The 288,358-nt window shown below is 42.2% G+C and overlaps 9 protein-coding genes and 5 long non-coding RNA genes across 51 annotated transcripts; 6 read left to right on the top strand and 8 right to left on the bottom strand.

Moving 5' to 3' along the window:
* The first annotated feature begins 46,765 nt into the window (after positions 1-46,765).
* On the top strand, positions 46,766-51,131 carry LOC118366701 (SLIT and NTRK-like protein 5). 2 transcript variants are annotated; one of them, XM_035749295.2, is made up of 2 exons: positions 46,766-46,930; positions 48,495-51,131. In XM_035749295.2, exon 2 carries the CDS (start codon positions 48,544-48,546, stop codon positions 51,118-51,120), a length of 2,577 nt encoding a protein of 858 aa, XP_035605188.1. In that variant the 5' UTR covers positions 46,766-46,930; positions 48,495-48,543; the 3' UTR covers positions 51,121-51,131. The 2 variants fall into 2 exon arrangements, with proteins under 2 accessions (XP_035605188.1, XP_035605186.1); XM_035749293.2 differs by lacking the exon at positions 46,766-46,930 and adding an exon at positions 47,757-48,009.
* Positions 51,132-106,685: 55,554 nt separating this feature from the next.
* On the top strand, positions 106,686-109,712 carry LOC118366453 (uncharacterized). The gene is made up of 2 exons (XR_004821954.2): positions 106,686-106,819; positions 108,423-109,712. It is a non-coding gene; the product is annotated as an uncharacterized LOC118366453 (long non-coding RNA).
* Positions 109,713-114,489: 4,777 nt separating this feature from the next.
* pknox1.1 (pbx/knotted 1 homeobox 1.1) lies at positions 114,490-129,725 on the bottom strand. Of its 9 annotated transcripts, none has more exons than XM_052492863.1 (12): positions 129,643-129,725; positions 127,874-127,937; positions 124,825-124,934; positions 124,433-124,604; positions 123,945-124,133; positions 123,388-123,526; positions 123,046-123,143; positions 122,777-122,905; positions 121,502-121,578; positions 121,164-121,327; positions 118,247-118,424; positions 114,490-116,798 (listed from the first exon to the last, which is right to left on the bottom strand). In XM_052492863.1, the coding sequence occupies exons 2-12, from the start codon at positions 127,925-127,927 to the stop codon at positions 116,690-116,692; spliced, it is 1,419 nt and encodes a 472-aa protein (XP_052348823.1). In that variant the 5' UTR covers positions 127,928-127,937; positions 129,643-129,725; the 3' UTR covers positions 114,490-116,689. The 9 variants fall into 9 exon arrangements, with proteins under 9 accessions (XP_052348823.1, XP_052348826.1, XP_052348827.1 ...); XM_052492866.1 differs by lacking the exon at positions 129,643-129,725 and adding an exon at positions 128,543-129,601 and having other exon boundaries at positions 114,490-116,877; positions 118,234-118,424; XM_052492867.1 differs by lacking the exon at positions 129,643-129,725 and adding an exon at positions 128,543-129,601 and having other exon boundaries at positions 118,234-118,424.
* On the top strand, positions 124,941-127,453 carry LOC127914969 (uncharacterized). 4 transcript variants are annotated; one of them, XR_008089624.1, is made up of 6 exons: positions 124,941-125,158; positions 125,243-125,298; positions 125,355-125,578; positions 125,691-125,970; positions 126,027-126,502; positions 126,559-127,453. It is a non-coding gene; the product is annotated as an uncharacterized LOC127914969 (long non-coding RNA). The 4 variants fall into 4 exon arrangements; XR_008089626.1 differs by having other exon boundaries at positions 125,243-125,354; positions 125,411-125,578; positions 126,027-127,453; XR_008089627.1 differs by lacking the exon at positions 125,243-125,298 and having other exon boundaries at positions 124,941-125,102; positions 125,411-125,578; positions 126,027-127,453.
* Positions 129,726-130,396: 671 nt separating the features above from the next.
* Positions 130,397-136,528, bottom strand: LOC118366699 (calphotin-like). Of its 6 annotated transcripts, none has more exons than XM_052492857.1 (6): positions 136,388-136,447; positions 135,762-135,870; positions 132,742-134,159; positions 132,600-132,696; positions 131,127-131,190; positions 130,524-130,746 (listed from the first exon to the last, which is right to left on the bottom strand). In XM_052492857.1, the coding sequence occupies exons 1-5, from the start codon at positions 136,430-136,432 to the stop codon at positions 131,162-131,164; spliced, it is 1,698 nt and encodes a 565-aa protein (XP_052348817.1). In that variant the 5' UTR covers positions 136,433-136,447; the 3' UTR covers positions 130,524-130,746; positions 131,127-131,161. The 6 variants fall into 6 exon arrangements, with proteins under 6 accessions (XP_052348816.1, XP_035605183.1, XP_052348817.1 ...); XM_052492858.1 differs by having other exon boundaries at positions 131,127-131,187; XM_052492856.1 differs by lacking the exon at positions 131,127-131,190 and having other exon boundaries at positions 130,397-130,746.
* Positions 136,529-139,233: 2,705 nt separating this feature from the next.
* Positions 139,234-147,005, bottom strand: si:ch211-140m22.7 (uncharacterized protein LOC570370 homolog). 6 transcript variants are annotated; one of them, XM_052492851.1, is made up of 7 exons: positions 146,763-147,005; positions 146,390-146,467; positions 144,287-144,380; positions 142,154-142,918; positions 140,006-140,069; positions 139,780-139,904; positions 139,234-139,657 (listed from the first exon to the last, which is right to left on the bottom strand). In XM_052492851.1, exons 2-7 carry the CDS (start codon positions 146,444-146,446, stop codon positions 139,626-139,628), a joined length of 1,137 nt encoding a protein of 378 aa, XP_052348811.1. In that variant the 5' UTR covers positions 146,447-146,467; positions 146,763-147,005; the 3' UTR covers positions 139,234-139,625. The 6 variants fall into 6 exon arrangements, with proteins under 6 accessions (XP_052348811.1, XP_052348810.1, XP_052348809.1 ...); XM_052492850.1 differs by having other exon boundaries at positions 146,390-146,456; XM_052492849.1 differs by having other exon boundaries at positions 146,390-146,509; positions 146,763-147,004.
* Positions 147,006-149,673: 2,668 nt separating this feature from the next.
* wdr4 (WD repeat domain 4) lies at positions 149,674-156,880 on the top strand. Its single transcript, XM_035749289.2, has 11 exons — positions 149,674-149,833; positions 150,381-150,449; positions 150,702-150,842; positions 150,967-151,123; positions 151,432-151,544; positions 151,664-151,724; positions 152,003-152,107; positions 155,524-155,588; positions 155,711-155,897; positions 156,048-156,117; positions 156,484-156,880. The coding sequence occupies exons 1-11, from the start codon at positions 149,751-149,753 to the stop codon at positions 156,696-156,698; spliced, it is 1,266 nt and encodes a 421-aa protein (XP_035605182.1). The 5' UTR covers positions 149,674-149,750; the 3' UTR covers positions 156,699-156,880.
* On the bottom strand, positions 153,579-155,079 carry LOC127914968 (uncharacterized). Of its 3 annotated transcripts, none has more exons than XR_008089621.1 (3): positions 154,008-155,079; positions 153,876-153,971; positions 153,579-153,839 (listed from the first exon to the last, which is right to left on the bottom strand). It is a non-coding gene; the product is annotated as an uncharacterized LOC127914968 (long non-coding RNA). The 3 variants fall into 3 exon arrangements; XR_008089623.1 differs by having other exon boundaries at positions 153,579-153,863; positions 153,936-153,971; XR_008089622.1 differs by having other exon boundaries at positions 153,579-153,815; positions 153,936-153,971.
* A 648-nt stretch (positions 156,881-157,528) lies between the features above and the next one.
* Positions 157,529-224,230, bottom strand: LOC118366572 (high affinity cGMP-specific 3',5'-cyclic phosphodiesterase 9A-like). 10 transcript variants are annotated; one of them, XM_052492844.1, is made up of 18 exons: positions 223,476-223,498; positions 207,158-207,271; positions 204,060-204,130; positions 196,271-196,412; positions 195,285-195,580; positions 169,802-169,880; positions 169,172-169,235; positions 167,752-167,826; positions 167,215-167,301; positions 166,975-167,091; positions 161,934-162,016; positions 160,905-161,061; positions 160,341-160,454; positions 160,014-160,118; positions 158,982-159,110; positions 158,800-158,895; positions 158,633-158,691; positions 158,273-158,542 (listed from the first exon to the last, which is right to left on the bottom strand). In XM_052492844.1, exons 6-17 carry the CDS (start codon positions 169,870-169,872, stop codon positions 158,671-158,673), a joined length of 1,119 nt encoding a protein of 372 aa, XP_052348804.1. In that variant the 5' UTR covers positions 169,873-169,880; positions 195,285-195,580; positions 196,271-196,412; positions 204,060-204,130; positions 207,158-207,271; positions 223,476-223,498; the 3' UTR covers positions 158,273-158,542; positions 158,633-158,670. The 10 variants fall into 10 exon arrangements, 9 of the variants coding, with proteins under 9 accessions (XP_052348804.1, XP_052348803.1, XP_052348796.1 ...); XM_052492843.1 differs by having other exon boundaries at positions 195,285-195,577; XR_008089617.1 differs by lacking the exons at positions 195,285-195,580; positions 204,060-204,130 and adding an exon at positions 157,529-158,079 and having other exon boundaries at positions 158,403-158,542; positions 196,265-196,335; positions 223,476-223,786.
* On the bottom strand, positions 184,945-188,198 carry LOC127914967 (uncharacterized). Its single transcript, XR_008089620.1, has 3 exons — positions 187,667-188,198; positions 186,106-186,306; positions 184,945-185,523 (listed from the first exon to the last, which is right to left on the bottom strand). It is a non-coding gene; the product is annotated as an uncharacterized LOC127914967 (long non-coding RNA).
* Positions 224,231-224,897: 667 nt separating the features above from the next.
* On the bottom strand, positions 224,898-263,510 carry LOC118366571 (glucose-6-phosphate exchanger SLC37A1-like). Its single transcript, XM_052492835.1, has 20 exons — positions 263,346-263,510; positions 261,377-261,598; positions 251,126-251,207; positions 247,101-247,206; positions 246,383-246,461; positions 245,960-246,095; positions 245,719-245,795; positions 244,265-244,431; positions 244,066-244,121; positions 239,087-239,164; positions 238,892-238,993; positions 237,675-237,765; positions 236,209-236,271; positions 235,848-235,933; positions 233,327-233,375; positions 233,058-233,131; positions 232,596-232,674; positions 232,334-232,431; positions 232,055-232,131; positions 224,898-226,132 (listed from the first exon to the last, which is right to left on the bottom strand). Exons 2-20 carry the CDS (start codon positions 261,430-261,432, stop codon positions 226,117-226,119), a joined length of 1,572 nt encoding a protein of 523 aa, XP_052348795.1. The 5' UTR covers positions 261,433-261,598; positions 263,346-263,510; the 3' UTR covers positions 224,898-226,116.
* A 1,377-nt stretch (positions 263,511-264,887) lies between these two features.
* rsph1 (radial spoke head component 1) lies at positions 264,888-279,943 on the top strand. 4 transcript variants are annotated; one of them, XM_052492853.1, is made up of 9 exons: positions 264,888-265,054; positions 265,210-265,323; positions 265,414-265,519; positions 265,720-265,810; positions 278,360-278,495; positions 278,683-278,754; positions 278,933-279,040; positions 279,578-279,689; positions 279,819-279,943. In XM_052492853.1, the coding sequence occupies exons 1-9, from the start codon at positions 265,004-265,006 to the stop codon at positions 279,881-279,883; spliced, it is 855 nt and encodes a 284-aa protein (XP_052348813.1). In that variant the 5' UTR covers positions 264,888-265,003; the 3' UTR covers positions 279,884-279,943. The 4 variants fall into 4 exon arrangements, with proteins under 4 accessions (XP_052348813.1, XP_052348814.1, XP_035605178.1 ...); XM_052492854.1 differs by lacking the exon at positions 278,933-279,040 and having other exon boundaries at positions 264,889-265,054; XM_035749285.2 differs by lacking the exons at positions 264,888-265,054; positions 265,210-265,323; positions 265,414-265,519; positions 265,720-265,810 and adding an exon at positions 266,509-267,701.
* Positions 265,817-266,495, bottom strand: LOC127914966 (uncharacterized). The gene is made up of 3 exons (XR_008089619.1): positions 266,391-266,495; positions 266,188-266,303; positions 265,817-266,129 (listed from the first exon to the last, which is right to left on the bottom strand). It is a non-coding gene; the product is annotated as an uncharacterized LOC127914966 (long non-coding RNA).
* Positions 279,944-280,119: 176 nt separating the features above from the next.
* On the top strand, positions 280,120-285,825 carry LOC118366694 (ribosomal RNA processing protein 1 homolog B-like). 2 transcript variants are annotated; one of them, XM_052492834.1, is made up of 15 exons: positions 280,120-280,360; positions 280,710-280,792; positions 280,949-281,006; positions 281,201-281,286; positions 281,432-281,493; positions 281,634-281,763; positions 282,037-282,101; positions 282,201-282,427; positions 282,595-282,826; positions 282,951-282,970; positions 283,082-283,225; positions 283,332-284,650; positions 284,878-285,051; positions 285,171-285,241; positions 285,402-285,825. In XM_052492834.1, the coding sequence occupies exons 1-15, from the start codon at positions 280,231-280,233 to the stop codon at positions 285,598-285,600; spliced, it is 3,000 nt and encodes a 999-aa protein (XP_052348794.1). In that variant the 5' UTR covers positions 280,120-280,230; the 3' UTR covers positions 285,601-285,825. The 2 variants fall into 2 exon arrangements, with proteins under 2 accessions (XP_052348794.1, XP_035605176.1); XM_035749283.2 differs by having other exon boundaries at positions 280,121-280,360; positions 285,171-285,240; positions 285,410-285,825.
* Positions 285,826-288,358: the final 2,533 nt, after the last annotated feature.

Raw genomic sequence — 288,358 nt, 5'->3', positions numbered from 1 at the left:
GGTTAACAGGATCCTGTCATGTTACCTCCTCCGGGGGAAAACATATTCATTTTGATTTCTATTGGTATTTGTTTCCGTTGCTAGTATTGACACAATTCCAGACCGAGATGTTGAGCTCATCTGCATAAATTGAAATATTCTTTGAGGGGGAAATTGCGTGGGTCACCGCAACAAATTCCCATTGAAATGCCAGGAACTAACATCACATCTCTCACCCTCTACTTTATTCCCCAGAATTTTAAACCACTTGAAAGCAAAAACAGGGGACAACAGAATGTCAATCTGAAAGTACTCAGGCAATTTCATCACATTTACCCCTGAGATCCTTTAAGATATCCCTTACACTCAACAAATGGCTACAGGTTAAACTCCCAAGTCAGCGGCAAATTATGCAAAATATGTTCTTTGAAGAAAACTCGCCTGAAATTAACACGGTGTGACAATGACTTGACATTAAAAAAAATAAGTGGTGCTGAGGACAGCTGAATGCAGATTATGGACAGGCATAGCACACACTGTGGGACGGATGAACATGACTTGCCTCTCACAATGATACATGTCAGAATTAATAGGAATTACAGACAATGACATCGATCAATGTACTACCCCCCCCCCCACACCCCATTCTTCACCATTTTACACCAATTATTTATTCCAATGAAATAGGACCATTCAGTTGACATGCCCACCCTGAGCACATACGCTTTATATTCAATAACACATAGGCAATAAGAGTTTGTCTTTACCTCCGCCAAATACTGTGGGAAATGCTTCCACTTGGTTGAAAGCTGTTGGTGGGGATAAACCCTGAGAGCATGTCATAAACAATATTGAGAGAGTACCTTCCCTTCAAGTTAAAAACACCAGTCAACATCAGTCACCCCAAAGAGCCTTTCTTTTTCAAGTTAAAAACACCAGTCAACATCAGTCACCCCAAAGAGCCTTTCTTTTTCAAGTTAAAAACACCAGTCAACATTAGTCAGCCCCAAGAGGATTTATGTTTCTCGTTAAAAACACCAGTCAACATTAGTCAGCCCAAAGGGCTTTTTATTTCTACTTCTTTTGCTGACGAAGATATGGAAATGAGGTGTGTAAATGGGCGAATTTTGTAATAAGAATGATCAAAGTGTTGAAGTAAGAACACTTTTAGCTGATTTGACAGGACAAGAGCAACTACAGTATTGTAAAGACTTAGTGTCTTTTTTTAAACTTTTTTTTTTTTACAGTGTTTCCAAGACTTTTTGCAAACCTTCAGAATTTCACTGGTATTTATTTACGCTGTGTTTAATGCACTGAAAGTCAAGAGAAAAAGACCTAGCAGTGGAGCAGTCTTTTTTTTCTTAGAAGATCATGACACTGTTGACTGCATGTCGTTTTCAGCCTCACCCCTGGGAATTCACACCCGTTTTATAGACCTTGTCGAACGCAAGAGAGAGATGGAGAGAAAAAAAAACACTGGAGTCCACAGTCATCCTTTCTTAAGCGCTCGTTAGAATTGTGTTACTGATGGCTTTTCTCTCTGGGAAGAGTTGTCATAGAGCTCCAGACTGTCAATCAACAGTGAAGCTCTGTAATGCAGCTCCAGACTGTCAATCAACAGTGAAGAGTTTTAATGCAGCTCCAACCTGTCAATCAACAGTGAAGAGTTTCAATGCAGCTCCAACCTGTCAATCAACAGTGAAGAGTTTTAATGCAGCTCCAACCTGTCAATCAACAGTGAAGAGTTTTAATGCAGCTACAACCTGTCAATCAACAGTGAAGAGTTTTAATGCAGCTCCAACCTGTCAATCAACAGTGAAGAGTTTTAATGCAGCTCCAACCTGTCAATCAACAGTGAAGAGTTTTAATGCAGCTCCAACCTGTCAATCAACAGTGAAGAGTTTTAATGCAGCTCCAACCTGTCAATCAACAGTGAAGAGTTTTAATGCAGCTCCAACCTGTCAATCAACAGTGAAGAGTTTTAATGCAGCTCCAACCTGTCAATCAACAGTGAAGAGTTTCAATGCAGCTCCAACCTGTCAATCAACAGTGAAGAGTTTTAATGCAGCTACAACCTGTCAATCAACAGTGAAGCTCTGTAATGCAGCTCCAGACTGTCAATCAACAGTGAAGAGTTTTAATGCAGCTCCAACCTGTCAATCAACAGTGAAGAGTTTCAATGCAGCTCCAACCTGTCAATCAACAGTGAAGAGTTTTAATGCAGCTCCAACCTGTCAATCAACAGTGAAGAGTTTTAATGCAGCTCCAACCTGTCAATCAACAGTGAGTGTTACAGATCAAGACAGGAAAGAGAATAAGAAGGAAGTTTCAGCGGAACTTCTGACGGGCTCCTTTATTGGTCAAAACATCAATGTCTCTCTTACTACTGTCCTCTGTAGAGAATAGTAGTGTAGAGTAGTAGGGACACTCAAAGTCAATATTAAATGAATCATTGTTTATTGTCAGCAAGCTGGAGAGGTCACAGTCAAACTTAGATGTATAAAGTACCGGTCTGAAGTGAGCTCTAACGGGGCAGTCCCGTTAGTACCCTTATATACTGGTTACAGAGACGTCAGATGGGTATAGATGGGTATAGATGGGTATAGATGGGTATAGATGGGTATAGATGGGTATAGATGGGTATAGATGGGTATAGATGGGTATAGTTCATAGGGTTGGTTCCGGCATGCATCTGGCAACGTCTCCTCTGCCAAACAGCCTAAGGAGGTCATGACCCCTCATATCTTCACCAGGCACAGGCATGAACCAAGGATTGTTTATGACACCAAAGTCAAGTAACTACAATGAAGTAAAAAATGTCCTTCCCATTCCATCCTTTTATAATAATAATTACATTTTAAGGTAAGCATTGTTTAACTTCTATAGCTGTCTATTGAAGTAAGGGAAACCAACACAAACCAGACACTTCATCATTTCAAGCCCTTCATTTTGAGTTGTACAATCCAATTGGTATGGTGTGCTATCATCTTAATTAAGGTTGTACTTCTATTAATGAGTGCGTATTTATCAAAAATACACACACACACAGCATATTAAATAACACACGCTGCAGCCCATTTGGCAACTTGGGATCTTCCAAACAGGGATTCCAACCAAGTTGCAGGCGTCCACTCTGATTGTGGGGAATTATTCTTAGCAACGGTGCTAATGTATTCGGCGAGATCAGTCATATTAGAAGAGTGATCTGGGACAAAAGTACAACAGTCATTGCCAATGATCACACCCTTGACCTGCCAAAAGATAGTCAAGAGCCTCTCTGTTTTGCAGAGCCAATTTACACAATAATTTTAGCATTGCCAATTTTCTCCACATCTCTAGAGATCTCCCGAATTTGATCTAGGGCACATGCATATTGACTTTCACATTGAAGAGCGAGAACACATGATATAAAAGTTTCACACCAACCTTGATAAGAGTGAGATTGGGGAAAATAAAATAAAAAGACCCCACACAATAAAACAGAGGATTAACCGCTAACAACAATTCATTAAAAGGTGGGTTGTGTGTGGGTGCTGGCATGTATATAGTAAAATCGTAGGGTAAAAACAAACTAAATGGCCAGGTCTTACTAAATTTGGGAGTTCCCTTAACAGCTGGATCCGGGTACCTTTAACATGATACAGTGTCCCGTAAAGCTGAATTTAGGCTCTTTCTAAAGTAAACAATCTCAGAGCCCCTCTCTTGTAATCAATGTCATTTTGGCCTGTTGTATTGACATACAGTTCTGTGCAACCTGTCCCTGGGACATGAACTTAGTTGAAATATAAAACCTGTTATTTAACAACTTTGCTAGGACCTTCAAAATGTTGGTGATGTGTTATCAGCTCAATATTCTGTACTAAAAACATTTACCTGTGATCTACTTCAATTCTGGACACAGTTCCACATCATGGAAACAGATGATTGTTTTAGATGACATTTACCTTCTTATTTAAATCTCTGGTGTTACCCAAACTATAGAATTTTGTTATAAATTGTCAAAAACATGTCTTACTCAATTATTCATACCTCTATCACAAATTTCCACACTGTGTCACTTGCAGCCTTTTTGAGCTCAGTGTGTACTGAAGGCTATCTATTGTTCCACAGGAAGCTTATCTATCACAAACAACAGATGACTTAAACACAAGAGTAGTGGACCAGGCCTTGAAGGGTGAGCGGCCTCTAATTTAATATCAGTCCCAATGCTCAATCTTCAAACTACTAAAATATTGCATTATGAGCATCACTCTCAAACAACATTTTACTCCCCCTATTGCAAGGTTAAAAAAACATTTTTTAAACATGATACATTTCTCCATATTGGAATGCATTGTTTTCATTTTAGTATACCTTCAAAAATGTACTCTATATTTTTTATTACCAATCTCTGTTGGATATTTACTTTCTGCTTCAATATTTATTAAATGTCTGTATATTAAGATTCATGTGTAATGCTTTGTAGGGATTATGTATTCACTGTGATGGCACTGTCTATCAGTCCCCTGTAGGTGGTATGCTCTGTCCATGAAAAGTCTCTACCTAGCAAGTTAAACGGTTGAGTAGGTGACTACAGAACACCATTGGTTCTATTTAGCACGGTATGGGGTTTATTTCAAAATCTATTACCAGGGTGGAAGACGTCTCATAAGTGTTTACCGTTTTATTGGTTAGGGGTAAGTCAAGTCCCGTACAATGCCTTAACCTTGTCTTTCTCAAATGATCCATAAAAGAACCACTCTGAACATTCCTCGGAATAGTTTTTACACATCTTTCGTACGTCTACGTGTGGGTGTGCAAGTTTGATATTATTATAGTTTTCTATTGTTACCTTATCAGATCATCATAAGAACCCATTATACTCAATATTATGTAGTAAACTATGATACAAAATTCCTCCTTTAGACAAGTGTTCCATTCGTACAAGGATTTACACTACTTCTATTTAACAGCATATTTGGGAATAATACTCTGTTCTTTCATATCTCCATACAGGATCCCTATATAATGTTATAAATAGTTATTCATGTCCACATGGCAGCAACGACCACTGCACAGCAGCCCGAGAGGTACACATATTGGGTTCTCAAGGAAATCTCAGTGTCCGGGGGCATCGATAAACTATTGGTACATTGTTACAGCCGTTACCCATATCGACTGTTACCCTCTCAAACTTTTCAATGGCTTCTTCTGTCCGTGGGGTGGCAGGGTAGCCGAGTGGTTAGAGCGTTGGACTAGTAACCGAAAGACCACCCATACGTAGAATGTATGCACACATGACTGTAAGTCGCTTTGGATAAAAGCGTCTGCTAAATGGCATATTTTTTTTTTTTTTTTTTTTTTTCAAATCCCTGAGCTGACAAGGTAAAAAAGTTAACCCACTGTTCCTAGGCCGTCATTGAAAATAAGAATTTGTTCGTAGCTGACTTGCCTCATAAAATAGAAAGTACTCACTAACTGTAGATCAATGGACGGTGGTGGACAGAACCTCCTACATAATGTTAAAGATCTGAAAACTCAGCTCACAGAACTGGTTGTGGTATTTGACTCAGTAATCCTCTTATACACCTGGAGCTAGTCCCCTGGCATCTCTCATTCACTCAGTAATTCAGCTACAGTTGAAGTCAGAAGTTGACATACACTTAGGTTGGAGTCATTAAAACTTGTTTTTAAAACACTCCACAAATTTCTTGTTAAGATTGAAATGTGTTTTTTAAATTGAAATTTACAGTTGAAGTCGGAAGTTAACATACACCTTAGCCAAACACATTTAAATGAAGTTTTTCACAATTCCTGATATTTAATCCAAGTAAAAAGTCATTGTCCAAGGTCAGTTAGGATCCCCACTTTATTTTATGAAGGTTAAATGTCAGAATAATAGTAGAGAGAATTAGTTATTTCCGCTTTCATTACTTTCATCATATTCCCAGTGGGTCAGAGGTTTACATACACTCAATTAGTATTTGGTAGCATTGTCTTTAAATTGTTTTACTTGGGTCAAACGTTTGGGTAGCCTTCCACAAGTTTCCCACAATAAGATGGGTGAATTTTGGCACATTCCCCCTGACAGAGCTGGTGTAAATTAGTCAGGTTTGTAGGCCTCCTTGCTCTCACATGCTTTTTCAGTTCTGCCCACATATTTTCTATATGATTGAGGTCAGGGCTTGTGATGGCCACTCCAATATCTTGACTTTGTTGTCCTTAAGTTTGCTTGGGGTCATTGTCCATTTGGAAGACCCATTTGCAACCAAGCTTTAACTTCATGACTCATGTCTTGAGATGTTGCTTCGATATATCCACAGTCCCTCCTGTAGCAAAGCACCCCCACAACATGATGCTGCCACCTCCGTGCTTCACGGTTGGGATGGTGCTCTTCGGCTTGCAAGCCCTCCCCCTTTTTCCTCCAAACATAACGATGGTCATTATGGCCAAACAGTTCTATTTTTGTTTCATCAAACCAGAGGACATTTCTCCAAACAGTACGATCTTTGTCCCCATGTGCAGTTGCAAACTGTAGTCTGGCTTTTTTATGTTGGTTTTGGAGCAGTGGCTTCTCCTTGCTGAGCGGCCTTTCAGGTTATGTCGATATAGGACTTGTTTTACTGTGGATATAGCTACTTTTGTACCTGTTTCCTCCGGCATCTTCACAAGGTCCTTTGCTGTTGTTCTGGGATTGATTTGCACTTTTCGCACCAACGTACGTTCATCTCTAGGTGACAGAACGCATCTCCTTCCTGAGCAGTATGATGGCTGCGTGGTCCCATGGTGTTTATACTTGCATACTATTGTTTGTACAGATGAACATGGTACCTTCAGGCATTTGGAAATTGCTCCCAAGTTAGGCCTTGAAATACATTCACAGGTACATCTCCAATTGACTCAAATGATGTCAATTAGCCTATCAGAAGCTTCTAAAGCCATGACATAATTTTCTGGAATTTTCCAAACTGTTTAAAGGCACGTTCAACTTAGTGAATGTAAACTTCTGACCCACTGGAATTGTTATACAGTGAATAATTATAAGTTAAATAATCTGTCTGTAAACAATTATTGGTAAAATGACTTGTGTCATGCACAAAGTAGATGTTCTAACCAACTTGCCAAAATTATAGTTTGTTAATAGTACTATTTTCAATCCATTTATTATCAAAATTCCTATAATTTGTGTTACAATATGTCATATCTTAAAATCACACAACTTTCACATCCTCATTCACTTAGTACTATTCCCAAACACACTCAGTAATCTCCCACATTACGCCATGTGCATCTTCAATGATTGTTGTCATTACTTGGTATGCACCATGTGTATACTGCTATACATATAAATAACACCCTGTTTTTAAAAACACCTTGTGTTATTTGCAGTGGCTGCAGACCACGTACACAGTTTTTCTAAATGCCTACAGACAGCTGTCAGTCAGGCTTTCCATGGTACCAGTACACCCTCGCTCTAGTCTTATCATAAAACTACTGTCACGAGAATTTTCAATCCCATTGATGATAGCAATCACTATAGCTTTGACCAATTCCCCCTAGGTTGTAAAGCTAGGGTTAATAAGAATTTGGCAAAGTCCCAGATTCCTGCAAAAGGTTGGTTCTTTATCCACAAGCACGTTCTAAAGTCAACCAACATTTGAACAGTCTTCATAACCCCCTCTACGCACGCACGCACGCACGCACACACACACACACACACACACACACACACACACACACACACACACACACACACACACACACACACACACACACACACACACACACACACACACACACACACACACAGTTTTATCACTTTTCTACCAGCAGTAGAAAAAGTTTCAGTTTCTTGCCGTTCTCTCCTCTCCTCCCTAGGTTAGAGAGGCCTTGGAAGGGCCCTCCTGTTGTCAGCTTTTTCAGAGTTATCATGTGTAATCTACCAGCCTATGTTTTTTCGAACAAACATTTCTCCCTCTTAACTTGTCCCACACATGTATTCTTGGAATATAGTCTCATAATTCGAATACATTTCATATAGTCTTATATGTTTCAGGGTGGAATTCTTTAGTCATTACTTTAAACATATAAATTCCCTTATCAATCCACCCTTTGACTAAATATTACACACTGATACGTCAACCTTTATTTGGAATTATAAATGTCACACAATACATGTATTTACGTCATATACTCATCAACGACTGTTCTAGGCCTATATCCAATTATAACTCTTCTTTTTAGGATTTTCATTATGAACTTATGAACGGAATTATAAACAGTCTGTCTAAACATTGAAGATAGTCTCATCCAACATGGGCTCTTCGTGATTGAAGTGATCAGAGCCATCTACTAGGTTTGGAGGCCTGTATTTGTCATCCCACTGGTAGGAGCTCGGAATCGGTCTGTTCCTCATAATTTGTTGCGTCATCGATCTCTCTTCTTGACGCTACCCATCGCTTAAGCAGGATAATTGTCATCAGCAACCGCTGAATAGCATAGCGCCTCAGTCAAATAATATTACTAAAAATATTCATATTCATGAAATCACAAGTGCAATATTGCAAAACACAGCTTAGCCTTTTGTTAACCTCTCTAGGGTAGGGGGCAGCATTCAGAATTTTGGATGAAAAGCATGCCCAAATTAAAGGGCCTGCTACTCGGGCCCAGAAGATATGATATGCATAGAACTAGATGTGGATAGAAAACACTCAAAAGTTTCCAAAACTGTTCAAATAGTGTCTGTGAGTATAACAGAACTGATTTAGCAGGCGAAAACCTGAGAAAAATCCATTCAGGAAGTAGTTTTTGTTTTTGTTTTGTAGTTCTATTCAATGCCATTACAGTATCCATTGACTTAGGACTCCATTTGCAGTTCCAATGCCTTCCACTAGAAGTCAACAGTCTTTAGAAATCGTTTCAGGCTTGTATTCTTATAAATGAGGGAGTAAGACCAGTCTGAACGAGTGGACCCTAACGTTTTTTTCAGGCGCATGTGCATTTCTTGTTTACCTTTTATATTGACGACGTTATTGTCCGGTTGAAATATTAGAGATCATTTAGGCTAAAAAACAACCTGAGGATTGAATATAAACATCGTTTGACATGTTTCTATGAATTTTACAGATACAATTTAGATTTTTTTGTCTGATTGTTTTGACTGAGTTTGAGCCTGTGGATTACTGAAGAAAACACCCTAACAAAACGGATGATTTTGGATATAAAGAGACTTCCTCGAACAAAAGGAACATGTCTTCTGATTGCCACCATATGAAGATCATCAAAGGTAAGAGATTCATTTTATCACTATTTCTGAGTTTTGTAATGCTTCTGCTTGGCTGGTTACTGTTTGTAATAATTTGTCAACTGGGCTATGTTCTGGGCTAGGTATGTTCTGGGCTAGGTATGTTCTGGGCTAGGTATGTTCTGGGCTAGGTATGCTTTCGCCAAAAGCATTTTATGTATCTGACACTGTGGTTGTTTAACAAGAAGTTAATCTTCAAACCTATGTAAAATATTTTTTGTCTTCTGAATTTTTATAATGAGCATTTCTGTAATTGAATTTGGCGCTCTGCAACCTCACTGGATGTTGGCCAGATGGTACGCTAGTGTCCCACATACCCTAGAGAGGTTAATCCACCTGTCGTCTCAGATTTTGAAATTATGCTTACAGCGAAAGCAATCCAAGCGTTTGTGTAAATTTATCGATCGCATGACAAAACATTAAGTACACTTAGCATCAGGTAGCTTGGTCACGAAAATCAGAAAAGCAATCAAATTAATTGTTTACCTTTGATGATCTTTGGATGTTTATGCACACATGACTGTAAGTCGCTTTGGATAAAAGCGTCTGCTAAATGGCATATATTATTATTATTTATTATTATTTTCACTCACGAGACTCCCAGTTACACAACAAATGTTCCCTTTGTTCCAAAAAGATTATTTTTATATCCAAAATATCTCTGTTTGTTTGGCGAACATTATGTTCAGAAATCCACAGGAAAGAGCGGTCATGACAACGCAGACAAATTCCAAATAATATCCGTAATGTCCACAGAAACATGTCAAACGTTTTTTTATAATCAATCCTCAGGTTGTTTTTAAAATACATAATCGATAATATATCAACCGCAAATGTCTTTCACAGAAGGAGAGGGGAAAGCGATACCTATCCACTTGACGCGATGTTATCGTTCTGGCTCATTTTTCAAAATAAAAGCCCGAAACTATGTCTGAAGACTATTGACACCTTGAGGAAGCGATAGGAAAAGGAATCTGGTTGATATCCCTTTAAATGGAGCAATTGGAGGCTATGGAACATGGAGTTTTGAAAATAGTAGCCACTTCCTGGTTTGATTTTTCTCAGTGTTTTGCCTGCAATATCCGTTCTGTTATACTCACAGACAATATTCTGACAGTTTTGGAAACTTTAGAGTGTTTGCTATTCTAATCTGTGAATTATATGCATATTCTAGCATCTGGTTCTGAGAAATAGGCTGTTTACTTTGGGAACGTTATTTTTCCAAACATGAAAATAGTGCCCCCTAGCTTCAAGAGGTTAAACCTTTCACACACGGGATCAAACAGCAACCACACAACATCAACACACTCAAACAGTTGAAAGCAGCCCACAACACAGTGATTATAACATTTTTCAATTTCCCGAACATATTATCGAACCACCCAGTCAGTGAGGTTTCCACACCAGAGTTCTCCGCTAACTCGCTAGCCAATGTGGTTAAACCGGCCAGGGCCTTGGTCACTGATCCATCTGGAGCTGTGTTATTTGGGATGTAAGTACAGCACTCTGATCCAAATATCACACACACACCACCCTTTCTCGGCCAGTAACATATCCAATGCTATTCTATTCTGCCATACCATCAAACTAGTTGCCTCTGTCTGTTCTGTTAACCCTTTTATCGCATCTCTAGTATAGTTGATGAAACGCTGTTGATTATAATAGATATAATTTATCCAATCTACATTCTCACTGAGAGTTGACCACCAGAAAATGCTTGACTCAAACCTTGCTAATATCTGGTTTCTTGCTTTAAATTCATCTGGCACCCCCGTAACCCAATATTATCAATATATACTCTGACGTCAAAAAACCCAGACGGAGAGCTTCTTCTTGCCCGCTTTACTGGCATTAGGTCATGATGTTGGATGAGGGTGAAAGGCATTCCTAACTGTTCAAGAGCACATCTGCCAGTCCAATTCGTAGGTAGAGTTGGCCATAATTCCACTCCCCCACACAACCACCAGACATCAGCTCTCTTGATCTTACTGGTCTTCTTAGCTCAACCACCCTGTCAGATTCCTCATAGTCTCATCAGTTGTGACATTTTCAGTCCTGTTACATTTTGCCACCTCTCCTACGTCTCTCCCATGAGTATTGTACTGGGCCAAACAGTAATAGTCTCCTCCTGCCACTATGAAAGGGGCACAAATAATGTAGATCAGTATAGCTATCATTGTCAGGCTTTCCTGTTTTCATGAAAAGCTTAACCATACACGCTACTCCTCCATGTGCATTGGTTCCATCAAGTGGGAACAGGGTAGTCATTAATCAGGGTTTAGCTGTTGCACAGGCATAGTACTCTTCCTTAGATATAGACCTTGCTGTATATTGGATCCACTCCATCCACAAATTGGTATCCATAAACCCTGTTTCTACCTCTATAACTTCTTTGAGGTCTTTAGTTTGAATTATCCACACCCGTCCCTGACTCTGGAAGACTCCACGGGTGACGTTTGTTTTATCAGAGGTATTGCTTGTATTCTGGCTGGCTGTAGAACTATCACCAGCCCTAACCTCTACTACCTGGAATGGTACCTTAGTGTCGACAATGTTCTGGTCAAAGCCAACATACCATAGCCCGAGATCCTCTTTCTTCACGCTTTTAATGGTAATTCGTACCTTTATGCAATACTTCCCTCGCTCCGGATTGCAGTCAAAAACCCTGACCTTTACTATAATCCATCTGTTTTTATGTTGGGAGTGTGGATTTACATAGCCTTCTCTCTATGTGTGAGCTATGACCTGATTCCATGAGTTACACGGGGGATCTACACAGATATCTTCCCCATGAAGTCAGAGTCCTAGAATGCCAGGAGGTTAGGGACCCTATTTGGTCTGCATAGAATTCAATTGAGACATCCTTCCCCAAATCTACTCTCACTTCCTTTTTATCCAGATTAAGTGACCTCTGGTATCTTGGTAATGCTAAATCCTCTTCTTTCACATTATGGGTCAAGTTACTACCTTCTGCATTTGCGAGTGGTTCATGATGTATTAGGAATATGGCTGCCACAATTAGACAGCTCAGACCGATCAGTACTCCTGTAAAGACCCACCCCTTCCCGGAGAACATATCACTGGCTAGAGGCCAACCCATACTTTCACTTCTATGAACGCACACAGTGAGGATAGGTCGGGTTAGGGAATCTTCGTTCGATTGGTGACCCTCGAACCTTATTGGTATTCGGTACTTCTCCTAACTCTGTGATTGTTCCACAGTGGCAGTGTGTCTCACCCTCTTGCAGTGTGTAATATGGACCCAGGTGGCTCTTTCCGCTATTCTTACTGCAAAGTCTGTCACCAGTAGCACCTGGTATAGTCCTTCCCACCGTGGCTGTTTCCAGTCTTTTTTCTTCAGGGATCGGACCCAGACCCAATCTCCTGGTCGGATCTTGTGTGTCACCTTACTCTGCAACTCTCCTGTTGGCCATAGAATCTTTGCCATATGGGTGTGGTTACTAACAGTCTTCTCATGTGTTAATATAATATAATAATATATGCCATTTAGCAGACGCTTTTATCCAAAGCGACTTACAGTCATGTGTGCATAAATTCTACGTATGGGTGGTCCCGGGAATCGAACCCACTACCCTGGCGTTACAAGCGCCATGCTCTACCAACTGAGCTACAGAAGTGTTCTGCTAGTATATCTTCAACTTCTATGTCTGTCCGTTTTGGTCTCCCTAACTCTGGCATCCTATATAAGGTCTACCTGATTAGCTAAAAATGTACTCCATTATTTAAAGAAATAGATCCTAGTAAACCAACTCTAGGGATAATATCTTGACCTAATATTTTCCCTCACTTTGGGATAGTTCAATGTGCTCTTACTCTACCCTGATGCTTATTCTGTGCACAGATAAAAAAAAAACATCTGGAACAACATTTATTTTATTTTATTTGTAATCCTGTGTGCTACGAAGTGCTTTCCTAACCTGCTCTACCACCTGCTCTACCATCCCCCCTATTGACACATGGCTCTGCTCTAAATATTACCCTCTGATTCCCTCTTTGTAAGTCTAATCTCCAATCATTACTGGGGGCTGCTTTCTTTACGGGAGAAGTGCACTGTGCATCTCCTTCTCTAATTACACCCCCCTCTACCAATTCCTCAAAGGTGGGAATAATCTCTTTTATGGCCTCTGGCTTTCTGTGGGGGTGACGGCCACATTCAACAGAGTCATTGTATCTCTTCCCAACAGATTAACTAGACATAACCTGGAGATAAGGACTGGAATACATGCCTGCCCCGCCCTGCCGACTTCTTCTGTTTTTAGAACCTATGGAGCAGACAGTCTTTCCACTACCTGATGTCCAGAAGCTGAACGGACCAAAATCTTTTCCCCATTTATTCTTACTCCTTCGAGCTTAAAATATGTCTTAAATATACTTAACCTAATTCTATCATAATTAAAACTAATTCTTGCTAACTTTATAACCTTATTCAACAACAAAATATAATAATACTATTATATCAATTTCACAGCCTTGTTGTGTTACTCTTCTCACGAAAATATAATCTGCATACAACAACAGCTAACGACCTAAGGGAAAATAAAACTTAACCAGGTTACTAAAGATTACTTAAGCCAAAATAGTTGGAGTTTCAAAATAACCTTATGACAATTTTTTATAAACCCACCTTTGACCCATTTTGTACATATAATTCTCCACGAGAGTAATGTATAAAAAAAACTACTACTGGTCAAAAGATAAGACAAAATGTAAAATACCATAATCAAATTAAAATCACTACTACACTAATCACTAAAAAACTCCAACCAAGAAAAATGATTGTGCCCTTACGGTCATAGGAAAATAGACTTAAGGAAGCCTACCCTTAGTCAAAGGCTATGCCCTTTCTTTCTTCTCATTGGTTCAAATTACAAATATGTCTAATAACTTTAAACTCCATCATAATTATCAATTACACAAATTACCTTAAAATCAGTATTACAAATTACCTTAAATTCATTATCCCAATGGCTTTCCAATGATGCTGATCAAACCACAATGGAAAGTCATGATAGAGGTCATAGGTCATACAAACCCTTCAAATAAGTATTTCTTACTATATTAGACAAATTAAAGAAAAACAGTCAAACATTTTCTACATGCTACATCCCAGGTTCCCAGAACATTCCTTTATCAAAAGAATTCACGTGTTTAATAAAATAAATGTTTTTGAAAAAATGTCAAATCCATGTGTGTGCGTGCCCCTTTAAGATACCTTGGCACTAAGACAAATTGAAATCTCACCAAACCCAAAGGAAATAGTAAACACGAATCAAACAGTATTCTTTTTTTTATTTTTTAGAAATACCAACAAATACACTATGTATTGTGTGTGGGTATTTATAAACCCTAAGGTAAAAACAAACAAAAACAGTAGTCGTAGATAGTTTACGGCCTCTATCTCACTCACTCTCCCCAAGATTATAGTCCCAGGAAACATTCCAAAGAGAGACAATGAAACACTCATTTTCCCAGAAAAAAAAAACACAAACACTTGGTCAGCATTCATTATACTACACCAATACAGAAACCCAAAAGTTAACTACAAACAAAAACTGATAATAATGATAATTCCACTGTACTCCCTCAAATCATTAGTTTTAATCTACATCAATGTATATGTATGCTTAATTGAACATGCACTACCCTTAGATACTATTATCCTTCTATTAGATCAATGTCCAACAAATATGTGATAGCTTTTTCTCCTTAGATTGTTCCTGTTACCCCACTAAATGTAACCTTTTCTCTTTCTGTCGCAAATGTAGTACATTTCTCAGCGTAAGGAATCAATGATATTTAATCAAACGTTGGTGCTGTCTCATAGCCATATCTCTCTGCTCTCACTCTCGTTGTCTCTGTCTCTGTCTCTCTTTCTCTCTCTATTGTTGCGCCTGTCCTTTCCCTTATGTTTGCAGTTTCGGTGGTTGTGTCCCACTCAGTCACAGTGTTTACAGGGAGCCTAACACTACCCGGGCGAAATGTCCTGTCTTATCTCAATTGAAACACTTTCTATCATCTGATCCTGTATATTTTTTCCCTTCTCTCTTAGGTCTCTTCCCCTTAAAGCCTCCTTTATGCTTATCTACAATTACCCCGATAGTTACTGTTAGATACTCTGCTCCATTCTGTTCTTTGTTTCCTTTTCCTCCTCTGATTCTGGTTATGGGCGCCTGACGTTTTTCATCTCCGTTCTTGCCTTTGACCCTCTCTCCTGTCTTTCCTGTCCTTGTTCTTTCTACAGTCTCTGTGATTATGGCCTACTTTATTGCAGTGTTTACAAGGCGCCTCACAATCTCTAGCAAAATGACCTGGTTTGTTACAGTTGAAGCATCTATCACCCCCTTTCTCTTGACTGTCTCTCTCCGGACTCTGGTTATGGGAGTCGAGTCTACTGAGGGCTCTAGGTGGTGCAGCCCCTACTGAGGCCTCTAGGTGGTGCAGCCCCTACTGAGGGCTCTAGGTGGTCCAGCCCCTACTGAGGGCTCTAGGTGGTGCAGGCCCTACTGAGGGCTCTAGGTGGTGCAGCCCCTACTGAGGGCTCTAGGTGGTGCAGCCCCTACTGAGGGCTCTAAGCGGTGCAGCCCCTACTGAGTGCTCTAGGTGGTGCAGGCCCTACTGAGGGCTCTAGGTCGTGCAGCCCCTACTGAGGGCTCTAGGTGGTGCAGCCCCTACTGAGGGCTCTAGGTGGTGCAGCCCCTACTGAGGGCTCTAGGTGGTGCAGCCCCTACTGAGAGCTCTAGGTGGTGCAGCCCCTACTGAGGGCTCTAGGTCGTGCAGCCCCTACTGAGGCCTCTAGGTGGTGCAGCCCCTACTGAGGGATCTAGGTGGTGCAGCCCCATAAACACACTCTCTTCTCTTTTTTCCTCCTCTCCCTTTTCTCGACTTTCTCCCTTTCTCTACCTCTATCCACTTTCTCAATAAGGTTGTGAAATCCTGTCCTCTGTGTCTCTTCCTCCCTTCCTTCCTCCCTCCCTCTTCTCCCTGAGGACCAGCATATTGGGGAGGTGGTAGAGGGACGGGCGGCACCTAGGTCTGGCTGCCTCAGTCTCACCACCACCTCGTCGTCTGGATTTTCCCTCCACGCCTGGTCTACCAGGGAGAGGTGTAATTTGGGTTTAGGTGATGTGTCTGTGGGAGCCGTGGGAGTCCTCTCTGTCTGCTCCTGGCTACCTACTTCTTCCTACTTAGTAGCTTCCTTTTTCTTTGCCCCTTCGGCTCTCTTTCTAGCTTCAGCCAGCCACACCCTAGCAGTATCAAGCCCTTCTGCCTGTTGCTTCTCTGTACTGTCCCCACATTCCTTATGTATCTGTTTGATCATTAATTCTAGTTTTTCTATATTTAAATGTCCATCAAATTCATACTTTTTTCTTAATTTGGGGCCGAAATAAATGTTCCTTTTATCTTTAGATTCCATATATCTCTCGTCCCCAGTGAATCTGCCACCCATGGTATCCTCTATTGGTTTTTAGAAAATTATCCTATACGGTATAGGGTTATATGGTTGTTATTTACCTACGCGTGTTCTTAGAATGATCCTAAACCCTTTTTAATTGGATTTATATCTGTTAACTATTTTAATGTATCTCTACACCAATACTCAACCAGTTCACCCTAGCGGGATTTCTATCTGTTAATTATTTTAATGTATCTCTACACCAATACTCAACAAGTTCAACCCTAGCGGGATTTCTATCTGTTAATTATTTTAATGTATCTCTACACCAATACTCAACAAGTTCAACCCTAGCAGGATTTCTATCTGTTAATTATTTTAATGTATCTCTACACCAATACTCAACAAGTTCAACCCTAGTGGGATTTCTATCTGTTAATTATTTGAATGTATCTCTACACCAATACTCAACAAGTTCAACCCTAGCGGGATTTCTATCTGTTAATTATTTTAATGTATCTCTACACCAATACTCAACAAGTTCAACCCTAGCGGGATTTCTATCTGTTAATTATTTTAATGTATCTCTACACCAATACTCAACAAGTTCAACCCTAGCGGGATTTCTATCTGTTAATTATTTTAATGTATCTCTACACCAATACTCAAGAAGTTCAGTCCTAGCGGGATTCCTCTCTGGGATCGTTTGGGACGCTAGCGTCCCACCTCGCCAACAGCCAGTGAAATTGCAGGGCACCAAATTCAAAACAACAGAAATCTCATAATTAAAATTCCTCAGCCATACAAGTATTTTACACAATTTTAAAGATACACTTCTCGTTAATCCAACCACAGTGTCTGATTTCAAAAAGGCTTTTCGGCGAAAGCAGAACACATCATTATGTTAGGTCAGCAACTAGTCACAGAAAGCATTCAGCCATTTTCCAACCAAAGAAAGGTGTCACAAAAAGCAGAAATATAGATACAATTAATCACTAACCTTTGACAATCTTCATCAGATGACACTCCCAGGACTAAATGTTACACAATACATGTATGTTTTGATGATAACAATCACTATAGCTTTGACAAATCCCCCCTAGGTTGTAAACCTAGGGTAATAGAGTAGTAGAAAATTAGGCAAAGTCACAGATTTCTGCAAAAGGTTGGTTCTTTATTCACGAGAACGTTCGAAAGTCAACCAAAATCTGAACCGTCTTTATAACCCCCTCTACACACACACGCACACACACAAACACACACACACACACACACACACACACACACACACACACACACACACACACACACACACACACACACACACACACACACACACACACACACACACACACAGTTTTATCACTTTTCTACCAGCCTTGGTAGTTTCTCGCCCTTCTCTCCTCTCCTCCCTAGGTTAGAGAGGCCTTGGAAGGGCCCTCCTGTTGTCAGTTTTTTCAGAGTTATCATGTGTAATCTACCAGCCTCTGTTTTCTCAACCACCACCACTCAACTACTTTTCTCCCTCTTAACATGCATTATTGGAATATAATTATAATTATAATACATTTCATATAGTCTTTTATGTTTCAGGGTGGAATTCTTTAGTCATTACTTTAAACATATAAATTCCCTTATCAACTACTGAATAGCCTTCTCTCTATAAGACTATGGGTACCATTTTATGTTGCTCACCTTGATTACATTTTTTTAATCATTTATTTTACATTTTTACACAGATTCATTTAAATTGACTTACTGAAATCAGTTACCGTCCCTCAATTGTTCGCGGATGTCATGTGGAGTAATAGAGTAGAAGAGTAATAGAGTCATAAAGTAATAGAGTAGTAGAGTAATATAGTAGTAGAGTAGTAGAGTAGTAGAGTAATAGAGTAGTAGAGTAGTAGAGTAGTAGAGTAATATAGTAGTATAGTAGAGTAGTAGATTAATAGAGTAGTAGAGTAGTAGAGTAGTAGAGTAATAGAGTAGTAGAGTAGTATAGTAGTAGAGTAGTATAGTAGTAGGGTAATAGAGTACTTGAGTGGTAGAGTAGTAGAGTTATAGAGCAGTAGGGTAATAGAGTAGTAGAGTAGAGTACAGTAGCAGGGGAGTAGAGTAGAATAGTAGAGGAGAGGAGTAGAATAGAGTAGAGTAGTAGAGTAGAGTAGAGGAGTTGAATATAGTAGAGTAGAGTAGATGAGTTTAGAATGAGTACAGTAGTAGAGTAGTAGAGTAATAGAGTAGTATATTGGTAGAACAGAGTGGAGTAGTAGTAGTAGTAGAGCAGTAGTAATAGAGTCATAGATTAGTAGAGTACAGTACAATACTACAGTAGTAGAATAGAGTAGTAGAGTTGTATAGTAGTAGAGTAGAGTACAGTAGTACAGTAGTAGAATAGAGTAGTAGAGTTGTAGAGTATATTAGTAGAGCAGAGTAGTATAGTAGTAGAGACATAGAGTAGTAGAGTTGAGCACAGTAGTAGAGTAGTAAAGTAATATAGTAGAGCAGAAGAATAGAATAGAGTAAGGTACTAGAGTAGTAGAGTAGTGTGGAGTAGAGTAGTAGAGTAGCAGGGTATAGTTGTAGAGTGGAGTAGAATTGTATAGTAGACTAAAGTAATGTTGTATAGTAATAGAATATTAAAGTTGAGTAATATTGAATGGTAGTTTAGTAAAGTAGAGTAGCAGAGTAGAGTAAAGTAGTGGAGTAGAGTAGGGTAGTAGACTAGAGTAGTAGAATAGTGGAGTAGAGTAGAGTAGAGTAGTAGTAGAATAGAGTAGTGGAGTAGAGTAGATTAATAGAATAGATTAGTAGAGTAGAGTAGAGTAGAGTAGAGTAGAGTAGTAGAACAGAGCAGTACAGTAGAGTCGAGTAGAGTAGTATAATAGAGTTGAGTAGTAGAATAGAGTAGAGTAGTAGAGTAGAGTAGATTAGTAGAGTAGAATAGAGTAGTAGAATAGAGAACTGAATCGGGGTCTTTACTTACTGTTGTGAGTTAGAATAGCAGAATACAGAAGGTGCGATTTAGACATTTGGTTGTGCATCAGCAGTTTTCCTCTTGGTATGTCAATCACTGACAGACAGTCATTTAGGTAGGTATGTGGGAACACAGACCAGCAAGCAAATGCAGCCCCTCATGATGAGTTCAGATATTTTTGTGGGCCACACCCCCATCTATGTACAGTACCAGTGAAAAATGTGGACACACCTACTAATTTTTCCTTATTTTTTTTCTACATTGTAGAATAATAGTGAAGACATCAAAACTATGAAATAACACATAGAATCATGTAGTAACTCCCAGAAAAATTAAATGTATTTTATATTTGAGATTCTTCAAATAGCCACCCTTTGCCTTGATGACAGCTTTATACACTCTTGGCATTCTCTCAACCAGCTTCATGAGGTAGTCACCTGGAATGCATTTAAATTAACTTCTTAACAGGTGTGCCTTCTTAAAGGTTAATTTGTGGAATTTCTTTCCTTTTTCATGCGTTTGAGCCTATCGTTGTTTTCATGCGTTTGAGCCTGTTGTGTTGTGGCAAGGTAGGGGTGTCATACAGAAGATAGTCCTATTTGGTTAAAGACCAAGTCCATATTTTGCCAAGCACAGCTCAAATAAGCAAAGAGAAACGACAATCCATCATTACTTTAAGACATTGTCAGTCAATGTGGAAAATTTCAAGAACTTTTAAAGTTTCTTCAAGTGCTGTCGCAAAAACCATCAAGCACTATGATGAAACTGGCTCCCATGAGGACTGCCACAGGAACAGAAGACCCAGAGTTACCTCTGCTGCAGAGAATAAATTCATTGGAGTTACCAGCCTCAGAAATTGCAGCCCAAATAAATGCTTCACAGAGTTCAAGTAACAGACACATCTCAACATCAACTGTTCAGAGGACACTGTGTGAATCAGGCCTTCATGGTCGAATTGCTGCAAAGAAACCATTACTAAAGGACACCAATAAGAAGAGACTTGCCTGGGCCAAGAAACATGAGCAATGGACATTAGACTGGTGGAAACTTGAGATTTTTGGTTCCAACCGCTGTGTCTTTGTGAGACTCAGAGTAGGTGAATAGATTATCTCCGTATGTGAGATTCCTACCATGAAGCATGGAGAAGGAGGTGTGATGCTGTTGGGGTGCTTTTCTGGTGACACTGTCTGTGATTTATTTAGAATTCAAGGCACACTTGACCAGCATGGCTACCACAGCATTCTGCAACAATATGCCATCCCATCTGGTTTGCGCTTATTGAGACAATCATTTGTTTTTCAACAGGACAATGACCCAACACACCTCCAGGCTGTCTAAGGACTATTTGACCAAGAAGGAGAGTTATGGAGTGCTGAATCAGATGACCTGGCTTCCACAATCACCAGACCTCAACCCAATTGAGATGGTTTGGGATGAGTTGGACCGCAGAGTGAAGGAAAAGCAGCCAACAAGTGCTCAGTATATGTGGGAACTCATTCAAGACCGTAGGAAAAGCCTTCCAGATGAAGCTGGTTGAGAGAATGCCAAGAGTGTGCAAAGCTGTCATCAAGGCAAAGGCTGGCTATTTGAACAATCTCAAATATAAAATATATGTTGATTTGTTTGACATTTTTTGGGTTACTACATGATTCCATGTGTTATTTAATCGTTTTGATGTCTTCACTATTATTATACAATGTAGAAAATAGTAAAAAATAATAAAGACGAACCCTTGAATGAGTAGATGTGTCCAGACTTTTGACTGGTACTGTAGTCCAACAGACTCTGTCCAAGGTGCCCTCACACCTCTGGTGCACATGTCTGCTTTGACTATGACAGATACATTGGAGTATTTTAGAAGAATAAGACTGGAGCCTTGAATCAATACGCAGTTTAGTGAATCAATACACTATTTAGTGAAACACAAAGCTTGGCCGCCCGACTAGAATGACACAGGTTAAATAGAAGGACCTTGTGATGTGCTGCTTCGTGGGCTAGGATTGTTCTATATCCTGGTAAGATAAAAGGTGCTTTTCTCACAGGATACAAAATAAGAGGCGTATTATGAAGACAGACAGTACGCCTTTTGTATTGTTCTAACGTTCACGGAAGGTTCATGCTATAATGGAAACGTCAATGATGTGTTCCATCGAACTGTTTCTATTTAAAGTCTAAACTTGTCTCCTCTCCCATTTTGACAAAAAGGGGATACGCATAACAACCCTTTAACTTTAATGTTGGGGCGAGAAGACATGTCCGTATTCATGTGACCTTGAAATGTCAGAACAAACTTCTCTGAAAAAAACCTGATACGACATTATGTCCCATGTTGTTCTGTGACTGTATTTCAATCAACACATCATTAAAGACTTTGGGGTGGAGACAGTCAGTCATGACATCATTGCCGTAAATCTCCAGCTCGGAAATGAAAGGGTCTTAAGTAGATACTTACCGTGAAGCCATTTTCTGACTAGAGGGTAAAAGGCCTTTTCTCAATTGGATTTGCTCAACTCCTGCGTCCTCTCTCCTCTATCGTCTCTCGCCTCCTCTTGAAAAGGTCAAAGGTAATCGAGGAGAAGCGGCGAGGAGTGTGAACTCGGACGAAAATGCGCTTGTATGAAATGAGGCTTTCCTCCACTCGCGTCATCAGGTAAATTACGTTTACAGGGTGGATCACAAAATAAACACGTAAAGTGACCAAAACAAATCAAATTAGTTTAGCATTTATATAGATGAAATGGTACGTAGCATATTATTTTTAAATGTCTCCATGGTTTTCTCCTCCCTCAAAACAATAGCTGATTCCAAGGAGGTGTGGCAGATAGGGGAGGACACTCTTCCAGCTTCGCCCCACTAAGGAATTTACATCTCATCAGTGACTTATCGGTTTCTGGGTCACGGAAGAGAGAGGGCGGAGGGGAGAGGGCGAAGGAGAGAGGGAGACAGACTTTTGCCTAAATTAGAAAAGGCCTATGTTTGATTTAATGACTGTCTTTCACTGAAAAGTAATCTGGGTAATCGTGAAGAAAACATCATCTAATTCATGTGAAACCAGACAGTGGCAACATAGAGGGAAATTAGTAGATGCAGTGTGTTGACAGATGGCAAGTGAATCACACATCTCTATGACTGATCTAAATACTAAGACCTTCTGAATGTTCATCACTCTAATGGAGTGGTACTCGTCCCCATACAACCTGGTGGTGTGACTCATTCACCTAGAGAAGTACTTCATATTACTGCTACTTTTAAGTGCTTTTAAAAAGCTTTTACCCTTTTACAGATGAAGTTTTAGTTTTACTCCTACACACTAATATCTGTAGGAAGGCGAGTCTCTCGCAAACGTTTACATGTCGGTTGTTTTGTTGTAGGACGCCCACAAGCCTCACAACACTCGTCTGAATATCCCCAGTACCAGTTTAAAACATTTTATGGAAGTACAATATATATGGAGATTGTTTAGTGCCAAAAATAATGGGGTCAAATAAATGTGAGAAAAAACAACAAAAAAAAACATCCGGAGCTTTCTTTTTTCTCTCAGATATAGGACAGACACATAATATAATATAATATATGCCATTTAGCAGACGCTTTTATCCAAAGCGACTTACAGTCATGTGTGCATACATTCTACGTATGGGTGATCCCGGGAATCAAACCCACTACTCTGGCGTTACAAGCGCCATGCTCTACCAACTGAGCTACAGAAGGACCATCAAAACAAACTTCCTTTAGATTTTTTTTTTTGGGGGGGGGGACTATCTGTTGTTCCATGTGTTTGTATGGGCTAATAGTAGTAAGGCCAAATTTTATTTTTTTAATAAAATTTAAAAATATATATATTTTAATACTTCAAAATTCAAAATCAAAAAGCTAAATGATCCTTGGTATGTGTAAAACAATTCAAACTTATTTAAACCTTTTCATTTCCTTGAATCCAGCAAATAAACATGGCTGCTTTCCCTCAAACCCAATTAAACGCTGCTCTCCCTCAACCCCAATCATACGCTGCTCTCTCTCCTGTCTCACTCCCATTGAACACAGTTCTCCCTCCCTCCACGCTCCCATTTAATGCTGCCCTCCCTCCCTCTTCACTCCCATTGAACGCCACCCTCCCTCCTGCCTCCCTCCCATTGGACGTCACCCTCCCTCCTGCCTCCCTCCCATTGACTGGCCAGTGACTTTGAGAATCTGGCAGTAGCTCCCCACTAGAAGTGTTAACGGCAATTAAACACATGGCGCCACTTTGTCAGTCTGCAGCTGAGGTGACACATGAAGGATAACAGACTCCCGTTACCTTCAGCTTTCATCTGACATGGATTAAATGGCACTAGACTCTTGGTTTTCCTGACATTTGTCAGAAATCGATTGCAATTGAATCACTCAGAGAGGCGCTATCAGCCATGCGTACCCTAGCTGTTTCCATGTTAACTGGACAAAGAATTGAGCACTTTTGTAAAAATCTGTCGCCTGATACTGGGCTATAAGTAACTACACAGGCTAATCATCATTAAGCCGGACAGAGAGACTAGCACTGACAGTAGAAGGCAGGAGAGACTAGCACTGACAGTAGAAGGCAGGAGAGACTAGCACTGACAGTAGAAGGCAGGAGAGACTAGCACTGACAGTAGAAGGCAGGAGAGACTAGCACTGACAGTAGAAGGCAGGAGAGACTAGCACTGACAGTAGAAGGCAGGAGAGACTAGCACTTACAGTAGAAGGCAGGAGAGACTAGCACTGACAGTAGAAGGCAGGAGAGACTAGCACTGACAGTAGAAAGCAGGAGAGACTAGCACTGACAGTAGAAGGCAGGAGAGACTAGCACTGACAGTTGAAGGCAGGAGAGACTAACACTGACAGTAGAAGGCAGGAGAGACTAGCACTGACAGTAGAAAGCAGGAGAGACTAGCACTGACAGTAGAAGGCAGGAGAGACTAGCACTGACAATAGAAGGTAGGAGAGACTAGCACTGACAGTAGAAGGCAGGAGAGACTAGCACTTACAGTAGAAAGCAGGAGAGACTAGCACTGACAGTAGAAGGCAGGAGAGACTAGCACTGACAGTAGAAGGTAGGAGAGACTAGCACTGCCAGTAGAAGGCAGGAGAGACTAGCACTTACAGTAGAAAGCAGGAGAGACTAGCACTGACAGTTGAAGGCAGGAGAGACTAGCACTGACAGTAGAAAGCAGGAGAGACTAGCACTGACAGTAGAAGGCAGGAGAGACTAGCACTGACAGTAGAAGGCAGGAGAGACTAGCACTTACAGTAGAAAGCAGGAGAGACTAGCACTGACAGTAGAAGGCAGGAGAGACTAGCACTGACAATAGAAGGTAGGAGAGACTAGCACTGACAGTAGAAGGCAGGAGAGACTAGCACTTACAGTAGAAAGCAGGAGAGACTAGCACTGACAGTAGAAGGCAGGAGAGACTAGCACTGACAGTAGAAGGTAGGAGAGACTAGCACTGACAGTAGAAGGCAGGAGAGACTAGCACTGACAGTAGAAGGCCGGAGAGGCTAGCACTGACAGTAGAAGGCAGGAGAGACTAGCGCTGACAGTAGAAGGCAGGAGAGACTAGCACTGACAGTAGAAAGCAGGAGAGACTAGCACTGACAGTAGAAGGCAGGAGAGACTAGCACTGACAGTAGAAGGCAGGAGAGACTAGCACTGACAGTAGAAGGCAGGAGAGACTAGCACTGACAGTAGAAGGCAGGAGAGACTAGCACTTACAGTAGAAGGCAGGAGAGACTAGCACTGACAGTAGAAGGCAGGAGAGACTAGCACTGACAGTAGAAGGCAGGAGAGACTAGCACTTACAGTAGAAGGCAGGAGAGACTAGCACTGACAGTAGAAGGCAGGAGAGACTAGCACTGACAGTAGAAGGCAGGAGAGACTAGCACTGACAGTAGAAGGCAGGAGAGACTAGCACTGACAGTAGAAGGCAGGAGAGACTAGCACTGACAGTAGAAGGCAGGAGAGACTAGCACTGACAGTAGAAGGCAGGAGAGACTAGCACTGACAGTAGAAGGCAGGAGAGACTAGCACTGACAGTAGAAGGCAGGAGAGACTAGCACTGACAGTAGAAGGCAGGAGAGACTAGCACTTACAGTAGAAGGCAGGAGAGACTAGCACTGACAGTAGAAGGCAGGAGAGACTAGCACTGACAGTAGAAGGCAGGAGAGACTAGCACTGACAGTAGAAGGCAGGAGAGACTAGCACTGACAGTAGAAGGCAGGAGAGACTAGCACTGACAGTAGAAGGCAGGAGAGACTAGCACTGACAGTAGAAGCCAGGAGAGACTAGCACTGACAGTAGAAGGCAGGAGAGACTAGCACTGACAGTAGAAGGCAGGAGAGACTAGCACTGACAGTAGAAGGCAGGAGAGGTATATTATACCTATTATCCTATTTAAATGGTAGATTATCAGACACGCAACAATAAGGTCTGATTTGTATTATTACTGAAACAGGACCCATGTGGTCAATATAAATATCCAGTCCATTTAAACAAAACTGGAGGCGCCTTGAACTACTTCAGTGTTGTGATGCAAAAATTATTGCAAAATGTATGGCACATAGAATTCAAATGCTATTGTTGGATACTATTCATCTTAATCAGACAGGTTTTTTACATGGACGATACATTGGAGATAATATAAGACAAGTATTGGAAACAATAGATCATTATGAAAAACCTGGGAATCCAGGCCTGGTATTCATAGCTGACTTTGATAAGGACTTTGATAAAGTACGACTGGAATTTATATATAAATGCCTGGAATATATTTGGAGAATCTCTTATAAAATTGGTTAAAGTTATGTATAATAACCCTATGTGTAAAGGAGTTTGTCATGGTTACTTCTCAGACATTATTAAACTGTCGAGAGGAGTAAAAACAAAGGTGTAATTTTACCCTGATGGTTCATGTTTTCTTTTAAATCCACAATTGAAATCCCTCCACAGCCTCATCGAGGATCTAGAAGCATGTTCTGACCTCGCTGGATTACAACCAAATGATGATCAGTGTACTACATTACGTATTGGATCACTAAAAAAATACAACTTTAACAGTTTACCAATAAAATGATCTGACGGGTGAAGTGGACATACTCGCTTTTCATATCCCCAAATAAACAAATCATCTCACTACAATAGATTTTAATAGAAAGTTAGCAAAAACAGATGAGATCATGCTACCATGGAAAGGGAAATAACTATCTATTTGTGGATAAAAATCCCCCTAATGAATTTATGAGTCATATCCCAGTTTACCTACAGTATTTACTTATGACCCTGCCTAGAGCTAACGACTTGTTTTTTAAAATTACGTGAAAAAAAAAAGATTACATTTCATTTGGAACGGTAAACCAGGCAAAATTAAATGGTCCTATTTATATAGTGAACATGAATTCAGAGGGAAGAAATTGTGAAATATTAAAGCATTAGACCTCTCACTAAAGGCTTCAGTCATACAAAAGCTATACTTTAATCTGAACTGGTTCGCTAACAGATTAGTAAGAATGGCTCACCCCATGTTCAAGAATGATAGTTTTCCTATTATTCAGATTACAACCTCTCACTTTCGGTTATTTGAAAATGAAAAATATATTCATTTTATTATTCATTTATTATTATTATATTTTTAAAAGAAGTCATAGAAGGTTGGTTGCAATTTCAGTTTAATCCACCAGAAATGTTTTTTTAACAAATATTGTTGTTAAAGTCAAATATACTAATTCATTCAAAAAATGTTATTTTAGGGAGAAAAAAACAAAACGGTATAACCCATGTAAATGATATCATAAAGAGGACTAGTGGAGTTATGTCACACATGCAGATAACAAAAAAATATATGGAAATGTGTACTCTATCCAAAATTACAAGCAACTAATTGCAGCATTTCTGCAAAAATGGAAGAGGGAGAAGGAAAGGAACGTGTCTGTCGGCACTGCATTAAAGACCAAAACTGGTTAAGGAAAATGATGATGTATAAAAAAAAGTATACCTGTTTCATTTAAGGACCATCCAATTGACAGCTGTGCCATACAGATTGCGAAATAGTTGGGAAGAGATTTTGAATGTACCGATTCCACGGCACATGGTCTATGAACTGATACACAAAGCACCGCTGGATTCAAAACTTAGAGTTTTTCCATTTAAATTATTATACAAAATTCTTGCAACCAATAGAATGTTATATTCTGTATATGGGGGATACAACCTTCCCAGCTCTGCAGATTTTGCTGCGAAGAGACAGAATCATTACTGCCCATGTTTTTGATCGCAAGGTCAGGAATGGTTGAAGAATTGTAACATTTACCTGGATCTAACTCTGCAAATAGCACTGCTGGGTGATCTGAAAAGTCATAGTCAATAGATTAATAATATAATCATACTCTTAGCAAAAAATGGTATCTTTAATTTACAATCTGTAGAAACTATGAGAATAGAAAGGTTCAGAACTTCTGTGAAACATCACAGCAGAGTTGAAAAAATATATGGCAAATAGAAAACAAAACTGGACGGTGTTCAGAGATAGACGGGAGGGGATGAGTGGAGCTGAAGGGTAGGACTGGACGGTGTTCAGAGATAGATGGGAGGGGATGAGTGGAGCTGAAGGGTAGGACTGGACGGTGTTCAGAGATAGATGGGAGGGGATGAGTGGAGCTGAAGGGTAGGACTGGACGGTGTTCAGAGATAGATGGGAGGGGATGAGTGGAGCTGAAGGGTGGGACTGGACGGTGTTCAGAGATAGATGGGAGGGGATGAGTGGAGCTGAAGGGTAGGACTGGACGGTGTTCAGAGATAGATGGGAGGGGATGAGTGGAGCTGAAGGGATGGACTGGACGGTGTTCAGAGATAGATGGGAAGGGATGAGTGGAGCTGAAGGGTAGGACTGGACGGTGTTCAGAGATAGATGGGAGGGGATGAGTGGAGCTGAAGGGTAGGACTGGACGGTGTTCAGAGATAGATGGGAGGGGATGAGTGGAGCTGAAGGGTAGGACTGGACGGTGTTCAGAGATAGATGGGAAGGGATGAGTGGAGCTGAAGGGTAGGACTGGACGGTGTTCAGAGATAGATGGGAGCGGATGAGTGGAGCTGAAGGGTGGGACTAAAATGTGTCTGTAAAATATATATAGTATGCATAAACTGGAAGTAGAAGACTAAGTGTTGTTGTCTATTAGTTTACTCCAATTAGGGGAGGGGTTAGGGGAAAATAAATATATACACTACCGGTCAAAATTTGTAGGACACCTACTCATTCAAGGGTTTTTCTTTATTTTTACAATTTTCTACATTGTAGAATAATAGTGAAGCCATAAAAAATATGAAATAACACGTTGAAAAAAAAAATATATATATATATACATATATATATATACAGTTAAGAACAAATTCTTATTTTCAATGACTGCCTAGGAACAGTGGGTTAACTGCCTGTTCAGGGGCAGAACGACAGATTCTGTATTAACCAAAAAAGTGTAAAAGAAATCTAAATATATTTTATATTTGAGATTATTCAAATAGCCACCCTTTGCCTTGTTGACAGCTTTGCACACTCTTGGCATTCTCTCAATCAGCTTCACCTGGAATGCTTTTACAACAGTCTTGAAAGAGTTCCCACATATGCTGAGGACTTGTTGGCTGCTTTTCCCTAACTCTGCAGTCAGACTCATCCCAAACCATCTAAATGTGGTTGAGTTTGTGGGATTGTGGAGTCCAGGTCATCTGATGCAGCACACCATCACTCTCCTTCTTGGTAAAATAGCCCTTACACAGCCTGGAGGTGTGTTGGATCATTGTCCTGTTGAAAAACAAATGATAGTCCCACTAAGCCCAAACCAGATAGGATGGCGTATTGTTGCAGAATTCTGTGGTAGCCATGCTGGTGAAATGTGCCTTGAATTCTAAATAAATCACAAACAGTGTCAACAGCAAAGCAACCCCACACCATAACACCTCCTCCTCCATGCTTTATGGTGGGAAATATCCATCTGAGACCATCCGTTCACCCCCACCGTGTCTCACAAAGACACAGCGGTTGGAACCAAAGATCTCCAATTTGGACTCCAGACCAAAGGACACATTTCCATTGGTCTAATGTCTATTACTCATGTTTTAAGGCCCAAGCAAGTCTCTTCTTATTATTAGTTTCCTTTAGTAGTGGTTTCTTTGCAGCAATTAGACCATGAAGGCCTGATTCACGCAGTCTCCTCTGAACAGTTGATGTTGAGATGTGTCTGTTACTTGAACCCTGTGAAGCATTTATTTGGGCTGCGATTTCTGAGGCTGGTAAATCTAATGAACTTATCCTCTGCAGTAGAGGTAACTCTGGGTCTTCCTTTCCTGTGGCGGTCCTCATGAGAGCCAGTTTCATCATAGGGCTTGATGGTTTATAGCGACAGCAATTTTCCACATTGACTGACCTTTATGTCTTAAAGTAATAATGGACTGTCATTTCTCTTTGCTTATTTGAGCTGTTCTTGCCATAATATGGACTTTGTCTTTTACCAAATAGGGCTATCTTCTGTATACCACCCTACCTTACCACAACACCACTGATTGGCTCAAATGCATTAAGAAGGAAAGACATTCCACAAATTCACTTTTAACAAGGCACTCCTGTTAATTTAAATGCATTCCAGGTGACTACCTCATGAAGCTGGTTGAGAGAACGCCAAGCGTGTATAAAGCTGCCATCAAGGCAAAGGGTGGCTATTTGAAGAATCTCAAATATAAAATATACTTCATTTTCTTTTGGTTACACCATGATTCCAGGTGTGTTATTCCACAGTGTTGATGTCTTCACTACTATTCTACAATGTAGAACATTTAAAAAATAAACAAAACCCAAGAATGAGTAGGTGCTCTAAAACTTCTGACCAGTCGTGTATATTTACCAACAAATAAATGGGGGACTGGAAATTATGCAGATAATTACATTGATAGAAGCCACAATCTATCTGCACTGTTAAAGCTGATCTACCCCAGGCTGTATCACAACCAGCCGTGATTGGGAGTCCCGTAGGGCGCCGCACAATTTTGCCCAGCGTGTTCCGGGTTTGGCCGTCATTGTAAATAAGAATTTGTTCTTAGCTGACTTGCCTGGTTAAATAAAGTTTTAACAAAAATGTAGTTAAAATATATACCCCCCCCAAAAAAAATAACAAAAAAACAACATCTAAATCAAAACCTTACAAGGCAGTACCAGAGAGTTGATTATACATTAGACCGAGTTCATTTGCCAGTGAATAATGTCCTGTTCAACTGTTTTCATTCCCATTCTCTCCCCACTAGAACGTAACGCATCATCTATTTTTGGCAAAACCTTTGTCTCCTCTTTCACACACTCTCTGATGTAATTATCCCCTTATCGTTTCAATGTACAATTAAACATGCGATACTATACAGACTCACCTTTTCTTTTTCATCCTGGCTGTTACATACTAGTGACTGTAGGTACACATGAATATAACGTTCATGCATAAATACATATTTCATTGAAATATTGAATGTGCCATGGCAGCCAGAACTCATGTTAATGAGGTGAGTGAAAATTACCCACCAAAAGAAAGAGCCTTGTTCCTAGGTTTTTATGTAGAGAGCATAACCAGTACTGCTGCTGTACAGCTGTCTGAGAGTTCTCTTGCCATAAAATATTACTCTGCGTAATCTGCCATAAAATGTTACTCTGCATAAATGCCTAACGCTGTACAACAACAAAAAGCGCGATGTGAATATTAAAGTAGTTCCCTAACATCTTGGATTGTGCATGGTCTGATAAACATGAAATAAATATCTATGCTGTTTACGTGGGCTCAGCCTGTTTTCCTGTTTTATAACAACATCCACGTGGGAGTAGTCAAGGGGAGGTGAAGGAGACGGTCAGTTGACTGAGTATCACCAGAGCGTGACTGAGTATCACCGGAGCGTGACTGAGTATCACCGGAGAGAGATGACAACATAACACCATGCTGCACCAAATACACACACACACACACACACACACACACACACACACACACACACACACACACACACACACACACACACACACACACCACACACACACACACACACACACACACACACACACACTGGATAAACTTTTCTGTCTAAGCCAGGAAAACAACCAAAATCAACAAGATAAATTGTTATATGTCTAAGATTTAAGGAAATAAGATTTAACCCGAAAACAGGCAAAGAAACAGACACCTTTTTAACACAATCAATTCATTCTTAATGTAACCCATTGGTGTCGTCTGAACTTCCCTGAGAGCTTCCTATTAGTGCTGGTGTTAAATGGTGGTATTGTGGAGTCCACAGGTTCAGATGGAGAGCAAATGCTGTCGAAAAAGACATGGTGTTTGTTACCGTGGCAACGTCATAAAGACCTGCGTTTGAATGCTGGGAGCTGTAATCACAGGCCTGTTGTGTGCTGTCCCTAATGCTTCCATCCAGAGCTCTTCTGGAAATTAAAGGGCCACTGCCAACTAAAACTAGTCTCACAGCGCACTGTGGTCACGTCCGTTTTTCCATCGTCTAGCCAACTCACTCCTCTTTCAGGAGTCACATATCAACAGTTGTCATTTATATCACTGTAGTACATAGTGCCACCACAGTGAATGGTGCTGATTTTCTACAGGAGCAACAGATTGTTATAGTTTCTATGCCAATTAAGTGTATTTCTCTGCTCTGAGAAACAGCTAGACAGATTATTGTAGTATAGCTACTGAATCTGCTTCCAAAACGTTCTCTGACCAGACATGTTTAGCCTTCGTTGAAATCCCATTCAGGGGTAATATTTTACTAACCACAATGTCACTGCTTCTTTAAATGTACCACAGTGTTCCAATTGTGTTTTGTAAATCATTGTGTGTCAGGCTACACTCAAATTCAAACCATAAAGATGAATATCACTTCATCTGTCTCAAAGTTTTGGGGATCTTTTAAACTGTTTCCTACTAAATTATGTATGAAAGTAGGTATTTATTATTTATTTATTTATTGTCGTTTTTTGATCTCTCTACCGGAGACAAAACGTCTTAATTGGGCATTAGAGTCATGTCAGCGTGAACAGCGATAATGTGACTGTAATACTAAATTAAGGTAAAGGGAATGTCTACTGCTATCTCTGCACATGCAGACGCTACACAGCAAATTACTTCAGCAAACATCGTGACTGTATCTCTCTCACACATCACTAACAAGCCCGGAGTAAGAAGGGAACAGAACAGAAATTCAAGACAAAATGTTTTTTTTTATGGTTTTACCTTTATTTAACCAGGTAAGTCAGTTAAGATGAAATTCTTACTTTCAATGAAAACCTAGGAACAGTGGGTTAACTGCCTGTTCAGGGGCAGAATGAGAGATTTGTACCTTGCCAGCTCGGGGATTTGAACTTGTAACCTTTCGGTTACTAGTCCAACACTCTAACCACTAGACTACCCTGCTGCATGTGTCTATATGTAGAATTTTATGAGAGAAAAAAAGAGAGAGAAAAAAGAACAGGGGTTTTGTATCATGATTTTGTCAACAAATATCAAATAAGTAATCCTCAGACTTCTCAAGACACAAATGATGATTTTTTTTTCTTCTGTGAAGTGCCAAACAGTAAGAACCGACATGAGAAGACAAGTGTTTTCTAGATTAACACTGCCACCATGAGGTTAGACAAGCAACCACGGGTAATCGGGACTGTCCTTGTCCAATCACATCACATTTTATTGGTCACATACACGTGTTTAGCAGATGTTATTACAGAGTGTAGCGAAATGCTTGTAGTTTCTAGCTCCGACAGTGCAGTAATATCTAGCAAGTAATATCTAAAAATGTCACAACAAATCTAAAGTAAAATAATGGAATCTAGAATATATACATATTTGGATGAGCAATGTCAGAGCGGCATAGACTAAAATACAGTAGAACATAATAGAATACAGTCTATACATATGAGATGAGTAATCCAAGATATGTAAACATTATTAAAGTGACTAGTGTTCCATTATTAAAGTGGCCAGTGATTTAATGTCTGTATATATAGGGCAGCAGCCTCTCTGTGCTAGTGGTGGCTGTTAAACAGTCTGATGGCCTTGAGATAGAAGCTGTTTTTCAGTCTCCTGGTCCCAGCTATGAGGCATCTCGCCTTCTGAATGATAGAGGGGTGAACAGGCAGTGGCTCGGGTGGTTGTTGTCCTTAATGATCTTCAACATTGAAATCTGTTTGTATGCAGCTTCAACAGCAATGAAATCTGCCTCTTGTACACAAATCTTACGTGTACTGACTATGATATTGTCTCCATTTATGTTAAATCCTGTCCCCTTTAACAATTTGTCACAAATATCTTCAAGCTTTTGGCGAAATAATGTAGAATGATTTATCTGGTTCTGTCATTGGGAGGATTTTCAAAAAGATGGAGGAGGGGGAGTGGTTTGATGTGGTATAGACAGGTTGGTTGTATAGCAACAAACAGATTTTTTCGCAACTATAGAGCTAAACAGACGGGTTCCGTTAGGTAGTTGACAACATGTAAACTATTTTGTCTCCAATGTTATTGAAAACAGATATATCATTTTGAACAATGAGCACTTGTTGTCAGTCAAATACATTGTTACAGTTGTTGGTTAGTTACAGGCAGACAGACAGGCAGACAGGCAGGTAGGCAGATGGATAAACAAACATACAGACAGACAGCCATGTCTGTCTGTCTGCCTGTCTGTTTATCCGTCTGTCTGTCTGTCTGTCTGCCCGCCTGTCTATCTGTCTGTCTGTCTGTCTGTCTGTCTGTCTGTCTGTCTGTCTGTCTGTCTGTCTGTCTGTCTGTCTGTCTGTCTGTCTGTCTGTCTGTCTGTCTGTCTGTCTGTCTGTCTGTCTGTCTGTCTGCTCTGTCTGTCTGTCTGTCTGTCTGTCTGTCTGTCTGTCTGTCTGTCTGTCTGTCTGTCTGTCTGTCTGCCCGCCTGTCCGTTTGTTTATCCATCTGTCAGTCTGTCTGTCTGTCTGTCTGTCTGTCTGTCTGTCTGTCTGTCTGTCTGTCTGTCTGTCTGTCTGTCTGTCCGTCTGTATTTGTATATCAATAAATAACACATCAGCAGAGGGCACTGTTGTATATCATAACTAGTTCTACCACAGCTGATGTAACCCTAACCAGTGTTTAACATGCTCTCTCCATCCTCAGGTTAACTTGGCAGTGTTTAACATGCTCTCTCCATCCTCAGGTTAACCTGGCAGTATTTAACATGCTCTCTCCATCCTTGGCAGTGTTTAGGCTCTCTCCATCCTCAGGTTGCCAGTGTTTAACAGGCTCTCTCCATCCTCAGGTTAACCTGCCAGTGTTTAACATATTTAACAGTGTTTAACATGCTCTCTCCATCCTCAGGTTAACCTGCCAGTGTTTAACAGGCTCTCTCCATCCTCAGGTTCAGGTTAAGGCTCTCTCCATCCTGTTAACCTGCAGTGTTTAACAGGCTCTCTCCATCCTCAGGTTAACCTGGCAGTGTTTAACATGCTCTCTCCATCCTCAGGTTAACCTGGCAGTTAACCTGTTTAACATGCTCTCTCCATCCTCAGGTTAACCTGGCAGTGTTTAACATGCTCTCTCCATCCTCAGGTTAACCTGGCAGTGTTTAACAGGCTCTCTCCATCCTCAGGTTAACTTGGCTGGTCTCCATCCTCAGGTTAACCTGGCAGTGTTTAACATGCTCTCTCCATCCTCAGGTTAACCTGGCAGTGTTTAACATGCTCTCTCCATCCTCAGGTTAACCTGGCAGTGTTTAACATGCTCTCTCCATCCTCAGGTTAACCTGGCAGTGTTTAACATGCTCTCTCCATCCTCAGGTTAACCTGGCAGTGTTTAACAGGCTCTCTCCATCCTCAGGTTAACCTGGCAGTGTTTAACATGCTCTCTCCATCCTCAGGCTGGCAGTGTTTTCCATCCTCAGGTTAACCTGGCAGTGTTTAACAGGCTCTCTCCATCCTCAGGTTAACCTGGCAGTGTTTAACATGCTCTCTCCATCCTCAGGTTAACCTGGCAGTGTTTAACATGCTCTCTCCATCCTCAGGTTAACCTGGCACATGTCTCCATCCTCAGGTTAACCTGGCAGTGCTCTCTCCATCCTCAGGTTAACCTGGCAGTGTTTAACAGGCTCTCTCCATCCTCAGGTTAACCTGGCAGTGTTTAACATGCTCTCTCCATCCTCAGGTTAACCTGGCAGTGTTTAACATGCTCTCTCCATCCTCAGGTTAACCTGGCAGTGTTTAACATGCTCTCTCCATCCTCAGGTTAACCTGGCAGTGTTTAACATGCTCTCTCCATCCTCAGGTTAACCTGGCAGTGTTTAACATGCTCTCTCCATCCTCAGGTTAACCTGGCAGGTTAACCTGGCAGTGTTTAACAGGCTCTCTCCATCCTCAGGTTAACCTGGCAATATTTATTAACAGGCTCTCTCCATCCTCAGGTTTGGCAGTGTTTAACATGCTCTCTCCATCCTCAGGTTAACCTGGCAGTGTTTAACATGCTCTCTCCATCCTCAGGTTAACCTGGCAGTGTTTAACAGGCTCTCTCCATCCTCAGGTTAACCTGGCAGTGTTTAACATGCTCTCTCCATCCTCCTGGCAGGTTTAGGCTCTCTCCACCTGGCAGTGTTTAACATGCTCTCTCCATCCTCAGGTTAACCTGGCAGTGCTCTCTCCATCCTCAGGTTAACATGCTCTCTCCATCCTCAGGTTAACCTGGCAGTGTTTAACATGCTCTCTCCATCCTCAGGTTAACCTGGCAGTGTTTAACATGCTCTCTCCATCCTCAGGTTAACCTGGCAGTGTTTAACATGCTCTCTCCATCCTCAGGTTAACCTGGCAGTGTTTAACATGCTCTCTCCATCCTCAGGTTAACCTGGCAGTGTTAATTTATTTAACAGACTAAAATAGTCCTTGTACATAGTCCTCATAGTTACCTGCGTGTAGAGAGCTGCAGTCCTGCCATCCAGTAGGTCCCCTAAGGGATGGTTGATGGTTACATGAGTGCATTGTGCTGTTTTGTTCCATGGGGCTAGACACTAGGAGATAGGCCTATATGTCTCATTTGTCACATTACACCAGCATAATTCATACCCCCCCCCCCCTCTGGCAGCTCTTCCTGTTCCACAGTGAGATATGAAACCTTGGAGTTGAGATTTACAAAGTTACTGTGGGGGAACCAGTGCCCAAAAACCTTTGGAGTTCCTTAATGTGGGCTGAGTCATCTTTTCTGACTTTGTTGGGAAACAAACTGCACACAACTTACAGTCTTCAATCAAATAAACCTCTTATGTATGCCCTCTGAGATGTCAATAATCAGCTTACACTGCCAATTGTATTTTTATTTAACTAGGCAAGTCAGTTAAGAACAAATTCTTATTTCCAATGACAGTCTAGGAATAGTGGGTTAACTGCCTTGATCAGAGGCAGAACAACAGATGTTTACCTTGTCAGCTCAGGGATTTGATCTAACAACCTTTCAATTACAGGCCCAACGCTGTAACCACTAGGCTACCTGTACGTATTCAACAGACCATGAGGTAGCCAAAGACTCCAAAAAAAAAAGACTAAATATTGCCTTTGGTATTCATATCAGAGCTTTGCTCTGAACTACATATTATTTTAGTTGATATGTTATTGTTATAAAAAGCAAACACCAGGCATCTGTTTGGAACAAATTCATAATTACTGCAAGCTCTCTATGTGGTCTCTGTTTGGTTATGTTTCTCATAGGAACCCCACTAGGAGAATAGTCTATGGCAGATGAGCCTTCATCACTGACGCACAGCGCTCACTATCACACAGTGCTGGCCACTTTCTTGCGGCACTACATGATTCTCGGCTATATGTAACAGTACATAACATTTGTTTAACAGAATAGCCCTCAGCGACAGAGACACACGGAAGCTCGGGGTTCTCAGACCACGTGAGCCCTCATTGGTATTTGCTATTTTATCAGGATCCCCATTAGCTGTTGCAAAAGCCGCAGCTACTCTTCCTGATTGTGAGTCATCAGTCACTTTCCAAGTAATTTATTTGTGACTGCTTTATTGTGGACAGCGCTGTGTTCCCAGGCGGAGGTACAGAGTGCGCTCAGGGTCATGGAAGACTTGATAATATATTAAATCTGTCTCAAGTCATGCCTCATGGTGCCTCATGTAGTGTAGTGCACCGTCTTCCCTTCCCCATCGGATGTACATGATTTATCTGTGTAGTATCTGCCTCAAAGGAAAAACAAACAACACACACACACACACACAGGTGTGCGTGCACAAGGACACGGACACACACACACACACACACGTGTAATAATGAATATTCAATCAAATCATAAAAAATGGTGTGTAAACACTACATTAACGCATGCTATAGTTTGCTTATGATGTTGCAACAAAAACCAATAGTAATGTATTCACAGATTGTAGAGGGATGACAGGGTTCTGTTCATGCTAAGGGCCCTCAATATGCACTGAGTACAAATCCCTGAAGCCCACAGAAACACAAATGTTATTACACATCAACCAGACCCAAATTATGATGTGCCACAATACATGTTTTTTTATTTTATTTATGGTTTTAAAATGCAGCATGAAATCTGGGTTTCGTTGCATTGGCTGCTTTCATCTCATGTGAATAACGATGGATAGCCACCAAAACCTATATTTTTTTCACTTTATAAATTAATTTTAACAATTTGGCACTACTTTAATTTAAATGAAGAAAAAAAAGGCAATCAAAACTTGTATTATTAATTAATTTTTTTTAGGTTTCCTGACAATGCAAAAGGTTTCACCTTTTTGTTTGTCGATATTCATTTGTTAATAAAAAAACATACACATGGTAGTTATAAAACGATAGTTATAAAATGTTAGATACTTGAATAACAAGGAAGGAATAGAGTAACACATGGTATAACACATGGTTATTCTAGCTGCCCGGAATTCATAAACACAAAAGGTTTTAGGGTGAAATGAAGATAATGAGGCAGGTGCACCTCACCAGTAGTAACTACCAATTATGAATAATCCAGCCCCCTAAATAATCGAATCACATGCAAATAATCATATTTGTCACACGCGCCGATTACAACAAGTGTAAACATTACCGTGAAATGCTTACTTAGAAGCCCTTAACCAACAGTGCAGTTCAAGAAGAGTTAAGAAAATATTTACCAAATAAACAACATTTTAAAGATAATAGAATGTAACCCAATAAAATAACAATAACCAAGCTTCCTGGATGGCAGCAAGCTTGGCCCCAGTGATGTACTGGGCTGTACGCACTACCCTCTGTAGCGCCTTATGATCAGATGCCGAGCAGTTGCCATACCAGGCGGTGATGCAATCGGTCTGGATGCTCTCGATGGTGTAGCTGTATAACTTTTTGAGGATCTGGGGACCCATGACAAATCTTTTCAGTGTCCTGAGGGGGAAAAGGTGTTGTCGTGCCCTCTTCACAAATCAAATCAAATCAAATTGTATTGGTCACAAACACATGGTTAGCAGATGTTATTGCGAGTGTAGTGAAATGCTTATGCTACTAGATCCGACAGTGCAGCAGTATCTAACAGGTCATCTCTAACAATTCCACAACCAAACCTAATATCTAACAAATTCCACAACAAAACCTAATATCTAATAATTCCGCAAACAAAACCTAGTACACTCAATCTAGTAAAGGAATGGGATGAGAATATATAAGTATAAAATATATGGTTGAGCAGTGACAGAGTGACTAAGATGCAATAGATTGTAAAGAATAGATAGTGAAGGATACAGTATCCATTATATACACATGAGATGAGTAATGCGAGGTTTGTAAACATTCTTAAAGTGGCATTATTAAAGTGACTAGTGTTCCATTTATTAAAGTAACCAATGATATCAAGTCTGTGTATATAAGGCAGCCGCCTCTCTGTGCTAGTGGTGGCTGTTTAACAATCTGATGGCCTTGAGATAGAAGCTGTTTTTCAATATCTCTGTCCCAGCTTTGATGCACCTGTGCTGACCTCGCCTTCTGGATGGTAGCGCGGTGAACAGGCAGTGGCTCAGGTGGTTATTATCCTTGATGATCTTTTTGCCTTCCTGTGACATCGGGTGTTGTAGGTATCCTGGAGGGCAGGTAGTTCGCTCCCGGTAATGATTTGTGCAGACCACATCACCCTCTGGAGAGCCATGCGGTTTTGGGGGCGGTGCAGTTGCCGTACCAGGCGGTGAAAAAGCCCGACAGCATGTTCTCAATTGTGCACCTGTAAAAGATAGTGAGGGTTTTCGGTGACAAGCCCAATTTTTACAGCCTTCTGATATTGAGGAGGCGCTGTTGCGCCTTCTTCACCACACTGTCTGTGTAGTGTGGTCTGAAAACTTGATGATTGAGTTGGAAGCATGTATGGCCAAACAGCCATGGGTGAACAGGGAGTACAGGAGAGGGCTGAGAACGCACCCTTGTGGGGCCCCAGTGTTGAGGTTCAGCGGAGTGGAGATGTTGTTTCCAACTTCACCACCTGGGGGCGGCCCGTCAGGAAGTCCAGGATCCAGTTGCACAGGGCGGGGTCGAGACCCAGGGTCTCAAGCTTAATGATGAGTTTGGAGGGTACTATTGTGTTGAATTTTTATTTTAAAAATATGTGTTTCACCTTTATTTAACCAAGTAGGCCAGTTGAGAACAAGTTTTCATTTACAACTGCGACCTGGCCAAGATAAAGCAAAGTAGTGTGACAAAAAACAACAACACAGAGGTGCACATGGGATAAACAAAAGTACAGTTAATAACACAATAGGAAAATCTATATACAGTGTGTGCAAATGGAGTAAGGACGTAAGGCAATTAATAGGCCATAGTAGCAAACTAGCGAAGTAATTACAATTTAGCAAATTAACATTGGAATGATAGAAGTGCACGTAGAAATACTGGTGTGCAAAAGAGGGGAAAAGTTAATAAAAACAGTATGGGGATGAAGTAGTTGGATTGGCTATGTACAGATGGGCTGTGTACAGCTGCAGCGATCGGTAAGCTGCTCAGATAGCTGGTGTTCAGATAGTTAGTGAGGGAAATATAAGTCTCCAACTTCAGCAATTGTTGCAATTCGTTCCAGTCATTGGCAGAAGAGAACTGGAAGGAAAGGCTGTCAAAGGTGGTGTTGGCATTGGGGATGACCAGTGAGATATACCTGCTGGATTGCGTGCTACGGATGGGTGTTGTTATGGTGACCAGTGAGCTGAGATAAGGCGGAGCTTTACCTAACAAAGACTTATAGATGACCTGGAGCCTGTGGGTCTGGCAACGAATATATAGCGAGGGCCAGCCGACAAGAGCATACAGGTCGCAGTGGTGGGTGTTATATGGGGCTTTGGTGACAAAACGGATGGCAGTTTGCTGAGTAGAGTGTTGAAGGCTATTTTGTAGATGACATCGCCGAAGTCGGGGATCGGTAGGATAGTCAGTTTTACAAGGGCATGTTTGGCGGCGTGAGTGAAGGAGGCCGATTCTAGATTTAATTTTGGATTGGAGATGCTTAATGTGAGTCTGGAAGGAGAGTTTACAGTCTAGCCAGACACCTAGGTATTTGTAGTTTTCCACATATTCTAAGTCAGATCCGTCCAGAGTGGTATTGCTAGTTGGGCGGGTGGGTGGGGGCAGCGATCGATTGAAGAGCATGCATTTGGTTTTACTAGCATCTAAGAGCAGTTGGAGGTCATGGAGGGAGTGTTGTATGGCATTGAAGCTTGTTTGGAGGTTTGTTAACACAGTGTCCAAAGAAGGGCCAGATGTATACAGGATGGTGTCATCTGCATAGAGGTGGATCAAGGAATCACCCGCAGCAAGAGTCGGCCCGAGAATTGAACCCTGTGGTGTCCCCATAGAGACTGCCAGAGGTCCGGACAACAGGCCCTCCGATTTGACACATGGAACTCTGTCTGAGAAGTAGTTTGTGAACCAGGAAAGACAGTAATTTGAGAAACAAAGACTGTTGAATCTGCCGATAAGAATACTGTGATTGACAGAGTCGAAAGCCTTGGCCAAGTCAATGAAGACGGCTGCACAGTACTGTCTTTTATCGATGGCGGTTATGATATCATTTAGTACCTTGAGTGTGGCTGAGGTGTACCTGTGACCAGCTCAGAAACCGGACTGCACAGCGGAGAAGGTACGGTTGGATTGGAAATGGTCAGAAACTGTTTGTTAACTTGGCTTTTGAAAACTTTAGAAAGGCAGGGCAGGATGGATATAGGTCTGTAACAGTTTGGGTCTAGTTTCACCCCCTTTGAAGAGGGGTATGACGCCAGCAGCATTCCAATCTTTAGGAAGACAGACGATACGAAAGAGAGGTTGAACAGACTAGTAATAAGGGTTGCAACAATGGAGGCAGATAATTTTAGAAAGGGTCCAGATTTTCTAGCCCAGCTGATTTGTACGGGTCCAGGTTTTGCAGCTCTTTCAGAACATCTGCTATCTGGATTTGGGTGAAGGAGAAGGAGAAGGGAAGGCAAGTCACTGCGGGGGTTGCGGAGCTGTTGGCTGGGGTTGGGGTAGCCAGTTGGAAAGCATGGCCAGCCGTAGAGAAATGCTAATTGAAATTCTCGATTATCGTGAATTTATCGGTGGTGACAGTGTTTCCTAGTCTCAGTGCATTGGGCAACTATTCTCCATACGATTGTACAGTGTCCCAGAACCGTTTGGAGTTAGAGCTACAGGATGCAAATTTCTGTTTGAAAAAGCTAAGCTTTGCTTTCCTAACTGACTGTATGTATTGGTTCCTGACTTCCCTGAAAAGTTGTATATCGCAGGGACAATTCGATGCTAGTGCAGTATGCCACATGATGTTTTTGTGCTGGTCAAGGGCAGTCAGGTCTGAAGTGAACCAAGGCTATATCTGTTCTTAGTTCCATTTTTTTTTTAAATGGGAATGCTTATTTAAGATGGTGAGGAAATAACTTTTTTATTTTATTTAATTTAACCCCGTTTTCTTCCCAATTTCGTGGTATCCAATTGTTTTAGTAGCTACTATCTTGTCCCATACGGGCTCGGGAGAGACAAAGGTAGAAAGTCATGCGTCCTCCGATACACAACCCAACCAAGCCGCACTGCTTCTTAACACAGCGCACATCCAACCCGGAAGCCAGCCGCACCAACATGTCGTGCACCTGGCAACAATGGTTAGCGCGCACTGCACCCTGGCCCACCACAGGAATCGCTGGTGCGCAATGAGACAACCTGGACAACGCTATGGCCAATTGTGCATCGCCCCACAGACCATGGCCGGTTCCGGCAGAGCCTGGGCGCGAACCCAGAGTCTCTGGTGGCGCAACTGCCGCTGCAGTAAAGCACCCTTAACCACTGCACCACATGGGAGGCCCGAGGAAATTACTTTTAAAGAACAACCAGGCATCCTCTACTGACGGGATGAGGTCAATATCCTTCCAGGATATCTGGTTCAGGTTGATAAGAAAGGCCTGCTCGCGGAAGTGTTTTAGGGAGCGTTTGACAGTGATGAGGGGTGGTCGTTTGACCACAGACCCATAACGGTTGCAGGCAATGAGATAGTGATCGCTGAGATCCTGATTGAAAATAGCTGAGGTGTATTTGGCGGGCAAGTTGGTCAGGATAATATCTATGAGGGTGCCTATGTTTACAGATTTAGGGTTGTACCTGGGGGGTTCCTTGATAATTTGTGTGAGATTGATGGCATCTATTTTAGATTGTAGGACGGCCGGGGTGTTAAGCATATCCCAGCAAATTAACATTGGAGTGATAGAAGTGCAATGAACAAAACGAACTCTGAAGATCGATGGAGGCAATCAATTCACATATGGTGTCCAGGGCACAGCTGGGAGCTGAAGTGTAGTCAATGAACAGCATTCTTACATAGGTATCCTCTTGTCCAGATGGGATCTGGCAGTGTGCAGTGTGATGGCGATTGCATCGTCTGTGGACCTATTGGGGCGGTATGCAAATTGGGTGGGTCTAGGGTAACAGGTAGGGTGGAGGTGATATGAACTTTGACTAGTCTCTCAAAGCACTTCATAATGAGTGCTGTGGGGCGATAGTCATTTAGTTCAGTTACCTTAGCTTTCTTCGGAACAGGAATAATGGTGGCCCTCTTGAAGCATGTTGGGACAGCAGACTGGGATAGGGATTGATTGAATATGTCCGTAAACACACAAGCCAGCTGGTCTGCGCATGCTCTGAGGATGCGGCTAGGGATGGCGTCTGGGCCGGCAGCCTTGCGAGGGTTAAAACATTTAAATGTTTTACTCACGACAGCCACAGAAAAGAATTGCAACTCCACTTTGTCTCTATACTGAAGCTTAGCTTGTTTGATTGCCTTACGGAGGGAATAACTACACTGTTTGTATTTGGTCATGTTTCCAGTCACCTTGCCATGATTAAATGCGATGGTACGTGCTTTCAGTTTTGCGCGAATACTGCCATTAATCCACGGTTTCTGGTTAGGGAAGGTTTTAATAGTCACAGTGGGTACAACATCTCCTATGCACTTCCATATAAACACAGAGTCAGCGTATACGTCAATGTTATTGTCTGAGGCTACCCGGAACATATCCCAGTCCACGTGATCGAAGCAATTTTGAAGAGTGGAATCCGATTGATCAGACCAGCATTGCACGGGCGCTTCCTGTTTTAGTTTCTGCCTGTAGGCGGGGAGAAAAAAAGATGGAGTCATGGTCAGATTTGCCAAAAGGAGGGTGGGGAGGGCCTCGTATGCGTCGCGGAAGTTATAGTAGCCGAGGTCGAGTGTGTTACTCGCTCGTGTTCTGCAATCAATATGCTGATAGAATTTAGGTAGCCTTTTTCTCAGATTAGCTTTGTTAAAATCCCCAGCTACAATAAATGCAGGCTCAGGATATATGGTTTCCAGTTTGCTTAACGTCCAGTGAAGTTCCTTGACAGGCCTCTTGGTATCCGCTTTACCTTTATTTAACCAGGCAAGTCAGTTAAGAACAAATTCTTATTTTCAATGACAGCCTAGGAACAGTGGGTTAACTGCCTGTTCAGGGAGGATCCACTTTTGGAAAGCCGTAGTGCTGGTAAGTTGACATCTCTCTGATATCCAATAGTTCTTCCAGGCTGTACACTACCATTCAAAGGTTTGGGGTCACTTAGTAATGTCCTTGTTTTTGAAAGAAAATCACATTTTTCGTCCATTTAAAAAACATCAAATTGATCAGAAATACAGTGTAGACACTGTTAATGTTGTAACTGACTATTGTAGCTGGAAATGGCAGATTTTTTATGGGTAATTATTTTCCAATGATTGCATGTTGGCCAATAGAACGGATGGCAGTGGGAGTACTCGCTCGCCTACAAAATCTCAGAAGGAAGCCCGACCTCCACCTCCTTTTTCTCCATCTTTTCTTCACGCAAATGACGGGGATTTGGGCCTGTTCCCGGCAAAGCAGTATATCCTTTGCGTCGGACTCGTCGGACTTGTTAAAGGAAAAAGCTTCTTCCAGTTCGAGGTGAGTAATCCCTGTTCTGATGTCCAGAAGTAATTTTCGGTCATGAGAGATAGTAGCAGCAACATTATGTACAAAATACGTTTTTTAAAAATAAGTTACAAACAAAATAACACAGTTGGTTAAGGATCATGTAACACGTCATCCTCTCAGGCGCCATTTTTGTTCAAAAATAGTTGTTGGCTTTGATATCTCGATCAAAAATGTTTCATGTGTAAACAGTATGCTGCCTCAGGGAAGATGACTAGGCACATGTAATGTGTGGGGGTACAAATGGATAAACAGACAAAGCTGTAAAGGCAGACTTTTCTGGTCCTTCTGTAGCTCAGTTAGTAGAGCATGGCGCTTGTAATGCCAGGGTGGTGGGTTCGATTCCCGGGACCACCCATATGTAGAATGTATGCACACATGACTGTAAGTTGCTTTGGATAAAAGCGTCTGCTAAATGGCATATATTATTATTATTATACTATCAAAACATCCCCCCCATTTCATTCTGAGCCATTTCTATCAGTTATTTGGCTGGATGCTACAACAGTTGAGTTTGTAGACCTCAATTCTCATCTCTCGGTATATATCCCATGCATGACATGGGTGACATTGTATATTTCATGCACCGGATGGTAATATGAACGTGAAGGAAAGACTGCATAATCTAGTTCACGGCTCAAACTGGATGAATATGGTGAGGAAGGGAAATTGTGACCCTTCATATAAGGGCAGGTTGTCAACAGCAGGGAGTGACACAGTTGGATGCTTTGGACTGTATTAACTCATCTAATCAAATCAAATCAAATTGTATTTGTCACATACACATGGTTAGCAGATAAGTTAATGCGAGTGTAGCGAAATGCTTGTGCTTCTAGTTCCGACAATGCAGTAATAACCAACAAGTAATCTAACTAACAATTCCAAAACTACTGTCTTATACACACAAGTGTAAGGGGATAAAGAATATGTACATAAGGATATATGAATGAGTGATGGTACAGAGCGGCATAGGCAAGATACAGTAGATGGTATCGAGTACAGTATATACATATGAGATGAGTATGTAAACAAAGTGGCATAGTTAAAGTGGCTAGTGATACATGTATTACATAAAGATGCAGTAGATGATATAGAGTGATGATATAGAGTACAGTACAGAGTACAGTATATACATATACATATGAGATGAATAATGTAGGGTATGTAAACATTATATTAAGCTATTTAAACACTGTCCTTGTAATAATAGGCTACATTAACACAAAGCAAAGGACCTAATAATGCTGAGTTGTGAATCACTATATCACATGGTCAACACTTGTTCAAGGTGAGATGCCCAAAATAGCATATGTGAATACATTGCAGTGCCAGTCATACCATTTTTATAGTAGCGGTGCCTGAGGGGGTTATTCTTTCTCACGTTTTGGCATTTGGGTGTGGAGAAGAGGGGTAGGTACCTCAGAGGAATGTACACTATGTGATTATTTTCATGTGAAAAGTTTAATGTAGCCTCTTTTTTTCAGTGTGCTGATGACATATCGTTACAGCTGCTTCTCCAACAAAGCATGGGCACCGTAAATCGCGGTCTCCCTTGCTAGTCTCATTATTTTGTGAATAAACTAATTGACGGTCCTCAGTTTTAACCGCTCAGGGTGTGAAACATGGTAACGCGTTCACGTGGTAATACGTTCACTCTTTATCACTCGAGGACACGAAACACTTGCAAGCCAATGAATCACTGATCACGTTTGAACGGTATCCGTATCCATGCAGTGTAACGCCGTTTGGAGGTGTAACTGGGTAAGACGTCCATTTAATTGTATATCTTTGCGTCTGTATTGCATTACGTAAATTACGTGACATTTCACAGACTTTGGTGGGTGAATGGAGGACACTTACAAAACGTTACAATTCGATGTGCTTATTATCTTTAGGTTTATCGTCATATGGTCGTATCCTATGCCCCTTGATAGTAGCTCATTGAAGGCAGAAAATCGCAGGCTATTTGATAAGAAATGCCAGGGAGGTGTATCTGTGTGCAGTATAAAAGTTGAGCGTAGTGACAGGTCGACCGATATGTGGTAGTCAGGGTAACACCCTACAAACGGCAGTTATTGCAGGTGCGATCAATGATTTTTACAGGATTCGTGTTTGTATGTGAGAGAGAGAGAGAGAGAGAGAGAGAGAGAGAGAGATGGGGGAGGGAGAGAGAGAGAGAGGGAGAGAGAGAGAGCGAGAGAGAGAGAGAGAGAGAGAGGGGGAGGAGAGATGGGGGAGGGAGAGAGAGAGAGAGAGAGAGAGAGAGTGAGAGAGAGTGAGAGAGGGGGGGAGGAGAGAGAGAGAGAGAGAGAGAGAGAGAGATGGGGGAGGAGAGAGAGAGAGAGAGAGAGAGAGAGAGAGAGAGAGAGAGAGAGAGAGAGAGAGAGGAGGAGAGAGAGAGAGAGAGAGGGGGAGAGAGAGATGGGGGAGAGAGAGAGAGAGAGAGATGGGGGAGGGGAGAGAGAGAGAGAGAGAGAGAGATGGGGGAGGGAGAGAGAGAGAGGGAGAGAGAGAGAGAGAGAGAGAGAGAGAGAGAGAGAGAGAGAGAGAGAGAGAGAGAGAGAGGGGGGAGGGAGAGAGAGTGCAATTCATACAGGGAGACCGATTAAGCAACTTTGTTACCAGGCATAGCTTTGTCCACCCCGGCACAACGCGCAATGAAAAGAGAAAGGCATTTGGCAGTTATGGTTGATCAGCATTTCTTCTTTTTATCCTCTTTGGTGCATTAGTGAGGCAAATGTGTTCATAATAAACAGGCGTCGTAGAACATTAGTAAGTCGTACAATGGAGCATACGTTGTCATACCTAACAAGGAACGTTCATATTTACCCGTGAGTGAGGTAAGAATTTGTAAATATGATTGTAGATGTAACATCTATGTAGATGTTTGCATTGCATGCTGATGCTACGTTTATGTGGCAATAGCATCATCTTTTTTCAAACAAGTGTATACATTGTTTTTATTATCAAGGCTATTTGGTTGCATATGACATGTTTTCCTTATTTTCATAATAATAATAATAATATGATAATTTAATAGTTAATGTTTTCACACTGGGCTGGAGTATGGACTATTGGTGTGCCCTTGTTCACTATTCATTTACATGATATGGTACTGACTGGTGTTAAATGGAGTTTAATTCATGTCAAGGTTTTTCATTAAGAATCCTGTTATTTTTCTCCTTCAGTTAGTTTTGGGTCATTCTGTGGCAACCAGAAGTTACCTTTGGGCAGGTGCATTTCCTAATTACAGTCTGTTTGAGGACTCGTGAGTATGACGTTAAAGCATGTTCAGTCAGCTGACCTGTTTGTCTTCTTCTTCTAGATTACTTCGGCAGCACAACAGTGTGAGTTTAGCCGTCAACACGGGTATAATGCACCACTGGACTGTATTCCTGTTGTTGGCGACTGCATCAGTGGGCATCGTTGAGATGTTTGACAATTATGGAGAGATATGTCGAAGATTGTGTGCCTGTGAGGAGAAAGAGGGGATACTGACTGTGGGCTGTGAAAGTAGAGGAATAGTCGATCTCTCTGAAGTTAGCCCTGTGTACTTCACAACCTATAATTTACTGCTCACGGGGAACCTTTTGAAGAGGCTCTCCACCAATGACTTTGTTGAATACAATGGGCTTACAATATTGCATCTGGGCAACAATGACATATCCACAGTTGAACCAGGAGCTTTTAATGGACTTCGAGGATTAAAAAGATTACATCTCAACAATAACCAAATGGATGCCTTGACGGAAGATCTTTTCATCGGCCTTGAAAGTCTGGAATATCTTCAGCTAGACTACAATTCCATCGCCCATGTCGAGCCAAAAGCCTTCAGCAAACTGCATCGTCTGGAGGTCCTAATTTTAAATGACAACATCATTTCTACTCTTCCCACTGACATTTTCCAACATGTCCCTTTGACTCACCTTGACCTGAGGGGGAATCAACTGAAACTATTCCCTTATTTGGGTCTTTTGGAACACATGGACAGCATTATAGAATTACAACTAGAGGAGAACCCATGGAACTGCTCTTGTGAGCTGATTGCACTGAAGGCCTGGCTCGAGAGCATATCTTACACCGCTTTAGTGGGTGATGTGGTCTGTGAGTTTCCATTCCGGCTTCATGGGAGAGATCTTGATGAAGTCTCTAAACAGGAACTGTGCCCCAGGAGAGCTATTGCAGAGTATGAGATGCGTCCCCGTGCACATCAGACCACTGATGCATACTTTAGGACCACACGAGCCTCAGTCACAGCCTCATTCACATCCCGGTCAAGGCCCACCAAGGGACCTCGCCAGTCAGGCAAGTTAAAGTCAAAACCCACATCTCGCATCCCCTTTAATAAACCGCAAAACTATGGTCAAATAGTTTCACATCAAACCAAATCCCCAATGCCTTTGGACTGTCCTACTGCCTGTACTTGCAATCTCCAAATTTCAGACCTTGGTCTGAATGTTAACTGCCAAGAGAGAAAGATTGAGCGAATCTCTGACTTAAATCCCAAACCCTACAATCCCAAAAAGATGTATCTCACAGGGAATTTTATCCCTGTGGTGCGGAGATCAGATTTCGTTGAATTGATTGGATTAGATTTGCTTCACCTTGGCAACAATCGGATCGCTCACATCCATGACCGAGCCTTTGGGGATTTAACACACTTACGCAGGCTGTACTTGAATGGGAATTTGATAGATCGTCTCACAGTCGATATGTTCTTTGGATTAGAGAGTCTGCAGTTCCTATATTTAGAATACAATGTCATTAGAGAAATTGTTTCAGACACCTTTCAGCATGTCTCCAACCTTCAGCTGCTCTTCCTAAATAATAACCTCCTGAAGACCTTACCCCGGGGAATCTTTAATGGGTTGACATTGGCCAGACTAAATCTTCGTAATAATCACCTCCGCAGCCTGCCTGTCAGTGGCGTGTTGGGTCAACTGACATCACTGGTGCAGGTAGACTTGTTCGAGAACCCCTGGGATTGCGGTTGCTCTGTCATGAAGATGAAGATGTGGCTGGAACAGCTCAGCAGCGGCACGGTTGTGGACAATGTCATCTGTGGCTCCCCTAAGAAGCTGTTCGGGGAGGATATGCGATACATTAAGACAATTCATTTCTGCCTAAATGACTCTGATATCCTTGCGTCCATGATCCCACCTTCGGAAGAATCTGTTCCCGGGAGCACCATCACCATAGAAACATCATTAGATTACGACACGCAGATCAACGGTGTTCCCCTGTCTGTTACGATCCTTGCCCTGCTCCTGATGTTCATCGTTTCGGTGTTTGTCGCCGCGGGACTGTTTGCAGCTGTGAAGAAGAGACGTCAAAAGACACTAAATGAGCAGAATAACTCCATGAACACGTGCATTAGTTCGCTGAACATGGAGTACGGTCTTTACAAAAAGGGATCCATTCCAAAAGTCAGAACGTCTGCAGGGCATGTGTACGAGTACATCCCCTCTCCCACTGAACAAACGTGCAAAAACACCGTCTGTAGCCCCACAGTGTATCGGCCAATGGAGAACAAATCAGTAGATGGGTACAGAGACTTTGATCAGTTGAATGTGACGTTTCTGAATAATCACTCGGAAGAAGAGGCGGGTAGTAACGCAATAAGCGCTGAATACGGTGTTAGTACTCCACTCAACAAACACTCCCCTTTACAAGACGATGTCCTAGACCCAGACGAGCCGTCACCCTACAGCAGTACTTTACCATGCAGGCGTACTGCCCATTCATCAAATCAGTATAACTCAGACTTTAATGTCAGACATCAATACATGCACCCGGAAAGAATACAGCAGACAATCTTGTATTGCACAGCACCGAGTGCTGTTTATGTTGAACCTAACATAAGTGAGTACTGGGAACTGAAAGCCAAACTTCATAGTGATCCCGACTACCTTGAAGTTCTTGAGAAACGTACCACGTTCACCCAGTTTTGAATGACTTGATTTTCTTCCTTGACTGGTTGAGTAGTTGCATTGGGGTAAGCTGTGCTCATGTTGGGAAAATGTGTGGATCTATCTTTTGAAACTATACAGACATGCAGAGGCTTCCCTTAACAACGTAAAGCAATGGGTATTCCGTTAGCTTTGTTTATTCTTGATCAATTTACAGTCTCGCTTTGAGAAACTTTGATTTTAAAGTTGTCCAATCTCTGTGCCAACAACTATGTAAATATGCAGTTTTACGTATGCTTGTTGCAATTTAAAAAAACGAGAGGCTCAACTGGCTTCTGTATGCATCATCATCATCATCAGCTATATGGCTAAACAATGTTTTTAAAAGATAAATGCATAATCTATACTTCATAAGAGATATTTGGGGTGGTACAGTTTATCATTTTCAATAATTGTCTATTTTTATACAAGTATTTGAGGATGTAATTCTTCTGTTTTTGTTTTTATGACTTTGCACTGATTGACAGGAACAGGTCAACAACGAATATGATGTCACTTTCTGATATATATATATATATATATTGCATAGACTATGTAAATAACCATGGCCGTATAGCTATATGTAAACATTTTGCAGGTATGTAACTACTGCATTGTGAAAAATGTATAAGACATTTACCATTATACCTGCATATAGCCACTTCTTTTTCCAGTTTGGAGACAATCCTCAATTTCCCTATTTAGTTTTTTCTCTTTAGAGATATGAAATAAGTATTCACAATAGGGGAGAGTGGGGTAAGTTAAGCCATTTTTTTACATTCAGCATCACTCTAACAAAGATATCTATATATATTCAGGATGTTTTGTATCCCTGGAAATAATAGAAATTCATGTAAACATTACAGTTTTGAAAGCATAGCTTGTACAAAAAAAGGGTTCTCTTTTAGCAAAACTTACCCCAAGTATGGGGAAAGTTCAGCCACGGGACAGGATAAATTAAGACGCCTACTGAATTAAATATTGCCACCACCTTTTTAAAGCCATGTCTGTCTTCATTTCCCAAACACAATTCAACACAATCCCAATCGCTTTTTGTCTTTTAATTATTTTAAGCTTCTTTTAACACCTAAAAAACGCTTTGTACTTGTTAAAACACTTTTAACATCGGGCAGCCCCTGCTGTTACTTCATGTCCCAGCAATAATGTCTTGCATTATGCCTAGGAAGAAAACACTTGAATTTGCTCAACTTACCATTGGCTCAACTTACCCCATGGCCATTGGCTCAACTTACCCCATGGCCATTGGCTCAACTTACCCCATGGCCATTGGCTCAACTTACCCCATGGCCATTGGCTCAACTTACCCCATGGCCATTGGCTCAACTTACCCCATGGCCATTGGCTCAACTTACCCCATGGCCATTGGCTCAACTTACCCCATGGCCATTGGCTCAACTTACCCCATGGCCATTGGCTCAACTTACCCCATGGCCATTGGCTCAACTTACCCCATGGCCATTGGCTCAACTTACCCCATGGCCATTGGCTCAACTTACCCCATGGCCATTGGCTCAACTTACCCCATGGCCATTGGCTCAACTTACCCCATGGCCATTGGCTCAGCTTACCCCATGGCCATTGGCTCAACTTACCCCATGGCCATTGGCTCAGCTTACCCCATGGCCATTGGCTCAACTTACCCCATGGCCATTGGCTCAACTTACACCAAGGCAAACATTTTGACTATATTAGCCCACACAGCTACAAGGATGCATTTTCATGCTAGGTTTATTGTTGTTCACCACTTTTTCCAATGTGGTTTCTTCAGAGACTCCATGAAATGATGACCTCTTCCTAAATAGTTGGTCAAATGATTCACTTTGTGTATTGTTTCCTACAAACAAGGGTGGCTCAACTTACCCATTTGGCTCAATTTACCCCACTCTCCCCTATCATTGTCAACAAATAAACTGAAATACATGTATCCCTCATATCGCTAGACATCGCTCTATATAAAATGCATTCGGATGCAAAATAACTTTTGGTGAATGTCAAACATCTAAATTTGAATTCATTGTTAGACATTTTTTTAGTTATGGTCCAAGCTAGGGTTGCAAAATTCCAGTAACTTTCCCAAACATCCTGGTTGGAGTCCTGCGTCTTCCTGGAACATTTTAGCCAGGATTTCTGGAAAACCTGTGAATTTATGGGAAAGTAACACAATTTTGCAACCCTAGAACTCTCATTTGACATTTTAGTAATTTAACAGACACTCTTATCCACAGAAACTAGGGTTAACTGCCTTGCTCAGTGGCACATTGGCAGATTTTTTCAGCTAGTCGACAAGGGGATTCAAACCAGCAACCTTTTTGGTTACTAGTCCAATGCTCTTAACCGCTAGGCTACCTGACTGTGGTCTATTACGTTATGATGTCTATTCAAAGTGTTGAAAAATAATTGTGGAAAGATTAGTAAATGTAATGAAATTGACCATTCTCAAATCAAATCGTCTAACATGCTTTGTAAAACAGCAGCAGTCATAGACTAACAGTGAAATGCTTACCTACCTTTCCTTACTCAACAATGCAGAGAGAAAAATAATAGAAACATAATAGCACAAGGAATAAATACAGTTTGAGTAATGCTACCTTGTACACTAAGTGTACAAAACATTTAGAAACACCTTCTCTTTCCATGACATAGACTGACCAGGTGAAAGCTATTCATGTCCACTTGTTAAATCCACTTCAATCATTGTAGATGAAGGGGAGGAGACAGGTTAAAGATGGATTTTTAAGTCTTGAGAAAATTGAGACATGGATTGTTTATGTGTGCCATTCGGAGGGTGAATGGACAAGACAAAATATATAAGTGCCTTTGAATGGTGTATGGTAGTAGGTGTCAGGTGCACGGGTTTGAGCATGACAATAACGCAAACCTGATGGATTTTTCACGCTCAACCATTTCCCGTTTGTATAAGGAATGGTCCACATAACTTTTTTTTAAACTAGGCAAGTCAGTTAAGAACAAATTATCATTTACGATGACAGCCTACCCCAGAAATCGCTGGGCCAATTGTGCACCACCCTATGGGACTCCCAATCATGGCCAGATGTGATTCAGCCTGGATTTGAACCTGGGCCTGTAGTGTTGCCGCTTGCAGGGCCTTAGACCACTGCGCCACTCGGGAACCCCAACTTCACACAACTGTGGGAAGCATTGGAGTCAACATGGGCCAGCATCCCTGTGGAACGCTTTCTACACCTTGTAGAGTTCATGCCTCGATGAATTAAGGCTGTTCTGAGGGCAAAAGGGAGGGGTGCAACTCAATATTAGGAAGGTGTTCCTAATGTTTTCTATACTCCGTGTATACACAGGGTATCAGTACCGAATCGGTGTGCAGGGGGTACGGCAAGTGCCTCTGCACATCTAACAAGTAATATCCAACAGTTTCACAACATATACACTTAAATCGAAGTAAGGACTGGATTAATAACATATATATATAATCAGAGCAGTATTGGACTAAGATACAGTGGCGTAGTATAGACTACATACAGCTGAAGTCGGAAGTTTACATATACCTTAGCCAATTACATTTAAACTCCGTTTTTCACAATTCCTGACATTTAATCTGAGTAAAAATTCCCTGTTTTAGTTAGGATCACCACTTTATTTTAAGAATGTGAAATGTAAGAATAATAGTAGAGAAAATTATTTATTTCAGCTTTTATTTATTTCATCACATTCCCAGTGGGTCAGAAGTTTACATACACTCAATTAGTATTTGAATTTGTATTTAGTATTGTCCATTTGAAAGACCCATTTGCGACCAAGCTTTAACTTACTGACTGATGTCTTGAGATGTTGCTTCAATATAGGCACATCATTTTCCTCCCTCATGATTCTATCGATTTTGTGAAGTGCACCAGTCCCTCCTGCAGCAAAGTACGATGCTGCCATCCCAGTCTGGCTTTTTTTATGTCAGTTTTTGGAGCAGTGACTTCTTCCATGCTGAGCACCCTTTCAGGTTATGCCAATATAGAACTCGTTTTACTGTGGATATAGATACTTTTGTACCTGTTTCCTCCTTCATCTTCACAAGGTCCTTTGCTGTTGTTCTGGGATTGATTTGCACTTTTCGCACCAAAGTACGTTCATCTCTAGGAGACAGAACGCGTCTCCTTCCTGAGTGGTATGATGGCTACGTGGTCCCATGGTGTTTATACTTGCGTACTATTCTTTGTACAGATGAGCGTGGTACCTTCCCACATTTGGAAATTGTTCCCAAGGATGAACCAGACTTGTGGAGATCTGTACCTGTGGAGGTCTTGGCAGATTTATTTTTATTTTCCCATGATGTCAAGCAAAGAGGCACTGAGTTTGAAGGTAGGCCTTGAAATACATCCACAGGTACACCTCCAATTGACTCGGAATCTTCTAAAGCCATGACATAATTTTCTGGAATTTTCCAAGCTGTTTAAAGACACAGTCAACTTAGTGTATGTAAACTTCTGACACACTGGAATTGTGATACAGTGAATTATAAGTGAGATAATCAGTCAGTAAACAATTGTTGGAAAAATGACTTGAGTCATGCACAAAGTAGATGTCCTAACCGACTTGCCAAAACTATAGTTTGTTAACAAGAAATTTGTGGAATGGTTGAAAATGGTTGAGTTTTATTGACTCCAACCTAAGTGTATGTTAACTTTCGACTTCAACTGTAGATATGAGATGGGTGATGCAATGTTTACATTAAGATACCGTAGAATAGTATAGAGTACAGTTTAAACATGTGAGATGAGTAATGCAAGATATGGAGACATTATTAAAGTGGCTAGTGATTCCTAATCTATGTCTATAGGCAGCAGCCTCTGGTGTGCTTTAGATGGCTGTTTAACATTCAGTGTCGTAGTATAGAATACAATACAGTATATACAGATATGTACATATGGGTAGGGGTAAAGTGACTAGGTAACAGGGTAAATAATCAGCAGTAGCAGCAGCGTATGAGTCAAGAGTGAAAGGGGGTTCAATGCAGATTAGTCCCGGGTAACCTGTTGAGTCCCGCTGTCGCGCCGGTGTGATTTAGGACTTCTAACCACCTTTTGAACATTTTTTTTTCCTCTTCATGTTTCTGCATCCGTTCGGGGCTAAGCTAGAGCGGCGTTGGTGAGACAAGGGCGATTCCCAAAAGATGTGTCCTTACCACATGCACACACGTAACATGTTTTGCTCTATGATGCTCACAAGCTACACAAGGTGTTAGACGGTCAGGGGTTTCTTCTACATAGAAGACCATAGGAAATACCAGGACATAGTGTCTATTATACTGTAAGGGGTTTCTTCTACATAGACCATAGGAAATACCAGGACATAGTGTCTATTATACTGTAAGGGGTTTCTTCTACATAGAAGACCATAGGAAATACCAGGACATAGTGTCTATTATACTGTAAGGGGTTTCTTCTACATAGAAGACCATAGGAAATACCAGGACATCGTGTCTATGATACTGTAAGGGGTTCTTCTACATAGAAGACCATAGGAAATACCAGGACATAGTGTCTATTATACTGTAAGGGGTTTCTTCTACATAGAAGACCATTGGAAATACCAGGACATAGTGTCTATTATACTGTAAGGGGTTTCTTCTACATAGACCATAGGAAATACCAGGACATAGTGTCTATGATACTGTAAGGGGTTTCTTCTACATAGAAGAACATAGGAAATACCAGGACATAGTGTCTATTATACTGTAAGGGGTTTCTTCTACATAGACCATAGGAAATACCAGGACATAGTGTCTATGATACTGTAAGGGGTTTCTTCTACATAGACCATAGGAAATACCAGGACATAGTGTCTATTATACTGTAAGGGGTTTCTTCTACATAGAAGACCATAGGAAATACCAGGACATAGTGTCTATTATACTGTAAGGGGTTTCTTCTACATAGAAGATCATAGGAAATACCAGGACATAGTGTCTATTATACTGTAAGGGGTTCTTCTACATAGACCATAGGAAATACCAGGACATAGTGTCTATTATACTGTAAGGGGTTCTTCTACATAGACCATAGGAAATACCAGGACATAGTGTCTATTATACTGTAAGGGGTTTCTTCTACATAGACCATAGGAAATACCAGGACATAGTGTCTATTATACTGTAAGGGGTTTCTTCTACATAGAAGACCATAGGAAATACCAGGACATCGTGTCTATGATACTGTAAGGGGTTTCTTCTACATAGAAGACCATAGGAAATACCAGGACATAGTGTCTATTATACTGTAAGGGGTTCTTCTACATAGAAGACCATAGGAAATACCAGGACATAGTGTCTATTATACTGTAAGGGGTTTCTTCTACATAGAAGAACATAGGAAATACCAGGACATAGTGTCTATGATACTGTAAGGGGTTTCTTCTACATAGAAGAACATAGGAAATACCAGGACATAGTGTCTATGATACTGTAAGGGGGTTCTTCTACATAGAAGACCATAGGAAATACCAGGACATCGTGTCTATGATACTGCAATACAATACAATAAAACTCACGAATGCAGCTGTTTGTCAAATTGTTTTGTGTTCTGCTTGTAGCCCTGGTTGTCCTGAAAAGAAAACGGTAAACCACTTCATTGTGAGACTAAATACTGTGCAAGGGCTGGACATGCAGATAAATGAAAGTCAGATAAATGGAAAAACTGATTTTGTCTGGGGTCTCAGGATTGATTGGGTTAACTATTTAGCAATATTATGGCTAAGGGGGTAGAAGCTGTTCAGAGTCCTGTTGGTTCCAGACTTGGTGCATCGGTACCGCTTGCCATGTGGTAGCAGAGAGAACAGTCTATGACTTGGGTGGCAATTTTTAGGGCCTTCCTCTGACACCGCCTGGTATTCGAGGACCCTGATGGCAGAGAGCTCAGCCGTACGCACTACCCTCTGTAGTGCCTTGCCATTGGATGTCAAGCAGTTGCTACACCAAGCAGTAATGCAGCCAGTCAAGATTGCTCTCGATGGTGCAGCTGTAGAACTTTTTGGGGATCTGGGAAACCATGCCAAATATTTTCAGCCTCCTGGGGGGGAAGAGGTGTTGCCGTGCCAACTGTGTTGGTGTGCGTGGATAATTTTAAGTCCTTAGTGATTTGGACACCGAGGACCTTGAAGCTCTCGACCTGCTCCACTTACCGCCCCATTGATGTGGATGGGGGCGTGTGTTCGCCTCTCCGTTTCCTCTAGTCCACGATCAGCTCCTGTGTCTTGCTGACGTTGAGGGAGAGGTTGTTGTCCTGGCACCGCATTGCCAGGTCTCTCACTTCCTCTCTATAGGCTGTCTCATTGTCATCAGTGATCAGGCTGTCAAGTCGACAGTAAACTTAATGAAGGAGTCGTGGGTGAACAGAGATTACAGGAGGGGACTAGGCACGCACCTCTGAGGAGCACCCGTGTTGAGTGTCAGCGTGACAGATGGGTTGTTACCTACCCTCACCACCTGGGGACGGCCTGTCACGATGTCTAGAATCCAGTTGCAGAGGGAGGTGTTCAGCCCCAGGGCCCTGAGCTTAGTGATGAGCTTGGAGGGTACTATAGTGTTGAACACTATTGTCTGGGTAGTTAGTTATGTTCTGTCAACACTGAACTGTAGTCAATGAACAGCATTCTTACTTTTATTTTAAAATGTAACCTTCATTTAACTAGGCAAGTCAGTTAAGAACAAAATCTTATTTACAATGACGGCCTCTACCGGCATAAACCCAGGTCTGTTGTGCGCCACCCTATGGGACTCCCAATCACAGCCGGTTGTGAAACAGCCTGGATTCAAACCAGGGTGTCTGTAGTGATGCCTCTTGCACTGAGATGCAGTGCCTTATACTGCTGCTTCACTCAGGAGCCCAAAGTGTTATTTTTATCCAGGTGGGAGAGGGCAGTGTGGAGTGCAATAGAGATTGCCTCATCTGTGATTCTGCTGTGGCGGTATGTGGATTGGAGTGGGTCCAGGGTGTCTGGAATGATGGTGTTGATGTGAGCCATGATCAGCCTTTCAAAGCATTTCATGGCTGCCGATGTGAGTGCTACGGGGCGATAGTCATTTAGACAGGTTACCTTATTGGGCAGAGGGACTATGGTTGTCTGTTTGAAACGTTGGTATTACAGACAGGGTCAGGAAGAGGTTGAAAATGTCAGTGAAAACACTTGCCAGCTGATCAGCGCATGGACTGAGTACACCACCTGGTAATCCATCTGGACCCGTTTTCCATGTGTTGGTCATAATGGAGAAGAACAGAGAATCTGAAATTCTAGTTCCAGAATGCTATGTTGTGTTGCTGGCCTTGCATAAAGCGTGTGATGGGATAACGTCAGATAATGCTCAGTCTGTGCTGAAAAGCAGTCTGGACTTCAGAAATAATGCATACTAATCCATTTCTGGGCCAATTGGGTTAGTTGAAAAAGCTGCCTTTTCAGCAGATTTATTGGGGGGAGATAACAAAACCAAAACATTTAAAAAGCACAAAGAAGAAACTCTATAATGCATTTGCACGGTATTAACATGTTCATGTGTGTCCCGTCCATCTTACTTTTCCGCATTGACATATGAGGTTGAAGTTAGACATGATGTGTTTTGATTCCTGTATGCATGTTGCTGTATCTGTTATCGCACCGTGGCATTTTTCTTGTTTTTGTTTGAAATCATATGCCAAGAGTTCAATTAATAAGTCACATGATTTACTGTCATTCCTGTCCCACTTGCTCCTTGACTTGACTTGATTTAACATGTCCATATAGAGTGAGCCTATACATTGTATGTATCAAAAGCAAATAGCCAATAAATGCCACACACAATGTTTTTGTGTCACATTCAAGTATATCAAAGAAGTTGTACAAATTCAATGTGACTCATGCAACCAGTTTGTACACATCATTGATGTTTTTTTCTGAGAGTTTTCTTAATTTTTCTTAAATCTTAAGTGTTTGTAAATTAGGTCCAGCGAGTGTTCTACTTAAGTACATTTCTTTTAATGACTAGTCCCTTTTTAGTTTTCATATTGTGAGTGATTTGATGAATTATACATTACTGCTTCAACTTTGTAAATAGAATGTGCTAGTTGCATCTCCTGCTTCAGTGAGAGCCGGGCTTTTATTGTGGAAACACACTGGATGAGAGGAAATGCAACTTGGAAATAAGATTTGAGCTCAGAGATAAATGTATCTTAAATAGTGCTGTTTCTCCTATTGTTAGCCAATGAATAAAATATGTGCATTAATTCTGTATCTTTCTCTGTTTTGCCTTCACCCCTCAAACTGTGGTAACAGTATGTTGGAAGTAGTACATATGCCATAGCTCACCGGGAGGTTTGGTTATGAAATACTGACGCAAAAGACCACTGGCATGTTTCATAGCATTACTAAGATTACTTCAAATAAACCGTTTTACTTCGCTCTCAGGATTTCATCCAAGTCCAAGTGTACAAACAATGAATTATGTTGCATAATCTGAAATACCCTTAACATGATCATTGTTGGTTTATCATGCACTCTTAGGGGGGGTTCTTCGTCTGTTCCCATAGGAGAACCTATTTTGGTTCCAGATAGAACCCATTTGGTTTCCAAGCAGAACCCTCTCTGGAAAGGGTTCAACATGAAACCCAAAAGGATTCTACCTGCATCTAGACAGGGTTCTACCCGCATCTAGACAGGGTTCTACCTGCATCTAGACAGGGTTCTAACTGCATCTAGACAGGGTTCTACCCGCATCTAGACAGGGTTCTACCTGCATCTAGACAGGGTTCTAACTGCATCTAGACAGGGTTCTACCTGCATCTAGACAGGGTTCTAACTGCATCTAGAAAGGATTCTACCTGCATCTAGACAGGGTTCTAACTGCATCTAGAAAGGATTCTACCTGCATCTAGACAGGGTTCTAACTGCATCTAGAAAGGATTCTACCTGCATCTAGAAAGGGTTCTTCAAAGGGTTCTTCAAAGGGTTCTCCTATGGGAACAGCCGAACAACCCTTTAAGGTTCTAGATAGCACTTTTTTTTCTTCTAAAAGTGTACTGTTTATTTTTGTTTAAAGTGATCCGTTTTTGCCTCCTATTGTCTGGGTAGTTTGACAAAATGGCTTCCACTCAGGCCTCACCTGACATTTTGGCAGGGTCAAGATGAAATACAGGATGTCCAAAGTCATTGTGGTAGTGAAATACTTGACTTAGGACGAGGCACCACACACACTAATAGGGATTTTTGTCTTTCTCTTAATCAATCATATTGCAATCAACTTTTACCAACTGAATGTAGACACAAATATAATCGTATTTTTTTTATATTACAATTGTTCTGTAATATGTTATTGCAATATGAGAATTAGCCAATATCTTCATAGATATGTGCATATTTGCATACCACGAACATTCATTTTTTCTGGACTCTGGACGAAGTCAGCCTAAATATTCAGTCTATTATCTATTTATCTATTTATATAAGTCATTGTGGTGATGAATGTGTAGTGTAGCATCAGAATTAATATATTGTCAACTGAAACTGCTTTCGACATTCAAATTGTGGATTTTCTATTCAAAGCTTCATTTTTTTGTGTGTGAAGACAGATAACTGATGTTAGTCTGTTCTGTCAACAACTGTACACTTTGTACAGCGGCCACTGTTTACATCCGTGGACGGAGAAAGACACAAATAATACACTCTCTATTCTTAGAAGAGTTGGGTTTCCTCAGGCGTAGTATCCATGGAAACGTCCAATTAGACCTGACGGACAGAGTAATACTTCTTATCTGTTCTAGTAGGACTTTATCAATAACTATTCTTATGTGTGCTAATTTGCAATTAACTCCAATTGAAAAGTGATAGAATTGATCATTTCTACATCTGAAATATTTTCGGTCTATTATAAAGAGTCTTGATTAAAATGTATTTGATTTGTTTTTTGAAGTTTATAAAATCCTGTTGATTTAAGGATGCAGGACTATACATTTAAATATATATATATATATATTTCAAGAATCAGAAACAAAGTGTACATTTTAATGTCCCCCTTATCCAGTATGAAATAGTCTTGACTCTGTTTGGAAGATTGCTGCTGTTATGTTGCTTAGTCCTTGAAGATCACAGTACTGCTCTGGAGAGAGGAATTAGGACAGATCTACATTATGTAAGCATGAGGAGATGTGTCATGCACTGAGAAGACAGCATATGACTGCAAGTGTTCACCCAAGGAGAAATATCTCACATGTGCTTATTTTTTTTAATATTTTTTTTTACAAGGACATTGTGCTAAGTACAACAGGAGTTTTATGACTGAGATCACTCTGTGTTTAGGGATAGAAAGTCAAGTCTCACTGGTAAAAACAGAATATTATCTCTGGTTGCTTGTATGTTGTTCCCCTTTATCTGTCCCCGAATATCTTCATTTCCCTAAAGCTCTTTTTCTGTTCCTGTGTGTGTGTGTGTGTGTGTGTGTGTGTGTGTGTGTGTGTGTGTGTGTGTGTGTGTGTGTGTGTGTGTGTGTGTGTGTGTGTGTGTGTGTGTGTGTGTGTGTGCGTGCGTGCGTGCGTGCGTGCGTGCGTGCGTGCGTGCGTGCGTGCGTGCGTGCGTGCGTGTGTGCGTGCGTGCGCGTGTGGGCGCGTGCATGCACTTCTAAGTTTCATCATTTTGTGATTTTAAGTTGTTGGAGAGGAATGTTAATTACCGGCTTAGCAAGTCTGGTAGGGATTCAGGATTTTAGCGTACACCTTGCCAGCACATTTGCCACAGCAGGTGTGAGGCATGGTGATATTTATAGGGGCTCGTCCTGGCTTAGGACTTCCAGCATGAGGGGAGAGACACAATCCCCCCTCATCCTCTGCCATTTATACTTCTCAAACTTAACATATTAACCATATTTAATGTCAAGAATCAAAACAGGACTTTGTTGAAAGACAAAATACTAGGCTGTGTAAAAAGTTTGTTAGAAGTATTTTAGGGATTTGATTTGCAGGCTTAGAGACTGTGATGTGTTCTGTGTTGTCTTGTCTATTTCACTGTGACTACCGCTGGTTTCAAGTCAGAATTTAACACTTTCTCCGCCTCATACTTATGCCATTGAAATGGTTCTCAAAGGCCATGCTATTCTACACTGTGGTTTGAAATAATATTCCACTTCTTATTTTATTTTCCTGGCTGGCAGACTGTGTTGCTCATGATGCCCTACAGATTCATGCATTTCTCATGAACCTCTGCTCTTCCCATGCCCTAGGCTCATCCTCTGTTTATCAGTCCCTTCCATGGCCAGTTGTCTGCCATGTCATTTCCATATTTTGCCTTGGCCCGCTGTACAATCACCTCCTATCACAGCCTGGCACGCTAGTTGTCCTGTAATCACGGGGGACAATTAACAGGGACAGTGATTTAGAAGTTCACGATCAAAGACTATTGTCAATACATGAATGGGAAAACGTGATAGGATGAGCAGATGGGAAATGCTGGTGCTTTATTGAAGACCAAGAACAGAAAGCAGTTTGCATCTTAGAGGATTCCAGCTCAGGGAACGTTTCAGCTAGTCTCGCGGTGGAGAACAAAGCCTCGCTCATCAACGTAGGCTGGTGCCGTCTCTATGACTGATGAGAAAAATCTGTGCCAATTGCATTGTGCATAACCCCAGCCACGAGCTGTTCTCTCCCTTACTGTCGGGCAGATGGTATCAGAGCGTGACGTCTGATACCAACAGGCTCAGAGACAGTTTCTATCTACAAGCCATCAGACTGTATCAGAGCGTGACGTCTGATACCAACAGGCTCAGAGACAGTTTCTATCTACAAGCCATCAGACTGTATCAGAGCGTGACGTCTGATACCAACAGGCTCAGAGACAGTTTCTATCTACAAGCCATCAGACTGTATCAGAGCGTGACGTCTGATACCAACAGGCTCAGAGACAGTTTCTATCTACAAGCCATCAGACTGTATCAGAGCGTGACGTCTGATACCAACAGGCTCAGAGACAGTTTCTATCTACAAGCCATCAGACCGCTGAACACTTGAACTGGACTGCTCTGCTCTGATTCTCTGTACCTTAACACACATGCACTCACTCAAGCACACTCCCACACAGACACACACACACACAGATATACACACATCGGCACACAGATACACATGCATTCATGATACACACATATAATAATTGTTGCTATCAGACACTTATTTACTGTTGCTGCCAAATGTAATCACTTCCCAGCCTCTCTCAAAACAAGTGGAAATATTGGACTATAAATTGTGCCTTCCTGTATTATACTGATGCTAAAATGTTTATTCTATTATACTGAGCCATTTATCTTTTATTATTTCTTATTGTTGTTGCATTGTCCAGAAGGAACCTGCAAGTAAGCATTTCATTGGACGGTGTGTACCATGTGTATCCTACGACTAATAAAACGGTTAACTTGTGTTAGCAGATGATGTAACTTACAGTGCCTTCGGAAAAGTATTCAGACGCCTTGATATTTTTTCATATTTTGTTACTTTACAGCCTTATTCTAAAACGGTTTAAATTGTTTTTTTCCCCCTCATCAATCTACACACAATACCCCATAATGACAAAGCAAAAGCAGGTTTTTAAGACGTTTTTGCTCATTTATAAAAAATTAAAAACAGAAATATCACATTTACATAAGTATTCAGATCCTTTACTCAAAATCCTTTACTCCTTAACTATTTTACGTTGTTGAAGCACCTTTGGCAGAAATTACAGCCTCGAGTCAAAATCAAATCCATTTGTGTTTGTCACATGCGCCGAATACAACAGGTTTAGACAGTGAAATGCTTAATTACGAGCTCCTAATCAACAACGCAGTTAAAAAAAAATACAGATAAGAATAAGAAATAAATCCAACAAGTAACTAAAGAGCAGCAGTGAAATAACAATAGTGAGAATATATACAGGGGGGGGGGGTACAAATACAGAGTAAAATGAAATGTGGCAGTTAGTTGAGGTAATATGTACATGTAGGTAGAGTTATTAAAGTGACTATACATAGATGATAACAACAGAGAATAGCAGCAGTGTAAAAGAGGGGGAGGGATGCTGATAGTCTGGGGAGCCATTTGATTAGGTGTTCAGGAGTCTTAGAGGCCTCTTGGACCCAGACTTGGCGCTCCAGTACCGCTTTTTTAATTTTAATTTTAATTGTAATTTTATTTAACCAGGTAAGCTAGTTGAGAACAAGTTCTCTTTTTCAACTGCGACCCTGAACAAGATAAAAGTAAAGCAGAGCAAAAGAGCAGGAAGTAAATAAAAACAATATGGGGATGAGGTAGGTAGATTGGGTGGGCTATTTACAGATGGGCTATGTACAGCTGCAGCGATCGGTCAGCTGCTCAGATAGCTGGTGTTTAAAGTTAGTGAGGGAAATATAAGTCTCCAGCTTCAACGATTTTTGCAATTCGTTCCAGTCATTGGCAGCAGAGAACTGGAAGGATAGACGGCCAAAGGAGGTGTTGGCATTGGGGATGACCAGTGAGAAGTACCTTCTGGAGCGCGTGCTACGGGTGGGTGTTGTTATCGTGACCAGTGAGCTGAGATAAGGCGGAGCTTTACCTAGCATAGACTTATAGATGACCTGGAGCCAGTGGGTCTGGGGACGAATATGTAGCGAGGGCCAGCCGACGAGAGCATACAGGTTGCAGTGGTGGGTGGATATGGGGCTTTGGTGACAAAACGGATGGCACTGTGATAGACTGCAGAGTGTTGGGGGCTATTTTAGAAGCTATTTTGTAGATGACATCGCTGAAGTCGAGGATCGGTAGGATAGTCAGTTCTATGAGGATATGTTTGGCGGCTTGAGTGAAGGAGGCTTTGTTGCGAAATAGAAAGCAGATTCTAGATTTCATTTTGGATTGGAGATGTTTAATATGAGTCTGGAAGGAGAGTTTACAGTCTAGCCAGACACCTAGGTATTTGTAGTTGTCCACATATTCTAAGTCAAAACCATACAGAGTAGTGATGCTAGACGGGCGGGTGGGTGAGAATTGAACCCTGTGGTACCCCCATAAAGACTGCCAGAGGTCCGGACAACAGGCCCTCCGATTTGACACACTGAACTCTGTCTGAGAAGTAGTTGGTGAACCAGGCGAGGCAGTCATTTGAGAAACCAAGGCTGTTGAGTCTGCCGATAAGAATGTTGTGATTGACAGAGTAAAAGCCTTGGCCAGGTCAATGAAGATGGCTGCAGAGTACTGTCTTTTATCGATCGGATATGATATCGTTTAGTACCTTGAGCGTGGCTGAGGTGCACCCATGACCTGCTTGAAAACCAGATTGCACAGCGGAGAAGGTACGGTGGGATTCGAAATGGTCAGTAATCTGTTTATTAACTTGGCTTTCGAAGACTTTAGAAAGGCAGGACAGGATGGATATAGGTTTGTAACAGTTTGGGTATCCCTGTCCTTCACACGAAGAGGTCCATATCCCTGTCCTTCACACGAAGAGGTCCAAATCTCTGTCCTTCACACGAACAGGTCCAAATCTCTGTCCTTCACACGAAGAGGTCCAAATCTCTGTCCTTCACGCGAAGAGGTCCAAATCTCTGTCCTTCACGCGAAGAGGTCCAAATCCCTGTCCTTCACGCGAAGAGGTCCAAATCTCTGTCCTTCACACGAAGAGGTCCAAATCTCTGTCCTTCATACGAAGAGGCCCAAATCTCTGTGCATGAAGACGAAACTGAGATATCTGGGACGTAATCTGCCTCCACTACACTTGCTATTAGCCAATGTGCAATAATTGGATAATAAAATGGATGAGCTCCTATCAAGATTATCCTACCAATGGGACATTAAAAACTGTAATATCTTATGTTTCACTGAGTCATGGCTGAAGGATGACATGGATAACATACAGCTGGCTGGGTTTTCGGTGCATCAGCAATATAGAACAGCTGCCTCCAGTAAGACAAAGGGTGGAGGTCTATGTCTATTTGTAAATAACAGCTGGTTCGCAAAATCTAATATTAAGGAAGTCTCAAGGTTTTGCTCGCCTGAGGTAGACTATCTCATGACAAGCTGTAGACCACGCTATTTACCAAGAGAATTTTCATTTATATTTCTCGTAGCTGTCTATTTACAACCACAAACCGATGCTGGCACTAAGACCGCACCCAACGAGCTGTATGAGGCCATAAGCAAACAAGAAAACGCTCATCCAGAAGCTGCGCTCCTAGTGGCCAGTGACTTTAATGCAGGAAGCTTAAATCTGTTTTATCTCATTTCTACCAGCATGTTACATGTGCAACCAGCGAGAAAAAAAAATCTAGCCCACATTTACTCCACAAACAGAGACGTGTACAAAGCTCTCCCTTGCCCTCCATTGGGAAAATCTGAGCATGCTAGCACGCAGATGCTAAGGTACAGGATTGTTTTGATAGCACAGACTGGAATATGTTCCAGGAATCTTGAGGAGTACACCACATCAGTCACTGGCTTCATAAATAAGTTCATTGATGACGTCATCCCCACAGTGACCGTACGTACATAGCTCAACCAGAAGCCATGAACTACAGGCAACATCCGCACTAAGCTAAAGGGTAGCGCTGCCTTGACTTCTGTGCTTGCTTCGAGACAAGCAACACTGAAAAATGCATGAGCGTATCAGCTCTTCCAGACGACTGTGTGATCACGCTCTCCGTAGCCGATGTGAGTAAGACTTTTAAACAGGTCAACATTCACGAGGCCGCAGGGCCAGACGGATTACCAGGACGTGTACTTCGATGATGCGCTGACTTTACTGACATTTTCAACCTGTCCTTGACTGAGTCTGTAATACCAACATGTTTCAAACAGACCACCATAGTCCCTGTGCCCAAGAACACCAAGGTAACCTACCTAAATGACTACAGACACTCACGTTTTGCAAAGCCTGGTCATGGCTCACATCAACACCATTATCCCAGAAACCATAGAACCACTCCAATTTGCATATCGCCCCAACAGATCCACAGATGATGCAATCTCTATTGCACTCCACACTGCCCTTTCCCACCTGGACAAAAGGAACACCTATGTGAGAATGCTATTTATTGACTACAGCTCAATGTTCAGCACCATAGTGTTCTCAAAGCTTATCACTAAGCTAAGGACCCTGGGACTAAACACCTCCCTCTACAACTGGATCCTGGATTTCTTGACAGGTGGTGAGGGTGGGTAACAACACATCTGCCACACTGATCCTCAACACGGGGGCCTCTCAGGGGTGCGTGCTCAGTCCCCTCCTGTACTCCCGGTTCACCCATGACTGCATGGCCAAGCACAACTCCAACACTATCATTACATTTTCAGATGACACTATACTATACTATATGCAATTTTGCAGATGCTTTTATCCAAAGCGACTTACAGTCATGTGTGCATACATTCTACGTATGGGTGGTCCCGGGAATCGAACCCACTACCCTGGCGTTACAAGCGCCATGCTCTACCAACTGAGCTACAGAAGGACCACTAGCTACAGAAGGACCACTGACACAACCGTGGTAGGCAACAATGAGACAGCCTATGAGGAGGAGGTCAGAGACCTGGCAATGTCAAGACAAAGGAGATGATTGTGGACTACAGGAAAAGGAGGACCGAGCACGCCCCCATTCTCATCGATGGAGCTGTAGTTGAGCAGGTTGAGAGCTTCAAGTTCCTTGGTGTCCACATCACCAACGACCTATCATTGTCCAAACACACCAAGACAGTCGTGAAGAGGGCACGACAACAACTATTCCCCCTGAGGAGACTGAAAAGATTTGGCATGGGTCCTCAGATCCTCAAAAAGGTCCACAGCTGCACCATCAAGAGCATCTTGACTGGTTGCATCACCGCCTGGTAAGGTAACTGCTTGGCCTCCGACCGTAAGGCACTACAGAGGGTAGTGCGTATGGCCCGGTACATTACTGGGGCCAAGCTTCCTGCCATCCAGGGCCTCTATACCAGGCGGTGTCAGAGGAAGGCCCTAAAAACTGCCAAAGACTCCAGACACCCTAGTCATAGACTGTTCTTTCTGCTACCGCATGGCAAGCGGTACCGGAGCGCCAAATCTAGGTCCAAAAGGCTTCAGCTTCTACCCCCAAGCCATAAGACTCCTGAACAGCTAATCAAATGGCTACCCAGACTATTTGCATTGCCCCACCCCGCCCCATTTTTACACTGCTGCTACTCTCTGTTTATTATCTGTGCATAGTCACTTTACCTCTACCTACTGTGCCCCCGCACATTGAAACTGTACCGGTACCCTCTCTATATAGCCTCGCTACTGTTATTTTATTGTTGCTCTTTAATTATTTGTTATTTTTATATTTATTTTAGTAAATACTTTCTTTCTTTTTCTTTAAACGACTTTGTAGGTTAAGGGCTTGTAAATAAGCATTTCACTGTAAGGTCTACAGCTGTTTTTTTCAGCGCATGTGACAAATAAAATTTGATTTGATTTTGAAGTTGTAGAAAAATCTCAAGGATGATCAATGGAAACAGGATGCACCTGGGCATAATTTTGAGTTTCATAGCAAAACATCTGAATACTTAAAAAAAATAGTTTTTTATGTTTAATAAATTTGCAACAATTTCTAAAAACCAGTTTTTGCTTTGTCAATATGGGGTATTGTGTGTAGATTGATGAGGATTTATTTTTATTTCATCCGTTTTAGAATAAGGCTGTATCGTAACAAAATGTGGAGAAGTCAAGGGGTCTGAATACTTTCCGAAGGCACTGTATATCATATTTAGTTGGATAGAGTAGTCATTTTGTGTACATGTGAATTTACATAGACAATTAACTGCTCCCATTTCATGCCATCTGCTTGATTTGAATACAATAGTCATTTTCTTTGTCACAGTATAACACAGAGTATGCCGGGAATCTTCCTGAAATGGTTCAGACTTGACCCAGAGTAGGTTTACAAAGCTAAGAGTAATTTACCAAAGTTACCTGAATCTTCTGTAATTGTGTTAATTAACAGAAAATCTATGTCAATCTATCGTAACTGTGGTAACTTAAACTTGAAATACTGTAAAGAAAATGTATTGATATATATATACTGAACAAAAATATAAATGCAACATGCAAGATTTTATTGAGTTACAGTTTAATATAAGAAAATCAGTCAATTGAAATAAATTAAATTAGGCCCTAATCTATGGATTTCACATGACTGGGAAGGGGCGGGAGGGCATAGGCACACCCACTTGGGAGCCAGGTCCACGCACTGGGGAGCCAGACACAGCCAATCAGAATATTTTCCCCACACAAATGGCTGTATTACAGATAGAAATACCCCTGAGCACCCCTCCTCCCCCTCCTCAGATGATCCCGCAGGTGAAGAAGCCGAATGTGGAGGTCCTGGGCTGGCATGGTTGCACGTGGTCTGCGGTTGTGAGGCCAATTGGATGTAGTCCCAAATTCTCTAAAAGAACGTTTGAGGCGGCTTATGGTAGAGAAATGAACATCCAATTATATGGCAACCGCTCTGTTGGACATTACTGCAGTCAGCATGGCAATTGCACACTCCCTCAAAACTTAATACATCTGTGGCATTGTGTTGTGTGACAAAACTACATATTTTAGAGTGGCCTTTTATTGTACCCAGCATAAGGTGCACTTGTGTAATGATTGTGCTGTTTAATCAGCTTCTTGATATGCCACACCTGTCAGGTGGATGCTTTATCTTGATGAAGGAGAAATGCTCACTAACAGGGATGTAAACAAATGTGTGCACAACATTTGATAGAAATAAGCTTTTTTGTGCGTATGGAACATTTCTGTGATCTTTTATTTCAGCTCATGAAAAATTGGACCAACACTTTACTTGTTGCGGTTATATTTTTTGTTCAATACATAGTATTAATTTATGTTATCTGTGTCCATATTGTCCGTGAGTTTCTAGTAGACAGATCATATGCAGTGGTGTAAAGTACTTAAGTAAAAATACTTTAAAGTAGTACTTAAGTAAAAAATACTTTAAAGTAGTGCTTAAGTTGTTTTTTTGGGAGTATCTGTACATTACTATTTCTATTTTTGACAACTTTTACTTTTAATTCATTACATAACTAAAGAAAATGATGTACTTTTTACTCCATACATTTTCCCTGAGACCCAAAAGTAGCCATTACATTTTGAATGCTTAGCAGGACAGGAAAATGGTCCAATTCACACACTTATCAAGAGAACATCCCTGGTCTACCTGATCTGGCAGACTCGCTAAACACAAATGCTTTGTTTGTAAATGATGTCTCAGTGTTGGAGTGGGGCCCCTGGCTATCCGTAAGTAAATAAAAAACAAGAAAATGGTGCTGTCTGGTTTGCTTAATATAGGGAATTAGAAAATATTTATACTTTTACCATTTTGATACTTAAGTATATTTTAACGATTACAATTACTTTTGATGCTTAAGTGCATTTAAAACCAGTTTGACACCAACACATTGGCAACAAATAGATATTAACATAGTAAAATGAATTAAAGTGTGTAAAACATATTTTTTTTATATATATTTGATGCTGAAACACTCATATTAAACACCAATGGTATTCACTAAGTTTATGGTTTATATTTTACAGATATGTCATTCTATTTTCTGTTTTAAAATAATCTTATTCAATGATTTAATATATCTTAAATGTGATAAAGCCCAACAGAGGGCCAGAGATTATTACAGACACGTGTAATAATCTGAAGTACCCCAAAGGGCCACTAGATGTCATGTGATAGATTACATAAAATCCTTGAAAGATACCAAAATTCTGGTAGTTTACTGGTAAACTTAGAAAATTTCCAGTAATATACCCTCCCTTTGCAACCTTAACCCGAAGTATGTGTGGTTGTGTCAGACAAAGCTTTTCCTTTCATTTAACAGAGTCAGGAGAGAGAGAGCTTCTAGAGAAGCCCTCCTTTAAATTTGGTTCCAGGGATGTCAACACACTCTCATGCCACACCCAGCTTTCATGTCAGGCTGACGGTGTAGCCTGGTTTCCTAAAAGCCTATTTTCATGTTTCTGTCTCTTCAGAGTGTGTGTTGTCGTGGGAAGTACTCTAAAAGTACATTGGGTTTAGACAGATGGCAAGGTAGTGAGGATGTTTGGTAACCATCTCCGGAACCTCAGGGAAACATTCTCTACAGGCCATCAGAACGCTGTCTTGTCTTAGCCAACCAGTGTTCGTTTTCCCCTGGCTGTGCTTCTTGCCATTCATTCTATTGTTCTTACAGAGAGCCTCGGTCCGTATGGGTCCATTCATTCTGTTGTCCTTACAGAGAGCCTCGGTCCTTATGGGTCCATTCATTCTATTGTTCTTACAGAGAGCCTCGGTCCTTATGGGTCCATTCATTCTGTTGTCCTTACAGAGAGCCTCGGTCCTTATGGGTCCATTCATTCTGTTGTCCTTACAGAGAGCCTCGGTCCTTATGGGTCCATTCATTCTGTTGTCCTTACAGAGAGCCTCGGTCCTTATGGGTCCATTCATTCTGTTGTCCTTACAGAGAGCCTCGGTCCTTATGGGTCCATTCATTCTGTTGTCCTTACAGAGAGCCTCGGTCCTTATGGGTCCATTCATTCATTCTTATGGGTCCATTCATTCTTGTCCTTACAGAGAGCCTCGGTCCTTATGGGTCCATTCATTCTGTTGTCCTTCATAGTCCATTCATTCTGTTGAGCCTCGGTCCTTATGGGTCCATTCATTCTGTTGTCCTTACAGAGAGCCTCGGTCCTTATGGGTCCATTCATTCTGTTGTCCTTACAGAGAGCCTCGGTCCTTATGGGTCCATTCATTCTGTTGTCCTTACAGAGAGCCTCGGTCCTTATGGGTCCATTCATTCTGTTGTCCTTACAGAGAGCCTCATTCTGTTGTCCTTATGGGTCCATTCATTCTGTTGTCCTTACAGAGAGCCTCGGTCCTTATGGGTCCATTCATTCTGTTGTCCTTACAGAGAGCCTGGGTCCTTATGGGTCCATTCATTCTGTTGTCCTTACAGAGAGCATTCATTCTGGTCCTTAGCCTGGGTCCATTCATTCTGTTGTCCTTACAGAGAGCCTCGGTCCATTCATGGGTCCATTCATTCTGTTGTCCTTACAGAGAGCCTCGTCCTTATGGGTCCATTCATTCTGTTGTCCTTACAGAGAGCCTCGGTCCTTATGGGTCCATTCATTCTGTTGTCCTTACAGAGAGCCTCGGTCCTTATGGGTCCATTCATTCTGTTGTCCTTACAGAGAGCCTCGGTCCTTATGGGTCCATTCATTCTGTTGTCCTTACAGAGAGCCATTCTGGTCCTTATGGGTCCATTCATTCTGTTGTCCTTACAGAGAGCCTCTGTCCTTATGGGTCCATTCATTCTGTTGTCCTTACAGAGAGCCATTCTGTTGTCCTTACAGAGAGCCCTTATGGGTCCATTCATTCTGTTGTCCTTACAGAGAGCCTCGGTCCTTATGGGTCCATTCATTCTGTTGTCCTTACAGAGAGCCTCGGTCCTTATGGGTCCATTCATTCATTCTGGGTCCATTCATTCTGTTGTCCTTACAGAGAGCCTCGGTCCTTATGGGTCCATTCATTCTGTTGTCCTTACAGAGAGCTTATGGGTCCATTCATTCTGTTGTCCTTACAGAGAGCCTGGGTCCATCCATTCATTCTGTTGTCCTTACAGAGAGCCTCGGTCCTTATGGGTCCATTCATTCTGTTGTCCTTACAGAGAGTCCTGGTCATCCTGGGTTCTCTGACATCTTGAACTCCTGGTTCTTGTTAGACACATTTATGCAAACCACTCCCATCTTAATTCAGGTGTTGTTATTGTTATTATTATTGTTGTTGTAACATTATCTTCAGATCCTGAATGATTGGATCGGGGCAACAAGGGCACCAGGCATTTCCATAAACTCTAGAAGCAAATAGGTCATGAGTGTGATAAATATTCAAACTACACTACTTCAAAGAGTTGTATCCCGATGCCACAGCGTTTAATACATTTTACCATTCATATATTTCCTCATTAAAGATGCTCGGTAGCATTTTCTGCTTTAGGCTGTGTACCTTTACACATAGCAAGTACGTCAACGCAAACGTGACAGTTATTTTAAGATGCTCACCGCATTTAAATTCATATATATATATACAAATCCATAAGACTAGGCGTATGGAAAAACACACTGCTATGTTTTCTTATTATCTTATAGTGGTACATCGAATACATTGAGTTGAATTTAACTTCATACGACTAAGTAACAAAGGGTATTTAAACATGAGAATCAATCATCTTCACATCATGACATCTAAGCTAATTGTCACGCCCTGGCCTTAGTATTCTGTGTTTTCGTTATTATTTTGGTTAGGCCAGGGTGTTACATGGGGATTTATGTGGTTTGTTTTGTCTGGGGTTGTTTGTAGTCATGGGATTGTGGTTAGAGTAGTACTCTAGGTAAGTCTATGGTTGCCTAGAGTGCTTCTCAATCAGAGGCAGGAGTTTGTCGTTGTCTCTGATTGGGAACCATATTTAGGCAGCCATATTCTTTAGGTCTCTTGTGGGTGATTGTTCCTGTCTTTGTGTGCCTTTGTGTGTATTATGGGTATCGTGTCGTTCAACGAGGTTTACCCTCACTCTTCTGTTTGGGTACAGCCCAGTGTTTTTGTTTACGTGTTTGTTTTGGGCGTATTAAAAACCAATATTGTGTATTCCTGCGCCTGTCTCCAAAATCCTTTATTCCAGCGTGACAATCTATCTGTCTGTGAGCTCAATATGGAGGATAATGAATTCGCTGTGTGGTTCAGGTGCTTCTTATCAAATGTGTGATATGAAATCAATCCCTCCAAAAATGTTTTACATAAGAACGTGGGATAAATTATTCAGTCTCTATTTTAGTTTTCAGAATGTTTGTAAATAATTCAAAGTATCTTGAATATTTGAAAATACCTCAAGTTTGTTGGGAGGATTTTCATTAATATTTATAGACCCTTTTAATTCAGAAATTGATAATTGAACACAAATAAATGTTTAAGAAGGATGTCATGTAAATTAGCCATGAACCATCATTTTACTGTTTAAAACCGTTGAAGAATAAAACTCTTATCTTCTAAAGATGAGAATTTAATTCAATATCACCATTGTAATAAAGATCGTAATAAATATAACGGACTTGATTCGTATAACACGTTTCCTGTAGGTAAGTAGTAAACGTTCATTTAACAGTGCTGCTCCCACTTCAATTAACCACGTGATGTTATTAATGGGGCCATTCTTCCACAGGGAGAATTCTCCCGTCGGTCATAATGTAGTTAAACTCTTTTTAAATGCACTTAATACAGAAAAACAGTCAGTGTTTCTGATGGAGTGGTTGCTATAGCAACCGATCCCACTTCTGGTAAAAATGTTCTCACGCAATATCATATTGTTGATTGGACTGGAATTGCATGTTTTAAAAATGGCCTGTTTTTGTATATTTTGTACCATTGCACCAGTCAGATTGCGCTCAATATTTTTGCTCAATACCAACAAAGGCATTGCTTATGCTTCAAAGTGTCTTGTGAAGAAATTGTGAACTTTTGTTGGAAAAGCTTTCAACGGTAACAATTGACATTTTATCTGTGCATTCAACCATTAAGCTATATACTCTTCTAAAATACTTGGACTAGTAGGCTAGTAATACAGATAAGTCCTGACTCCCAGTATACTGAATGTGATGTGCTCTGCAACAGACCTAAATCCCAGTGTACTGAATGTGATGTGCTCTGCAACAGGCCTAAATCCCAGTGTACTGAATGTGATGTGCTCTGCAACAGGCCTAAATCCCAGTGTACTGAATGTGATGTGCTCTGCAACAGGCCTAAATCCCAGTGTACTGAATGTGATGTGCTCTGCAACAGGCCTAAATCCCAGTGTACTGAATGTGATGTGCTCTGCAACAGGCCTAAAATATTTTGGATTAGCCTCTACAGATGGCTCACTGCGACACCCTCAATGTTTGTACTGAATGTTTTCATGCATGAATCACATTTATTGTGAATACATTTTCCTGAGCCGGTGTCAAGAGAGCAGATGATCGTGCATTTCCATGCCACAGGAGGGTCTACAACATTAAATATTCACAACAGCACTAAGAATGGGAGTCGTCCATTAAAGTATTCGATTTATAATGAAGCATTACGGATTAAAGCAGGGATGGAGCTGACTCAACAGCAGGATGAGTTGATAAGCGCTAAACCACCAATACAAGAATAATGAAAACCCCTTCCGATTGGGAGAAGGCCCCACAATGCAATTCTCCTCAAGAATGAGGTCAACCATTTTGCGTCGCAGAATGTTTTCTCGCTGTCAAGTGAGTCAATTAAATATGCCATTGTTTCATCTGTAGAAGAAAAACGTTGAGACACTCCTTACTTGCACACCGTAACGTTCCATGTATCCTATTCTATAGCCTGATGCTTTGGCTTTCTGTGTGTTGCTGTTCCAATCACATATCATTGTATTCACCAAGCTGATGGACCTTGCTAGACAAGTCATGTATATTCTTTTAGTATGTCTGGGCATCATACAACGACCACTGACATTTTTTGGTTATGTTTTTTTTTTGTTCTCTTCTCTCACGACATTCATATGAAATGGTGTCGTACAGTAATGTGCAGCGATGCACAATGTTTTCCAATGTCGAGGCGATGTGAATGTACTAAAGTGCATGAATTATCCATGCTCTGAAGTTGGAACATTGAAAAGATTTTAACTTTCATCCGATGTCTGCCTCCTGAGTCACGGTATGTCCCTTGCCAACCTGATAAAGTAAGGACAGAATACATTTAGCCTCCCAAGCACAGTAAAGCTCGGTATGTATGTATAATTGACCTTTGGCTGTCATTGCTTTCTCTTCCTAAAGCTTTGTTCTACTTTGTGTTTGAATTCCATAGTCCAATACCAACCCATGAGATCACAATGCAGCTGAAGCCTACATTGACAGGAGTGGTAGAAAGTGGTAGAAAGTTCACATGCTGTAGTCCCACTAGGTTAAGAGGGATCATGAGAAGAATCCTACATGCTCCGCTCTGCTCAAGCCCTGGCACCACTTAGAGGCACCTGATATGTCTGGTGTGTTGACATCAACCCTGTTTGGAGTCCTAATTATCAGGGGCGGATTGAGCATCTGGCATTTCGGGGCAAATGCCAGATGGGCTGGTCCATTCTTACCCCAGTGGTGGTTGTTGTTTTTGTGCAAAATTAGCATTATCTGACTAATACTGGGTGCCTCAAGGGCAAAAAAAAATGGGCCAGTGTGTTAGAAATGCCAGAGCCGATTTCTGGTCCCAGTCCGCCCCTGTTAATGATCTCTGTGACCAGAATACATAAACAACATGCAAAACACAGAGATTGTACTTTGAACCATAATTACAGGGACATGGATTTAGTACTGTAGATATGTGGTAGTGGTGGAGTAGGGGCCTGGGGGCACACAGTGTTTTGTGAAATCTGTGAATGTATTGTAATGTTTTTTAAATTGCATATCTGCCTTAATGTTGCTGGACCCCAGGAAGAGTAGCTGCTGCCTTGGGGTCCATAATAAATACAAACACAGTGAGACTGATTCATTTACATGTAATCCTACTGGTCATTGATCTTCTTTGTCTAACCCCCAGCTCTATACATCAGCTATTATCAAAAATATTGAGCTCAATCTGACTGGTGCAATGGTACAAAATATACAAAAACAGGCCATTTTTAAAACATGCAATTCCAGTCCAGTCAACAATATGATATTATGTGAGAACATCTTACCAGAAGTGGGATTGGTTGCTCTAGCAACCACTCCATCAGAAACTCCAGCAGGTATATTGCACTGGTCACCCCCAAAGCCAATTCATCCTTTGGCCGCCTTTCCTTCCAGGTCTCTGCTGCCAATGACTGGAACGAACTGCAAACATTTCTGAAGCTGGAGAACTCCCTCACTAGCTTTAAGCATCAGATGTCAGAGCAGCTCACAGATCACTGCACCTGTACATAGCTCATCTGTAAATAGACCATCTAATCTACCTACCTCATCCCCATACAGTATTTATTTATCTTGCTCCTTTGCACCCCAGTATCTCTACTTGCACATTCATCTTCTGCACACCCTACCATTCCAGTGTTTAATTTGTGTATTGTAATTACTTAGCCACCATGGACTATTTATTGCCTTACCTCCCTTATCCCACCTCATTTGCACTCACTGTATATATACTTATTCGACTGTATTATTGACTGTATGTTTGTTTTACTCCATGTGTAACTATGTGTTGTTGTATGTGTTGAACTGCTTTGCTTTATCTTGGCCAGGTCGCAGTTGCAAATGAGAACTTGTTCTCAACTTGCCTACCTGGTTAAATAAAGGTGAATAAAAGGTGAAATAAATAAAGGTGAAATAGGGGAAATAAATAATGGTGAAATAAAAATACAAATTTAAATGTTGCCCAAAATGTCATTTAAGCTCCAAAGCGTTTTACTATCATCCTTTATATAATGTACATTTGTTTATTCTTCTTTTTGTTTAGTTTAGTCACATGGTTTCTCAATTTATAGTATGTTTACCAATCAGCTGTGCAGCCAGACTTATTTTCCATTCGTTTTTGACTCGTCCCTCTCAACCATAACATGTTTCAATTACTCATCAATCCATGGGGATTTAAGCAGTTTTTACAGTCAATTTCTTAATGTGTGCATGCTTATTAGTAACTTGAATAAGCAATTTCAGAAATGCACCAAGTGCCATGTCTGCTCCTCATTACACACCACAGACCAGCAAATATTCTGTACATCTTCAATCACTACAAAACCTCTTGTATGACTTCTTCAACACAATATTAGGCCCAGCCTTTGGAACTTTGGTTTTCCTAGACACGGCTACTATATCGTGATCACTACTCTGGTGTAGTGGAGGGTATACACAGGTATACGCTGTATACCCACTTGTTTTTCAGTGGGCATTGCGTACAGGTCTACTCACTTCTTAATCCCAATGATGTGTATCAAAGTAGTGTAGTGGAGGTATTGTACCCCTCTGTTGATATCACATACATTATCAAGCATTTCACACATATTATCCAGATACTGACTGTTAATACTTGGTGGACTATAACAACTTCCCATAGTAATATACTTTAGGTGAAGCAGGTGAACCTGTAGCCATGTTACTTCAACAGCATCTGACATGATATCATCTTACAGCAATATGACTCTGGATATATACAACACCTCCCCAACCTGTCTCTGCTGTAGATGTTATAACCATGTATTGCTACCACTGTATCGTCAAATGGGATTATCTATCGAGTTTCAGAGAAAGCCAGAATATGAATGTTATCTGTTGTTAGCAAGTTATGGATTTCATGAAGCTTTTATCCTAGACTACATGTGTTAATGAGTTGCTTGATTGTTTGTATTGCTTTACAGGGAGGCTTATCAGAGGTAGACATGAAAGTGAGATTCATATTTGAGCTGATAGTGCAGGGTAAGCTGCACACAGTGGACTTCCTACTAGGGCTAATCGTCTCAGTGCTAACAGTATAACTCAGGTTCAAAGGCACATGATTACTGACAATGGCTGCCAGAATGACAGAGGCACTCAGGGAAGGAAACCTAAATTGGAAACCTAAATTGTTTTAAATATATATACATGTGTATATGTGTATATATATATACCTTTATTTAGCCAGGTGGGCAAGTTGAGAACAAGTTCTCATGTACAACTGCAACCTGGCCAAAAATAAAGCAAAGCAGTTTGACACATTTAACAACACAGAGTTACACATGGAATAAACAAAACATATAGTCAATAATACAGTTGAAGAAAATCTATATACAGTGTGTACAAATGAGGTAGGATAAGGGAGTTAATGCAAAAAATAGACCATGGTGGCGAAGTAATTACAATACACCAATAATACACTAGAGTGATTGATATGCAGAAGATGAATGTGCAAGTAGAGATACTGGGGTGCAAAGGAGCAAGATAAATAAATAAATACAGTATGGGGATGAGGTAGTTGGATGGGCTATTTACAGATGGGCTACGCACAGGTGCAGTGATCTGTGAGCTGCTCAGACAGCTGGTGCTTAAAGCTAGTGAGGGAGGGTAGAATCTCCAGCTTCAGTTATTTTTGCAATTCATTCCAGTCATTGGCAGCAGAGAACTGGAAGGAAAGGCGTCCAAACCAGGAATTGGCTTTGGGGGTGACCAGTGCAATATACCTGCTGGAGCGCGTGCTACGGGTGGGTGCTGCTATGGTGACCAGTGAGCTGAGATAAGGCGGGTCCTTACCTATCAGAGACTTGTAGATAACCTGAAGCCAGTGGGTTTGGCGACGAGTATGAAGCGTGGGCCAGCCAACGAGAGCGTACAGGTCGCAGTGGTGGGTAGTATATGGGGCTTTGGTGACAAAACAGATCGCACTGTGATAGACTGCATCCAATTTGTTGAGTAAGAGTGTTGGGGGATATTTTGTAAATGACATCGCCGAAGTCGAGGATCGGTAAGATGGTCAGTTTTATGAGGGTTTGGCAGCATGAGTATACATCTGTTATTCAATGGGTTTCTATGGGCTAAAAGAAGTAAGGCCAAATTCAATGTTTCATCAAATATATTTTTTTCTATACAGTACCTGTCAAAGGACACTCTTACTCATTCAAGGGTTTTTCTTTATTGGCCTTCTCTCAACATTCTGCATAAGGAATGCTTTTACAACAGTCTTGAAGGAGTTCCCACATATGCTGAGCACTTGTTGGCTGCTTTTCCTTCCCTCTGCGGTCCAACTCATCCCAAACCATCTCAATTGGGTTGAGGTTGGGTGATTGTAGAGGCCAACCATCTGATGTAGCACTCCATAACTCTCCTTTTTGGTCAAATAGCCCTTGCACAGCCTGGAGGTGTGTTGGATCATTGTCCTGTTGAAAAACAAATGATAGTCCCACTATGAGAAAACCAGATGGGATGGCATATCGCTGCAGAATTCTGTGGTAGCCATGCTGGTTAAGAGTACCTTGAATTCTAAATAAATCACAGACAACGTTACCAGCAAAGCACCCCCACTCCATCACACCTCCTCCTCCATGCTTCATGGTGGGAACAACACATGTGTTCACCTACTCTGCATCTCACAAAGACACGACGGTTGGAACCAAAAATCTCAAATTTGGACTCATCAGACTAAAAGACAGATTTCCACCGGTCTAATGTCCATTGCTCGTGTTTCTTGGCCCAAGCAAGTTTCTTCTTATGTCTGACTGTTGAAGTGTGCCCCTGGCTATCCGTAAAGAATTTATAGAAATTGTGCCATCTGGGTTGCTTAATTTAAGGAATTTGAAATGATTTATACTTTTACTTTGAATTTTTGATACTTAAGTATATTTTAGCGATTACATTTACTTTTGATACTTAAGTATATTTAAAACCAAATGTTTTTTTACTTTTACTGAAGTAGTATTTTACTTGTTGACTTTCACTTTTACTTGAGTCATTTTCTTCTAAGGTATCTTTACATTTACTCAAGTATGACAATTGGATATTATTTCCACCACTGCATGAGAGCCAGTTTCATCATAGCGCTTGACGTTTTTTGCGACCGCACTTGATGATACTTTCAAAGTTCTTGAAATTTTCATGTCTTAAAGTAATGATGGACTGTTGTTTCTCTTTGCTTATTTGAGCTGTTCTTGCCATAATATTGACTTGGTCTTTTACCAAATAGGGCTATCTTCTGTATACCAACCCTACCTTGTCACAACACAACTGATTGGCTCAAACACATTAGGAAGGAAAGACATTCCACAAGTTAGCTTTTAACAAGGTTAATTGAAATGCATTCTAGGTGACTACCTTATGAAGCTGGTTGAGAGAATGCCAAGAGTGTGCAAAGATGTCATCAAGGCAAAGGGTGGCTACTTTGAAGAATCTCAAATATAAAATCAATTCTATTTGTTTAACACATTTTTGGTTACTACATGATTCCATGTGTGTTGTTTCATAGTTTTGATGTCTTCACTATTATTCTACAATGTAGAAATGAGTAAAAAATAAAGAAAAACCCTTGAATGAGTAGTTGTGTCCAAACTTCTGACTGGTGCTATATATTGTTTAATAACTACAGGGGTCCTAGTATTCTAAAAGAAATAACTAAATGATCCTTGGTATAACCATCTTAAAACAATTCCACATGTTAGCTTAGTAGAAAACCCATCACTGGGTTCATAAATCCAGTTTCAGCAGTTCCAAGCTAGCCCCCCTAATGTAATTTGACAGCGTCAGCCCGCCGCAGCTGTCGTGGAATGGTAGGAAGCAGCCTAGTAATGTCCTGTACTTGTGCTCCAGGATAGCATAGGGTTTTTGCCCCGGGAACTGAGATGTTTCTCACCATAGAGCTGAGGATGATAACAGCTGGTGAAATGGCAAATTTTGCACCTCGAGTGGTTCAGGAGACCCCTCGAGGACCGATGGGAGGTGGGGTACAGTGGACCCGAGCCAGCCATAGAATCCATCATGGCTGACGAAAGGGCCAGAGCCTCAGACACCCTCGCGGCCCAATGAGGGTGGGAGCACGGATGATCCGAACCCAAGGTAGAATCCCCCCGGGTTGGAAACAGGTTAGAGAACGATGGCGTGGCAACCTCCAATGCCAGCGGGGCGAAGCTGATGGTGGTATCAGCCTATTTGCCATGGGATGACTGAGTTATTATCAGCCTATTTGCCATGGGATGACTGAGTTATTATCAGACTATTTCTACCATGTGACCGGGTTATTATCAGACTATTTATATCATGTGACTGAGTTATTATCAACCTATTTATACCATGTGACCGGGTTATTATCAGACTATTTATATCATGTGACTGAGTTATTTATTTTCAGCCTATTTCCACCATGTGAATGAGTTATTATCATCATGGGATGTTATTTTTTATGTTTTTCCTAATCATATCACAATCCATTTTTACCCATTTAATGTAAATACAATTAAAATACTTTTTTCTGTGTTGAGAATAGACTGACGAGTTTCAGAAGAAAGTTCTTTGTTTCTGGCCATTTTGAGCCTGTAATCGAACCCACAAATGCTGATGCTCCAGATACTCAGTTGGTCTAAAGGCCAGTTGTGTTGCTTCTTTAATCAGAACAAAGGTTTGCAGCTGTGCTAACATAATTGCAAATGGGTTTTCTAATGATCAATTAGCCTTTTAAAATTATAAACTTAGATTAGCTAACACAACGTGCCACTGGAACACAGAAGTGATGGTTGCTGATAATGGGCCTCTATGCGCCTATGTAGATATTCCATTAAAACTCAGCCGTTTCCAGCTACAATATACATTTACAACATTGACAATGTCTACACTGTATTTCTGATCAATTTTATGTTATTTTAATGGACAAAAAATGTATTTTCTTTCAAAAACAAGGACATTTCTAAGTGACCCCAAACTTTTAAATGGTAGTGTATACAGTATGTAAAATACATTTTTGCGCATTTTTCCCAATAAAATGTTGATATGGCTGTCAATTAAACATTGACAGCATATCAACAATTCCCTCTGTGCAAGTCTGGAGAATGTATCTAAGAATAGTCACACAACATGTTGTGAATGCAGATGCTTCTGAAACTAAGAAACATTTGTTGGCATGTGGGAGGAGTCTGACTTTCAGGAAATGACAGTTAAAGACACGTAGACTGAATTTAGACGACCAAATGCCAAAAGCCTATTTAGACCCAATCACCATCTCTTCAAAGTACGTTGTTAAATGTAGTCCAGTTTGTAACATTCTTTATGAAATGGGCTTTGAAATTATGTGTAATTCAACGTAGTGAGCTTTGAAATTATTATTATTTTAAATTATGTACAGTATGTCTGTTTTAGAGTGGTTAAAATTCATAAAAAATATGACTGAAGGTAGTATGATCGAATAAATCAAATAAAACATTTCATCCAGTTTTTGACGTTTTTATGATTTATGATTACTTGTTGAAAATACTCATATCAAATGGAACAAACAACAAATCTCAAAATAAATAAATAGATGCCAAAATTATAATTTCAGGCTGTGATGCCTGGCCTTAAGATCCCTAATTCATAGAGGGAGAGGAGGTTTAAAAGACTGTGTGGAACTTACGACTATTTAAAGTCTGCGGATATGGGTTCAGTTTAGTTTCCTTCTGTAGCTCAGTTGGTAGAGCATGGTCTGTCAGCCACTTAGTGGGTTCGATCCCCGGGACCACCCATCACATTGAATGTATGCACATGACTGTAAGTGCTTTGGATAAAAGCGTCTGCTAAATGGCATATATTATTATTATTATTATAGTTTTTTTTTTTTTTTAAATGGTCTATCAGCACTTGCTGGCTTCACAAGTGTAGAATGCTAACACTCTCACATTGTAATGTCCCTGCAGCGGTTGGTTCAGGGGAGGTGCTGAATGGAATGCTAACACGCTCACATTGTAATGTCCCTGCAGCGGTTGGTTCAGGGGAGGTGCTGAATGGAATGCTAACACTCTCACATTGTAATGTCCCTGCAGCGGTTGGTTCAGGGGAGGTGCTGAATGGAATGCTAACACTCTCACATTGTAATGTCCCTGCAGCGGGTTGGTTCAGGGGAGGTGCTGAATGGAATGCTAACACTCTCACATTGTAATGTCCCTGCAGCGGTTGGTTCAGGGAGGTGCTGAATGGAATGCTAACACTCTCACATTGTAATGTCCCTGCAGCGGGTTGGTTCAGGGGAGGTGCTGAATGGAATGCTAACACTCTCACATTGTAATGTCCCTGCAGCGGTTGGTTCAGGGGAGGTGCTGAATGGAATGCTAACACTCTCACATTGTAATGTCCCTGCAGCGGTTGGTTCAGGGGAGGTGCTGAATGGAATGCTAACACTCTCACATTGTAATGTCCCTGCAGCGGGTTGGTTCAGGGGAGGTGCTGGATGGAATGCTAACACTCTGACATTGTAATGTCCATGCAGCGGTTGGTTCAGGGAGGTGCTGAATGGAATGCTAACACTCTCACATTGTAATGTCCCTGCAGCGGTTGGTTCAGGGGAGGTGCTGAATGGAATGCTAACACTCTCACATTGTAATGTCCCTGCAGCGGTTGGTTCAGGGGAGGTGCTGAATGGAATGCTAACACTCTCACATTGTAATGTCCCTGCAGCGGTTGGTTCAGGGGAGGTGCTGAATGGAATGCTAACACTCTCACATTGTAATGTCCCTGCAGCGGTTGGTTCAGGGGAGGTGCTGAATGGAATGCTAACACTCTCACATTGTAATGTCCCTGCAGCGGTTGGTTCAGGGGAGGTGCTGAATGGAATGCTAACACTCTCACATTGAAATGTCCCTGCAGCGGTTGGTTCAGGGAGGTGCTGAATGGAATGCTAACACTCTCACATTGTAATGTCCCTGCAGCGGTTGGTTCAGGGGAGGTGCTGAATGGAATGCTAACACTCTCACATTGTAATGTCCCTGCAGCGGTTGGTTCAGGGGAGGTGCTGAATGGAATGCTAACACTCTCACATTGTAATGTCCCTGCAGCGGTTGGTTCAGGGGAGGTGCTGAATGGAATGCTAACACTCTCACATTGTAATGTCCCTGCAGCGGTTGGTTCAGGGGAGGTGCTGAATGGAATGCTAACACTCTCACATTGTAATGTCCCTGCAGCGGGTTGGTTCAGGGGAGGTGCTGAATGGAATGCTAACACTCTCACATTGTAATGTCCCTGCAGCGGTTGGTTCAGGGGAGGTGCTGAATGGAATGCTAAATGCATAGATCCACAATCATGGCTGAATGCCACTTAGGGGACAATATATGGTGTTAAGGAGAGGAAGGCACTGGGCCAAGGATAGCTAATACCATTACGCCCATGTCACAAAGTAATTGACGATTAACCAGCACCTTTTATCAGCCACTTTGCAGGACAATACGTGTCAGATCCTGCAATTGCTACCTTCCAGACTTTCAGGGTAACATGTCGAACGCCTCCAGTTTTGAGACGATTAGAAATGATAAAGCTGGTTTTGTTCCTATGCACCAATTGGAGAAATATGGAAATTCCTCCCTGAGAAGTGTCGGATGATGGGTTTAGAACAGTTGTTACTGAGATTCGTAGTGAACAGTCGTGTCAGACGGTAACCATTCTGTGTGGAGAGGCCTTGAGCAATTGTTGCTGCACGCACAGGCCACATTCATGCTGCCACTGGATTAGCTTTGGAGGCTGAGCAAAAAACAAGAGAATTGAAATGCAAATGAGAAGCGGATTACTGAGAAAGAGCATTCGCTCTACTAGTGTCCCCTCCATTAACTGGTACCCTGTTTCAGAAATGTCTCTTTCTTCAACCATATTTAATTTCAGATCTAGTCACAGTTAGGCCTGTAGTCATTAACTTTGGTAAATGACCTTGCATAGAGCATCAGGCCAGTAACTGAAAGGTTGCTGGATCGAATCCCTGACCTGACAAGGTAAAAGAAATCTGTCGTTCTGCCCCTGAACAAGGCAGTTAACCTACTGTTCCCCTGAACAAGGCAGTTAACCCACTGTTCCCCTGAACAAGGCAGTTAACCCACTGTGCCCCTGAACAAGGCAGTTAACCCACTGTTCCCCTGAACAAGGCAGGTAACCTACTGTTCCCGGGCCCCGAAGACGTGGATGTCGATAATGGCAGCCCCCTTCACCTCAATGATTCAGAGGGGTTGGGTTAAACGCGGAAGACACATTTCAGATGAAGGCATGCAGTTGTACAACTGACCAGGTATCCCCCTTTCATCACGAGTATCAATGTGTAATGAGACAAACCGGTACTTAACCCTTGACCTTGTAGCACCTTTTTGATATTATGTACAATACCACAATCACCCAAGGTCACAATATGTCTTTCTTCACATACTTCCATGTACGTCTCCACTAAGCAACTTGCCTTTTGCCAGGAAGACCCCAGCCACTGCAACCCTACTTCACCCGAACCCCAAAAGACTAATAGTGTTGACAAAAGAACTAAAGACAGAAAGAATGTTTCAAGCCATTTGTTTAGCCATCGCTGTCCCATGGTGTTGCACATGAATCCCCCCCATAAAATGTCACTAAAGGAGAAACGGAGTAATCTCCACTTCAAAAGCATGCTTCCTGCACACTCCAGAAGTCTAGCTGCAGGGGTGACGCTGACTTGAAAGTGCCCGACTGTGAATTTACTTTGATCTGTTTTCAGATTTGTGATGCAGAGGAAAGGTTGTGTAATGTGATGTTTTTTGACATATTCTTGCTTTTCCGTAATATAAAAATATGTTTGTTTTTCCATATGCTCTATGTTGCGTATGTTGATTCAGTATACAGATGTAGGACCTTAATTTGAGCCAGTTTTGCTACAGCATGAAAATAATCCTGCAGAAACAGGACATTTGCATTATTATGTGGATTATAATTAATGGACATTTTTTAAGGGGTTGGTACATTTTTCATAAGGGAAAATCAAGTCACTACACTACAAGTTTACTGCAACAGGGTGATCAAATCACAATCCTATATCTGTAGCAACACAACATATCTGTTTTCCTAATTGATTTTCCACTGCACCACTCTTTCATACCACTGGAGATTAAACATATTACGTATAGGAATGAACTATTACAGATTCTTTGATTTCTATGAGAAACAGATTTTTCAAAGCAGACTGTGATACACAATAGAGGCAAGTGTATTATATAAGTGTATTATATAAGTGGTTTGCCTTATGTTAAAACATGTATTAAATATGTGTATTGTCTTATGTTAAAACATGTATTAAATATGTGTATTGTCTTATGTTAAAATAGTGTTCTACCTTTCTGTGATTTCCGTCTTGCTCAGATGGTGTGTGTCAGTCCATACTTATGAACAGTTGTTATGTAGGCCTGTTTATAATGCACATCAACACGACGTTATACTAGTAGATTCTACACTTCTAATGGTGTATTGTACTACAGTGTAAGAACGGGCCAACCCCTTAGATATTGTTTCTAAGGATTACTGTTTGAGGATTATTAAAACAGACGAGAAAAGGTTCAACATTCCAGTCCTATGTATGTCTATGCTATTGTCTCCCAGGTTGAACTGTAGTGTAGAGGATGTATTACTACTGGACAAACAGCTCTGGGTTGTAAAAATCATAATCCGGTCCACAGTCTTATTTGCATGTGCAGAGCGTCCTCTGCTGGCAAGACCCAAGAATGACACACAATCTCCTCTGAGGGAAAAATTAAAACACTACTTATCTAGCGATTGATTATTGGAGAGAAAACCTCTGGTAGATTACCAGGACAATCGCTTCTCTTATGGTGGCATAATGTGGTATAATACTTGCATTGATTCAATATAATTTAGTAAAAAGCCACGGCATCATTTACAAATAATTAATTTAAACAGGAGAAATAGATCAGAGATGAATAAAACATTCCAGTCACAATCAGATAGAAAGATATAACCTTGTTACCTGATCCCTTAGCAGTTAATACGGTTTCCTCTGAACATCGATGATTCCAGGAGAAGCAGAGGTGGGTATAGGGCAGATTGGCTCCAGAGCCAATATGTAATTGCACTCGATTGGTGGAATGACCCATATATAATATGTAATTGCACTCGATTGGTGGAATGACCCATATATAATATGTAATTGCACTCGATTGGTGGAATGACCCATATATAATATGTAATTGCACTCGATTGGTGGAATGACCCATATATAATATGTAATTGCACTCGATTGGTGGAATGACCCATATATAATATGTAATTGCACTCGATTGGTGGAATGACCCATATATAATATGTAATTGCACTCGATTGGTGGAATGACCCATATATAATATGTAATTGCACTCGATTGGTGGAATGACCCATATATAATATGTAATTGCACTCGATTGGTGGAATGACCCATATATAATATGTAATTGCACTCGATTGGTGGAATGACCCATATATAATATGTAATTGCACTCGATTGGTGGAATGACCCATATATAATATGTAATTGCACTCGATTGGTGGAATGACCCATATATAATATGTAATTGCACTCGATTGGTGGAATGACCCATTTGTAATACCCTGGGGTGGCAGGGTAGCCTCGAGTGGGACCCATATATAATATGTAATTGCGTGGAATGACCCATTTGTAATACCCCGTAGAAGGTTGCGTGTGACTAGTAACCAAAGTTCAAACCCCTGAGCTGACAAGGTACAAATCTGTCATTCTGCCCCTGAACAGGCAGTTAACCCACTGTTCCTAGGCTGTCATTGAAAATAAGAATTTGTTCTTAACTGACTTGCCTGGTAAAATAAATAAAAAATTGCACTCGATTGGTGGAATGACCCATATAAAATATCTAATTGCACTTGATTGGTGGAATGACCCATATATAATATGGAAACATAAATTCCCTTTTGATGTGAGTGGGGAGGTCAGAGGGAGGGTATGACCTTGTCCTTTCACTGGTGTGCTCAGCAGATAGCCTTCAAGAGGGCTGTAATCAAGGGGACAAACAGAGAATAAAGAACACGCTTCATCATATACACTACTGGTGAAAAGTTTAAGAACACCTACCCATTCAAGGGTTTGTCTTTATTTTTACTATTTTCTACATTATAGACTAATAGTGAAGACATCAAAACTATTAAAATAACACATATGGAATCATGTAGTAACCAAAGAAGTGTTAAACAAATCAACATATATTTTATATTTGAGATTGTTCAAATAGCCAGCCTTTGCCTTGATGGCAGCTTTGCACACTCTTGGCATTCTCTCAGCCAGCTTCACCTGGAATGCTTTTCCAACTGTCTTGAAGAGGTTCCCACATATGCTGACCTCTTGTTGGCTGCTTTTCCTTCACTCTGTGGTCCAACTCATCCCAAACCATCTCAATTTGGTTGAGGTCTGGTGATTGTGGAGGCCAGATCATCTGATGCAGCACTCCATTACTCTCCCTCTTGGTAAAATAGTGCTTACACAGCTTAGAGGTGTGTTGCGTTATTGCCCTGTTGAAAAACAAATGATAGTCCCACTAAGCGCAAACCAGATGGGATGGAGTATCGCTACAGAATGCTGTGTTGGCCATGCTGGTTAAGTGTGCCTTGAATTCTAAATAAATCACAGACAGTGTCACCAGCAAAGTCTCTTCTTATTATTGGTGTCCTTTAGTAGTGGTTTATTTGCAGTAATTCAACCATGAAGGCCTGATTCACACAGTCTCCTCTGAACAGTTGATGTTGCAATGTGTCTGTTACTTGAACTCTGTGAATAATTTATTTGGGCTGCAATTTCTGAGGCTGGTAACTCTAATGAACTTATCCTCTGCAGCAGAGGTAACTCTGGGTCTTCCATTCCTGTAGCAGTCCTCACGAGAGCCAGTTTCATCATAGCGCTTGATGGTTTTTTGCGACAGCACTTGAAAAAACGTTCAAAGTTCTTGACATTTTCGTTATTGACTGACCTCCATGTCTGAAAGTAATGATGGACTAGAACTCTTTGTTTATTTCTTCTGTTAATAATACAGATAGGGCTAGTAACTACCTTGTTTATTTCTTCAAATGCATTAATAAGAAGGAAAGACATTACACAAATTAACTTATAACAAGGCACACCTGTTTATTTCTTCTGTTAATAATACAAGGCAAAGGGTGGCTATTTGAAGAACTTTTACTGTTATATTTTTTTAAAGTTTTAATACATACAGTGTCAGCAGCCAGGTTCAAATGGGCTAGAACTACTGTTTATTTTTTCTGTTAATAATACAGATCGGGGCTAGAACTACTGTTTATTTCTTCTGTTAATAATACAGACGGGGCTAGAGCTACTGTTTATTTCTTCTGATTAATAATACAGACGCCCTGACCGTACTAAATAAAGACAAAACAAAGGAAATAAAGGTCAGAAAGTGACAATGTTGATTATATTTCTAGCGATTTATTGACTAAACTATACATCTAATTTTCACGTTTAGTTAATTCTACCATATGTTTTTTCATTAATGCATTTAAAAAAAACTGAATAAAAATGTATTAACTTAATGCCAATCTACAGACCAGACAGGGGCAGATGTTAGAACTACTGTTTATTTATTCTGTTAATACACTAAAAAACAAACACAGACAGTTCAGGGGCTAGACATTGCTACTGTTTATTTATTCTGTTAATAATACAGACGGGGCTAGAACTACTGTTTATTTCTTCTGTTAATAATACAGACGGCTAGAACTACTGTTTATTTATTCTGTTAATAATACAGACGGGCTAGAACTACTGTTTATTTATTCTGTTAATAATACAGACGGGGCTAGAACTACTGTTTATTTCTTCTGTTAATAATACAGACGGGGCTAGAACTACTGTTTATTTCTTCTGTTAATAATACAGACGGGGCTAGAACTACTGTTTATTTCTTCTGTTAATAATACAGACGGGGCTAGAACTACTGTTTATTTCTTCTGTTAATAATACAGACGGGGCTAGAACTACTGTTTATTTCTTCTGTTAATAATACAGACGGGGCTAGAACTACTGTTTATTTCTTCTGTTAATAATACAGACGGGGCTAGAACTACTGTTTATTTCTTCTGTTAATAATACAGACGGGGCTAGAACTACTGTTTATTTCTTCTGTTAATAATACAGACGGGGCTAGAACTACTGTTTATTTCTTCTGTTAATAATACAGACGGGGCTAGAACTACTGTTTATTTCTTCTGTTAATAATACAGACGGGGCTAGAACTACTGTTTATTTCTTCTGTTAATAATACAGACGGGGCTAGAACTACTGTTTATTTCTTCTGTTAATAATACAGACGGGGCTAGAACTACTGTTTATTTCTTCTGTTAATAATACAGACGGGGCTAGAACTACTGTTTATTTCTTCTGTTAATAATACAGACGGGGCTAGAACTACTGTTTATTTCTTCTGTTAATAATACAGACGGGGCTAGAACTACTGTTTATTTCTTCTGTTAATAATACAGACGGGGCTAGAACTACTGTTTATTTCTTCTGTTAATAATACAGACGGGGCTAGAACTACTGTTTATTTCTTCTGTTAATAATACAGACGGGGCTAGAACTACTGTTTATTTCTTCTGTTAATAATACAGACGGGGCTAGAGCTACTGTTTATTTCTTCTGTTAATAATACAGACGGGGCTGGAGATACTGTTTATTTTTTCTGTTAATAATACAGACGGGGCTAGAACTACTGTTTATTTATTCTGTTAATAATACAGACGGGGCTAGAACTAGTTTATTTCTTCTGTTAATGTTTATTTATTCTGTTAATAATACAGACGGGGCTAGAACTACTGTTTATTTCTTCTGTTAATAATACAGACGGGGCTAGAACTACTGTTTATTTCTTCTGTTAATAATACAGACGGGGCATGAACTACTGTTTATTTCTTCTGTTAATAATACAGACGGGGCTAGAACTACTGTTTATTTCTTCTGTTAATAATACAGACGGGGCTAGAACTACTGTTTATTTCTTCTGTTAATAATACAGACGGGGCTAGAGCTACTGTTTATTTGTATCTATGGAAAGCTGATTAAATACTTTGTTTTAATTTCACAAAGTGTTAAACTTGGTGAAACATTCAATTTGTCAAATACATTGAAACCATTTAGTTTTGACATTGCACAAGAATGGGGCGGCAGGGATTCCTAGTGGTTAGAGTGGTGGACTAGTAACCGGAAGGTTGCAAGTTCAAACCCCTGAGCTGACAAGGTACAAATCTGTCGTTCTGCCCCTGAACAAGCAGTTAACCCACTGTTCCTAGGCCGTCATTGAAAATAAGAATTTGTTCTTAACTGACTTTGCCTAGTTAAAAAAAATGCAGCAACAAAATCATGTTTTGGTAATGCTTTATCTGTTGTGATGTGGCTCTGAGAGGACCGACCCCTGTGTTTTGCTCCCCTTGTGTGAGATTTTACACATGAATGAGGCTAGAGGTGAGAGGTGAGCTGGCCTGACCACTGGTCACAAAGCAAGACAATTCCAAGCATTGCTTTTATGGGGGGACCACTCCTGTGGCCCCACGGTGGGAGGAGTTTCAGCAACTGCCATTTTAAAATAGGCTTGGTGGCATTGCTACCTCCGGGATTCCATTATTAGCCTTCACACTGAGATGATATGGACTAAAACATTAACTCTATTGTTAAACACAAATGCAAACAATTAGTTAACCAAATGTTTATAGCAGCTCGGGGGAATTCTGAATAATGGGACACTTTTTTGCATTTCTGTCTTCTGTAACCTATTTTTGACACCTATCCGACATCTTAGTCCAACACATGACACATTTCTGAAATCCTCAAATGTTTCCTCATCACACAAAAAAAAGCGAATGTTGATATGATATTCACAAAAGGCATTAAAAACCCATTTGTGTACACTGAGACAAAACCATATTTTCATTTTGCATTTGGTAGACTGGAACAGCAGGTTAGATAGACTGGGACACCATTATTGCAGTCCTAATTCTTCCCCAATGACAATTCATTTAAATGTTGTGTGATAAAGAACCATCTGAGGATTTCATAAATGTATCATGTATTGGGTTAATATGTTGGATAATGTAGATGTCTGAAGAAGTTACAGAAGATGGAAATGCAGAAAGACGTTACATTTTTTCTGAATTCAGTCAAATAACAGTAGGAATAACAGTCCTAATAAAGGTCGTAATAAGAGCAGCAATAACAGTACTAACAACAGTAGTAATAACAGTAGTAGCAACAGTACTAATAGCAGTAGTAATAACAACACTAATAACAGTAGGAATAACAGCACTAATAACAGTAGTAATAACAGTACTAATAACAGTAGTAATAACAGTACTAATAACAGTAGTAATAACAGTAGGAATAACAGTACTAATAACAGTAGGAATAACAGCACTAATAACAGTAGGAATAACAGCACTAATAACAGTAGGAATAACAGCACTAATAACAGTAGGAATAACAGCACTAATAACAGTAGGAATAACAGCACTAATAAGAGTAGTAATAACATCACTAATAACAGTAGGAATAACAGCACTAATAACAGTAGGAATAACATCACTAATAACAGTAGGAATAACATACCTAATAACAGTAGGAATAACAGTACTAATAACAGTAGGAATAACAGCACTAATAACAGTAGGAATAACATCACTAATAACAGTAGGAATAACAGCACTAATAACAGTACGAATAACAGCACTAATAACAGTACGAATAACAGCACTAATAATAGTAGGAATAACAGCACTAATAACAGTATGAATAACAGCACTAATAACAGTAGGAATAACAGTCATAATAAAGGTAGTAATAAGAGCAGCAATAACAGTATGAATAACATCACTAATAACAGTAGGAATAACATCACTAATAACAGTATGAATAATAGCACTAATAACAGTAGGAATAACATCACTAATAACAGTAGGAATAACATCACTAATAACAGTAGGAATAACAGCACTAATAACAGTAGGAATAACATCACTAATAACAGTAGGAATAACAGTACTAATAACAATAGGAATAACAGCACTAATAACAGTAGGAATAACAGCACTAATAACAGTAGGAATAACATCACTAATAACAGTAGGAATAACAGTCCTAATAACAATAGGAATAACAGCACTAATAACAGTAGGAATAACAGTAGGAATAACAGCACTAATAACAGTAGGAATAACATCACTAATAACAGTAGGAATAACAGTAGTAATAACAATAGGAATAACATCACTAATAACAGTAGGAATAACAGCACTAATAACAGTAGGAATAACATCACTAATAACAGTAGGAATAACAGTACTAATAACAATAGGAATAACAGCACTAATAACAGTAGGAATAACAGTAGGAATAACAGCACTAATAACAGTAGGAATAACAGCACTAATAACAGTAGGAATAACAGTAATAATAACAGTAGGAATAACAGCACTAATAACAGTAGGAATAACAGTAGGAATAACAGCACTAATAACAGTAGGAATAACAGCACTAATAACAGTAGGAATAACAGCACTAATAACAGTAGGAATAGCAGTACTAATAACAGTAGGAATAACAGCACTAATAACAGTACTAATAACAATAGGAATAACAGCACTAATAACAGTAGGAATAACAGTAGGAATAACAGTCCTAATAAAGGTAGTAATAAGAGCAGAAATAACAGTAGGAATAACAGCACTAATAACAGTAGGAATAACATCACTAATAACAGTAGGAATAACAACACTAATAACAGTAGGAATAACAGTACTAATAACAGTAGGAATAACAGTACTAATAACAGTAGGAATAACAGCACTAATAACAGTAGGAATAACAGCACTAATAACAGTAGGAATAACAGTAGGAATAACAGTCCTAATAAAGGTAGTAATAAGAGCAGCAATAACAGTATGAATAACAGCACTAATAACAGTAGGAATAACATCACTAATAACAGTAGGAATAACAACACTAATAACAGTAGGAATAACAGCACTAATAACAGTAGGAATAACAGCACTAATAACAGTAGGAATAACAGTCCTAATAAAGGTAGTAATAAGAGCAGCAATAACAGTAGGAATAACATCACTAATAACAGTAGGAATAACATAACTAATAAAGGTAGTAATAAGAGCAGCAATAACAGTACTAACAACAGTAGTAATAACAGTACTAATATCAGTAATAATAACAGCAGTAATGGGAGAACTAATAATGGTACTAACAACAGTAGTAATAACAGTAGTAATAACAGTACTAACATCAGTAATAATAACAGCAGTAATGGGAAAACTAATAACAGTACTAATAACAGTAGTAATAACAGCAGTAATGGGAGAACTTATAACAGTAGCAATAACAGCAGTAACACCAAAAGCAAGAACAGTACTAATAACAGTGCTAATAACAGTAGTAATAACAGTACTAATAACAGTAGTAATAACAGTACTAATAACATCACCAATAACAGTAGTAATAACAGTAATAATAACAGTAGTAATAACAGTACCAATAACAGTAGTAATAATTGTACTAATAACAGTAGTAATAACAGTACTAATGACAGCACCAATAACAGTAGTAATAACAGTACTAATAACAGTAGTGATAACAGTACTAATAAAAGTAGTAATAACAGAAGTAATAGCAGTACTAATAACAGCAGTGATAACATTACTAGTAACAGTAGTAACAGTAGTAACAGTACTAAAAAAGGTACTAAAAACAGTACTAATAACAGCACCAATAACAGTAGTAATAACAGTACTAATAACACTACTGATAGCAGTAGCAACAAAAGTACCAATAACAGTTGTAATAAAATACTACTAACAGTACTAATAACAGTAGTAATAACCGTAGTAATAACAGTAGCAATAACAGTAGTAATAACAGTAGTAATACAAGTAAAAATAACAGTACTATTAACAGAAGTAATAACAGAAGCAAAAACGGTACTAATAACAGTACTATTAACATTTGAAATAACAGTAGTAATAACAATACCAATAACAGTACTAATAACAGTACGTATAACAGTAGTAATAACAGTAGTAATAACAGTAGTAATAACAATACTAATAACAGTAACAATAACAGTACTAATAACAGTACGAATAACAGTAGTAATAACAGTAGCAACAACAGTACTAATAACAGTAGTAATAACAATACTAATAACAGTAGCAATAACAGTACTAATAACAGTGCTAATAACAGTAGTAATAACAGTAGTGACAACAGTACTAATAACGGTAGTAGTAACAGTACTAATAACAGTAGTAATAACAGTACTAATAACAGTACTAATAACGGTAGTAATAACAGTAGTAATAACAGTAGTAGTAACAGTACTAATAACAGTACTAATAACAGTACTAATAACAGTAGTAATAACAGTACTAATAACAGTAGTAATAACAGTACTAATAACAGTACTACAAGAACAAACAAACAGGATGTAGTAGTACACAAACCAGAGCCCTGCCACTGATCTTACTGTGTGCTTCGACCGGTGAGCTTCCTGTTTGAAGCTTGCTCTGCCACCCTCTATGATGTCACTCCAATGAAGTGATGTGATTTTGATCATGTGGTTTCTCAGCAATACCAATTATTTATGATTTTCTCCTTGTCAGACCAAGAAAAAAACATGTCAGGATTAAGCAGTTTTATATATATAGATATTATATATTATATATATAGACGTCCCACTCTTTCTGAATTCAACCTACGTATATCAAATATGCCTTTTAAGTTTACCTCTCCAAATTATTGAGACATTGAGAAATTAAGAAATTGTATTGGCTACACACAGTACATAGACTTTACTTGCAGGATGACACAGGGTCTGTACCCTTGGAGGTTCTTTTTACAACATAAACATAAATGCAATGAAAATAAGGTATTTGAACATCAAATTGATACTAAAATGCTGATTCGTTTAGATCCAATGTCCCCTTGACTCATGTTCTTGACTCACACGTTGACAGTTACTCTTGATAGAAACCTTCTTTGTCTAAGATTGTAGTTTGCACATTATTTCCTTACAACACAGGGTCCTGGTATTCCACCTAATAGTATTTTATACTCACTGTATAATAACATCATAAACAAAACTCTCAACTATGATGATGACATCACCAAGAAGTTTATTGCCACTGAGAAGCCCCAATGGAGAAGAGCTACTCTTCAGAAGGAAGCACCAAGCGGCCAGAAGGGAGCACCAAGTGGCCAGAAGGGAGCACCAAGCCACCAGAAGGGAGCACCATGTGGCCAGAGGGGAGCACCAAGCGGCCAGAAGGGAGCACCAAGCGGCCAGAAGGGGGCACCAAGTGGCCAGAAGGGAGCACCAAGCCACCAGAAGGGAGCACCATGTGGCCAGAGGGGAGCACCATGTGGCCAGAAGGGAGCACCAAGCCACCAGAAGGGAGCACCATGTGGCCAGAGGGGAGCACCATGTGGCCAGAAGGGAGCACCAAGCCACAAGAAGGGAGCACCAAGCCACCAGAAGGGAGCACCATGTGGCCAGAGGGGAGCTCCAAGCAGCCAGAAGGGAGCACCATGTGGCCAGAAGGGAGCACCAAGCAGACAGAAGGGAGCACCAGTGGCCAGAAGGGAGCACCAAGCCACCAGAAGGGAGCACCATGTGGCCAGAGGGGAGAACCAAGCAGCCAGAAGGGAGCACCATGTGGCCAGAGGGGAGCACCAAGACACCAGAAGGGAGCACCATGTGGCCAGATGGGAGCACCAAGCCACCAGAAGGGAGCACCATGTGGCCAGAGGGAGCACCAAGCAGCCAGAAGGGAGCACCAAGACACCAGAAGGGAGCACCATGTGGCCAGAGGGGAGCACCAAGCCACCAGAAGGGAGCACCATGTGGCCAGAGGGGAGCACCAATCGGCCAGGGAGCACCATGTGGCCAGAAGGGAGCACCAAGCGGCCAGAAGGGAGCACCAAGCCACCAGAAGGGAGCACCATGTGGCCAGAGGGGAGCTCCAAGCAGCCAGAAGGGAGCACCAAGCGGCCAGAAGGGAGCACCATGTGGCCAGAAGGGAGCACCAAGCGGCCAGAAGGGAGCACCAAGCCACCAGAAGGGAGCACCATGTGGCCAGAGGTAAACTGCAGTAGGTGGTCTGGAATCACTTGCAGCTCAATGCAGTCCTTAACTATCGCCCCGTAGCACTCACTTCTGTCATCATGAAGTGCTTTGAGATACTAGTTAATGAACTCTTTGGGCTAGACATGTCGCTAGCGACCCACCTCAACAACATCCGGTGAAATTGCAGAGCGCGAAATTCAAAATACAAAAATCGTAATATTAAACATTCATGAAAATACAAGTGTCTTACATTGTTTAAAAGATAAACTTCTTGTTAATCCAGCCGCTTTGTCAGATTTCAAAAAGGCTTTACGGGAAAAGCATACCATGCGATTATCTGAGGACAGCGCCCCGCGTACAAAAACATTAAAAACATTTTCCAAACCAGCAGAGGGGTCAAAAAAGTCAGAAATAGCGATAAAATAAATCACTTACCTCTGAAGATCTTCCTCTGTTTGCAATCCCAAGGGTCCCAGCTACATAACAAATGGTTGTTTTGTTCGATAAAGTCCTTCTTTATATCCAAAAAAAGTATGTTTAGTTGGCGCGCTTGATTCAGTAATCCACCTGTTCCCCTCGTTCAAAATGCATACAAAGGAATACCAATAAAAAAAGTTCCCAATAAACTTTGTCCAAACACTCTGTTTCTAGTCAAGCCTTAGGTACCCTAATATGTAAATAAATGATCAAATTTAAAACGGAGAATAGTGTGTTCAATACCGGAGATAAATAACAAAGTGCGCGCACTCATCCACGCGCGCCACAAGACTAAAGTCAAAATGAGAGCCACCACAGGCCTCCCGGTTGGCGCAGTGGTTAAGGGCGCTGTACTGCAGCGCCAGCAATGCCACCAGAGACTCTGGGTTCGGGCCCAGGCTCTGTCGTAACCGTCCGCAACGCATCCGGGAGGTCTGTGGGGCGATGCGCAATTGGCCTAGCGTCATCCAGGTTAGGGAGGGTTTGGGGGTTTGGTCGGTAGGGTAGGGTTATCCTTGTCTCATTGCGCACCAGTGACTCCTGTGGCGGGCCGGGCGCAGTGCATGCTAACCAAGGTTGCCAGGTGCACGGTGTTTCCTCTGACACATTGGCTGGCTTCCAGGTTGGCTTGGTTGGGTTGTGTATTGGAGAATGCATGACTTTCAAAGCTACTAACAATTGGATACCATGAAATTGTGGAGAAAAAGGGGTAAAATTCAATAAATTAAAAAATGAGAGCCACCTTGAAAAACTAAAATTTCTAAGTCATTTTTCAAAAAACAAGCCTGATACCCTTTTTAAAGACAGTTGACATCTAGTGGAAGCCATAGGAACTGCAATCTGGGAGGATTTCCTTTGATTTTCCCATAGTGGTCACCTCAACAACAAATAATTCTGGATGGATTCTCCTTGGGTTTTCGCCAGGCATATCAGTTATGTTATACTCACAAACATGATTTTAAACAGTTTTATAACCTGCAGAGTGTTTTCTATCGAATACTACCAATTATATGCATGTCCTAGCTTCTAGGCCTGAGTAACAGGCAGTTTACTTTGGGCACCTCAGTCATCCGAACTTCCGAATACTGCCCCCTATCCCTAAGAAGTTGGGTCACATCACCTCTACCTTACCTGACACCCTAGACCCACTTTAATTTGCATACAGCCCCAATACGTCAGAACACTGTTCATTGACTATAGCTCAGCCTTCAACACCATAGTATCCTCCAAGCTCATCATTAAGCTCTGGGCCCTGGGTCTGAACCCCACACTGTGCAACTTAGTCATTGACTTCTTGACGGGCTGCCCCCAGCTGGTGAAGTTAGGAAACAACACCTCCACTTCGCTGATCCTCAACACAGGGTCCTCACAAGGGTGCATTTTTTAAATGTATTTTATTTCACATTTATTTAACCACGTAGGCTAGTTGAGAACAAGTTCTCATTCACAACTGCGACTTGGCCAAGATAAGGAATGCAGCGCAACACAAACAACAACACAGAGTTACACATAAAATAAACAAGTGTACAGTCAATAAAACAATAGAAAAAAAATCAAGTCAATATACTGTGTGTGCAAATGGTGTGAGGAGGTAAGGCAATAAATAGGCCATAGTAGCAAGTAATTACAATTTAGCTAAATTAACACTGGAATGATAGATGTGCAGATGATGATGTGCAAGTAGAAATACTGGTCAAGCCCTGACCTTAGTTATCTTTGTTTTCTTTATTATTTTGGTTAGGTCAGGGTGTGACGAAGGTTGTATGTGTGTTTTTGTCTTGTCTAGGGTTTTTGTACTTCTATGGGGTTTTGGTATTGTCTAGGTATATTTGTAGGTCTATGGTGGCCTGTATTGGTTCCCAATCAGAGACAGCTGTTTATCGTTGTCTCTGATTGGGGATCCTATTTAGGTTGCCATTAACCATGTTGGTTTTGTGGGTTATTGTCTATGTTTCCTGTGTCAGCACTCGGTTTAGCATAGAGTCACGTTCGTTTTGTTATTTTTGTTAGTATGTTTAGTGTTCTTCGTTAATAAAAGAAGAATGTATTCAAATCACGCAGCGCCTTCATCTCCTCTTTACGACGAACGTGACAATACTGGTGTGCAAAAGAGCAGGAAGTAAATAAAAACAATATGGGGATGAGGTAGGTAGATTGGATGAGCTATTTACAGATGGGCTATGTACAGCTGCAGCGATCGGTTAGCTGCTCGGGATAGCTGATGTTTAAAGTTAGTGAGGGAAATATAAGTCTCCAGCTTCAGCGATTTTTGCAATTCGTTCCAGTCATTGGCAGCAGAGAACTGAAAGGAAAGGCGGCCAACGGAGGTGTTGGCTTTGGGGGTGACCAGTGAGATATACCTACTGGAGCACGTGCTACGGGAGGGAGGGTGTTCTTATCGTAACCAGTGAGCTGAGATAAGGCGGATCTTTACCTAGCAAAGACTTATAGATTACCTGTAGCCAATGGGTTTGGTGACGAATATGTAGCGAAGGCCAGCCGATTAGAGTATACAGGTCATAGTGTTGGGTGGTATATGGGGCTTTGGTGACAAAACGGATGGCACTGTGATAGAAGTTGAGGATCAGTAGGATAATCAGTTTTATGGTATGTTTGGCAGCGTGAGTGAAGGAGGCTTTGTTGTGGAATAGAAAGACGATTCTAGATTTATTTTTGGATTGGAGATGTTTAATATGAGTCTGGAAGGAGAGTTTACAGTCTATCCAGACACCTAGGTATTTGTAGTTGTCCACATATTCTAGGTCAGAACCGTCCAGAGTAGTGATGCTAGTCGGGCTGGCGGGTGCAGGCAGCGAACGGTTGAAAGGCCATTTGAAGAAGTGTTGTATGGCATTGAAGCTCATTTGGAGGTTAGTTAACACAGTGTCCAAAGAAGGGCCAGATATATACAGAATGGTGTCGTCTGCGTAGAGGTGGATCAGGGAGTCACCCGCAGCAACAGTGACATCATTGATATATACAGAGAAAAGAGTCGGCCTGAGAATTGAACCCTGTGGTACCCCAATAGAAACTGCCAGAGGACAACAGGCCCTCCGATTTATCACACTGAATTATGTCTAAGAAGTAGTTGGTGAACCAGGCGAGGCAGTTATTTGAGAAACCAAGGCTGTTGAGTCTGCCGGTAAGAATACTGTGATTGACAGAGTCGAAGGCCTTGGCCAGGTCGATGGAGACGGCTACACAGTACAATCTTTTATCAATGGCGGTTATGATATCGTTTAGTACCTTGAGCGTGGCTGAGGTGCACCCGTGACCAGCTCGGAAACCGGATTGCACAGTGGAGAAAGTACGGTGGGATTCGAAATGGTCAGTGATCTGTTTATTAACTTGGCTTTCGAAGACTTTAGAAAGGCAGGGTAGGATGGATATAGGTCTATAACAGTTTGGATCTAGAGTGTCACCCCTTTTGAAGAGGGGGATTACCGCGGCAGCTTTCCAATCTTTAGGGATCTCGGACGACACGAAAGAGGTTGAACAGACTGGTAATAGGGGTTGCAACAATGCCAGCGGATAATATTTAGAAAGAGAGGGTCCAGATTGTTTAGCCCAGCTGATTTGTACGGGTCCAGGTTTTGCAGCTCTTTCAGAACATCAGCTATCTGGATTTGGGTGAAGGAAAAGCTGGGGAGGCTTGGGCAAGTAGCTGCGGGGGTTGCGGAGCTGTTGGTCGGGGTTGGGGTAGCCAGGAGGAAAGCATGGCCAGCCGTAGAGAAATGCTTGTTGAAATTCTCGATTATCGTGGACAGTGTTTCCTCGCCTCAGTGCAGTGGGCAGCTGGGAGCAGGTGCTCTTGTACTCCATGGACTGTACAGTGTCCCAAAACGTTTGGGAGTTAGAGCTACAGTATGCAAATTTCTGTTTGAAAAAGCTAGCCTTTGCTTTCCTGACTGACTGCATGTATTGGTTTCTGACTTACCTGAAAAGTTGCATATCGCGGGGACTATTCGATGCTATTGCAGTCCGCCACAGGATGTTTTTGTGCTGGTAAAGGGCAGTCAGGTCTGGAGTGAACCAAGGGCTATATCTGTTCTTAGTTCTACATTTTTTGAAAGGGGCATGCTTATTTAAGATGGTGAGGAAATTACTTTTAAAGAACGGCCAGGCATCTTCGACTGACGGGTTGAGGTCAATATCCTTCCAGGATACCCGGGCCAGGTCGATTAGAAAGGCCTGCTCGCAGAAGTGTTTTAGTGAGCGTTCAACAGTGATGAGGGGTGGTCGTTAGACCACGGACCTATAGTGGATGCAGGCAATGAGGCAGTGACCGCTGAGATCCTGATTGAAAACAGGAAAGGTGTATTTGCTCAGCTCATGCTCATGCTCAGTCCCCTCCTGTACTCCCGGTTCACCCATGACTGCATGGCCACGCATACCTCCAACTCAATCATCAAGTTTGCAGACAACACAACAGTAGTAGGCCTGATTACCATCAATGACGAGACAGCCTACAGGGAGGCGGTGAGAGCCCTGGCGGAGTGGTGTCAGGAAAATAACCTTTCCCTCAACGTCAACAAAACGAAGGAGCTGATCGAGGACTTGAGGAAACAGCAGAGGGAGCACGCCCCTATCCACATCCACGGGACCGGAGTGGAGAAGGTGGAAGGCTTCAGTACCTCTGCGTACACATCGGCGTACACATCACTGACAATCGGAAATGGTCCACCCACACAAACAGTGTGGTGGAGAAGGCGCAACAGCTCCTCTTCAACCTCAGGAGGCTGAAGAAATTTGGCTTGGCCCCTAAGACCCTCAGTAACTTTTACAGATGCACAATTGAGAGTATTTTAATTTAATTTTAATTTTATTTAACCATTATTTAACTAGGCAAGTCAGTTAAGAACAAATTCTTATTTACAATGACTGCCTACCAAATGGCAAAAGGCCTCCTGTAGGGACGGGGGCTGAAATACAAAAGAATCAATATAATCAATAAAATACAAATATAGGACAAAACACACATCACGACAAGAGAGACACCACAACACTACATAAAGAGAGACGTAAGACAATAACATGGCATGGTAGCAGCTCCACCTTTTACAGAAACTGCACCGCCTGCAACCGCAGGGCTCTCCAGAGGGTGGTACGGTCTGCCCAAAGCATCAACGGGGGCACACTGCCTGCCCTCCAGGACACCTTCAGCATTCGATGTCGAAGGACAGTCAAAAAGGTAATCAAGGACATCAACCACCCAAGCCACTGCCTGCTCACACTGCTATCATCCAGAAGGCGAGTTCAGTACAGATGCATCAAAGAGAGACTGAAAAACAACTTCTATCTCAAGGCCATCAGACTGTTAAATAGCCTTCACTAGCCAGCCACCACCCGGCTACTCAACTGCTGCCCTAAATGCATAGTCATGTATATAGGCTACTCTAATAATGGAACACTGGTCACTTTAATCATGTTTACATATTGATTTACTCATCACCATATGTATATACTGTATTCTATTCTACTGCATTTTAGTCAATGCCACTCCAACATTGCTCGTCTTAATATTTATATTTTTCTGAATTCCATTGTTTTACTTTTAGATGTGTGTATTGTAGTGAATTGTTAGATACTACTGCACTGTTGGAGCTCGGAACACAAGCATATCACTACACCCACAATAACATCTGCTAAATATGTTGTATGTGACCAATACATTTAGATTTGATCTGTAAGTGTTTTCCCTTCACTACTCAGTGTAATGTGTGCATGAAGCCAGTCATCTCTGTTTTTGTTGGAAAAAGCATCCATCATCCATGTCAGTAATTGATATACTGGAGTACTTTCAACTACACTGGCACCTTCATACATTTCTGTTAGGAAAAAGTACCATGTCACACAGACTACAGTCTGCATGTTCACCCATATTGATCATATTTAAGACACTATAGCCTACTAAGCTATTCATATTGTTGTTCTCTCCTAATCAATGACTGGAACGAATTGCAAAAATAAATCACTGAGGCTGGAGGAGATATCTTCCTCCCCTTATATCTCCCTCTCTAACTTTAAGCGCTAGCAAATATACAACTACCGAATCCTCATATTGTTATTTTTGTTGTTGTTGCTCTGTTGCACCCCAGTATCTATTATTGCACATCATCATCTGCACGTCTATCACTCCGGTGTTAATGCTAAATTGTCATGATTTATTGCCTTACCTCCCTAATTTTACTCCATTTACACACCCTGTGCATAGACTTTTTTTTCCTATTGCGTTATTGACTGTACGTTTGTTTATCCCATGTGTGACTCTGTGTTGTTGCTTTATCTTGGCCAGGTCGTAGTTGTAAATGAGAACTTGTTCTCAACTGGCCTACTAAAGGTGACTTTTTTTTTTAATTATGTAAAAAATTGATCATTGCATTTGCATGACACACTATAACTGAATAGTCCACGGGGTTTCAGTGAACGTGCCAAGGATATAATGGGAGTTATTATAGTTGAGACTTGGGGTTTAGTACAGACATATTTTATTTTAACTAGGCAAGTCAGTTAAGAACAAATTCTTATTTCCAATGACGGCCTAGGAACAGTGGGTTAACTGCCTTGTTCAGGGGCAGAACGACAGCTTTTTACCTTGTCAACTCGGGGATTCGATCTTGCAACACTTTCACGAAATCGTCCATCGCTCTAACCACTAGGCTACCTGCCGCCCATATAGGCTAATCACAGTGGGAAATAAAGTTTATAAATATGGAGTGCCAAAATGTCTGTAGTTAAATTGACTTTCAAATATAACTAGTCCTAATGATTGTTAATTAGTATTTTCCTCCGAACACAGATTAAGCCTATTCCTCCTGAACTAAAAACATCTGTTCAAAGGAGACTACATTCGTGTTTAGGTAAACCTTTATTTGAGAGTCTCCAGGTATAACGCGTTATAATGATGTTATAAAGCATTGCAAGACCTTTATCATGTTAGCCTATCGTCTAATAATGGTCCTGAGATGATAAAATATCTTGTTCATAACAAGTAATAAAGCATTATACTTTCAGTGTTTACCTACGTGTTACCATGATTTCCCTCCATATTTAGTTTTGCTACTTTAAAAAAAAGTAATGTAAATCTCACGTATTTAGAATACATTTAACTAATGATCCCTATTATAATCAATTCTAATTGCATAACCTATCTAATCTAAAACAGAAAATAGTTCAGACTGATGCTGAAGAACTTTGGTATTTTATCTTCCACTAGCCTGCAATCTATTCATCATTTAAAAAAAATATATATATATATTCGTAGTCAATCTAAAATAGACGATTACCCGATCGACAGAACTTGGAACAAGAGAAATCGTGGCCAACATAGCCATTGTTGTAACTCATGTGTCGGATTGGCGGAGGGTCAAAATCGGAAGTAGTTTATTTATGCTAATGAGGGGGTTGTAGATAGTTACGTTCAACGGCGGGAGCCGCCCTTCATTCACCACATGGTTAAAAGCAGGGTATGTTCGCGCCACTTTCGCAATTTTACTACGATTCACAAAGCCCTGCCGAATCAAAATAGCAGCAAATACCAATGCGATTTCTGTTAGCTACTGTGCAATTTGCAAGTTTGTGGTTTACTTTCGTAGATATGCTTGGAGCAGTGACCGTAAAGGGTAAGTCTACACAAGTGAGTGAAGATGGTGGATTTCAGAGGCGAGTGTCTTCGTACGCGCATGTTATTGACAAGAAACCTGTTGTTAGCCTTTTCCTGGGATGCAACTTTCGAAGTTAAAATCGTGCTTATTCGCGCACTTTGTTTCCACAGATTTGCCTAAATGATACCGGGAATATATTCTTTAAAAATATTTTTTTAAAGCAATGTAAGAGGCGCATGGCCACTCTCCTCCGTGGTTATTAGAATGAGCGGTATTTGAAACGCGTGCGCTGTTGCCTCTGCAATGCCTCTTGAGCAGTGTGTCTAGCTGAAGTGAGCGTTACTTCTGGTAATGCTGTATTTCGTCAATTTCTAATTATATTTGCCTAGACGGGAAATAAAGTGAATTAATTTTGTGTACTGTCTTCAGTGGTGTGCGTTTTGAAGTGTCTCCAGAACAATGCAGTAACACATGGGGGGGAAGTAGCAGGCCGCGCCTCTGCTGGATCGTGAAAGCTACGCTAGCTAACGATAACTAGGGAGCACTTATCTAGCTTAAATTACTTGGCCAGTCATTCAAATAGTTATCAGCGGGTGGCTAGCCAAAGAAGGTTGTGGTAACGCTGGGCAAAATGTTTCACGCGTGTGTGTTAAGTGCCCTGAACATGCAGTCGATGACATATCAACAGTGTTGAACAGTATGCGCGGATTTTGAAGGCCGGGGGGCTAGCATGCTAACGTTAATGGCTGGCGTTAATGCTCTTTGCTTACCTTGTTTGATAATTAGTGTTACCCACATTTAGTTTATTCTCAATGTATGATTTACGACTAACACTAGTTTGTCAAAATTAGACGCAAGATTCTCTCACCGCAACAAACTTATTGTGGCATGTGTTAGCCAGCTACCGTGAGCCTGCTACCACATGCTTTGTATGCAGCACTTTGCCGTGTGGATTCCTACGGATTTTGCGATCGTGTGCGTGGTGCGCTTGGCCAACTAGCAAGGCGCATATTTCAAGCACCAACAAAACGCAGTGTATTGATTTGTTTCACTGCGATATTATGGGTTATATTTGTGTATTTACAGCCAACACTGATTGTGGTTGTGAATGTTGGTAATGCGGACTTAGCGGCGCCATGTCAGTGCAGCGCGTGGGGGAGGGGGATTCTTGAATTGTTTGAGAACGCATGTGCAGCTCCCACGACGCGGCCTCAAGCTGCGCATTTCATACAATGTTTAAACTTGCTTTGATGTTGTCCAAGGATTCTCCACTATTGGTTTAATTGGCAAAGTGTTTCTAGATTGCGCGTTTGATCTTGCCGCGTGTACAAATGGCTTTGTGTGGCGTGTTGCTCTGCAAATATCTGCGTGTAACTAAGTGCACACTTGAGAGCAAAATTTATCCAACTAATATTATGGAGACTTTTCAATGTGTCGCAAAGCATGTAATACAGGGTCTTCCAAGCAAAAAATGTTTGCATGATGCTACAGGGAATGCAGTGTAGCTATGGTTAGTTTCTCAACTAACGTGGTAAAGTTGTCAACCATAGGCCCGTAGAACTTGCTAAAATAGTCTGGTAGTCTGTCTTTTACAATTAATTGTTTCTCTTCTTTTTTCCAGGCACCCATTGGGATGGGATGTACACTTGGAATCCAGCCGCCCTGTTCAAGTCAATGGCCCAGAAACATTCCATCGTTGGTTTTTGGATATGTGCAAGGATGCTTCACTTGCCTAACAGTCACTGTAGTGTCAAAGTGCTTACAGTGCAGGTAGTCATCTAATATCTACTGCAGTGAAGGCACTTTAAGCACTATAGTGGCACGGTGACTGGCTTCATTGCACACTGATTGTGTGAACCTTAACTGGTGCTTATGCTAAGGTGCATCTAGTGCAGATAGTGAAGTAGACCAGCACCTACTGCCCTACGTGCTCCTTCTGGCATAAGGGCTGGGACTCTTCTGGTCTATGAAAAGTGTATGATTTATCCTTGCAGATCTCTGCTAGTTTTGCATAGTTGCACTACAAGAGAAATGGAGTTGTGCAAATCTATGCAAAACTGACGGTGGCCTGTGTGTCCATCTGTCCTGGTGAATCTTTTTTTAAATGTATTATTATTGGTTGAGCCGCATGGAGGGCTTGGGTGTCCTACACCCCTTTCCACCCACGGCAACGTTAATGTGTGCAAACTGGTTTCAGCAGTATTAAAGTGCTTATAGTGCAGGTAGTTCTATGGCCATCTACTGCAGTGTGAGCACTTGATGTACTTCTAAATGCATTCATCGTCACCGGTTACAGCAGACACCGCCGAGGGGATGGAGCCACTGGTCGCTGGTTAGTTTTGCTGGTTTGCTTTCAGCTTTATAATGTACCGCTGTGCAAATCCATGCAAAACTGATCATAGCAGTGATTAATTTAATCCTTCGTCAGAATAACAATCCCTTTCTGTGCAGGTCGGGATAGGCAGCGATGCTTTTTACTTGTATGGTATTGCACTTGTCCCGGCCTGTTGAGGACTCTGGGAATTGTCCTGCTGCAGAACACTTTCAGTTAACTTACACCGGTGACCATAATGCACCCATGTATATTTGAAGTAATGTCAATCATTTTTGAGTGCTATAATTATTAAATGGTTTGCACCTCACTTCCACTTTTGATATTATAATATATTGCTTTTGTTGTAGTTGCTGTCCTTCCAGCTGAATAGTGAATTGTTGTCAAAGAAATGTGAGTAGCATTCTGGGGGTTAAAAGAAAACATGTAGTCAAGGTCTTACCTCTGTTTATAAAGCTAGTTGAATATCAAAGGGCACGTGTCAGGACACCTACTTCTCAACACTGCAATGGGACATCCTTGAGCTTTTGATTCATATGTATTTTGGTGAATTTGCAAATTAAATGTTTAATTTCAGGACACTGGGGGTGACTTTTATTTCTGAAAGTATAAATGGGTTGTCTCCCACGGTGCGAATCTACTGTTAAAAGTAATGTTTTCTACTGCGGTTCCTTAATCTGACCCGTGAGCGAGTAAAAGCAATGCTTGTGGATGTAAAAGCCACAATGTTTATCCCCTGTAAATGTCATGGCTTTTGTAGGTTGTGCAATTTTTTTTATGGTGCTATGCTCGCGCTCTGAATATTAAATCCGGCCTATCTAAATTGCATGACCACCGCGGTGAGCTAATGCTCTAGCTATGGACACATGGGTCTGTCGTGTCCACCCACAAATGGCAACTGGGCGTTTCATGGTGCCAAGTTGATTGGTTTAAGCATACAACATAAATCCTATTAAGTACATTTAGGGTGAGTTGATTATCCTGTTAACCAGCAGCACCCTCCTTGCCAGAAAGTTGATCCATCCGACCTAACGCGGAGAAAGGAAGTAGTCCATCCTACAATTCTGGTTTGAGAGTTGCCTCTGAATTACTACTAGTGGAGAATTTCCGTGTTCGAGTGCTAGTCGGAACTTGGCAACTAGCGCTCCCGACTTGCTAACTGGTTGTAAAAGCGGCACGTTAACAAGATTAGCCCATAAACACGGCTTTTTTTTTATGGAGTTTGATGCAGTTTACAGTATTGTCAATTTGCACATGAGCCAGTTGGGTTCAGTTGAACTCTTGATATTGACTCACTATTGCGTAAGCTGTTAACGTTTACGTTGGGGCGAAATTGATTCTGTGAATGGGGTGCAAATAGAGGGTAGCATACGCGGCGTGTACAGAACATCTGCTTTCCATGACATGCAGTGACTTCATAAAGTATTCACACCCCTTTTTCCTCATTTTGTGTCACGGCCTGAATTAATAATTGATTAAATTGAGAAATGTCGCTGCATACACGTCTTAATGTCAAAGTGGATTTCTGTTTTGGGAATTTAACAAATGAGTGAGGATCATCTTGAAACAAATATTCAACCCCTTTGTTATGGCAAGCCTAAATGTGCTAAAAATATATGAAGGGACTTAAAAAATAAAATATATTCAAGTCAATTACACTTTGGATAGTGTCTCAATACACCCAGTCACTACAAATATACAGGTGTTCTCCCTAACTCAGTTGCTGGAGAGGAAGGAAACTACTCAGGGATTTCACCACGAGACCAATGGTGACTTTAAAACCCAATTTTTATGGAACGGTCTGCCTACCCATGTCAGAGACGCAAACTCTGTCTCAACCTTTAAGTCTTTACTGAAGACTCATCTCTTCAGTGGGTCATAAGATTGAGTGTAGTCTGGCCCAGGAGTGGGAAGGTGTACGGAAAGGCTCTGGAGCAACGAACCGCCCTTGCTGTCTCTGCCTGGCCGGTTCCCCTCTTTCCACTGGGATTCTCTGCCTCTAACCCTATTACAGGGGCTGAGTCACTGGCTTGCTGGGGCTCTCTCATGCCGTCCCTGGAAGGGGTGCGTCACCTGAGTGGGTTGATTCACTGATGTGGTCATCCTGTCTGGGTTGGCGCTCCCCCTTGGGTTGTGCCATGGCGGAGATCTTTGTGGGCTATACTCAGGATGGTAAGTTGGTGGTTGAAGATATCACTCTAGTGGTGTGGGGGCTGTGCTTTGGCAAAGTGGGTGGGGTTATATCCTTCCTGTTTGGCCCTGTCCGGGGGTGTCCTCGGATGGAGCCATAGTGTCTCCTGACCCCTCCTGTCCTAGCCTCCAGTATTTATGCTGCAGTCGTTTGTGTGGGGGGCTAGGGTCAGTTTGTTATATCTGGAGTACTTCTCCTGTCCTATTCGGTGTCCTGTGTGAATCTAAGTGTGTGTTCTTTAATTCTCTCCTCTCTTTCTCCTCGGAGGACCTGAGCCCTAGGACCATGCCCCAGGACTACCTGACATGATGACTCCTTGCTGTCCCCAGTCCACCTGGCCGTGCTGCTGCTCCAGTTTCAACTGTTCTGCCTTATTATTATTCAACCATGCTGGTCATTTATGAACATTTGAACATCTTGGCCATGTTCTGTTATAATCTCCACCCGGCACAGCCAGAAGAGGACTGGCCACCCCACATAGCCTGGTTCCTCCAGGTTTCTTCCTAGGTTTTGGCCTTTCTAGGGAGTTTTTCCTAGCCACCGTGCTTTTACACCTGCATTGCTTGCTGTTTGGGGTTTTAGGCAGGGTTTCTGTACAGCACTTTGAGATATCAGCTGATGTACGAAGGGCTATATAAATAAAATTGATTTGATTTAAAACAGTTTAAAGGCTGTGATAAACTGAGGATGGATCAACATTTTAGTTACTCCACAACATAACTGACAGTGTGGAAAAGGAAGTCTGCACAAAAATACTCAAACATGCATCCTGTTTGCAACAAGACACTGAAGTAATACTGTAAAAAAGTGGCAAAGCAATCAACTTTTTGTCCTGAATACAAAGTCTTGTGTTTGGGGCAAACAGCAACAAAATGTGGAAAAAGTCAAAGGGTAATGAATACTTTCTGAAGGCACTGGAGACTTACCCGGTGAAAGCTGTGATCCATTATTGATGTCCGCTATTAAATATGCTTCAATCAGTGGAGATGAAGGGGAGATGACAGGTTAAAGAAGGATTTTTGAATGAGCAAGACCAAATATGAAGTGCCTTTGAACGGGGTATGGTAGTAGGGTATCAGGCGCACCGGTATGATTGTCAAGCAGTGGCGATCAGTTTGCAAATAATGTTTAAAAACATATATGTAATCATTGAGTTAATAAACTGCATACAAACTGTCTTTTTTTGTTGTTGTTGCTTTCTTGAGTAAAGCAGCTCCAAAAAATCCAGAGAATGCCAGAACTTTGATGACAATTTTCCCAAATACCGCCGCGCCACCTTCCTGTTCAAGTGAGCACAGCACAAGTCCAAAAATGTCTTGTATGCTGCTGCATAAACTATGTAATATGCCAAGGAGATATGTATACTGTAGCTAAGAAAGTAATTCTAAGTGCATGTTGTGTAGTAAGCTGTTAGTAGCCCATGTGCCTCACCCTAATAATTTGGTCCCTTTCCCCCTGTTAACTTAGCCTACTGTTATGACTTGGTGGTGCACATGTAGCCTATACCCTGTTTTAGAGAAATGTAATCATCAAATATTATAAGAGCTTTCATTGTCTGCTTATATTGCCCCTTTATTTATAATACTGTTCTGACTTGGTGTACAGGGAGAATACTGTAAGAACGGACCATGTTCTGAATTCTGTTGCTGTACATCTGTTGCTGTCCTCGTGGCACATTTCAAAAGTGATTTACAAATAGTTATATTGACTAGCTCGCTCATTAATGTCTTATGTCTAAATTACAGATTGCCTCTTATCTGCTCATCCTCCCCTCATGCCATAGTCTGTACATCTCAATTGTCAGGAGTAGCCACACATTTGTTTAATGCAAGTCAGCCATATCAGCTATGTTTTTTTTAAGGCAGTAAATGAGGCTGAATGAACTGTTTCGCTGCCAGACAAGGCTCCGCTAATAGCCAGGTGTAGCGGTGGTAAGGATTCACTACAGTGTTTAATAGAAAGCTCTGCTGCTGGGACAGCTTTACGTCGGCCCTAACAGTTTGTGGGCACCGCTTGTCACCGTTAGAAGTGCAATTAATGTCATGATTAGTGTTGTGTAGTGGATTTTCTGTCATAAATCCCCCCCAAAAATGCAACATTTACATGCTAAAATTGCTTTATGGGCCAGAAAAGGTTGAATACACTGGCCATGCTCTCAATGCTCTGGCCATGCAGCATCCCTGGGCCCATGTTGTGGAGACACAGGTTAATTGCATACTCATGTTGCAGTTATGGTTTTATCCAGCAGAGGGAACCACATGCATTAACATTTCCCCTCAGTTTCAAGAGATGTCGCTGATGGACAATAATGGTAGCAATTGAGATCAGGTGTGTGCGGGTGATTTAAGTGCTGTTGACGGTTAAAAGAGAGATAATAGACCCTATAGGTTTATGTAATAAATACAATTATGATTCAGTGAGTGTACCAGTGTAGTCTGCTGAGGGGAGAACGGCTCATAAAAATGTCCGGAACGGAACAAATGGAATGGAATCGAACACCTGGATACCATGGAAACCATGTGTTTGATACCATTCCACTACAGTCATTACCACGAGTCCATTCTCCCCAATTAAGATGTCACCAACCTCAGAGGAGAAAAGTCTATTGAAGGTGTGTGTATGAGGATGTGTGTATGCGCAATGCAATATCCGTCATTCACACAGAGTGAGTTCCATGCAACTTAATTTAGACTTCTTTTACTCATGAATAAAAATATGAAACACATGTAAAGTGTTGGTCCCATGTTTCATGAGCTGAAATAATAGATCCCAGAAATGTTTCTCCTTTGCCAAGATAATCCATCCTCCTGACAGGTGTGGCATATCAAGAAGTTGATTAAACAGCATGATCATTACACAGGTGCGCATTGTGCTGGGGACAATAGAAAGCCACTCTAAAATGTGCAGTTTTGTCACACAACACAATGCCACAGATGTCTCAAGTTGAGGGAGCGTGCAATTGGCATGCTGACTGCAGGAATGTCCAACAGAGCTGTTGCCAGAGAATTTAATGTTAATTGCTGTTGTCCAGCCCAGTCATATCATCTATGAAGTTAGGGATGGGCGACGCTTGGCGCCATGTTGGCATACCTGCCATAACCTTTGTTGGTTGACTTTTGTCGTGTCTACTATCAAGCACAATGAAGGCAGAGGAACACAACAGTAGGAGGTTAAGCATAATTTATTCCAAAATAGAAAAGCTCTAAGGCAAAACAGAGAAAAGTCAACAGATTTTTTTTTTAAAACACACACAAAAAAAACAGCAGAGATGTGAGAGAGAGAGAGAGAGAGTGCAGCTGAGAGCCACCTGACCCTGAGCCAGAAACACTCTGTGGGGATCTAAATCTCATGTCAGTTTTTCCTGAATTACAGAAAATAGAAGCATAAGATTGGAAATATACAGTACATTGGTGCAGGTTTTCCCAACAATAAAAGGCCCCGAACTTTATGCAATAATATTAGATGGCGCATTTGGAAAACATTAAAGGAAAAGCTATCTCTAGATCAGCCACAGAACTCCAGTCCTTCTCAAACTGAGGACCAATGTGCTGCTGCCTGTGAGGTCAGAGGATCCCTACTGCTCTCTGCCTCTCATGCAATATGTATATGTATATGTAGACTGTGATTGCATCTGTACTGTATCTCTGTGTTGTGGATCTGTCTGCCTGAGTACCATAATGTCTATTTCAGTTCCCTGTGACCGTTGCAATAAGCGTAGTATACTGAATGGTGCACTTGAAAAGAGAGTGACATCTACAGGACTACTATAAAATTATTATTTTTTTTTTTAATGACACACTGGAAAAACTGGACTTGTTTTGCAGAAAATGAGGGTACTGCAAATCAAGTATATTTCTGAATTTCAGTCCCAACTGCAATTGTCAATGTAACATATTACTATGCCACTCTACTGTAGTTTAGCATCCGTTGTCTACGTTCCCTATGTATTTATTTGGACCGTGACACTAAAATGTTTAATTTGACAGTGACAGTACAGAAAGTCACCTTTTATTTGAGGCTATTTTCATACATATCTGTTTTACAGTTTAGAAATTGAATGCATTTCATGCATCTACAGACTCACAAAGATCACATGCTAACTTCTTACCATTACCAGTAACAAGAGGTTAGCATTTTTTGGTGAGGTATGACATTTATGCCCTTAGCTTTCCTCGCTCATCATTATTCACGATTAATTCATGATTATCCGTAATCATGGTAGCATCCACATTAACGTAGCAGTGTTGATTTACAATAAAAAGTGACTCCAAAATGACACTACACTATTCACCATGACTTTCTATAGGTAGCCTAGTGGTTAGAGAGTTGGACTATTAAACAAGATAGCAAAATCGAATCCCCGAGCTGACAAGGTAAAAATCAGTCATTCTACCCCTGAACAAGGCAGTTAACCCACTGTTCCTAGGCCGTCATTGAAAATAAGATTTTGTTCTTAACTCACTTGTCTAGTTAAACAGAAGTAAAAAAAAACATTTTTTTTAAAATCATTTCTATTGGGCACAATATAATCCGAAACACAACCAAAACAAACTGTAAATGCATCCAACAAGTTTCTAGAGTCACAAGATTAATGCAGTCATTGTGTGCAAGGAATATGGGACCAAATACCACAATTTGTTTTACAAACTGTTAAAACACTATAAAGTTCATTTGTCCAAGTAGTAATTCAAATGGAGGAGACTAGATACAGAAAGTGCATTCATTTCTAAACTATAAGACAGATACGTATGAAAATTCCCTCACATAAAAAAAGGTGGCTTTCTGTACCGTCTCCTCATATAAACATGTGATCTCAAATCACAAAATGCTGGAGTATACTGAAGTGCCAAAGTAAAAGTTTTAGCTTCACTGTCCAAATAAAGAAAACGTAGTGGAGTGTAGCTTATACCTAGTTAGGCTTTCTGTGCTTTTCACTATAGTTATGTCTTTACAAAAAGAACATACCGGTAACTGCTAAAATAACGGAAACCCCAACTTAATAGGGTGTAGGGGCCAGAAGGAGCCGTCAGAACAGCTTCAATGTGCCGTTAAGTCGATTCTACAGGTGTCTGGAACTCTACTGGAGGGGTGCAACACCATTCTGGAACTCTACTGGAGGGATGCAACACCATTCTGGAACTCTACTGGAGGGGTGCAACACCATTCTGGAACTCTACTGGAGGGATGCAACACCATTCTGGAACTCTACTGGAGGGATGCAACACCATTCTGGAACTCTACTGGAGGGGTGCAACACCATTCTGGAACTCTACTGGAGGGGTGCAACACCATTCTGGAACTCTACTGGAGGGATGCAACACCATTCTGGAACTCTACTGGAGGGATGCAACACCATTCTGGAACTCTACTGGAGGGATGCAACACCATTCTGGAACTCTACTGGAGGGATGCAACACCATTCTGGAACTCTACTGGAGGGATGCAACACCATTCTGGAACTCCACTGTGGTGTTCTATTGATGGTGGAAAACGCTGTTTCAGGCATCACTCAACAATCTCCCATAAGTGTTCAATTTGGTAGAGATCTGGTAACTGAGACAAACACACACACACACACACTTTAAACCATGCTCCTTTGAGACCCCTCTTTCAAAGTCACAGAGACCTCTTCTAGCCATAATAAATCAGCAACTGGGCATTTTTAATACCTGACCCTAAGCAAGATGGGACGTTAACGTGTTAATTAAACTCCCGAAACAGACCCTGTGTAGAACCCCCTGGTTTAAATATACTTTGTATCCCTCATTTACTTAAGTGTTTCCATTATTTTGGCAGTTAACTGTAAATAAGGCCTTTTCGGATCGTGTTAAAAACCATTTGACATTAATCCATTTTTTTCCTTCTCATTTGTCATCAATATTTAGAAAACTTAATTGGACCCTGGAAAACAGGGCCGCTAGTTTCAATAACAAAACTTTTGTACATAAACATTCCAAACAAAACATGAGAACACCAAACAAAAAACATACTTCTCATGTTTGTAATATAAAAATAAGCCTCTTTACTTTAATTTCCCTAATGGGCTTTTCTGGACCTATAGGGTCTTCCTGTACACCATGGGCTCTGCCTGTAAGCCAGTCCTAATCAGAGTAGGCACATGTAGTCAAACACAGGCATGCAAAGTGAACAAAACCCATTACAGATACAACTTGAAAGTGTTGGCAACCAACAACAGATTCAATCCAAAAATAAGAAATCATTCAACATTTAGTAACGGAGCTTCAGAGTGTGTTTAACACTTTATGATTTTTTTGTTGTTGTGGCTGCTTCCGTTTCTCGGCCTTTTGGAACATACAATGATATTATACAGAAAAACACTGGTCTACACAAGGAGACGATGTAGTAAAAACACTTTCTGAAACCGAACTCCTCACACACACACAAGACACTCCATTCATTAAAGGGACATCAGGAGTGATCCCGTATGTCCAGTGCTTGTGCTCTGTGTAAACCGATCGAGAGAGCGTATACTTGCATTGTGTACTCGCGATGCAACACCAGTCTATCTACAGTACATACATAATCTGAGCCATCCTATTTTTAGCAGAGCATAAAAAATGGCTCTGATTTGGTTCGAAGTGTGTGTTGCAATTCATTATCAGCCCGCCTTATTCATTATCAGCCCGCCTTATTCATTATCAGCCCGCCTTATTCATTATCAGCCCGCCTTATTCATTATCAGCCCGCCTTATTCATTATCAGCCCGCCTTATTCATTATCAGCCCGCCTTATTCATTATCAGCCCGCCTTATTCATTATCAGCCCGCCTTATTCATTATCAGCCTACCTACATAATGGGTCAGTTGATGGTCTTAACCACCACACACACACACATATTAAAGTTTGTTTTTAAGTGTGTATGTCTTCATGTGTGTGTGTGAACAGTACGTCTGTGTCCTACTGCAGGGAGTCGCTGTTGTCCAGGCCCAGCCCAGCCATGTCGTCATCATCGTCCTCGTCCCCGCTGTCTCCTGATTCGTCCTCGCTGTGCCCGCCCATCATCACCTGCTGCACGGCCAGCGTGGCACCGTCTGATGTCAGGCTCCGGAGACCCTCCACACTCATCATCACCGTGGTTCCTGGTGAACAGACGACCAGGAGAGGACGTCAGTGACATCACGTCAGTGACATCACAGACAGCGCTCATGTTTTTCTATAGTGTCTTATTTCCACACAAAGAGAGTCCCATTGTGAAATAAGTCGCTTTAACAAGGGAGCCTTGAATCTGCCTTGTGACTGAATTCTCCTTGTGGCCATCATTTCCATTACAGAAAGCGCTTGCGCCTAGTTACCTTAAAAACAAGTATTGCCAACAGCTCTAACAACTCTTGATACATAGCAGTGCTTATCTAATGAGTAGTGTAGCAAGTCAGTACTTGATCGACCTGGCCCGAGTATCCTGGAAGGATATTGACCTCATCCCATCAGTAGAGGGTGCCTGGTTATACTTTATAAGTGTCTTCCTCACCATCTTAAATAAACATGCCAAATAAAAAAAAAAATGTAGAACCAGGAACAGATAGACCTTGGATCACTCCAGACCTGTCTGCCCTTGACCAGCACAAAAACATCCTGTGGCGTTCTGCATTAGCATCGAATAGCCCCTGTGATATGCAACTTTTCAGGGAAGTTAGGAACAAATATACACAGGCAGTTAGGAAAGCTAAGGCCAGCTTTTTCAAGCAGAAATTTGCATCCTGTAGCACAAACTCAAAAAAGTTCTGGGACACTGTAAAGTCCATGGAGAATAAGAGCACCTCCTCCCAGCTGCCCAGTGCACTGAGGCTAGGAAACACTGTCACCACCGATAAATCCACTATAATTGAGAATTTCAATAAGCATTTTTCTACGTCTGGCCATGCTTTCCACCTGTCTACCCTGGTCAACAGCACTGCACCCCCATTTCTCCTTCTCCCAAATCCAGATAGCTGATGTTCTGAAAGAGCTGCGAAATCTGGACCCCTACAAAACAGCCAGGCTAGACAATCTGGACCCTCTCTTTCTAAAATGATCTGCTGAAATTGTTACAACCTCTATTACTAGCCTGTTCAACCTCTCTTTCGAATCGTCTTGAGATTCCCATAGATTGGAAAGCTGACGCGGACATCACCCTCTTCAAAGGGGGAGACACTCTAGAGCCAAACTGCTACAGACCTATATCTATTCTACCCTACCTTTCTAAGATCTTCGAAAGCCAAGTTAACAAACAGATTACCGACCATTTCGAATCCCACCGTACCTTCTCCGCTATGCAATCTTGGTTCAGCGCTGGTCATGGGTGCACCTCAGCCACGCTCAAGGTCCTAAAGGATATCGTAACCGCCATTGATAAGAGACATTACTCTACAGCCGTACATCGACCTGGATAAGGCTTTCGACTCTGTCAATCACAACATTCTTATTGGCAGACTCAACAGCCTTGGTTTCTCAAATGACTGCCTCGCCTGGTTCACCAACTACTTCTCAGATAGAGTTCAGTGTGTCAAATCGGAGGGCCTGTTGTCCAGACCTCTGGCAGTCTCTATGAGGTTGCCACAGGGTTCAATTCTCGGGCCGACTCTTTTCTCTGTATACATCAATGAGGTCGCTCTTGCTGCTGGTGAGTCTCTGATCCACCTCTACGCAGACGACACCATTCTGTATACATCTGGCCCTTCATTGGACACTGTGTTAACTAACCTCCAGACGAGCTTCAATGCCATACAACTCTCCTTCCGTGGCCTCTAACTGCTCTTAAACGCAAGTAAAACTAAATTCATGCTCATCAACCGTTTGCTGCCCGCACCTGCCCGCCCGTCAAGCATCACTACTCTGGACGATTTTGACAACTACAAATACCTAGGTGTCTGGTTAGACTGTAAACTCTCCTTCTAGACTCACATTAAACATCTCCAATCCAAAATTAAATCTAGAATTGGCTTTCTACTTCGTAACAAAGCATCCTTCACTCATGCTGCCAAACATACCCTCGTAAAACTTCATAAAGACTTCAGCGATGTCATTTACAAAAGAGCCTCCAACACTCTACTCTGCAAAATTGGATGCAGTCTATCACAGTGCCATCCGTTTTGTCACCAAAGCCCCATATACGACCCACCACTTCAACCTGTACGCTCTCGTTGGCTGGCCCTCGCTTCATATCCGTCGCCAAACCCACTGGCTTCAGGTCATCTACAAGTCTCTGTTAGGTAAAGCCCCACCTTATCTCAGCTCACTGGTCACCATAGCAGCACACACCCGTAGCACGCGCTCCAGCAGGTATATCTCTCTAGTCACCCCCAAAACCAATTCTTCCTTTGGCCACCTCTCCTTCCAGTTCTCTGCTGCCAATGACTGGAACGAACTGCAAAAATCACTAAAGCTGGAGACTTATACCTCCCTCACTAGCTTTAAGCACCAGCTGTTAGAGCAGCTCACAGATCACTGCACCTGTACACAGCCCATTCGTAAATATCCCATCTATCTACCTCATCCCCACACTGTATCTATTTATTTATCTTGCACCCCAGTATCTCTACTTGCACATTCATCTTCTGCACATCTACCATCCCAGTGTTTAATTGCTATATTGTAATGACTTCGCCACCATGGCCTATTTATTGCCTTACCTCCCTTATCCCACCTCATTTGCACTCACTGTAATATAGACTTTTTCTACTGTATTATGTTTGTTTATTCCATGTGTAACTCTGTGTTGTTGTCTGTGTCACACTGCTTTGCTTTATTCTTGGCCAGGTCGCAGTCGCAAATAAGAACTTGATCTCAACTAGCCTACCTGGTTAAATAACGGTGAAATATATATATTTTTTTTTAAGTACCATCTGGCATCTGGACCTGTTGTTGGGTCATCCCCGTGGCGATGGAGTCAGGCCAGAAGCGCTGTAGCGGCCTGTTCGGAGGAGGTTTCTTCTTGGTTTTGGGTGTCTCCGAAGAGCTGGCGTCCAGCATGGGCTGCAGGATTCGCCTCCGCGCGTTTATGAACCTGAGAGAGAAGGAAGAAAGGTTGGACAAATCACAAGAGGGGAAACAAGGGGTTTGAACCAATAACTAAACTTGACACATTATTGGATTCACGCTAGGAGAGGTCGTTCTTTATAGTATTTCATAGTCTTAGGTGATATTTCATGGTAGTGTGGCATGGGTTCATGTAATTCACCAGTTATTGACTTGGAGGAGGCTCAGGTTAGTTTGGGTAGCGATCTGCTTCTTCTCATCCTCCGTGGGGTAGGGGTGCTATAGAAATAAGACAAAAGTCATTAAATTAAAGCCATTAAAATAAGTAATTAAAAGGAAAAATCCACCCAAAACCACTAATTAAATGTGTTAAATAACAATATTAAGAACAATATTTTTTGCCAACAAATCTTTCATTTTGCCGTCATAATAAGGTTGGTAGCAACAGGGAAAAACATTTGTGTAAATCTGTTGCAGCTCAAATCCACAATGAAATGCTCTCTCTATGGGCTGGCCAGCTAGCTAGCTAGCTACACACAATAATACCAAAGAACATATCAGCATGTAATGTTGCTCACAGAGTGGAGTCTGACATTTTCAAAGGCAGAAATACTTTTGAGGAGATGGGAAACTTTGCCCATGCTACGTCAATGGGTTGGCGTGTGCAATCTGGACCATTCTGGGACAAAAAGCAATCTCCTTCACGGAGTGCTGGCTCAACACCCAAATATTAGCACGAATTTCATCAACAAGTACAACTTTACAATTTTCTTCCGAGATGATTAACCTGTTATCTGTAGTATCATGTAGCTTTGGAATCGTAACATGATGTACTTTCGAGGAAAATAAGCACGTTTTTTCGACATTTGACTTTGAGAAGGAATTGTGTGACGATTAGCTTGGCAACCGCGTGACGCAGCATGACAACGTGAACGCAATTGGTCGACAGTCTGCTGGGTGGGGCATTATTCGTTCCTTCATTCATTGGATTACTATCTCTTTTCTATAATATCTCTGGCAACGGCACCATGCAATGCAACCAGGACTGAAAAGGCAGACAAAGGAGAAATGTGCTTAAATCACACATTTCTCGAGGTAGGAGTATCGTAAAAATACGATCAATACGACATCCTCCCGAGTTAGTATTTAAATCTGACATGTATGATAGACGTTTTCACCATCTAAAAGTCGTATTCCAGGGTAGTGAGAGAAACTTTATCACAATACTACGTCATACTGGCTAGGTTTCTGCCTGCTTAAAAACGCCAATAACTCAAGCTACAAATTAAAACATGAAATGACCCAGGGAATAGATAGAACATCACTCAGAGATGTACAAAAACAATATAACATTCAAAATGGGTGGACCTTTCCTTTAAGTAGTTAGTGTTTTCATCTTGCACTGCAAGCCAAGCTAATCAAATCCCAGAATCGTTCCAGGTTGTAAACCTATAGAGTGTGCCTGTGTTCTACTCACCCCGATGTGCTGGAAGAGCCAGGAGCGCATGACGTTGGTGGCTTGTTTGGGAAGAACGCCACGCTTGTTCTTGGGTGAGCTGTCGTCGTGGTTGAAGAAACTCAGGTCCTGGTTGAGCTGCAGCTGGAGCTGAAGAAAGTTACAGTGAGGTTTCCATATTCTTTCACATTTACGCAACGTGTGGGGGGGAGGGGGGGCTGTTCAGCTGTGTAGCGTGGGGGGCTGTTCAGAAGGCAGTAAATGTTAGCATCCAGATGTGTGTGTCTTACCTGTGTGTTCTGGATGCGTATGGTCTGGGGCGAGAGGGTCTGTGACACCACCTGGCCCTGTGAGTTGACTACTGTGACTGGTTGGTAGACTGTGCCACCTGGAGGAAACACAAGGACCCAACAATGCTTTCAGAGTAGCCCTTATTTATTTTCAGAAACTGCTGGTACAGAAACAGACAGCTGTACGCTAAGGGCCGGTTTCCGGCACACAGATTAAGCCTCGCTCGTCCTGGACTCTCCATTGAAATATAATCCAGGACTAAACTTAATCTGTGGTTGGGAAACCGCCACTGTGATTCTTATTGAGGTGATGGCGGTGGGGGTTGGCGTCTGAGGCTCTACCTGTGGTTGTTGTATGCCAGGGTGACATACCTGCTATAACCTGTGTGGGGTTGACTGTTGTGACGTTGCCTTGATGCAGGGCCGATGCTGGCACCACAATCCCCTGGGGACTGAGGGTACCTGTGAAAGAGCTGGACGTCTGCACCACACACACACACACACACACACACACACACACACACACACACACACACACACACACACACACACACACACACACACACACACACACACACACACACACACACACACACAGGTTAAACGGAGTCTTCATGGGTCAATATATAGCATCATGTGTGTATATAATAGGCAAGGTGTGATCTATGTTTTACAGATTCAGTGTGTGTATTGCAGTATACAAGGGTGTGTGTATAGTAGTATACAAGGGTGTGTGTATTGCAGTATATAAGGGTGTGTGTATTGCAGTATATAAGGGTGTGTGTATTGCAGTATATAAGGGTGTGTGTATTGCAGTATATAAGGGTGTGTGTATTGTGGATTCATAATGGGTGTTTATGTCGGCAGCAAAATAAATCTGTATGGCAGGGTGTGTGTACCTGTATCTTGGTGGGGGAGAAACCCTGTCCAGATGAGTAGGGGCTGCCAGGTTCTCCACTCAGCAGCGTCTCGCTGTTCATCTTGGTCTTGAGGCAGGAGATGTAGCGGCTGCAGAAGTCCTTACACAGGTCGCTGACCTTCTCCAGCTCCAGCAGGTGGATCCGCAGCACCTGGATGGCCTTCACCATCTAGGGGGTCAAAGGTCAGGTCAGGGAGAGGAGTTATGAGAGGCCAGGACGTTTTCATTGAAAATGGCATGTGCATAGTAGGCTGTTATAGTAAATACACCATTTATTCCACTGGTAGATACTTTAGTATAAGGCTGTTGTAATGTTTATATGTGGCCAACCGGCTTCATCAAACAGCGCTAATAAAACAGTAGCTCACTTCCCATGTGTCATTTGCTAAAATGTACGAATAGTGTCACTAGAGGTCATTGTGATGGAAAATCATTCAAAGAATATTAACAGCAAATGAGGGAGGTCACCAGATTGTCGAGATCAGGGTCCTCACTGAAGAAGGCTTTGCCCTCTTTCTCCTGGCTGCGGACAAAGTTCTCAATGTCCACGTCAAAGCTGGCTGACGTGACACAGTCTGAGCCCTGTGTAGACTGCTCACATTTCTCAAAGAGCAGGGCCAGGAGAGGGAACAAGGGATGCCTGCAACAACACACATAGACACAGGAAGAGACGTCACTAAATTGCCATAATTTACTTTTATGTTACATGTGGTCGTGTTTACTCCATATTTTCGTTAGTAGGGCACATAAGCACCGACAACATCTACGACCGAACTGCAGCAGCAATTCCTTTTTGAAAGTAATTGAGGTGGGTGTTGACCAAAGCTTTGTCAGGGGGCCAACAGAGTCAGGGGGTGTACCGGTATATGGAAGCCTTATCTACATCCATGGGGGTCTGGGGCTCAGTGGGGGTTGGACTGGAGGCTGCATCCAAACCCTCGTCACCGTCCGCCTGCTCCGCCCCCAGCATCTGGAGAGAAACGGGAGCGAGGGAGATGAGATGAAAGCAGAATGAGGAGCAATAGTAGTGGTTAGGTAACGCTCAGAACCATGCCTCAACAACTACTAAATAAGCCGTGAGAAGATTGGTCTTGTTGGCATTGGTAATAGGTTGGAGGACTGTTGGCATTGGTAATAGGTTGGAGGACTGTAGGCATTGGTAATAGGTTGGAGGACTGTTGGGATTGGTAATAGGTTGGAGGACTGTTGGGATTGGTAATAGGTTGGAGGACTGTTGACATTGGTAATAGGTTGGAGGACTGTTGACATTGGTAATAGGTTGGAGGACTGTTGGCATTGGTAATAGGTTGGAGGACTGTTGACATTGGTAATAGGTTGGAGGACTGTTGGCATTGGTAATAGGTTGGAGGACTGTTGGCATTGGTAATAGGTTGGAGGACTGTTGATATTGGTAATAGGTTGGAGGACTGTTGATATTGGTAATAGGTTGGAGGACTGTTGGCATTGGTAATAGGTTGGAGGACTGTTGGCATTGGTAATAGGTTGGAGGACTGTTGGCATTGGTAATAGGTTGGAGGACTGTTGGCATTGGTAATAGGTTGGAGGACTGTTGGCATTGGTAATAGGTTGGAGGACTGTTGGCATTGGTAATAGGTTGGAGGACTGTTGACATTGGTAATAGGTTGGAGGACTGTTGACAATGGTAATAGGTTGGAGGACTGTTGATATTGGTAATAGGTTGGAGGACTGTTGATATTGGTAATAGGTTGGAGGACTGTTGGCATTGGTAATAGGTTGGAGGACTGTTGGCATTGGTAATAGGTTGGAGGACTGTTGGCATTGGTAATAGGTTGGAGGACTGTTGGCATTGGTAATAGGTTGGAGGACTGTTGGCATTGGTAATAGGTTGGAGGACTGTTGGCATTGGTAATAGGTTGGAGGACTGTTGGCATTGGTAATAGGTTGGAGGACTGTTGGCATTGGTAATAGGTTGGAGGACTGTTGGCATTGGTAATAGGTTGGAGGACTGTTGGCATTGGTAATAGGTTGGAGGACTGTTGGCATTGGTAATAGATTGGAGGACTGTTGGCATTGGTAATAGGTTGGAGGACTGTTGGCATTGGTAATAGGTTGGAGGACTGTTGGCATTGGTAATAGGTTGGAGGACTGTTGGCATTGGTAATAGGTTGGAGGACTGTTGGCATTGGTAATAGGTTGGAGGACTGTTGGCATTGGTAATAGGTTGGAGGACTGTTGGCATTGGTAATAGGTTGGAGGACTGTTGGCATTGGTAATAGGTTGGAGGACTGTTGGCATTGGTAATAGGTTGGAGGACTGTTGGCATTGGTAATAGGTTGGAGGACTGTTGGCATTGGTAATAGGTTGGAGGACTGTTGGCATTGGTAATAGGTTGGAGGACTGTTGGCATTGGTAATAGGTTGGAGGACTGTTGGCATTGGTAATAGGTTGGAGGACTGTTGGCATTGGTAATAGGTAGGAGGACTGTTGGCATTGGTAATAGGTTGGAGGACTGTTGGCATTGGTAATAGGTAGGAGGACTGTTGGCATTGGTAATAGGTTGGAGGACTGTTGGCATTGGTAATAGGTTGGAGGACTGTTGGCATTGGTAATAGGTAGGAGGACTGTTGGCATTGGTAATAGGTTGGAGGACTGTTGGCATTGGTAATAGGTAGGAGGACTGTTGGCATTGGTAATAGGTTGGAGGACTGTTGGCATTGGTAATAGGTTGGAGGACTGTTGGCATTGGTAATAGGTTGGAGGACTGTTGGCATTGGTAATAGGTTGGAGGACTGTTGACATTGGTAATAGGTTGGAGGACTGTTGGCATTGGTAATAGGTTGGAGGACTGTTTTCTCAGTACACAATGGAAGGAAATAGCCTTCCTAAATTATTCTCAAATGGGTGAATGATACAGAGGTTGTCAGTATCTCTTTGGACGGGAGTCGAATAAAAAGATGAGTCGTGGCATATCATGTTTATCCATTACCGATAGGTGCACCAAGCTTGTCTTTGAGCAAATTAATTCAGACACCTTCACGTGCTCCTCCTCTCATATTTTCACACTGCCTACCAGCAGCTAGCCAGGCTCACTTCTAAGAGCAGAAATCCCATCTCCAGCCATGTGATTGAACCAACAATGGCTTTGATTGAGAGCAAATGTTCTAAAAAAATAATTGTTTGCTAGAGCAGGAAAACCTCAAGTTAGTCACATTGATATGTTCTCAGCCTTTTCTCAAATCAAAATAAAATATTATTTGTCACATAGGCCAAATACAACAGTTGTAGACCTTACTGTGAAATGCTTACTTACAAGTCCTTAACCAACAATGCAGTTAAGAAAATAGAGTTAAGAAAATATTTAATAAATAAACTAATGTAAAATTGTAAAAAATGTAAGTAACAATAAGGCTATATACAGGGGGTACCAGTACAGAGTCAATGTGCAGGGGTACAGGTTAGTCAAGGTCATTGTACATGTAGGTAGGGGTGAAGTGACTATGCATAGATAATAAACAGGTTAGTTGTGGTAATTGAGGTCAATTGTACATGTAGGTAGGGGTGAAGTGATATAGATAATAAACAGTGAGTAGCAGCAGTGTGAAAACAAAGGGGGGAGGTGTCAATGCAAATAGTCCAGGTGGCCATTTGATTAATTGTTCAGCAGCCTTATCGCTTGGGATAGAAGCTGGATATCTGTAGTTGTGGCGATACATTCTAAATACATAGTAATAAATCATTTCAGGAATTACAATACACCCAAAAACATTCTGCAGGTAAAAATGACAGTAGTTCAACCTTTTTTTTGTATACATTGATGATGGATAAAAAAAATATTCAACAACTTCAAATCTTCCCTTACACCCCACGCTCGTGGTTTAAGTAGGCCGCAAAGCTGAGCCTCAGACTAAATTTGTCCTTCTGACCCACCTGCTGCTCTCCCTCCAGGTACTTGTCTATGGATTCCGACTGGGCAGCCATCATGTTGGCGGACCTAGAAAAACACATAGGTCCACACACTGTTGAGAATTCCAAAAGGCTATTATAGTATAAATTACTCTTCATGATAAATGGAGATTATTTGAAAACAGGACAAGTTACAAAGACTGACATTTGTATTTGGTAAACAATATTGGACTAATAGTGCACTATGGAGAAGGGTTGAGGTAAATTGCTAAACTACAGTGAAAATCTATTGAATTGTTTTTCCCTCTTTGAAAGACCAAGTGCTATAAATATTTGATCCTTATTGTAGTCTAAACCATAGAAATAAATAATGTTTTTAATGGCCTAAACGCGATTACATTCCACTTTTACACTTGATTAATTTCCCATGTTTATGAATAGAACAAGGCAATGCTGGATTGCTGACAGAGATTATCTACTCCCTGTAGTGCAATAACATACACGATAATGCAGCTACATATTTGACTGTAAGCCTTACAGTGTAAGGTATTCGTCAAAACGAGAATGAAACATGAATGTATATTTACATATAAATGGCTTAGGAAACAAAGGCTATAAGGAGGGGAACAAAATGTAATGTAGTTTATACGCGTGCATTCGAAATGTACAGCTTTGTGCACGTCTTTGACTTACGTTCGTGTGCAAGGATACGACATTGGTGCGAATCACACATGTCTTATCGTGAAACCAGGTTAATGTCCACGGTCCTAACTGATGGCACACACCCACCATGTTAAAACCCGACTGCTGCCATTTCTCGCAGCAACAAAGACAACTCGTAGAGCTTCTTGATGGTTTAGCAATAGCAAGCAATTATTGGATTAGCTTTCAATCATATGAAGGAAAAGCTGTCGGAGTGAGACAATTCAGTGAAGTAAAAATTCAGTTTCAGAGAACTTTAAACTAAATTTATTGCGAATGTTTACTTGTTCAAGACAAGGTCGCTAAACAAAATAGCCAACGTTAGCTGGTTTATTTACGAAAGCAACTATCCAGCTAGTTAGCTTACTAGCTAATAAATTGCAAATGGTTCCTTTTGCCCACTAAATTAGGCGATAACAGCCTCAAATGTGTGCTAAATGTAATATGCATGAACTCTTTTCATGGCCGCAACACCAAGTGAAGTGTCCTTGTTTTGAAACGTTAGTTTGCAATGGTGAAGTTAAGCAGAAGCGCCATATTTACAGCGGTGTCTGAGACGGATCAGCTGCCGCTTACACAGGTAGCTGCGCGAAAATACAGTAACATGACAAAATGCTGCTGGATTAAAGTGCATATAAAGTGCGTATTTCATCCCATATGCATTGACATTGTATTAAACTAGTATTGCTATTCGTAAACGTATTTATAAATATTAGTTTCTAATTTTAGTTCGAAAAATCTTGCCCACATCAATCAATCAAGTAAGGGACAGCTGCCTATCCCTCCCCTGTGCCACTCGCGATTCAACTGGAAGAGGGTACACTGGCTGGGGCCTTGCTTCTAGCTGTCGCCCTTGCTTTTTCAGAATCTTTCTTTCCCACCCCCCTCCTCCTCCTCTCCCTAAAACGCCGACATTTTTTTTTTCCTCGAGTAATTTCCATCTTCCTTGGCTCCGGCCATCTATTCAAAGCTACATGAACTCCACTAGCCTCCCCACCTCCCGAGCTTTTGGCCTAGGCATTATTCTGTGCGGCCCAGATTGGTTTGATTGATAGGGAACGGAAAAAATAAGATTTTGAGTGACAGCTTACCTGAGTGCCAATCTTCGTCACACTGACAAGCGGCTGCAGCAATCGGGATCCGCAGTTGTCGTGCTGCGTCATCGCGCATGGCCACGCAGGATATTTGTCTCATGAATATTTATAGACGGGGAGGAGATGTCACGTCCGGTGTGCCTTGTTCTCGCCCCAAATCTAGCCTTTTTTTTTTGTTTTATTGAACCTTTATTTCACTAGGCAAGTCAGTTAAGAACAAATTCTTATTTACAATGATGGCCTATCTTGCTGGTTGAATGCCTGGCAAAAATATAAACCACTCTTTAATCTAGGTCAATGCAAAATGAAAAGCCTTGCTGTTTGGGTTTTTGGGCTGGGATTCTGTACAGCACTTTGAGATATCAGCTGATGTACGAAGGGCTTTAAAAATACATTTGATTTGTTATAACAATGAAATTAATGTAATTAACTTGACATTGTGACTTTTACAAGGAGCCTTATCCTCCTCCCACATAAGTGGGTAATGTATTATTACAGACAAAGATCCATTCTCAGATGTGCAGTGTTGTGATTGTACTGCTGTGATAATTAGGTCAACGGGATGTGTACTGAACGATCAGAGAGAGTCAAAAATCGGTTGTCATTAAAATAGAATGTAGATTAAAAATATTTGCATATACAGCACTATTCAAATGACCCCCACGCAGAACCCGGCAAAGAAACATTAAATATTTCCCCCTTATTATAAAAATGAGAGAAAAACCTCAATACAAAATCTCAACACCTCAGATCCATTTTGTGTAGTTTAATATAATAGATTTATTTTAACAGAATTACAAGCACATCTTAGGGACCATAAAGTACAAGGCAAAATCATTATTCTTCTATAAAAATAAAAAAAGACAATGGGGTGGTCGGTGGGATCAGAGACATGCTGTCTGGGGACATGGGGCCTGGGTTCCAGGCTGTCTCAGTGCCTGGGGGAGGGTCTACCGGAGGAGGGCTGGGGAAGACGGTACTTGGCCATCTCCAGGTCCAGGTCTGCGAAGGTGTAGTGGTTGTAGTTGTGGTGTTGGAGGTTCTTATAAGTGCTGTTGTCGAATGGCTCGGGGGGCTCGGGGGCTGGCTCTGGAGGTGCAGCTGAAGGGGGTAGAACAGAGACGGGTATAAGACACAGCACAGGCATAAGGTTATCCTGACTGACCTGGAGTTAGGCTAAATAAAACCAGAACCCAAAGGTAGAAAAAGGAGGTTTGCAAATTGGTGAGTTGCATTTGGTTTTAGTGTTATTCGGAGCCCCGGCAACTGTCAATTTTTTTTAGCAGAAAACCATTCTCATAAGGAATAGAACATGTTTTAAAAGTATAATCACTAGCCACAAAAAGTGATGCCCATACATGACACTTATCTTAAAAAAGAAAATTAAAAGACATTTTTAAGTGCACATTTAAATATTCACCCATTTGACAAAAGTAATTTATGGTAGGGCATTTTCTACAGTGTTAAGGATGTATCCCCACCTATAGAGCCTGGAGATAGGCTGATGTGAATGGCCTTAGCATCCATTGTCTACAGGACAACCTTCTGGGAAGGAAGGGGAGAATGAGGATAGCAAAAGGGCACTAACAGCCAATTAGAAAACTAAACTGGCATACAAATAGAACTTTGGCAGAAGCATGAATGAGACATTGTCAATTGGGCAGCATGTCAATTGGGCAGCATGTAAAAAATACATGTATTATCCTTGAAGTAGGATTATTCTTGACCATATCAAATAAGGTTTTATACACAAGTTGTCATGTTTTTTTTGTTAAAAATACCAAAATTGGACAATACCCAGACCATTACTCAAATACTACTGCAATATTGTAAGCCAACTTGTTGGGGGCAACTCGCCAATTTGAAACGGCAGGCTTAAAAAAAAAAAAGAGGGTTAACAGGTCACACTGAAATAAGTTAGGTGACAGTCATACGCAAAATGACACCTTCCACCTCATGTGCATATACAGACATTTTCATTAATTGACAGCATGCATATCCACACAAGTCCAGAGAAAGAAAGTGGGAGAAAGAAGTGAAAGGAGACCAATGAGTGATCACTCCCAGCTTCAGTTCTTCAAGCTGGGGTGAAGGGTGGGAGGCTGGTTCACTGTAACGTTACCATTAGCATGTACAGTATGCATTAGCATGTACAGTACACTTTAGAATGTACAGTACGCCTTAGCATTTAGCATGTACACCATAGCATATAACCCAGAATCCAAATATATATGTGTCAATGGACATGAGAGAATAATATACCAAATACAGTAAATAAAACCAAAACACCCTAGGAGTAGAGGTGGCTAAAGAAAGGAAGGAAGGTGAGACATATGGACAGAGAGCAGGTGTGCCCCACCTGGGAGATCAACGAGTCATAAGAGTGAGGGGAGGAAACAGAGCAGGATTAGTTTACGTTTTTGTTTGTGTGAAGAGTCCAATGTGAGTCAGTCAAACACCATGCATCGCAGTGTCCTCCAAAATATTCACAGTATGAACCTCTCGAGGCAAAGTGCAGGCAAGGTATTAAAAAGGCAAAGCTTTTGTAAATAAAATTATGCAAATACAGACCCAAAGTCCCAACTGGGAACCCTCAGTATATAACAGGAGATTGCAAGCAGGCAGGGCTAAGGTGAAAAGCATACCATTCAAACATGCATCTCACACTTGGCTGAAGTAGATAAAGTATCAGGTTGTGTGAAATGAGTATACTTTCACTTAAGAAATTTGCCTTACACATGAATGGCAATACAGATAGCTACAGTCAATGAAATGTCAAAAAGAAAACTGCAAAAAATGTAGAAGCTACAGCCAAACCACTCATGTGATTTACAACATATTACCATTTAACCCTTTGTGTTATGAAGGACATTTTAAAGCAGTATGGCCATCTGTGGTTGGAAAAGTCCACAGAGGAGAGAAAGAGTAGGATTTAGACGAGGTGTTGTGTATACCCTCTGAGGTCTCATTCGGTTCTGCCTCAGCCAGGGCCTCTGCAATCAGCTCCTCTCCTGCGGCTCCAGCCACTACAGGGGCGATGTCTACCAGCACCTCTGCTGCGGCTTCAGCCACTACAGGGGCGATGTCTACCAGCACATCTGCTGCGGCTTCAACTGGGGCAGCTTTAGCAACGGCCGGTGCATCTTCCGCCGTAGGTTCAACAAGGGTTTCAGCAGCAATTTCTACAGGGGCAGCTTCAGATGCTTCTTCTGCCGCTTCTGGTACAACTTTTGGAGTGACTTCTGGTGCAGCGGTGACTTCTGGAGGCATTACTTCAACCTCTGGAGCAGCTTCTGCAAAAATCTCTTTGGGTACACTAGCGATCTCAGGGGCAGAGTCTACTAGCTCCTCAAAACTTGCAGCAGGGGCAGTTTCAGGGCCAACCTCCAGGGTAGCTTTCGCTGGGTCGGCTTCCAGGACAGAGGTGGGGTCAACCAGCTCAGCACTTGCAATTTCTGGAGTGGCCGCTTGAACTTCTTTTGTGACTTCTGGTGCTGCTTCGGCTACAACTTCTGGTGCTTTGTCCTTGACAGTTTCAGGAACGGCGTTCAGAGTCAGCGCAGGTGTAGCTTCTTGCACAGCTTTGGCAGTGGCCACAAGTATGGCATCAGACGTCACTGCCACCTCAGCGTCGCTGGCCAAAGCCACTGCTTCCTTTCCTGAGTCTTTCTTTTTTTCTGTTTGGATTTCTGGTTTTGCCTTTGACTTCACTTTGGACATCTCATCATCATCATCATCAGAGTCGGTGTCAGAGTCAGAGGAGTCGGAGTCAGAATCACTGGATGAGGATTCAACGGCTGGGGCTCCAGGTTCAGTGGAGGCTGCAGCATCAACTAAAGGTGGATCGGCAGAGGCTGAAACTGGAATGTCTTCTGGCACGGGAGCTTCATCACTGGTAGCAACGACAGGCTCAGCAACTGGGGGAGCAGCATCCGTGACTTTGGTGGCGGCGTCAATTACAGGTTGAGCAGAATCGACGATGGGAGCAGCAATGTCAGCGACTGGAACAGGTTCGGCGACAGCCTCCGCAACTGAAGGAGCCTCTGCCACAACTGCTTCAACTGGGGCGGCTACACTGGCAACAGCCTCAGCAACTGGAGCAGCTTCTGCAACAGCGACTACTGCGGCCTTGGCAACTGGTGTAGTGGATTCTACTACTGGTGTCTCTGGTGCTGCGGCCTCCTCTGTGACAAGGGGTGTGATCTCTGCAACACTCTCAGAAGCAGGGGCAGACTTAGCCACTTCTATGACTGGAGCGGCCACATGTACAGCTAGACTAGCGGTTTCTTCAGCCACAGCAGTTTCAGCAGGCATAGCGTCAGCATGGCTTGCAGAAGTGGAAAAGGTAGCTGGCTCTGCAGCTGCGGATACTATTGTTTCAGCAGTGACGGGGCTAGCCACTGATTCAATTTCACCTAGAGCCTGTGCTGGGGAAAGTCCTGAGGCTGAAAGCTTAACGGGGAAGGCAACCGTGGTGTTGTAGGCTTGTAGTGCAACCCCCTCTTCTGAGGCCTCTAGGGATTAAGAAATGGTAAATGGAATAAGTTACAAAAAAAAAAATGTAAGAGTACATAGCCTAATCAGTATGTTCCTCACAACCAGGAGGCTCGTCTCCAAATAAAACCATCTATGCCAAACACAACACAGAAAACTCCTGACACCAAAGCTACTGTGGAACTAGTTTAACCATTGTAAAATTACATTCTCTAGATTCTTATGATACAGCCCTGTTAGGGATTTTAGAGAGGGTTAACAGTTAAATCAGCGAGCTGCTAAAAATACATTTTGACCGGTTAATGCTTATCGGTCTATGGGTCAATTTCCATAATTTTGTGGGATGAAATTGGTGCGCATGTATTTTCATTAGTCGTCACGCATCTTATTTATTTAGTTTGAGGAGCATAATAGCCTACCACCTGTCAGACAGCGTCAGAGTAGCTCCTCACTGGAGTGAAACATGCTTTTGAAAGCCCAATCATTGCACAACAAATAAAATGTCAAAATGCAACCGCGTGTTAAAAACTTTGATGGACACGATAAAAAAAAGGCACTATTTTTATTTGTCAATCTCAACTCGTAATTAAAGCGCACCTCCCAATTACCATCAGAGTGCATAGGCTATAGTCAACGATAGGCATGCTATCTGCGTATCACTCACCACTTTGCAATGTGAGCTTGAGGCAGGAACTGTCTGAAAGCTTTACTTCAAATAATGAGTCGTCTTACCTTGGAAAAGAAGCCCTGAGAAAAATCCATCCATAGAAACTATTTTATAAAGACTTCCTGATGCCATTAACCCAGAATTTCTCTCCTGATCTGGTTCATATACACTTTCTTCCGGTGTCCAGAAGCCGAAGGCACAATCCTAATCATATTAGCAACCAATCCTAATTGTTGTAGATTCCCCCTCTAAGTTTCTAACAGAGAAGTTAATCTGTCACAACTACTAACATTAGGTTTAGAATGGGGTTTTCCAGCAAATTGCATTTTTTGGCAAACGTTTGAAAATTACTTTTCATTACCTGCTTCATTACAGGAGCTGCATGTTCAATACTAGGCTATACATTTTTGACTGTTAGACGACAAGCGTTCTATTGTTGCATGTTTCCAATTAAGCTCTTAAGGAAAAATGTCTGGTCCTTGTATGCATGCATAGTATCAGAGAAGAGACAAAGCGAGATGTTTAACTCTAGCCCAAAATCTGTCCAAAACAAGCCCAATGCTTTTCTGTGTCACCTGCCTTCCAGCCTCGGGACGACTACCATTGTTAGGGCGGAGAAATAAGCATCTGGTCATTATATAGAGATATCTTATAGTATTTTCTGTTGGTCACATCAGGGAAAAAAAGTGACTATTTGTTAACCAGTTAATGCATCCTTAATCCCGGTTCCAGTGCAATCAAGCAAATGTTTAAAGGAGCAGTAGAATTGGCTTTAGGAAATGGTCATGGTTTATCTGTAAGATTCCAGAATGTGGTTATATTGGCACATCAGGGAGACACTAAGTGTGGGCTATACCTGAGAAAGAAATGCCGTTATTGTTACCTAGGGGAGAGTAAAAAGGACCCAGAATAGAACATATTAACGTAAATTATTTGTTTTTTTAAATAGCCGCACTCTTAATTGTAGTCGTTGCCTTAACAGCTTTCTCTGGCTCCCCAGCCTTGGTGCAGAATGCCGCGGCAGAGGAGCTCCTCAAAAGGCCCCAGCTCTCTTTCTGGAGAACCTAAACAGAAAGAAATACATACCATTGTTTTATGTTGTAAATTCAGCATTCATTAGTCTAGCCCTGCGTTCCAGTCTGTTAAAGCCCACTTGCCAGCTCCTTCTGGTATTGTCTACCAAACGTTTCGAGCTTAACAATGAGACCAGGAGAAGCTAATTTTGACTTAACGTTATTCAATAACAAGGTAACCTAAATATCTAGCTTAAATCTTATTAATGAACACGATGAAGCATAGTCTCAAAAAAATGAGATGTAGAGGATGGTAAATTTGTAAGTCGTTCTGGATAAGAGCGTCTGCTAAATGACTTAAATGTAAATGTAATGTAAATGTAAATACAGCTAGCAGTCCTGCGCCTTCGGTCAACAGGACAGAAGGACGCTAGCTAATGTTAAAATAAAACGGTTACGATACGCTGATTACTGTACAAACCAATCAACTAACGAAAATGTTATTTGTAAAATAATCGAAATGACAACTGAAGAAAAACATGTTTAGACAATAAACAACGAATAGTACCTTGAGAGACCCCAGTCGTCCTAGCCGAAGTAAGGAGGTCGCCATTTTGGTGCTCCGTTTTTTATTTTTCGTGCGGAAACACAACAATTATATTGCCTTGTAAGCTCCTCCCCAGGCACGCACATTTGGACGGAAGTGTCTGGGAACGAAATTAGTTCCTCTTTGAAAGGGTGAAAAAAATAGCATTTACCACTTCAGTGGATTTTAACAATTGTTTAATTTGTGCCATAGTAAAAAGTATATACTCCATATGTTAATTCTCATAATAGAAAGGTAGTTAACAATTTAGAATTCTGATATTAATATATTAATTTTTTACTTCACCTTTATTAAACCAGGTAGGCCAGTTAAGAACAAGTTCTCATTTACAACTACGACCTGGCCAAGATAAAGCAAAGCAGTGCGACACAAACAACAACACGGAGTTACACATGGAATAAACAAACGTACAGTCAATAACAATAGAAAAAAAATCTATATACCGTGTGGGCATGTGAAGTAAGATTAGGGAGGTAAGGCAATAAATAGGCCGTAGTGGAGAAGTAATTACAATATAGCAATTAAACACTGGAGTGATAGATGTGCAGAAGATAAATGTGCAAGTAGAGATACTAGGGTGCAAAGGAGCAAAAAAATAAATAACAATATGGGGATAAGGTAGTTGAATGGGCTATTTACAGATGGGCTATGTACAGGTGCAATGATATGTGAGCTGCTCTGAAAGCTGATGCTTAAGTTAGTGAGGGAGATATGAGTCTCCAGCTTCAGTGATTTTTGCAATTCGTTCCAGTCATTGGCAGCAGAGAACTGGAAGGAAAGGCAGGCAGCCAACCTGCTGGAGTGCATGCTATGGGTGGGTGCTGCTATGGTGACCAGTGAGCTGAGATAAGGTGGGGCTTTACCTTGCAGAGACTTATAGATGACCGGGAGCCAGTGGGTTTGGCGACGAATATGAAGCGAGGGCCAGCCAACGAGAGCATACAGGTCGCAGTGGTGGGTAGATTATGGGGCTTTGGTGACAAAACGGATGGCACTGTGATAGACTGCATCCAATTTGCTGAGTAGTGTTGGAGGCTATTTTGTAAATGACATCGCCGAAGTCAAGGATCGGTAGGATAGTCAGTTTTACGTGGGTGTTTGGCAGCATGAGTGAAGGATGCTTTGTTAAGGAATAGGAAGCCGATTCTAGATTTAATCTTGGATTGGAGATGCATAATGTGAGTCTGGAAGGAAAGTTCACAGTCTAACCAGACACCTAGGTATTTGTAATTGTCCACATATTCTAAGTCAGAACCGTCCAGAGTAGTGATGCTGGACGGGCAGGCAGGTGTGGGCAGCAATCGGTTGAAGAGCATGCATTTAGTTTTACTTGCATTTAAGAGCAGTTGGAGGCCACGGAAGGAGAGTTGTATGGCATTGAAGCTCGTCTGGAGGTTAGTTAACAGTGTCCAAAGAAGGGCCAGAAGTTTACATAATGGTGTTGTCTGCGTAGAGGTGGATCAGAGAATCACCAGCAGCAAGACCCTTACCAGCTCGTCATTTGAATCTATATTTTATTAAACACATACAGTGGGACAAAAAAGTATTTAGTCAGCCACCAATTGTGCAAGTTCTCCCACTTAAAAAGATTAGAGAGGCCTGTAATTTGAATCATAGGTACACTTCAACTATGACAGACAAAATGAGGGAACAAAATCCAGAAAATCACATTGTAGGATTTTTTATGAATTTATTTGCAAATTATGGTGGAAAATAAGTATTGCTGGGACCGACAGACTGAAAAACAGCTTCTATATCAAGGCCATCAGACTGCTAAACAGCCATCACTAACTCAGAGAGGCTGCTGCCTACATAGACTCATATCACTAGTCACTTTAAACAATGGCACTTTGATAATGTTAACATATCTTACATTACTCATCTCATATGTATATACTGTACCTGTATCTGTGTTCGTAATGGCTGCTCAGTGAAACGACCTGTCCTGATTTGTCTTAACCGCTTGGTACAAAACGTTAATTAGCAAGACTTCCTTCATGACCTGGCCTCTGTAAATTGGTATAGAATCAGCTTGATCCCCTCTGTCAAAGATGCTTGGACCTTTTTTTAAATATATTTTCAGTGGTATTGTTAAGAAACACTCCCTCATATAGAAAATGAAAAACCGGTTCAGCAGTGATCTGGCAGAGTTACTCCACCTCAAGAATTCCATTTGGCGAAAGACTCGGCCCACGCATCCTCGGGCTGACTGGCTATCGCTCAGGGAAATGAGAAATAAGTGCACTCAGGCTATCCGGAAGGCCAAAGTTAGTTACTTTAAGGAGCAGGTCTCTCTCGGTGGGTCTAACCCCAAGAAGTTCTGGAAAACAGTTAAAGACCTGGAGGATAAACCCTCCTCCTCACAAATTGTGTGGGCAGAACTGAAAAGGCGTGCACGAGTAAGGAGGCCTAGAAACCAGACTGTTACACCAGCTTTGTCAGGAGGAATGGGTCAAAATTCAACCAACTTATTGTGGGAAGGCTACCCGACACGTTTTAAGGCAATGCTACCAATTACTAATTGAGTGTGTGAACGTCTGAGCCACTGGGAATGTGATGAAAGAAACAAAAGCTGAAATAACTCACTTTTCACATTTCAGATTTCACATTCTTAAAATAAAAGTGGTGGTCCTAACTGACCAAAGACAGGGAATTTTGTGCTAGGATTAAATGACAGAAATTGTGAAAAACTGAGTATGTATTTGGCTAAGGTGTATGTGTAAACTTCTGACTTCAACTGTATGTGAACACAATTTTTCTGTAACTGCGGTTTCAAGGCAAATCTGCATTCAGTAACTAATGTGCAGTTATATAATACAAACATGGGTAGTCTTTTTACTTTAGCATTGTATGCGATTTACAATGATGACATTGATCAACTTGGAATGAAAGACTGCAACAAAAGTAGAATATGGATCAGAGTTTATCCCCCCCCCCATCCAACATTCATGGATCATCCTATGCAAATGCATATATATTTCACAGCTCAAAGCTCAGCCGACACTTGACCTCTAACATGTGCATCTAATACAGACTAAGTCAGAGAATTTATATTTATACAGAAATAGAAACTCCTCTACCCCCCCACATAGAAAATTAAAAGGATTTTAGCATCAACTTGATACAGTTATCTTTAGACTTCCAATATTCATAGAACAAATGGACAGGAAAAAGCTGTAGAAAAGTGAACTGGTGAGGTTTACTTGGGGGCCACTTCCTCCAGCTTGGGCTCTGGACAGAGACAGAGAAAAATGGTGTGCAACGAGAATATTAATGCATTATATTCTTGGTCCTAGAAGAACCTAATAAAGCATTTCAAAAAGGCTCATGGCCACCTTTACAAAACTACTAACCTGTGAACTTGAACTCTGGGAAAGCTGTGATGTCTCCACCACCATAAAGCCGCTGGAGTTTAGTCAGCTCCTCTGCCAAGTTCTTCTCATATGCAGGGCCTGCATCTACCAAACCGCCACTGGCCCTGAGAGAAGAAAATATGGTTGAAATGTCCGCTTGATGACAAAGGGGGATGATTGTGAGCGAGACAAAAAAAAGCTAGCCAAAAACAGCTGTGTAACTTACACGCTCTTTGAGGAGTACTCGCGGATCGAATCCAGGAAGAGCTTCTGGATTGGGTCCAGTTGAACTGAGTCCAATGAAGGAAAAACACAATTATTTTATATTCATTTAAAGCAATTCCCCCTTTTAGTGTGGGTACCAGTCTGTTCATCTGACATTCCACTCCTGTCATGTAAAAAAAAAAAAAAGAGACTGGCCTTTCACCAACAGAATGTTCAATATGCAGCCAGATTTTCAGCACAGTTCCTGATTGGTAGTCTGAAACCAAATTGATATTTCCCATAATAAAGTTATGTAGCATGGAGTGCGCGCAAATTTGGCGCAACATAGAATTACACATTTTAAGTGTGTAGATGGGCCTTTGTAATGAAATAAATAATGATACAGAAATGATTAGCCTACAAGATTCAATCGAGCTACGTTTGCTTCCGTTGCGTCCCATTAATGAGAGGAAAGAAACAAAACTTGCACCTGACGTCATGAAGTTAAATCGTTTTCCTATAAGTCTAATTTGCATAAACATTGTGATTGGATGATAGCTGTGAGGGTTATCGAATCAAGATCAAATCCCATCATCTCCTCGAGCTCTTTAATGACAGTATTCACATTTGAAGATAGTGAAATGCTAGCCAGCGTAGCCTAGTGGTTAGAGCGTTGGACTAGTAACCGGAAGGTTAAGTTCATACCCCCGAACTGACAAGGTACAAATCTGTCGTTCTGCCCTTGAACAGGCAGTTAACCCACTGTTCCCAGGCCGTCATTGAAAATAAGAATGTGTTCTTAACTGACTTGCCTGGTTAAATAAAGGTAAAATTAAATTAAAATTAAAATGACAGGAGTGGAATGAAACAGCTGAACGGAGACGGCAAGCCGGGCCACGCCCCTTTTGGCTTGAACCACATGACAAAACTCATCACTTCCAATACCCTCATGCACAAAAATAGCACTGAGAAATGGTAGACTGACTGGCATCAACAGGGGTAAGAGAGGAAAGATTAAGTTAGAAAGGTCAGGTAACAGGTTATAAGTTGCTGTGGTGGGGGAATGCTATGCGTCACATCTGTGTAGTTCATAGCATTACTTGGCAGACACAGGGTTCTGTATTTGAGATGTCCAATTCAAACTCCCTGCGTATAACCAACTCGTGTACATTTAACAGTAAAATGTAGCAACTTCTTTCCCCACTCGTGTTTGATTCCACACCCAGCAACCAAAGTGCAAACTCTTGCGCATTGACTAACAAGGGGAAGGAAAGTTGACATTTCCAAAGTCATATGTTACACAGCGCCAAACAAATACAAAAGTGAGGGGATCAATTACAGATTACTGATAACATGCGACTCAGGGAAAACAAAGTGTGAGAGAGAAGCTGAGAGAGGAGGGAAGAGTAGGAAACATAGACCCCATTGCACGTTATCACTCAGTAGCTGCCCAGAGACAGACGAGTCAAAACGCTGGTTAATATGACCTTAACATTACCTTTGACAGTATACAGTAACTTTAGCATTAACCGTACCAAAATATAATGTAACAAAACAATAGTTGAAATTATAAAAACAAAAAAAAGTTAAAAATTCAGGGCGTTGAGGATCATGTTTATTTTAACAATATTCAGTGAAGGGAACAGAGAAGGTTATGAAATAAGAACAGATGATCGAGTGACGGAAAGAAAAACAGAGATTTCGAGAAACAAACTAGCAGCAGAAAGAGTGCAGGTAAGAACGAGTGAATGCTGGAAAAACATGGCAAAATAAAAATATTAAATCAAGCAGATCGGCGCAGACCGTCACAGCTGAACCAGAGAGTAAATGATGAAGCCGTGCTGAAGAACGCAGAGGAGACATTCATCGGGTGTCGGATGGGCAAAGCTGCATGGTTACAAGTTAATGCATAGAATCCCAGAAGGAACGGGTTTGGGGGAAAAGATGTGTGGCTTGGGTCTACAACAATGCAGAAATGTGGTAGTTTGAGGGATAAATAGCTAATAGTGTGGTAATTTAGCCCACTGGAAAAGACAAACCAAAGCAAGAACGAAAAGCGCTTCTGTAATATTGGGTATCTTTAAAGATATCCTTAGAGTTGTAGCATCACATGAAAATATGACTGTTGGTAAACAGTAGGATCCACAGAGAGGAGAGAAGGGGGGTATACCCTCAGGAGCCTCAATCCGTTCTGCCTCAGCCGGGGGCTCTGCAATCAGCTCCTCTAGTGCAGATTCAACTTGGGCCGCTTCAGCTACAACCTCTGCCACAGCTTCAATGAGGGCTTCAGCCGCAGCTTCAATGGGGGCAGCTACAGTCACAACCTCTGCTACAACTTCCACGAGGGCTTCAGCCGCACCTTCAATTGTGGCAGATTCAACCAAAACTTCTGCTATGGCTTCAACTGGGGCAGCTTCAACTGGGGCAGCTTCAACTGGGGCAGCTTCAACTGGGGCAGCTTCAACTGGGGCAGCTTCAACTGGGGCAGCTTCAACTGGGGCAGCTTCAACTGGGGCAGCTTCAGCAACCGCTTCTGCAGGGGCAGCAGCTTCTGGGACGGCTTCAACAGGAGTGTCGGCCGCTGACGAAGCTTCAAAGATGGGAGCCGCTTCGGCTGCAACAGGAGCGGCTTCAGCTACTGATGCAGCGGCTTCAACAACGGGGGTGGCTTTGGCTACAAGAGCGGCGGGTTCAACAATGGCTTCAGTTGCGGGGGCGACTGTGTCGACGACGGGGGTTGCTTCAACTGCAGCGGGAGCTGGAACAGCTTCAGCCGCGGCAACAATTGGCTCTGCGGCAGCGGCTTCAACAGGCTTTGGGGCGGTGACAAGTTCTGCTGCAGCAGCTGGTGTCATTTCTTTCTTTGGAAACTCCACATATTTTCTGTGTGGTACAAGCTTCTCTAAATCAAAATATGTTTTGCCCTGGGACTTTTCTAGGTCGGAGGAGGAGGGGGGGGAAACAAACAAGATTTAATCATTTCTATTCATACTCTAATTAGCCTAAAAGGAATTTAAACCAACATGCCCCCACTTTGCATTAAATGTGGACAAAACTTACCCAGAGCAACATGGCTACACCCAGACATTATTCAAGAATATCCCTTTGCAAGACACATATGGTGCCTGGACTAAAAAGGGCACAAAGTGCCACATTTCAAGAAGGGGCACAAACAATTTAAATGTACTATTAATTGAGGAACATAATAAAAACATGACATTTTAATCAAACTATAGTTTCATAATTAAGCGCGCATGTGCCAACTTTCATTGCCAATTCATGTTAAAGAGTACAAGAAAAATTCCACTTATAAGAGGATACTATTGTTGGAAAAATATCTGATTATATTAGTGAAAGCTGTGGGGAAAAAATGATTTAAATCATTATATTTTGATACCTGGGGAAGGAAAACAAACTTAATTTGCATTTTTCATCATCACTTTGTATAGAAAACAAAATGGTGGAACTAACTGAGACATTTACTCAAACTGTGGTCCAAGCAGCCTGCAAAAACTAAATCCTGCTAGAAGATTCAGAATTGTAGATTCCTCAGCCTTTTGGGTACAAAGACAGGCCTCCAGGAGGCTTGAACTTCCCTTCAGCATGTCTTACCTGTAATCTGACTTTTGTTAGCTTTTTAAAAAAAATAATAAAAGATAATCTTCAGTTCTTCTCCAAAACATCTTCTTAACTTCTGCACGCAAGACTACTGTATACAATATCTTCAACATCTGAAAGGCTTTTAAAATGTATTCTCGAGGACTATCAGTGCAGTGATCTCAATCGGCAGTGCAGTGATCTCAATCGGCAGTGCAGTGATCTCGATCGGCAGTGCAGTGATCTCGATTGGTTATGGGAAATGTTTCACAAAAAAAAGTCTCCGTACAAATAGAAATCTTCTGGGAAAAATTAGGTGTTCATATCTCTAGTGAAGGTCTTTAATGAGATGAGCCACATTGGGGAATTTTATCAGTCTGGTCATCAATGGGTCTCTCTTCCTCCTTGATCAATTGATGAATAAAAAACTGGACCCTATAGCATTACAGCTAAATCAAATGTGTGGATAGTCCACAGCGAACTCTCTCTCTCAGTTTGTCATTGTGCGCCAACTACTTTAAGTCCCTTTTGAGAAATATACAAGAAAATGGTCAGTATAATTTGGATATGATGAGTAATTTTATTGATTTAATGATACTTGTAGCACCCTCACTATGTTCAAGAATTGACATCTGCTAAAGTATCATAAACTACAAATAATTGTATGAGGTATTTTTGGTCAAATTAAATGCGGATCCAAACTTACTTCCTGAGCTGCTCTTCTTGGGCTTCTTGGGACCACCAGCTTTTGTGCATAGGGCAGCAGCTGCAGGAGCGCTCCACCTCTCCACCTGCACGCACTGATCAAAGTACACACCAATTAGTGACAATATAACTGCAACTAGGGCTGTAAAAAAAAAATGAAATACTGAATTGCATGATTTTCTGTTGTTAATTGCGATTATTGCAATTTCAGAATTTGATCCAATTTGGCCTAAATAAAATATTTGTTCATGTAAAAAGCAATGGAGTTGCAGGCTTATTACTATGCTTTGATTTTAATGGCCAGAAACACAAAATAATCTGTATCATAAAAAAGAAAATGCTCCCAATGTTTAAACGCACACCAGTAGGGATCATATCTTTCACCTGGATTCAGTCGGTCATGGAAAGAGCAAGTGTTCCTAATGTTTTGTGCACTCAGCGTATTATATTTGAGCTTGAAGTGACAAAACCTAAGTGGCGACTTTGTGCAAATTCATGCCAATGACGCTTCTTTTCCTAAGAAATTATGTGTAAATTCTTGAGCATTTACGTTTCATTTTAAATGGTACCACCCACCAGCATGGCATTGTTTATTAATCAGTAACACCTGCAAAGTTCACAAGCCACAACTGAGCTACATAATAGATCATCTTTGGCTACAGCAAATGTATAAATATATATTTTTTTATTTATTTGACCTTTATTTAATTTAACTGGGCAAGTCAGTTAAGAACAAATTCTTATTTACAATGATAGCCTACACTGGCCAAACCCGGACGACGCTGGGCCAATTGTGCGCCGCCCTATGGGACTCCCAATCACGGCCGGATGTGATACAGCCTGGATTCTAACCAGGGACTGCAGTGATGTCTCTTGCACCGACGTAGACCGGTGCGCCACTCGGGAGCAAAATAATTGAAGATCAGAATTGACAAAAATATTTCAATGGTAAACTGCCTGACTACTTAACGGGCTGGGTCTCCTATAGACACCAATGCAATAGCAGCTGTCCGCGCTACAGACAGCTTATCAGTCCACTATTACAAGACTAGTAAAGCCCCAGTGCACTACTGTTGTGAGAGAAAATAATTAAATCTCGTTTCGTAACATAAATAAGAAAATGACATTCCGATTTTTCAGGCGGTGCTTCTTCCCGCAGCTATGCCCAAGGACGTAGAAATCTGTATCAAACTGATACAGTAAGCCACTTTCTTATTTGAAGGATTCATTCTCGCTGATAAATTAAAAAGCAATATTTTCAAAAGCCGTATCACAAGCGATGATTATTGACATTTCTAAACATTAAAACACAGCATTAGGATAGTAGTTGACATGAGCCAGTCGTGGGTGAAGCTAATGGCTGAAAACTGTAGAGAGAGATGGACGACTATGTCACCTACAGTTGGAGAGCTAGGTAGGTGGCAGTCATCAACTTAAATAAAATAGCAGTGGTGGAAAAAGTACCCAATTGTCATACTTGAGTAAAAGTATAGATAGTTACTGAAGTAAAAGTGAGCGTGACTCAGTAAATGTCTCGTTTTAAAAATGTACGCCAGAACATAGGATTACCACGTGTTCTCTTGATAAGCGGTGCATTTCACACTTTTCCTGTTCTGCTAAGCATTCTAAATGTAATGAGTACTTTGGGTTGTCAGGGTTAAATTTATGGAGTAAAAAGTACAATATTTCCTTTAGGAACGTAGTGAAGTAAAAGTTGTCAAAAATATAAATAGTAAAGTACAGATACCCCCAAAAACTACTTTAAGTAATACTTTAAAGTATTTTCACACCACTAAAATATTTGCTATGAACACTTTGCTAATTCAAAATAATGATCATAAATCTTCTATTCGAACGGCTCAAATGATGCACTTGATATGAAAGTAGCTACAGCAGAGAACGTTGACCATGTTATCAATCAATGTTATCCATTAGCTAACGCACTGTAGCCATGTCGCTGAAATACTAACAAGCTCACGATTCATGTTTTGTCTTTGCACAAATGAAAAATGACGTTGCAATTAGTTAAAGGGGTCTCTTCGAAAACTACAGCATGTTAGAACTTCAAATAATGTGATTAGCTATGTGCATGACATTTCATTACCTTGGTAGAACCAAGTCGCACTATCCTCAGCAATGAAGCCGCCATCTTTGCGCTCATAAAATCCTTCCTGCGGAAACACTGCTTAATTAATGATCTTTGTCCCAGTCTGCCTGAGTGCGTCTGAAAAGTAATACACATATATATTACATCACTTTAGAACAGAACACATGTGATCAATGTTAGGAAAGTATTGGATAGTTAATTTTGCGACACAACTAGTAACAAATATCAAACGTGTGCGTTGAAGCAGTCAGTACAATCATTACACGTCTGCAATATGGAACATGATAGTAACAGTTGATGCGCAGAGTTACGAATGTGAACTCCCAGGGTCAAGATGACATTGCCATTAGTTCAGTGAACGTTTTACCACCTTTTGTCAATCAAGTTCAATGGCTCCAATAGTCAGGAAGAATCCACAAATGTTCGACCGATGGTGAATATTTTCTATATTTCTATATCTATCTATTTCTATATCTATGAAGTTAGAATTAAAATAGTTCTAGACTTATTGGTAGATATCTCTATGGGCAAATCTTGAAGCTCCTGTCAGATAGTCACAGCTTCAGAGCGGTTTATGTAACAGATTCTCAACAGTGACAGTACACGCCTCCTCCTCTAGTCTGGGACTCATCAGTGCAGTGAAAGTACGCATGGCATCGATAACAGTTATGGAACAGTTTGTCTTGAACCTTCAACAAAATCTGAACATTCGTAATGCACAGTTGTTGGACGATATATATAAAATAAAGTCGTTTTGTTTTCATACTGCTTCTGTATTTATGTTCAGCTGCATAACACATCAAACTTGACATCAGTTATGTAAATGTGTATTCAGGCATTCGTTTTCTCCCTTACGTCTTGATGAGTTGACCCATTAAAATAAAATAAAAAATCGCCTAAAACGAAACACCCAAATCTAATTGCCTGTAGCTCAGGACCTGAAGCAAGTATATGCATATTCTTGAAACCATTTGAAAGGAAACACGTTGAAGTTTCTGGAAATGTGAAATTAATGTAGGATAATGCAACACATTAGATATGGTAGAATATTATACAAAGAAAAAAAGTTTTTTTTTCTTTTTCCCATCATCTTTGAAACGCAAGAGAAAGGCCATAACTCTCTCTTTCTAAAATGATCAGCCGAAATTGTTGCAACCCCTATTACTAGCCTGTTCAACCTCAGGGGGAGACACTCTAGACCCAAACTGCTACAGACCTATATCTATCCTACCCTGCCTTTCTAAGGTCTTCGAAAGCCAAGTTAACAAACAGATCACCGACCATTTCGAATACCTTCTTCGCCTTTGCAATCTGGTTTCCGAGCTGGTCATGGGTGCACCTCAGCCACGTCTCTCTCTGCCACAGGGTTCAATTCTCGGGCCAACTCTCTTCTCTGTATACATCAATGATGTTGCTCTTGCTGCTGGTGAATCTCTGATCCACCTCTACGCAGACGACACCATTCTGTATACTTCTGGCCCTTCTTTGGACACTGTGTTAACTAACCTCCAGACGAGCTTCAATGCCATACAACTCTCCTTCCGTGGCCTCCAACTGCTCTTAAATGCAAGTAAAACTAAATGCATGCTCTTCAACCGATCGCTGCCAACACCTGCCTGCCCGCCCAGCATCACTACTCTGGACGGTTCTGACTTAGAATATGTGGACAACTACAAATACCTGGGTGTCTGGTTGGACTGTGGACTCTCCTTCCAGACTCACATTGGGCATCTCCAATCCAAGATTAAATCTAGAATCTGCTTCCTATTTCACAACAGGGCATCCTTCGCTCATGCTGCCAAACATACCCTCGTAGAACTGACTGTCCTGCCGATCCTTGGCTTTGGCGTTGTCATTTACAAGATGGCCTCCAACACTCTACTCAGCAAACTAGATGTAGTCTATCAAAGTGCCACCGTTTTGTCACTCACCACTGCCACCTGTATGCTGTATGCCACCCTAGCAGCACCCACCCTTGGCACGCGCTCCAGCAGGTACTGTATATATCACTGGTCACCTCCAATGCCAATTCCTCTTTTGGCCGCCTTTCCCTCCAGTTCTCTGCTGCCAATGACTGGAACGAATTTCAAAAATCACTGAAGCTGGAGACGTATATCTCCCTCACTAGCTTTAAGCACCAGCTGTCAGAGCAGCTCACAGATCACTGCACCTGTACATCGCCCATCTGTAAATAGCCCTTCCAACTTCCTCATCCTCATATTGTTTTTTTTTTGTTGCTCCTTTGCACCCCAGTATCTCTACTTGCACATTCATCTTCTGCACATCTATCACTCCAGTGTTTAAATGGCTACATTGGTGTTGAACCACAAATGGTGCATCATGCAAAATCAGGCAAGGCTAGTTACCACACACAAAGTCAAAATGGGTTATGTATTAAAAAAAAATTAGGATAATAAAATGTGATATTCACTCTTAAATTAAGGTATACTGCTAGCAGTGTCGTTAGGGTTATGTTTAAAATCACATTTTAAGAAGATAAATTGTTGAAATAGGTGGAATTTTTACTTTGTGGCTGTGGTGACTAGTGACGACCAAGCCAAAGGAAGGACTGTCCCAGAGAGGAAGACGCAACTGACCCAAAATGAAGGAACGCTTTGACTATGTACAGACTCAGTGAGCACAGCCTTGCTCTTGAGAAAGGCCGCCATAGGCAGACCTGACTCTCAAGAGAAGACCGGCTATCTGCACACTGCCCACAAAATGAGGTAGAAAAAAAGCTGCACTTCCTAACCTCCTGCCAAATGTATGACCATATTAGAGACACATATTTTCCTCAGATTACACAGATCCACAAAGAATTCGAAAACAAATCCAATTTTGATAAACTCCCATATCTACTGGGTAAAATACCACAGTATGAAATCACAGCAGCAAGATTGGTGACCTGTGGCCACAAGAAAAGGCCAACCAGTGAAGAACAAAAAAACTTTAAAAATACAATCCATATTTATGTTGATTTATTTTCCCTTTTTAACTATTTGCACACAATATTAAATTTTGCACATATATGACATTTGAAATGTATTTTCTTTTGGAACTTTTGTGAGTGTAATGTTTACTGTACATTTTTTGTTTATTTCACTTCACTTGCTTTGGCAATGTTAACATATGTTTCCCATACCAATAAAGCCCTTAAATTGAATTGAATTGTATCCAGCAATCCAAAGGAAGGATAGACGCGAGGTGGACAGCCCGCCGTGCCGCTTTGTGGACGACTCTCATCAGTGTATCGATCATCTTTTAATGTACGTTTTGTTCTTTGGTGACGTAAAAGAGGTGCGACAAATACTTCCGCACTTCTGTGCGTCCCACGTGAACGGTATTTGTAGAAGTAGCCATGGCATCTCTCGGTGCCTGTGGAGAATGGCTTGTTTCAACCTATGAAAAAAAGCTCATTGCTATACACACTAAAAAGAACAGGTTTGTACGAACAGATGTGCCTAATATTATATTGTTTGTACAATAATGCGTCGTATAAGCTAAGCTAGTAGGCTAGTAGCGATGAGAAATAAATAAGATAACTAACGTTAGCTCCGTATCATCCCAGCTAACGTTATTAGCTAAGTTAGTCCATTCATAGACGGTAACTGTATACACTGAAAGTACAACATATTTTCCATCACAGAATGACCAGGTGAACGCTATGACCCCCTTTTTACGTCACTTGTTAAATCAACTTTAATCAGTGATGATGAAGTGGAGGAGACCAGTTAAGGCATGAGACAATTGAGACATGGTGTGTGTGTGCCAAGACAAAATATTGAACTGCCTTTGAACGGGGTAATGGTTGTAGGTGCCAGGCGCACAGGCTGCAACTCCAATATTAGGAAGGTGTTCGTAATGTTCTGCACTCAGTACAAAACAGGCTACTTTAGTACATTCTTGGGCTAGCCAGCTATGTGTATTATATCACAAGTCTACATTTAAATCATCAATGATTAAATGCTCCTTTCTCTTTTTGTACCAGAGAACCATTTGTGTTTGACTGCAGCGCAGCAGAACAGAAGCCAAAGGACCCAGAGGCCGACAACAAAAGGTAAACAACATTAGCTAGCTATGTCTTTTCAGCCAACTGACCTCTCAGGAATGTATAATGTGTGTTGCCAACCCCTTGCAGTGCACCCATTATTGCTGAGTTATCGTCAGACTTGCTCGACCTAGATATGTGACTGAACCACGTGTCACTTGTTTGATTTGAAATGTGTGTGTGTCACCGTGTGGTAAGAAGCAACTGTTTTCAAGGGATACGATTTCACCAGAAATGTACTGCTCCCTTTCATCCTGGTAGTGATGGATCAGAAGAGACAGGAAGTGACAAGATCCTGGCGTTCGCCGTTTCCTCCTCTGCGAAGCTGGTCGCGCTGACAGATGACACCAAACGCCTGGTTCTGTTCCGCTGTGAACCCTCATGGCAGGTCATCAGTACAAGGTATCTATAGGACAAGCAGATAAAAGCAAATATCCGACTTACTGAAATCAGAAGAAAAAAAATCTGAATGTGTCGATTGTCGCTCTCTTTGAGATGTTGAGTGAGACCGTTGTATTATTTTCAGGTGGGTTGTGCGGAGGTGCACGTCTCTTGTGTTCAACGAAGCTGAGGATGAGGTGTGGGCAGCAGACAAGTCAGGTGACGTCTACTCCTTCTCTGTGGTGGAGCCCCAGAAGACGGGAGAGTTGAAGCTGGGACATCTATCCATGCTTCTATCAATGGTAAAGAGGATTAATTCATTCACATGATACTTTCTTATTAAACGGTAGGTTATTAAAGGGTAGCTTATTAAAGGGTAGGTTATTTTTCATAGTTGAATGTTTTTAAAGGGCATTTTCAGAAGATGGGATAGCCCTTACTTAGTCCCGTCTTACATCTCAGATTTGGCAGAGTTTGATGGGGTTCGACGCCTTCAATGGTTGTACATTTTTCACAATAGTAATATGCCGATCAATGGCTCGCTTCAAGTGAACAACTCCTGGTGAACTGCCAGTCAGTTTGGGATATCTCCCCCACTCTTCTCCTCTAGACCCTGACCCCCAACGACAAGTATGTCGTCACAGCTGACCGCGATGAGAAGATCAGGGTCAGCCACTTGAGGTCACCACACAACATCCAGGCATTCTGCCTGGGACACTTGGAGTGAGTACAGCTGGCTTACCTAGCAATGAATGGCAACAGAATTTATACATTAATTAATGTTTAACCAGTCAGTTACCACTCCAATTTCCTGATATTTCAAGTTTTTTTTTTCTCCATAGATTTGTCAGTTCTCTTTTGGCCCCACCAGGACACCCACAGTGGCTCCTCTCTGGATCAGGGGTGAGAGATCTAGACATCTTACAATTCTGCTGAATTGAGTAATATTACATAACGCTGGGTGATCTTTCAGATAGAGGTGTCACTTGTACCGGTTCAGATTAAGCTCTACTACTGTACAAATTGTTTTTAAATGGAGACTAGTGTGTCTGACTGTGCTGGTGTGTGTTGACAGGATGGGACCATGAAGCTGTGGGAGTATGAGTCAGGTCGCCCAAATTGTTTTTAAATGGAGACTAATGGAGACTAGTGTGTCTGACTGTGCTGGTGTGTGTTGACAGGATGGGACCATGAAGCTGTGGGAGTATGAGTCAGGTCGGAGGCTCCAGAGCTGGGACCTGAAGCAGCTGAGGGACATGCCGAACTCAGACACAGAAAAGGAAAAGGTGACCACTTTACTTCTCACAGTAACCCTATCAGTCCTGAGATCTCAACTAGTCAGTGACTAATCAAATCAATTTTATTTATATAGCCCTTCGTACATCAGCTGATATCTCAAAGTGCTGTACAGAAACCCAGCCTAAAACCCCAAACAGCAAGCAATGCAGGTGTAGAAGCACGGTGGCTAGGAAAAACTCCCTAGAAAGGCCAAAACCTAGGAAGAAACCTAGAGAGGAACCAGGCTATATGAAAACTGTTTTGAGTTTGTGACAGCGACTATGTGAGCTTATTACAGTGTTAAAGACAGTATGTCCTGGGATTTCCTATGATCTTCTACGCAGAAGAAACCCCTTACCTTCTAACACCTGTTCGGGAGAGTCTCTGCTTTTCATAGATTAGGGGGTGGATGAAATTTCACTTATGTTATAAAATATATTTGTCTTGGGAAAATATTAATTGTCATGTTCTGAATCGTTCACTGGGGGGGGGGTTCTTTCTCTAACCTTCAGTATCAGTAACATTATATTCAAACAGTGATTTTGTAACCTAATACATTAGATAATAATACACTGATCTCTGGTTACAGAGCAGTGCGCTTTCTCGCAGCGACATTTGAGGACATTACATGTTGTGGTCGTCTGCAGAGTTGTTTCCGCGGGTGGCAAAAAGCCAAATCAACACAAAGCTTGCGGTCCGTACTGAGCTCTGTTGACATTTCATAGAGACGCTTGTTTTTGTGAGAAATATTTGTACAACAACAGTACATTCACATTAATATGAAAAGCCTATATTAAAATATTACATCTCAAAATCGATATCTATCTTGTTTAATGTCATCTGGATTCAATGCTGAGTCTGTCAGTCAGCCTTAATTCTCACACAACAATCCAGCCTAGCTGGCACGATGCTATTTTCCAGATTCATTGTTTTCTCTGGTCTCCATTTATTTTTTTGGTCGGGGGATCCTACAAGGGTAGAAACTCCAATAACATTTGAATTGATTATGATAGAGACATGAGGTTTGGACAATTGCTTTTCTTATAAGAGTTATCTACACAATTAACATTTTACCCATTGGTCAAAATATCAGTTTTTGATTGGACAACCTGCATACTGTAGATGGCTATTAATACTTTATCTCAAACCGTTTGGACTCTATAGACATTTAACCCCCCGGGCCCCTTCAGGATCCGCTCTTGTCTTACTGAGTTGTAGCTCACACAGACTAATGGTTGGTGTCAATGGATCAAGAATATATGGACTTATCCAATAGTAGATTTGGCTTTTTGCCACCCGCGGAAACAACTCTGCAGACGACCCCAAGAAGTCTGTAGTTCAAACACAATGTTTGAAAGGGGTCTGAAGTCTGAAATGCGCCGGCGTGGGACTGTAGCAGTTAACCAAGCCACTGATACATGGAGTCATTCCTCTTCTGGGTGTGCATTTAGCAACAACTATCAAACATTGTCATTCATACTGTTACAAATCAAAATGCCATTGCAAACTCTTTGCAAAAAAAGGAACTGAGACCAGAAGTTTCAAGTGGTTATTACCAAGAAGCTGAGTGCACATTTTTTAGAAAGCTCACAAGTCTTATACTCTCCCCTCCCTCTTCACCTCCCTCTTCGCCTCCCTCTTCGCCTCCCTCTTCGCCTCCCTCTTCGCCTCCCTCTTCGCCTCCCTCTTCACCTCCCTCTTCACCTCCCTCTTCACCTCCCTCTTCACCTCCCTCTTCACCTGCCTCTTCACCTCCCTCTTCACCTCCCTCTTCACCTCCCTCTTCACCTCCCTCTTCACCTCCCTCTTCCCCTGCCTCTTCACCTCCCTCTTCACCTGCCTCTTCACCTGCCTCTTCACCTGCCTCTTCACCTGCCTCTTCACCTGCCTCTTCACATGCCTCTTCACATGCCTCTTCCCTCCTTCTTTACCTCCCTCTTCACCTCCCTCTTTTACCTCCTTCTTTACCTCCCTCTTCACCTCCCTCTTCACCTGCCTCTTCACCTGCCTCTTCACCTGCCTCTTCACCTGCCTCTTCACCTGCCTCTTCACCTGCCTCTTCCCTCCTTCTTCACCTCCCTCTTTACCTCCCCGGCTATACATGTTATGACCCCAATGAGTTTCCCTCCTTTCCCCTGTGGAATGTCCATGCTCCTCTCTTGTTTACCTAGATGTCAGAATCTCAACCTGTCCATCTTCAGGTCCTGACCCTGCTCTCTGATCCCAGGCAATTTCCTCTTATCTGATTTAGGTCAACCTTTTCTAAAATTAGCATACACACAGTTTCATGACCTAAACTCTATTATTATTCACAGTAATCATTCACTAAACAGGATACAAACAAAACTACAGTTTCACTTGAAACATGTTACATTTGAATAGAATCCATCGATATGTATACTGAGTAGCTCTCCTTGTCGTCACTCATGCGAAGCTTCAATCCATAGAGCTGACTGTTTATAGGTCACACGGGGCACATTGGCAACTCAAACTGCTTTGAAAAACCTAATGAAAGCCTATAGCTGACATAACCAAACAATATCTTTGTTTACATAATCAAATAGTTTAATTGAGACTTAAGTAAACAATTCCCAGAATCTAATAGGCCATATTCTGCAACAGGTTACCTCTTATTTAGCCTGGATTTATTTAGTAGGCGATTTAGATACCAGTCGTACAGGTTTAAACTTTCTATTGCCTGTATATGGTCTAAATGAACAAAAACCTACATTTTAATGTCATAATGAACTGTTAATAAACCTCATCTTAAACAAATACCTACTTTCACTTTTGTCTATGCAGCTGCCTGGTTGTTGTCCTCGTCTACAATGATGCCAAAATCCTTCCAAACCGGGGATTTTACTCAGGCAACACCTGTTTCCATGCTGGTGTAATTTCACCATCATAACCTTTCATTTTTTAAATTTCTCTTTTTACATGAGTCATTTTTAAGTGAGCTATGGGGTCAGGGAAATGAACATGGCAACATATTGTTGCCTGTTGAAGGGAATATATGCTCTGCATGCTGAAACATTTAGGAATGTTCAGCACCACACACAGGCCTACTAATGGAAAGTTCCCTGCTCTACTCTCTCGTGGCGTGGCTGGTAGCCTGGCTATGTCTGCCTCACCTCTAACGTAGCCTAATGGGATTCGCAACATAATTCAACACAACAAGGATTCCTGGATTTGTAAAAAAAGAAAAAAAGAAAAATGATATTAATTGAAAACGTTTACAACCCAAAATATAATTGTTCTGAACCGCCAATGTTTTCATTCCACCTGCCAGTGAATTATTCTTTTTAATGTAAAATTTTTTAGGGTCAACTGTTGGTATTTGACCTGATGCAAGACCATAGTGGGTCGTCAATCCCCCCTCAGTTATGTTTGTAACATCATCGTAATTTGTGCCTTTTGTTCCCAGAGGTCTGCAGTCAGCAGGATCGCTGGTTCCCCTGGTGGACATCATGTGGCGGTGCAGTGTGAGAGGTCGGGTGCATATATCAGGAGTTGACAGTGTACTGTGCACATATATAAATGACCCTAGCTATGTAGATCAGTGGAGTGTGTGTGTGTAACCTGTGACAAAATATTTGTCCTGTGTTTTCCAGAGTTCCCTCGGTGCAGTTGTTTGGGATGGAGCAAGGGACAGAGGAGCGACTGATGCCCTCCAGCAGGTTGACCCTACCTCACTGTCCTCTGGATTTGACCTTTGACCCCCAGGGTCGGCTCTGGGTCCTGCTGGATAGCCGAGAGACGCCGTTCCACGTGTACACACACACGCAAGACAGCTGGCAGGTACTGCTGTTCGTTGACAACACCGTAGTACCCTCCAAGCTCATCTCACACAACAGTATACTGTTCTTTATTTAGTAAACAAACACACCAGGGTTTGTGTTTTAGCCCTTATGTTGCCACTGGGGTGTTTTGTTCGCTCTCTCTCTGCAGTGCGACAGTGAAAGCCCAGAGATTAAAAGAGTGACGGAGGCCCTTCAGCCGCATTGGGAGGCACTTCAGGGTGAGTCATCACACATGAGGCACAACACTGTGCCCTCACATTACCCATCATCCTTCTCACTCAGTAAAGAGCAGTTCTAACCTGGGATGTTTATGCACTTGGCTTCATGTCTGCCTCCATGTTCCCCTGAGCAAAGTAGTTCTTAATGCCAAGTAGTCAAGACTACCAGGAGACTTTACATGTAGTTTTTTTTACTGTTATTTAGTGGATGCTCAGAGATACCTGCAACATGAACTTGGATCAAGGCTTAGAACAAAGGGGTTTGATTTGACATTCTAATAGTAATCCACCACCTGAATGAACTGTGCTACAATTTCTTTCTCTGTCTCTGACCCCGCTCCTCCCTCCTGTTTCTCCTCACGACAGTCTCAGCGGGGTTAGAGAGCCGGTTCCAACACCTGTACAAGGGCAACTTTGACAACATGGCGTCCTACAGAGAGAAGAAACAGCAGAGGCTCCAACAGCAGAATGAACAAGGAGGCAAAAAGAGAGGACCGGGGAAGGGACAGCAGTCCAACGGAGCCAGTAAAAAAGCCAAGAAAGGCAACCAGCCTGGGCCAGTGACCAAAGCCTCGAGCTGAAACGGATAGGACAGACAGATTCTATATTTTGGTTTAAAAAGGCTTCTTTCAGAGTTCTATCTTTGTTTGGAGACGGATAGACTTAACCGTTTTGAGTTGTGTAAATTTATGATTTGTGATTTACCGAGAATTAGCCATTTCTTCTTCTTTATTTTTAAATAAAAAAATGATGACTGACCGTTTGATGCTTAGAAGTGTCTCTCTTGTGCTCCACTAAATGTATAGTCCTCTCCAATTGAACAAGAGCCAAGCACTGTGTAGTGTCGTACCCTGACCACTGGGGATTATCTTGGTAAAAGAGAAACGCTTACTAACAAGTCCTTCCACTGTCAGAAAGTGCATATGACCCAATTCAGGATCGGGGGCGTTTGATTACATTTCCTACTTCACTTCAAGAAATACTTCCTTGAAGATTAACTTTCATATGCCTTAATTACCAATTTATACAGAGTCTGCATACGAATAAAACGTTTAAATTATGAGCCTAATTTAGCCGAGGAAGCACTGAGCTATTTAATGAGAAAGGCAGGACCCGTGATTGGCTGAGATGTCTCCAAAGTAGGATAACAAGTTTTTTGATCAAATTTGAGGTAAAAATGTCCCCTTGCATTAAACGGCTTAAGGTGTTTCAACAACATCCTATTGTTTTGTAAAGTTCACCACCACACTGACAGCTCTTCAAACCTTCAGAAGTAAACCGGGATGACTACTTGTCGCTCACCATCCATTCAGTCTGGCTTAATCACATGAACCATAACGTCTCCACAGGTAAGACTACTCAGTAAGCACTGCTGGGTAGAATTTATATACTGAACAATAACGTAAATGCAACCATTTGAATGATTTTACTGCATGACAGGTTATACAAGGAAATCAGTCAATTGAAATAAATGTGTTAAACCTTAATCTATGGATTTCACACACCTAGGCAGGGGGGTGGAGCCATGGGTGGAGCCTGGGGAAGGCATAGGACCACCCACTCAGAATACTTTGGTTTTCACATGCCTAGGCAGGGGGGTGGAGCCATGGGTGGAGCCTGGGGAAGGCATAGGACCACCCACTCAGAATACTTTGGTTTTCACATGCCTAGGCAGGGGGGTGGAGCCACGGGTGGGCCTGGGGAAGGCATAGGCCCACCCACTCAGAATACTTTGGTTTTCACATGCCTAGGCAGGGGGGTGGAGCCACGGGTGGGCCTGGGGAAGGCATAGGACCACCCACTCAGAATACTTTGGTTTTCACAAAAGGGCTTTATTACAAATAGAAATGTTCATCAGCTGTCCGGGTGGTTGGTCTCAGACGATCCCGCAGGTGAAGAAGCCGGATGTGGAGGTCCTGGGCTGGCGTGGTTACATGTGGTTGAGGCCGGTTCAACGTACTCCTTATGGTAGAGAAATGAACATTATTCTCTGGCAATAGCTTTGATGGACATTCCTGCAGTCATTATCTTGGTAAAAGAGAAACGCTTACGAGCAGGGATGTGCAAATAAGCTTTTTTGTGTGGAACATTTCACATGTTGCGTTTCTATTTTTGTTTAATATAAATAGTTTGAAACGCAAACAGTCCACATAAATGGTTATATTTAAAATAAACATTTATTTTTGTAGGAAACAAAGGCAACAAAAAAATCTGTACATCCTGGAAAAAAAAAAAACCCATTTAAAAACAAAAAAGGCAAGACACAGAATCAAAATATCGTTCACTGAAGTAGTCCGTGCTGTTCAAGTCGACATTTCCTGATATAAGCTTTGGATTGTCCATCCAGCCAGTCAGACAGGCTTGGTCGGATTCCCCTCTTCCTCAGAATGCCATACTGACTCGTCTCCACCATAGGACTTTTGAGCTGAAATAGAGGAACATACATTAACATTTAAACACCACACCCATATAGTTTATAGAAGACCTTCAATCCAGCCAGTCAAAAAACACCTACCTTCGAGCTCTCATTTCTTCTTCCCCATAGTCAGGTTCTCACTTTTTTTTTTTCTCCACCTGAAGGAGAGAGACATTCGCAGCACTGTTCCAGTCACTGCTACACATAAGATCATGCTGACGTGTCCTTAAAGAAAACAATCAAACACACACATAAATATATCGGACCTCATTCATGGCATCGTCAATCTGCTTGAGCTCCTCGTATCTGTCTCGTGACTCTCTCAGAGGCTGGATCATCACTTCGTCAATCTGAGGGAACAGCTGAGAGAGAGACAAGAGGCCGGTTTTTATCGTCATCGTCACAGGTCGTATTCTCATTTTTACAGTCCCATCCATCCGTCGCTCACCTTCATTACAGTCTCAAACATGGGGATAAGGACGAACTTGATGAATCCGATCTGGGCGGTGGGTTTGGTGACCTTTTCTCTGTCCATGAAGGGGGCTACAGGCAGACTCTCTGCCTTCTCCCTGTCACTCTGATGAAAGAATGGAGAAGAGAGAAAAAGTCAATTGCAATCGTTCATTTTTAATACAAAACGGCACATACATGGGGTCCGGAAGTATTGGATCCCTTGACAACGATGATTAAAACATATTTAAAAATCAGCAGGTTTTCATCAGAGATCTCTGTACTTTGCTCCGCTCATCTTTCCCTCAATCCCGACTAGTCTCCCAGTCCCTGCCACCACCATGCTTCACCGTGGGGATGGTGCCAGGTGTCCTCCAGACGTGATGCTTGGTATTCAGGCCAAAGAGTTCAATCTTGGTTTCATCAGACTAGAGAATTTTGTTTCTCATGGTCTGAGAATCCTTTAGGGTCTTTTTGGCAACTCCAAGCAGCTGTCATGTGCCTTTCACTGAGGAGTGGCTTCCGTTTGGCCATTCTACCATAAAAGCCTGATTAGTGGAGAGCTTTTCCTTTGACCTCCTGGCTTGGTTTTTGCTCTGACATGCACTGTCAACTGTGGGACCTTATATAGACAGGTGTGTGCCTTTCCAAATAATGTCCAATCAATTTAATTTACCACAGGTTGTAGAAACATCTCAAGGATGATCAATGGAAACAGGATGCACCTGAGATAAATTTAGAGTCTCATAAGCAAAGGGTCTGAATACTTATGTAAATAAAGATTTAAAAAAAAACTTTTATACATTTGCAAACATTTCTAAAAAAACTATTTTCAATTTGTCTTTATGGGGGTATTGTGTGTAGATTGAGGATTTTATTTGATACATTTTAGAATAAGGCTGTATCGTAACAAAATGTGGAAAAGTCAAGGGGTCTGAATACTTTCCGAAGGCACTGTATATGGGGCTTTACACTGTAGGCTATGTACTGTATAAAAACGCATATACAGCATATATGGGGCTTTACGTACCTGCATGAAGTATTCCTCCAGCAGACAGTCGACCCAGGGCTCAGCCACCTCCATGGGCCGCACCTCGTTAGAGATGTCACAGCACTTAATTAGCACCATCTTCAGCTAGGGGTCAAAGGTTACACAGAGCAGAGTTTAATATAGGGAGGGGGTCTACCAGATGGCCCACATAAATAGCAGCAGAAAGGACTAGCAAACACACCTAAGAAAAGTTGTAAATATAGTATTACTGCATAGGGCAGTAGAACAAATACACCGATTTGCACAAACTAAGGTAGTGGAAAATATGTCTTCTAGGGGCAAATACATAGTCATGTGTATCCTTACACAAGTGACATGCTCTTCATCACTGAAGTCAAAGCGGTCCACTTTATGCTTGAATGAGTCCAGTATCTCGCCATGTCGTGCCATGTCTGTGGCCAGGATCAGTGTGATGATTCCCTAAGAGAGAGAGAGATCAGTGTGATGATTCCCTAAGACAGAGAAAGATCAGTGTGATGATTCCCTAAGACAGAGAGAGATCAGTGTGATGATTCCCTAAGACAGAGAGAGATCAGTGTGATGATTCCCTAAGACAGACAGAGAGAGAGAGATCAGTGTGATGATTCCCAAAGACAGACAGAGAGAGATCAGCGTGATGATTCCCTAAGACAGAGAGATAATTCAGTGTGATGATTCCCTAAGACAGAGAGATCAGTATGATGATTCCCAAAGACAGATCCGCATGATGATTCCCTAAGACAGAGATCAGTGTGATGATTCCCAAAGACAGACAGAGAGAGATCAGTGTGATGATTTTCTAAGACAGAGAGATCAGTGTGATGATTCCCTAAGACAGAGATACAGATCAGCACGCACGCACGCAGACACACGCACACTCCTACCCCCTACCTGACGAATCTGTTTGAAGGCCTCAGCATCGAAGGTGGAGAAGATGTTGCAGTCAGGCTGAGAGAAGATCTGGAAGGCCACGGCACAGTGATGATTCTCCAGAGGAGAGATGTCATTGTAGCGTACCGCAAGCTCCGTCCGTGCGTTTATCTGGTACCTGAGAGAGAGAATTAGTCTCACAGGGCCATGCTTTCAAATCCCTTCTTGAATGAAACCTGGGTGTCTAGTTTCATTGAATTAGTATAGACAGACTGTGTACAGTTTCATTGAATTCAGATGGCCAGACTGTCTAGTTTCATTAAATTCGGATGGCCAGACTGTTTCTAGTTTCATTGAATTAGTATAGCCAGACTGTGTCTAGTTTCATTGAATTCGGATGGCCAGACTGTGTCTAGTTTCATTGAATTAGTATAGACAGACTGTGTCTAGTTTCATTGAATTAGTATAGCCAGACTGTGTCTAGTTTCATTAAATTCGGATGGACAGACTGTGTCTAGTTTCATTGAATTAGTATAGACAGACTGTGTCTAGTTTCATTGAATTAGTATAGCCAGACTGTGTCTAGTTTCATTGAATTCGGATGGACAGACTGTGTCTAGTTTCATTGAATTCGGATGGCCAGACTGTGTCTAGTTTCATTGAATTCGGATGGCCAGACTGTGTCTAGTTTCATTGAATTCGGATGGACAGACTGTGTCTAGTTTCATTGAATTCGGATGGCCAGACTGTGTCTAGTTTCATTGAATTAGTATAGACAGACTGTGTCTAGTTTCATTGAATTAGTATAGCCAGACTGTGTCTAGTTTCATTGAATTCGGATGGACAGACTGTGTCTAGTTTCATTGAATTCGGATGGACAGACTGTGTCTAGTTTCATTGAATTAGTATAGCCAGACTGTGTCTAGTTTCATTGAATTCGGATGGACAGACTGTGTCTAGTTTCATTGAATTCGGATGGCCAGACTGTGTCTAGTTTCATTGAATTCGGATGGCCAGATGGCAGGGATAGAGAGAGGAGAGCATTCTTACGTGTTGTTGTACCCTGGGTGCTGCAGATCGTGGCACACTGCAGCTGTCATCAGAATCAGAATGTCCACCTGGCTGAATATCTCCTGGGAGACACACAACACAGGCTCATTACGTCAATGAATGGGCCATCTGTGTACTGTGCGCACGTGTGTGTGCGTGTGTGTGTGTGGGTGTGTGCGTATGGGTGTGTGTGTGTGCGTGCGTGCGGGTGTGTGTGTGTGTGTGTGTGCGTGTGTGTGGGTGTGTGCGTATGGGTGTGTGTGTGTGCGGGTGGGTGTTTTCCCAGCATGCAAGTTTGCACAGGTAGGTAAATCCGTGTTCGTGTGAGTGTGTGTGTGTGAGATAGATCTCATTAGCACGTCTTTAACATGGCCGCCTCATAATCACTCATTATAGCCTTTGATGAGAAATAAACCTCTCATGAATGGATGACAGAGCGTCTCCAAGGGAGTAGAATTTCTCTTCCGAACTCGTCTCTCAGCGTCTCTCTCTCTCTCTCTCTCTCTCTCTCTCCTCTTCAAGAAAAAAACGATTCCTCCTCACCAATCTCTCTTTCTCATCACTCCAGTATTATTGATGCCCTTTTATAGAGCTGAGGTTTATAGTCTTACTGTTGAATTACTGAAGTATTACTGTGGAATTACAGAGGGCACGACAAAGCCTATTCATCCTCGGGAAACTAAAAAGATTTGGCATGGGTCCTGAGATCCTCAAAAGGTTTTACAGCTGCACCATCCTGACTGAGCATCACGACTGTTGTTTTATTTATTTACTTACCTATTGTTCACCTAATACCTTTTTTGCACTATTGGTTAGAGCCTGTAAGGATTTCACTGTAAGGAGAACCTGTTGTATTCGGCGCACGTGACAATTAAACTTTGATTTGATATTACTGTAGTATTACTGTGGTATTACCAGTAGTATCACCTGTAGTATTACTGTGGTGTTACTGTAGTATTATATGTAGTCTTACTGTAGTATTGCCTGTAGTATTACTGTAGTATCGCTGTAGTATCAAATCAAATCAAATTTTATTTGTCACATACACATGGTTAGCAGATGTTAATGCGAGTGTAGCGAAATGCTTGTGCTTCTAGTTCCGACAATGCAGTAATAACCAACAAGTAATCTAACTAACAATTCCAAAACTACTGTCTTATACACAGTGTAAGGGGATAAAGAATATGTACATAGGATATATGAATGAGTGATGGTACAGAGCAGCATAGGCAAGATACAGTAGATGGTGTCGAGTACAGTATATACATATGAGATGGGTATGTAAACAAAGTGGCATAGTTAAAGTGGCTAGTGATACATGTATTACATAAGGATGCAGTCGATGATATAGAGTACAGTATATACGTATGCATATGAGATGAATAATGTAGGGTAAGTAACATTATATAAGGTAGCATTGTTTAAAGTGGCTAGTGATATATTTACATAATTTCCCATCAATTCCCATTATTAAAGTGGCTGGAGTTGAGTCAGTGTCAGTGTGTTGGCAGCAGCCACTCAATGTTAGTGGTGGCTGTTTAACAGTCTGATGGCCTTGAGATAGAAGCTGTTTTTCAGTCTCTCAGTCCCAGCTTTGATGCACCTGTACTGACCTCGCCTTCTGGATGATAGCGGGGTGAACAGGCAGTGGCTCGGGTGGTTGTTGTCCTTGATGATATTTATGGCCTTCCTGTAACATCGGGTGGTGTAGGTGTCCTGGAGGGCAGGTAGTTTGCCCCCGGTGATGCGTTGTGTAGACCTCACTACCCTCTGGAGAGCCTTACGGTTGTGGGCGGAGCAGTTGCCGTACCAGCCAGGATGCTCTCGATTGTGCATCTGTAGAAGTTTGTGAGTGCTTTTGGTGACAAGCCGAATTTCTTCAGCCTCCTGAGGTTGAAGAGGCGCTGCTGCGCCTTCTTCACGATGCTGTCTGTGTGAGTGGACCAATTCAGTTTGTCTGTGATGTGTATGCCGAGGAACTTAAAACTTGCTACCCTCTCCACTACTGTTCCATCGATGTGGATAGGGAGGTGTTCCCTCTGCTGTTTCCTGAAGTCCACAATCATCTCCTTAGTTTTGTTGACGTTGAGTGTGAGGTTATTTTCCTGACACCACACTCCGAGGGCCCTCACCTCCTCCCTGTAGGCCGTCTCGTCGTTGTTGGTAATCAAGCCTACCACTGTTGTGTCGTCCGCAAACTTGATGATTGAGTTGGAGGCGTGCGGGGCCCCCGTGTTGAGGATCAGCGGGGAGGAGATGTTGTTGCCTACCCTCACCACCTGGGGACGGCCCGTCAGGAAGTCCAGTACCCAGTTGCACAGGGCGGGGTCGAGACCCAGGGTCTCGAGCTTGATGACGAGCTTGGAGGGTACTATGGTGTTGAATGCCGAGCTGTAGTCGATGAACAGCATTCTCACATAGGTATTCCTCTTGTCCAGGTGGGTTAAGGCAGTGTGCAGTGTGGTTGAGATTGCATCGTCTGTGGACCTATTTGGGCGGTAAGCAAATTGGAGTGGGTCTAGGGTGTCAGGTAGGGTGGAGGTGATATGGTCCTTGACTAGTCTCTCAAAGCACTTCATGATGACGGAAGTGAGTGCTACGGGGCGGTAGTCGTTTAGCTCAGTTACCTTAGCTTTCTTGGGAACAGGAACAATGGTGGCCCTCTTGAAGCATGTGGGAACAGCAGACTGGTATAGGGATTGATTGAATATGTCCGTAAACACACCGGCCAGCTGGTCTGCGCATGCTCTGAGGGTGCGGTTGGGGATGCCGTCTGGGCCTGCAGCCTTGCGAGGGTTAACACGTTTAAATGTCTTACTCACCTCGGCTGCAGTGAAGGAGAGGCCGCACGTTTCCGTTGCAGGCCGTGTCAGTGGCACTGTATTGTCCTCGAAGCGGGCAAAAAAGTTATTTAGTCTGCCTGGGAGCAAGACATCCTGGTCCGTGACGGGGCTGGATTTCTTCCTGTAGTCCGTGATTGACTGTAGACCCTGCCACATGCCTCTTGTGTCTGAGCCGTTGAATTGAGATTCTACTTTGTCTCTGTACTGACGCTTAGCTTGTTTGATAGCCTTGCGGAGGGAATAGCTGCACTGTTTGTATTCGGTCATGTTACCAGACACCTTGCCCTGATTAAAAGCAGTGGTTCGCGCTTTCAGTTTCACGCGAATGCTGCCATCAATCCACGGTTTCTGGTTAGGGAATGTTTTAAATCGTTGCTATGGGAACGACCTCTTCAACGCACATTCTAATGAACTCGCACACCGAATCAGCGTATTCGTCAATATTGTTAACTGACGCAATACGAAACATATCCCAGTCCACGTGATGGAAGCAGTCTTGGAGTGTGGAGTCAGCTTGGTCGGACCAGCGTTGGACAGACCTCAGCGTGGGAGCCTCTTGTTTTAGTTTCTGTCTGTAGGCAGGGATCAACAAAATGGAGTCGTGGTCAGCTTTTCCAGAAGGGGGGCGGGGCAGGGCCTTATATGCGTCGCGGAAGTTAGAGTAACAATGATCCAAGGTTTTTCCACCCCTGGTTGCGCAATCGATATGCTGATAAAATTTAGGGAGTCTTGTTTTCAGATTAGCCTTGTTAAAATCCCCAGCAACAATGAATGTAGCCTCCGGATAAATGGTTTCCAGTTTGCAAAGAGTTAAATAAAGTTCGTTCAGAGCTATCGATGTGTCTGCTTGGGGGGGGGATATATACGGCTGTGATTATAATCGAAGATAATTCCCTTGGTAGATAATGCGGTCTACATTTGATTGTGAGGAATTCTAAATCAGGTGAACAGAAGGATTTGAGTTCCTGTATGTTTCTTACATCACACCATGTCTCGTTAGCCATAAGGCATACGCCCCCGCCCCTCTTCTTACCAGAAAGATGTCTGTTTCTGTCGGCGCGATGCGTGGAGAAACCCGTTGGCTGCACCGCATCGGATAGCGTCTCTCCAGTGAGCCATGTTTCCGTGAAGCAAAGAACGTTACAGTCTCTGATGTCCCTCTGGAATGCTACCCTTGCTCGGATTTCATCAACCTTGTTGTCAAGAGACTGGACATTGGCAAGAAGAATGCTAGGGATTGGTGCACGGTGTGCCCGTCTCCGGAGTCTGACCAGGAGACCGCCTCATTTCCCTCTTTTTCGGAGTCGTTTTTTGGGGTCGCAGCATGGGATCCATTCCGCTGTCCTGTTTGAAAGGCAGAACACAGGATCCGCGTCGCGAAAAACATATTCTTGGTCGTACTGATGGTGAGTTGACGCTGATCTTATAGTCAGTAGTTCTTCTCGACTGTATGTAATGAAACCTAAGATGACCTGGGGTACTAATGTAAGAAATAACACGTAAAAAAACAAAAAACTGCATAGTTTCCTAGGAACGCGAAGCGAGGCGGCCATCTCTGTCGGCGCCGGAAGTTAAGTTGTAGTATTACTGTGGTGTTACTGTAGTATTGCCTGTAGTATTACTGTGGTATTACCTGTAGTATTACTGTGATATGACAGTGATTTTACCTGTAGTATTACGAATATGGTATTACTGTAGTATTACCCATAGTATCACTTTGGTATTACCAGTAGCATTATTCTAGTATTATTCTAGTATTACTGTAGTAAATATTGTAGTATTACCCATAGTATCACTTTGGTATTACCAGTAGCACTATTCTAGTAATATTCTAGTATTACTGTGGTATAACCTGTAGTATTATCTATAGTACTACTGTAGTATTACCCGTAGTGTGACTATAGTATTACCTGTAGTATTACATGCAGTATTACTGTAGTATTACATGCAGTATTACTGTAGTATTACTGTAGTATGAATATGGTATTACTGTAGTATTACCCATAGTATTACTTTAGTATTACCCGTAGTGTGACTATAGTATTACCTGTAGTATTACATGTAGTATTACTGTAGTATTACATGTAGTATTACTGTTGTATTACCTGTAGTATTACTGCAGTATTACATGTGGTATTACTGTAGTATTACCTGTAGTATTACTGTAGTATTACCTGTAGTATTACCTGTAGTATTACCTGTAGTATTACCTGTAGGCTGCAGAGGCAGATCATGCTGTACATCATCTGGGTGACACAAAAACAGTGACGGAAGTTATGGAAGGGATTCATCTGGTAGTTGTCATGGATACAAAGCTGCAGGGAGGAAGAGGGGAAGGAAGACGTGAGACCATCAGACATCTACAACAAACCTGACACTAGTAACAAGTGGTGCAGCAGTACATGAAGAACAGTTGTAGATATCTCTAGATGTCTTACCAGCCAACTCTTCAGTGTGATGGGGTTCATGTTGAAGCCCTTGACCAGGTCCAGGTCATTGTACATGTGCTCCAGGCAGCTCAGCATCTGACCACGTGAAGGAAGGTGGATAAGTGAGACAGAGTGTGAGCAACAGTTCTATGGTAGTTGAACCTCTATGACAGTTGAACCTCTATGACAGTAGAACCTCTATGACAGTAGAACCTCTATGACAGTTGAACCTCTATGACAGTTGAACCTCAATGACAGTTGAACCTCTATGACAGTTGAACCTCTATGACAGTTGAACCTCTATGACAGTTGAGCCTCTATGACAGTTGAACCTCTATGACAGTTGAGCCTCTATGACAGTTGAACCTCTATGACAGTTGAACCTCTATGACAGTTGAACCTCTATGACAGTTGAACCTCTATGACAGTTGAACCTCTATGGTAGTTGAACCTCTATGACAGTTGAACCTCTATGACAGTTGAACCTCTATGACAGTTGAACCTCTATGACAGTTGAGCCCCTATGGTCCAATCCCCTGTCCTCACCTCATTGGGCTCCCACTGCCACACATCAAAGCTGGGATGTCTGAGAGCTTCCACTGTCTCCTGAGACAGGTGGTACTACACACACACACACACACACACACACACACACACACACACACACACACACACACACACACACACACACACACACACACACACACACACACACACACACACACACACACACACACACACACACACACACACACACACACACACACACACACACACACACAGACAGAGAGAGAGATATAGAGAGAGGCACAGAAGAGGGGAGAGGGAAGAACAACAATGTTTTGGTGAAGTCAGTGTCGGACCTTGTTGGCCTCCCACAGCCAGAGGTCAAAGGGCAGGCTTTCTGAGGACATCTATGGTCTGCTGCGAAAGCATGTACTGCAAGCCACAGAGCTCCCAGTTTACCCAGTCTGTCTCCAGTGCGAGTTATGGGCTTACCTCTACATACCTGACCTCACCTGACCTGACTTCAGGTGTTAAACCAGCACCGGAGACAGATGCTGGCTGTAATTCTTTAGGCGAGGCAGCGAGCCCCTAGGGCCTTTGCACTCCGTGGCCACCTATAGGTGGTGTTCTGACACTATGGACCTACAGGTGGTGTTCTGACACTATGGACCTATAGGTGGTGTTCTGACACTATGGACCTACAGGTGGTGTTCTGACACTATGGACCTACAGGTGGTGTTCTGACACTATGGACCTACAGGTGGTGTTCTGACACTATGGACCTACAGGTGGTGTTCTGACACTATGGACCTACAGGTGGTGTTCTGACACTATGGGCCTACAGGTGGTGTTCTGACACTATGGACCTACAGGTGGTGTTCTGACACTATGGACCTACAGGTGGTGTTCTGACACTATGGACCTACAGGTGGTGTTCTGACACTATGGACCTACAGGTGGTGTTCTGACACTATGGACCTACAGGTGGTGTTCTGACACTATGGACCTACAGGTGGTGTTCTGACACTATGGACCTACAGGTGGTGTTCTAACACTATGGACCTACAGGTGGTGTTCTGACACTATGGACCTACAGGTGGTGTTCTGACACTATGGACCTACAGGTGGTGTTCTGACACTATGGACCTACAGGTGGTGTTGTGACACTATGGACCTACAGGTGGTGTTCTGACACTATGGACCTACAGGTGGTGTTCTGACACTATGGACCTATAGGTGGTGTTCTGACACTATGGACCTACAGGTGGTGTTCTGACACTATGGACCTACAGGTGGTGTTCTGACACTATGGACCTACAGGTGGTGTTCTGACACTATGGACCTACAGGTGGTGTTCTAACACTATGGACCTACAGTCCCTGGTAACAGGCTCACTGATAATGACAAAACACTTGACACACACAATGAAGTAGGAGTAATTTGCAGACCACTGCCTTACCTTGGGGTAAGAGGGCACGTCTCTCCGAGGTGTCAGCTTCTTTTTGTCATCCAGGAAATGACTACTGTACAAAGCAAGCAGCAAACAATAAATCAGACAGTATGTGACCTTCGGTTATTAATAACACTGTATGACGCGGGACAATGAGCTTAACTAAATCCTTTCATAATTGTCCAACCTGATCCCATTGTTATGCCACTGATCTACCCTGTGCAAGAGAGTGAGATCTCTGATGGGGGGGTGTTCAATTTAAAGTATAATAATAATACCTGATCTAAATATATAACCTAATGAGCATGACCCTGGTTGTAAAGCCCTGCTAATGACTGACTGAGGAGGGGGGTTTCTGTCAATACTTCCTCTACTAGCTTACACTAACTAGGAGCTCAGATAGAGGAGGGGGGTCCTGTCAATACTTCCTCTACTAGCTTACACTAACTAGGAGCTCAGATAGAGGAGGGGGGTTCTGTCAATACTTCCTCTACTAGCTTACACTAACTAGGAGCTCAGATAGGACTGTTGAAATGTCAGATGCAGAAAACACCATTCAGGCGTTGGACAACGTTATCGGGATTCAGGTCGCAGCTAGAGGTAAACGTTTAAAGATGACGACGTAATAAGGTGACTAACCTGTTGTTCATGGAGGCCATCTCATCCCTGAACTTCTTGATGTCGCTGTCACACTTCTCCACCACTTTCATCCCCTCCACTGCAGAGAGAGAGAGAGAGAGGGAGGGAGGGGAAAGAGAGAGGGGGAGAGAGGGAGGGAGGGAAGGGAAAGAGAGAGAGGGAGAGAGGGGAAAGAGAGAGGGGGAGAGAGGGGAAAGAGAGAGGGGGAGAGAGGGGAAAGAGAGAGGGGGAGAGAGGGGAAAGAGAGAGGGGGAGAGAGGGAGGGGAAAGAGAGAGGGAGGGAGGGTAAAGAGAGAGGGGGAGGGAGGGGAAAGAGAGACGGGAAAGAGAGAGGGGGAGGGAGGGGAAAGAGAGAGGGGGAGGGAGGGGAAAGAGAGAGGGGGAGGGAGGGGAAAGAGAGAAGAGGAGAGAGGGAGGGAGGGAGGGAAGGAAGGGAAAGAGAGGGGGAGAGGAAAGAGAGGGAGGGAGGGAGGGAGGGAGGGAGGGGAAAGAGAGAGGGGGAGGGAGGGGAAAGAGAGAGGGGGAGAGAGGGAGGGAGGGAAGGGAAAGAGAGAGAGGGAGAGAGGGGAAAGAGAGAGGGGGAGAGAGGGAGGGGAAAGAGAGAGGGGGAGAGAGGGAGGGGAAAGAGAGAGGGAGGGAGGGAGGGAGGGGAAAGAGAGAGGGGAGGGAGGGGAAAGAGAGAGGGGAAAGAGAGAGGGGGAGGGAGGGGAAAGAGAGAAGAGGAGAGAGGGAGGGAGGGAAGGGAAAGAGAGGGGGAGAGGAAAGAGAGAGGGAGGGAGGGAGGGAGGGAGGGAGGGAGGGGAAAGAGAGAGGGGGAGAGAGGTTAATGTATCCTATGATACCAATAGTTTGGTGCAACACCTATTTCCTCCTTGTCTGACATCAGAAACACCTGTTCCAGGCCTTCTGTACTGTAAAAACTATTAACATCGACTACGTCTGGGATCTATATCAATCAGTCAGATGACCTTATTGATAAACATGATGATGAGAAACCCTTATCAGGACTCTTTGGACTCATCGCCACATCTTTCATCTTTACTCCGTACACAGAAACGCATACAAAGCTCTCCTTCACCCTCCACTTGGCAAATGTGACTTTATCCTCCCGATTCCTCCTTACAAGCAAACATCTAAAATGGGAAGTACTAGTGGCGCAACCAATAGAGAAGTTGTCCGATAAAGTGGATGCTAAGCTACAGGACTGTTTTGCTTAGCACAGCCTGGAATATGTTCCCCGGGAATCTTCGAATGCCATTGAGGAGTTTACCACATCAGTCACCGGCTTCATTAATAAGTGCATCGATGACGTTGTCCCTAAAGTGACCGTGCGTACATACAGTACCTTCAGAATGTATTCTCTCCCCTTGGACTTTTTCAACATTTTGTTGAGTTACTGCCTGTATTTTAGATTGGTTTGTCACTGGCCAATACCCCACAATACCCCACACACAATACCCCCACACACAATACCCCACACACAATACCCCACAATACCCCACACACACAATACCCCACATTACCCCACACACACAATACCCCATAATACCCCACACACAATACCCCACAAAACCCCACACACAATATACCCCATAATGTCAAAGTGAAATTATGTTTTTTGAAAATATTACAAATTAATTCAAACTTAAAAGCTGAAATGTCTTGAGTCAATAAGTATTAAACCCCTTTGTTATGGCAAGTCAAAATAAGTTTAGTAGTAAAAATGTGCTTAACAAGTCACATATTAAGTTGCATGGACTCACTCTGTGTGTAATAATAGTATTTGACATGATTTTTGAATGACTAGCTCATCTCTGTACCCCACACATACAATTATCTGTAAGGTCCCTCAGTCGAGCAGTGAATTTCAAACACAGATTCAACCACAAAGACCAGGGAGGTTTTCCAATGCCTCACAAAGAAGGGCTCCTATTGGTAGATGGGTAAAAAAAAAAGCAAACATCGAATATCCCTTTGAGCATGGTGAAGTAATTGATTACACTTAGGATGTTGTATCAATACAACCAGTCACTACAAAGATACTTCTTCCTAACTCAGTTGCTGGAGAGAAAGGAAACCGCTCAGGGATTTTCACCATGAGGCCAATGGTGACTTTAAAACAGTTACAGAGTTTAATGGCTGTGAAAGGAGAAAACTGAGGATGGATCAGCAGCATTGTAGTTACTCCACAATACTAACCTAAATGACAGAGAGAAAAGAAGGAAGCCTGTACAGAATAAAAACATTCCAAAACATGCATCCTGTTTGCAACGAGGCACTAAAGTAATACTGCAAAAAATGTGGCAAAGCAATGCACTTTCTGTCCTGAATACAAAGTGTTATGTTTGGGGCAAATCCAATACATCACATTACTGAGTAACACACCATATTTTCAAGCATAGTGGTGGCTGCATCTTCAGGATAAAAAAATAAATGGAATGGAGCTAAGCATATAGGCAAAATCCAAAAGGAAAACCTGCTTCATTCAGTCTGCATTCCACCAGACACTGGGAGATTAATTCACCTTTCAGCAGGACAATAACCTAAAACACCAAATCTACACTGGAGTTGCTTACCAAGAAGTCAGTGAGTGTCTGAGTTACAGTTCTGACATACATTTACGTGAAAATCTATGGTAAGACCTGAAAATGGTTGTCTAGCAAGGATCAACAACCAATTTGCCAGAGCTTGAAGAATTTTGAAAATAATAATGTGCAAATATTGCACATTCCAGGTGTGGAAAACTCTTAGAGACTTACCCAGAAAGACTCAACTGCAATCGATGCCAAAGACGCTTCTACAAAGTATTGACCCAGGAGTGTGAATACTTATGTAATTTAGTAATTTTCAATACATTTCCCTCACATTTCTAAAAACATGTTTTCACTTTATGTCATTATGGGGTATTGTATGTAGATGGGTAAGAAAAAAAACAATTTAATCCATTTTGAATTCAGGCTGTAACACAACAAAATGTGTTATAAGTCAAGGGGTATGAAGTAATACTTTCTGAAGGCACTGTATCCCAACCAGAAGCCTTGGATTACAGGAAACAGCCACACTGAGCTAAAGGCTAGAGCTGCCTGTCAGGACCCGGTTACGAACCCGGGTCTCCGGAGTGAGAAACAGCCACACTGAGCTAAAGGCTAGAGCTGCCTGTCAGGACCCGGTTACGAACCCGGGTCTCCGGAGTGAGAAACAGCCACACTGAGCTAAAGGCTAGAGCTGCCGCTGGACTGGGACACAAGTGTTGGTCCCATGTTTCATGAGCTGAAATAAAAGAGCCCAGAAAAGTTCCATGTGACCCTGGGTCTCAACCCTGCCCTGTGCAACTGGGTCCTGGACTTTCTGATGGGCCGCCCCCAGGTGGTGAGGGTAAAAAACAACATCCACCCCCTTCTGATCCTCAACACTGGGGCCCCACAAGGGTGCCTTCTCAGCCCTCTCCTGTACTCCCTGTTCACCCATGACTGTGTGGCCATACATGCCTCCAACTCCATCATCAAGTTTGCAGACGACACTACAGTGGTAGGCTTGATTACCAACAACGACGAGACGGCCTACAGGGAGGAGGTGAGGGCCCTCAGAGTGTGGTGTCAGGAAAATAACCTCACACTCAACGTCAACAAAACAGATGATCGTGGACTTCAGGAAACAGCAGAGGGAGCTCCCCCCTATCCACATCGACGGGACAGGAGTGGAGAAGGTGGAAAGTTTTAAATTCCTCTGCGTAAATGTCACAGACACACTGAAATGGTCCACCCACACAGAAAGTGTGGTGAAGAAGGCGCAACAGCCTGAAGCAATTTGGCTTGTCACCGAGGACACTCACAAACATTTACAAATGCACGATCGAGGGCATCCTGTCGGGCTGTATCACAGCCTGGTATGACAACTGCTCCGCCCATGACCGTAAGGCTCTCCAGAGGGTAGTGAGGTCTGCACAACGCATCACCGGGGGCAAACTACCTGCCCTTCAGGACACCTACATCACCCGATGTCACAGGAAGGCCAAAAAGATAATCAAGGACAACAACCACCCGAGCCACTGCCTGTTCACCCCGCTATCATCCAGAAGGCGAGGTCAGTACAGGTGCATCAAAGCTGGGACCGAGAGACTGAAAAACAGCTTCTATCTCTAGGCCATCAGACTGTTAAACAGCCATCACTAACATTGAGTGGCTGCTGCCAATATACTGACTCAACTCTCTAGCCACTTTAATAATTAATAATTAGATGTAATAAATGTATCACTAGTCACTTTAAACAATGGCACTTTATAATTATTACAATCCCTATATTACTCATCTCATATGTATATACTGTACTCTATACCATCTACTGCATCTTGCCTATGCCGTTCGGCCATCGCTCATCCATATATTTCTTGTGAACCTGGGGACAAGGTTATGTCCCGAGTAGATAAAAGAAATCCCTGAATCAATGTCTTTGATAGACGCCTCTCCATGTCCCATTAGTATATGTAGCCATTAGGCTGACCTCTTGGGGGAGAAAACAAAAAATAATGGAGAGCAAGGGGAGGATGAATCTTAGTGGACTGAGAGCTCAGTCTCCATGGGAGACCCGTCCGCTCGTACGTTGTCTCAGTAACAACCGTGGGGTTGCCACTGTGACTGAGAGCTCAGTCTCCATGGGAGACCCGTCCGCTCATACGTTGTCTCAGTAACAACCGTGGGGTTGCCACTGTGACTGAGAGCTCAGTCTCCATGGGAGACCCGTCCGCTCGTACGTTGTCTCAGTAACAACCGTGGGGTTGCCACTGTGACTGAGAGATCAGAGAAGGTTGTTATGAGGACACGGGACCATTATGTGTTAAAGTGTGTATTAATGTAATGCTGCCTGTCAGTGTAAATCATTTGCCTGTTAGCAGCTGTTGGCTTGTTTCCTGTTTACGTAGGTGTCATAGTGAAATCTGCTGTTTGGAGTTCAGAATGTGGGGGATGAAGGGGTGAATTGAGTCGGAAATCTCACACACACACACACACATAGAAACACACACACACACACACACACACACACACACACACACACAGAAACACACACACACACACACACGCACGCACGCACGCACTCACACACAATTTCACAATGGTTTAAATCTGGGTTCAGGGTGTTCCACCAAAGACCTCGAGGCATCCAGTCAAACCAGAACAAACACCACACGGCCATGACAATGGTAGTACTTTACAGTGTGTCACGGTTTTCATGTGGTGAAGGAGAGTCGGACCAAACTGCAGCGCGTATATTGCGATCCATGTTTAATCACACGACGTAACACGAATCCAAAACACAAACTCTACAAAACAATAAACGTAGTGAAAACCGAAACAGCCTAAACTGGTGCAAACTAACACAGACTAAGGACATCAAGACACTCAGGACAATCACCCACGACAAACTCAAAGAATATGGCTGCCTAAATATGGTTCCCAATCAGAGACAACGATAAGCACCTGCCTCTGATTGAGAACCACTCCAGACAGCCATAGACTTTGCTAGATAACCCCACTAGCTACAATCCCAAATACATACACACCAAAACCCCAAGACAAAACACACCACAATAACAAAAACTCCATGCCACACCCTGGCCTGACCCAATACATGAAGAAAAACACAAAATACTTAGACCAGGGCGTGACACAGTGAAGGACAACGATGTAATGATTAAAGATTGATTACTGATTCAATGTTCCCACTGTACTGCACAGCGAAGCTGTGTACGGAACAAATTGTGACAGAACAGCTGAAGGCCGTAGAGGCCTCTGAACCAGCAGGGTGGAACAAAATAACTCTACTACCAGGACTTAACTGGAATGAATAATAGCAAACGATCTTTATCGATTTTATTTTAAAGGCCCGTTTACAATGTGATTACAGACAATTAATACATTAAATCAAAGAAAAGCCTGTGAGCAGTGTGTAAACTAACACAACAAAAAAGGACAGAAATAGATTAAATGGGTAGAACTAGGAAGCAGCAGTAGCTTTAACTATAGGGGTCAAGGACAGCTAGCATAGCCTTGATTTAGCTAACCTCCGTTATTATGGTGTTTAGTGGAGGCTAGCCATGTCAAGGCTACAGCTAGCGTTGTATACGTCTATGATAATGCATATCTCCCACTAATTCCATGGTATTTCTATGTGAATTCTGCATGTTGAATGTACCGGCAAATAACGAGTCCAGAAGCCTGTTAAACTATAGTAGAGAACATAGCTAGTAACATGTGACCTAGTTAATTAACTTCTCTAATCCAATAGTCTAGAACAGTGTTTCTAAACTCTGGTCTTCCAGTACCCCCAACAAGCACACCTGATTAAATTTGTCAACTAGTCAGCATGCCCTCAATGAGCTGATTTAAAAAAAAAAAAAAAAACCTTTATTTTACTAGGCAAGTCAGTTAAGAACAAATTCTTACTTTCAATGACGGCCTAGGAACAGTGGGTTAACTGCCTGTTCAGGGGCAGAACGACAGATTTGTACTTTGTCAGTTCAGGGATTCGAACTTGCTACCTTTCGGTTACTAGTCCAATGCTCTAACCACTAGGCTACCCTGCCGCCCCAGAATGAGTGGTGTCTGTCCAGCGCTACAACAGCAACGTGTACTCTTGGGGTTACTGGAGGACCAGGGTTGGAAAACACTGGTCTAGACAAGAGGAGAATAATAAGGGTATAAATGGGGTCGGGAGACAGGCGCAGTAATGCGTAATAGGGGATTTTATTGATCCAAATTACAGCGTGCCATGTCACGGGGACGAAGACAAAAAACACGTAACAAAACACAGGGTTGAAACCCAAAACAAAAGAGCGAGGAGTACCTCAAATACAGTGCCTTGCGAAAGTATTCAGCCCCCTTGAACTTTGCGACCTTTTGCCACATTTCAGGCTTCAAACATAAACATATAAAACTGTATTTTTTTGTGAAGAATCAAGTGGGACACAATCATGAAGTGGAACGACATTTATTGGATATTTCAAACTTTTTTAACAAATCAAAAACTGAAAAATTGGGCGTGCAAAATTATTCAGCCCCTTTACTTTCAGTGCAGCAAACTCTTTCCAGAAGTTCAGTGAGGATCTCTGAATGATCCAATGTTGACCTAAATGACTAATGATGATAAATACAATCCACCTGTGTGTAATCAAGTCTCCGTATAAATGCACCTGCACTGTGATAGTCTCAGAGGTCCGTTAAAAGCGCAGAGAGCATCATGAAGAACAAGGAACACACCAGGCAGGTCCGAGATACTGTTGTGAAGAAGTTTAAAGCCGGATTTGGATACAACACGATTTCCCAAGCTTTAAACATCCCAAGGAGCACTGTGCAAGCGATAATATTGAAATGGAAGGATTATCAGACCACTGCAAATCTACCAAGACCTGGCCGTCCCTCTAAACTTTCAGCTCATACAAGGAGAAGACTGATCAGAGATGCAGCCAAGAGGCCCATGATCACTCTGGATGAACAGCAGATATCTACAGCTGAGGTGGGAGACTCTGTCCATAGGACAACAATCAGTCGTATATTGCACAAATCTGGCCTTTATGGAAGAGTGGCAAGAAGAAAGCCATTTCCTAAAGATATCCATAAAAAGTGTTGTTTAAAGTTTGCCATAAGCCACCTGGGAGACACACCAAACATGTGGAAGAAGGTGCTGTGGTCAGATGAAACCAAAATTGAACTTTTTGGCAACAATGCAAAACGTTATGTTTGGTGTAAAAGCAACACAGCTCATCACCCTGAACGCACCATCCCCACTGTCAAACATGGTGGTGGCAGCATCATGGTTTGGGCCTGCTTTTCTTCATCTCTCGATGTGCAAAACTGATAGAGACATACCCCAAGCGACTTACATACCTTAAGGGAAGAATTCGGCAGTACCTGTATGGTTAGTGAGAAAGTCCATATTGCAAATGTACGGTCCCTTACTAGACGTCCGAAATCGTTTGTAAAATTCGCGGACGGCGTCGGGCCGAGCGGCAGGGCCGGACCTACCAGGAAGTCATCAAATGAACGTTGTCGGACATTCGGTTTCCGTTTTACAAAAATAATAAGATTTATGTCATTTTTCCCATGTCCCGGAAATTCCCACAAGAGGGCATAAGCAATCATATGGCTATTGCTACAAAACATCACGATTCACGACGGGGCCTTATCTCGAAAACTGAAAATATTTAGAAGCCGAAACTCGGTGAGCGTAGGGGCGGCATAATGGGCAGTTGGCCCCGAACAAGATGGCGTCTAGGCCTCAACGGTTTTTGAGTTATGGCCATTTATCTGGGATTAAAGGTCCAAAATGAAAATAGAGAAATTATTTTTCCACTTCACGTCAAAGTCAAGGAGCCTCCGGTGTCAATAAAAAAAGAACCAGCCATTTATCTATCGTCATTTAAGAGAAATCGTACAACGACACCTTGGTGATGTTCACGGATAGGTGTTTTTTTTTCAACGGTTACAGATCCAGTTGCAGGTTGTTCTTACGAATCTTTTTAAAGTGTGCTGCGGAGCTCTGCGAGATTTCTGTGATTTTCTATGATTTTCTGAAATAACACACACTCACTAAACCCTCCGTAAATAACTCAGTTCTTAACGTAAAGACTTAAAACTCGGGATTCTGTAAAGGCATACCCCAATCATGATATGAGTTTATTTATAGCTTCCTGTGCCAACCGGAAGTGCCTTTAATGGTGTCACAGTGGCAGTTTCCATGGGTTAAAAAGGTCAGATCTTTTCAAAACTTCATATGTGTGACTAGGTAACCCTCATGAACTGTAAATCAGTCATTTCTCCCAGCAGATGTCAAAGAAAAGCTCTCACACGCACACACAGCAAGGATGGAGTGAAAAGTGTGGTTCTTAAAGACACAGAGAGCAGGCAATGGCATAAACATAATGTCTAGGCCGTGCCGAGTTCAACGAGATATCCCGCTTGACCGTAGCTCGCTCGGTCTGAGCGCAGCGACCATTAGAAAAGTAGGCCCAAAATGAAGCCTGCCCCACAACGTCATTTGCTTTTGGGTGACAGTGAGAGAACCGTTAGGGTGAGAAGCACAATTCGACCTCAGGTACGTTCCTAAGGTCCTTCCGATCCGTGCAAGCCTAACGTTGACCGTGTGGCATTAACCCTTAATAGTTAAAAGAAGGTGTTTACTTCAAATAGTTTGCATTGATTTCTCTCCCCATAGGAATACATTGCCTGCACCCCTAAATTCAACCTGAAGTCTATATGGGTTATGAATGCCGTATGAACCTGTCTTTGGTAACAGTCCATCAGGCCAGTATGAGGTCTACCTGTGTTGATTCTAGGCTTCCTGGACCAACCGGAAGTGGTTAAAATCACCCTAAAAGTGTTTTTCCATTACCTGCCTGCAGTTTGATAGACATAGTGCATTCAACCCTGTGTAAATCAGTCAATTCTTAACGTAAGGACTTAAAACACAGGATTCTGTAAAAGCATAGCCCAGTGAGGATATGTGTTGACTTATAGCTTCCTGTGCCAACCGGAAGTGCCTTAATTGGTGTCTCAGGGGCTGTTTCGAGGGGTTAAAAAAGTCAGATCTGTCCAAAACTTCATATGTGTGATTAGGCAACCCCCATGAACTGTAAATCAGTCATTTTTCCCATAAAATTTCAAAGGAAAACTAAATCACACAGACACACAACTTGGAAGGAGGGACGTATTGGGGGTTGTAGAGACAGACAGTGCCTCCAATAGTTAGCTTTGTTCGAGCTAAAAAGAACCGTCAGACCTAGAGTTCCGAAACTTTAGAAACCTGTTCTAGACCTCGGGTCGATAGTGCGTGGTGAGTTAGGTGGCTCTAGAAGGTTCTCGGACCGAGAAATAGCCTCGTACATTTGCAATGATTTCAATTCATTTTGACCATTACGAAAATGGCGACATTTAGAAAAGTCTCAGAGACACAAGACTAGGTGCATTGGAACCGGCTCGGCCCATAGAGACGGACCCCAACGTTTCGGTCCGATAGCTCATTCAAGGACCCCATAGCAAGGCATGGAAAAAGTGGATTTTCAGCACCAATTAGGGTTTTACTCGGGCACCGAAGGACCTATCGAGCCGAAACTCGGGATTCGGGGTCGCCTCACATAGGCCTTCACATAATGTCTGACCTGGACCCGCAGCTAGAACGTAACTATGTGTTTTACGTTTTTATTATGTTTTAAACTAATGGCGCTGTGAATTATGGGCCTGCTCTGACATATGTGATAGTTGGCTTCTAAATGAGTTGGAAAAAGTGGGTTTGGTGTCAATTGGTATCAGTTTGGTGTCAGAATGACATCTAATTGACTGGTGGACACTGACTTGCTAGTTGACTTTTGTACATTAGCAATATGTTTAAACGGAGAGGGACCATCACCAAAATGGCATTCTGAAATCAACACAAAAAATGGCATCACCATAGTCTCCAGGCTGTGCAGAGTTCAACGAGACGCCCCGCTTGACCGTAGCTCGCTCTGAGTGCAGCGACCTTGAAAAAAAGAAGGCGCAAAAGGAAGCCTGGCCCTCAATGTCATTTGCTTTTGGGTGACAGTGAGAGAACCGTTAGGGTGAGAAGCACAATTCGACCTCAGGTACGTTCCTGAGGTCCTCCCGATCCGTGCAAGCCTACCCTTGACCATGTGGCATTAACCCTTAATAGTTAAAATAAGGTGTTTACTTCAAAGAGTTTGCATTGACTTCTCTCCCCATAGGAATACATTGCCTGCACCCCTAAATTCAACCTGAAGCCTATGTGGGTTATGAATGACTTATGAACCTGTCTTCTATGACAGTCCATCAGACCACTATGAGGTCTACCTGTGCCAATTATAAGCTTCCTGAAGCAACCGGAAGTGGTTGAAATCACCTTATCAGTGTTGATCCATACACTGCATGCAGTTTGATAGACATAGTGCATTCAACCCTGTGTAGATCAGTCAATTCTTAACTTAAAGACTTAAAACTCAGGATTCTGTAAGTGGCTATGTCAATCAAGACATGTGTTTACTTATAGCTTCCTGTGCCAACCGGAAGTGCCTTTAATTGGGTCACACTGTCTGTTTTGAAGGGTTAGAAAAGTCACATCTCTCCAAAACTTCATATGTGTGACCAGGTAACCCTCCTAAACTGTAAATCAGTCATTTCTCCCAGCAGATGTCAAAGAAAAGCTCTCACACGCACACACAGCAAGGATGGAGTGAAAAAGTGTGGTTCTTAAAGACACAGAGAGCAGGCAATGGCATAAACATAATGTCTAGGCCGTGCCGAGTTCAACGAGATATCCCGCTTGACCGTAGCTCGCTCGGTCTGAGCGCAGCGACCATTAGAAAAGTAGGCCCAAAATGAAGCCTGCCCCACAACGTCATTTGCTTTTGGGTGACAGTGAGAGAACCGTTAGGGTGAGAAGCACAATTCGACCTCAGGTACGTTCCTAAGGTCCTTCCGATCCGTGCAAGCCTAACGTTGACCGTGTGGCATTAACCCTTAATAGTTAAAAGAAGGTGTTTACTTCAAATAGTTTGCATTGATTTCTCTCCCCATAGGAATACATTGCCTTTACCCCTAAATTCAACCTGAAGTCTATATGGGTTATGAATGCCGTATGAACCTGTCTTTGGTAACAGTCCATCAGGCCAGTATGAGGTCTACCTGTGTTGATTCTAGGCTTCCTGGACCAACCGGAAGTGGTTAAAATCACCCTAAAAGTGTTTTTCCATTACCTGCCTGCAGTTTGATAGACATAGTGCATTCAACCCTGTGTAAATCAGTCAATTCTTAACGTAAGGACTTAAAACTCAGGATTCTGTAAGTTTCTATGTCAATCAAGACATGGGTTTACTTATAGCTTCCTGTGCCAACCGGAAGTGCCTTTAATGATGTCACAGTGGCAGTTTCCAAGGGTTAAAAAGGTCAGATCTTTTCAAAACTTCATATGTGTGACTAGGTAACCCTCATGAACTGTAAATCAGTCATTTCTCCCAACAGATGTCAAAGAAAAGCTCTCACACAGCAAGGATGGAGTGAAAAAGTGCGGTTCTCAAAGACACAGAGAGCAGGCAATGGCATAAACATAATCTCTAGGCCGTGCCGAGTTCAACGAGATATCCCGCTTGACCGTAGCTCGCTCGGTCTGAGCGCAGCGACCATTAGAAAAGTAGGCCCAAAATGAAGCCTGCCCCACAACGTCATTTGCTTTTGGGTGACAGTGAGAGAACCGTTAGGGTGAGAAGCACAATTCGACCTCAGGTACGTTCCTAAGGTCCTTCCGATCCGTGCAAGCCTAACCTTGACCGTGTGGCATTAACCCTTAATAGTTAAAAGAAGGTGTTTACTTCAAAGAGTTTGCATTGACTTCTCTCCCCATAGGAATACATTGCCTGAACCCCTAAATTCAACCTGAAGTCTATATGGGTTATGAATGCCGTATGAACCTGTCTTTGATGACAGTCCATCAGGCCAGTATGAGGTCTACCTGTGTTGATTCTAAGCTTCCTGGACCAACCGGAAGTGGTTAAAATCACCCTAAAAGTGTTTTTCCATTACCTGCCTGCAGTTTGATAGACATAGTGCATTCAACCCTGTGTAAATCAGTCAATTCTTAACGTAAGGACTTAAAACTCAGGATTCTGTAAAATCATAGCCCAGTGAGGATATGTGTTGACTTATAGCTTCCTGTGCCAACCGGAAGTGCCTTAATTGGTGTCTCAGGGGCTGTTTCGAGGGGTTAAAAAAGTCAGATCTGTCCAAAACTTCATATGTGTGATTAGGCAACCCCCATGAACTGTAAATCAGTCATTTTTCCCATAAAATTTCAAAGGAAAACTAAATCACACAGACACACAACTTGGAAGGAGGGACGTATTGGGGGTTGTAGAGACAGACAGTGCCTCCAATAGTTAGCTTTGTTCGAGCTAAAAAAGAACCGTCAGACCTAGAGTTCCGAAACTTTAGAAACCTGTTCTAGACCTCGGGTCGATAGTGCGTGGTGAGTTAGGTGGCTCTAGAAGGTTCTCGGACCGAGAAATAGCCTCGTACATTTGCAATGATTTCAATTCATTTTGACCATTACGAAAATGGCGACATTTAGAAAAGTCTCAGAGACACAAGACTAGGTGCATTGGAACCGGCTCGGCCCATAGAGACGGACCCCAACGTTTCGGTCCGATAGCTCATTCAAGGACCCCATAGCAAGGCATGGAAAAAAGTGGATTTTCAGCACCAATTAGGGTTTTACTCGGGCACCGAAGGACCTATCGAGCCGAAACTCGGGATTCGGGGTCGCCTCACATAGGCCTTCACATAATGTCTGACCTGGACCCGCAGCTAGAACGTAACTATGTGTTTTACGTTTTTATTATGTTTTAAACTAAAGGCGCTGTGAATTATGGGCCTGCTCTGACATATATGATAGTTGGCTTCTAAATGAGTTGGAAAAAGTGGGTTTGGTGTCAATTGGTATCAGTTTGGTGTCAAAATGACATCTAATTGACTGATGGACACTGACTTGCTAGTTGACTTTTGTACATTAGCAATATGTTTAAACGGAGAGGGACCATCACCAAAAGTGACATTCTGAAATCAACCCTAACGAGCCATGGAGATGAACCAGAATCACTGCCCAGCTATCCCGAGTTCATCGGGCCAGTCAATTTCACATTCCTGCAGGATTTTTATAGCATGACAAATTCGTGATGGTACCTGCCCATTGAACCATATTGCAAATGCACAGTGACTTTGCAAAAGTGAGAAAACATAAACAAATGGACATGATGAAATCAACACAACGAGTGATGGAAATGTACAACTATCACTGCTCAGCCATCCTGTGTTCATCAGACCAGTCAATTTTGCATTTTTGAGCATGTCAAATTTCATATGGTAAATGCACATTGAAACATATTGCAAATGCGCGCGCACTTGCAATATGATTCTATAGTGTAAAAACATCACCTAATGGACATGATGAAATCAACACAACGAGTGATGGAAATGTACAACTATCACTGCTCGGCCATCCTGTGTCCATCAGACCAGTCAATTTTGCATTTTTGAGCATGTCAAATTTCATATGGTAAATGCACATTGAAACATATTGCAAATGCGCGCGCACTTGCAATATGATTCTATAGTGTAAAAACATCACCTAATGGACATGATGAAATCAACACAACGAGTGATGGAAATGTACAACTATCACTGCCCGGCCATCCTGTGTTCCCATAGCGAGCATTAATATCAGAATGACCGGTAAATGCATTTACAACCATATTTTTATTTTTGGGTTACCAGTTGCACAACAATGCACGTGCATTTGCAATATGATTCTATAGTGAAAAAACATCACCTAATGGACATGATGAAATCAACACAACGAGTGATGGAAATGTACAACTATCACTGCTCGGCCATCCTGTGTCCATCAGACCAGTCAATTTTGCATTTTTGAGCATGTCAAATTTCATATGGTAAATGCACATTGAAACATATTGCAAATGCGCGCGCACTTGCAATATGATTCTATAGTGAAAAACATCACCTAATGGACATGATGAAATCAACACAACGAGTGATGGAAATGTACAACTATCACTGCTCGGCCATCCTGTGTCCATCAGACCAGTCAATTTTGCATTTTTGAGCATGTCAAATTTCATATGGTAAATGCACATTGAAACATATTGCAAATGCGCGCGCACTTGCAATATGATTCTATAGTGTAAAAACATCACCTAATGGACATGATGAAATCAACACAACGAGTGATGGAAATGTACAACTATCACTGCTCGGCCATCCTGTGTTCCCATAGCGGGCATTAATATCAGAATGACCGGTAAATGCATTCACAACCATATTTTCATTTTTGGGTTACCAGGTGCCTATTTTCAATCACCAGTTGCACAACATGCGTATCCATCAGAATATTTTAAACAGTCCATAAAGCACTCAGGACTGCCCCCATAGATAGAGGGCCGTAGTAGGGTACTCCCATAGCGGGCATGGATAATAGGAGTCCCGGTAAATGCATTTACAACCATATTTTAATTTTTGGGTTACCAGTTGCACAACAATGCACGTGCATTTGCAATATGATTCTATAGTGAAAAAACATCACCTAATGGACATGATGAAATCAACACAACAAGTGATGGAAATGTACAACTATCACTGCTCAGCCATCCTGTGTTCATCAGACCAGTCAATTTTGCATTTTTGAGCATGTCAAATTTCATATGGTAAATGCACATTGAAACATATTGCAAATGCGCGCGCACTTGCAATATGATTCTATAGTGAAAAAACATCACCTAATGGACATGATGAAATCAACACAACGAGTGATGGAAATGTACAACTATCACTGCTCGGCCATCCTGTGTCCATCAGACCAGTCAATTTTGCATTTTTGAGCATGTCAAATTTCATATGGTAAATGCACATTGAAACATATTGCAAATGCGCGCGCACTTGCAATATGATTCTATAGTGTAAAAACATCACCTAATGGACATGATGAAATCAACACAACGAGTGATGGAAATGTACAACTATCACTGCCCGGCCATCCTGTGTTCCCATAGCGAGCATTAATATCAGAATGACCGGTAAATGCATTTACAACCATATTTTTATTTTTGGGTTACCAGTTGCACAACAATGCACGTGCATTTGCAATATGATTCTATAGTGTAAAAACATCACCTAATGGACATGATGAAATCAACACAACGAGTGATGGAAATGTACAACTATCACTGCTCGGCCATCCTGTGTTCATCAGACCAGTCAATTTCACATTCCTGCAGGATTTTTATAGCATGACAAATTCGTGATGGTACCTGCCCATTGAACCATATTGCAAATGCACAGTGACTTTGCAAAAGTGAGAAAACATAAACAAATGGACATGATGAAATCAACACAACAGGTGATGGAAATGTACAACTATCACTGCTCAGCCATCCTGTGTTCATCAGACCAGTCAATTTTGCATTTTTGAGCATGTCAAATTTCATATGGTAAATGCACATTGAAACATATTGCAAATGCGCGCGCACTTGCAATATGATTCTATAGTGAAAAAACATCACCTAATGGACATGATGAAATCAACACAACGAGTGATGGAAATGTACAACTATCACTGCTCGGCCATCCTGTGTCCATCAGACCAGTCAATTTTGCATTTTTGAGCATGTCAAATTTCATATGGTAAATGCACATTGAAACATATTGCAAATGCGCGCGCACTTGCAATATGATTCTATAGTGTAAAAACATCACCTAATGGACATGATGAAATCAACACAACGAGTGATGGAAATGTACAACTATCACTGCCCGGCCATCCTGTGTTCCCATAGCGAGCATTAATATCAGAATGACCGGTAAATGCATTTACAACCATATTTTTATTTTTGGGTTACCAGTTGCACAACAATGCACGTGCATTTGCAATATGATTCTATAGTGTAAAAACATCACCTAACGGAGATGATGAAATCAACACAACGAGTGATGGAAATGTACAACTATCACTGCTCGGCCATCCTGTGTTCATCAGACCAGTCAATTTCACATTCCTGCAGGATTTTTATAGCATGACAAATTCGTGATGGTACCTGCCCATTGAACCATATTGCAAATGCACAGTGACTTTGCAAAAGTGAGAAAACATAAACAAATGGACATGATGAAATCAACACAACAGGTGATGGAAATGTACAACTATCACTGCTCAGCCATCCTGTGTTCATCAGACCAGTCAATTTTGCATTTTTGAGCATGTCAAATTTCATATGGTAAATGCACATTGAAACATATTGCAAATGCGCGCACTTGCAATATGATTCTATAGTGAAAAACATCACCTAATGGACATGATGAAATCAACACAACGAGTGATGGAAATGTACAACTATCACTGCTCGGCCATCCTGTGTCCATCAGACCAGTCAATTTTGCATTTTTGAGCATGTCAAATTTCATATGGTAAATGCACATTGAAACATATTGCAAATGCGCGCACTTGCAATATGATTCTATAGTGTAAAAACATCACCTAATGGACATGATGAAATCAACACAACGAGTGATGGAAATGGACAACTATCACTGCCCGGCCATCCTGTGTTCCCATAGCGAGCATTAATATCAGAATGACCGGTAAATGCATTTACAACCATATTTTTATTTTTGGGTTACCAGTTGCACAACAATGCACGTGCATTTGCAATATGATTCTATAGTGTAAAAACATCACCTAACGGAGATGATGAAATCAACACAACGAGTGATGGAAATGTACAACTATCACTGCTCGGCCATCCTGTGTTCATCAGACCAGTCAATTTCACATTCCTGCAGGATTTTTATAGCATGACAAATTCGTGATGGTACCTGCCCATTGAACCATATTGCAAATGCACAGTGACTTTGCAAAAGTGAGAAAACATAAACAAATGGACATGATGAAATCAACACAACAGGTGATGGAAATGTACAACTATCACTGCTCAGCCATCCTGTGTTCATCAGACCAGTCAATTTTGCATTTTTGAGCATGTCAAATTTCATATGGTAAATGCACATTGAAACATATTGCAAATGCGCGCGCACTTGCAATATGATTCTATAGTGAAAAAACATCACCTAATGGACATGATGAAATCAACACAACGAGTGATGGAAATGTACAACTATCACTGCTCGGCCATCCTGTGTCCATCAGACCAGTCAATTTTGCATTTTTGAGCATGTCAAATTTCATATGGTAAATGCACATTGAAACATATTGCAAATGCGCGCGCACTTGCAATATGATTCTATAGTGTAAAAACATCACCTAATGGACATGATGAAATCAACACAACGAGTGATGGAAATGTACAACTATCACTGCCCGGCCATCCTGTGTTCCCATAGCGAGCATTAATATCAGAATGACCGGTAAATGCATTTACAACCATATTTTTATTTTTGGGTTACCAGTTGCACAACAATGCACGTGCATTTGCAATATGATTCTATAGTGTAAAAACATCACCTAACGGAGATGATGAAATCAACACAACGAGTGATGGAAATGTACAACTATCACTGCTCGGCCATCCTGTGTTCATCAGACCAGTCAATTTTGCATTTTTGAGCAAGGTCAAATTTCATATGGTAAATGCACATTGAAACATATTGCAAATGCACGTGCACTTGCAATATGATTATATAGTGAAAAACATCACAAAATGGACATGATGAAGTCAACACAACGAGTGATGGAAAGGAACAACTATCACTGCCCGGCCATCCCGAGTTCATCAGGCCAGTCAATTTTGCATTTCTGCAGGATTTTTGAGCATGTCAAATTTCTTACGTCATTTGGCCCACAAAAAAATCCTTATGCACAATTTAAAAAATATATAAAAAAATATGATAATAAAATTGGACAAAAGTATATTCATACAGTTCTTACACATGTGTAATTGACAAAAAAATTGAAAGAATTTCAAAAACGGTCCAGAAAGCACTTTTTAAGGGTGTGTGAAGTTTTTACAAAATTTTGACATTTTTGACTTTTGACTTTTGACTTCCTATGAAATCATATTGGAATTGGACAAAACATATTCCTTATGCGCATGTAAAAAAAAAAAAAAAAAAAAAATTATGATAATAAAATTGGACAAAAGTATATTCATACAGTTCTTACACATGTGTAATTGACAAAAAAATTGAAAGAATTTCAAAAAACGGTCCAGAAAGCACTTTTTTAAGGGTGTGTGAAGTTTTTTACAAAATTTTGACATTTTTGACTTTTGACTTTTGACTTCCTATGAAATCATATTGGAATTGGACAAAACATATTCCTTATGCGCATATAAATTTTTAAAAAAAAATTATGATAATAAAATTGGACAAAAGTATATTCATACAGTTCTTACACATGTGTAATTGACAAAAAATCGAAAGAATTTCGAAAAACGGTCCAGAAAGCACTTTTTTATGGGTGTGTGAAGTTTTTTACAAAATTTTGACATTTTTGACTTTTGACTTTTGACTTCCTATGAAATCATATTGGAATTGGACAAAACATATTCCTTATGCGCATATAAATTTTTTTTAAAAAATTATGATAATAAAATTGGACAAAAGTATATTCATACAGTTCTTACACATGTGTAATTGACAAAAAAATCGAAAGAATTTCGAAAAACGGTCCAGAAAGCACTTTTTTAAGGGGTGATAAGTTTTTGAAAAAAAGTTCATTTTTTCAAAATTTTACTTTTGGACATTAATTTGGGTTACATCTCCAATATGAAAAACCCCGGTGGAGCGCATTTGCCCCCTGTTGAATTTTTAAAGTGTTACAACTGGCAATTACCATATGGCATTTGCAATACACTTTGGATGAATCAACGCCGAATTGGGTGGTATTGGCCAATGTGTATATGGTTTGTCCGATGCCAATGACATGCCATTCATTTTTGTCCAATACAGGGGGGTATTCCCTTACAGCTGTAATCGCAGCAAAAGGTGGCGCTACAAAGTATTAACTTAAGGGGGCTGAATAATTTTGCACGCCCAATTTTTCAGTTTTTGATTTGTTAAAAAAGTTTGAAATATCCAATAAATGTCGTTCCACTTCATGATTGTGTCCCACTTGTTGTTGATTCTTCACAAAAAAATACAGTTTTATATCTTTATGTTTGAAGCCTGAAATGTGGCAAAAGGTCGCAAAGTTCAAGGGGGCCGAATACTTTCGCAAGGCACTGTAAATAAACGGGGCGAGACCCGAAAGAAACACAAGTACACAATGATACAACACGGGACGAGACCCGTAATCATTTGCACAAATACACAAAACACGCAGCACAGAAGCTGAAACGACGCCTAGCTACTCACACAACCAAACGGACATTGGAACAATAAATCAACAGCCCAATGGTGAACCAAAGGGCACACTTATACAATTACTAATCATTGAGAAATGGGCACCAGGTGTACGTAATCAACAGTTCAGTTCCTTGAGGCCGGCCAAGTAGACCTCTGAAACTGGTGCACAGAATGAGCAACATTACCGGAGGGATTCGTGACAAGAGGAATGGACTCTAGAGAATGTATGACGTCAGTCTATTGTGTTACACAACAGGACTCAAAGATCAAATTAAAGACCCAGTTTCAGTAAGTTAGTGGAAGGTTTTGTTTGTAAGACAATTTGAAATGTCAAAATCACTGTATAACAACCACTAGACACAAGTAAGTTTTAAAGCCGAACAAAGTTTCATTGCTCAATAGCTCAAAACTGATGACTGTAAAACTCAACAGAAGAGCTGCAGTTAGTTTCAGAGAGGGTGGCAAGGAATAAGTTAGCCCTAAATATTTATAAAACTAAAAGTATTGTATTTAGAACAAAACACTCACTAAACCCTAAACCTCAACTAAATCTTGTAATACATAATGTGGAAATTGAGTAAGTTGAGATGACTAAACTGCTTGGAGTAACACTAGACTGTAAACTGTCATGGTCAAAACATACTGATGCAGTAGTAGCTAAGATGGGCAGAAGTCTGTCCATAATAAAGCGATGCTCTGTCTTCTTAACAACACTATCAACAAGGCAGGTCCTACAGGCTCTAGTTTCTACCTTCTTAACAACACTATCAACAAGGCAGGTCCTACAGGCTCTAGTTTCTACCTTCTTAACAACACTATCAACAAGGCAGGTCCTACAGGTCCTAGTTTCTACCTTCTTAACAACACTATCAACAAGGCAGGTCCTACAGGCTCTAGTTTCTACCTTCTTAACAACACTATCAACAAGGCAGGTCCTACAGGTCCTAGTTTCTACCTTCTTAACAACAGTATCAACAAGGCAGGTCCTACAGGCCCTAGTTTTGTCACACCTTGACTACTGTTCAGTCGTGTGGTCAGGTGCCAAAAAAAAGGCCTCAGGAAAATTGCAATTGGCTCAGAACAGGGCAGCACGGCTGGCCCTTGGATGTACACAGAGAGCTAATATTAATAATATGCATGTCAATCTCTCCTGGCTGAAAGTGGAGGAGAGATTGACTTCATCGCTACTTTTATTTATGAGAGGTATTGACATATTGAATGCACCGAGCGGTCTGTCTAAACTACCGGCACACAGCTCAGCCACCCATGCACACCCCACAAGACATGCCACAAGAGGTCTCTTCACAGTCCCCAAGTCCAGAACAGACTATGGGAGGCACACAAGTACTACATAGAGCCATGACTACATGGAACTCTATTCCACAGTACTACATAGAGCCATGACTACATGGAACTCTATTCCACAGTACTACATAGAGCCATGACTACATGGAACTCTATTCCACATCAAGTAACTGTCGCAAGCAGTAAAATTTGATTTAAAAAACAGATTAAAAAAACCTTATGAAACAGCGGGGACTGTGAAGCAACACAAACATTTGGCACAGACACACACACACACACACACACACACACACACACACACACACACACACACACACACACACACACACACACACACACACACACACACACACACACACACACACACACACACACACACACACACACACACACACACACACACACACTATTCATACACATGGATTTAGTACTGTAGATATGTGGTAGTGGTGGAGTAAGGGCCTGAGGGCACACCGTGTGTTGTGAAATCTGTGAATGTATTTTAATCTATTTAAAATGGTATAAACTGCCTTAATTTTGCTGGATCCCAGGAAGAGTGGGGATCCATAATAAATACAAAACACTTCATTGAAACGCTACCAAATATTTAAATCCCTCCTCTTCCAGGGGTTACATGACCTTAACATCCTCACTTCATGACTCCATCTCCCGGGCTACCATTTCTATTTCCCATCCAGTCAAGTTAATGAGTGGCGAGTGAACCTATTAAAACATGCCTCTCACATACATCAATGTTTACTGCACACTTTACTGTAGTTTCAGAGAGGGTTCGATTGCCCCATACACCAACACTGGCACCACATACAGTTACTGAACATCTAGGTTAATGAACAGCTAGGTTAGTGAACAGCTAGGTTAATGAACAGCTAGGTTAATGAACAGCTAGGTTAATGAACAGCTAGGTTAATGAACAGCTAGGTTAGTGAACAGCTAGGTTAGTGAACAGCTAGGTTAATGAACAGCTAGGTTAGTGAACATCTAGGTTAATGAACAGCTAGGTTAGTGAACGGCTAGGTTAATGAACGGCTAGGTTAATGAACAGCTAGGTTAGTGAACAGCTAGGTTAGTGAACAGCTAGGTTAGTGAACAGCTAGGTTAATGAACAGCTAGGTTAATGAACAGCTAGGTTAATGAACAGCTAGGTTAGTGAACAGCTAGGTTAGTGAACAGCTAGGTTAATGAACAGCTAGGTTAATGAACAGCTAGGTTAATGAACAGCTAGGTTAATGAACAGCTAGGTTACTGAACAGCTAGGTTAGTGAACAGCTAGGTTAGTGAACAGCTAGGTTAATGAACATCTAGGTTACTGAACAGCTAGGTTAGTGAACAGCTAGGTTAATGAACAGCTAGGTTAATGAACAGCTAGGTTAGTGAACAGCTAGGTTAATGAACAGCTAGGTTAATGAACAGCTAGGTTAATGAACAGCTAGGTTAGTGAACAGCTAGGTTAGTGAACAGCTAGGTTAATGAACATCTAGGTTACTGAACAGCTAGGTTAGTGAACAGCTAGGTTAATGAACAGCTAGGTTAATGAACAGCTAGGTTAATGAACAGCTAGGTTAATGAACAGCTAGGTTAATGAACAGCTAGGTTAGTGAACAGCTAGGTTAGTGAACAGCTAGGTTAATGAACAGCTAGGTTAATGAACAGCTAGGTTAATGAACAGCTAGGTTAATGAACAGCTAGGTTAGTGAACAGCTAGGTTAATGAACATCTAGGTTACTGAACAGCTAGGTTAGTGAACAGCTAGGTTAGTGAACAGCTAGGTTACTGAACATCTAGGTTACTGAACATCTAGGTTACTGAACACCTCGGTTAATGAACAGCTAGGTTAGTGAACAGCTAGGTTAATGAACAGCTAGGTTAATGAACAGCTAGGTTAATGAACAGCTAGGTTAATGAACAGCTAGGTTAATGAACAGCTAGGTTAATGAACATCTAGGTTACTGAACAGCTAGGTTAGTGAACAGCTAGGTTAGTGAACAGCTAGGTTAGTGAACAGCTAGGTTAATGAACAGCTAGGTTAGTGAACAGCTAGGTTAGTGAACAGCTAGGTTAATGAACATCTAGGTTACTGAACAGCTAGGTTAGTGAACAGCTAGGTTAATGAACAGCTAGGTTAATGAACAGCTAGGTTAGTGAACAGCTAGGTTAGTGAACAGCTAGGTTAATGAACAGCTAGGTTACTGAACAGCTAGGTTAGTGAACAGCTAGGTTAATGAACAGCTAGGTTAGTGAACAGCTAGGTTAGTGAACAGCTAGGTTAGTGAACAGCTAGGTTAGTGAACAGCTAGGTTAATGAACAGCTAGGTTACTGAACAGCTAGGTTAGTGAACAGCTAGGTTAATGAACAGCTAGGTTAGTGAACAGCTAGGTTAGTGAACAGCTAGGTTAATGAACAGCTAGGTTAGTGAACAGCTAGGTTAGTGAACAGCTAGGTTAATGAACAGCTAGGTTACTGAACAGCTAGGTTAGTGAACAGCTAGGTTAATGAACAGCTAGGTTAGTGAACAGCTAGGTTAGTGAACAGCTAGGTTAATGAACAGCTAGGTTAGTGAACAGCTAGGTTAGTGAACAGCTAGGTTAATGAACAGCTAGGTTAATGAACAGCTAGGTTAATGAACAGCTAGGTTAATGAACAGCTAGGTTAATGAACAGCTAGGTTAGTGAACAGCTAGGTTAATGAACAGCTAGGTTAATGAACAGCTAGGTTAGTGAACAGCTAGGTTAGTGAACAGCTAGGTTAATGAACAGCTAGGTTAGTGAACAGCTAGGTTACTGAACATCTAGGTTAATGAACAGCTAGGTTAATGAACAGCTAGGTTAGTGAACAGCTAGGTTAGTGAACAGCTAGGTTAGTGAACAGCTAGGTTAATGAACAGCTAGGTTAATGAACAGCTAGGTTAGTGAACAGCTAGGTTAATGAACAGCTAGGTTAGTGAACAGCTAGGTTAGTGAACAGCTAGGTTAATGAACAGCTAGGTTAATTAACAGCTAGGTTAGTGAACAGCTAGGTTAATGAACAGCTAGGTTAGTGAACAGCTAGGTTAGTGAACAGCTAGGTTGCTGAACAGCTAGGTTAGTGAACAGCTAGGTTAGTGAACAGCTAGGTTAATGAACAGCTAGGTTAATGAACAGCTAGGTTAATGAACAGCTAGGTTAGTGAACAGCTAGGTTACTGAACAGCTAGGTTACTGAACAGCTAGGTTACTGAACAGCTAGGTTAATGAACATCTAGGTTACTGAACACCTCGGTTAATGAACAGCTAGGTTAGTGAACAGCTAGGTTAATGAACAGCTAGGTTACTGAACAGCTAGGTTAGTGAACAGCTAGGTTAGTGAACAGCTAGGTTAATGAACAGCTAGGTTAGTGAACAGCTATGTTAGTGAACAGCTAGGTTAATGAACAGCTAGGTTAATGAACAGCTAGGTTAGTGAACAGCTAGGTTACTGAACAGCTAGGTTAGTGAACAGCTAGGTTAGTGAACAGCTAGGTTAATGAACAGCTAGGTTAATGAACAGCTAGGTTAGTGAACAGCTAGGTTAGTGAACAGCTAGGTTAATGAACAGCTAGGTTAGTGAACAGCTAGGTTAATGAACAGCTAGGTTAATGAACAGCTAGGTTAGTGAACAGCTAGGTTAGTGAACAGCTAGGTTACTGAACAGCTAGGTTACTGAACATCTAGGTTACTGAACACCTCGGTTAATGAACAGCTAGGTTAGTGAACAGCTAGGTTAATGAACAGCTAGGTTACTGAACAGCTAGGTTAGTGAACAGCTAGGTTAGTGAACAGCTAGGTTAATGAACAGCTAGGTTAGTGAACAGCTAGGTTAATGAACAGCTAGGTTAATGAACAGCTAGGTTAGTGAACAGCTAGGTTAATGAACAGCTAGGTTAATGAACAGCTAGGTTAATGAACAGCTAGGTTACTGAACAGCTAGGTTAGTGAACAGCTAGGTTACTGAACAGCTAGGTTACTGAACAGCTAGGTTAATGAACATCTAGGTTAGTGAAGAGCTAGGTTACTGAACAGCTAGGTTACTGAACAGCTAGGTTACTGAACAGCTAGGTTACTGAACAGCTAGGTTACTGAACAGCTAGGTTAATGAACATCTCGGTTACTGAACAGCTAGGTTACTGAACATCTAGGTTACGGAACAGCTAGGTTAATCGCTGAATTAAAAAGGTGAGATTGCTCAAATGTAAATGTAATACTGAATACTGTTTCAGGCCATCTGCTTGGTATTACGGTTTCAGGGCATCCGGTTGGTTCTCAGGACGTCCTCTTGGTTCTCAGGGCATCCGCTTGGTTCTCAGGGCATCCGCTTGGTTCTCAGGGCATCCGCTTGGTTCTCAGGGCATCCGCTTGGTTCTCAGGGCATCCGCTTGGTTCTCAGGGCATCTGCATGGTTCTCAGGCCATCTGCATGGTTCTCAGGGCATCTGCATGGTTCTCAGGGCATCTGCTTGGTTCTCAGGGCATCTGCTTGGTTCTCAGGGCATCCGCTTGGTTCTCAGGGCATCTGCATGGTTCTCAGGGCATCTGCTTGGTATTCCATTTGAGTTATTTTGAATCATTGTATGTCACGCTTTAACTAAAAGTCTCCTGATAACCAAAGCATCTTAAAGGACTATATTGCATTCTTCTATTGTCTGCATTTCAGGGTATCTGCTCTGCGGTCCCCTTACTATTCCCCATGGCAGGTAACTGGACATGCACTGTGATATAAGAGGCTGCTTCCTCTCTGGGGAGAAACTCACTGTGATATAAGAGGCTTCCTCTCTAGGGGAGAAACTCACTGTGATATAAGAGGCTTCCTCTCTAGGGGAGAAACTCACTGTGATATAAGAGGCTGCTTCCTCTCTGGGGAGAAACTCACTGATATAAGAGGCTTCCTCTCTAGGGGAGAAACTCACTGTGATATAAGAGGCTGCTTCCTCTCTCGGGGAGAAACTCACTGTGATATAAGAGGCTGCCTCCACTCTGGGGAGAAACTCACTATGATATAAGAGGCTTCCTCTCTAGGGGAGAAACTCACTGTGATATAAGAGGCTTCCTCTCTAGGGGAGAAACTCACTGTGATATAAGAGGCTGCCTCTCTAGGGGAGAAACTCACTGTGATATAAGAGGCTGCTTCCTCTCTGGGGAGAAACTCACTGTGATATAAGAGGCTGCCTCCACTCTGGGGAGAAATAAAAACACAGACAGACACAGTACTGTGTGACTCACGCTCACCTCTCTTCTCCAACATCGCCAAGCGGTTTGTCACCTCCGTCTTCAGTACGTTGATTTTAAACGCTCTGCAGAGACAAAAAAGTGATGGACAGAGAGAGCAAGAGAGAGAGATGGGCAGAGAGAGAGATAAAAGGAGAGAGATCTACAGAGAGAGAGAGAGAGATGGACAGAGAGAAAAGGAGAGAGGAGGACAGAGAGAGAGAGTGATGGACAGAGAGAAACAATGAGAGAGATGGACAGAGAGAGACAAGGAGAGAGATGGAAAATAGAGAGAAAATTAGTAGAAGGATAGAGATAGCAAGGGAGGGAGGGAAGGGGAGAGAACAACAGGGACAGAAAGTATTGATTATCTGAAAGCAGCACACGCATTAATATAGTAACAGACAAATAGCAAGCATTTACGAAAACCAGAGAGAGAAAAAGCATTTACGAAGACGCAAAATGTCCATGAAAGCAATATCAGTGCTCTTACCTGGAAAACTGCTCTGCCACCTGTGTCAATACATTCTGTTAGAGTTCCTCTTTATGGGGGAAGGAAGGTGTAGGATGGTACTACACAGAAAAGCTCAAACTCATACCACTTCACTCTGTGTTATAAAGACAACACTGCACACAGGTCTGATACACTCAACTATCGGCCTGAAGCCTTCACTCAACTATCTGCCTGAAGCCTTCACTCAACTGACTGAAGCCTTCACTCAACTATCTGCCTGAAGCCTTCACTCAACTATCTGCCTGAAGCCTTCACTCAACTATCTGCCTTCATTAGAACGGAGCCTGGCGGTGTAACAGATATTGATTGGCCCTTCTCACACACACACACACACACACACACACACACACACACACACACACACACACACACACACACACACACACACACACACACACACACACACACACACACACACACACACACACACACACACACACACACACACACACACACACACACACACACACACACACACACACACCTTATGTAATCTAGTGGCAACGAGAGAATGAAAGCGACACAACAGATGGCAAAAGAAGAGGGAGTAATTGTTTTTTTTCTGTCTCACTACTGAATACAGTAGTGATGTTTGGAGATGGTGCCAGTTGAATACAGTCGTGGTGTTTGGAGATGGTGCCAGTTGAATACAGTAGTGGTGTTTGGAGATGGTGCCAGCTGAATGCAGTAGTGGTGTTTGGAGATGGTGCCAGTTGAATACAGTAGTGGTGTTTGGAGATGGTGCCAGTTGAATACAGTAGTGGTGTTTGGAGATGGTTCCCGCTGAATGCAGTAGTGGTGTTTGGAGATGGTGCCAGTTGAATACAGTAGTGGTGTTTGGAGATGGTGCCAGCTGATTACAGTAGTGGTGTTTGGTGATGGTGCCCGCTGAATACAGTAGTGGTGTTTGGAGATGGTGCCCGCTGAATACAGTAGTGTTGTTTGGAGATGGTGCCAGTTAAATACAGTAGTGATGTTTGGAGATGGTGCCCGCTGAATACAGTAGTGGTGTTTGGAGATGGTGCCAGCTGAATACAGTAGTGGTGTTTGGAGATGGTGCCAGTTGAATGCAGTAGGTGTTTGGAGATGGTGCCCGCTGAATGCAGTAGTGGTGTTTGGAGATGGTGCCCGCTGAATACAGTAGTGGTGTTTGGAGATGGTGCCCGCTGAATACAGTAGTGGTGTTTGGAGATGGTGCCCGCTGAATACAGTAGTGGTGTTTGGAGATGGTGCCCGCTGAATACAGTAGTGGTGTTTGGTGATGGTGCCAGTTGAATACAGTAGTGGTGTTTGGAGATGGTGCCCGCTGAATACAGTAGTGGTGTTTGGAGATGGTGCCCGCTGAATACAGTAGTGGTGTTTGGAGATGGTGCCCGCTGAATACAGTAGTGGTGTTTGAAGATGGTGCCAGCTTGATATCTTAACAAGACACTTATAACTAAATGACAAAAACACAGCCCTGCTATTGTTGCAGAGCAAAGCGGTGGCCAAAGTTCACCTGAGAGGCCAATAAAAGTGCAGGTATGTGAACTAGTAAAACCACCGGTTGGCCGGGTCCCATTGTACACCGTGTCACATAAACGCCAGAACACTGTTTCACCAGGGGTCAGAGGTTAGGACCATACTAAGCCTCGCCTCCACGACAGCCACAGATAGTGTGTGTCTGTATCACTACCCAGAAGGTTACATCGTTGTAATAAAAACAACCCATTTGAGTGATGTGGAATTGAAACAGGTGACTGCAGTAAAGATCGGGAACAAAGACAAAAACCTGTTTGTTTATGGACTTTTCCCCCCCCCAGATGTTGAGCTGGTTTGTCTGTGTGCTCTTTTGTTTGAGTGATGAGGACAATATGTTGTTGTAACCAAGCAAGACAGTTAATGAAATAGTGTGTGTGTGTGTTTGTCTAAGTGTGTCTATTGCCTAAACATGTTATTGATTATGCTCTTTTACGTGCTGTTTGCACGTCAGGTATGTGGCTAAGTGTGTGTGTGTTACTTTTGTAAATATATTTGTCAAACACCTATATTTCAGTGGCAATTGACGAGACGGAAACTGAGTAAATAGTCCCAGATAAACAGATTTTTCATTTCGGCTGACTAGATTTTGTCTGTGACAAGATGTTTAACTAGTAAATGGACTGGACAAGATGTTTTAGAGAGAATGAGAGGGCTTTTCAGTGTTATTTGTTTGGTCCAATCAAAAGCATGCATGGCATTTTCAGAATTGTAAGGCTTTCTCACTGCAATGTTGCAATGCTGTAATTGGTGGAAAATAAATACCACGCCCAGGTTACAAATCACTGATGCAAATAAGGCACGCCATGGCTACTCTACCGGTGGTACAAGCACCCGGTAGAAAAAGAAGCCACTTCACTTATCGTGTCGATTCAAACAAGACCGAATGCAATGACTGATAGGGGCGCTATGTTGAAGTCACCGTGCCCTCATCTAGGCCCTCCCCCACCAGTGTGTTGAAGTCACCATGCCTCCATCTTGGCCCTCCACCACCAGTGTGTTGAAGTCATCGTGCCTCCATCTTGGCTCTCCCCCACCAGTGTGTTGAAGTCACCATGCCTCCATCTTGGCCCTCCCCCACCATTGTGCTAAAGCCACCGTGCCTCCATCTTGGCTCTCCCCCACCATTGTGCTAAAGCCACCGTGCCTCCATCTTGGCCCTCCCCCACCATTGTGCTAAAGCCACCGTGCCCACATCTTGGCCCTCCCCACCATTGTGCTGAAGCCATTGTGCCCACATCTTGGCCCTCCCCACCATTGTGCTAAAGCCACCGTGCCCACATCTTGGCCCTCCCCACCATTGTGCTAAAGCCACCGTGCCACCATTGTGCTGAAGCCACCGTGCCTCCATCTTGGCTCTCCCCCGCCATTGTGCTGAAGCCACCGTGCCCACATCTTGGCCCTCCCCACCATTGTGCTAAAGCCACCGTGCCCACATCTTGGCCCTCCCCACCATTGTGCTAAAGCCACCGTGCCACCATTGTGCTGAAGCCACCGTGCCTCCATCTTGGCTCTCCCCCGCCATTGTGCTGAAGCCACCGTGCCTCCATCTTGGCTCTCCCCCGCCATTGTGCTGAAGCTACTGTGCCTCCATCTTGGCTCTCTCCCACCATTGTAAAAAATATTTTGGAAGCTATAGAAATGCATTATTTATTATGTTTTTATTTCATCTTTATTTTAACAGGGAAGACATATTGAGACTTAGGTCTCTTTTCCTGCCCTGTATAATACAACATACACCGAACAAAAATATAAAACGCAACACGCAACCATTTCAAAGATTTTACAGTTCATATGAGGTTCACATATCAATCTGTCAATTGAAATAAATTCATTAAGCCCTAGTCTATGGATTTCACATGAATGGGAATACAGAAACTAATCTTTTGGTCACAGATACCTTGATAAAAAAGGTAGGGGTGTGGATGAGAAAACCAGTCGGTATCTGGTGTGAGGCACGGCCTCATGCAGCGCGACACCTCCTTCACATAGGGTTGATCAGGCTGTTGATTGTGGCCTGTGGAATGTTCTCCCACTCCTCTTCAATGGCTGTACGAAGATGCTTGGATATTGGCGGGAACTGAAATACGCTGTCGTACACGTCGATCCAGAGTATCCCAAATTTGCTCAATGGGTGACATGTCTGGCAATGGGAGAACTGGGACATTTTTAGCTTCCAAGAATTGTGTAAAATGGTCTGGGAAGAACATTGATATGGCAATTCAATAATAGACAATAATGTATTGAGCCTCTAGCCTACTACACAAACCTAATTGCTACAGTACTGTTTTTAATAGCCAATAATGTATTGAGCCTCTAGCCTACTACACAAACCTAATTGCTACAGTACTGTTTTTAATAGGTTTATGATTTCTACTCTGATTCTGTCTATATAAGGTCCCACAGTTGACAGTGCATGTCAGAGTAAAACCCAAGCCATGAGGTCGAAGGAATTGTCTGTAGAGCTCTGAGACAGGATTGTGTCGAGGCACAGATCTGGGGAAGGGTACCAAAAAATGTCTGCAGCATTGAAGGTCCCCAAGAACACAGTGGCCGCCATCATTCTTAAATGGAAGAAGTTTGGAACCACCAACACTCTTCCTAGAGCTGGCCACACGGCCAAACTGAGCAATCACGGGAGAATGGCCTTGGTCAGGGCCCAAGGCCCTGATGGTCACTCCGACAGAGCTCTAGCGTTCCTCTGTGGAGATGGGAGAACCTTCCAGAAGGACAAACATCTCTGCAACACTCCACCAATCAGGCCTTTATGGTAGAGTGGCCAGACGGAAGTCACTCCTCTGTAAGGCACCTGACAGCCCGCTTGGAGTTTACCAAAAGGCACCTAAAGACTCTCAGACCATGAGAAACAAGATTCTCTGGTCTGATGAAACGAAGAGTGAACTCTTTGGCCTGAATGCAAAGTGTCACGTCTGGATGACACCATCCCTACGGTGAAGGCTGGTGTGGTAGCATCATGCTGTGGGGATGTTTTTCAGCAGCAGGGACTGGGAGACTAATCCGGATTGAGGCAAAGATGAACAGAGCAAAGTACAGAGAGATCCTTGATGAAAACCTGCTCCAGAGCGCTCCGGACCTTCCAACAGGACAATGACCCAAAGCACACAACCAAGACAGCGCAGGAGTGGCTTTGGGACAAGTCTCTGAATGTCCTTGAGTGGCCCAGCCAGAGCCCGGACTTGAACCCAATCGAACATCTCTGAAGAGACCTGAAAATAGCTGTGCAGCAACACTCCCCATCCAACCTGACAGAGCTTGAGAGGATCTGCAGAGAAGAATGGGAGAAACTCCCAAAATACAGGTGTGCCAAGCTTGTAGCATCATACCCAAGAAGACACAATGCTGTAATCACTGCCAAAAGGTGCTTCAACAAAGTACTGAGTAAAGGGTCTGAATACTTATGTAAATGTGGTATTTCAGTTTTAAATTTTTTTTTTTTATTGTGTGTAGATTGATTAGGAAAAAAACAATGCAATCCATTTTAGAATAAGGCTGTAACGTAACAAAATGTGGAAAAAGTAAAGGGGTCAAAGTCACTGTACATCATTGGAAAAAATACTACCAGCCTGGAGAGACATCTGAAAGCTCAATATATATATATCATCGACCCCATCCACGCCACAAAACACCGAGGTAGGCGCTGTCCCATTCACATTTAGAGCATAATACGCTCAGGTAATAACAGATAGATAATTTAATACCTTTATTTAAATAGGCAAGTCAGTTAAGAGCAAATTCGTATTTAATGGACGGCCTAGGAACAGTGGGTTAACTGCCTGTTCAGGGGTAGAACGACAGATTTGTACCTTGTCAGCTCGGGGGTTTGAACTTGCAACCTTCTCGGTTACTAGTCCAACACGCTAACCACTAGGGTAGCTAGTTAGTTTGCTGCAACCTATCAGACCACTACTACTGACAGACCTTTGATTACAATACAGCTACAGTCTGTCAAGGGACACAGGGCTCCAGACTGCAACGATTTAGTGGCATTTTGCGACCCATTGACTTGTGCGAGTTACATTTGAATGTATTGGTCGTATCAGTGTGGGCTGAACATTCATTACACGGCCACCACACTCAAAAGTTTCAAAACATTCAGGAAAATTCAGGATCCTTATTTTAACAGTAACAATAATAAGGGTTCTAACTGGAAACGAAAAGGGTTCTTCGAAGGGTTCTCCTATTGGGGACAGCCGAAGAACCCTTTTAGGTTCTATTTGGCACCTTTTTGTTTTAAGAGTGTAGGACAAGGCGATGTGTGTTTGTGCTCATGGAAGTCAGTGATTTATGTTTAATATAGGTTAATGAGGCAATACAAATGTGATGTGACTAATATAAAGGGCATTTATTTTAGGAGCCCGCGCTCTCCCGAGTGGCGCAGCAGTCTAAGGCACTGCATTTCAGTGCTGGAGGCGTCACTACAGACACCCTGGTTCGAATCCAGGCTGTATCACAACTTGCTGTGATTGTCCCATAGGGCGGCGCACAATTGGCCCAGCGTCGTCAGGATTTGGCCGGTGTAGGCGGTCATTGTAAATAACAATTTGTTCTTAACTGACTTGCCTAGTTAAATAAAGAAACAATATAAGCTAATTTGGTATGTGCTTGTCAGCAATGTGTTTTTATTTGCGTAGCGTGTGAAAAACCCCTGGTCCACTAGGACTCACCAGCTAGCTGTCCACCAGTCAGGGGCACCACGCTGTACGGTGACCTTTAACACACACACACACACAAGTTTAGACAGGAAGTGGTGCGGAACTCCAATACTGTACGCCACCCCCCCCCCTTCCTTCTAATTAGACGTGCTGTCAATGTCCTCTCCTCTTCCTCCCACTGTCTTACTCAGCATCTGAAGTGTGAGGACACGTTGGTGGATGTGTGTGTGAGAGTGAGCAGTATCTGGCTCACTGTTTCACCCTGACATTGGATCTGATAGTGTTTTTTTACTAACCCTGGGCCATAGGGCACAATCTGGGATATGTCCTTCTGTTCAATGGACATTTCAATGATATAACCAGTAACCCTTGAAGAACATCATTTATTATGCTTGTGAGCTTAGGCTGCTGAAATTACAGATTGTACCTTCACGGACCAATGTGTAATGTTTTTCTATAAATGTGAACGCGACAGCGCCTATCTCTCGGTGTTGTGTGACATGTTGGGGTCGATGGACACCATGGCTCCTGTGGAGTCCAGCAGAGACAAGGTGGTGTTCCTGTCCAAAACAGACAAAGTAGGGACACTCTCTCTGAGGATGTGTCCCACTACAGTTCAATGAAGAGGGTGTAGGCGTTTGGCACATTCCAAAATATCAATCAAAGAAACCAAGTGAGAGATAGTCAAGACTACTGGAACCTATGACCTTGTATCCTTTCATTATGGTTGTGTACTCATCTAATAGAAGTGTCAAAACAGAAACTGGGTGGTTTGAGCCCTGAATGCTGATTGGCTGACAGCCATGGTATAGCATTTTTTACTGCTCCAATTACGTTGGTAACCACTTTATAATAACAATAAGGCACCTTGGGGGTTTGTGGTATATAGCCAATATACCACGGCTAAGTTCTGTATCCAGGCATTCCGCGTTGCGTCGTGCATAAGAACAGCCTTTAGCCGTGGTATATTGGCTATATACACCACAAACCCCCAAGGTGCCTTATTGCTTAAGTAGAAAACCAGTCAAGAGGACATGAAAATGAAAGGATCAAAGACAAATACTTAAGACTAAAGAGAGGAAAAGAGAGCTGAGCAAAGCAATACCTTGGGATACCCAGAACGCTGCAAAACAACTCTCTGATATCGTACGGTCTGCAGAACCTGCTGAAGACCACCTACGGGAACAGTAGCCAAGACATGCAACATAGTGATGATCCAAAAATATATAATGATGTAAAATGTAAACAGAGTCCGCACTTAGTACATCATGTTCGGCATGTGAGGCAAAGTGTTCATGTTCATATACCAACCATCGTGTGTGTGGATATAAGGGAAAAAGCATTTCTAGAATATATTGAACATATGCTGACACATTCAGTGTTATGTAAATAGAGGTTGGAGATGCTGATGCTGTTACGAGCTGTGGAATACTTTCCTAATGATCAGGGTGGTACAGCAAACCAGTGTTTTTAGTCAGCTTGTTCTACAACAGTCCTCAAGAGTACAGTGTGAGAGAAAATGGACAAAACCCACCATCGGTCGGTACCCCCTGTAAATAACCTCATTATTGTTGTGTTCTTGTGTTAGTCTTTATTTTAAAAATGTTACTTGAGTTTATTTAGTGAATATTTTTTTAAACTCTATTTCCTTAAAACCACATTGTTGGTTGTAAGCATTTCACGGTAAGGGTAGACCTGTAGAATTCAGAGCATGTGACAAATACAATTTGATTTGATAAGGACTCTGCCTGGTGTCTGCATTGGCAGGTCTCCCATTCTGGGCTTTTGTTTTAATGACAAATATGTAGATTCCCCCTATCACCCTTCATCTTTTAATGACAAATATGTAGATTCCCCCTATCACCCTTCATCTTTTAATGACAAATATGCAGATTCCCCCTATCACCCTTCATCTTTTAATGACAAATATGCAGATTCCCCCTATCACCCTTCATCTTTTAATGACAAATATGTAGATTCCCCCTATCACCCTTCATCTTTTAATGACAAATATGTAGATTCCCCCTATCACCCTTCATCTTTTAATGACAAATATGTAGATTCCCCCTATCACCCTTCATCTTTTAATGACAAATATGTAGATTCCCCCTATCACCCTTCATCTTTTAATGACAAATATGTAGATTCCCCCTATCACCCTTCATCTTTTAATGACAAATATGTAGATTCCCCTATCACCCTTCATCTTTTAATGACAAATATGTAGATTCCCCTATCACCCTTCATCTTTTAATGACAAATATGTAGATTCCCCTATCACCCTTCATCTTTTAATGACAAATATGCAGATTCCCCCTATCACCCTTCTTCTTTTATTGCCTTCCAAACAAGGTTGAGCGCCATCATCAACAGTGACAAGTCAGCCAGTCATCTCTACTGTCAACCCCAGCCCCGAGCTTCACTATCTCTACTGTCAACCCCAGCCCCGAGCTTCACTATCTCTACTGTCATACCCAGCTCCGAGCTTCACTATCTCTACTGTCAACCCCAGCCCCGAGCTTCACTATCTCTACTGTCAACCCCAGCCCCGAGCTTCACTATCTCTACTGTCAACCCCAGCCCCGAGCTTCACTATCTCTACTGTCAACCCCAGCCCCGAGCTTCACTATCTCTACTGTCAACCCCAGCCCCGAGCTTCACTATCTCTACTGTCAACCCCAGCCCCGACCTTCACTTACCAGCTTCACCAAGACAGATGATTTTGACCCAGAATTTTTTTGATGCGTTTCTTGTTTATATCAATTGTAAAGACATTATCATTAGCTTTTTTTTTGTCAAATTTGTTCTGCAGTTATCGGAGGTCGCGGATAAACTATGTGATTCTATGTTTAACGGAGATATTCTGTGTATAAAGTGATGCGGGAGGGCAAAAAAAAAAAGCATACAATGACGCACTTCGCTGTTCTATAAGTCAGGCGTTAGATCAAGTGCGTTTTCAAGTGCAACGTTAAAGGGCAATTCCGCCACTTTAAAATCTCATAATTGTTATCTCCAGAACGAAACCAGTGTCTACATATGTGAAAACAGTGTGTTTCTATAACATGAGGTTATAAAGATAAGGTCCTAGAAAATGCTTCTCTGTGACATCACAGGGTAGGATTAAAAAGAAGAAAAAAAAACCTGGTGATTTTCCAAACGTACAGTTATGAATATAACTATTGTTCTCTGAAGAAGGGAACGAGGTATAGCATACTATGGGGAGTCAACGACCAATCACATTCACCTGAAGAAACAAATCACGCCCAATTAGCCAATGGATGCCGAGCCCACCCTCGGAAGCCTTGCCTTCCTGGCTATAATACCGTGTCTTGCATTCATTTCCTCAATTCAGTACGGCTCTTCAGGGAGCCCAAACCCCAAAATGTGCTATACCCAGTGGAGATTTTAGTGTGTAAATCTTGGTGGGGCAAACTTTTTTTTTAGATGCATGCCAGCAAAGCCACTACAGAACAAAACACTAAACGATACATGAATTGCACTATAACGGTGACAAACGGTGCCCACACACTGTTAGGGCCTACATAAAGCTGTCCCAACAGCAGAGTCCTGACAGCAGAGTCCCACCAGCAGAGTCCCAGTCCCAACACCTTACCACTACAACAACAGGCTATCAGCTGAGCCTTGTCTGCCAGTGAAAACAGTTAATTCAGCCTCATTTACTACCTTTAAAAAAACATAGCTTATATGGCTGACTTGCTTTAATAAATGTGGTTTATACTGACAATTGAGATGTACAAACTATGGTATAAGGGGACAATAAGCGGATAGCAGGCCATCTGTAATTTTGATTACGACATTAATGAGCGAGCTAGGATGGATGTTGTCAATAATTTGTTCAGCACTTTTGAAATGTGCAGCGACAGAATTCAGAACATGGGCCGTTCTTACAGTGTTCTCCCTATACACCAAGTCAGAACTGTAGGGTAAATACAGGGGGTATATATAAGCAGACAATGAAAGCTCTTACAATATTCAGTGATTAAATTTCACTAAAACAGGCTATAGGCTACATGTGCACCACCAAGTCAGAACAGGGACCAAATTATTAGGGTGGGGCACATGGGCTACTAGCGTCTTACTACACAACATACACTGAGTATTACTTTCTCAGCCACAGTATACATATCTCCCTGTCATATTACATCATTTAAGCAGAAGCATACAAGATGTTTTTGGACTCACCTTGTTGTGCTGTGCTCACTTGAACAGGAAACGTGGTACGGCAGTCCTTCGTGGGCAAATGTTGTCATCAAAGTCTGGCTGGCATTCTCTGTATTTATGGTGCTTTCAAGACAACTGGGAACAAGGAAAAAAACAAGGTTGATTCATGATGACATCAGTGATCTTCAGGTCAGAGCTCTGGAAGAGGCCAGAATTTACGACTTGCAATTCCGAGTTGGAGGACCGATCAAAATGTATTTTCCCAGTCAGAACAATTTTTTCCCGAGGTCCATTTGTCTAGAACTCATGGAAGTCAGATTTCCCAGGTCTGAGTTTACAGTTGTTTTGAGCACTGCAGAAGTTATGCTGGATTGACAGCATTGCCAATGTTGAATGTTTATCCTTTTAAGCTTGGAAAAGAGACCCTCAAACCCAAACTTGGGACCACACACCCACTCCACTGAATAGCAGGCTAGTGATGGCTTTCCAATGCTTGCCACTAATTCCTTCTAAACCACTCATTGTTGAATTTGTGATTTCCAAATTGTCCAATGAGCACCAGTATGTTTATCTACAATTTCTCTTCATTATTTCTCTTCATATGACAAGGATTAAAAAAGCATTTGCCAGTAAATTGTCGACTTGATTCATGATGATGACTGCTAGATTGCTAGCTAAGATTTTGAAAGTATCATGTTGACAGTCCAATCAAAGCTACTGTAGATATAACGTGATTTTACATGATTTTATCTGTGGCCAATGACCTTGAGCCTTCTTGGATGGGCACTTCTAATGTAACTCTATGGCAGCACCCAAGGGGCTTGAATTTTCGAGCTCTACCCTTAGACTTGGCGGTGACGTAGTGTCCCCATGAGTGACAGAACACTGAGCCAATCACAGAGCAACTAGAGAACATTACCCAATCACGGTGCAACTGAAAACATTACCAACCCCTACACTGTGTATTTCCCGCTGGCTTCCCCACCACCACAAAAAGCACTGAGCTAGGCTGAAACACCTGCATTTTGGAGCTGCCTTACTCAATAAAGCAAAAAAGAGAAGTTTGTATGCCGCTTTATTACATTATTTGTAAATTGGTATGTGACACGTATTAATATCAAAATAATATGCTAAAAAGATGGGGCTCAAAACAGGTGGGGCTCTGAATGAAGGGTCGCCACTGGTTATACCTCATTCTCTCCTTCAGGGAACAGTAGTTATATTCAGAACTGTGCGTTCCCTTTCAGTCCTTCACTCTGTAAAACATACTATGGGGGACACACAATCACACCTCAAGCCGACTCAGAGGGCACCAAACTAGGAGGCCCACAGCAGCCCAAGCACACACAGGTTCCACGGGCTCCAAATAGGGGTGACAGACGCCACCTTTTTCACTAATACTTAGCCGAGAAGCCTGAACTGTCAGAGCCTCATAAAGGGAACCAAAACCTACTGCAACTTTGCTATGCGGACTGACACGTTGCCACTGCAGCTGAAGTCCATAGACACCACGGTTCCAAGAACAATACTTACCTTGCGAGCCTGAAATGTCAGAAACCTCAAGTTCAAAACAACAGAACAGCTGTCAGCACACACACGCTGCATATCATCGAACAGAGTCGATGAACCACGGCAGCCCAAGGCTCAAACCATTTATCCGGGTTACGGGTTACTTGTCCTCTTCTGCCAGGGAGCATCCACAATCCAAAGGGAAAGACGCTGCTTAGAAAAGCACCCAGAGCTGGATTAGGGAAACAGACAAAAGCTGGTCACAAACCTAAATATCCTTGGTCCTATCCATGTACTGTAGGTGCGTAAAGCTGAACACAGACCATTCTACCTCCATTGTTCACTGGAAGCGAATGGGGGAAGTGAGACAGGCAACAGATCGAATGCCAGGGACCTGTAAGACACAGCATCAGGACAAGGCATCACCTTGGAGTCGCAAGGTGCAAACTCTAAACTGGAAGGGTGTACTGATAGCGTGTGGAGATCCCTCAACGCGCTTGGCCCGACTACAAGGCCATGAGAAGGGCAGTCTTGTCGCAAAGGACCTTCAGGTCCACAGACTCCAATGGTTCAAACGCAGGCTCAAACAGAGCGTCAAGGACCAAAGCCAGGCTCCAGGTTCCAGGTCCCAGGTCCCAGGTCCGTGCCATAGGCTTAGACACTGGTCTGAGCCAACGCACGCCTTTCAGTAACTACACCACCAGAGGATGAGACCCCTGGGTAGAGCCGTCAATCCCTACATAACACGCCGAGTTGGCTGACATATGAATGTGGAAAAAGAAAGGCCCTGCTCAAACAGCTGTTGCTAGAACATCAAAATGTCCACCAAAGAGCTCTGAAAAGGACCCTCAAAACGCACACCACTTGTATACAACCTTCTCGTCACGCCACGACTCTATAGTCTTAAATCACGTTCAAAGGTAAACCCTTAGCTGTCAAATTCAAACCTTTCAACCCCACAGATCCCATATCTGCAGTCGTGGCTGCCAAACTCCCCTGCGCCTGAGACAATAGATCCCAATGACACAGAACCCTCCAAGGGTCCCTGTCCAGCAGGTGGATGATCTATGGGAACCAAGGTTGTGTGGGTCAACGGGGAGCCACCAGAATCAACAACAGACCCTCCTGATGAACCCTCTCCATGGTGGCATGAATCAGGTACACAGAAGGAAATGCATAGAGCAGGATCCGAGGCCACTGACAGGCCAAAGCATCCGTTCCTAACAGAGTGCCCCATAACCCTCATTGAGAAGAACAGATGACAATGCTCGTTTTCTCAAGATGCATAAGAATCTACATCGGCCCTGCCGAACCAGTCCCATATCTGGGCAACCACAGAGGGGTGCAGTGTCTACTCTATAGCGATAGAACCCGCCCCCCCCCCCTCCCCAGAAAGTATATCTGCACCCAAGTTGAGAGATCCGGGAAGATTCGCTGGGGCTGCTCCATACAAGCAGGTAACGGGCCAGGTTTAGCTGAGAGAGAAACCGTGTTCCTCAGTGCTAGCAAAATAGTCCGTAGCTCTCGGTGATTGATATGCTACACCCTTTACACTGTTGACCAAATCCCTCCTTCCGAGAAGCCCTTACACAGAGCTACCCATCCCAGTAAGGATGCGTTACGGGTCCCTCCAACGCACTTAGGCATAACGGGGATACCTTGAGCAACACATAGCAGTCGCATCTGTTTCAGCACTGGGTATCAACAGAAGTCCCAGAGGCACCACATCTATCATAGAGGCCATCAGACCCAATAACCGCAGGTACAAGCAAAAAGGCACAGAGTTCTCCAGCTGAACCGGTGCCAGAGAGACAGAGCCACAATACGACCCTCCTCCGTTGGGACATAAATGCATGATGCAGAAACGAGTTCAGAACAAGACCCAGAAACTGAATGTGCCGAGCCGGAGTCAAACAACTTCTCTTGTGATTCACTATGAACCCCAGAGACTGAATATGGGAAGCCAGCGTGGCAGTGTGGAGCTCCACCTGTTCCCCTCAACTCTGCTATCACTCTCCGCACCGATGCCAAAGCCACTTCCACCACCATAGAAAAGGTGCCGTTGATAGGGAGAGCCCCGAAAGGCAGGACTAGAAACGTATAGGCTACACCCTCAAAATAAAACCTCAGAAACTTTCTGTGGGGAGTATGCATCCTTCAGATCTATGAAGTGAACACGTCAATGGGACTCACTGACTGCAATAGCTGGTGAAGTTTTAGGTGCTTGTTTAAAACACGTAAGTCCAGGATGGGATGCAACGTTCCATCACTCTTGGGAACTAAGAAGTACCGGGTAAATCAACCGCTCTGTACTTCTGACACAGGGACCATCTGAATTGCCTGAGTTTGAAGGAGAGAGGAAAACACTTCTCTCAAGACAGGCACTAGGACCTCAGGGACAATTGACGTGACCATGGCGCCACGAAAAGGAGGAGAATGCACAGCGAACTGCAGACCGTGCCCCTCATCATCGTCCTCACCACTCATGGTAAAACTGCTCATGCCCGCAACTGGACGGAGCACACTGCCAGTCATCCTACATGACTTCCTGACGGGGCAGAGCGCCACCCTGAGGACTGGGAGAATTAGTTATTTTTTGTCATGCTCGTTTTCATATCCACCACTCTTGACAACTGTGTGTCTGAATGTGAGGAAGGAACTATGTTCATTATGTTCACAGCTGGACGATACCGCACTCTCGATACCCCTGAACACAGAGGAACCTTGGGTAGAAACAATGTGCTTTCGTGGTAGGGCCGTTCTGATCCAAGGCCCTCACAGGGTTCGGGGACTTCAGCAACCAATAGGCCGGCATCCCGGAGTTGCCTCTTCACTGATGAAATTGAGACTGGTGTTTTGCGGGTACTATTTAATGAAGCTGCCAGATGAGGACTTGTGAGGCGTCTGTTTCTCAAACTAGACACTCTAATGTACTTGTCCTCTTGCTCAGTTGTGCACCGGGGCCTCCCACTCCTCTTTCTATTCTGGTTAGAGCCTGTTTGCGCTGTTCTGTGAAGGGACTAGTACACAGCGTTGTACGAGATCATCAGTTTCTTGGCAATTTCTCGCATGGAATAGCCTTCATTTCTCAGAACAAGGTAGACTGACGAGTTTCAGAAGAAAGTGATTTGTTTCTGGACAGTTTGAGTCTGTAATCAAACCCACAAATGCTGATGCTCCAGATACTCAACTAGACTAAAGAAGGCCAGTTTTATTGCTTCTTTAATCAGAACAACAGTTTTCAGCTGTGCTAACATAATCACAAAATGGTTGTCTAATGATCAATTAGCCTTTTAAAATGATAAACTTGGATTAGCTAACACAACATGCCATTGGAGCACAGGAGTGATGGTTGCTGATAATGGGCCTCTGTACGCCTATATAGATATTCCATAAAAAAATCAGCCGTTTCCAGCTACAATAGTAATTTCAAATCAAATCCAATTGTATTAGTCACATGCGCTGAATACAATAGGTATTGTAGACCTTACAGTGAAATGTTTACTTAAGAGATAAATGTAACAAGTAATTAAAGAGCAGCAGTGAAATAACAATAGTGAGACTATATACAGGGGGGTACCGGTACAGAGTCAATGTACGGGGACACCGGTTATTTGAGGTAGTATGTAAATGAAAAAAATGTAAAAATGTATATGTAAAAATTGCTTTTCTTTCAAAAACAAGGACATTTCTAAGTGAGCCCAGACGTTTGAACAGTAGTGTATGTAGACATCGGTATTGAGCTGGAGATCATGAAAATGAGGTTGAAAAGTGTCGGAGTTGCCCTTCAATAACAATGGTTTTGGTGAACAGCTTTTTCAGTTTTAAAGATGCTCCTATGAAGGTTCTAACGATGAATTTAGCCTTCAGATGCTTTTGGAAAACCAGGCTCAGGACAACAAGTGGAAGTGGGAGAGAGAGATGGAGAGATGTGGAGAAGAAAGAGGGAGAAATGAGCGGGAGATATGAGAGACAGAGAGCACTCCAGAAACCTGCAGACTGCCACAGATGTGGGAAACAGTAATGTGTTTAGTTTAGGCCCATGTAAGCAGAACGTCACTTCTGTTCACAAACAGAGAATCCACCATGAAATACACTGAACAAAAATATAAAACGTAGCATTGTAAAGTGATGGTCGAATCTGTCATGAGCTGAAAAAAAAAAATCCTCTAAATTTTCCATATGCACAAAAAGCTTATTTCTCTCAAATATTGTGCACGAATTTGATTACTTCCCTGTTAGTGCGCATTTCTCCTCTACCAAGATAATCCATCCACCTGGAAGGTGTGGCACATAAAGAAGTTGATTAAACAGCATGATCATTGTACTGGTGCACCTCGTGCTGGGGATAAAAGGCCACTCTAAAATGTGAAGTTGTCAGACAACACTATACCACAGATGTCTCAAGTTTTGAGAGAGCATGCAATTGTCATGCTGACTGCAGGAATGTCCACCAGAGCTGTTGCCAAAGAATTGAATGTTAATTTCTCTACCATAAGCCGCCTCCAACATCTTTTTAAACGTTTGGCAGTACGTTGAAACAGCCTCACAACCGCAGACCACGTGTAACCGCGCCAACCCAGGACATCCACATCTGGCTTCTTCACCTGCGGGATTGCCTGACATCAACCAGTCGGACAGCTGATGAAACTGAGGACTAACTCATTCTGATTGGCTCCCCAGTGGGTGGGCCTATATCCTCCCAGGCCCACCCATGCCTGCGCCCCTGCACAGTCATGTGAAATCCGTAGATTAGGGTCTAATAAATGTATTTCGATTGACGTATTTCCTTATATGAACTAAGTAAAATCATAGAAATGATTGCATGTCGCGTTCACATTTTTATTTAAGTATACAAAAAAACTGCAGGATTGTATATTCGCAAATCATTAATATTAACTTTGTTATTGTTAATTAATTTCCCATATATCGTTAATTCATTTCCCATATATCGTTAATTCATTTCCCATATATCGTTAATTCATTTCCCATATCCATTTCCAGAAAAATGCTTGAAGGCACTAACCAGGTTTCCATCCAACCATTTCATACAGCTGAGTTACGACTGATGGAAACAGGATATACAGATAAAACTTGGACATGGTGGGATCTTTTTGAGTCTGTAAAATGTATTATGCGTGAAATTGCATCATATTGAAGTAAACTTGGAGTCAAGTGATGACATGTAGTGTGGTCCTCCCACTACGACTCGGGAAACCATGCAGTTTATTAGGCTACAGATGAAATAAGTTACAGGGTAGTTAGTGAAAGTGCACGTTGCTCCTTTCCTATAAATATCGATGGTCTTTTTCTGGTGACATGATGATTGATGCTTGGCTGCCGTTTGACAAATAAAACAATATGGCTCTTATCCATAATAATCTCATCATGTAGGTTGCCTAGCTGCACTGTATCTGCCAGCTGTTGGCTAGAGCACACGTGCCAAGACCAGAGTTGCAGTTGCTATATAACACAACCGTTTTTGTGACAACGCCCATTTAACTTGCATTTTTCCATTCGGGTCCATGAGAATTTAACCTCAAACTTTATTTTTTTTTATCAGCACAACATCATCCCACACAGACTTTTATCCACAATAAATCCGTTTGATATGGAAACATCTCTGGTGGGGAAATGTTTATATTATTTTATTCAGATTTTTTAACATTTTCACTGGTGTGAAATTTTTATTCAATTTCACTCTATTTCAATTAAACAAAGAGAAAAATTATAATCCGGGTCCTCCCAGAGACACTGGCGGATTTACCATCAGGCAGAAGAGGAAAATACCTCAGGCCTCACATCATCACGGGGCCTCATGAGCTGAGCATCATATTCTTTTTATGATCCGCTTTGAGGCATAATAAATCCAATTTAAAAAAAAATCCTCATCAAAGTTTATCTGTTTAAACTGAAGATATTTTTTTGTCACATGGGTTCTGTCTCAATCCACCTTGTCAGTCTTCCGCATCTGTGGTGGAAGGTGACAAAGCTACAGTGGTGTTTGTCAGACCAGCAGACATCCTGAAAATTGGTATTCTCACGAAAAAGTCTGTAGCATCCGAACGGTTTGGGCTACACACTAATATGACCCCTCTATGGGAAGATGAGATTTTCACCAACACTATGGTGTTCTCCGTTTGGTCCGGCATTTCCACATGTAAAGGTATATGGGTAATTCCACTGTAATAAAAAAAATATTCTGAGCTTTCTTATATCTCTCAGATACAGGACAAACACTTCAAATCATACTTTTGATTGCATTTTTGAATGTCTGTTTTTTCATATATGAATCGGTTATTCAATGCGTTTATATGGGCTAATAGATGTCGGGTCAAATTCAATGTTTCATCAAATATATATATTTTTATATCTACTGGGATCCTACAATTCCAAGTCAAATAGCTAAATGATCCTTGGTATGTCCATCTTTTAAAAAATCCATATATTAGCTTAGTAGAAACCCAGCTCGGACCCTTAGACTTTAAGGGTAATCAAGTCTTACCTTACTAGGTCCGGAGACCGCCGTTTTTCTGTTCTACCTGATGATTAATTGCCCAACCTGGTGTCCCAGGTCTAAGTCAGTCCGTGATTAGAGGGGAACAATGGAGAAAAAAATGCAGTTGAACTGGCTTCGGGGCCCAGAGTTGAGTTTGAGGGCTCTAAGGTGATACAATACACATAAATATATTTTTGACCTTTTTTGTCCCCAATTTCATGGTGTCCAATTGGTAGTTACAGTCTTGTCCCATCACTGCAACTGCCGTACGTGCATCTTCCGAAACACGACCCAGCCAAGCCGCACTGCTTCTTGACAGAATGCCCGCTTCTTAACCTGGAAGCCAGCCGCACCAATGTGTCGGTGGAAACACCGTACACCTGGCGACCGTGTCAGAGTGCATTTCTTTTCTCTATGATGGATGGCATTAGCCTGACAGGCTAAAGAGCTGATAGAGCAGAATGTGGTATGGTAAGCATGGGAGCTCTGTGTTGTATGAGGAAGCAGATCTGTGGATAGTGCTGACAAACCTAGACGTTTATGGACCCTCCATGTCATCCAATAATAACCAGTTCCTCTATCATACCTCAACTCTGTTCTTGTTGAGCTTCTACAGTTGAAGTCGAAAGTATACCTTAGCCAAATACATTTCAAATCAGCTTTTCACAATTTGCGTTTGGAAATTACTTCCAAGGATGAACCAGACTTGTGAAAGTCTACATTTATTTTCTGAGGTCTTGGCTGATTTCTTTTGATTTTCCCATGATGTCAAGCAAAGAGGCACAGAGTTTGAAGTTAGGCCTTGAAATACATCCACAGGTACACCTCCAATTGACTCAAATTATGTCAATTAGCCTATCAGAAACTTCTAAAGCCATGACATCCTTTTCTGGAATTTTCCAAGCTGTTCAAAAGGCACAGTCAACTAGGGTAGCCTAGTGGTTAGAGCATTGGACTAGTAACCGAAAGGTTGCAAGTTCAAATCCCCGAGCTGACAAGGTACAAAATCTGTCGTTCTGCCCCTGAACAGGCAATTAACCCACTGTTCCTAGGCCCTCATTGAAAATAAGAATTTGTTCTTAACTGACTTGCCTGGTAAAATAAAGGTTAAAAAAGTGTATATGTAAACTTCTGACAAACTAGAATTGTGATACAGTGAATTATAAGTGAAGTGAAATAGTCTGTCTGTAAACAATTGTTGGAAAAATGACTTGTGTCGTTGCACAAAGTAGATGTACTTCATGACGTGTAGCCTAACTGTCGCACCCTAATCTTTAACCTGTCGTGTGATTGTCTCCACCCCCTCCAGGTGTCGCTTATTATCTCTGGTGTATATATACCTGTGTTTCCTGTCCCTCTGAGCCAGTTTGTCTTGTATGTTTTTCAAGTCAACCAGCAGATTTCCCGTACTCCTGCTTCTTATTCTCTTTTGCCAGTCCTCCCGGTTTTTGACCCTTGCCAGTTTTTTGGACTCCATACCCGTCTGCCTGACCATTCTGCCTGCCCTGACCTCGAGCCTGCCTGCCACTCTGTACCTCCTCAACTCTGAACTGGTATTGACCTTTTGCCTGTCAATGACCATTCTCTTGCATACCCCTTTTGGATTGTTTAATATGTCTGCAAATCCCGTTAACGGGATGATATGACAACAGCCAGTGAAAGTGCAGGGCGCCAAATTCAAAACATAAATCTCATAATTAAAATTCCTTAAACATACATGTATCTTATACAGTTTTAAAGGTAATCTTGTTGTTAATCCCACCACAGTGTCCGATTTCAAAAATGTTTTACAGCAAAAGCACCACAATCGATTATGTTAGTCACCACCAAGCCACAGAATAAACACAGACATTTTTCCAGCCATAGATAGGAGTCACAAAAAGCACAAATAGAGATAAAATGAATCACTAACCTTTGATGATCTTCATCAGATGACACTCATCGGACTTCATGTCACACAATACATGTATGTTTTGTTTGATAAAGTTCATATTTATATAAAAAAAATCAGAGTTTACATTGGCGCGTTACGTTCACGAGTTCCAAAAACATCCAGTGATTTTGCATAGCCACATCGATTCAAAGGAAATAAATGTAGATGATAATACACATGGAATTATAGATATACCTCTCCTTAATGCAACCGCTGTGTCAGATTTCAAAAAAACTTTATGGAAAATGTAAAGCATGCAACAATCTGAGACGGCGCTCAGAAAAATAATCAAATTAGCCTCCATGTTGGAGTCAACAGAAACCAGAAATTACATGATAAATATTCCCTTACCTTTGATGATCTTCATCAGAATGCACTCCCAGGAATCACAGTTCCACAATAAATGCTTGATTTGTTCGATAATGTCTGTTATTTATGTCCAAGTAGCTAGTTTTGTTAGCACGTTTGGTATACATATCCAAACTCTCGTGCATTACTTCGGACAAAAACTTCAAAAAGTTATATTACAGGTCGAAGAAACATTTCAAACTAAGTACAGAATCAATCATTAGGATGTTTTTATCATAAATCTTCAATAAAGTTTCAACCGGAGAATTCCTTTGTGTCTAAAGGAGCAACGGAACGCAAGTCGATATCATGTGGAATGCACATGACCAGGAAATGGCTCTCTGCCAGTAAACTGACTCATTCAGCTCTTATTCAGTCCCACAACACAGTGGAAGCCTCATTCAAGTTTCTAAAGACTGTTGACATCTTGTGGAAGCCCTAGGAAGTGCAACTTCATTCATATCCCAATGTGAATTCAATAGGGCCTGGGTTGAAAATATACCAACCTCAGATTTCTCACTTCCTGTTTGGATTTCTCCTCAGGTTTTTGCCTGCCATATGAGTTCTGTTTTACTCACAGACATCATTCAAACGGTTTTAGAAACTTCAGAGTGTTTTCTACCCAATACTAATAATACTATGCATATATTAGCAACAGAGACTGAGGAGCAGGCCGTTTACTCTGGGCGCCTTTCATCCAAGCTACTCAATACTGCCCCTGCAACCATAAGAAGTTACTAAATATCAAGACTCAAACCATCTGCCTCCCGTATCTCCATCTGGGTCTCGCCTTGTGCCCTTATACTAACGGAATCAAGGATGTGCCAAATCTTGAGTTAGTGCATTGTTATAGGGTGAGCATTAGAATAAGCCGGCTCAATATTTGCAGCCATAAGTGATATCTTTCCAGGAGCTGATCCGTCGTCAGTATTGTGAAATAATTCCATCTTCGTTGTAGGAAAGATGCATTGTTAAAACACTTGCAAGCCTAAATTCCATCGCCATGGGAAACCTGGCCTAGGAAAGACTCCTATGACCTAGTCATAAAATGCAAACTGAATGGGAAGAGAAACAAGGAAGAGAATTGAAAAAAGCCAGACAGTAAGAAGCTGGTGGATGGACTAGTGAGGAGGCTGACTACCGCTGGTGGCTTGACGAGAGAGCGAGAGAGAGAGAGAGATTTTATTTAACCAGGTAGGCCAGTTGAGAACAAGTTCTCATTTACAACTGCGACCTGCCCAAGATAAATCAAAGCAGTGAGACAAAAACAACACAGAGTTACACATGGGATAAACAAACGTACAGTCAATAACACACTAGAAAAAAATATTATAATGAATAAATAGACAAATCCATGTACAGTGTATGCAAATGTATTAGAGTATGGAGGTAGGCAATAAATGGGCCATAGAGGCAAAATAATTACAATTTAGCAGATTAACACTGGAGTGATAGATGTGCAGATGATGATGTGCAAATAGAGATACTGTGGTGCAAAAGAGTAAGAGGGTTGATGAGGTAGTTGGGTGTGCTATTTACAGATTGGCTGTGTACAGGTACAGTGATCAGTTACCCGCTCTGACAGCTGATGCTTAAAGCTAGAGGGAGATAAGACTCCAGCTTCAGAGATTTTTGCAATTCGTTCCAGTCATTATCAGCAGAAAACTGTAAGGAAAGGCGGCCAAATTAAGTGTTGACTTTGGGGATGACCAGTGAGATATACCTGCTGGAGCGTGTGCTACGGGTGGGTGTTGTTATCGTGACCAGTGAGCTGACATAAGGCGGGACTTTATCTACCAAAGACTTATAGATGACCTGGAACCAGTGGGTTTGGCGACGAATATGTAGTGAGGGCCAGCCAACAAGAGCATACAGGACATAGTGGTGGATAGTATATAGGGCTTTGGTGACAAAACGGATCGCACTGTGATAGACTACATCCAGTTTGCCGAGTAGAGTGTTGGGGGCTATTTTGTAAATGACATCGCCGAAGTCAAGGAGTGGTAGGATAGTCAGTTTCATGAGGGTATGTTTGGCAGCATGAGTGAAGGATGCTTTGTTGCGAAGTAGGAAGCCGATTCTAGATTTAATTTTGGATTGGAGATGCTTAATGTGAGTCTGGAAGGAGAGTTTACAGTCTAATCAGACACCTAGGTATTTGTAGTTGTCCACATATTCTAGGTCAGAACTTTCCAGAGTAATGATGCTAGGCGGGCGGGAGGCAATCGGTTGAAGAGCATGCATTTAGTTTTACTAGTATTTAAAAGCAGTTGGGAGGAGTGTTGTATGGCGTTGAAGCTTGTTTGGAGATTTGTTAGCACAGTGTCCAAAGAAGGGCCAGATGTATACAGAATGGTGTTGTCTGCGTAGAGGTGGATCAGAGAATCACCAGCAGCAAGAGCGACATCATTGATGTACACAGAGAAAAGAGTCGGCCCGAGAATTGAACCCTGTGGCACCACCATATAGACTGCCAGAGGTCCGGAGAACAGGCCCTCCGATTTGACACACTGAACCCTATCTGAGAAGTAGTTGGTGAACCAGGCAAGGCAGTCATTTGAGAAACCAAGGCTGTTGAGTCTTCCGAGTAAAAAGCATTGGCCAGGTCGATGAAGACGGCTGCACAGTACTGTCTTTTATCGATGGCGGTTGTGATATAATTTAGGACCTTGGAGTGTGGCTGAGGTGACGGACTCGAAAACCAGATTGCATAGTGGAGAAGGTACGGTGCTGCAGCTATTTCAGAACATCTGCTGCCTGGATTAGGGGGGCGGGGGGCAAGCTGCTGCAGGTGGGGCTGAGATGTTGGCCGGGCTAGTGGAAAACATGGCCAGCCGTGGAAAAATGCTTATTGATATTATCAATTATCATAGATTTATTGGTGGAGACAGTGTTTCCTATCCTCAGTGCAGTGGGCAGCTGGGAAGAGGTAATCTTATTCTCCATGGACTTCACAGTATCCCAAAACTTTTTGGAATTAGTGCTACAGGAAGCAATTTCTGTTTGAAAAAGCTAGCCTTAGGAAAGGACAGAGAAACAAAGGAGAGAGAGAGAAACAAAGGAGAGAGAGAGAGAGAGAAAGTTGCAGTACATTTCCAGAACTGTCCCAGATCTATTCCAGAACTGTTCCAGATCTATTCCAGAACTGTTCCAGATCTATTCCAGAACTGTTCCAGATCTATTCCAGAACTGTCCCAGATCTATTCCAGAACTTTTCTAGAACTATACAACGGTCCAGCAAAGTAGACCCAGTAAAAAGCTGGTCCTCTCATGTTAATCCTCAACAGAGTTATTCTTCAACCTGTACTCCCTCCCTCTAAGCAAACGCAAAAACTATTAGCTCTAAGACTGTTATTTTTACCCACTTAAATGATCATGCTGTCACCAAAATGTTACTCTACATCTACAAAGTAGACCCGTAAAAAGCTGGTTTTGCAGATTCCACTGTACTCCTCCCTCTAAGCAAACGCAAAAACTATTAGCTCTAAGACTGTTATTTTTACCCACTTAAATGATCATGCTGTCACCAAAATGTTACTCTACATCTACACGTATTTTGCAGATTCCACGCAGGTTCATAAACATAGTGCAATGTTTCAAAACGTGATTTGCTGAAGAAGCAACTGTTACGGTTTTGTTCTGTCGAAAGAGAGGAGGACCAAAATGCAGCGTGGTTATTTATAAACATCTTTAATAAAGATGAAAATACAAACAATATCCAAAAAACGCGACAAACCGAAACAGCCCTATCTGGTGCAACAAACACAGAGACAGAAACAATCACCCACAAAAACCCAACACCAAACAGGCTACCTAAATATGGTTCCCAATCAGAGACAATGACGAACACCTGCCTCTGATTGAGAACCATATCAGGCCAAACACAGAAACAGACAAACTAGACACACAACATAGAATGCCCAGTCAGATCACACCCTGACCAACCAAAACATAGAAACATACAAAGCAAACTATGGTCAGTGTGTGACAGCAACAGAAAGAGAAAGTGTGTATAATGTTTACAGTACATGTTTTATTGTTTATTATCTATTTCACATGCTTTGGCAATGTACACATATGTCTCCCATGCCAATAAAGCCCTTAAATTGAATTGAAATAGAGAGAGAGAGAGTGTGTAAGGGCGTTTACACACAGTTTTGAGTGATAGTATGAATCACCATTTGCCTCATGCAGCGTGACACATCTCCTTTGCATAGAGTTGATCAGGCTGTTGATTGTGGCCTGTGGAATATTGTCCCACTCCTCTTCAATGGCTGTACGAAGTAGCTGGATATCGGCGGGAACTGGAACACGCTGTCGTACAGGTCGATCCTTAGCATCCCAAACATGTTCAATGAGTGACATGTCTGATGAGTATTCAGGCCATGGAAGAACTGGGACATTTCCAGCTTCCAGGAATTGTGTACAGATCCTTGTGACATGGGGCCGTGCATTATCATGCTGAAACATGATGCGACGGCGGGGGATCTACGGCACGACAATGGGCCTCAGGATCTCGTAACTGAGATTTATCTGTGATGAGCACATTTCTCCAGCGTTCCAGTTGCCATCGAAGGTGAATATTTGCCCACTGAAGTTAGTTACAACGCTGAACTGCAGTCAGGTTAAGAACCTTGGTGAGGACGACAAGCACGCATTTGATCTTCCCTGAGACGGTTTCTGACAGTTTGTGAATAAATATTTCCGTTGTGCAAAACCCACAGATTCATCAGCTGTCTGGGTGGCTGGTCTCAGACAATGCCGCGGGTGAAGAAGCCAGATGTGGAGGTCCTGGGCTGGAATGGTTACACGTGGTTTACGGTTGTGAGCCGGTTCAACATAATGCCAAATTCTCTAAAATGACATTGGAGGGGGCTTATGGTAGATAAATTAACATTAAATTCTCTGGCAACAGCTCTGGTGGACATTCTTGGAGTCAGCATGCCAATTGCACACTCCCTCAAAACTTGAGACAGTTGTGGCATTGTATTGTGTGAAAAACTGCACATTTCAGTGACCTTTTATTGTTCGCAGCACAAGGTGCACCTGTGTAATGATCATGCTGTTTAATCAGCTTCTTGATATGCCACACCTGTCAGGTGGATGGTTTATCTTGGAAAATGAGAAATACTCACGAACATTTATGTAAGCAAATTTGTGCACAACATTTTAGAGAAATAACCGTTTTGTGCATCTGGAAAACGTCTGTGATATTTTATTTCACATGAGACATGGGACCAACACTTTACATGCTGCGTTTATATTTTTGTTCAGTATAAAATTCCAAAACAAAACCGCATGTTCGTGCAAGTAATTTGTTTATTGGACAAATATGCTCAAGTTAAATCAATGTATGATTATCATGAAGTATCACTTGTGTGTCCCAATCTATTATTTGACTTTGGTCGTTCAACAACATAATTTGGCCATCTCTGAAACAGTATGTGAGTTGCAGCGCATAGATGAGGATAGTGGCTACTGAATGTAGACTATTCACGTCGCATTTAGAGCGGCTATTGCGCAGTTTCCTCCCGCATGTTGTTGGAAGACCAAATCGAAAGTTTAAATGAAGTGATGCTTCGTGATAGTTGTTAACGTGAGCACAGGCCTATTTGTCCAAGAAACAAATTACTTGCATGGACACGTGGTTTAGTTTAGCAATTTTTGTTCGTTTGACATTTGGCAACGTGAAACCAACCAGACCTAATGACAAGAATACAATGTAACGCAGTCAAACTCGGACTAGAGCTCAGAACTACGAGAACTCACCATAAGAAACTAGAGATTACTGTGAATGTGTCCAATGTACAGGATTTTCTGAAAATTCTGTTTTTCTATATGCATCAACATGTGCGAATAGTTTCATTGAATTGTTATTATTTATAGTATGATAACTGAGGTTATCCTATATAAAGCAAAATTGCACATTTGCACATTTCTTCCTAATTTTTCTTATGCAATATTGGACCTCTTGCAAGGTACATGAAAGGGTGTAGTAGTTGATGATGAAACAGGCTGACAAGATATAAAACGGTTGATTGACAGTTTACCTTCTGAATTCTGCCATCGACGTCCAGGTAGATTACTCGATACACCGACGAAGCTGATCCCATCTCTCCCTTTCCTCCCCTCGAGCCTGTCTCGCCGTCACCTCGGTCGAGGACTCGGAATGTGGGCTATAGGCTACCGCTCCGCTCCGTCGGTGGTCGAGCTGGAACCCCCCCGAGAGCGGTCGGTGCGTCTCTGAATGGGGAAATTAAATTAGCGTTTCAACATCATCTCTCTCCGTCACTTACCTAGCTCTCTCTCATCTCATAAACTCCCTTTCTTCTCCCCCTCCCGCCCGTCTCAGCCTCCCTCAACAATCGCACATACACTGGAGAGCAGGAAATACAGTTTCCCTCTGAGCCAAAACTGCTTGAATCAACGTTGTTTCCATGTCATTTAAACCAAACAATGCCATGTGCTGACGTTGAATCAATGTGGAAAACCGACTGGTTTAGCAAAGTCATCAATTTAAGAGAATTTCGTATCGTAATCCAATGACAGGGTGAAATGTTTGATTGATTTCACGTTGAATTCACGTTAGTTGACAACTCAACCACATGTAGGCCTAAGTCAAAACTAGACGTTGAACTGGCATGTGTGCCCAGTGCGTTTTTTCGCTCTCATCGCCATAGTTACTGGGTCTCCTGAAGGAAGCAGGCGCGGCTGGTACAGGTTTGCCTGCAGGTCGCCCACTCAACCCCCAGAACGCAGTCGATCTGTCTGTCCGCTACTGTCCATTCAACTTTTAAAAACACAGGCTAAATTCTACCCTGAGTATGGCTATTAAAATCATCTAAATAAACTGTATTTATTTGTCAAGGAATTTAAAAAAAGGATATGAGCTAAGGAGAGATAACCAAAGCCAGGAGCAAGCACTGTGAAAAGGGAAGTTTCAAATTGAATTTAGTTTCTTGCGTGGGCACCCGCCTGTGAGATGAACATATCCAGTTTTGCAGACTCGAGTCAGCTCAGATGTTTTGTGATGCATGTCAGATGAGTCATCGACGATCAAAACAATATACTAATTATACCTTCAATAAACACTAATTGAATTTAGCCAAATAATCCTGAATAATTACCTTCTGGTTTATTTAGGCACAACATGAGCAGCTTACCACCAGTTATGACTGATTTGTTAAGGACTGTTAATGTTTATTACAGGACCTTTTCAGAAAATAATATATCGTGTGATTTGTCCTGCGAGAGAGAGATAATGTGTCAGTTCAGTGGAGGACTAGTTGTCAAAAGTGTACAGTTTTTTGTTTACATCTGCCCCCCAGCTGAGACAGCTAGAGACTTCAGACCACTCTTCACCCTGACTGGAACACATTTAGCTTGGTTGACAAAACAACTCAACATTATGCATCAAAACCAAGGTTGAGATATTTTGCTTTGGTTATAGAGGCTTCCAGAGAATTTGGTAATACAGACATGCCATCTTTTTTTATTGATTTACCAAGAGGTCATTACAAATCTACAATTGTCACCAAGACCATGTAGCTATAGTAATCAAGTAAGGCTCACACATACGTCACTGAACGAAGCAACTGCCTGACAAACAACAAAAGGCACACAGTATTTCAAGTACTACCACTGAAGAACTTAGATGAACGTTTTATCTTCCTCCACGATGTGCTCTATCTCCACATAAATAAAATGGACATGTTGTTGGATGGGGTCTATTCCACTTCAATTCTGTTTAACACAGCAAGTGAATTGGAATTGACCACAGCCTCTGCATGTGCCATCATGAAAGTTAAGAATATATTTTTTTTTTATAAAGATGATTATCACCTACATTTCTTCACTCATTTGGCATTTTGGGCTATTTACACTATAAAGGGACTTGAGTTAGCAGGCATTAGTCAAAAGGAACACATTCAAAATGTTCACATTGTAGAGGCAGAATAAATTAACTCACTTTTATATGATCATTTAAGGTTTGGGATGATGGTATTTGATATTTTCTACATCTACATAAAACATCATCACTAACGTTTTCAACATTGCACTGCCTAAAGAAAAGCTTATTCAGAAATGATTGATCCTCATCAGTTTGAGTATGAAATTCTACATACCAACTAACACAAAATGTTACATTCATAGGATTGAAGTCACCAAACATAATAAACATAATTTGTTGATCATATACAAATACAAAATAGCAGTACCTGCATATACTTAATTTACAGAGAAAATACACCACAGAACAGAATAATATAATGGCAACTTTAAAAAAATTATAATAATACATTTCATATAAATTATAATGCATTTCCACACAATCTTTGGTTCCATAAGGCAGACCTGACAGCAATATATATATATATATATATATATATATATATATATATATATATATATATATATATATATATTTAAGGCCCAGTGTGCTGTAGAACAAGTAAAACAAAAGTTATAGTGGTACGTGCTCAGAGGAACTTTGGATGGCTTGGTTGGTTGCTTATTATCTTGTTACCGAATCTTCAATCGGCTTTCATTCGGTTCTAAGGAGGTGCTGCTTCACACTAGCTCAGTTCAGTTACTGGACGGAGGTACAGGTTAGTGGCATAAGATGCAGCGTGTGTGTCTGTGCTGAGTGACGATCTGTTCACTCCTGTGTCTGGAGTTAGTGCAAAGTGCTCAGTGCTCTTTCATCCTACAAGAGAGAAACAGAAAAATGGACTTCGATCAGGGACTATGATTTATTTATTTGCATGAGGTAAAAAAACAAGAGATGCTCGTTAAGGCACTTCTCACTTTCAAATGTTTATTGAACAAAATCAAAAAAGTATCCTGATATAAGAAACAAATAGATTTACAGAAAGAATAAATGAAAACATGATGAACCAGATAAAAAAAAATAAAGAGAAAGGAGGTTCAAATTAAATAATAATAATAATTATTATTATTACGGAACAAATATAGGCAGAAGGTTATTTAATAATAAGGCACGAGGGGGTGTGGTATATGGCCAACATGCCCCGGTTAAGGCCTGTTCTTAGGCACGACGCAATGCGGAATCCCTTGATACTACAGCCGTGGTATATTGGCCATATATCACAAACTCAGAGGTGCCTTATTGCTACTATAAACTGGTTACCAACGTAATTAGAACAGTAACAATAAATTATTTGTCATACCCGTGGTATATGGTCTGATGTACCATAGCCGTCAGCCAATCAGCTTTCAAGCTCGAACCACTCAGTTAATAATGGGATTTATACAAAGGGTGGGTCTAACCCTGGAGGATTATTGGTGAAAAACACATTCCAGCCCAGTGTCTATTCCACAAGTTACCACCAGCTAAATCTATGATGCTGAAATGGCTATTTACTCTGTTCCATCTCACTGTGCAATGCACTCTCATCAGCCCAGCCAGGCAATTAATAAACTTGAGCTCCACTATAAAAAGCATTGAGACATTATCTCCCATTTCTTTTAGACTAGCAATTGGTTTACAATAGTGGAGATTTGTATAAACCTTGCTTTCTCTCTCTGACATTTGCAACATTGTTTCAATATTGAAATTCGATCCCCAGCTGTGCCATAGTAATGAACGTGTAGGGGTCGGGATTCTGGACAAGACAGACAGACATGCAGCTTTTCTCAGCCAGTCAAAATCACGAATCAGCATAATTATGATGGACATATGGCAGAGGTTATTGGGATGAGTCATTCTATGGAATGTCTAGTAGATATTCCTTCATTTTGTATTTGAAGGAATTGAAGGTGTTGCAGTGCATGAGGTGGTTCCAATAACTTATATATAACACACTAGATGACTAACACTGGGCGTTGTTTTGAAGCCACCGTTCCTCCATCTTGCTATTCCCCCACCATTGTAAAAACATCTATTATACATACACCATAATGCACACTTTTAAATTATATTATGTGAGCTAGAGCTAAATATAAAAAAAATCTATTACATTTTTTTTTCTTAAAGTTTAAGTCTTTGAGATTACTAGCATTATTGTCCCCACTACAGGAAAAACAATACTTAAATCCTTGTAATTTGATTGAAATACTGTACAATGCCATGCGTTCACCTGGAAGACTGCTCCTACTGTGGAGCGCCAATATGGCCGACCGGTGGATTCAAATGACCAATACTAAGCACCAGCAATCCAGGGTTTATATACATCTGTGACTGTTCCAACACAACAGATGTGACGGAATGATTAGGTCAATCTTGTACGGAAAAAATGGATGTGGAGATCGCTGGCAGTTCTCGTAGAATAATGAGGAACCTTAATATTGAATTTGAATAGTGTTTGGAAAGAAACGGAGAAGATTCATTTTCATTTGGAATACAAAAACAGACACACTTGAAGATGGTTGACATAAATATTGAGGATTTAAAAAGGTGAGGAACTGGCACGACTGTCTGAGTGAGTTGCTATCCTCACAAAACAATTTTGGAGAAGGAAGATGTTATTGAGGTTGTTTTTATAAGTAGTGGCCCAGACTATATTGCAAATCTGAGATAATCTATTATTTTAAGGTGTAATAGGCTACAGATAAAAACAAATATTTTCTTGGGATGAGATGTTGAACTCGTCCCATGACACCCGATAGCCTTTGCAATTTTATCGTAGAGAATTTAAATACAATATTTTTCCTCAATAAGGATACCTAGAAATTTGGTGGGATAGTAGATCATTTGATATGGATTTCCTCTTGGAATTTGTAAAAACATTTTTTAATAAAAAGCATGTAAGATTCTGGCAATTAAGCAGTTTATCTACTTAGCAAGATGAACTCGTGGGATAACACCTTTTCATGCATACGCTAACGTACCTGTAGCGTACCTTACAGTTTTGTGCTTTTTATTCGTTTTTATTTGAAATTCAGTTTAGTTTCAGTTAGTTTTCAGACTTGATTTACCTGTTCCATTTCAGTTTGATAAAAGCATTTATTATTTAGTCTTTATATGATTTAGTTTCAGTTTTAGTGTTAGGGACAGTATGTGTTGTAGGCCTATAGCAGGGGTAGTCCAGTACTTTTTGAGATGGTTTGGTTACACACATTTCCTTGGTGGCAAAGTTCCAGATGGATATTGTCATTTATCGGCATAGTAACAAACCCCCAACCCACGCGACCCCAACTGTCCACACCCGTCTTGTTTGTTAATGCTAAATTCATGCAATTCAACTCATTTTCCATGTCTTATGTGTGTTCATATGATACTAGGAGTTGAATCCCGACCGAATTCCAAAAACTAAATAAATGTAATTTAAAAAATGCCCGTCTCACCTCATCTTTATCCTGAAATTCTTTGTGGGCGCTGTTAAGATGAACTTGAAAATTGGTTGGGTGTTTCCGCTTTTCATTTTTTTAAACCTTTATTTAACCAGGCAAGTCAGTTAAGAACAAATTCTTGTTTTCAATTACGGCGTAAGAACTGCCTTGTTGACCCACTGTTCTACACACGCTGGCATCTTTTGTGTTTGCCTTTTGCGATCGGCCACTGCTGGTGTTGGGTTTGGGTTTGCTGCCGCCATTGTTCACAGCTATGGTCCGCGACCTCCCTCACATTTTGTCCCTGTTAGCTACTGATAGCTAGTGACAGTGATGCTGTCGGCAGGGTAGCCTAGTGGTTAGAGCGTTGGACTAGTAACCGGAAGGTTGCAAGTTCAAATCCCCGAACTGACATGGTACAAATCTGTCGTTCTGCCCCTGAACAGGCAGTTAACCCACTGTTCCTAGGCCGTCATTGAAAATAATAATTTGTTCTTAACTGACTTGCCTAGTAAAATAAAGGTTAAAATAAAAAAACAAGCCAGGCCTATTTGAAAGATTGTCATCTACTGTCAGCATTTACCCGTCAGATTCAAAAGCTCACATACCCCATTAGGGAAAAAAAGGTTGAAAACCCGATTTGATTTTAGAACGGGAGAGAAAAAAAAAACTACAATTAAACAATGTATTTTTAGTTTGTTTCACGGTGAAATATAAGTTATTTCAGAATAGTTTGTTTTTCAAAAGTTTTTAAATATTTTATTTCAGTTTACTAAAGAGTTTCCCCAATTTTAGTTTCAGTTTTTGATTACTATAATAACCTTGAAGCTTCCAATCATCGTACTAACGCCAATTAGCATTGACTCACGAAACCACCCAACTTACGTCATAATACACACAGACATAAAAATGGTATCCACAAGTTCATCTGACTGATTTATCAGTATTTCTGTGACATACAGTGGGGGTTCTGAAATTATTGACACCCTCGATGAAGATAAAGATTTCTGAATAAATTGGTCATGTAATTTGATATGATCTTCATCTAAGTCACAACAATAGACAAACACAGTCTGCTTAAACTAATAACACACAAACAATTATACGTTTTCATGACTTCATTGAACACACCGTGTAAACATTCACAGTGCAGGTTGGACGAAGTATGTGAACCCTTGGATTTAATAACTGGTTGACCCTCCTTTGGCAGCAATAACCTCAACCAAACGTTTTCTGTAGTTGCGGATCAGACCTGCACAGCGGTCAGGAGGAGTTTTGGACCATTTCTCTTTACAAAACTGTTTCAGTTCCACAATATTCTTGGGATATCTGGTGTGAACCGCTCTCTTGAGGTCCTGCCACAGCATCTCAAATCGGGTTGAGATCAGGACTGACTGGGCCACTCCAGAAGGCGTATTTTCTTCTGTTCAAGCCATTTTGTTGTTGATTTACTTCTGTCTAATGGGTTGTTGTCCTGTTGCATCACCTAACTTGTTGAGCTTCAATTGGAGGACAGATAGCCTTACATTCTCTTGCAAAATGTCTTGATAAACTTGGGAATTCATTTTTCTGTCGATGATCGCAAGCTGTCCAGGCTCAGTGGCAGCACCAAACCTTGATGCTCCCTCCACCAAACTTTACAGTTGGGATGAGGATTTGATTTTGGTGTGGCTGTGCCTTTTTTCCTCCACACATAGTGTTGTGTTCCTTCCAAACAACAACAACAACTTTAGTTTCATCTGTCCACAGAATATTTTGCAAGTAGCGCTGTGGAACATACAGGTGCTTTTTTTTTTTACAAATGTCAGACGTGCAGCAATGTTTTTTTATTGGACAGCAGTGGCTTCTTCCGTGGTGTCCTCCCATGAACACCGTTCTTGTTTAGTGTTTTACGTATCGTAGACTCGTCAACAGAGATGTTAGCATCTTCCAGAGATTTCTGTAAGTCTTTAGCTGACACTCTAGGATTCTTCTTAATCTCATTGAGCATTCTGCGCTGTTGCAGTCATTTTTGCAGGACGGCCACTTCTAGGGAGAGTAGCAACAGTGCTGAACTTGTCTATAAACTCTCTATTTATAGACAAATTGTCTTACCATGGACTGATGAACATCAAGGCTTTTAGAGATACTTGTGTAACCCTTTCCAGCTTTATTCAAGTCAACAAATCTTAAATCGTAGGTCTTCTGAGATCTCTTTTGTTCGAGGCACGGTTCACATCAGGCAATGCATTTTGAATAGCAAACTCACATTTTGTAAATGTTTTTTTAAATGTTTTAATAGGGCAAGGCAGCTCTAACGAACATCTTCAATCTCATCTCATTGATTGGACTCCAGTTTAGCTGACTCCAATGAGCTTTTGGAAAAAGTCATTAGCTTTGGGGGGGTTCACATACTTTTCCCAACCTACACTGTGAATGTTTAAATGATGTATTCAATATAGACAAGAAAAATACAATAATTTGTGTGTTATTAGTATTAAGCACACTGTTGTCTGTTGTTGTAACTTTGTCAAATTTTAAGTGACATTTACGCAGATATCCAGGTAATTCTAAAAGTGTTCACATACTTGCCACTGTACAATATCAAGTAATACATTTTCTCTTCTGTCAAAAAGTTACACGTCAAAATTGACACCTCTAAAGAGTCTTATAAATAAAGTAGTCAAAAGTGAAGTATTTGGTCCGGTTTTCCTAGAGCGCAATGACTACATCAAGCTTGTGACTACAAACTTGTTGGATGCATTTGCAATTAGTTTTCGTTGCGTTTCAGATTATTTTGTGCCCCATAGAAATTAATGGTAAATAATGTATTGTGTCATTTTGGAGTTACTTTTTATTATAAATAAGAATATAATACATTTCTTAACATTTCTACTATAATGTGGATGCTACCATGATTACAGATAATCCTGAATGAATCGTGAATAATGATGATTGAGAAAGTTACAGAAGGTCAAAGATCATACCCCAAAGACATGCTAACCTCTCACTTTGACCAATAACAGAGGAGGTTAAGCATGTCTTGGTGGTATGATCGTAGAACATAGATCATCAACATAGAACATGATCAGTGGCCTCAATCGTGATTATCAAGTCTGGATACCACCCTAATACCGGGGCGACAGGGTAGCTTAGTGGTTAGAGTGTTGGACTAGTAACCGGAAGCCCAGAGCTGACAAGGTACAAATCTGTCGTTCTGCCCCTGAACAGGCAGTTAACCCACTGTTCCTAGGCCGTCATTGAAAATAAGAATTTGTTCTTAACTGACTTGCCTAGTTAAATAAAGGTAAAATAAAATAAAAGTAGAATATACACCAAACAGAGAGAAGTCACTTACTCTACTGTGGTGCTGCCAGAACGAGGTTTAACCACGTTGGCAGAGGTCAGCTCCTTTGTCACCAGCCGCAGCAACAGCTACAGAGAAAGCACATCCACACACATTAAAACCTCATTCTATGAAATCCACACACATTAAAACCTCATTCTATGAAATCCACACACATTAAAACCTCATTCTATGAAATCCACACACATTAAAACCTCATTCCATGAAATCCACACACACATTAATGCACATTTCAGGTCAACTACTTAGAAGATTAGCATGTGCACACACCACCAGTGCTAGGAAGTCAGCTGCCATCAGCATGTAGAAGACCTGGTTCCATCCCCGTGACGACAACACTCCTGCCAGGAGGGGACCTATCGCTGCACCTGAGAAGAAAACACATCATCCCAGGACAGTTAGTAAGTCACAGAGATAGTCCTATGCTGAATTCGAAAGCAACTCGTTAGCTACCGCCTCGTGGAGCTAATTTATCATGTAGGATCTACTGGTGGGGCTGGAGGTGACCCGGAGAAGAGGGCGAGAGACTAACCTACTGATCCTGTGCCGTCGATGATGGCTGTGACAGTAGAAAGGGCTCTGGAGTTGCCCTTCAGGCTCTTGTGTGTTCCCTGGAGTCAAAAGGTCAAACAGAGAGAGGCGGGATTTGAGGTCAGAGAGGCGGGATTTGAGGTCAGAGAGAGGCAGGATTTGAGGTCAGAGAGAGGCAGGATTTGAGGTCAGAGAGAGGCAGGATTTGAGGTCAGAGAGAGGCAGGATTTGAGGTCAGAGAGAGGCAGGATTTGAGGTCAGAGAGAGGGAGGATTTGAGGTCAGAGAGAGGGAGGATTTGAGGTCAGAGAGAGGGAGGATTTGAGGTCAGAGAGCGGCCCACACACAGGAAATACTGAAATAGTATGACTGCTCAAAAAGTTTAGGAAGATAAAACTAGGGAGGATTATAAACTGTGTAAAAGGATAGTGAGACAGACTCGCAACACACACACACACACTCACCAGATCAGCAGACACTGCTGTTGTAATAAGGGCATATGGTCCATTCACTAGCCCTCCACACACCAGCAGCATACCTAGGAGGTACACGGCACATCAAAACACCATTCACTTGATGAATGTCAAAACCAACCAAGCTTGTGACATAACACTGTTCACCTGTAAGTCATTGACAGTCAAAATAGCACAATATCTATATAAGTCAATGGGCTCAGGAGAGGATTCAGTCAATCCCTCAACACAAACTGGAGAATATGAGAATTTATCCCTACCGATGGTGGGTCCCAGTCCAAACTCACTGATCATAGAAAAGCCATAAAGCTGAAACAAAGAATAAATAACAACAGCTATCAAATACAGAGTGGACAAAACATTAAGAACACCCGTGTACACAAAACATTAAGAACACCCGTGTACACAAAACATTAAGAACACCCGTGTACACAAAACATTAAGAACACCCGTGTACACAAAACATTAAGAACACCCGTGTACACAAAACATTAAGAACACCCGTGTACACAAAACATTAAGAACACCCGTGTACACAAAACATTAAGAACACCCGTGTACACAAAACATTAAGAACACCCGTGTACACAAAACATTAAGAACACCCGTGTACACAAAACACTAAGAACACCTGCTCTTTCCATGACAGACTGACCAGGTGAAATATATGATCCCTTGTCACTTGTTAAATCCACTTCAAAATCAGTGTAGATAAAAGGGGGGACAGGTTGAAGAACGATTTATAAAAACTTTGAGACAATTGAAATATACTGAACAAAAATATAGACCCAGGATGCAACAATTTTAACGATTTTACAGCTCATATGAAGAAATCAGTCAATTGAAATAAATTCATTAGGCCCTAAACTATGGATTGCACATGACTGAAATACAGACATGCATCTGTTGGTCACAGATACCTAAAGGTGAGGGGCGTGGATCAGAAAACCAGTGTGACTGGTGTGACCATCATTTGCCTCATGCAGCGTGAAATAGAGTTGATCAGGCTGTTGATTGTGGCCTGTGGAATGTTGTCCCACTCCTCTTCAATGGCTGTGCGAAGTAGCTGGATATTGGCGGGAACTGGAACACGCTGTCGTACAAGTCGATCCAGAGCATCCCAAACATGCTCAATGGGTGACATGTCTGGTGAGTATGCAGGCAATGGGAGAACTGGGACATTTTCAGCTTCCAAGAATTGTGTACAGATCCTTGCAACATGGGGCCGTGCATTATCATGCTGAAACATGAGCTGATGGAGGTGGATGAATGGCACGACAATGGGCCTCAGGATCTCGTCACGGAATTTCTGTGCATTCAAATTGACATCAATAAAATGCAATAGTGTTCGTTGTCCATAGCTTATGCCTGCCCATACCATAACCCCACTGCCCCACCATGGGGGTCTCTGTTCACAACGTTGACATCAGCAAACAGCTCGCCCACACGGCACACAGCCTGTATGGTGTCATCTCCCCGGTATAGTTGAAACAGATTCATCTGTGATGAGCACATCTCCAGCGGTCCAGTGAGCATCGAAGGTGAGCATTTTCCCACTGAAGTCAATTACAACGCTGAACTGCAGTCAGGTGAAGACCCTGGTGAGGACGACGAGCGCTCAGATGAACTTCCCTGAGACGGTTTCTGACAGTTAGTGCAGAAATTCCACAGTTGTGCAAACCCACCATTTCATCAGCTGTCTGGGTGACTGGTCTCAGACGATCCCACAAGTGAAGAAGCGGGATGTGGAGGTCCTGGGCTGGCATGGTTACACGTGGTCTGCAGTTGTGAGGCCGGTTGGACGCACTGCCAAATTCTCTAAAACAAAGTTGGAGGCGGCTTATGGAAGATAAATTAACATTAATATCTCTGGCAACAGCTCTGGTGGACATTCCTGCAGTCAGCGTGCCAATTGCACATTATATTTTGTGACAAAACTGCACATTTTAGAGAGGGCTTTTGTCCCCAGCACAAGGTGCACCTGTGTAATGATCATGGTGTTTGATCCTCTTCTTGATATGTCACACCTGTCAGGTGGATGTATTATCTTGGTAAAGGAGAAAATGCTCACAAACAGGGATGTAAACAAATTTATGCACAAAATGAGAGAAATAAGCTTTTGGTGCGTATGGAACATTTCTGTGATCTTTTATTTCAGCTCATGAAACATGGGACCAACAATTTACTTTTTATATTTTCGTTCAGTGTAGATTTTGTATGTGTGCCATTCAGAGGTTGAACGGGAAAGAAAATATTTAAGTATCTTTGAACGGGGTATGGTCGTAGGTGTCAGGCGCACCGGTTTGAGTGTCAAGAACTGCAACGCTGCTGGGTTTTTTCACGCTCAACAGTTTCCTGTGTGTATCAAGAATGATCCACCACCCAAAGGACATCCAGCCAACTTGACAACTGTGGGACACATTGGAATCGACGTGGTCCAGCATCCCTGTGGAACGCTTTCGACACCTGGCAGAGTCCATGCCCTGACCAATCAAATCAAATTGTATTTGTCACATACACATGTTTAGCAGCCAACTTGGTTAGCAGCCAATTGAAGCTGTTCCGAGGGCAAAACTGGAGGGTGCATATTAATATTAGGAAGGTTTTCTTAATGTTTTGTACACTCAGTGTACATGTCCTGTAAGTTTCATGATGCATGCTCATATTTTTATTCATTGAGATGATCAACTGTGATTCCTGTCCTGTACAACAGGGGGAGGCTTGGAAAGAGGCAGAGACAGACAGAGAGCAAGACCGAGAGAGAGAGACGGACCGACTCACAGTAGGAGCAGCCAGCAGCAGCATCACTGCACAGGTAGTGGCCCTCTTTCCCAGCTTATCAGATATGACCCCAGCCAGGATTCCCCCTATACAGACAGACAGACTATGTGATGAGCACAACAATCAAGAAAATAGGAGTGGTTTGAGGGTAGTTCTATTCCAATGATGCAGGAATGATGTCTATTAGTTTCCAATGATAATCTCGACAAATTAAAAACAATCTCTGACACAAAACACACACAAAGAAGCAAAAACATCCAGATCATAAGACAGTTATATGGTTCGTTTTGACATCATGAAGCTACATGAACAAAACAGATGTAAAAACAACCACTGAAAAAATTAAAAAAAGGGAACATACCCACAATTCCTCCCACGTCAAACAGAGTGGAGAGCTCTCCGGCCTTCTTGGCATCTAGGTGAGCTGAGACAGACAGACAGCACATTATCTCAACACACCCTCTGGCAAACAAAACAAGTGACAATACTAATAATGCTACCTGGCAGAGCACGGGAATAACTACCTGGCAGAGCACGGGAATAACTACCTGGCAGAGCACGGAAATAACTACCTGGCAGAGCACGGAAATAACTACCTGGCAGAGCACGGAAATAACTACCTGGCAGAGCACGGGAATAACTACCTGGCAGAGCACGGGAATAACTACCTGGCAGAGCACGGGAATAACTACCTGGCAGAGCACGGGAATAACTACCTGGCAGAGCACGGGAATAACTACCTGGCAGAGCACGGGAATAACTACATGGCAGAGCACGGGAATAACTACCTGGCAGAGCACGGAAATAACTACCTGGTAGAGCACGGGAATAACTACCTGGCAGAGCACGGGAATAACTACCTGGCAGAGCACGGGAATAACTACCTGGCAGAGCACGGGAATAACTACATGGCAGAGCACGGGAGTAACTACCTGGCAGAGCACGGGAATAACTACCTGGCAGAGCACGGGAGTAACTACCTGGCAGAGCACGGGAGTAACTACCTGGCAGAGCACGGAATAACTACCTGGCAGAGCACGGGAATAACTACCTGGCAGAGCACGGAAATAACTACCTGGCAGAGCACGGAAATAACTACCTGGCAGAGCACGGGAATAACTACCTGGCAGAGCACGGGAATAACTACCTGGCAGAGCACGGGAATAACTACCTGGCAGAGCACGGGAATAACTACCTGGCAGAGCACGGGAATAACTACCTGGCAGAGCACGGGAATAACTACCTGGCAGAGCACGGGAATAACTACCTGGCAGAGCACGGGAATAACTACCTGGCAGAGCACGGGAATAACTAATGATGTCTGAGTGTTGGAGTGTGCCCCTGTCTGTCTGTAATTAAAAATAATAAGAAAACCGCGCCATCTGGTTTGCTTAATATCAGGACTTTGATGTATAGCATTTACTTTTACTTTGTACTTTTGCTCAGGTATGACGATTGAGTACTTTTTCTACCACTGACCTTAAGTACATTTGAAACCAGATACTTTTGCCTTTTACTCAAGTATTATTTTGCTGGGTAACTTTCACTTGAGTCATTTTTCTGTTAAGGTATCTTTACTTTTACTCAAGTATGACAATCGAGTCATTTTTCTATTAAGGTATCTTTACTTTTACTCAAGTATGACAATCAAGTCATTTTTCTATTAAGGTATCTTTACTTTTACTCAAGTATGACAATCAAGTCATTTTTCTATTAAGGTATCTTTACTTTTACTCAAGTATGACAATCAAGTCATTTTTCTATTAAGGTATCTTTACTTTTACTCAAGTATGACCATCGAGTAATTTTCCCACCACTGCTACATACCTGCTTTCGTGATGTAGAGCGGCAACCAGAAGAGGAAAGTGTAGCTGACCAGCTTGGCAAACAGCAAACACAGAGAGAACTCGATCACTCCCTGGGTGGAGAAAGAGAGAGAAGCAGACTGTCAACAAATAAAAGCTCTATAGTTGTCTAGAATAGAAAGGTACTTGGTTTATGTTTAGGGCCAGCGTTTTCCCCAGTTCCTTATACAGTACCTATGCAATTCTTTTTGATCTATTTAAGAGCCGGCAGGGTTCCGCTGTCCCTTGTACTTGATTTGATCAATTAAGGTCATTGATTAGATAGGAACTCCCCTCACCTGGTTGTGTAGGTCTTAAATTGGACTTGAATTGAAAGAAAATAACAAAAAACAGCCGATACAAGCCCTCCATGAAATGAGTTTGACACCCTGGGCTTTGGGGAACAGGGCCTGGGCGTTGGTGTGTGTGTCACACGGGGTTGGTGGCACCTTAAAAATGGGGAGGGCTCGTGGTAATGGCTGGAGAGGAAACAGTGGAATGGTATCCATTTGTTCCAGACACTATTATGAGCCTTCCTCCCCTCAGTAGCCTTTTTGTTTAACTATCCTTGTGGGTACCAGAAGTCTTCATACTAGTAGTGAAACAAGGACAATTCTGACATGTTGGGAAATTTTGCTGTTCCCTACAAGTTAAAAATGCTATTTTAGACTTGAACATTACAGTTAGGCTTAGGTTTAGTGTAGGGGTTAGGAATAAGGGGTTAGGAATGAGGAGTAAGGAGTGATGGGTTAGGGGTAGGTTTAGTGTTAGGAGTTAGGGTTAGGTGTAGTTTTAGGGTTAAGGTTAAGTGTTGTTTTAGGGTTAGGGGTTTAGGGTTAAGGTTAGGTTTAGGTGTAGTTTTAGGGTTAGGGGTGTAGGGTTAAGGTTAAGTGTTGTTTTAGGGTTAGGGGTTTAGGGTTAAGGTTAGGTTTAGGATTCAGGATTAGGTGTAGTTTTAGGGTTAGGGGTTTAGGGTGAAGGAAAACATTATTTGGGATGGGAATCAATGATTTGGTCCCCACAAGGATATCAATACATAAGTTTTGTGTTGTGTGTGTGTTTGTGTTGGGTGTGTGTGTGTGTGAAAAAATTGTTTGGGTGGGAATCAATTATTTGTGTGTGTGTGTGTGTGTGTGTGTGTGTGTGTGTGAGTGTGTGTGTGAGAGAGATATGGGTGGTGTGAGAGCTCAGGTGACTGACCGGTATGCGTAATGCTCCCATGAAGCTGATGGCCGAGGGCTCCGATTCGCTCTTCACCACTACCACCTGCTGTACAGGGAGCAGCAGCTCTGTGTCCCAGTTCTGAGAGGGAGACCAAGGGTTAATAACACAGATCTAGATACAGACATTAACCAAAAAACACAGACAAACTCAAATAAAAACAGACACACACACCTGAGATTTGCCTCCTTGTTTGTACGAATGATAGAGCTGGTTATGTCCATTCACCCCTTTCCAGCTATTGGTCAGCTTCTACATGAGAAAACAAAACCAAGTACAGCTATTGGTCAGCTTCTACATGAGAAAACAAAACCAAGTACAACACCATTTACCATCATGTTACAGAATCCACATGAAGCTACAGTCAGTTTTCACCATCATGATACAGAATCCACATGAAGCTACAGTCAGTTTTCAACCATCAAGATACAGAATCCACATGAAGCTACAGTCAGTTTTCACCATCATGATACAGAATCCACATGAAGCTACAGTCAGTTTTCAACCATCATGTTACAGAATCCACATGAAGCTACAGTCAGTTTTCACCATCATGATACAGAATCCACATGAAGCTACAGTCAGTTTTCACCACCATGATACAGAATCCACATGAAGCTACAGTCAGTTTCCACCATCATGATACAGAATCCACATGAAGCTACAGTCAGTTTCCACCACCATGTTACAGAATCCACATGAAGCTACAGTCAGTTTTCACCACCATGATACAGAATCCACATGAAGCTAGTCAGTTTCCACCATCATGTTACAGAATCCACATGAAGCTACAGTCAGTTTCCACCATCATGTTACAGAATCCACATGAAGCTACAGTCAGTTTTCAACCATCATGATACAGAATCCACATTACAGTCAGAATACCACATGAAGCTACAGTCAGTTTCCACCATCAGATACAGAATTGAAGCCATCAGTTTCCACCAACATGTTACAGAATCCACATGAAGCTACAGTCAGTTTTCACCATCAAGATACAGAATCCACATGAAGCTACAGTCAGTTTCAACCATCATGTTACAGAATCCACATGAAGCTACAGTCAGTTTTCAACCATCATGTTACAGAATCCACATGAAGCTACAGTCAGTTTTCAACCATCATGTTACAGAATCCACATGAAGCTACAGTCAGTTTTCACCACCATGATACAGAATCCACATGAATCAGTCAGTTTCCACCATCAAGATACAGAATCCACATGAAGCTACAGTCAGTTTCCACCACCATGATACAGAATCCACATGAAGCTACAGTCAGTTTTCACCACCATGATACAGAATCCACATGAAGCTACAGTCAGTTTTCACCACCATGTTACAGAATCCACATGAAGCTACAGTCAGTTTTCACCACCATGATACAGAATCCACATGAAGCTACAGTCAGTTTCCACCATCAAGATACAGAATCCACATGAAGCTACAGTCAGTTTCCACCATCATGATACAGAATCCACATGAAGCTACAGTCAGTTTTCACCATCATGTTACAGAATCCACATGAAGCTACAGTCAGTTTTCACCATCATGATACAGAATCCACATGAAGCTACAGTCAGTTTCCACCATCATGATACAGAATCCACATGAAGCTACAGTCAGTTTCCACCATCAAGATACAGAATCCACATGAAGCTACAGTCAGTTTCCACCATCATGTTACAGAATCCACATGAAGCTACAGTCAGTTTCCACCACCATGATACAGAATCCACATGAAGCTACAGTCAGTTTCCACCATCAAGATACAGAATCCACATGAAGCTACAGTCAGTTTTCACCATCAAGATACAGAATCCACATGAAGCTACAGTCAGTTTCACCATCAAGATACAGAATCCACATGAAGCTACAGTCAGTTTTCAACCATCATGTTACAGAATCCACATGAAGCTACAGTCAGTTTTCACCATCATGTTACAGAATCCACATGAAGCTACAGTCAGTTTTCAACCATCATGATACAGAATCCACATGAAGCTACAGTCAGTATTCAACCATCAAGATACAGAATCCACATGAAGCTACAGTCAGTATTCAACCATCAAGATACAGAATCCACATGAAGCTACATTCAGTTTTCAACCATCATGTTACAGAATCCACATGAAGCTACAGTCAGTTTTCAACCATCATGATACAGAATCCACATGAAGCTACAGTCAGTTTTCAACCATCATGTTACAGAATCCACATGAAGCTACAGTCAGTTTCCACCATCATGTTACAGAATCCACATGAAGCTACAGTCAGTTTCAACCATCATGTTACAGAATCCACATGAAGCTACAGTCAGTTTCAACCATCATGTTACAGAATCCACATGAAGCTACAGTCAGTTTCCACCATCATGTTACAGAATCCACATGAAGCTACAGTCAGTTTTCAACCATCATGATACAGAATCCACATGAAGCTACAGTCAGTTTTCAACCATCATGTTACAGAATCCACATGAAGCTACAGTCAGTTTTCAACCATCATGTTACAGAATCCACATGAAGCTACAGTCAGTTTTCAACCATCATGTTACAGAATCCACATGAAGCTACAGTCAGTTTTCAACCATCATGTTACAGAATCCACATGAAGCTACAGTCAGTTTTCAACCATCATGTTACAGAATCCACATGAAGCTACAGTCAGTTTTCAACCATCATGTTACAGAATCCACATGAAGCTACAGTCAGTATTCAACCATCATGTTACAGAATCCACATGAAGCTACAGTCAGTATTCAACCATCATGTTACAGAATCCACATGAAGCTACAGTCAGTTTTCAACCATCATGATACAGAATCCACATGAAGCTACAGTCAGTTTTCAACCATCATGTTACAGAATCCACATGAAGCTACAGTCAGTTTTCAACCATCATGTTACAGAATCCACATGAAGCTACAGTCAGTTTTCACCATCATGTTACAGAATCCACATGAAGCTACAGTCAGTTTCCACCATCATGTTACAGAATCCACATGAAGCTACAGTCAGTTTTCAACCATCATGTTACAGAATCCACATGAAGCTACAGTCAGTTTTCAACCATCATGTTACAGAATCCACATGAAGCTACAGTCAGTTTTCAACCATCATGTTACAGAATCCACATGAAGCTACAGTCAGTATTCAACCATCATGTTACAGAATCCACATGAAGCTACAGTCAGTTTCAACCATCATGTTACAGAATCCACATGAAGCTACAGTCAGTTTTCAACCATCATGTTACAGAATCCACATGAAGCTACAGTCAGTTTTCAACCATCATGTTACAGAATCCACATGAAGCTACAGTCAGTATTCAACCATCATGTTACAGAATCCACATGAAGCTACAGTCAGTTTTCAACCATCATGTTACAGAATCCACATGAAGCTACAGTCAGTATTCAACCATCAAGATACAGAATCCACATGAAGCTACAGTCAGTTTTCAACCATCATGTTACAGAATCCACATGAAGCTACAGTCAGTATTCAACCATCATGTTACAGAATCCACATGAAGCTACAGTCAGTATTCAACCATCATGTTACAGAATCCACATGAAGCTACAGTCACTTTTCAACCATCAAGATACAGAATCACATGAAGCTACAGTCACTTTTCAACCATCATGTTACAGAATCCACATGAAGCTACAGTCAGTTTTCAACCATCATGTTACAGAATCCACATGAAGCTACAGTCAGTTTTCAACCATCAAGATACAGAATCCACATGAAGCTACAGTCAGTTTTCAACCATCATGTTACAGAATCCACATGAAGCTACAGTCAGTATTCAACCATCATGTTACAGAATCCACATGAAGCTACAGTCAGTTTTCAACCATCATGTTACAGAATCCACATGAAGCTACAGTCAGTATTCAACCATCATGATACAGAATCCACATGAAGCTACAGTCAGTTTTCAACCATCATGTTACAGAATCCACATGAAGCTACAGTCAGTATTCAACCATCATGTTACAGAATCCACATGAAGCTACAGTCAGTTTTCAACCATCATGATACAGAATCCACATGAAGCTACAGTCAGTTTTCAACCATCACCAGAATCCACATGAAGCTACAGTCAGTTTTCAACCATCATGTTACAGAATCCACATGAAGCTACAGTCAGTTTTCAACCATCATGTTACAGAATCCACATGAAGCTACAGTCAGTTTTCACCATCATGTTACAGAATCCACATGAAGCTACAGTCAGTTTCCACCATCATGTTACAGAATCCACATGAAGCTACAGTCAGTTTTCAACCATCATGTTACAGAATCCCATGAAGCTACAGTCAGTATTCAACCATCATGTTACAGAATCCACATGAAGCTACAGTCAGTATTCAACCATCATGTTACAGAATCCACATGAAGCTACAGTCAGTTTTCAACCATCATGTTACAGAATCCACATGAAGCTACAGTCAGTTTTCAACCATCATGTTACAGAATCCACATGAAGCTACAGTCAGTTTTCAACCATCATGTTACAGAATCCACATGAAGCTACAGTCAGTTTTCACCATCATGATACAGAATCCACATGAAGCTACAGTCAGTATTCAACCATCAAGATACAGAATCCACATGAAGCTACAGTCAGTTTCCACCATCATGTTACAGAATCCACATGAAGCTACAGTCAGTATTCAACCATCAAGATACAGTTCCAGCAGCCACCAATGTAAACATCTGTAACGCAGTTCAAAGTAGTGTGGGAGGATGAAAACATCACCTGTCAATCAAGAATAACCCTAAATAAAGCTTTTACAATGAATCCACCCACATTGTAAACAATTAATGTTTTGTTTCCCTTTTGGACGTGTGACACTCAGGTGCTGCTACCAGTGGGATAAAGTGGGAGACAGTTGTTATGGAAACGATGCTATTCAGGCAAATTCTGAAGACGTGGGCTACGCACAATGAAACCACTCACGGCTCACAAAACAAAACAAACAATGTCCACAACACATTTCCAAAATGGCACTTACACTCGGCACAGGACAAAAACAAGGGGACTTTGTCTATCTGAGATTCATGCCTTTGAAATGGCATCCCCATATTATGTCTATACTAAGAGATGCTTTGGGAGACCCAGAGAGACATGATAAGTACTCACAGTGTTGCTGGAAGCAGGGTTCTGCACATCATGGATGCTTTTCAAATCATTTGGATCTACAGACAAAACCAGGTCAAGATTAGATGTCAGCATGCAAACGTTTTACCATGACAAAAATCATGCACGGAAACTTCTCTGAGGTCAACGGGAAGAAAGTCCTTTCCAATCTTCCTACAACCAGTCACAGAGCAGTACTCACGTTCGATGAGGAAGAGGAAGCAGACGACACCCATAGCAGCGATGACGAGGCCGGGGACGATGAAGGACAGGCCCCAGTTGGAGGAGACCCAGTAACCTGCAATCAAAGAGCCCAGGATGTTGCCCACTGAGGTATGGGAGTTCCATATGCCCATGATCAGACCCCTCCTGTAGGGAATGCCAGTTAAAACAGGGTTAGGATAGTGTTCTGATCAGTTAAAACAGGGTTAGGATAGTGTTCTGATCCATTAAAACAGGGTTAGGATAGTGTTCTGATCAGTTAAAACAGGGTTAGGATAGTGTTCTGATCCATTAAAACAGGGTTAGGATAGTGTTCTGATCAGTTTAAACAGGGTTAGGATAGTGTTCTGATCAGTTAAAACAGGGTTAGGATAGTGTTCTGATCAGTTAAAACAGGGTTAGGATAGTGTTCTGATCAGTTAAAACAGGGTTAGGATAGTGTTCTGATCAGTTAAACAGGAATAGGATAGTGTTCTGATCAGTTAAAACAGGGTTAGGATAGTGTTCTGATCAGTTAAAACAGGGTTAGGATAGTGTTCTGATCAGTTAAAACAGGGTTAGGATAGTGTTCTGATCAGTTAAAACAGGGTTAGGATAGTGTTCTGATCAGTTAAAACAGGGTTAGGATAGTGTTCTGATCAGTTAAAACAGGGTGATAGTGTTCTGATCAGTTAAAGCAGGGTTAGGATAGTGTTCTGATCAGATAAAACAGGGTTAGGATAGTGTTCTGATCCGTTAAAACAGGGTTAGGATAGTGTTCTGATCAGTTAAAAACAGGGCTAGGATAGTGTTCTGATCAGTTAAAAACAGGGTTAGGATAGTGTTCTGATCAGTTAAAACAGTTAAAACAGGGTTAGGATAGTGTTCTGATCAGTTAAACAGGAATAGGATAGTGTTCTGATCAGTTAAAACAGGGTTAGGATAGTGTTCTGATCAGTTAAAACAGGGTTAGGATAGTGTTCTGATCCATTAAAACAGGGTTAGGATAGTGTTCTGATCAGTTAAAAACAGGGTTAGGATAGTGTTCTGATCAGTTAAAACAGGGTTAGGATAGTGTTCTGATCAGTTAAAGCAGGGTTAGGATAGTGTTCTGATCAGTTAAAACAGGGTTAGGATAGTGTTCTGATCAGTTAAAACAGGGTTAGGATAGTGTTCTGATCAGTTAAAACAGGGTTAGGATAGTGTTCTGATCAGTTAAAACAGGGTTAGGATAGTGTTCTGATCAGTTAAAACAGGGTTAGGATAGTGTTCTGATCAGTTAAAGCAGGGTTAGGATAGTGTTCTGATCAGATAAAACAGGGTTAGGATAGTGTTCTGATCAGATCCCTCCTGTAGGGAACACCAAATAACATAAGTTAAATTCCTATTGTAACTTCAACGTATATGAACTATAGCGGAATCACCAGAATAATAACAACACATCTTGTGGCTTACCTTCCCTTCCCAAACCAGTTCCCGATGCACGTGACCACACTGGGCCAGCCAGTGGTCTGAACCAAGCCATTGGCCACCTGAGGCAGCGGAAAAACACACAGAGGAGTATGTTGTGTTAGACTTGGGAGCAACGAGAGCAGCTAGAAAAAAAATTCAGAATACAGAATAGTTGTTCTCTGATTTCTCCAACATTTGTGTGTGTGTGTGTGTGTGTGGCATTCTATGTATGTGTTTGATTCACCTGGACAAATATATAGAAGCTGAGGTTGTGGATGTTGTAGATGCGGCCCAGACCAAACAGACAGGTGAAGAGGCCACTCATCAGCATGCCGAACGTCAGGTACAGACGAATAGGCAGGCGCTCGCCGATGATGCCACTGCGGGACGCACAATGATGACACAATCATAGGAATAGACACAATCTCCTCCCAGGTTCAGGACTTAACATCACTAGGCCTCTTATAGAATACAAAACTGTCACCAACTCAGATCTTCAGCGTTGACACTCTTGCTCAAGTTAAAATAGCAGCTAGCAGTAAGATAATGGTGGGTATTCCGAATCACCTGACCTGTCCAGGATCGACTCCAACACCTTTCTAGCTAATAACACAGCCAGAGATTTCCCCCTGGTCAGGTTAAATAGACAGACTGGATGAGGCCTTACCTGAGGTACATTCCCACAGCGTAGGCACAGAGGAAGGAGTAGTCCATGGCTCCCAGAAGCTGCTTATAGTTGCTTTTATCTAGAAATGGTGAGAAAAAAAAACGTTTTTGCATAAGAATAACATCAATTCAACCAATGGCCACTTACAGTGGGGCAAAAAAAGTATTTAGTGGGCCACCAATTGTGCAAGTTCTCCCACTTAAAAAGATGAGAGGCCTGTAATTCTCATCATACAGTGGGGCAAAAAAGGACAGAGGAGCCTCTTAAAGAAGAAGTTACAGGTCTGTGAGAGCCAGAAATCTTGCTTGTTTGTAGGTGACCAAATACTTTATTTTCCACCATAATTTGCAAATAAATTCATTAAAAATCCTACAATGTGATTTTCTCGATTTCTTTTCTTCTCATTTTGTCTGTCATAGTTGAAGTGTACCTATGATGAAAATTACAGGCCTCATCTTTTTAAGTGGGAGAACTTGCACAATTGGTGGCTGACTAAATACTTTTTTGCCCCACTGTATCTGAAAACTGACCACTGGATTTGATTATGGGGATCAACAAAAATGAGCGATTAGTAACAAGTGTAGGGAAGGTAGGTCGGTGGAATAGGTGGGAGGGGAATGGGAATTGGTGTACGAGGGATTGAGAAGAAGAGGGTCATCAGAGAAAGTGTGTCAGGCAGAGAAAGAGGGGGGAGAACGAGGGTTGAGTGGGGTCTCACCAAAAGGTTTCCAGCTGCAGTCCGTCTCTGTGTGGAGGCTGGGCAGCTGCCTACTACCAGCCGTGGAGAGCTCATGGAGAGCTGAGCAGTTCTTATGCAGCTCACTCTGTGGAGCAAGTATGATCTCCATGAGAAAACATATTCATTACCCTCATAGTGAAAAAATAAAACCCATCCTGCTACAGCATACATGTACAGTGCCTTGCGAAAGTATTCGGCCCCCTTGAACTTTGCGACCTTTTGCCACATTTCAGGCTTCAAACATAAAGATATAAAACTGTATTTTTGTGTGAAGAATCAACAACAAGTGGGACACAATCATGAAGTGGAACAACATTTATTGGATATTTCAAACTTTTTAAACAAATCAAAAACTGAAAAATTGGGCGTGCAAAATTATTCAGCCCCCTTAAGTTAATACTTTGTAGCACCACCTTTTGCTGCGATTACAGCTGTAAGTCACTTGGGGTATGTCTCTATCAGTTTTGCACATCGAGAGACTGATATTTTTTCCCATTCCTCCTTGCAAAACAGCTCGAGCTCAGTGAGGTTGGATGGAGAGCATTTGTGAACAGCAGTTTTCAGTTCTTTCCACAGATTCTCGATTGGATTCAGGTCTGGACTTTGACTTGGCCATTCTAACACCTGGATATGTTTATTTTTGAACCATTCCATTGTAGATTTTGCTTTATGTTTTGGATCATTGTCTTGTTGGAAGACAAATCTCCATCCCAGTCTCAGGTCTTTTGCAGACTCCATCAGGTTCTTCCAGAATGGTCCTGTATTTGGCTCCATCCATCTTCCCATCAATTTTAACCATCTTCCCTGTCCCTGCTGAAGAAAAGCAGGCCCAAACCATGATGCTGCCACCACCATGTTTGACAGTGGGGATGGTGTGTTCAGGGTGATGCGCGGTGTTGGTTTTACGCCAAACATAACGTTTTGCATTGTTGCCAAAAAGTTCAATTTTGGTTTCATCTGACCAGAGCACCTTCTTCCATATGTTTGGTGTGCCTCCCAGGTGGCTTGTGGCAAACTTTAAACGACACTTTTTATGGATATCTTTAAGAAATGGCTTTCTTCTTGCCACTCTTCCATAAAGGCCAGATTTGTGCAATATACGACTGATTGTTGTCCTATGGACAGAGTCTCCCACCTCAGCTGTAGATCTCTGCAGTTCATCCAGAGTGAACATGGGCCTCTTGGCTGCATCTCTGATCAGTCTTCTCCTTGTATGAGCTGAAAGTTTAGAGGGACGGCCAGGTCTTGGTAGATTTGCAGTGGTCTGATACTCCTTCCATTTCAATATTATCGCTTGCACAGTGCTCCTTGGGATGTTTAAAGCTTGGGAAATCTTTTTGTATCCAAATCCGGCTTTAAACTTCTTCACAACAGTATCTCGGACCTGCCTGGTGTGTTCCTTGTTCTTCATGATGCTCTCTGCGCTTTTAACGGACCTCTGAGACTATCACAGTGCAGGTGCATTTATACGGAGACTTGATTACACACAGGTGGATTGTATTTATCATCATTAGTCATTTAGGTCAACATTGGATCATTCAGAGATCCTCACTGAACTTCTGGAGAGAGTTTGCTGCACTGAAAGAAAAGGGGCTGAATAATTTTTCAGTTTTTGATTTGTTTAAAAAGTTTGAAATATCCAATAAATGTCATTCCACTTCATGATTGTGTCCCACTTGTTGTTGATTCTTCACAAAAAAATACAGTTTTATATCTTTATGTTTGAAGCCTGAAATGTGGCAAAACGTCGCAAAGTTCAAGGGGGCCGAATATTTTCGCAAGGCACTGTAGCTTGTCATTCATCCATTCCAATGTCAAGCAGTTTGCAGCTATGGTTCCAAAGTAAACAATGGTCGATGCGTTCTCTGGAAAATAATGAAGGATGTGGAGGGTGTGGTCCACAACGCGCTAGCAGAGAGGCATTATTTTCCAGAAAACACAGAGCCCCGAGTTGATTATCCCTTTTCATACCAAGGCTATAATTTAAACACATTTACCACTATGAACTGTGTTCATTTGCAGGTAGAAGAAGTGTCTTCAACATTCACTGAGGTAGCTAGCAAGTTTACTTGATAGGTTACCAAGGCAACTACTGTCACTAACACACTTGCTCATTTAGCAAACCAAACCATCAGTCCTAGCTTTCTATTATGAAAATCAAATTCAACAATGACCTCAAGCAGCTCAAACTGAACATCTAATAATGAACTATAGCCATTGAATTTTCCCAAGTAAATATACCGTGCCTTATAAGGAAATAATGCACACTCTAGAATGCCCTTCAAGCCAATCAGAAAGGATTATTCAAAAATGCCATGTTATAATTAAGCAATTAGGCACCTCAGGGGTTTGTGGTATAGGGCTAATATACCACGGCTAACATGCTGACCAGACCGGACACGTTGCGTCGCCTTTCAAAATAAATATAGAAATCCATGTTATTCAATTATTGCACGCGCGCCAACGAGTGTCTACGATGCCATGGGCTAAAATATAAGTCCTTTCTATTTCTGACGCAGATCGCGCCTCAAGTCCTGCCTCTCCCATCTCCTCATCGGTTTATAGAAGCACGTACCCACGTGCCATCTCCTCATTGGTTATACCCAGGTGGGTGATTGAAAGACAAACTGTTTTGTCGGTAGTCGTGGTAATACTATGAAAGTTTAGATGACAATATAAGTTCATCGATGAAAAAGCCTTGAAGGAGGAGAGATGGCTAGAAACAATTCGGTTGGCCGTTTTATTTGTGGATTAATATGTCGGAGTAGAGGATCTGGGCAGTTCAGGTAAAATAACAACTCAATGTTTATATCCCAGGACAAATTAGCTAGCAACAGCAAGCTAGCTAAATAGGACAAATTAGCTAGCAACAGCAAGCTAGCTAAGTAGGACAAATTAGCTAGCAACAGCAAGCTAGCTAAGTAGAACAAATTAGCTAGCAACAGCAAGCTAGCTAAGTAGGACAAATTAGCTAGCAACAGCAAGCTAGCTAAGTAGGACAAATTAGCTAGCAACAGCAAGCTAGCTAAATAGGACAAATTAGCTAGCAACAGCAAGCTAGCTAAGTAGGACAAATTAGCTAGCAACAGCAAGCTAGCTAAGTAGGACAAATTAGCTAGCAACAGCAAGCTAGCTAAGGAGGACAAATTAGCTAGCAACAGCAAGCTAGCTAAGTAGGACAAATTAGCTAGCAAGTGCAAGCTAACTAGCTGAATTGCCATATTGGTTTAATGCTTTTCGATCTATCCCCAAATGAATATCATTGGTTCAGAGTTTGTTTTGATATTTTAACCTGCGTGTTGTGATCACGTTTGGTGTAGGGGGACAAAATAAATGTATGCATGATAGCGCATGCGGGCAGCCGGTTTGGGTTCCGTGTAAGGGCTGTTGTAACGCACAACACATCACGGAGTGCCTGAAAACAGCCGTCATAAATTTGCCATATACCACAAAGCCCCGCGGTTCCTTATTGCTATTATAACCTGGTTACTATCGTATCTTTTCCTATTCATACCAGTGGTATACGGTCTGATATACCACAGCTTTCATCCAATTAGCATTCAAATCAAATTTGATTTGTCATATGCCCTGAATACAACAGGTACAACAACCTTATCTGAAATGCTTACTTTACAAGCCCTTTACCAACAATGTAGTTTTAAGAAACAATAAAAGAAAGAGTTAAGAAAATATTTACAAAAAAAGTAAGTAAGAAATCAAATAAAAAGTAACACAATAATAAAATAACGAGGCTATATATAGGGGGTAGCGGTACAGAGTCAATGTGCGGGGCTAAACCACATAGAGGTCATGCTGACCAGGTTATAGTAGCAGGCTGAACCACATAGAGGTCATGCTGACCAGGTTACAATACCACCTGTGCTGATAACATGTATATATAGTGTGTGGAGACGAGTGTATAGTAAGTAAGTCTCTGTTTATGCAACATGCCAGTGTAGTACAGTGAATTCCCTATAGGATACATCAGTGTCTGTATGTGTTACCTTGACAATGCTGATGGGTTTTCTGGACAGGTGGAAGCTGGTGTACAGCAGGAAGGTGAGGCCAAAGGTGAAGGCTCTGTACCTACAGGGAGACAACACAGGGGGCATCAGTAAGGGACTGGAGGCTCTGTACCTACAGGGAGACAACACAGGGGGCATCAGTAAGGGACTGGAGGCTCTGTACCTACAGGGAGACAACACAGGGGGCATCAGTAAGGGACTGGAGGCTCTGTACCTACAGGGGGACAACACAGGGGGTATCAGTAAGGGACTGGAGGCTCTGTACCTACAGGGGGACAACACAGGGGGCATCAGTAAGGGACTGGAGGCTCTGTACCTACAGGGAAACAACACAGGGGGCATCAGTAAGGGACTGGAAGCTCTGTACCTACAGGGGGACAACACAGGGGGCATCAGTAAGGGACTGGAAGCTCTGTACCTACAGGGAGACAACACAGGGGGCATCAGTAAGGGACTGGAGGCTCTGTACCTACAGGGGGACAACACAGGGGGCATCAGTAAGGGACTGGAGGCTCTGTACCTACAGGGAGGCAACACAGGGGGCATCAGTGAGGGACTGGAGGCTCTGTACCTACAGGGAGACAACACAGGGGCATCAGTAAGGGACTGGAGGCTCTGTACCTACAGGGGGACAACACAGGGGGCATCAGTAAGGGACTGGAGGCTCTGTACCTACAGGGAGACAACACAGGGGGTATCAGTAAGGGACTGGAGGCTCTGTACCTACAGGGAGGCAACACAGGGGGCATCAGTGAGGGACTGGAGGCTCTGTACCTACAGGGAGACAACACAGGGGCATCAGTAAGGGACTGGAGGCTCTGTACCTACAGGGAGACAACACAGGGGGCATCAGTAAGGGACTGGAGGCTCTGTACCTACAGGGGGACAACACAGGGGATCAGTAAGGGACTGGAGGCTCTGTACCTACAAGGGGACAACACAGGGGGCATCAGTAAGGGACTGGAGGCTCTGTACCTACAGGGGGACAACACAGGGGATCAGTAAGGGACTGGAGGCTCTGTACCTACAGGGAGACAACACAGGGGGCATCAGTAAGGGACTGGAGGCTCTGTACCTACAGGGGGACAACACAGGGGGCATCAGTAAGGGACTGGAGGCTCTGTACCTACAGGGAGACAACACAGGGGGCATCAGTAAGGGACTGGAGGCTCTGTACCTACAGGGGGACAACACAGGGGGCATCAGTAAGGGACTGGAGGCTCTGTACCTACAGGGAGACAACACAGGGGGCATCAGTAAGGGACTGGAGGCTCTGTACCTACAGGGGGACAACACAGGGGGCATCAGTAAGGGACTGGAGGCTCTGTACCTACAGGGGGACAACACAGGGGGCATCAGTAAGGGACTGGAGGCTCTGTACCTACAGGGAGACAACACAGGGGCATCAGTAAGGGACTGGAGGCTCTGTACCTACAGGGGGACAACACAGGGGGCATCAGTAAGGGACTGGAGGCTCTGTACCTACAGGGGGACAACACAGGGGATCAGTAAGGGACTGGAGGCTCTGTACCTACAGGGGGACAACACAGGGGGCATCAGTAAGGGACTGGAGGCTCTGTACCTACAGGGGGACAACACAGGGGGCATCAGTAAGGGACTGGAGGCTCTGTACCTACAGGGAGACAACACAGGGGATCAGTAAGGGACTGGAGGGGAGGTAGTCAGTGGGTGGCATTCATCCACTGATTCAGGGTGAGATATACAGTGCATTTGGAAAGTATTCAGACCCCTTCCCTTTTTACACATTTTGTTACGTTAGCCTTTTTATAAAATTCGATCAAACATTTCTGTTTGAGACCTGAAAATAGCTGTGCAGCGACACTCAATCCAACCTGACAGGGGTTAAGAGGACCTGCAGAGAGTAATGGGAGAAGCTCCCCAAATACAGGTTTGCTAAAGTTGTAGCATCATACCCAAGAAGACTCAAGGCTGTACTAGCTGCCAAAGGTGCTTCAACAAGTACAGAGTGAAGGGTCTGAATACTTAAGCAAATGTGATATTTCAGTATATTTTGTTGAAAAAAAAATCGAAATAACTTTTTTTTGCTTTGTCATTATGGGGTATTGTGTGTAGGTTGATGATGGGGAAAAAAATATTTAAATAATTTTAGAATAAGGCTTTAACGTAACAAAACGTGGAGAAGATCAAGGGGTCTAAATACTTTCCGAATGCCCTGTACACCCACCGCCCGTCAGCACCATGAAAAGTTGTGCAGTTCTTCATCAGAAAGCTCTGTGTTGACCTATCCGTGCATCACAACTTCAAAATGCTGCTCAAGCAGATTAACCAACACGAAATCAGATGGTTATCGTCTACAACGTCGCAAGATATCAGAGGATTGATGACCTAGATGCCAGCAAGGCAAGGTCAAATATCTCAAAAAGAGCTAGATAAAACCAGAAGAATTGTATACACACACAGTAGCTACAGTTGAAGTCAGAAGTTTATATACACATTAGCCAAGTACATTTAAACTCCGTTTTTCACAATTCCTGATATTTAATCCTAGTAAAAATTCCCTGTCTTAGGATCACTTTATTTTAAGAATGTGAAATGTCAATAACAGTAGAGAGAATTATTTATTTCAGCTTTTAGATCTCTCATCACATTCCCAGTGGGTCAGAAGTTTACATACTCTTAATTAGTATTTGGTAGAATTGCCTTTAAATTGTTTAACTTGGGTCAAACGTTTCAGGTAGCCTTCCACAAGCTTCCCACAAAAAGTTGGGTGAATTTTGGCCCATTCCTCCTGACAGAGATGGTGTAACGGAGTCAGGTTTGTAGGCCTCCCTGCTCACACACGCTTTTTCAGTTCTACCCACAAATGTTCAATAGTATTGAGGTCAGGGCTTTGTGATGGCCACTCCAATACCTTGACTTTGTTGACCTTAAGCCATTTTGCCACAACTTCGGAAGTATGCTTGGGGTCATTGTCCATTTGGAAGATCCATTTGCGACCAAGCTTTAATTGCCTGACTGATGTCTTGACATGTTGCTTCAATATATCCACATAATTTTCTTTCCTCATGATGCCATCTATTTTGTGAAGTGCACCAGGCCATCCTGCAGCAAAGCACCCCCACAACATGATGCTGCCACCCCCATGCTTCACGGTTGGGAAGGTGTTCTTCAGCTTGCAAACCTCCCCCTTTCTCCTCCAAACATAACGATGGTCATTATGGCCAAACAGTTCTATTTTTGTTTCATCAGACCAGAGGACATTTCTCCAAAAAGTACGATCTTTGTCCCCATGTGCAGTTGCAAACTGTTGTCTGGCTTTTTTATGGCGGTTTTGGAGCAGTGGCTTCTTCCTTGCTGAGCGGCGTTTCAGGTTATGTCGATATAGGACTCGTTTTACTGTGGATACAGATACTTTTGTACCTGTTTCCTCCAGCATCTTCACAAGGTCCTTTGCTGTTGTTCTGGGATTGATTTGCACTTTTCGCACCAAAGTACGTTCATCTCTAGGAGACAGAACGCGTCTCCTTCCTGAGCGGTATGAAGGCTGCGTGGTCACATGGTGTTTATACTATTGTTTGTTCAGATGAACGTGGTAGCTCCAGGCGTTTGGAAACTGCTCCCAAGGATGAACCAGACTTTGGATGTCTACAATCTTTTTCTGATGTCTGGCTGATTTCGTTTGATTTTCCATTGATGTCAAGCAAAGAGGCACTGAGTTTGAAGGTAGACCTTGAAGCACATGTACAGGTACACCTCCAATTGACTCAAATTATGTCAATTAGCCTATCAGAAGCTTCTAAAGCCATGACATACATTTCTGAAATTTTCCAAGCTGTTTAAAGGCACAGTCAACTTAGAGTATGTAAACTTCTGACTCACCCACTGGAATTGTGATACAGTGAATTATAAGTGAAATAATCTGTCTGTAAACAATTGTTGGAAATAAAATACTTGTGTCGTTGCACAAAGAAGATGTCCTAACAGACTTGCCAAAACGAAATTTCTGGAGTGGTTGAAAAACTAGTTTTAATGACTCCAATCTAAGTGCATGTAAACTTCTGACTTCAACTGTATAACCAGTCTGGCATGTTTTCATGGTCATTACTCACATCACCGGTGAGCATAATAAACCCAGCGAGAGCAGGTGAGTATAATAAAAACCTGTTCTTGTAAATCTCCCACTCATCAGTTATTTCCTGGTGGACTTGTGCAAAGGGCAAACAAGTCGAATTCGATAGACCCTGACGTGGGTTCACCCCTGATCTAGCCAAACACAGCCACCCCGACGTGGGTTCACCCCTGATCTAGCCAAACACAGCCACCCCGACGTGGGTTCACCCCTGACCTAACCAAACACAGCCACCCTGACGTGGGTCTACCCCTGATCTAACCAAACACAGCCACCCCGACGTGGGTCTACCCCTGACCTAACCAAACACAGCCACCCCGACGTGGGTCTTCCCCTGACCTAACCAAACACAGCCACCCCGACGTGGGTCTTCCCCTGACCTAACCAAACACAGCCACCCCGACGTGGGTCTTCCCCTGACCTAACCAAACACAGCCACCCTGACGTGGGTTCACCCCTGATCTAGCCAAACACAGCCACCCCGACGTGGGTTCACCCCTGATCTAACCAAACACAGCCACCCCGACGTGGGTTCACCCCTGATCTAACCAAACACAGCCACCCCGACGTGGGTTCACCCCTGATCTAGCCAAACACAGCCACCCTGACGTGGGTCTACCCCTGATCTAGCCAAACACAGCCACCCCGACGTGGGTCTACCCCTGACCTAACCAAACACAGCCACCCCGACGTGGGTTCACCCCTGATCTAGCCAAACACAGCCACCCCAACGTGGGTTCACCCCTGACCTAACCAAACACAGCCACCCCGACGTGGGTTCACCCCTGATCTAGCCAAACACAGCCACCCCGACGTGGGTTCACCCCTGATCTAGCCAAACACAGCCACCCCGACGTGGGTTCACCCCTGATCTAACCAAACACAGCCACCCTGACGTGGGTCTACCCCTGATCTAGCCAAACACAGCCACCCTGACGTGGGTCTACCCCTGATCTAACCAAACACAGCCACCCTGACGTGGGTTCACCCCTGATCTAGCCAAACACAGCCACCCCGACGTGGGTTCACCCCTGATCTAACCAAACACAGCCACCCTGACGTGGGTCTACCCCTGATCTAGCCAAACACAGCCACCCTGACGTGAGTCTACCCCTGACCTAACCAAACACAGCCACCCCGACGTGAGTCTACCCCTGACCTAACCAAACACAGCCACCCCGACGTGGGTTCACCCCTGATCTAGCCAAACACAGCCACCCTGACGTGGGTTCACCCCTGATCTAGCCTGAAACACAACCACCCTATGGCAGGTGGGTTCACCCCTGATCTAACCAAACACAGCCACCCTGACATGGGAGGAACCCCTGATCAGCCAAACACAGAACCCTGACGTGGGTCTACCCCTGATCTAACCAAACACAGCTGGGCACATGTGGGTCTTCCTGATAACCAAACACAGCCATCCTGACGTGGGTTTATGATCTAACCAAACACAGTGTTTATGTGTGTGTGTGTGTGGGTTTATGTCTAACCAAACACAGCCACCCTGTGTAGCCAAACACAGCCACCCTGACGTGGGTTCACCCCTGATCTAACCAAACACAGTGTGTGACGTGGGTTCATCCCTGATCTAACCAAACACAGTTTATATCTGTGTGTGTGTGGGTTCACCCCTGATCTAGTTTAAACACAGTGTGTGTGGGTTCATCTGTCTGTGCCAAACACAGCCACCCTGTGACGTGGGTTCACCCCTGTCTAGCCAAACACAGCCACCCTGACGTGGGTTGTGTGTCTTTAAACACAGCCACCCTGTGTGGGTTCACCCCTGATCTAGTTTAAACACAGTGTGTGTGACGTGGGTTGTGTGTGTGATAACCAAACACAGCCACCCTGACGTGGGTTGTGTGTGATCTAACCAAACACAGCCACCCTGACGTGGGTTCACCCCTGTCTAACCAAACACAGCCACCCTGACGTGGGTGTGATCTAGCCAAACACAGTGTGTGTGTTTACGTGGGTCTACCCCTGTGTGTGTGTGTTTATACCAAACACAGTGTGTGTTTATATCGTGGGTCTACCCCTGATCTAGACAAACATATATATCTGTGTGTGACGTATATATCTTCCCCTGACCTAGCCTGAAACAGACACTTATGGCAGGTAAAGTTACACCACCATAAACCAGTGTGTAGAGACCAGTTGTTTATATCTGGTGTGAAAGCTGTCAGTGGGAAGTTTATATCTGATTGTGTGTTTATATCTGTGTGTGTTTATATCTGTGAGTGTTTATGTGTGTGTGTGTGTGTGTTTATATCTGTGAGTGTTTATGTGTGTGTGTGTTTATATCTGTGAGTGTTTATGTGTGTGTGTGTGTTTATATCTGTGAGTGTTTATGTGTGTGTGTGTGTTTATATCTGTGTGTGTTTATATCTGTGTGTGTGTGTGTGTGTGTGTATATCTGTGTGTGTGTGTGTGTGTGTGTGTGTGTGTGTGTGTGTGTCTGTGAGTGTGTGTGTCTAGTGGAAAGGGGGTTGTGTTCTCTCCCAAGGCAGGACAGAAATGAGACAGTTAGGACACTGGCAGTGTCTTCCCTGTCAGCAGTAATTTAGTGTAAAACACAGTCAGTGGCTCTGTGACATCACAGAACACCACCACTGTCCCATCTCCAGCGCTCTGAGAACACCAGACAGAGAGTGGCTACAGCCACACAGGACAAAAGGTTTACAACCTTGACTTCAGCATGCCACTCACACGGAATAACTGTCAGTCGGAATGCAACGGAATGTGGTAAGAGTCCAAAGAAATACTTCAGAGTGTAACACCCCAATGAAGATTCAGGTTAACAACTTGGTTCTCCGCTCTTTTTCAGTTTGACCTTTGACTATAGTTCTACTGATAATAGAAGTAATCACGTGACTTGACAAGGAACAATTCCTGGCACTAATAATGAATGGGATAAGCAACAGGTGTAGACTAACAGTGAAATGCTTGGTAAACAACAGGTGTAGACTAATAGTGAAATGCTTGGTAAACAACAGGTGTAGACTAACAGTGAAATGCTTGGTAAGCAACAGGTGTAGACTAACAGTGAAATGCTTGGTAAACAACAGGTGTAGACTAACAGTGAAATGCTTGGTAAACAACAGGTGTAGACTAACAGTGAAATGCTTGGTAAACAACAGGTGTAGACTAACAGTGAAATGCTTGGTAAACAACAGGTGTAGACTAACAGTGTAATGCTTGGTAAACAACAGGTGTAGACTAACAGTGAAATGCTTGGTAAACAACAGGTGTGTAGTAAACAAATGCTTGGTAAACAACAGGTGTAGACTAACAGTGAAATGCTTGGTAAACAACAGGTGTAGACTAACAGTGAAATGCTTGTAAACAACAGGTGTAAACAAAGTGCTTGGTAAACAACAGGTGTAGACTAACAGTGAAATGCTTAAACAACAGGTGTAAACTTGGTAAACAGGTGTAGAAACAAATGCTTGGTAAACAACAGGTGTAGACTAACAGTGAAATGCTTGGTAAACAACAGGTGTAGACTAACAGTGAAATGCTTGGTAAACAACAGGTGTAGACTAACAGTGAAATGCTTGGTAAACAACAGGTGTAGACTAACAGTGAAATGCTTGGTAAACAACAGGTGTAGACTAACAGTGAAATGCTTGGTAAACAACAGGTGTAGACTAACAGTGAAATGCTTGGTAAACAACAGGTGTAGACTAACAGTGAAATGCTTGGTAAACAACAGGTGTAGACTAACAGTGAAATGCTTGGTAAACAACAGGTGTAGACTAACAGTGAAATGCTTGGTAAACAACAGGTGTAGACTAACAGTGAAATGCTTGGTAAACAACAGGTGTAGACTAACAGTGAAATGCTTGGTAAACAACAGGTGTAGACTAACAGTGAAATGCTTGGTAAACAACAGGTGTAGACTAACAGTGAAATGCTTGGTAAACAAATGCAGTGAAATGGTAAACAACAGGTGTAGACTAACAGTGAAATGCTTGGTAAACAAATGCTTGGTAAACAACAGGTGTAACTAACAGTGAAAGGTAAACAACAGGTGTAGACTAACAGTGAAATGCTTGGTAAACAACAGGTAAACAGTGAAACAGGTGTAGACTAACAGTGAAATGCTTGGTAAACAAATGCTTGGTAAACAACAGGTGTAGACTAACAGTGAAATGCTTGGTAAACAACAGGTGTAGAAACAGTGAAACAGGTAAACAACAGGTGTAGACTAACAGTGAAATGCTTGGTAAACAACAGGTAAACAACAGGTGTAGACTAACAGTGAAATGCTTGGTAAACAACAGGTAAACAACAGGTGTAGACTAACAGTGAAATGCTTGGTAAACAACAGGTGTAGACTAACAGTGAAATGCTTGGTAAACAAATGCTTGGTAAACAACAGGTGTAGACTAACAGTGAAATGCTGGCTGATTGGTAAACAACAGGTGTAGACTAACAGTGAAATGCTTGGTAAACAACAGGTGTAGACTAACAGTGTAATGCTTGGTAAACAACAGGTGTAGACTAACAGTGAAATGCTTGGTAAACAACAGGTGTAGACTAACAGTGAAATGCTTGGTAAACAACAGGTGTAGACTAACAGTGAAATGCTTGGTAAACAACAGGTGTAGACTAACAGTGAAATGCTTGGTAAACAACAGGTGTAGACTAACAGTGAAATGCTTGGTAAACAACAGGTGTAGACTAACAGTGAAATGCTTGGTAAACAAATGCTTGGTAAACAACAGGTGTAGACTAACAGTGAAATGCTTGGTAAACAACAGGTAAACAACAGGTGTAGACTAACAGTGAAATGCTTGGTAAACAACAGGTGTAGACTAACAGTGAAATGCTTGGTAAACAACAGGTGTAGACTAACAGTGAAATGCTTGGTAAACAACAGGTAAACAACAGGTGTAGACTAACAGTGAAATGCTTGGTAAACAACAGGTAAACAACAGGTGTAGACTAACAGTGAAATGCTTACTTACAGGTCCTTCCCAACAATGCAGAGAGAAAGAAAATAGAGAAATAATAGAAAAGTAAAAACACGTAATAATAAGTGAACAATGAGTAACGACACACGGGGTACCAGTACTGAGACAATGTGCATATAACTAGGATGAAAGTGACCAGGCAACAGGATAGATAATAAACAGTAGCAGCAGTGTGTGATGAGTTAGTGTAGAAAGGATCAATACAGATTGTCCAGGTAGCTATTTGGTTAACGATTTAACAGTCTCAAGGCTTGGGGGTAGAAGCTGTTCAGTAATCATTAACCTGCCTGCAGGTATCCTGGGCCAATGTCACATAGATGGTGCTTACCTATCATTTACAGCTGGAAGCCCTATACACTACATGATCTATGTGCTGTCTGTTGTTAGCACAGTGCTCTCTCTCTCTCTCTCTCTCTCTCTGTGGCACGGCCAATTCCCTGTCTCGCACACATAATTATATTGGACTAAATATAAAATTGATACGGGCAGCAGAAACAGGCGCAAGACAAGGCACATACAGTACACTGACACTAAGGTCACACACACAGGCATAGTTTGGCTTGAGCCCTGATTATAATAAGTCATCAACAATTTACAACTAAGTCCAAGTGTGAGCAAGATCCCGCAGAGGCAAAATCCCCATAAACAGAGTAGCACAAACCAACAGAATGATGGGCTGTGTATCCTTCACTCACTTTTCACCCTAAAGAAGGTCAGGACAAGCACACAACCCAAGTGGACAGACAGGACTCTGTGGAATTATAAAACAGACACGCGAAGACAGAAACACGAACATCTGGTTTGATTAGAAGAGGGACATGAATAGTCGGCTTACTTGTCAGAGCACGACAGCCTGCTTCTTGAACCAAATGCCACCAACCAAAAGAAAGTCGTTAGCCCTGACCCACTCATATTGTTCTGACGACACTGCCATCTAGATTAATTAATTGATGAACTACTTATGACAGAGTGCATTTTGATCTGAAAGACAGAGACAAAAAGACAGACAGGCAGATAGAAGTACAGACAAGACAGACACAGGCCAGAAGGTGGACAGACGGGCAGGGTAGAAAGACAGACACAGGCCAGAAGGTGGACAGACAGGCGGGCAGAAGGACAGACACAGACAAAACGCACCACTGATCTCTGTTGAAGGATGCCAGGAAACGGATGCCAGGTGGAACGGGGGCCATGATTTGTCGATAACAGGCACTGGGCAGTCAGACAGGCAGGTCTCACAGCGATGATGATGATGATGACCAACACGCAGACCTACAGCTCCATTCTGTGAGGGTAATGCAAGGCCCAGGAAACATGGCCAAGAGGCTGCAGGAACATCCCCCCAGAAGCTGTATTCTCCTGTACGGGGCAAAAGAATTCAAGAGTTTTAAACACATCAGGACATCTGAAGATGGCATCACTCTCCGTTCCATTTCTACAGTGTACGTTCTCAAACGTATACTTTGTGCATGTATCTGTCCAGGGTCCTTCCACCTCAAAAATCACAAGAAAGAGATTTGACACCAACCATCTCAGATTGTTCTGAGATTGTTTTTGTAGTTAGTAACCGATACAATGACATTTTGTGAAACATTATTTTGTTGAAATATAATTTGATCTCTGAGAAACAAATTCTGTTTGACAAGTGATATGAACCTGCGGCTTGGAGTATTGCTTCTCCATATTATGTAATCTAGTCCCTGTGAATCTGGTGATGTCCTTTTTTTCCCCTGTTCAGAGAAATTTGTCATTGAAGTCACTTGCATTATTTACCATTAAATAGTGTGAAAGTACCAGGTTGACCTGTTGTGTGGTCATCCTCACATTTCAAGCTAGTCCTCGACGAAAGCAATTCAGTTTTATCCTTCTTTATTGTCATTTTGTTGAAATTACATTTTTTTTCCTCAGGAATGTCAATATTACCTGTTTCTAACTACAGAAACTATTTCTGAATTATCTGAGACAGTGGGTGTGATGGCTTGTTGAAATGACACGGAACAACTCTCCAGAAAGGCATAGTAGGATACAGTAAACTTTCCATAGCCACTCATCAGAGATATTGCTCACATTCATACAACTTCTGCTTAATGCTCTGGGCATCACATGTAGCATGAATACCAGTACCCTTCTATGCCAGAATCTTGGTCTGGGAACATGACGTTGCCAAGCACTGAACCACCAACGGTGTATATCGACAGCTTGGCTTGCTAAACTATGCATACTATTTAACTCTGTCATGAGCCTCTGCCACGACATTAGTCATTTACACTACTGATATGGTCACTGTCATCATTTTGTAAATTGAATTGATTAATTCTACATACCAAATCTTTCAATAGTTTCCCATTCCCATGGGAGACAAGTAGTAAAATCGCTCTGTATAAGAGCGTCTGCTAAATGACTAAAACTTAAACAACATTTCCCAAAAAGTATTTGGCCTATACAGTACAGCGGCCTACAGTTGTCTACAGTTAATAGTAAAACCTCATACGTGGAAGCTTGGATGGCACATCAACTGGACCAGGCTTTTCATTCAGATTGTGACAGAGCCTCAAATCCAGTTACTGAAGTTGATTACTGAAGTTCATTCGAAAATAGGTATCTATCTTTCTTATTTTCATCCATTTTTCCCCATATATGAACGTATTGCCATCTAACATCCTGTAGATTAAATCGAGATTGTTATACAGAGCCCAATACTGTTGTTTTACCATTTTCTTGGACTGTGGCAAAAACAGTGAAAACACATTTGACTTCCCAGTGTGGCAGACATCAGAGAGAGAAGAAGAAGCCTGCTGTAGGACATTTGCCAGTTTGCTTGAAAGTCACATACATCAATGTTTCCAATCATTATGATCATCAGCAACATTGTAACCAAATCGATACTCCAGTCGAAAGAGACAATGGTTTTAGATGAAGAATCCTCCTTACAATGTATCCGACAGCTCTTTGTTTAAACCATTGTGTTCAAATATCCATGGCTTGCTCGCTTCACTTTCTGCTCATCCTCGTGCCCTCGACGCTAGACAAAAACAGCGGTCTATCTGTGGAAAATCGCCGACCCTATCAATTCACACACATGGGAGGGATACATGATCCAACTTACCGTGGCTGAAATCGAGGAAAATTTCAAAAGAACCGTCTTGTTTCTCGTCCAACTCGGGCGGTATAGCTATCACTTCCTTGTTCTTTCACAGAGCTTCGTGGAACTGTCATTCACAGTCACACTGGTCGCCCAACCTCCACTTTGGTCTACAAATGACGTCAGAACAGTACATAGAAACTGGTGAGCGTTTGATGGCCCTACCTAATTATCAAAAAATGCCTTTGTAAATCAACAAGGAAATGAAATACAAAAGTTATGTGCTACTAAACAGGTTTCCATCCAACCTTTTTTTATGCGAGTAAAGTATATATCGGATTATAGAAAACATGTAATAACACAAGGAAATCAGATACAATATGTATCTGTTACTAACCAGGTTTCCATCCTTTTTATGCGAGTAAAGTAACTGTAATGACAGGCCTGATGGAAAGAGCAACGTTTTCGGTAAACTTTCCAAATGTCGACAACCAAAAAAATATGCTAGACTGGGTGGAATATTTTTGTGTCGGTAAAGGTAATGTCGGTGGAAAGGCTTTTGTGCGAGAATATTGATATAATAAACATTCTATCGAAGTAAACTTGTCCCGCGTTGACATGTTGTGTGGTCCTCCAACTAGGACTTGTTGGAAAAGCAGTTTTTAGGCTACAGATGAAAGATTTCACAGGGTGGTGAAAATGCACGATGATGAGCTTGATGCTCCTTTCAAATACATATCGAGAGTTTTATTCTGGTGACATGATAATCGATGCTTGGCTGCCGTTTGACAAATAAAAACAATCTCGCGCTTTTGTCCATCATTTTTTTTGTGCTTTCTGGCCATAACAATTGTACTTTCAAGACAACTGGGAATTCGGACAAATACGAGGTCAAATCATGACGTCAGTGATCTTCAGGTCGGAAAGTCGGAGCTCTAGTTCCCGAGTTGAATTCTTAGTTGGTTGACCGCTTAAAACGATATTTCCCAGTCGCTGGCTATTTTTAAGGAGTTTCCAGTTGTTTTAAACCCACTGAGGTCCGAAGTCGGAGATTTCCGAGTTGCCAGTTTCGAGTTCCTATTTGTTTTGAATGCGGCATAACCAACAGCGCGCAACATAGCGCTTTTGGCCCAGAGTACACGTGCCTGCAACAGAGTGGACACACTCGCTATAATATAACGCAGACATTGTTGTGAGAAAAACATCAGTAGAGTTGAAAATGCGATGGAAACCCATTTGATTAAGTTATATTTTTTATTCCGTACACGGGAATTTAACAGTAAAAGTTATTTTTATGGGTACTGCGTCATCAAGCAAAGTCAACTTGATAAAAAAACATATATTCTGGAAAAAAATGCGCATGGAACACTACAATTCTTATAGTTGCTCTATTTGAACAGGAATTTATGAGATATCCTTATCACCAAACGATAAGGCTGAACAGCTTTTACATGGCACAGAATAAATTAGGATATACAATGTTAATAAAACGTACACCTAACAGTTTTGAAGATATTGACGCTTGTTTATAATATTTTCGTAGGTTTTGTTACGTTTATCCATGGGTCTCGTGTCTGCGCGCCACTCTGTCATTGTCATGGCAACGGTAAACAGAGGAAGAGGTGAGTTGAAGAGGCGAAACTTTATAGTTTACAGGAGCCAAGAGAAACGACTAGCAAAACATGTCGGATGTTGGATCAGAGGATTTTGATGATGATCAGGGTTACCTTGGAGTGAGTAAAAATGTGCTGTAACTTGGTAAAAAAAAAAACTCAACAATCCGATTTTGAGCTAGCAATGCCAATTTAACGTTAGCTAGCTAACGTTAACAGCTAACGTTACTTGCGCCTACGCAACATTGACAGAAAGATGTTATTCACTGACACAGGAATATGAAGGGGACCGAAATGAAGCTGGAGAGAGACATGGGTTCGGGAGAGCTGTCCTACCCAATGGAGACACTTACCAAGGAATGTATGAAAACGGGAAAAGGTCTGGCCAGGTAACTGTCACCATAAATAATAGTATTAGTTGATTCCTACTATTTGTTGTTTCCTTTGACCATTTCCTCGACTATTTCCGTGTGTCCCAGGGAACATACCGATTTAAGAATGGGGCCAGGTACATTGGAGAATATTACCAGAACCTGAAGCACGGACAGGGTATCTTCTACTACCCAGACGGATCCAAATACGATGGTCTGTCTGTCTGTCTGTCTGTCCGTCCGTCCGTCCGTCCGTCCGTCCGTCCGTCTGTCCGTCCGTCCGTCTGTCTTATACGTCCCCCGTCCGTCCGTCCTCCGTCTGTATGTCCGTCTGTCTCTCTGTCTTATACGCCCCTACCCTCTCTCTCTCTCTCTCTTCTCTCTCTCCTCTCTCTCTCTCTCTCTTTCTCTCAGGCAGCTGGGTTGATGACCAGCGCCAGGGCCATGGCCTCTACACATACCCCAACCAAGACACATATGAAGGAGAGTGGTTACACCATCAAAGGTAGTTAGAGTTGGACGCTATCCAGATTCTCATACCTTCATACCGTTTCTGTATTTCGGCAATAGGGTAGCGCTCTGCTACCCAACCCGAGCCCGACATTATACATCGGGTAGGACCTGTTTTTCATCAATAACTAGGATAAGACCTGTTTTTCATCAATAACTAGGGTAGGACCTGTTTTTCATCAATAACTAGGGTAGGACCTGTTTTTCATCAATAACTAGGGTAGGACCTGTTTTTCATCAATAACTATGGTAGGACCTGTTTTTCATCAATAACTAGGGTAGGACCTGTTTTTCATCAATAACTAGGGTAGGACCTGTTTTTCATCAATAACTATGGTAGGACCTGTTTTTCATCAATAACTATGGTAGGACCTGTTTTTCATCAATAACTAGGGTAGGACCTGTTTTTCATCAATAACTAGGGTAGGACCTGTTTTTCATCAATAACTAGGGTAGGACCTGTTTTTCATCAATAACTAGGGTAGGACCTGTTTTTCATCAATAACTATGGTAGGACCTGTTTTTCATCAATAACTAGGGTAGGACCTGTTTTTCATCAATAACTATGGTAGGACCTGTTTTTCATCAATAACTAGGGTAGGACCTGTTTTTCATCAATAACTAGGGTAGGACCTGTTTTTCATCAATAACTAGGGTAGGGCCTGTTTTTCATCAATAACTAGGCTAGGACCTGTTTTCCATCAATAACTAGGGTAGGGTCTGTTTTTCATCAATAGCTAGGGTACGGGCAGGGCTTGGGTATCACTAAATTGATCATTAACATTTTGAAGCTAAGCCACTTGTTCGTGCTCTGTTGCACAGTACAGCCATATCTGACTAAGATCATAACAAGGTGTCAGAAGTGCTTCAACCTCGTCAAAAAGTCAGGAGAGATTATTTCACAGAAAATAATAAATGTTCATTGAGTTTTGTTGGATTTTAGAGTGACGAAAAGTAGCTAACAGCTAACTGCTCTCACGTCTCTACATTGAGCAGAGCAGCCCAAGCGTAGCCGTTGCTATGGATACGTACATGAGCGTGTGTGACAGACAGACAGGAGCAGCTAATGCGTTTACTTATGGAGGAAGTTGTTTCTGGTTTCGGGCAGGGCCAGGCCTTAAATTTGGCAGAAGCAATTGGGCCTGGGTAGAGTAATCAAATGCATAGCTGGAGCCCTAAGCTGGATAATAATTTATTTGACACATCTTAGACAAATACACTGAAAAAATATATAAACGCAACAATTTCAACAAATTTACTGAGTTCCTTTGAATATAGCCAAAGGGAGCGTGATGAGATAATTGTATCGTAGTCCCTTTTTGACATGCCGGGGTGGGATAATTCTGACCCCTCATTATTCCACGGGGACTCAGGTGGCAAAAATAACCATCATTGGGACAGCGCACAGATGATTTCTGTGAGCGCTGGTGTGCCATCCTGAACAAATGCTCGATTGATTTAATGACATTAATTGTTGACCAGTTGAAAAAGGATTTTATTGAAATGGATAACACGATTGAAGAGAAACGCACAGCTCTGCAAGGAGCTGTTAATGATGATGGCATATTTAATGAACCGATGAAAACTAACTATGCGCTCCAGAACAAGTTGTCCACAGAAATAAAGGAACTTAAAATCAAGAAATTCAACCAAGACGAAAAAGGCAAGGCTGAGGACAAAGTCGACTTCTGGAGAAACCCTGACAAGGGAGGTCCTGCTCCTCGTCTCCATGGCAGACGCAGGATCCACCCCCATCTGATCAACGCTCTACAACCAGCGCCTCATCTGCTTCCAGTGCCAGTTTTTCATCCAACGAGAGACTGGGCCGACGGAAGGGCTGAGGTGACCGGGGGCACGCGCACCGATGAGATGCCGCACCCGACGGGGTAAGAAGAAACAACTACCAGAGGCAGAGGGGACCATTCAGAACGGTCCCAGAACCCACGGGACTGAGTGTCTTTAATTTATCAAGCAAGATATGGAGCCCTGCCCATGTCTCCTTGCTTAATAAAGGGTTATCTTTTGTGGCTACAACTCAGTGCAACGATTGTGATGTTAAGGTAGACATGTTTAGGTTTTTTTTTAGAAACATTCGTTTAAGGGAATATTTTAGCTCCCCTAATCGTGATGTTTCTACTGAACATGTAAGTTGCTCACCTGCACATTCTCCAACTGCTTTTAGAAGTAAGAGTTCTTTTGTACCTTTCAGCCAATCACAATCACTCTATCGAGACGTATAGCAGACTTGTTGAAAAATATGTTGTTGATCACCTTAAGAACAGACAGGAGAACAAATCTTTACATAATTTACCTCAGGATGAAAAACAAGCTTTGCTTGATTTACAATCCGATACGTCAGTCCTTACAGGGCGGGTCTGTTGTTCTCATGGATAGGACAGTTTATGTACATGAGTGTCATAGACAACTGTTTGACAACACCTTTTACAATAAACTCAGAAGTGGCCAATCTCAGAACATGATCTTTACTGTCCTAGATGGGTATTTTAGTTCTGGTCAGATATCCAAAACAGAACACAACTTTTTGGCTATTCAACACTCTAAAATTGCCACTTTTTATACTTTGACGAAATTACACTAGAATGTTACAAAACCTCCCGAGCGCCCTATTGTAGTGGCCATTGATGCAGTAACGACCCCTCTATCGACTCTTGTTGACTTTTTTTTAGATCACTTGCAGACTCCCCTTTTTAGTATGATCTCAGAACACTCCCCTCCTTTATAAAGGACACCAGCAGTATGATCTCAGAACAGCTCCCCTCCTTTGTAAAGGACACCAGCAGTATGATCTCAGAACAGCTCCCCTCCTTTATAAAGGACACCAGCAGTATGATCTCAGAACAGCTCCCCTCCTTTGTAAAGGACACCAGCAGTATGATCTCAGAACAGCTCCCCTCCTTTATAAAGGACACCAGCAGTATGATCTCAGAACAGCTCCCCTCCTTTGTAAAGGACACCAGCAGTATGATCTCAGAACAGCTCCCCTCCTTTGTAAAGGACACCAGCAGTATGATCTCAGAACAGCAGTATGATCTCAGAACAGCTCCCCTCCTTTGTAAAGGACACCAGCAGTATGATCTCAGAACAGCTCCCCTCCTTTGTAAAGGACACCAGCAGTATGATCTCAGAACAGCTCCCCTCCTTTGTAAAGGACACCAGCAGTCTGGTCTCAGAATAGTTCCTCCTAAAGGACACCTTTGTCTAAAGAACACCAGCAGTATGATCTCAGAACAGCTCCCCCTAAAGGACACCAGCAGTATGATCTCAGAACAGCTCCCCTCCTTTGTAAAGGACACCAGCAGTATGATCTCAGAATAGCTCCCTCCTTTGTAAAGAACACCAGCAGTATGATCTCAGAACAGCTCCCCCTAAAGGACACCAGCAGTATGATAACAGCTCCCCCTTTGTAAAGAACACCAGCAGTATGATCTCAGAACAGCAGTATGATCTCAGAACAGCTCCCCTCCTTTGTAAAGGACACCAGCAGTATGATCTCAGAACAGCTCCCCCTAAAGGACACCAGCAGTATGATCTCAGAACAGCTCCCTCCTAAAGGACACCAGCAGTTGATCTCAGAACAAGGACACCAGCAGTATGATCTCAGAACAGCTCCCCTCCTTTGTAAAGGAGCTCCCCTCCTTTGTAAAGGACACCAGCAGTATGATCTCAGAACAGCTCCCCTCCTTTATAAAGGACACCAGCAGTATGATCTCAGAACAGCTCCCCTCCTTTGTAAAGGACACCAGCAGTATGGTCTCAGAACAGCTCCCCTCCTTTGTAAAGGACACCAGCAGTATGATCTCAGAATAGTTCCCCTCCTCCTTTGTAAAGAACACCAGCAGTATGATCTCAGAACAGCTCCCCTCTAAAGGACACCAGCAGTATGATCTCAGAACAGCTCCCCTCCTTTGTAAAGGACACCAGCAGTATGATCTCAGAACAGCTCCCCTCCTTTGTAAAGAACACCCAGTATGATCTCAGAACAAAGGACACCAGCAGTATGATCTCAGAACAGCTCCCCCTCCAGTATGATCTCAGAACATAAAGGACACCAGCAGTATGATCTCAGAACAGATCTCAGAACCCTCCTTTGTAAAGGACACCAGCAGTATGATCTCAGAACAGCTCCCCTCCAGTATGATTATAAAGGACACCAGCAGTATGATCTCAGAACAGCTCCCCTCCTTTGTAAAGGACACCAGCAGTATGGTCTCAGAACAGCTCCCCTCCTTTGTAAAGAACACCAGCTCTCAGAACCTCCTCCTTTGTAAAGAACACCTGCAGTATGATCTCAGAACAGTTCCCTCCTTTTGTGATCTCAGAACAGCTCCCCTCCTTTATAAAACACCAGCAGTATGATCTCAGAACAGCTCCCTCCTAAAGGACACCAGCAGTCTGGTCTCAGAACAGCTCCCCCCTTTGTAAAGGACACCAGCAGTATGATCTCAGAACAGCTCCCCCCTAAAGGACACCAGTATGCAGTATGATCTCAGAACAGCTCCCCTCCTAAAGGACACCAGCAGTATGATCTCAGAACAGCTCCCCTCCTTTATTGTAAAGAACACCAGCAGTATGATCTCAGAACAGCTCCCCCTAAAGGACACCAGCAGTATGATCTCAGAATAGTTCCCCTCCTTTGTAAAGAACACCTGCAGTATGATCTCAGAATAGTTCCCCTCTAAAGAACACCAGCAGTATGATCTCAGAACAGCTCCCCTCTAAAGGACACCAGCAGTATGATCTCAGAACAGCTCCCCCTAAAGGACACCAGCAGTATGATCTCAGAACAGCTCCCCCCCTAAAGGACACCAGCAGTATGATCTCAGAACAGCTCCCCTCCTTTGTAAAGGACACCAGCAGTATGATCTCTATTATTGAATCTCTTGATCCTCTCCCTGAGAATACTTTGTTAGTTACTTTTGATGTTGAGTCGTTATACACTAATATTCCACACGAGGGCGGTATTGAAGCTATGGAACATTTTCTTCTGCAACGTGACCCTAATGAACTACCTTCCAGTGCCTGCATTATAACATTGGCTGAAATAGTACTCACACACAACTATTTCATGTTTCTAAATGATTTCTGTATTCAGATGGCGGGTACTGCTATAGGATTCCCCCATGGCTCCTAACTTTGCTAATGTGTAATGTGGGTTACATGGAGAAACGGTCTATTTTCAATCGTCTCATAAATGTTTTCTTGCCTCACATCATTATGTGGAAACGGTATATTGATGATATTTTTGTTCTATGGAGGGGTGATGTTAAACAGCGCCGGGTGTTCCATGCGTTTCTGAACATCTGAGATTTACTATGCAATCTGATACACGTCAAATCAGTTTTCTTGATCTTCTGATCTTGTGTGAAGATAATGTTCTATACACTGATCTTTACAGGAAACCTACTGATCCTAACAGTTTGTTGAGGGCCGATAGTTACTTCCCTTGAAAAACAGTCTGCCCTACAGCCAATTCTGTCGAATCAAAATCATTTGTAAAAACCAACCCGATTTTGACAGACATATGGCTTAGACTCAAATAATATTCAAGGGTGTAGCAATATTGATGTTACACAGGAAACGGAAACCAGTTGTTATTTACGTTATTAATGTGCTGGTTGACAACATTCCTCGTAAAGTTTGTGACTACAACACAAAGCATATTGAAACAGAGGGTACAACAATGGTCAGATTAATACTGCCATTGAGAAAATTCAAAACATAACATGACCATTTTCCAAGGTCAGTCTCGCAAAAATAAGCATTCTTGCGTTCTAACTACCCGCTATTCAAAGTGCTCTGATCAAATGAAGGGAATTGTTCACAAACATTGGCACATTCTAAGATCCGATGATAGTCTCGGTAATGTGTTTTGGTGGCAGCGGTACTCAAAAGAACCTGGATCTCATCGACGTAAATGAAGAATTACATCCCAGGAGGCAGTTTGAAAAAGTGCCGCGTTTAAAGGCTAGTCATCGCGCCGAACGTCAACGTTAGTTGGCTATCGTGAGTGACTCTATGCTAAACTCTAGCTGGCTATTGGATACAAGCAGATTCGTGAGTAGCTAATGTTCCATTCTACAACTAAATCGCCATGGAAAATGCACTGAAACCTCCGGGAAAAATATACACCGCTCAAAAAAATAAAGGGAACACTTAAACAACACAATGTAATTCCAAGTCAATCACATTTCTGTGAAATCAAACTGTCCACTTAGGAAGCAACACTGATTGACGATAAATTTCACATGCTGTTGTGCAAATGGAATAGAAAACAGGTGGAAATTATAGGCAATTAGCAAGACACCCCCAATAAAGGAGTGGTTCTGCAGGTGGTAACCACAGACCACTTCTCAGTTCCTATGCTTCCTCGCTGATGTTTTGGTCACTTTTGAATGCTGGCGGTGCTTTCACTCTAGTGGTAGCATGAGACGGAGTCTTTACAACCCACACAAGTGGCTCAGGTAGTGCAGCTCATCCAGGATGGAACATCAATGCGAGCTGTGGCAAGAAGGTTTGCTGTGTCTGTCAGCGTAGTGTCCAGAGCATGGAGGCGCTACCAGGAGACAGGCCAGTACATCAGGAGACGTGGAGGAGGCTGTAGGAGGGCAACAACCCAGCAGCAGGACCGCTACCTCCACCTTTGTGCAAGGAGGAGCAGGAGGAGCACTGCCAGAGCCCTGCAAAATGACCTCCAGCAGGCCACAAATGTGCATGTGTCTGCTCAAATGGTCAGAAACAGAATCCATGAGGGTGGTATGAGGGCCCAACACCGTGCCGGACGTTTTTCATTTGCCAGAGAACACCAAGATTGGCAAATTCGCCACTGGCGCCCTGTGCTCTTCACAGATGAAAGCAGGTTCACACTGAGCACATGTGACAGACGTGACAGTCTGGAGATGCCGTGGAGAACGTTCTGCTGCCTGCAACATCCTCCAGCATGACCGGTTTGGCGGTGGGTCAGTCATGGTGTGGGGTGGCATTTCTTTGGGGGGCCGCACAGCCCTCCATGTGCTCGCCAGAGGTAGCCTGACTGCCACTAGGTACCGAGATGAGATCCTCAGACCCCTTGTGAGACCATATGCTGGTGCGGTTGGCCCTGGGTTCCTCCTAATGCAAGACAATGCTAGACCTCATGTGGCTGGAGTGTGTCAGCAGTTCCTGCAAGAGGAAGGCATTGAAGCTATGGAGTGGCCCGCCCGTTCCCCAGACCTGAATCCAATTGAGCACATCTGGGACATCATGTCTCGCTCCATCCACCAACGCCACCACAGACTGTCCAGGAGTTGGCGGATGCTTTAGTCCAGGTCTGGGAGGAGATCATCCGCCACCTCATCAGGAGCATGCCCAGGCGTTGTAGGGAGGTCATACAGGCACGTGGAGGCCACACACACTACTGAGCCTCATTTGGACTTGTTTTAAGGACATTACATCAAAGTTGGATCAGCCTGTAGTGTGGTTTTCTACTTTAATTTTGAGTGACTCCAAATCCAGACCTCCATGGGTTGATACATTTGATTTCCATTGATAATTTTTGTGTGATTTTGTTGTCAGCACATTCAACTATGTAAAGAAAAAAGTATTTAATAAGAATATTTCATTCATTCAGATCTAGGATGTGTTATTTTAGTGTTCCCTTCCTATTTTTTTGAGCAGTGTATTTTTACCCCTTTTTCTCCCCAATTGTGGTCTCCAATGAATAGTTACAGTCTTGTTCCATTGCTGCAACTCCTGTCCGGACTCCAGAGCTGTGTGTCCTCCAACTGAGAGCTGTGTGTCCTCCGACCGAGAGCTGTGTGTCCTCCGACCGAGAGCTGTGTGTCCTCCGACCGAGAGCTGTGTGTCCTCCGACCGAGAGCTGTGTGTCCTCCGACCGAGAGCTGTGTGTCCTCCGACCGAGAGCTGTGTGTCCTCCGACCGAGAGCTGTGTGTCCTCCGACCGAGAGCTGTGTGTCCTCCGACCGAGAGCTGTGTGTCCTCCGACCGAGAGCTGTGTGTCCTCCGACCGAGAGCTGTGTGCCGCACCGCTTCTTGACCGCTTCTTGGCACAATGCCCACTTAACCTGGAAGCCAGTCGCACCAATGTGTCAGAGCGGACAGGGACATCCCTGCTGGCCAAACCCTCCCCTAACCCAGACGATGCTGGACCAATTGTGCGCTGCCCCATGGGTCTCCCAGTCACAGCTGGCTGCTAGAAACAAGCTGTAAAATACCCAGGAAAGATGTGACTCCGATGCATCTGGGGATATCATTGTTTTGTTTCTTTGACATTCACAGTCTGACTTTGCTTGGGAAGTCATCTAATTCTGCCACTGTCAATTTGTTAAGCTATTCACTTTCTGTACAATAGAAGATGTTTAAACCCAGACAGCTTTGAGGGAAACCTTGTGACCTTCTCTCGTTGGGTTAAACCACAGAACAAGAGTAGCCAGCAGTTAAAGCTCACATTTTTCTGCGTCGGTAGACCTACTCTGTCTGTGGTGTACAGGTAGACCTACTCTGTTTGGGGTGGACAGGTAGACCTACTCTGTCTGTGGTGGACAGGTAGACCTACTCTGTTTGGGGTAGACCTAACTTTTGAAAGTACCATGCTCAGATTCCTAATGACGTCTCAGATTTAATTAATTGCAAACAGTGACAGCTTTGTTGCAAACAAGATAAACTGATTTGGCATTAGAGAAATATTATAAGATGAGCTGCTTAGCCTGTAGACGTAATTTTGTTAATTTGTAAGGTATTAAAAATAAGATTCCGCGAATATGTAAAATTACGTAGAATTGCATGATATTTTTATTAAAAGAAACATTTTTCTCGAACCTGCAAATATGATGATAGATTCATGCTATGCTTTTACTATAAAGGAGATCTTTCCACCCCTACTCCTGTCCAGGGTGGTCTATGAACCCACAACCTTCTGGCCCGCAGCCCTGTGCTCTATAAATAGTCCTGTGTTGCCATATAATGCTGACAGGATGAAGTTTCTAAAACTGGATATCTAAGGCTCTGTTCTGTCCAGGAAGTGAGGGTAAACTGTATATCTCAGGCTCTGTTCTGTCCAGGAAGTGAGGGTGAACTGTATATCTCAGGCTCTGTTCTGTCCAGGAAGTGAGGGTAAATGGTATATCTCAGGCTCTGTTCTGTCCAGGAAGTGAGGGTAAACGGTATATCTCAGGCTCTGTTCTGTCCAGGAAGTGAGGGTAAACGGTATATCTCAGGCTCTGTTCTGTCCAGGAAGTGAGGGTAAACTGTATATCTCAGGCTCTGTTCTGTCCAGGAAGTGAGGGTAAACTGTATATCTCAGGCTCTGTTCTGTCCAGGAAGTGAGGGTAAATGGTATATCTCAGGCTCTGTTCTGTCCAGGAAGTGAGGGTGAACTGTATATCTCAGGCTCTGTTCTGTCCAGGAAGTGAGGGTAAACTGTATATCTCAGGCTCTGTTCTGTCCAGGAAGTGAGGGTAAACTGTATATCTCAGGCTCTGTTCTGTCCAGGAAGTGAGGGTAAACTGTATATCTCAGGCTCTGTTCTGTCCAGGAAGTGAGGGTGAACTGTATATCTCAGGCTCTGTTCTTTCCAGGAAGTGAGGGTGAACGGTAGACATGTTCTCTGCCACCCACTTCTGTTTTAATTACTATTTTGGGTGTAGGGGAAAGGTCACTTGTTTTTTGTTTTTTTCAAGCGATCAGGGAGAGTTTTGGTCAAATATATTTTTCTGAAGGGAGAGCCATCCATTTTCATTTCAGAGAGCTTCAATTTTCTCCATGTAACCTTTTTTCTGATGAATATAGTTCACTCCCTTACATCATCAAAGGTAGTTACTGCTGTGACAATAAAGTTAATTGTGTAAGAAATAGGGCAACTGTACAATGACAGAGTCAAACCTTTTCCGTGTTCCTGTAATAGGAATTTACAGGTGAACTAAAAGTTGAGCAGTCGTTGATAAAGTCAATCTAAATCAACCCGGTTTAATTATAAGTTGCAAAAGGGAGACACCATCCAGCACAGAAGCAGAGGAAATAACAAACTGGCCTCTTGGTGACAGGACTGTTACAGTATATTACAGGAACATGGAAAAGGTTTGACTTTGTCAAGTTCATATCCCCGAGCTGACAAGGTACAAATCTGTCGTTCTGCCCCTGAACAGGCAGTTAACCCACTGTTCCTAGGCCGTCATTGAAAATAAGAATTTGTTCTTAACTCACTTGCCTAGTTAAATAAAGGTAAGATAAATATACTAATCAAATATACTGTATTTGCCAAATGCTTCATAAACAACAGTGACATGCTTACTTACAGGTCATTTTCCAACAATGCAGAGTAAAATAAATTGAAATAGTTACAAAAGGAATACATACTTAGTGAATAACGAGTAAAAAAAGAACATGGCTATATAGAGGGAGTACCAGTACAGAGTTGATGTGCAGGGGTCATTTAGGTAGCTATATACATAGAGGAAGGGGTAACATGCCTAAGCAACAGGATAGATAATATGCAGTAGCAGCAGCGTGAGCGTGTGTGTGTGAGTGGTGTCAGTATGCATGTGTGTGTGTGTGTTGGGGTGTGTGTGTGTGTGTGTGTGTGTGTGTGTGTGTGTGTGTGTGTGTGTGTGTGTGTGTGTGTGTGTGTGTGTGTGTGTGTGTGTGTGTGTGTGTGTGTGTGTGTGTGTGTGTGTGTGTGTGTGTGTGTGTGTGTGTGTGCATAGAGTCTGTGCAAAAGGGTCAATGCAGGTAGTACGCTTAGCCATTTGATTAACTAATTAGCCGTCTTAACACCCCTGAGGGCCCCCCATGTTGATGGTCAGCATGGTGGATGGGTTGTCACCTTGGCGTTCTTGGGCATGGGGTCTATGGTATTCTGCCTTAAAACAAGTTGGTATTACAGACCGGGTCAGGGATAGGTTGAAAATGTCAGTGAAGACACTTGCCAGCTGGTCAACTCATGCTCAGAGTACGTGTCCTGTTATTTCCATCTGGCTCTGTGGCCTTGCTAATTTGAACCTGTTTAAAGGTGTTACTCACTTTGGCTACGGAGAGCGAGATCACACAGTCACCCGGAACAACTGATGCTCTCATGCATGGTTCAGGTTTGCTTCCCTCGAAGCGAGCATAGAAGGCATTCAGTTCGTCTGGTAGGCTCGCGTCCCTGGGCAATTCGAGGCTGGGTTTCCCTTTGTAATCAATGCTAATTTGCATGCCCATGAATGTGTATTTTCTTGTTTGCTTACAGTGCTTATACAGCTCGTTGAGTGCGGTCTTCGTGCCAGCATCGGTTTGTGGTGATAAATAGACAGTTTTAATCTATATAATTTTTTTAAGCTATCTTGGTAAATAGTATGGTCTGCAGCTCTTCATGAGGTATTCTAACAGACAGCTGTTGTCCTCCCTTCGTCCTCCCCAAGTCTGCCGTCGGGTCATGACGATGCATAGAAAACAGCACCAAGTGTACTGTAAACATCCGTACTGTAAACACCAGCTCGAGAGTCTTGTAAGAAGTCAAAAAAAAAGTGCAGTGGCTTTGTCAGTGTCACGTTCTGACCATAGTTCTGTTATTTTATTCTTTGTTTTAGTACGGTCAGGGCGTGAGTTGGGGTGGGCAGTCTATGTTTGTTTTTATATTATTCCGATGACATGATGATCGATGCTTGACTGCTGTTTGACAAATAAAAAATATTCTCGATCTTATCCATAATAATCTCATCATGTAGACTAGCGTACCTGCACAATACCTGCGAGCTGTAGTTTGCACGTGTCAATACTAGAGTGGGCACGTTCGCTATTTAACGCAATATGCTTTGTGACAAAACCATCAGTAGGATTGAACATGGGATGGATGCACACTTCATTTGTATTTTAATTGCAAAATACATTTTTCACGCACATTCTTTTATCCACAACAAATCAATTTAATGGAAACATATCTCTGGTGTTAAAATGTTCACATTGTTTTTATGCTGATTTTTTAAAATTTTCGCATTAAAATACGTCGCCAATTGGATGGAAACCTAGCTACTCAGGCAAATATATCTCATTTTGCAACAACATGTGATTGTTTGTCTCTGAAATGATACCATCAAGTGATAGACATGTATTTGTTTGACATCTATCATTGAACAACCCCATTCTATGATTAGGTGGGGAAAAAACACATCTCTTTCACAAGTTCTTTATGTAACGGATGTGAAACGGCTAGCTAGTTAGCGGTGGTGCGCGCTAAATAGCGTTTCAATCGGTGACGTCACTTGCTCTGAGACCTTGAAGTTCCCCTTGCTCTGCAAGGGCCGCGGTGGAGCGATGAGTAATGATGCTTCTTGGGTGACTGTTGCTGATGTGTGCAGAGGGTCCCTGGTTCACGCCCGGGTAGGGGCGAGGGGACGGTCTAAAGTTATACTGTTACATTTAAACAAAAAAAAGTATAATTTACCAGCATTTCTGATAATGGTTATACATATCGAATGAAACATATTCATATTAAATATTCCCATTACAGTCCCCCACCTGATCTTACCACTCTTTGTCTTTATAATACCAGAAATGGACAAGGTATATACCACTACAACGACACAGGTTCCAGGTACATGGGCACGTGGGTGATGGGCAAGATGGAGTCAGCAGGAGAATTCATCCACCTGAACCACAGATACCAGGGCAACTTCCTCAACAACAACGTAAGTCAGCCCAGAAGGAATCTGACATGATTAAAGGAAAAACACTGACTTAAATGAAAACAATAACCACATAACACAGCATGATCAAATCAAATATGACATGTTTAGTTACAAGTTTATCAGCATACAACAGGATCGTTGTGTACTAGCATATATAAACGGTCACTATCAGCCATTTGTGTTTCAGCCATCAGGCCCAGGGAAGTATGTGTTTGAAATTGGCTGTGAGCAGCATGGAGAATACCTACAGGTGGATCAGGTATGACCACTACCACATATTTGCATATGCAGAAATTGCAATGATATGATAAAATAACCTGTACAAGAGCAGAATGTCTCTATAGCTAGCAAATGTTTGTTGTTTGTAGTATCTGGAAGAGATCATGACAAAAGACACTTAACAGAGAGCTGCTTCTCTCTCTTGACTAAAACTCCAGCCTGCATCAGATGAGGAGAATGGTAAACATGGGAAAGCCCAGAAGTCCAGGTCTCCCTACCCTGGCCATGGGGAGGGCTATTTCTCCATAGGGGCTTCAGGAGAGGAGGTGCCACAGCAACTACTAGAGTACTGCTGTGCTGTGCCTTTGTTGTAGAACAGTAGTTTCACTTCCTGTGTCCATTTGTTGCATGACGCCCTTTAGTGGTTGATTGATGCAAAGATAAAGCTTTTTTTTCCCCCTCAACAATTCTCAAAATGCTATTGGGCTTAGTCTGTTAAAGTGCATACACCTAGATATTTGCATGATTATCATCCTTCATGCCATTGTAACAGTAGTCATGGATCCACTGTTCGTCTTCTAGTCTCTCTGTGTGTTTTTGGCTGAGTTGTGCACTGGAGTTTTAGATGTTTTGAGGCTTGCCGTGCTTTAGAAGGAGCTGTTTTTGAACAATTTAACCATCTAATAGGAAGCACTACACAGATCTAACACAATGACAGCGAAACACTTACAGCACGGCATTGCACTTAAAACATCCCAACTGTGTCCGTAGAAGAGGAAATGAAAATAGATGCATAAAGATGCTTTAGGCAGAAATGGCCAACCTTTTCTTGACCTCTGTTACTGCTTCTCCATGGACCACAGGACAGAGGGGATGCCGAGGAGGATGAGATAGTATCCACCATGGTCCTAAAGTGGAAGCCCAAGTCTGTCACGGGCCTGTCCCTCTGGACCCCAGCCAAAGAGCCATCCTCGGGTGAGCAGGACCCTTTACGTATCCTGTAGTCGTGTGTGACTGTGAAGAGAGTACCTTGTCTGAGGAATAATAATAATTTTTTTCTTTCTTTTTTATATGTATCAATTAAAATAGTTTTTCTATCAACAGACGGAGAAGGACTGGCCTCCGCAGACGAGAAAGAGGGATCCAAACCTCCCACTCCAGACACCTGAGACCTTGCCAGATTCGCACAGCAAACACACATTTCAATAATAAAGACATCTCTCTCATAATTACTGGTCTGATTAATAAGAGATTAATAAGAGTCACTGAGGAATTATTTGAAAGGGTTTGATGTGATTATAAAAAATCTCCAATTGACTGTGTGGTTTAGTCTTGGTAGAAAATATGGGTAAAAGTTTAATGAATATTGCCACCCTGTGGGGAAATCCAGAATAACGACCACTTAGTTTAGGCGTTATGTCATCATCATGCGACGAGCGGAAACGCATGCGGAAAGCGCAGAGAGGAATGTGTCACTGCTAGGCAAAACGTGTTTCTACGTTAATTTGTTGGAAACATGGCGCCGGTACAACAAGAACCAGAGATCCAGTTCGCTCAAAGATTGGCTTCTAATGAGAGGCCCATGCGAACAAAAGCCATCAAGAAGCTAAGAAAATATATTCGTGTTAGGTCACAGAAAATCCAAGGTAAGGCTAACGAGGTTTACCAGGAAAATGGGCCACGCGCTTGGCTTCCACACACGCAGCTTGTCTGCCTCATCCCTTCGTGATCCGAGCTTAGCTTCCTTCGATTCGTTTGTGCACGTTAAACCAATTTGATTTATATAGTTTTAACAATACAATCGAGGACTCGTTAGAGCACGAAAAAGGATATGAAAGAGCTTAGAATGTAACACATCAAAGAAAATGATCACATTTGGTCGGGAATACAAATTGTATGCGCCCAGTGAACGATGCGAGCGACAATGTTGCCATCTCTTTTCATAGTTGTGATTTTTGTATCTAGTTGTTTGACCGGCACTTGCCTTCTCTCCAGGTGGGTTTGAAGGTGACGAGTTACTCAAACTATGGAAAGGCCTCTTTTATTGCTTGTGGATGCAGGACAAGCCACTTCTTCAGGTAAGTCGTAGCCACTGTGACCAAACTAATTTGCGTTCATGTAAAAAATTTTTTTTTTTTTAAAGAAGTTTAAACTAGAAGAGTTGATACACAAAATACTCGGACTACACAAAATACTCGGACTATAAATAGCTTGATTATGATTTTTGCCAACAGGAGGAGCTGTCGAATCATATCTCTGGCCTGATACACAGCTTCCAGAACATCCAGAGCCGTAAGGCCTCATTTTTTACTACGTACTACAATGTATCCAATATTGTCTTTAAAAAGTTACCCAGGGGTCTGGGAACAAATGTTCTGAGAGTTTTGACAGACCCTATACAGAACGTGTACTCCAATTTCAATATCTGTTCCTGTTTTTACATCGATTTTTAAAAAATAATTTAAAAAAAATTTTTTTTTTTGTAGAGTTTATGTTTCTGGAGACCTTCCTGCAGACCGTCAAAAGAGAATGGACCGGCATTGACAGGCTTCGCATGGATAAGTTCTTCCAGGTCAGCATATTCATCCAATGAAAATGTTATCAGCATTTCCTTACGCAATAAATCATCGTGTATCGTTTTGGAGGATAAACTGAAAATATTTTGTACGTGAAAGAAATTACAAATCCTTTTCTTTGTAATTCTCTCCGACGGACAGCTGGTTCGTTTCGTGTTCAGGAACACTTTTGAGATGATGAAGAGGAAAGAATGGGAGACCAGGTGGGTGACGCTTTGACCCTTTAAAAAAAAACTTGAACACACTTGACAAACGTAAATTTTTGCGGGTGTACTGTCCCTTTAAGTCTTTGTGCATGCATGCTTCCTGTGACGTTATCACGAGTTGTTCTGTCTTTCTACAGTGTGGTGACCAGCTTTCTGGAGCTCCTGACTACCCAGGTCCTCCACAGCTCCAGCGGAGCTCCCTGCGGATTGCAGTTCCACATACTGGACATCTATATGACCGAGCTGGCTGCAGTCGGCTCAGCTGAGGTATCAACTGGTTATTTTAATGACCCAAGAGATGCGCTAGGTTCACTTGGTTGTTTACGATTAGAGTTTTATAATTGGGAGGTCATAAATCAACCAATAAATCCACACCTTTAAGGATAGGGAAGGCTTAAAGGTGAGGCTTAAGTTTGATAAAGATCTGTCATTTTGATTGGGTGTTAGGTGGTCCTATTGGGTGAGTGAGCTGGTCGTATGCTGATTTGTTCCATTTCCACCACAGTTGAATGACTGGTTGTGGTTTGCTTGTTATTACAGCTCACAGCGGCTCAGAACATGACATTCATTGACCCTTTCTGCAAAACAGCATCTAAAACGAAAGAGTAAGTTTTACAGGGATGTTTTGGGGGGAGGGGTCAAGATAATCACCTCTACATTTTTATATTGAGTTTCACCCTTCCTGCACATTCCCTCTGTCTCAGTCGGATCTTGCTCAGGGCTATCTGCAGCAGCATTTTCAGCGCCATCGTGGACCAGGCTCCCTTCGCCATCGAAGACCTGTTGAAGGAAGTGAAGGCTACAGGTGGAGGGGCTGAGGAGTCCGACTCGGGACAGGCTTCTGAAGAGGAGGAGGTAGTGAAAGATCCCCCCAAGGGCAAAAAAACTGCAAAGGAAGCCCTCAAGAAAACCACTGGAGGGCAGACCAACGGTAGGCATTGAAATCTTAAGAGCCATAATTTATGGATCAGCTTTAGCTTGAATACCACAAGGATGTTGCATTATATGGAAGTATCTTATTAATGACACAAAGCCTGTATTTGCAAATGTTCATATATAATCCATAAGTCTTGTTCTCATTTTCATTTGTGGTTTTAGGTACTGTGTCAACTGAGGAAGAAGATGATGATGAAGATGGTCTGGGCGATGAAGACGATGACGAAATGCTTCATATGGAGAGTGACTCTGAGTCTGAGATGCCAGATGACGCGGGGATCGGACCTGTTCTCCAGTTTGACTACCTTAGCCTGGCAGACAGGCTGTTTGGGCTAGCCAGACGCAGCAACACCCCTAGCCACAACAGACAGAGACTGTACAAAGTCGTCAAGACGTAAGTAAACACACACACACACACACACTCGTAAATTAGAAATCCTTGATATGGACACTGATGAAGAGGAGTTGGTTCAGTTTGTATTGACTGACACCTCTTCTCTCCCTCTGTTCTCCTGCAGTCTCCGGGATCTCAGTGAAGGTAGGAATCCCGATGGTCATAACTTTCATCAGCGTGTCCCCATGATAGATGTGCAAGGAAAGCTGACGTCTCTCTCTCTCTCCCTTTGTCTCCTCTCTTTCTCTCTCTCAGGAGTCTTTCCACAGGATGAGTATCCAGAGGAGGTGTCGACAGATGAGGATGATGATGAAATGTTTGGCAGCAGAAAGAGGATGAAACGGGGACGAGGCTTCGGGGAGGAAGAGGAAGAGAGCTCACCAGCCAAGAAATGGAAAGGTACCTAAAACTCCTCTTATTTAAACGATCGCCTTTGATCTTCAGCTTATTCTTTTACTGCATAATTTATTTGTTGTTCTTACATCATCGATATCTTGTACTTAAGGCAAGAAAAAAGACTCCAAAGCAAGAACGTCTGACCAGACTGCCGCAACAGATGACAGTAAACCAGCAGAGACTCCCGGAGACTCCAATAACAAGAAGAAGAAGAGGAGGAAGAAGAAGAAGAAGACTGGAGAGGTGAAGACTGAAGAGCAGAACGGGGTGGCGGCGAAGTCGGAGGTTAAGGTTGAGAAGGACACAACTCCTGCTTCTGCACCGCAGACGACAGACTCTAAAGAAGCAGAGACGGAGCCCTCTATCCCAGCCAAGGGCACCGATACAGGAGCGTCTCTCCTGAAGGCAAAGGTGACAGCCATGGAGACAGAGGTCCAATCAGGAACTCCACAGGATGTAGTGGTAGGTAACCTGTCATCTGTCACAGTCATGGAGGTAGACCAGAAGAAACAATCAGAGACTCCGGTACCAGATGCCACATCTTCCAAGAAGAAAAATATCAAGAAGTCCAAAACGCCTGCACCGAAGCAGAAGGAAGAGGTAGCAGAACCAGCCAAGTCTGCCCCTGAGACTGCTACTACCACCCCAAGCAGGAGGAAAAATACCAAGCAGGAGCCTGAGGAGCAGACAACCGTAGAGGAAGTTGAAATGGCGTTAGAAACAGTAGACGAGACCACGGCCACCCCACCGAAGAAGAAGAGGAGGAGGAGGAGGAGCAAGGTTAAACGGACCGCTGAGACAGACACAACACAGGTGGACCTTGAACCAGACTCTACCCCAGCCGAGGAGCTTCCAGTTGACCTCCGCATCGCCGCCACTCCCCTGAAAAAGAAGAAACTTAAGGTGGCAAAGGCTGGAGAGGAGAGCGCCGGGGGTGAAATACGTCCAGGAACTGAAGCAGACGTCCTTGTTGTAGACACCAAGGTGGAGCCAGCATGTGTCGCTACATCAACCCCGCTCAAGAAGAAGAAGAAGAAACATGCCAAGGCTGAAGAACAGAGTGTGGAGGCCGAAAGTGAAACCCCGCTGAAAGCAGACGCAAACCTCACACTGATCGACGTTGAGGTACAGACGCTGGAGGCCGCCACACCTATCTCACTCAAGAAGAAACATGCCAAGGCTGAGGTACAGACGCTGGAGGCCGCCACACCTACCCCACTCAAGAAGAAGAAGAAGAGCTCTGGACTGGTAGCACAGGAGCTAGAGACCACGACAGTGGAGGAGAGCGTGTCAGAGGAGCAGCCTACAGATGCTGACCTGGACACGCCCCTGAAGAAAGGGAAGAAGAAGAGGAAGGTCCCGGTAGTGATAGAGTTCGAGGCTGAGGTCAACGGGATGGCTGGAGGCAAGAAAGCCAAACTGAGCAGCGTGAGTTTTAAGTTAACATTAAATTCACTTCCTAGGCCCAGGTTGAGTCAGCCTGACACATTTGATAGCTGTCCCCATCCATCAAATATGCAAATAGTTTGAAAGTAAGTAGCTACACTAAATGCTTTAAGTTAGATGAGTGCTAGTTAGCTGTGTTCTCTAGCAGCCATTGAACAGGTTTCCAGGTAATGAGCTTGTTTTAACTTTTTGTTTCCTCGTCTCTTCAGGACAGCAAAGAGCTTTCCACGCCGGTGAGCGCCAAGAAAAACAAAAAAATGACGCCCAAGAAGGCAGGGGCGGAGTCTGACTTCATCACGTTCCAGAACCACGCCACCATCCCTACTCCCCTTTTCTTCAAGACCACCAAGGGAAGCCCCAGCACACCGCTATCCAGCAAGAAGGTACTGCTTCAAAACCTACGGTCTATTATTTCAGCAAGTTACTCCCTCACCATCTGTCCTTGACTTCTGTTCACAAATGTGAATTCTTCATGATATTTTATCTTCTTTTTTTTCCACAGAAGAAGTGTCAGACTCCAAAGTCCGAATCCAAGAAGGTTACCTTCGGACTCAATAAAAACAAAACTGCAGGTATTCGAGGGCAGGATTGCACCTTATTTGGACTCTATAATTACCTCATAATGACCTATATATCTTCTGTTATCAGTGATAATCTACTTTCCAGGTCCTCATTTCTTTGTCGTTCCATAGTTTTGATGAGTCTTTCCTCTTTGTTTTTTTGCCCATTCATGATCCCCAGAGTTCAGGAAGACTGACCGCAGCCTGCTGGTGAGTCCAGAGGGGTCGTCCCGGGTGCCGTTTGACCCCCAGCAGAAGCCCCTGTTTGGGGTCCTGAAGTCCCCAGAGGCCTCTCTTACCAAAAGCACTAAGAAGACCAAGAGCACCCTGAAAACCACCCCCAAACGCCCCACCGCGGCTGACTTCTTCTAGTCTTCTGTGAGGAGACTGGTGAGACAGATGACCGTCCCACCCCCACTGTTTGTCTGCCAGGAATATATCATTATAAACTGAATATCCACAGATTCCCCCGTTGGGAAGAGAGTGATCTTGATATACAAATGTTTTTTTTTTTTGTCATTTCAAATTTTCCGTGTTTTGCTGTTCTGTGGGGTGAGCAAGTTTTCAAATAAAGACTCACTTCCTCATTTTACTGAACCTGTCGAACTGTGGGTGTTTCTTCTTCATCCAGTCTTTTAGTTTTGAGCCAGACTGCATTTTTTTGTGTGTTAAACAGCACTACGTTATTGCTTTCCCGAAGAGTATAGGATTTGGTTGTTGGCGTGGAGGATTATCGGATTATTATATTTTTAGAAGGAAAGACCACGAGCCATACATATCCCAATCAACATTTGTATTTCTTTTTATTTTCTCCCAAGGGTTTGGAAACAAATTTAAACATGCACACACTTCATCAGCACAGTCATACACTTTGACTTATTCTACATTTGGTTGTTTAACAGCCTGAATACACAATACCGCATTAGGACAAAGTGAAACATGTTTGAAATGATTTACATATGTATTCACACCCCTTTGCTATTAAACTCCACATTGAGCTTGGATATATCCAAATTCCTTTGCTCATCCTTGGGAAAAGGGAAAATTCCTTTGCTCATCCTTGGGAAAAGGGAAAATTCCTTTGCTCATCCTTGGGAAAAGGGAAAATTCCTTTGCTCATCCTTGGGAAAAGGGAAAATTCCTTTGCTCATCCTTGGGAAAATGGAAAATTCCTTTGCTCATCCTTGAGAAAAGGGAAAATTCCTTTGCTCATCCTTGGGAAAAGGGAAAATTCCTTTGCTCATCCTTGGGAAAAGGGAAAATTCCTTTGCTCATCCTTGGGAAAAGGGAAAATTCCTTTGCTCATCCTTGGGAAAAGGGAAAATTCCTTTGCTCATCCTTGGGAAAATGGAAAATTCCTTTGCTCATCCTTGAGAAAAGGGAAAATTCCTTTGCTCATCCTTGGGAAAAGGGAAAATTCCTTTGCTCATCCTTGGGAAAAGGGAAAATTCCTTTGCTCATCCTTGGGAAAATACACTACAACTTAATTGGGGTTAACCTGTGGCCAGTTCAGTTGTTTGGAAAAGATTTAGAAAAACACCGGTCTATATAAGGTTCCACTGTTGACACTGCCTATCAGAGAGATGCAGAATCATCAAGGAGACGTTAAAACATGGCGTTCCTTGATGGGGCAAGAACGAGATGTATGTTAAGTACACTATCATCATTAGGAGACATGCCGATGAAGTCCGAAGTTTACATACACTTAGCCTAATACATTTAAACTCCGTTTTTCACAATTCCTGACATTTAATCCTAGTAAAAAATCCCTGATTTTGATCAGTTAGGATCAACACATTTTAATGTGAAATGTAAGAATAATAGTTATTTCAGAGTTTATTTCTTTCATCACATTCCCAGTGGGTCAAGTTTACATGTGTAACGGATGTGAAACGGCTAGCTTAGTTAGCGGTGTGCGCTAAATAGCGTTTCAATCGGTTACGTCACTTGCTCTGAGACCTTGATGTAGTAGTTCCCCTTGCTCTGCAAGGGCCGCGGCTTTTGTGGAGCGATGGGTAACGATGCTTCGAGGGTGACTGTTGTCGTTGTGTGCAGAAGGTCCCTGGTTCGCGCCCGGGTATGGGCGAGGGGACGGTTTAAAATTATACTGTTACACATGCACTCAATTAGTATTTGGTAGCATTGCCTTAAACAATTTAAACTCGGGTCAAATATTTCAGGTAGCCTTCCACAATAAGTTGGGTGAATTTTGTCCCATTCCCCCTGACAGCTGGTGTAACTGAGTCAGGTTTGTAGGCCTCCTTGCTCGCACATGTTTTTTCAGATCGGTCAGGCCTTTGTGATGGCCACTCCAATATCTTGACTTTGTTGTCTTTAAGGCCATTTTGCCACAACTTTGTTAGTGTGCTTGGGGTCATTGTCCATTTGGAGGACCCATTTGCGACCAAGTTTTAACTTCCTGACTGATGTCTTGACATGTTGCTTCAATATATCCACATAATTTTCCTCCCTCATGATGCCATCTATTTTGTGAAGTGCACCAGACCCTCCTGCAGCAAAGCACCTCCACAACATGATGCTGCCACCCCTGTGCTTCACGGTTGGGATGGTGTTCTTCGGCTTGCAAGCCTCCTCCTTTTTCCTCCAAACATAACAATGGTCATTATGGCCAAACAGTTCTATTTTTGTTTCATCAGACCAGAGGACATTTCTCTAAAAAGTATGATCTTTGTCCCCATGTGCAGTTGCAAACCATTGTCTGGGTTTTTTATGGCGGTTTTGGAGCAGTGGCTTCTTCCTTGCCGAACGACTTTTCAGGTTATGTCGATATAGGGCTCGTTTTACTGTGGATACAGATACTTTTGTACCTGTTTCCTCCAGCATCTTCACAAGGTCCTTTGCTGCTGTTCTGGGATTGATTTGCACTTTTCGCACCAAAGTACGTTCATCTCTAGAGGTAATGGTAGATAGGACTAGATAGGTTTATATAGTGGTGGGGGTAGAGGTAATGGTAGATAGGTTTATATAGTGGTGGGGGTAGAGGTAATGGTAGATAGGTTTATATAGTGGTGGGGTAGAGGTAATGGTAGGTAGGATTATATAGTGGGGTAGAGGTAATGGTAGGTAGGATTATATAGTGGTGGGGGTAGAGGTAATGGTAGATAGGACT

Source organism: Oncorhynchus keta, chromosome 34 (assembly GCF_023373465.1).
Source record: "Oncorhynchus keta strain PuntledgeMale-10-30-2019 chromosome 34, Oket_V2, whole genome shotgun sequence".
Classification (NCBI taxonomy): Eukaryota; Metazoa; Chordata; class Actinopteri; order Salmoniformes; family Salmonidae; genus Oncorhynchus; species Oncorhynchus keta.
Note: the sequence above shows the minus strand (reverse complement) of the source record. Positions and strands in the feature narration are given on the sequence as shown.

Bases quoted from the DNA above. Each gene is read 5' to 3' on its own strand.
- LOC118366701 (XM_035749295.2), top strand. From the start codon at position 48,544: ATGCACCACTGGACTGTATTCCTGTTGTTGGCGACTGCATCAGTGGGC.
- pknox1.1 (XM_052492860.1), bottom strand. From the start codon at position 128,565: ATGTCGTATCCTTGCACACGAAC. The intron at 124,134-124,432 runs GTGACCTCCCTC...TTGACCCCCTAG, and splicing joins ACCCTGATCTCGACAATCTG to ATGGTGAAGGCCATCCAGGT. The intron at 123,527-123,944 runs GTACACACACCC...TGTGTGGTGCAG, and splicing joins TCTCCCCCACCAAGATACAG to ACGTCCAGCTCTTTCACAGG.
- LOC118366699 (XM_035749290.2), bottom strand. From the start codon at position 136,432: ATGGCGACCTCCTTACTTCGGCTAGGACGACTGGGGTCTCTCAAG. The intron at 135,871-136,387 runs GTACTATTCGTT...CTTTCTGTTTAG, and splicing joins GACGACTGGGGTCTCTCAAG to GTTCTCCAGAAAGAGAGCTG. The intron at 134,160-135,761 runs GTGCGGCTATTT...CTTAATCCCTAG, and splicing joins GGCAACGACTACAATTAAGA to AGGCCTCAGAAGAGGGGGTT.
- si:ch211-140m22.7 (XM_052492846.1), bottom strand. From the start codon at position 146,527: ATGTGTATTACTTTTCAGACGCACTCAGGCAGACTGGGACAAAGATCA. The intron at 144,381-146,389 runs GTAATGAAATGT...TACTTTGATCAG, and splicing joins TGCGACTTGGTTCTACCAAG to TGCGTGCAGGTGGAGAGGTG. The intron at 142,919-144,286 runs GTAAGTTTGGAT...CCTCCGACCTAG, and splicing joins CAAGAAGAGCAGCTCAGGAA to AAAAGTCCCAGGGCAAAACA.
- wdr4 (XM_035749289.2), top strand. From the start codon at position 149,751: ATGGCATCTCTCGGTGCCTGTGGAGAATGGCTTGTTTCAACCTATGAA. The intron at 151,725-152,002 runs GTGAGAGATCTA...GTGTGTTGACAG, and splicing joins GGCTCCTCTCTGGATCAGGG to GATGGGACCATGAAGCTGTG. The intron at 155,589-155,710 runs GTCGGGTGCATA...TGTGTTTTCCAG, and splicing joins GTGGCGGTGCAGTGTGAGAG to AGTTCCCTCGGTGCAGTTGT.
- LOC118366572 (XM_052492836.1), bottom strand. The intron at 167,302-167,751 runs GTGAGGACAGGG...TCACGTGGTCAG, and splicing joins GGCAGTGGGAGCCCAATGAG to ATGCTGAGCTGCCTGGAGCA. The intron at 161,062-161,933 runs GTAAGAATGCTC...TCTCTCTCTCAG, and splicing joins CACCCAGGGTACAACAACAC to GTACCAGATAAACGCACGGA.
- LOC118366571 (XM_052492835.1), bottom strand. From the start codon at position 261,432: ATGGCCCCCGTTCCACCTGGCATCCGTTTCCTGGCATCCTTCAACAGA. The intron at 246,462-247,100 runs GTGAGACCCCAC...CACCATTTCTAG, and splicing joins CTGCAGCTGGAAACCTTTTG to ATAAAAGCAACTATAAGCAG. The intron at 244,122-244,264 runs GTGAGTACTGCT...TTTTGTCTGTAG, and splicing joins CTTCCTCTTCCTCATCGAAC to ATCCAAATGATTTGAAAAGC.
- rsph1 (XM_035749285.2), top strand. From the start codon at position 267,277: ATGACATTAATTGTTGACCAGTTGAAAAAGGATTTTATTGAAATGGAT. The intron at 267,702-278,359 runs GTAAGAAGAAAC...TTATAATACCAG, and splicing joins GAGATGCCGCACCCGACGGG to AAATGGACAAGGTATATACC. The intron at 279,041-279,577 runs GTGCCACAGCAA...CATGGACCACAG, and splicing joins TAGGGGCTTCAGGAGAGGAG to GACAGAGGGGATGCCGAGGA.
- LOC118366694 (XM_052492834.1), top strand. From the start codon at position 280,231: ATGGCGCCGGTACAACAAGAACCAGAGATCCAGTTCGCTCAAAGATTG. The intron at 281,287-281,431 runs GTCAGCATATTC...TCCGACGGACAG, and splicing joins GCATGGATAAGTTCTTCCAG to CTGGTTCGTTTCGTGTTCAG. The intron at 282,827-282,950 runs GTAAGTAAACAC...GTTCTCCTGCAG, and splicing joins CTGTACAAAGTCGTCAAGAC to TCTCCGGGATCTCAGTGAAG.